Genomic DNA, 288,358 nt, shown 5'->3' on the forward strand with positions numbered 1-288,358 from the left:
GCCATGGAGCATCTATAGGAAGTTAAAGGCAATCAATATTTCGGACCTGAGCCCTTCGTCAGGAATGTGGGAATCCTACGCCTCCCTAGTCTTAGATACCTCTCCATGGGCAATGGTTTCTTACTATCTCCCCTAACTATGCCTCTCATAGTTTTGTACACCTCTGACAGGTTTGCCCTCAGCCTCCTCCACTTCAAAAAAAACAAGCCTCACTCATATAGTGTCTCCTGATTAATGAAAATTCCATCTGAGGCCACCTCCTGGTGAACCTCCACCATATCCTTATCCAATTTCTTTTGGATATTGTGAGCATTTCTTCCACCATCATTCTGATGGTGGTGAGTTCCACAAGACTATGACTTACCTGTTCTTCCTCATACCCTTAGTTTTTCTAGCACAACACCTTTAGTCTGTATGCCATCCATTAATGGAAACAGCATTGTCTGTGTTATCTAAACCAGTCACAGACTTATGCACATCGATCCAACCTTGACTCAACCCTTATCTCTTAAAGGAGGACAACCCCAGATTTTCCAGCCTCACCTTGCAGCCAAAACCTCTCTGGAAGAATTTTAGCCAAGGGTGGCATGGTTAGCCTAGTAGTTAGCATCATGCTATTACAGCACCAGTGCCCTGGGTGTGAATCTGGTGCTGTCTGTAAGGAGACTCTTTGTTCTCCCCATATCTGCCTGAGTTTCCTCTGGGTGCTCCAGTTTCCTCCCACGCTCCAAAAATCGTACAGGGTTTTTTTAAGTTCATTGGTATACCTGGGTGTCATGGGCTCATAGACTTGAAGGCCATGTTACCTTGCTGTATCCCTTAAAAAATGTTCACTGATACAGAGTATGCTTCTGAGGAAGAGAGCAGTTTTATGATTAGTGAGGAGTCAGCTAACCATGTACGCAGAGCTTACCTTCACAATAACATAATTTATAAAAAACTGCTTACATGTCTGTGTTGTGTCCTCATTAGCTTTTTGAAGATGAACAGTCTGCTTCGACAACGATGATAAAATTCCAGAGCTTAAGATATGCTCCCTTTGTAGGTGGCACCATTCTTTCACTTTAAGTAATCCACTGAAACTGTGACATGATGGCTATCAGATTAAAATTTATAAATTGAGACTGAAGAAAACGGGAAGAAGCTGAAGTATTTGCCAGGGGGGTGGAGGTGGAGGGAGAGCAGTGCAAATAGTGTTTGATCGAGGGGACAATAATAGTTCTATTATTAGTTGCAAAGGGGTTTTACCGTACATGTGAGATCTCTTGCCGCAGTTAGTCGGTCACTCACTAAAAGAAGTTGATAGTGGACCTTCTGTGACAGGAGCTGAGGTCAGAGAGTTAGATTGGTAATTCTTAGGATAGGAAATCGTTTCTTTCACATTTATTGTCAGATGGATGATTTGAGTGATCCAGAGTTTAATGGAAAGTTTTCTTCACAGCAGGGAAAGGTACAGACAGAATCAAAAAGGCAATTCCAGCATCACAGATTGTAATATCTTGGCATTAAATGAAGGAATTGTTTTGCTGCAGGTAAACAAATTCTATTTTGCAATCATTCATTACAATCTTTGAGTCTGCACAACAATGGATATTCTCATTTAAAACAGAGAGGCAAAGGAATTTCTTTAGCCAGAGAGTGGTGAGCCTCCGGAATTTGCTGACAAGTCCAGCATTGGAAGCAGGGTCTTTGTATGTGTTTAAGGCAGAGATTGATAGGTATCTGAATAGTCAGGGTATCAAAGGATAAGGGATAAGGCAGGGGAATGAGGCTGAGTGGGAGAATGGATCAGCTCACGATGGAATGGCAGAGAGGACTCAATGGTCCACATGGCTTACTTCTGCTCCTATATTTATGATCTTGTGATCTTGTGTTCTAAATGTCAGAAAGATTAAGTTGTAGTTTATTGTCATATACGTAAGTACAATATACAGAAACAATGAAAGTCTTACCTGGTGCACCTTCATAAAACATAAAACAAACAACACATAAAAAGATATAAAAAAGAGAAATACCTGTAATATAAAAAGGGGGGTTAAAAAAATCAACATAATAAATATTCACAGTAGGTTGTAGTACAAAATAATGGTGAGTCAGTCATGTGGACAGACCTTTGATTGTCTTGAATTGGGTCATGACACTGAGACCAGCAACTTCATAGTCCAGCTATTTCACATAATTTGTATTCAGCTATAGTACTTTCAAAGTAGAAATATTAAATTAATGATATTTTCGTCATCGTGTAAAATTTGACAACAAAACACAAGTAACAATACTATTAAGCAACCTTGAAGTGCCTCAACTTTCTGACATTTCTAAAGAGATTTGGCATGCCATCAGGTACTTCATCAAACTACTGCAGGGGCATTGTGGAATGTATATTGTCTGGACACATCACAGCCTGATTTGAAAACCTGAGTGTCCAGGAAGACTGAAGAAGGTAACAAACATACCCAGGTACGTTACAGGCTCTGACCTCTCATCCATTGCAGCCATGTGAAATGCTGCTTGAAGAATATCTTTGGCTTGGCTTCGCGGACGAAGATTTATGGAGGGGGTAAAAAGTCCACGTCAGCTGCAGGCTCGTTTGTGGCTGACAAGTCCGATGCGGGACAGGCAGACACGATTGCAGCGGTTGCAGGGGAAAATTGGTGGGTTGGGGTTGGGTGTTGGGTTTTTCCTCCTTTGCCTTTTGTCAGTAAGGTAGGCTCTGCGGTCTTCTTCAAAGGAGATTGCTGCCCGCCAAACTGTGAGGCGCCAAGATGCACAGTTTGAGGCGATATCAGCCCACTGGCGGTGGTCAATGTGGCAGGCACCAAGAGATTTCTTTAGGCAGTCCTTGTACCTTTTCTTTGGTGCACCTCTGTCATGGTGGTCAGTGGAGAGCTCGCCATATAACACGATCTTGGGAAGGCGATGGTCCTCCATTCTGGAGACGTGACCCATCCAGCGCAGCTGGATCTTCAGCAGCGTGGACTCGATGCTGTCGACCTCTGCCATCTCGAGTACTTCGACGTTAGGGATGTAAGCGCTCCAATGGATGTTGAGGATGGAGCGGAGACAACGCTGGTGGAAGCGTTCTAGGAGCCGTAGGTGGTGCCGGTAGAGGACCCATGATTCGGAGCCGAACAGGAGTGTGGGTATGACAACGGCTCTGTATACGCTTATCTTTGTGAGGTTTTTCAGTTGGTTGTTTTTCCAGACTCTTTTGTGTAGTCTTCCAAAGGCGCTATTTGCCTTGGCGAGTCTGTTGTCTATCTCATTGTCGATCCTTGCATCTGATGAAATGGTGCAGCCGAGATAGGTAAACTGGTTGACCGTTTTGAGTTTTGTGTGCCCGATGGAGATGTGGGGGGGCTGGTAATCATGGTGGGGAGCTGGCTGATGGAGGACCTCAGTTTTCTTCAGGCTGACTTCCAGGCCAAACATTTTGGCAGTTTCCGCAAAGCAGGACGTCAAGCGCTGAAGAGCTGAAGAATATAGCAACATAATAAAGGACCCCCATCACCCTGGTGATAACCTCTTCTCACTGCTACCTTTGGCCAGAAGGTACAGTCACCTGAAGTCCAGCACCACTAGGTTCAAGAACAGTTTTTATCCAACAGCTTTTGAACACCCCCATGCTACTATAACTCTAGCCATAAACAAACCCACAACCACCTAAAGATCTGTCTGCATTACCGAAATGAGACTTTTCAGATTTCAGATTTATTGTCAGAGTTCATACATGACATCACATACAACTCTGAGATTCTTTTTCTGTGGCCGAGGCAGAGTTACTACTTATTGGTAGTGCAAAATAAAACTGTGCACAGAGTATACATGTTTACAACAAAGAACTGTAAACAGATAATGAATGTAAACAAATACAATACAGAGAGAATTTTAAAAATCAATATAATTCACAAGTGAGAATCCTTAAATGAGACCCTAATTGAGTTCGTTGTTGAGGGGTCAGGTGGTAGAGGGGTAGCAGCTGTTCCTGAATCTGGTGGTGCGAGTCTTGTGGCACCTACACCTCTTTCCTGATGGTAGCAGTGAGAACAGGGCGAGTGCTGGGTGGTGTGGATCCTTAATGATTGCTGCTGCTCTCTGATGGCAGCGTTCCCCGTAGATGTTCTCAACAGTGGGGAGGGTTTTGCCTTTGGTGTTCTGGGCTTGTCCACTAAATTTTACAGGGTTTTATGTCAGGGGTATATTGGTGTCCTCATACCAGTCCATGATGCAGCTGGTCAGCACACTTTCCACTGTAGAAATTTGCCAGGGTATCTGGTGTCATACCAAACCTCCACAAACTCCAGAGGAAGTAGACGCACTGACGTGGTTTCTTAACAGTACCTTTAGTATGTTTAGTCCAAGAAAGATCCTCTGAGATAGTGACTCCCAAGAGCTTAAGTTTGCTTACCCACAACACCTCTGATCCCCCAATGACCACTGGATTGTACACCTCTGGCTTTCCCTTCCTGAAGTCTACAACCAGTTCCTTAGTTTTGGTGACATTAAGTGCAAAGTTGTTGGTGGTGCTCCATTCAAGCAAGTTTTCAATCTCCATCCTGTATGCTGAATCGTCACCTTACTTTATACAACCCACTACTGTGATATTGTCAGCAAATTTGTAGATGCTGTTATTGCCATACCGAGGCGGGCTACACAGTCGTAGGTGTAAAGTGAATAGGGAAGAGGGCTAAGAACACAGCTTTGAGGTGGTCTGGTGCTGATGGAGATTGTGGAGGAGATGTTCTTGTCGATCCTCACTGACTGTGGTCTGGAGGTGAGGAAATCCATGATCCATTTACACAGTGGGTTGTTGAGTCACAGGTCTTGCAGTTTACTCATCAGTTTTGAGGGTATGCTAGTGTAAAATGCTGAATTGTAGTCAATAAAGAGCATTCTGATAAATGCACCTTTACTGTTCAGGTATTCCAGAGCTTTGAGTAAAGCCAGTGAGATGGCATCCACCGTAGACCTGTTGCTACGATACACAAACTGGAACAATTCCATGTCATCGCTCAAACAGGAGCTGATATGCTTCAACACCACCCTTACAAAACACTTCATCACTGTTGATGTAAGTGCTACTGGCCGATAGTCACTATGGCAGGTTACTGCGCTGTCCTTGGGCACCAATATAATTGATGCCTGTTTGAAACAAGTGGGTACCATACCCTGCTGGAATGAAATATTGAAGATATCTATCAATACATTGGTAAGTTGGTCAGCACAGATTTTTAATACTTGACCAGGTACTCTGGCCAGGTCAGATGCTTTCCTCAGTCAGATTCATTCTCCTGAAAACAGCAGGCAAGTCATCCTCAAGTCCAGCACCTCTTGGTTCAAGAACAGGTTTTTATTTTTCCAACAGCTATTAGGCTCTTGAACCTACCCGTATTAGTATCACCCGAACCATCAATTACCTAAAAATCTGTCTGCACTACTGAAATGTCATCTTTTATTCTTGCACCAACTACTGTGAATATTTATATACTGTATTCTTGCCCATTGGACATTGTAACATGATATTTCGTACTTATGTATATGACAATAATCTCCATTCATTCATTTGTGCTGCCATAACTTTAAAACCTCCTATAGCCCAGTTTGTATCCTTTTCCCCTGTTTCAGCCCCTGTTCTACCCCCCACTGCTCCCTTCCTCTTGTTTTACTGTCACATTAAAAATATCACATTAGTGCTAATGGCATTTTTTGCATTTCTTTCAGTCAATGACTGGTATCATCGCAGAATATGAGAAGAAGAACTAAATAATGTAACACCAGTTTTATATCTGAGAAGGTCAACAAGCTCCATTACATTCTACACCTGGTTAAAATTGTACCTAAGCATTTTATAAAACACATTGAATCAATATACTCTGACATTGCAGTCAATGACTGACATTCATTTCTGTTCTAGAAGTTATGAAAATCTCAGAAATTTCCAATTTACATTCATTTCAGCATTCATGCACGTTCATTGCTAAAATGGTCAGATTAAGGACAGTCAGCATGGGTTTGTGAAGGGGTGGGTGGGGAGTGCCAACAATCGTGACTGGGGTTCGAATCCTGTGCTGTCTGAAAGGAGTTAGTACTTCTCCCCATGTCTCCATGGGTTTTCCTAGGGGTTCCGTTTCCTCCCGCCATTTGAAACGTACTGGGGGTGTAGGTTAATTGGGTGTAAAATGGGTGGCCTGGACTCATGGACCGAAATGACCTGTTACCATACTGTATTTCTAAATTTAAATTTATAAGTACATTCATGGAAAAAAGTGAAACCTGAGATAAAATTGGACCTCTCAGAAAACAATGTGATCAACTCTGTGTGGAGTAAATACATCGAATTTCTAGAGGAACTCAGCTGGTCTTTCCAGCTTCTTCAAGGGCTCAGTCCCAAAAAGTTAGCAATATATCTTCGTCTCCTTTAGATGCTGAAAAGGCCAGCTGAATTCCTCCAGCATTTTGGTGTGTTTACTACAATCATAGCATCTGCAGCCTATCGTGTTTAACTCTGTGTGGAGCCACAGGAGTTGGACAAGATCCTCAATGAGTACTTCTCCTCTGTTGTCATTGGGGAGAAAGATGTGAGGACTGGGTAACTTGGGGCAGTTAATGGTATTGGCTTGAGGACAGTCAGTATTACAGTTGATGGGGTGGAGAAGGTGATAGAACATAGAACATGGAACATTATAGCACAGTACAGGCTCTCCAGCCCTTGATGTAGTGCCAACCCATATCTACCTACCAAATATAAATGAAACCCTCCCTACCTCATAGCCTTCTATTTTTCTTTCATGCATGTGCCTGTCTAAGGGTCCCTTAAATGCCCCTATTGTTCCAGACTCCACTATCACCTCTTTCAGCATTCCAGGCACCCACATCACTCTGTAAAAAAAACTTACCCCTGATGCCTCCCCTAAACTTTCCTCCCTTCACTTTGCACAGGAGGTCCTGATATGCAAGACGATAGACAAAGCTCTTGGGTCTTTTTAGACCTATCTGAGGATTCTGTGGGAAGTTGGAGAGGAAATTGCCTGAGATTTTTGAGTCATCATTAAGTACAGATGCAGGGCCAGAAAGACCAGAGAATTGCAAAGTTTGTGATTTTTTTTCAAGAGGAATGCAGGGAAATGCCTGGGATCTAGAGGCCAGCGAGCCTAACATCTGTGATTTGTAAGGAAACAAGAAAATCTACAGATGCTGGGACCTTGTGCTGGAGAAGTATAGTATGTCATGCAGCATCCTTAGAAAATAAAAGACACATTTCAGGCCTGAGCCCTTCTTCAGTAGAATTTCTCCAGCATTTTTGTGTACTGCATCTATGATTGGTAAGTTATGAGAGAATATTCTGTGGGAGAAGATATGGATGCAATGTTGGTTCAGTGCTATGTATTTTCTTCAGAAGGCAAAAAGGCGACACCCACGATCAAAGACAGGCCTTTGCCTATCATCTGCTCTGCAGCCTTCCTCTGGATTCATCTTATATCCTACAACTGGTTGTAGTGAACTGGGATTCACTAGGAGGGAGCTGTACTAACGACTGGTCCTGCCTCCCATCTCCTCCCCCGGGAACCTGTATATAACCCGGGTTTCCTGACTAATCCCTGAAACCCTCTGAAGCCTGTCCGTGAACCCTACCTGTGTTGTAAGCTAATAAAAGCGTTAGTTGTCCCTCCAGTCGAGTGTGAGCTTTTATCTACGCTACACTGGTTGAATGAGTAAAAAGCTTCTAAATTCACAGTTTAAATCATGTTCTAGCCTTCACTAATGCTGGCCATAGATCAAAGCATATTTTTCCATAAGCAGTGCCTCAACTTGTTTTGAGTACTGTGTTCACAGAATCATGGCCTTGGTAGCTTCTATGAGCCACGAAACCTGCTGCAATGATTGATTGGATGTCAGGGAAGTGTACCAGACTGCTTGGCTGTGTCTGCTGAGTTAATGTATTGAACCATGACGTATAAGACTTGAGCAATAATCAGAGACTCTGGAAATGGTTGGCCTGGGATCATCAACTCAAGGAATGAAATGGAACTGGGTTAGAACCAGTTGGTTCACAGCAGAAAAAGGAATTAAATTTATTGACCATATTTAATGAATAGTTTTTGAAGCTGAGTATTTCAGTCACCAGATTGACTTATCTCTGTGGTGCACTGGTGACTGTGTTAGTGAGATGGGACATCCATCAGGAGGTACATGGGTAGCAGCCAATAATAAAAACAAGAACCATTCTTCAAATGTTATTACAAGGAGTGGGAAGAGTTACAAGGAGTTTTGTAAATCACGTGGCAGCCAAAGTGCGGCAACATTTTGCGAACTGCACGACTACCCTGTCCAGGACTGGATGATAATGCAGAGAGTTGTGAACATAGGCCAGGCCACCACACAAACTAACCGTCCCTTCACAGACTCTTTACCTCCAGCTGCTTTGGGGAACCTGTCAATGTGTATTGGGTAGAAGATACAAGAGTGTGAAAATGCCAAGTCTCCAGATTCTATGAGAGTTTCTTTCCTGCTGTTATAAGACTTGTGAATTGACCTCTCCTCAGTAAAAGATGATGCCCTGCACTTCTGTTTTATTGTTGCATTACACACTACATAAGGATGGGTGTACTTGCCCAGAATGCAAGCAAAACAAAGCTGTTCACTGTGTTATGGTACTCATGACAATAAACAATTGAACTCAATCCCATGGATAAATGGCTTTGTCAAGACTATGTAAAAACCCCAGGATGGGGTCTAGGCTGGATATCTTGCCAAATAGCAAATGACTAAGGATGTATTTGTTCTGTCAATCAATATTTGGGATGCCCATGCATTCAGAGAGCTGCCTTGCAATACAATGGCTAACGAGGGCTATTTTGGGAGTCTTGGTTCACAGCAAAAGATGATTGAATATTAAGAAGTATTTTTGCCAGTTGAGAGGTGCTCCCAGAAAAAAAAATAAATCTATGGAACCACTTTCCCACAACCATCAACAGTAAATCAAACCTACACTTCAACAAGATCCTACCAGCAGACACATCTTCCCCTCCACTCTCCTCCCTTCCCCTTCCCTCCCCTCCCTTCTCTGGTTTCTGCATGGATTGGTCCCAATGCAACTTCTTCGTTCATTCATCGCTTCCCACCAATTGTTTCTTTGGTACCTAATCCTGTGACTGCAGAAAGTGTAACATTTACATTTACACCTACACCTCCTCCCTTACCATAATTTGAGGACCTAAACAGACCTCCCAAGTGAAGCAAATTTTACTTGTGAATCTGCAGGGGTCCAGTGTTCTTGTTGCCGCCTCTGCATTGGGGAAACTGAAAGCAGATTGGGAGATCACTTTGTTGAGCACCTTTGCTCTGTCTGCTGGAATAATAGGGACCTCGCAGTGACCAACTATCATATTTGATGGCATATAAACCCCACGTTTTAAAAGAAAAACTCCAAAAAATCCCACCCCCCCGGTCATTTTATGTGAAGGTGACATCTTGGAGAGCACGGTATTGCTGCTTGGCCCGGCATCAAGGAGAGAGGGATGCCTCTCTCTCCACTCGGTATTGCTGCCAAGGTCTGGTGTCAGAGAGAGACGGATTCCACCCAGGGCCTGAGGTGCCACTTGAAGGCCTCCCCCAAGCACCACCACCCCTAACCCCAACCTCCGAGCACCACTGCTGCCCCTAACCCTAACTCCCCCAAGCCTCACTGCTGCCGCTAACCCTAGCTACCCCTGAGAACCTCTGCCGGTGCCGCTGCCACTATCCCAGACATGGAAGGAACACTTACCTGTTCATTCACAACAATCAAATACAACTTGGCAATCACCAAGGCTAGATGTCGCAAGACCAGCTTACCCATAAATACACTAAAACATGTACAAAAAAAAATATTTCTGAAGTGGGGGGGTCTTATAAGCTGTCAAATACGGTACTTGGGTTCCACGCACCATTACCACACTGACATATCTGTCCATGGTCTCATGTTCTGCCAAACTGAGGTCACCACTACACTTTATACTTTATACCCTATTCCTTCTCAGCAACCTCCATCCAGACAGCATGAATATCAATTTCTCTCCCACAGCTTCTCTTTCCCTCATCCCTCTGTCTCACTTCCTCCAACTCCCCACCCCTTCCCTTCCTTCTCCTGTAGGAGAGCTATCCATCTTAGCCCTCTGTCCCCTCCCCCTATCACCTTTCATCATTGCCTTCTACCCTTTCACCTATTACCTGCAACACATTAGCCTCTGCTTCTCCCCTTTCCCCCTCCCCCCTGCCCCCTTCATCCTACCTTTTCCTTTCAGGCATCTGCCTAAATTTCAACCCTGCTGAGGAAAGGCCCTAGCCCGAAATGTTGGCTACTTTTTACTTCCTATGGATGTTGCTAAGTTACTTCCACACTTTCATACATTGTAATATTGAAACAAACGATGTGATTGTAATTACTGAAACTGCATTTAATCATTTACTTCTGTTACCTTTGTACTTAAAGTGCATAAAAACTCAATATACTTTTAAGTTCAAGGATATTCTTCTGAGAGATTCTCCCAGCAGATTCTACCAAAGGAGTCTTACGTCAGCTCTCGACTAAGTGCTTACTTGGCTTGCTTCATCGAAGCTCTAGTTTCCGTGTGGTTCATTCTAAGGCAATAACAACATTCGACAGCAAACATGACCCTGCTCTGAAATACCCCTTGGATGGAACACAAAAATCTTTTTCTGAGATCTTCAATTATTGCTCAGGACACATGTTGAAAGAATACATGTGTTGGGAATATTGTGGAAGTCCCTGACATATTTACTGGAAAACGCTATTGGAAAAGGAAAATGTCGACATCAGTTGGACATGGGATCAACATCTGACAAAAAACAGCATGGAGCATTTGAGAACATTCATAAATATTAATTCAACTGGAAATTATAGGTGGAGTTCAGGACACTTGTATTGTGCAACAGTGAAAGGGTGGGTGGAATACAGCTGCTGAACGCTCTATATTCAGTCAGTTAAAATGGGCCTCCTACTTCACAAAATTCTTGAAACACACAGCAGATCAGACAGCATTTCTTGAAAAGGACAACAAATAAACATTTCAGCTCAGAGACCCTGCATTAGAATGAATTTAAAAGATTAATTTTGTTTCTCATTCCAAAGCTACCATCTGCATTTTCTGTTTTCACTTCAAGGGTCTGCAGTTTTTTTTTGGTTTCCCTCACTCCAAGCTGAATGTTCTTACTTGAATTCCTTGAACTATTTAATCATTGTGAACGTTTGTAGTATTTATTACAGGATCCTATGGAGGTTAATGTATGTTTTCAATAAAACTTTAACCAATTATCCACATATCAGGAATAGTTAATATTCCTCTTCAAAAGAATCATTATTGCTTTTTGAAATTTATACTGCCTATGATCTGTCCTAAAGTTTACCAAATTATTGCAAATGAGGGGCAATCGAGATGCACTTAAAACACAATCACAAGATCCAGAATCCTGACAGAAATATTGCTTCAATTTAATACTTCTTTTTGGCTATGGCCCCTTCTCTGCTCAGTTTATGGGGCCCCTTCCCTGTGAAGTAGTCTAGTTGGTTTCTTCTGTACTTCTTTTCTGCCGATTACATAAAAAATCATAAAAATATTTTAGGATCAGTCTGAGCCCACCCCGAGATGTGCTGTGGACCCCATGGGGGACCATGTGGCCCCTGTTGAGAATGGCTGATAAGTGCAGTAACCAAACTCATGATTCAATATCATCTGTTCTTAATGCATGCAACACTCACAAACGTCAAGTCAACCTGGAGAGAGCAGCATCAGTGATCAGTTCCAGGTGAAGTTATGCCTAAACCCATCAGAAAACTGGACTGCAAACTTCTTTGCGCTGAACACATTTTTTCTGGAACCAGATTTAATGATTCACACAAACCCTGGCCCTCTGGATTGTTCTCTGAAATTAGAATTTGAATTCAATTTTGATGAGCTTATCTTTGTTATTTAAAGGGATAGTCTGCTGATTTTGGGAAACCTAAACAGGCAAATTCTGAAATGGTATAGGGTCTTGATCCAAAGTATTGACTGTCTCCCTCCACAGGTGCTGCCTGACCCATGGAGATCCTCCACCAGTTTGCTTTCAGCTTCTGAACTCACTGGAAGCCTACTGAAATCCCTTCTAACGATTATAAAATGTGGCAAGACAGTCAGCAATTGCTTCTGCCGGCATTTAATTGTTGACATACTCAACCCTCAGTGGGGCCAACATTGGCATCACTTCATTCAGTGAACTGCTATTGCTGTGAAGGTCAAGGTTGCTTTGAATATCAACATCTTCATCACAGGATCTTTCTCAGCATTTGAAGCAGATCTCAGCCATGTCTTCCAGTGTCCTGATTCAGTGTGGCTATCCTGTTATCCATGAAATTTGAGGGAACGTGGCATTATTGGTTAAGGAGGATGCCATGGGAAGGGTCAGATTCATTATAGATGGGTTGACTAATGAGGCTAGATGGGTGGAGTTGAGCAACAAGAAAGGCATGATCCCCATGCTGGGAGTGTATTAAGAATAGTCCAATTGAAATGAGAGGAAATTGCATCCTCAATGATTTTGCACGCCCTTTCCAGATAACAATCTCAGTTGATGAAAGGAGGGAGATGCCAGTGAACGTCTCTGCCACTCTTATGGTCCTGTGGATTGACCTCTGATCCATTTCTCTGCAGCAACCGTATCACACGGTGATGTAGCTTGCCAAGACACTCTCGATGGAGCTCCTATAGAAGGTTTACATAAATGTGGCTGGTAGCCTTGCATGCTTCACTCTTCTCAGGAAGTGCAGTCACTGTTGCACCTTGCTGACAAGTGAGGAGATGTTGAGTATCCACAATAGGTCATTAGTTAAGTGAACTCCAAGGAACTTGGTATTCTTCACTCTCTACTACAGAGTTGTTGATGTGTAGAGGAAGGTAGTCGTTCCTGGTCTTCCTAGTCCACGATCATCTTCTTCATTTTGTTCACGTTGAGACTCAGGTTGTTAGTCTCTCACCATTTTGCGATATTTTCCACTTCTTCTCTGTAGTGCGACTCATCATTGTTGCAGATGAGGCCAACTACTGTTGATGACACTGTTGGAGCTGATCTGGTAATGCAGTTTTGGGTCAGTAATGTAGTGTGAAAGGTTTAGATGGGCTGGAATTTTTCAAATTTATCCAAGGAATTTTCCTCTAGCAATATGTGGAGTGTTCTACACAGAAGAGGGCATGGCTTGATATAGTCTAGAAAAATTGGAAAGGACAAGTAGATGAAGTGTTTGTGGAAGAGCCTTTGATGACCAGTGGTTATGGTTCTGTTAGATTTAAGATGATTGTGGAGACAGACAGAGAGGGGCCATGAGTTAAAATAAAGGAGGCCACACAGATAACAGAATGGGAGTGGAAAAAAACGCTGTGTCCTCAAGATGATATTTGGCTACGGCATTGGTCTGGAGAGGCTCTGCTATGCTCAACAAGTAAAACAGGAGATCTTTTGCTGTCTTCCGTGTGAAGCACAATCTGGGACACTGCAAGCATCTCCCAATCCTGGAGGAAGTGCAATGAGAAGACCCAGAACCTGAGTCCTTTATTAGCAGGGCTAAAGACTGAGATCCAAGGTGAGCTAATAAATTGCATACTAAATTGGCTTGGTGGTAGGAGTTGGAAAGTGGTACTGGAGGGTTGTTTCTTGGATTGGGTTCCTGTCACCAGTGGTGTACTGGAGGGACTGGTGCTGATCCCATTGTTATTTGTCGTCTATATTAATGATTTGAATGAAAATGTAAGTGACATGATCAGTACATTTGCAGAAGATACCACATTGGTGGTATTGCAGACAATGCAGAGTTTTGCCTGAGGTTATAACAAGATCTAGATCAACTATAAAAGTGGGAAAAGGATTGGGAGTCGGAATTTTAACTCGGACAAGTATGCAGACATACACAGTGAATGGCAAAGTCCTGTAGATTATTTTAGAGCAGAGAGATCTGGGGATACAAGTACATTCTTCTTTGGCTTGGCTTCGCATACGAAGATTTATGGAGGGGTAAAATCCACGTCAGCTACAGGTTTGTGGCTGACAAGTCCGATGTGGGACAGGCAGACACGGTTGCAGCGGTTGCAAGGGAAAATTGGTTGGCTGGGGTTGGGTGTTGGGTTTTTCCTCCTTTGTCTTTTGACAGTGAGGTGGGCTCTGCAGTCTTCTTCAAAGGAGGTTGCTGCCCGCCGAACTGTGAGGCGCCAAGATGCATGGTTTGAGGTGATATCAGCCCACTGGCGGTGGTCAATGTGGTAGGCACCAAGAGCTTTCTTTAGGCAGTCCTTGTACCTCTTCTTTGGTGCACCTCTGTCTCGGTGGCCAGTGGAGAGCTCGCCATATAACACAATCTTGGGAAGGCGATGGTCCTCCATTCTGGAGACGTGACCTACCCAGCGCAGTTTGATCTGTCGATGCTGTCAGCCTCTGCCATCTTGAATACTTCGATGTTGGAGATGAAGTCGCTCCAATGAATGTTGAGGATGGAGCGGAAACAACACTGGTGGAAACGTTCTAGGAGCCGTAGGTGATGCCGGTAAAGGACCCATGATTCGGAGCCGAACATAGTTTCCTGAAAATGGCAGCATGGGTAGACAGAGTGGTGAGAAGGTGCCTTGCTTGCTTTCATCAGCTGAGGTATTGAATTGGGTGGCATATTTGTGTGTGGCAATGTGTAATTTTCAGTTTGTGGGTGCATTTGTGCATGTGCATATCATGTGAGTACACGCAATATACACATTAGGGTTGTTATGTTATGTTATGTTAACAGTGCCTTTATGTTTGTCTGTGTGTACTGATGCCTAGGATGAGTTGGTGAAGGGGAAGTGTGAATTAGTGCTCTTCAATGTAAACAGAGAACATCTTGTTATCATAAAGAAGCTTGCATCAGATAAAAGGATACACATGTCTGTCACAGTTTGTATAGTTAAATTTCTCCAATGCCTTAGAGCTCCAAATGGGATCCTGCTGAGTGAAAGAAATTTAAAAAGTTGCTGTTTTACCACATTCGCTTTTTTTTGTGTAAACTGTGCCCAACCACCCAGACACATTCATCAAACTCCGGTGAATTACAAAGAACATTCTCTGATCCAGCTGAGTAGCAAAATGCTGAGTCTCATTTTTTTGCTTTACTTGCATATACAAATACGATTATCCATGTGAACTTCCCTCACACTCTGAGTGTAAAGTAATCCATGCAGGCCCCACAGGCCCTTCCCACAGCTGTTAATCATCATCTGGTACAGGGCTATGTTTACACTCTCACTGGGGGATAAGGAGTCTTTTGTGTTTTCCTCCATAAAATTCAGAGCCAACAGCACCCGTTAAATGTTGAGACAATGGCCAACATTTTTATTAGTTCAAACCCACCAAGAGCATTTATCATTCTGAGCCTGTGTTTCTAAGACGGGAATTTAAACAAAAGATTAGGTGGCATTTGTTTAAAATGTTCAATATGTGCAGAGAAACCGGAATACAGAGACAGGGACAAGGCTGTTAGGCAGAAAAAAAAATCAGGAAAAACTTTCTTCAGAAGAAAGCTGGAGATATGGTGCAGAAGAAAAGGGCATTCAGCCCTTCGGTTCCTGGTAGCTAAAATAAGCACAAATTTCAGCCGTAAAGCGAGTCCTCGGGATGCATGGTTTGAGGTGATATCAGCCCACTGGCGGTGGTCAATGTGGTAGGCATTTTGCTTAGACCTTGATGAAGGGCTTAGGCCCGAAACATCCTCCTATGGATGCTGCGAGACCGACTGAGTTCCTCCAGAGTTTCTTTTATTTTTTTAACAATTGTGTTTTTCCAATTGCAACTCTCATGATTGAGACTGATAGATTTCATTTTGGTTATCTGTATGAGGGGAAGGCTAATGAATGACACTTGAACCAACTTGCAGGCTCGTGGAGTGGGGGAGATCCATTGGCATTGAATAGACTCTTACTGTTCTCAGCTTCCTGTGCACAACAGGGGGCAATAGACCAGAGATTAATTCTCCCAATTACAATTTTATCTTAGTTCAGAAAGGCAGCATTCATCCCCTATCCCTCAACATCCTTGCTGTCCAAGTATTTGTCCAAATGCATTTTAAATCGTGAAAGTGCGTGTTCCTCAACCATGTTCTCCAGCAGCTAGTCCTGTAGTTCAAGGCTCCCCTGCCCTCCTCCGCCCTATCCGTGCCCCTCTTCATTTCATAAACCTCCATAATTTCACCTCCAATATTCCAGTGAGAGTAGACCCAGCCTATCCAATCTATCCTGGTAAGCGTAACTCTACACTCCAAGCAATGTCCAAGGGAATCCTGCACCCTCTCCATTGCTACTTCATCCTTCCTCTTGTGTGGCATCAGGACATAATGCCTTTTAATATATTCAATCACACAATATACTCTATTTTTTAAACCTTTATTGTTAATACCTTTAGGCATTTTTAAACTAACTTTTTTTGTAACTGTGGTTCAATCATGCTCTGTGCTATTTCATGATTTGTATTAATTCATTCCAGTCCAGTTCCCTCCAGCTTCTGAATGAATTGCCGCAATGCTGGTGAGACTTTAGAACGAGGGATTTAGGATGGAAAATTAAGAATTTATTTGTTGTCATTCAGAACATATAATTGTACCCATTGCCATTTTCACTCCAGTGGGACCTGTGAACTATCCCATCATCATGGTGGAGGGCACCTGATTATTATATTTAAAAGACTGAATTAAATTGAACCTGGCAGACAATGCTTCCTACGTCAGGAAACACTACAACTGAATAGTGAGCTTGGAGAAGCAGGGTGTCCTCCTAACCCCTTGGGGGGAATCACCTCCACCGACAACCCCCCTCCCCCCACCCCACCACCACCACCACCTCACCTTTCCCTGCTCAGCAACACTGAGCAAACTGCAACTTGCCCCAAAGAATGAAATAGCAATATTAGAAAGCATTCTGACCTAGATGTGGGATGCTTTGTTTAGGATCTCCTTCTGAACAGTTTGGTCCCACTTAACTGTCCATTCAATAAATTCATTGCCTACATGTCAATGCAAAATGGTTGAGGGACAATTTCACAATAATAACCTCTCTCTTTTTATATCAATAATAACAGATATGCCAATGTGATGCTATCAGTATTGGTGTTTCCTATTGTTGATTAGTTGGTATGGACAAGTTGGGCTGAAGGTTCTGTTTCCTAGCTGTAAAATTCAATCACTCTTTGACTCCATAATATTATGCAATTATTACCTGTGCACCGTCATGCAACTGGCACAATTAACTGAATCCCCTGAAAGATTATAGCGTGCTCTTTTCTTGCCCCATTATTCGTAGTAAACCTGTGACATCCATTGGCACTGCTCTAATCACATTGAGACAAAGTTAAACATGCTTACAACACAGTAACAGGCCCTTTTGACCCACAAGCCCAAGCCATCCAATTACACCCAATTGATCTTCAACAGTCGTACATTTTGAAAGGTGGGAGGAAACCGGAGCACCCAAAAGAAACCCGCGCAGACTATCCATGCCACTCATATCTTGATCCATGTCCTCAAAATGGAGACGGTTGACATTTGGGTTGGCACTAAAAAACTTGAGTTCACATTTAGAAGACCAACATGAATGGAAAAGGGAATTCAAACCCCCCTCCCCCCCCTCCCCAACTGTCCCCCACTCATTCCATTAAGCAGTGCCTGCCCCAGCAGTGGTAGAGTATGCAGATCCTATATTGGCTTTAACAGTTTACTCATGACTCAAGAAGTTCAATGGAAGTAACTAATCCTTGACTGCAAGGAGCTGCCTAAGAAAAAGAAGAAAAATGTTCTTAGATCTGGGGTATTCTGTTAAGCAAAGTCAGAGAGTACTGTTACGATGGCTCTGCTCAACATCTCAGATACAGCGGAACTAGCTCATCTGCCTGCAGTTGGGGAAAAGTCTTTGTTGTATTACAATGAGTGGGTGATTGTCAGTGAAGTCCTGCTTGTGACTTAAGCAAATTTGAGGTTGTGGCCCTTGCAATAAAATTAACAAGCAGTGAATTTCTTACAGGAGATTAAATGACCAGAGAAACTGAGCAGTAACTTGCATTGTGACCATGTGTCGTGTGGGAAAGTGTATCAGGTTCGGTGCATTCAGAGAGAGATGAGCCTGGACACAAGTGTTATAATCACATGTAACTTTAATGAACACATAGGAGACAAATAGGGGAGAGTGTAAAACGGTACTCGATTACTATTTTACTTAAACGACGATACAGACATTCACATTGGAGCTAGGTTAGACTCCAATACCAACGGACCCCTATACATGCTCACACAGTTGAGTACACACTCTACAGACGGACTTTCACACACACACCTGGTTCCCTGTACTGGCAGGGTTGTGGCTTTCTGCAAGTACTGATCTATAGCAGTACTACGGCTCAGTTTCAGTGTAGTGCACACCTTACCCGCGACTCTTCTAGCGATATCCACAGTAGTGACCTGGCATGGACCACGAGGCAGAGAGAAAAAATGTGCTATGCATCAAGATTTTATAGTTCTGATTTGGGCATCTAGCCAAAAATGACCCGAGGTGATTTAAATTAGCCAACAGCAGTGTGCACTAATGGATGACTGGAGTCCATCCTTGATTGACAGGTGATGTGACTTCCGAATAAGTTTCAGACAGGGAGGACATGTGACCACCTACAATGCACAATATTCCAGACAGGCAGGGAGGCCACATTTTTCTCAACAATCCATATATAATACCATGATAAAGGCCTTCTGAATAAGTGCACAGGCAAGAATGGCATAGATCAGTGTAACATAACATTGCTTTAATATAAGTCCATCTTGTTTTTACAAAGCTGGCAGTCCTGGAGATAGTTATAAATATTGTAGATCCTAACACTGCATGCTGTGTGGAATGGGAACAGAGGATTATTTTCTTGTTACTAAATGGAAAACATATTGAGATAAAAGTGAACGTAAATACAAGATAAATGGAATGCCAATTAATTCAAACCAGGCTATCAGTTTTCCTTTTTTTCCCCTTGTTATTGTTGGTTTTTTGTTTAAAGATTTGATTTCTACCAAAGTGATTCTGATGCTGGAACTATTCCTGAAATATTCAGGAGGTTAAAGGTCAAAGGTCAGGACCGATCAGCCAAATTCTGGATGAGGTACGGCATATCACAAAAGGTTGGTTTGCAGGTGCAGCAAACTATGGAATGTTGGCCTTCATTGCTAGAGGGATTGAATTTGAGAGCAGGGAGGTTATACTGCAATTGTACAAGATACTGGTGATGCCACATCTGGAGTACAGAGTGCAGTTCTGGTCTCCTTACTTGAGGAAGGATGTACTGGCTTTGGAGGCAGTGCAGAGGAAGTTCACCAGGTTGATTTCAGAGATGAGGGGATTAGCTTATGAGGGGATTAACTTATGAGGAGAGATTGAGTCTTCTGGTTCTGTATTTGCTGGAATTTAGAAGAAATGTATAAAATTATGAAAGGCACAGATACAACAGAAGTAGGTGTGTAGTTTCTATTGGTGGGTGAGACTAGAACTAGGGGACATAGCCTCAAGATCCAGGATAGTAGATTTAGGACAGAGATAGGGAGGAACTTCATTTCCTAGAGGGTGGTGAATCTATGGAATTTGCTTCCCAGTGAGGCTACCTCAGTAAATATATTTAACAAGGTTGGATAGATTTTTACAAAGTAAGGGAATTAAGTATGGGGAAAAGGTGGGTAAGTGGAGATGAGCCTATTATCAGATCAGCCATGAATGGTGGAGCAGGCTCGACCAGGCAGATAGCCTACTCTTGCTAGTTCTTATGTTCTTTTGTTCATATTCCTTTTGCTTGCCTGCTGCTTGTATGGCACATGGCATTTAACTCTAATACACTGATAATAAAGCATTCTTGTCATTAAGTGATTCGAAGACTGATGGAACCAAGTTGGGTGAAGAACAGTAATGAGATGATTGAATGGCAAAGGAGCAAGGAAGTGACTGGCTGACTCTAGTTCCTTCCTAGCTGAGCTTCCATCAAATTACTCTGGTTGGAATGAAGGTGGGTCGAATGAAGCCACCCAATGATGGAAGTACACAATTGCCTGTAAAAAATGTAACTGCACAAAGAGATGTTAAGGAAGAGCAAAGAGGGAATATTATAAGAAAACTCTTGCCTTGGGATTTGCCTCTGTTCATTAGCATTAAATGCTCCATGTAGAAGCATCAGCACACTGCAGCCCTCGAGAAATTCATTCCGCTGAGGTACATTATGCTGGCATATGTAGTTCATTTTGGAATTTATGAGCACTTGGATTTACATATACACAGCACTGAAAATGATTATATTGAAAGGCATGTGAATTATTGGCTCATCTGAAAGCATTCATTGTTATCTTCCTGCAACATTAGCAGCAAATCTTCTTTGAATGTTGTGAATTTTAACTTGTGGCAGTGGTCTACAAAATCAGCACTCATCCTATCCCATGCTTTGCTTCTATGTTCCTTTGACCATGTCTGTCAGGGCATTCAAAGAAACAGGCAAAAAGATCATTATTGTGGTATATTCAATTAAACATCATATTAACTCATTTTTTTTTTGGCATTTAATGTCAGGAAGAAAGCACAAATAATTATTGCCATTATTTGATCTTCCAGAATGCACACCATTTTTCTAACTCACAATTTGGTCTGAGGCTTTTAGTTGCTCATGAACAAAATTTGACTTGAAAATACTATATTTTTGGTTCTGATTTACTGAAGCGTCCTTTATCCTTTCCACAATATATTCACTTTGATGAGAAATTACTGCTATAAAGAACAGCTGCATAAATTTCTCTTAGACCCATGTGATGGCATTGACTACAAATCATAAATGCCTCGCTAATCCTAAACATGGTGCTCGTCAAGTCCATCTCATGCTCATATCACAAAAATATGTGCACATGATTTCTATGTTCATTCCATTTTATTGTAGCAAAATATACTGTTATATGATATTTAATACCTGTGGAAACATAACATTGAATGAATGGCGAGTAGACACTAAATCATCCCAGAATGTGTTGCTTCAAAGTACATCCATCAACTTGCATTTCAGCTGAAAAGTTAATTGAAAGTTAACTTAAGGGAACAAAAAGTTTGTTTCTCTTCAACTATTTTATATAAAAACAGGAAATGCTGTAAATTCTTAGCAGGTCAGGAAGCATCTGTGGAAAAGGAAAATTCAACTCTATGATCACTCACCAGAACCAATCTGAAACATTAGCTCTGCTTCTCTCGCTACAGATACAGCCATATGTTTCCAGTATTTCCTGTTTTTATTTTGGATTTCCTGGCAGATCTTGACTGGTTTATGGCTCTGTAATGTTACATGCATTGTTTCGTTACTACTTATTTAGCGGATAGTCATTAGTCCTGAGTCAGAAAGCCATTCAAAGATGAAGGAGATGATCACTGACTTCAGGAGATGGGACAGAGTCCACACCCCTGTCCACATTAATGGCACAAAAGTCAAAAGAGTAGATAGGTTCAAATTCTTAGAAATAACTTTTTCCAATGACCTGACCTGGGTCAAGCACATTGATGCGACAGTCAAGAAAGTCCACCAAACCCTGACTTTCTTAAAACATGAAGTAAGCTCTACCTGTGCGCCTTGTTCCTTGTCAACTTCTACCATTGGAAGCAATACTTGCTGGATGCATCATAGGTACCATTGGAACCGCTCTGCTCAAGATTGGAAAAAGTTAGAAGGTAGTGAATGCACCTCAGAACGTAATACAGCCTTCTCTCCTCTCCATGGACTCCATTGACAACTCCTGCTGCTGCCTAGGGAAGGTAATCAACCTACTGAAAGACCCACCACATCCTGAACTTCTCCCTCCTCCCATCAGTCTTTTCTCCCTCTTCTCATCAGGGAGAAGGCTTAAGAATGTGCAAACATGCACCAACAGGCAAAAAGTTTGTTTCTTACCCGGAGCCTTCAGGCTCCTGAATGAACCTCACAACAGTGCTCTCATACTACCCTTGCCTGATACTAACTGATCTTTCTTTCATTGTATTCCTACACTCTGTAAATTGTGCTCCTTGCATGGCTGCATGAACGTTAGAGATAACCTGTTAGCCTGTTGGCAGAAAATCCCTTCTAACTGCATTAGGTATTTTGTGATGAATAAACTTAATCTTAAATCTTTAAAATTTGAGCACATACTCAGTGCCATACTTATCATGAGAACTCAGATGAGACAAAAATCTGAGATCCCACCTGCCCTCTTGAGGAAAGCATGTCATTAGCTCTATTTAAGTAAGGGCTAGGGTGGTTCCCTTATATCCTGAACAGTCATTAAAGCAGAAAACCATTACTCTTTGTGGGTGCTGATGTGAGTGCGATGGCATTACATCAGGATTGTACATTTCAAAAGTACCTTGTTTGACAAATACAGGTTAAAGTTGTGAAATATTTGAAAAAAATCTTCAAGAGCAGGGTTTTGACCTGAAACATCAACCATCCTTTTCCCTCAATCAATGGTGCATGACCTACTGAATTCACTGTCTTTTGTTCGAGATTCCAGAATCTGTATTCACTTGTGCCTGTCAGAAGGTATTTCACTTTGTGCTGAGTGCTTTCCACTGGAAAATCAGATGCAAGGCAATGTCCAAAGAATACAATCCTCTTGTGGATCGTTTAATGTTTTTTTGCATTTGTTTTTGATGTTCGGGGTGTACAGTTCTAGTAAATCTGAATCTTAGTCCTTGGGCATAAAAAAGTGCAAAGAGTATCATCTCATCATCTGCATTTCAACTGTAAACTCAAATCAAGTTCCCTGACGTAGTCATGTCTCTGCATTCTTGCTTTTATGTTGCCTTTATTAGACCCTTATAAGTTTGGGGCATCTTTGGCACAGGCCAATGGTCACAGGTTTAACTCTCAGGCTCTGGGTGCTACTTAGCTACAGTTTATGGTCAAGATATAAGCTCTGTCTGGAGTGTACCCCCTAAACCTTTGCTGGCCACATCTGCTTAGCCAGTGACAAATCCTGTCTGGTCATTCTTCCTTGGAAGCAAGTGCAGACAGTTCATTATATTAAAGACGCTCCATAATATGGACTGCTCTGGATGGTTGTCATTTGATTCTAATCACCTGTGCTCTGATCTCGTAACTTTTAACACAATTCTTGCATATTCATATACATCCTCAGACACTGCATTCTTTTTGTCTGCAAATGAACGGAAGCCCGAAATATGAAGTCTTCAGACATATCTTCAAGCCTGGCACTCAGCTGGCTCAGTTGAATTATGTTATGAATGTCTTGCTCGTACAGTATGAAACAAGAACAAAAGACAGAAATAAATTGGATGACATCTGACAATGTAATATTTATAAGATGTTTCATGCATATGTTTTATTTAGAATGAACCTGGAATAATATACATGGGTGAAGATACATTGCAGCTTGTGAATTAGTATTTACATTGAGCTGATAAACAGAAGTAAATCTCAAGCCTCAGGGGAAAAAAAGTGACTTCCCCTTTGCTTTCCTCCTCAGTCTCCTAGCTTCTATACAAATACATTTTTTGTTTAAAAATAAAATAACTGTATTTATTTTCAAAAATAATGGAAGAGCTTCTGAGATACATGAAACCTGTGAGTTCTTCTAAGACATTTAAAATGTATCTTCTTCTAGACACAAACATTGCATTTCAATCTCCTCAGACTACTTGTCTGCTATTATTAACATTGCCACTATAAGGCGCTCGCACGGATATAACTTTGTTCTGGAAATAATGTCACCAAAAGCAATATTAGACAATTCTCCACCTCCACTTTTAGACTACACCTTGTACTGTATTGCATTCAGTTCCATTTCCTTTGATGAGAACAAAGGGATAGCAATTGTCTATCTCCTACGGTGTATTAGGCATTTATATAACAATTCGGCTTTTTGCACCAGTTAATGCTTCATTGGTCAGTGTGTAACTGGGATTTTAGAAAAGTATGGAGATGTTTCCATTTGTCCATCTGGTTTAAAGTACAAAAATGTCTGTGGTACTGTTGCAGATTGTATTAAGTTTATAATTGGATTGTACCTAAACAGCATTTTGTACTATAGGATTGATTTAGCTACAGATTCATGAACGTAGTAGTGTGGAGTGCAAATTGAGAGCATCAGTATATTAATATGCATCAGATTTAAACTGTATTAGATTAAGTGCAATGCTTCTTGAAGGGGATTAGTACCAACGGGCTGAAATATAACTTGTGATAACTGGCCTTTGATGAGAACTGGAAACCAGTTCATTAATTTTTTACCTTTGATGTTTTTTGAGTAAAAAATACTTATCAAGATCCAATTTCAGGTTCATTCCTGGGTTTGTCTGAAAGTGACTTCCCTGAAATTGAACGTGGGTCTTGAGGTAACCAATCAAAATACAAGGATTCTAAATGAACTTTTATTTTCTTATTGTAGTTGGACACAATCAACTTCTGTTGTCCTTCACTTCATATGCTTCCAATATACATACTATATACATAGATATGCATTAAACTATACAATTTATCTCCATATATTAAGTCAGCTGTAAGTCTACTCGATTTGCTGTCAATTTTCATTTACTTTTAAATACCTGTTACCCATATGCTCAGAATGAAAGCTAACTTCAAACTAGTACGGCATTTAAAGTTTTAACACGTAACATAGATTACTTTTTTGGCAATTACTTTTCCTTTAGATGTTTGTAAAATAACAAATATGTTGTGAGTAGGAAGGAGGCATCTCTATCAGAATTAGCATTTTGTAATTGGTGTGAGTTGCTCAAGTTGAGAATACTGCTACTTTGATCCTATGGAAATGTAAGAGCTATCTTGTGCCCTGCCATTTTAACCAATAATCAATGGACTATATACCTTGACTGGCATATATCCAATATCAAAGTTTTATTTATACTTTGTGGCACTCAATCTGAATGCAAACACTGGCCATTGGTAAATAAACTATGTGCAAACAAAGGGACATTACTGAAATTTATTGACACTTCATCAAGACTTTAATTTTTGTTTTATTCTTTCTCAGGATGTGACCTTTGCAAGGATGGCCAACATTTATTGTCTGTCTCTCACTACCTTGAGCAGTTACTGATGGTTCTTAATATTATTTTTGCTAAAAAATCCTCAACTCTCGTCACTTAAAGGTACAGATTAGGGCCATTCCCCAACTCCACCCTCAACCATTCCAATTCCATGAAAAGGAAAGAAATCTCAAAAACCGTGTCATCAAATTTCCACGTTGTTTAACACTCAACAATCTTATCATTTTGAAACCACAAAGAATTGCTGGAAGAACTCATGGGTAGAAAAGGTCAGGCAACCTATTGGGTCAATTTTTTCTGTATCTTGTGATTCTCTCTGTAGATCAAGATTCCAAATATCAGACCCATGATAACCCTGGTGTTAATTCTAATATAATACTGTATACATTAAAAATAAATATACATATTTTATATAAAGCAATATCTTTGAGGCCGTTTCTTCATTAGTCAATGGTAATTCAGAAAGGCACTGGCAAGCTATTAAGAGTATTACATTCCACTTCTGTTTAAAAATCAATATGGCACAAGATGCTTTTTTTATATTAAAGGTGCTATATTATTGCAAATTGTTGTGGTCATGAGATTTCATACTGTTTCTCAGCGATATGAAGATCAATCAACTCTAATAAAGCTAACCAAGGTTGGATGATTTGAGTAATACCACCTATGTCTTCCAGAAGTTTGACCATCCTCTGCAAAGAAACCAAACACTGGATTTACAAGCTCAGCAGTGCAATGGCCCTGGATAGCAGTGATCATGTGCTTATCAATCACATTATCAATTTTTACCGATGAAAACTGCAACTACCCACTGATGTTTGTGAAAAGCTGGATGAACTGATTAGTAAATTCCCAGCAGGCCACACAATCACTGTAGGCTTCAATTAAAATTTAGCAAAAATATATACTTGACAAAATGTGAATGAGCACTCAATTTCTTTGCTATTAATTTTTTGATTAATAACAATGCACCTTACTGTGTACATATCGATGGCAAATCCTGCAGAGTGTGAACTGACCTTGAGTTTGTACTGACGGGTATGTGTTCTAGGTAATGTGTGAAATGCACAATGGAGCATGGAAAATGGGTGAGAGCTCTGATTAGCTGTAACTACACATATGGATTTCCTTGTGTTATTTTTGGCAAATAGTGAGCTTGGCTTATAGGAAATTTAGTTTGGAAGAACTGATAATGGAGGTGGGACACTGGAGGTTTCCATCTTGCTTGCCACTTCCCAACTGTGGACAGGACGATTTACTGAATAATGCACCACGAACTGTCCATCCAACGTTACTGCAGAAATTGACCATGATCTTGACTGATCTTTAATGCCCTGTGCAAATAATTTCAACATGTAATCTTTCAGCATGGATGGTGTTCCTTTGTCTTTATCTATTGCATTCTTGGGCAATGGTTCCTTTATATAACTGGTATTAATCCATTTCCTTTTCTGAGACATTGTGTCTCTCTCACTTCCACTATCCAAGAGGAATCACAGGCACTTTGGAGTGCAAAATTATCATTTGGACCCATTGATGGGACCACAGAATCCAAGAACATCTGATAATAGGGTAGCAGATCTTGTTTTGGAAGACAAAAGAAAGATAGGTCAGCTGACCCAATATAGTATTAGGCTTTCTGAATTTTACATCCCATAAGCTTTTAAATTTCATTCACACTTTTTTTTGCATCTGTCACCTCTGCACTCCCTGCAGCTGCCCAAGTGCACTGAAGCATATCCTCTAGTGGTGTCCAGAAACTTGCATCTGTCTAAAGCTTACTAACAGCCAGTCTATTCTAATATCAGCAAATCCGGGTTCAGAACCAAGTCACTATATCTTTTGTTAAATGCTTTCACATAATAAATTGAAATTAAAATGTACAATTTTAAATACCCCTACTAAAAAGGAAGCAAATCCGAGAGGGTATTTTTGAGAGCAATACTGCTATTTTTTTATATGAAGTTTGGTTAGTGGAATCTCAAAGTAGAAGAATGCATTATTTTTTAATTGTGCTCTTCAGGTCAGTAATATAAACACTCGAGAGGTATCCCTCATTTCAGGCATCCAGTGTTAGCATCATGCATTTCCAAATCAGGCATACTATGTTTCGGAGCCTTCACACTGCCTCAACTGCAACTTTGGCAGGTCACCTCACATGGCTCAAATATGGCCAGTCATTATTTTCTGCACCTTCTGCCTCAAGGACCCAGAGCGGGTAGATTAGTTTCCAAGGGTGGACTTGTACTTTGAGTTCAGATACTGGGCTGGTACTACCAGTCATACAAGGCTGTGAAATTTATTAAAGAGATGGTTTCAATACCCAATTAATTTCTTCCTGGCAGTGATGCAGCATCTTATCAATGCATTTATAAGCAGTACATGTGGAGGACATTGGAGAAGTTGGCAGTTGATGAAAGGCAGTTTTGTGAATGAAAACACAGTGTAAAATCCACAGAGTTTTCCTGACATCTCTTTGCTCTAATCTGCTCCTTTTTCACACGGTCTCAACCTTGCTGGGATCATACGTATCTGTAAAACAGGAAGGATGTGGATATAAGAAAACTGTATTGTCATCTGTTTAGTTACAAGCTTCCAAATACCTCAGTATGTGCAACCTTGCATGACAAATTTTAATACTATGGAGTAGTCAACACATTAAATCGGGTGATGCTGAATAAGATGCATAGCTGAATAAGATGCATAACTGTGTGACAGCAGAAAATGGCACCGTGGTTCAACAGGACACTGGTGCCTCACAGCCCCACAATACAGGTTTGATCCTAACCTCTGTGATGTCTCTCCAGAATTTGCTCCTTCTCCTTATGACAATAAAATGACCGAAAAGATATTGGAGTCTCCTTTATGAAGACATTTATAGAAACATAGAACACTATAGTGTTCTATAGCCTTTGATGTTGTACTGACCTCTCTATTCTGACCCAAAAAAAGCAAAATCCTTCTTACCTCATCACCATCTATTTTTTTTTCATCCATGTGCCTGTTTCCCTTAAATATTTAAATGTTTCAGCCTCCACCACCACTCCTGACAAGGTATTTCAGGCACCCATAACTCTCTGTGTAAGAAAGTTACGACTGATGTCTCCCCTAAACTTTCCTCCTTTCACTTTGCTCTGATGTCCTCTGGTGTTTGCTACTCCTGCCCTGGAAAAAGCCACTGACTCTCTACCTTATCTATGCCTCTCAAAACCTTGTAGATCTCTATTGTCAACTCTCATCTCCCTTCGCTCCAAAGAGAAAAGCCCCAGCTCTGCCACCCTTGCCTCACAAGACTTATTTTCCAATCCAGGCAACATCCTGGTAAATCTTCCCTGCACCCTCTCCATAGCTTCCACATCTTTCCTATAATTCATCAGAAGTGTTGCTTAAATAGGGGTCAGAGGATTATTGAGGATCCCTACCATCCATCACAGAGTATCTTTGACCAACTAACATCAGGAAAGAGGTACAGGAGCATCAAAGTCGGAACTGCCGTGTTCGGAAATAGTTTCTTCCTGCGGGCTAGAATCTTTAGAATCATCTTCGGAATCAAATTTTCTTGTCATGAAAATGTCACAATATGTGTAGTTTTGTGGAAGCGTCAACAGTGAAAACATTCATATAAACCACTTTACAAAAACAAATAAAAATAATGGATGAAAAGTCGAAGTAAGGCAGTGTCTTTGGTTCATTGATCATTCAGGAATCTGATGGCAGAGGGGAAGAAGCTGTCCTTGTGCCGCTGAATGTTCCCACTGGCTCCGACGGCTCCCGCCCACTGCCCCTGCCTTGAAAGGGTCATGGAGGGAGAGGGGTGAGTGTGGAGGTGGGTCGTGGACTGATGGTGTCATTAGCTTGCCCCTAACAAGCCGCTTGCAGCAGCTGTATATTCAGGCCAGGCAGAGAAGCGCTGTGCTCTACCAATTATTCTTCTCTGAGAAGGGTTGGAATCGGCGCCTCGGAGCTGGCCACGGCGCATTCAGAAAGGTATGTCTTTAGGCGTAAGGGCGAAGAACCTCTGCCTGGTATTTTCCCTGCTTGAAAGTGCCCAATAATGCAAATGTCTATCAGGGCTCCACCCATCTCCTCTTTTGTTTCCCAGAGTATTCTGGAATAGACCTCATCCAGTCCTGTGGATTTATCCACCCTTATGTGTTTCCCAAGAATATCCAGTGCACACCCCTCCCCCCACCAGATCCGAAATATGTGCTGTTTTGTGGATTAATTGGCCTTTGTGTCAGCGTGCTATAATAATTTCAGGCTGGACTTGAAAGAGAATGTCACAGGAAACAAAGAGTGAGAATGGATTTGGTGAGCTTGTCTGAGAGCTGGCATAAAGTTGATGGGTAAATGGTCAACTTATTTTTTAGACATACAACATGTTAACAGTCTGTGCCGCCCAATTTACATGCAATTACATCCCTGGTACGTTTTGAATGGTGGGAGGAAACTGGAGCCTTGGGGAAAACCCACGCAGACACGGGGAGAATGTACAGACAGTGCGGGATTCGAACCCCACATCCGGTCGCTGGTGCTGTAAAGGCGTTGTGCTAACTGTTCCGCCAACTGTTCTATCCCATTCTTCTTTTCTTCTCTCTCTTTGGCTTGACTTCGCGGATGAAGATTTATGGAGGGGTAAATGTCCACGTCAGCTGCAGGCTCGTTTGTGGCTGACAAGTCCGATGCGGGACAGGCAGACACGGTTGCAGCGGTTGCAGGAGAAAATTGTTGGTTGGGGTTGGGTGTTGGGTTTTTCCTCCTTTGTCTTTTGTCAGTGAGGTGGGCTCTGCGGTCTTCTTCAAAGGAAGTTGCTGCCCGCCAAACTGTGAGGCGCCAAGATGCACGGTTTGAGGCGATATCAGCTCATTGGCAGTGGTCAATGTGGCAGGCACCAAGAGATTTCTTTAGGCAGTCCTTGTACCTCTTCTTTGGTGCACCTCTGTCTCGGTGGCCAGTGGAGAGCTCGCCATATAACATGATCTTGGGAAGGCGATTGTCCTCCATTCTGGAGACGTGACCTACCCAGCGCAGTTGGATCTTCAACAGCGTGGATTCGATGCTGTCGGCCTCTGCCATCTCGAGTACTTCGATGTTAGGGATGAAGTCGCTCCAATGAATGTTGAGGATGGAGCGGAGACAACGCTGGTGGAAGCTTTCTAGGAGCCGTAGGTAATGCTGGTAGAGGACCCATGATTCGGAGCCGAACAGGAGTGTGGGTATGACAACGGCTCTGTATACGCTTATCTTTGTGAGGTTTTTCAGTTGGTTGTTTTTCCAGACTCTTTTGTGTAGTCTTCCAAAGGCGCTATTTGCCTTGCCGAGTCTGTTGTCTATCTCATTGTCGATCCTTGCATCCGATGAAATGTAGTGACAAAGGAAATGATAAAGCATGAAATAAGGACATTTTAGAGAGGATCAGTGCTTGAACACAGTGCCTGTGTGGTCTGCATCTCTGTTTCAGATTTGGGAACTTCCTGCAGCTGGTGGCCATCCACAGTGGCTCAATTTATTATGTGCTCTGTTCCTGGTGAGACAGCTTTGACACTTGAAGAAACAGTCAGATGTGAAGATGTGTTCAGTTTCTATCATGGCCAGTGGCGAAGAGGTAGGTGGTCTCAGCTTAAATGTCAAATGGTTCTTCTGCTCAGGAGACTTAATTGACCATTGTGATGCAAGTGAAAGCCAAGAGACTAAATAAAAACACAGGGATAATAAGTTGTGCAATACACTATGCTGGAGAAACTCAGCAGGTCATGCAGCATCTATGGGAAGTAAAGGATAACTAATGGTTCAGGCCTGAGCCCTTCATCGAGTTACGAGCAAAAAAGCAGGCAGCTTCTGAATAAGATAATGAGGGAGGAGGAGGGAGTAAGGTGCAGGGGACGAGCACAGGCTAATGGGTAAGAAGTCATGGGGTGGCACAGTTGGCATAGAGGTTGGCACAACACCTTTTCAGTGCCAGAGATTGGGACCAGGGTTTGAATCCCATGGTGTCTGTAAGGAGTTTGTATGTTCACCCCATGTCTGCGTGGGCTTTCCCTGGGGGCTCCGGTTTCCTTCCACTGTTCAAAATGTGTTCGAAATGTATCAAGGGTGTAAGTTGATTGGGTGTGATTGGGTGGCACAGACTCATGGGTCGAAATGATGCATTACTGTGCTGTATGTCTAAATTTTTAAAAATTCAAATAAAAATAATTAATTTATAAGTGCATGCTGATGTAGAAGAGAAACCAGCTGAGAAGCGATAAGGGAAAGGGAACTCTCTGAATATAGAGGGAAGGTACGGAATTGAGGAGCTGGAGAAAGGAGACAAAGATATAGGGAGAGAGAGACTTGGGGGAGGGGTTTAAAGGAAGCTGGAGATGTCGATGTTAATGCCATCTGTTTGGAGAGTGCCCAGACACAATGTTAGGTGCTCTTCCTACAATTTGCAGGTAGCCTTGGTTTGGCAGTACATGAGGTCATGGCTAGTGTGAGTATGGGGTGTGGAATTAAAAAGGTTGGCTACTGGGAGGTCCCTGTTATTTCAGTGTACAGAGCGAAGGTGCTCAAAAATGATCTCCATGTCTCCGATCTAGAGGAGGCCACAATTGGAGCACCGGGAGGAGTAGATGACTCCAGTAGATTTCACACTTGGAAGAACAGGTTGGGGCCCCAAATAGTGGTTGTGGAGGAGGTCTGGGTGGGTGGAGCATTTCTTGCAGTCACATGGGTAGGTACCAAGGGGGCGATTAGTGGATGAGGGAGTCCAAGTGGGACTGATCCTTTTGGAAAGTGGTAAGGGGAGGGGAAAAGATATTATCCAACACCTTCATCATAAAAAAATTAGCTGTGGCTTCATGCACTGCCAGACTGAGACAACCCACAAATTGGAGACATAACATCTCCTCTTCCATCTGGGTACGGACTGCATTAACATCAACTTCTCCGGTTTCTGTTAAAACCACCTCAACCCCATCATCCCTCTGTCTCCTTTCCTCTAACTCTGACTCTCTCTCTCCCCTTTACCCTCAGTCTCCTTTCACAGAGTCCAGATCAATTCTCACCTTTTCTCTTATCACATCCAATTAGCACCTGTTGGATTAGTCTGGACTCCTCCCTTTCCCATTCTTCCACCTTTAATTCAGGTGCCTGCCTGATGTTTGCTTATAACTTGAAGAAGGGCTCAATGTTGGTAATAACCTTTACTCCTATGGACACAGCAAGATCGGCCAGCATTTCTGTGTATTTTTACCTCCAGTTTAATGCTCGATTTGCACATTACAGATATGCCTCTGGAGCACAGCAACGGCAGATTTCAGATGCAGTGCAGCTCGTAGAGATGTCTGGTCAATAATGAATATGCACTCGTTCCAACAAAATAATAATGAGAATATTTTGTCACTCTGAACATAGTCACAAACACCTCCTTTTCAACCTATGCATTGCTTTTTCATTTCCTTTCTCATAGTGTGTGTAATGTGTACCCGATCACCTTCTCGTAATAATAGTCCATGATATTAACTCTTGCTTGAACCCTTTCGTTGGAAGTATTGCCAAGTCAGTTTCAACACAAGGATTTGGCAGCACGATGTGCTGTACAGCAGCCATTCTCAATGGGGGCCCTACTGACCCTCTGAGAGCCACAGTACTTTTAACTAAAGGTCTTGTTTCCTTTTCACCTCATGTAACATAAATATTTTTAATTTTTTTTGTGTAGCTGGTGGGAGAAAAGAATTGAAGAAATAGGGAAGGGGTCCATAAACTTCAAGCAGAGTCCTGGGGTGGGGGAGGGGGTGGGTGTGCAATGGAGGGGGGGGGAGGTTGATGCACCATCAATTACCACAAAAGACCGAGGTTGTAAAACTGATAGGATTTTATTGACTATGGACTGGAGCAGCAACCAATCTCATCGACTGATCACGGCAGGATGACTGGGAAGCCTGCAAAGGGGTAATGGGTAGGATCAATCTTAGGAGGCGTGTCCAGCTGTCAGTAGCCAATCACAGTATAACCCCTCCTTTTTAAGAAGAGTCCTGTGAGTTGAGAGAAAAAAAAAGCAAATATATACACATTTACATATTTTACAGGTCATGTCTGTCAGGGGGTCTCCTCTGCCGCAGCGAACAACGTGGTAACAGTTGGGACACCGCCGTGGCACCCTGGGCAGCTTGTGTGGCTGGTCTATCGTCACCAGGTTACATTTCACCAGGATGAAGGAACAAGTGAAGGGAGGAGGGAGTGTGGTGCTGGTGCATTATGGATGACAACAGTTTCTTGGAGTGGAGTGCAGTCAACAGCAAGTTCAGGGACCCCAAAATGGCAGTGGGGGGAGTTTCGGTGTTCAATTGTTGTCGGAGGGGCGCCCAATGGTGCCAAATCCTGGATGGACATCTGTGTCCTCCACCCATCAGGGAAGGCCATGTAGGCAAACTAGGGATTTGCGTGAAGGAGGTGAACCCTCTCGACCAGTGGGTCAGTCTTAGATTCCTGGCTTGCTTCTGAAGAAAGACCAGTCCTGGGGAGGACAGCCAGTGTAGTCCCTGATGCAGACTTCATAGGGAAGGCAAACATAGGTTCATGAGGCATATTGTAAGAGGCAGTACATAAGAGTGACCATATTAAGTGGAATATGTCTGGGAGGATCTCTTACCCCATGACCTCAGTGCCAGGAGGACAGCTTTCCAGACTGTGGCATTTTCCCTTTCCTCCTGCCATTCCATCTGGGATTGTAGCTGGTGGTCCTGATCATGGCAATGCCTCTGGCCAGCAGGTACTGCTGCAGCTCATCACTCATGAATGAGGTCCCCCAGCTGCTGTGGATGAAGCAGGAGTACCCAAAGACTGTGAAGAAAGACATTAATGACTGTAGCCATGGTCATGTCTGGGCAGGGGATGGCAAAAGGGGAGCAAGAATAGTCATCGATGATGGTGAGAAAGTAGACATTCCGATTCGAGGAAGGGAGAGGCCCTTGAAATCGTTGCTCAGGTGCTTGAAGGGGTGAGTAGCTTTGATCAGGTGTGCCTTATCCGGGTGGTAGAAGTGTGGTTTGCACTTGGCACAGACCTGGCAGTTTTTGGTAATTGTTCTGACTTCCTTAATAGAATAGGGTAGGTTCATGCTTTAACTAAATGGAAGGATGTAGTCACTCTGGGGTTGCAGAGGTTGTTGTGGAGGGTCTGCAATCTGTCTATTTGGATACTGGCACATCCCATGTGAGAGAGCATCCAGGGGCTTGTTAAGTTTGCCAGGTCTCTATAGGAGATCATAGTTATAGGTCGACAGTTGAATTCACCATCTGAGGATTTTATCAATTCTTGACTTTTCCCCTCTGCTTGTTATTGAAAATGAAGGTGACTGCCCACTTGGTCCATGAGGAGGGTGAAGTATTTGCCAGTGAGGAAGTGCCTCCAGTGTCATACTGCCTCCTCCTCAATGGCCTGGACCTCTTTTTCGACTGAGGAGTGGTGGATTTTAGGGGCTTGAAGGTGATGGGTCTGCCTGCTTGGTTGAGTGTGACAGCCAGGGAGAGGTCAGACGCATCCACCTGGAATAGAGTGGACTCATCTATCGCATGCCTCTCCACTTTGGTGATGTTGTTCTTGATATGGCCAAAGGCTGTGCGGGCTTCTGGCGACAGAGGAAAAGAGGTGGCTTTTACTAATGGGTGAGCCTTGTCCGCAAAGTTGGGGACCCATTGAGTGTAGTATGAAAAGAAACCCAGGCATCTCTTCAGGGGTCTGAGAGTGTAGAGAAGGGTCAGCTCCAGTAGAGGGCGTGTACGGTTGGGGTTGGGGGCAATGATGCTATTTTCAACAACCTAGCCAAGAATGGCTAGTCGGGTTGTCAGGAGCACACATTTCTCCATTATAAGTAAGGTTAAGGAGCTTAGTGGCCCGGAGGAATTTTTGAAGGTTGACATCATGGTCAAGCAGGTCATGGCTGCAGATGATCACATTGCCAAAACATCGAAAAGTGGCCTGCAATTTACAGTGGTCCATTTCCCACTGGAAAATGGAGACCCTCTTGGTGACGCCAGAGGGGACCTAGAGAAAGTGGGAGAGACAGACATCTGCCTTGAATGTGGTATACTGACAGTCCTCTAGGCAGATTGGGAGCTGGTGAAAGGCTGACTTGAGGTTGATTGTGATGAATACCCAATATTGTGCAATCTGAATAACCATATCGGATATGTGGTTGAGGGGGTATGCATCGATCTGCATGTACCATTTGATGGTCTAGCTATAGTCTTTGACCATCCTGTTCTTCATCCCATTCTTTACTATGACCATCTGGGACCTCCAGGGACTATTGCTAGCCTTGATGATGTCTTCACCCAACAAATGCTGAACCTCTGTCTGATGAATGATCTGGCCACCAGGATCAGTATCATCTGCTCCTGGTGGCCACTGGCTTGCAGTTGTGGGTAAGATTTGTGAACAGTGGTGTAGGGGTGATCCTTGAGGGTCGAAAGCCCACAGGTCATGCGCAGATGGCCATCTAGGAACTGTTCTTTGCAAACAGTGAGGGGGGATGGGGCCTATCGAACTCCAATGTAATGCTCTTAAGTTGGCACTGGAAGTCCAGCCCCAGCAGCAAGGAGGTGCAGAGCTGTGGCACGATGTGGAGACTGAAGTGTTTGTAAACTGTGCCTCCAAAGGTCAAAGTCACCGTATAGGACCCGCGGACATCTACCGTATAGGATTTGGATGTGAGTGAGAACTTATGGTTGACTTCAAGAGATAGGCGCTTAGCAGTATCAGGGTGAATAATGCTTTCTGTACTCCCGCTATCAAACAAACAGTTTGTTCCGCACCCATTTACCTGGACGTCCATTAAGGACACGGCAAGTTTGTGTGGTCCCTCTTGGTTCAGGGTGATGGAGGCCAGTATGGATTCACTGTCCGAGTCCAATGAGGGCCCTTACCCAAGATGGCTACCTTCGCTGTTCCCCATTGTGCCTAAGATGATGATGCTGGCTGCACAGTCCAAAATGGCAGCCTCCATGACTCACACATGGCGTCACTGGTCCACAGAGAGGATGGCACCAATTACGTTGCCTGGGGTAGCGGCTGTCTGGGTGTGGTGCTGCTAGGTTTCATGGACGGGTTAGACTGACAGACTTTTGTGTAAAGTCCCCTTATCCTGCAGCTAGTGCATATCGCCTTCTTGGCAGGGCAGTGTTTCCTTGGGTGCTTGCCCTGCACCCAGAAGTAGCATTTGGGGCAATCACACACTACGGAGGCTGAGGTCAAGTTGCTGAGGAGTGCAATCCATTTGCTCAAGGCGCGAAACGGTTCCCTGTCCCAAGATAGCAGTGCCTACAGCGGCCAAGTAGTTGTCTGGGTTTTGGAGGGCCACCTCCTGTGTCTCTGTGAATTCAACCACCCTTTTGTAGGTGCTCTAGGAGTTGCTGTCTCATGTATCCAGCCTTGATGCCGGCCACATGGGTGTCCTGGATAAGGTCCTCTGCATTCTGGGTGGCCATCGTGGCTTTGCTGATGCATGCCCTACAGAGGGCCCGGAGGACCTATAGGTATTCGGCGCTCAACTCACCGGGTCGCTATTCCTGGTGGCCAGGAGATGCCGTGCATAAACCTCGTTCACCCTTCTGCGATACTGGGCCTTCAGTGTACCCAAGGCCTCTACATATGATTTGGCATCGTTGATCATTGGGAAGACCAGGGGGTCTGACAAGTGAGAAGAGTAGCTCAGTCTGTCCTCGTTCATGTTAACAACGTTTGCAGTCACCTTCAGGAAGTCCTCAAAGCAACGTATTCAGAGATTGAACCTGTTCAGGGCATCAGAGGGTCAAGGGCCTATGTTGAGTCTCTCTGGTTTCAGGTATTGATCCATTTTCTTTGAAAAATATAGACAATAAAATTGATGCACCATCAATTACCAGAAATGACTGAGGTTGTGAAACTGATAGGATTTTATTGACTATAGACTGGAGCAGCAACCAATCTCATCGACTGATCATGGCAGGAAGAGTGGGGAGCCTGCAAAGGGGTAGGATCAGGCTCAGGAGACCTTCCAGCCGGCAGTAACCAATCACAGTATAACAGTAGTTATAACACCCACAGGGGTGTTAAGATTGAGAATGGCTGCTGTAAACAACTTGCCGCTGGGAGTTTTCTGCACTAGTCAAAAGATTTTTGCTTCTCCTCGCTCCATTGCCATGCTTCATCTTTAACAGTAGGGGTCATGTAGAGGACACGGTACAGGATTTGATGGGAACGTGGTGTAGGGTTCAATCATATTAAAAAACCCCTGCTCAGTAACAATATTAGATTTCCTGGCTTTGATGGTGGCCTCAGTTGTCTCCACTTCTGGCTGTATTCTACTTTCACGCTCTGGCTGATCTGAATAAATGATCTACTTCTTGATAAAGCCACATTTCCTTTGTTTCAGCTTGTCAATACAATCTTATAAACATTTCCTCAAGTGTTTGAAGGTTCTCTGTGGCTGATGCAATGACTATAATATTCTAATTGAATTAACACCATGACGTTGCTGCAGCACCTGTTCCACAGTGGCTGTGGATACTTCAGATGTTGGTTTTACAGTGGTTTGGTATCAAGGTCCTGTCCGTTAGGGGATAGAGATATCTAGCTTCACAAAAGTTTTTCTCCCTGCCAATTCAACATTGAAACCTTGGAGTTGGGGTCGTGTGGATGCCACATCACTTCATGCACTATTTAGTGTCATTCTGTCATCTCCCTGGAGACAGGTAGCCTTTTTCCATAATAACCTGTGCCACTGAACTTTACATGGGATCTTTTTACCTCCTCTTTCATTGCTTGCAACAGAGGACAGGGTTTATGTCAAGTGTAGTCTATGCACTTCTTCATTCACCTCATGAATCATAGTCAGAGCTATACAGAATGGAAACAGGCCCTTTGGCCCAACTCCTATATGGCAGCAAGTTGCTAACATGGGCATCCCATCTGCTCATATTCCTCTAAATGTTTTCTTTCTATGTACCTCTCCAAATGTCTTTTAAACTGCATCTGAACTGATCTAACAAAGCTTCTTGTATATGTTCCACAAATTCATTGTCTAGCTTATTCTGAAAGTAAATATTTATGTACATAAATTAAAATTTAAACTTAGACATTCAGCACAGTAACAGACCCTCTTGGCCCATGAGGTCGTGCCACCCAATTACACCCAATTGATCGACAAGCCCCCTGTGTCTGTTGAACAGTGGGAGGAAACCGGAGCACACAGAGGAAACCCACGCAGACACAGGGAAAATGTACAAACTCCTTACGGACAGCGCCGGATTCAAATCAGGGTCACTGGTGCTATAACAGCATTGCGTTAACCACTACACTAACCGGTTGACCTGGGAGGTAATCTGTCTCCCTTGTTTGTTGAGTAACCTCTGACACCCCTAACTTTAATTTTCTAATGTATGTCACATCTAATACTACAACCACTATTTATTGGCTAAAATTAACTTCTTCTTCCTGTTTACTGCTCTTCCTTGTCAACCCATTACAGACTGACCATCGCCCTGCAGTCCCTCTCCTTGCCCCGTCCATCAGTCAACTCCCTATACTCTCCCTGCTTCACCGGCACACTAGTACTGTTGCTCAGTCCTTGTTTAGTTTTCACCTATGCTCAGGCCATCCCTGTCCTCTTTTTAATTCAATTCATACATCCTACTGTAGATGTTTTGTTAATGAAGTACCTGTTGGACGGCAGCAAGTAAGAATATCTGTACCTGTGTACAGAGACCCTACATAGTTCATTGCGACATTGGGTTTTCGGGTCCACTTCATTGCATGTCGCCCTCTCCCTTTCAGATCCACTGGGGCATTCCAATGCCTCTTCCCTTTAGGTCTGAGGGTGTGGCACTCACCCCTCCAGTCCTCTGGAGCATCAGACTGCTGTATCCCTTTCAAGGACTGTGTGAAACTCCTCATTGGTGGGGAGAAGTCACTGGCCACTAGTATCCTGGGCCATTCTGCTATGTTCAGCTTTGCAAGCAGAAGCCCCCAAATCCCTTTACTTGTGACAATCATAACTTTTCTCCACTCCAAACTAATCTAGTTGAGCTGATTGGTTCCTATGACAACAGTGTCTGGGTTTCTTTTTTGGGTCACCCATGGTCGCATGGCCCAGACTCCAAGTTGGAGTTTCAAGCATTTCTCCTGCCATTGATCACTTTACTGTTCACACTATTGTGCCATGTTGCTCAGAAATCTCTGGATTTCACAGGCTTTTTCCACTGATGTGATTGTCCTACGTGTTTATACATTGATCTTGCGTGTTCAGTAGAATAGGCTGAATATACATATTTATCCATAAGTCTACACACCAATCTCTTTCTCAACACATTATGCAAAAATACACTGAATTTACAATGCCCTGATCAACTATATATTCACCCGCTGTCTTCCTGACTGCAGGTCCCAAACTAACAGCTCAAGAATTGTACTTTCCAACTGACATCCTGGCATGCCAAAGTTCACAACTACCATTAAATACCATTGTCACCGATGTTATGCAGTGAATACGGTAGACAGTTTGTCCACAGCAAGATCTCTGACTAAGAGAAACATGAATAAACACGAGTGTGAAAGAATAAATAAGAAAGTGAGTGGAAACTCAGATCTTCAAAACTCAAAGTTGGAGTCTGACAACAACTGTCCAAAGCTTTGGCTGCAACTCTATATAGTTAGGCTAGACTAGTCCCTATATATAACTATGCTCAGGCTCGACAATGCCCTGATAAACTTGCACAGCCTTGTCTACAACTAAACACGACTATGTTTCAGTCTTGCCTTTGCTACCAATGAATAAATTCCTGTCTACATCAGGCTTTGATAACGAAGCTCTGACTTGGGCAGGCACGCACTACATCTGTTCAAATCCTCTTCAAGACCAGGCCTTGGCTACAACTATACAACGCCTTGGTTACATTAGGCCCAGGATACAACTTCACAGAGCAAGAGCCTGCCTATGATATTGTCAATAGTTTTGGACACCTCACTGTAAATAGACCGTATTGGACTTAGAGTGAGTGAAGGATAGTGGGGAGACATTTAATAACGATTGGAAAACAAGTTATTCTTGATCCTAAAGGTGCCAGATGTCAACCCAATGGGGTTTCTTATGATGTTGGCTGCCTTTTTGAGGCAGTGTCTCTCCTAGACATCAGCAATGGAGGGGAGGTTGGTGCTCATGATAGAACTGCACTTTCTGTTATTTTCTGCATTCCTAGGCACTGGAGTTTTCAAACCAGCCTGTGATCCCACTTGTCCAAACAAACTACAATGGCACACCTGTAAAAGTTTGATAGAATATTAAATGACATGCTGAATCTCCATATATGCCTTAGAAAATAGAGGTGTTGTTGTGCCTTCTTCATGGATGCCTTGATAGGCTGGCCTCAGGAGGGTCCCTCTGATATGTGGATGCCCAAGAACTTGAAGTCACTGATCCTCTCCACCACTGTTCCATCAATGAACACAGGTGTACGATCCCATGACCTCCCCTTCCGATTATCTACAATCATCTCCTTGGTCTCGCTGACATTGTTGTTCTGATTCAATACGACCAGATTCTCAATCTCTGTTCTATATTCTGACTTACTGTTACCTGTTGTTCATCCAACAATGGTGGAGGCCTGTCCTGTCCCTAACTTCCCAGATGTGATTACAAGGAGCAGTTGGCATATCTGCCATGTTTATGTGCTGCATTGATGGTAATAATTTGTCATCTAGATTTTGGTTGAAGAATAATTAGCCAGATGACCCAGGAGAGTTATCCAGCTTTCTTTACCAGTGCTGGATCTTTAATGTCCATCAGGAAGGACAAATTCAAAAACTATTTTTTTTAAAAAAACAGCACCACCACCCTGTGGTGTGAGGTCCATGGGACAAATTGAAAAGATCAATTCTTCCCCTGTAGAACCTGGCATGTTAAAAGCTGAAATAAATTTGGGACTAGGTTCTTGAAAAATAAATTAATTATGCTTTCAGGTTTTGCTGTCTCCAGTGTATGGGAAGGAGAGGCTTAAAACTCTCTAAGTTAAGCCAGCATTCTCTAGCCAGTATTTGTTTCCTTGTGTCCTTCGCTCATGTTCAGAGAAAGTTTGAGGCAACGACTTATTTGAAAGAACTGCCTGATTTAATTGTGATTTTAAAAAGATTTTTGGTTGATATGCATGGAGCTCCAATCCGGTTATTGTTTCTAACTGCAAGCAGAAAACTGTTGCGAAACAGACATCAGATGCCTCTGAGAAGGTATCAGAAAAGCCCATTCCAGATGTGTCAGAATCAATGTCTTTGAAGCAGAGCAAAGGTCACAGGGCTGTGCGTGGAACTGGGTGCAAAGTGATGTGAAACTGCATCCTTTGTAAGATCACTGCCTTGTCTTTGCAGAGACCCTATTGGTGCCAGCTCACTCGGTTTCCCTATGGCTGGGCCAACCGACCCTGTGCTGTTAGTTCTATGAGTAGCTGCCCTCTTCTGGATACAATGGCAATGACACCGTGTTTCATTGTGTGAAAACAAAGTTAGCAAATCTCACAAATTTGCAGTCCCGCTCGAAACTTTAGAGAGTAGCCAACAAAAAAAATGGGCAGCTAGGATTGACTTTCGGAGGCAACAGTTGGACAACAAAGTTGAAGTAGCTAACACTGGAATATCTGGGTTGAGTGAAACACGAAAGTCTGCAGATGCTGTGATTGTAGTAAAAGCACAGAAATCCTAGAGGAACTCAGCATGTCTCGCAAAATCCATAGAAGGTAAAAATATGTTACCGACATTTTGGGCCTGAGCATTTCTTCAATGTATAAGCAAAGGACAGGATGTAAGCATAAAGAGACTGGACTGGCCAGGGAAGGAGTCCAGATATGATAGGAGGAGAGATGAAAATTGATTTTGACTCTGTGAAAGGAGACAGAAAGGGGAAAAGAGCAAGAAAGAGAGAGAGAGCGAGTGCGCTGAGGGAAAGACCACAGGGGGAAGAAGAAGGTGGGGGGGAGGTGTTTAAAGGAAACCGGAGAAGTCAATGTCAATACCGTCCATTTGGAGGGTGCCCAGACAGAAGGTAAGGTGTTCCTCCAGTTTGTGGGTGATCTCAGTCTGGCAGTGCAGCGGACAAAGCCGAGATATTCAACAAAATGATCTCCCAATCTGCGTCCAGTCTCTCCGATGTAGAAGAGACCACAACAGGAGCACTGGATGCAGTAGGTGACTCCTGTTTATTCATAAGTGAAGGGAATCTTCAGTTGAAAGGATTGAATGGGGTGAGGAAGGAGGTGTGGGCACAAGCAGAGCATCTCCTGTGGTCACAGGGGTAGGTTTCAAGGGGACGATTGGTGGGGAGGGAAGAGTGGTCAAGTGAATCACTGAGGAAGTGGACCCTTTGGAAGGTGGAGAGTGGAGGAGTGGGAAATATGTGTACCGTTGTGGGATCTTGTTCTTTCCTCACTGGGCCAGCTGACTTACTGTAGTTCATTTCTCATATTATTTAACTAGAGAGCAAACTTGGATGTATTAAAAGGTGTCCTGTCTATCAGTTTTCAACTTGGGTTCTATTACAGAGCTATAAAGTACAGAAATGTCCCTTCAGCACACCACCAGCAAATACAGTATTATTTCTCTCACATCCCCATTAACATAGAACATTAGAGAGCAGTGCAGGCCCTTCCCTAGAGCAGTAATCCACTCCAAAACAATCTCATCCTTATCTATCTTTCACCTATAACCCTTTAATTCCCTCTTACAGAAATTCTTAAACCCATCAATTCTGGGGCAACTTGAAGTAGCCAATTAATCTTCCAAACCAAAAGTACTCGCTCAATACTATACACAAAAGTGTTGGACAAACTCAACAGGGCATGCAGCATCCATTGGAAGTAAAGGGTATTCAACATTTAAGGCCTGAGCCCCTTGACAAGGTAAGATCAGAAAACAGGTAGGCGGGGCGTGGCAAGATGGCGTAAGGATCAGATGTGCCTTCCAGTCCTCTCCTGACTCTATCTTATTGTTTTGTCTAGAAATGCCCGTTAAAATTCTTTAAAAGTTTAGATAATTTCAGTGCTGTTAATTTAACTTATGATGGTACAATTGGTGGAAAAGAGCAAAAAAAAAATGACCACAGATCATCAAAAAACTACATTTTTCAAAAGTTCAAGTCTTGGAGCCTACCTACAGGAAAGACACCGGGACTCAGCGTGAAATGGATCCCAGGAGAGAGGTACAGTATTCGGATGTAGAGCTCTATGTTACATCAGTAGAGCCCCCTAAAGAGGGCGCCAAACAGCCTTTAGAACAAAGAGTTACTCAAAGGCATTTGTCAACTGTAGAGGTGGTGCTGCAAACTGCATCTCTTGAGATACAAGAACCTATAAACTTGATGTACTGGGAGAATTTAATACATTATGGACTGGGGAAAACCTCGGCCAGTGTCCTCCAGTCATTGCTGGAGAGGCTGTGGCTGGGGTTTCCACACACAGTCATACTACAAGGAAGGCAACCAGAATGAAGGAAGGAACAGAAGACCCTTTGGAGAAGAAGCAGGAATCTGTTGAGCCAAAATCTCTTCCAATTGAAAAGATTTTTGTGAATCTTGAATCTAAATTATCTTATACAATGCAGGGATTATCCAAGATTATGACTGAACTTGGTACTAGGTTTAATACTTTGGTGAAAATACATTCTCAACAGATGGCTGAGTTTGGAGCTTTTAAGCTTGAAGTGAAAGATAAATTTAATTCGTGTGAAGAAGATATAGATGAAATACGGGATCAGGTTTTTGATGTGACCAAAATGGTCGAAGACTTACAAACTCAAAATAAAAATTTGGTGAAAAAGATTGATTATTTGGAAAACCAATCCAGACGGAACAATATAAAGATTATTGGTTTGCCGGAAGGTATGGAGGGACCAGACCCAAGAAAATTTTTTACTGAATGGATTCCGCAGGTGCTGGGTCAAGAACATTTCCTGGAAGGTATAATACTGGAACGTGCTCACAGAGTCTTGCGTAGAAGACCTATTTCAGGTCAAAGTCCAAGACCTGTTTTGGTTCGTTGCTTGAATTATTACGACAGAGAAATAATTTTACGAGTGGCTATTAGAAATGCACAACAGAGAAAATCACCCTTGATGATTCAAAATAATCGAGTTTTCTTCTATGCGGATTTGAGTCAAGAAGTTATGTTCCAACGACGGGAATTCAATCCTGCTAAAGAGTTGTTGTGGAAGAAAGGTTACAAGGCAACCTTTAGATATCCAGCTGTTTTGAAGGTTTTTCAAGATGGTTGCCAACCAAAGTTCTTTGATTCTCCAAAGGAAGCTATAGCATTTGCTCAAGAGCTGCCAATTACTCAGTTTCAACAGAGACATAGTCTGCCGCGATCTCTAAGGAGACAAGAGATGGAAGAAAAGAGCCATGCTCCAAGAAGGAATGGTTGTAATGGTGACTCGGCAGTTGGAGCTGATTAAAAGAAGAGTTGTCCTTTTTTTTCTAATGTTTTTTTAAAAAAAAAGAGATATTAAATAATGATGATGTTAGTTTAAGATGAAGTGAGAGTTGGGGGAGAGAACTGGATAGGCACTACTTCCTGAAAGTCATCTGCTACGTGTGAGTTATCTCACACCCATTTTTTTTTGGGAGTTACCGCATTGCGCGGTTTAGATGGGAGGGGCTATTTTTAACCTCCTACCCTTTTTTTTTCCTTTTTTTTGTATTATTAGATTAAAGAGTGAAGGAGTTTTTTTTTGTTTAAATATAAAAAAAAGCATAAGAAAGTATTTGATTGTTTAAAAAACTAAAAATTGATGTGGTTTTTTTTGTAAAGTTTATTCAATAGATAAGGAATATTTGAAATTTAAATGTGAATGGGATGGATAAGTTTTTTTTTATATTTTTTCTTTAACTTTAAGGTGAAAGGAGTGGTAATTCTGGTGTATATTATTTTGCTATTTTAGTTATAGAACGAAGGGAATAATGGTGCAAGTTATAAATTGAATTGTACAATTCTTAATGAGGCTTGAATTGTGGTTTATGCTCCATTTGTTGAAGATATAGATTTCGTTGTAGATGTGTTTTTATTATTTGGATATCTGAATTTTAACGTAATGATTGGGTATATTTAAATGTGGTATTGGAGCTTTTATTGGATAACTATTCAAGAGTAAAAGGGAAAAATGGTGGAAGAGTACTAAAATTGAATTGTACAATGCTTAATGAGGTTTGAATTTTGTTTTAAGATGGTGGTTTATGTGACTAATATGATGTTAAATGTAAAGTTAGTTGATATTTGGTGAAGGTTTATCTCTATAGAGAAAGTTTTTTTTTCATTTTTTTTTCATGCAACAATTTTTTTTTAAGAATTGATTATTGTTTAAGAATTTTTGATAGATAATGTTACTAACTTTACTAATTTTTTATATTAAGTTTGAGTTAAATATATGTTTCATCTTAACTCCGTTTGTTAAATATATGCATTTAAGTTTGATTTAAATATGTTTTTTAAGTCTGATATCTTAGTATTAATTACTTTTCTTTTTGTTAGTATTTTAATCGGTTATGATTTTGTTTTTTTTTGTAAGTGGGTTTTTTTCTCACATATATTATTAACTTCATTAATTCTTCACTCTTTATTTGGGGGAAAGGGGGGTTGGACTAATTTGAGTTGGGTTATTAATGTGTAATAATTATTGGGGAGGGTATAGTTTATTTAGATTACTGATATTGTATTGTAATTTTATTATTTTATTCTTAATTTTTTTTTAATGTAATCCTATATGTTATTCATGTTATAAAATCTTAAATAAAGTTTTTAAAAAAAGAAAACAGGTAGGCACCTTAATAAAAAGGTTAATGCCATGTTGTGTGCATGTTATGTTTAATTACATAAAAGAAATGACTTTCATTTGCCTAAACCTACAAAAAGGTGTTGACCCATTGACAGCCACAACCTGCACTCAATAAACTGGTGTTCTGAATAACAAATGTTCAAACATCTAAGGTTGAGCAGGCTTCTTTTGTCATCCTGGCACAGAAACAATCACAAATGTTCTCTACAAATTTGTTGGGTATTGATCGAAACTGTTAAGGTGTGGCGGCCCACCACCGCAGAGATTGAGCTGGCATATTGCGTGGAGTGCGCAGCAGAAAACAGCAGCATAACGCATTGTAACATGTCCCTTAACTCAGTGAACCGATGCGGTTGAAAGCTGGAGCAGTACAAGACCATCAGCCCTAAAATGGCGCTGGCCAAGCTGCCCAGCTAACAGATCAATAACAGGCTGGGGAAGAAGAGTATTCACAGGCAAGAATGTTCCTGCCTGCTATTGTTATTCACGCGACTGATGTCGACCAATTAAACAAATTGCGGGAAATCCAACTGTATAAAAGGAGCCTTTCCAGCCTCAATAAATCTCAGAGCTTAACCTCCCACACTGCGAGTGTGTGTCTTTCTTTGTAGCAGACAGCTATAATTGGTGACCCCGATGGTTTAGACAGCATCTAAACCCAGCGATGGATAGCAAAGCAGCGATCAGTGCAGTCGGCCTCAAGCTCCCGACCTTCTGGACAGTTCGATCGGGCATATGGTTCAACCAAGCTCAGGCTCAGTTCCAGATTCGGGGCATCACATCTGAGTCTACATGGTACCACAACGTAGTGGATCCAGACACTGCAGACAGAGTGGCCAACTTCATCCACAGGCCACCATCGGAAGGCACTTACACTGCCTTCAAAGAGCTATTAACTGAGACTTCAGGCTCATGTGGCGAGAGAGAGGAACATAGCTGCTCCACCTGGATGGAATAGGGGACAGATCCCCATCAGCGCTCATGAATGAGGTGCTGGCCCTCCTGAGAGACTACGAGCCCTGCATTATGTTTGAGCAGGCGTTCTTGGAGCAGCTGACCGAGGACATCCAACTGCTCCTCGCTGACATGGATTTCAGCGACCCCCGGAAAGTGGCAGCAGGGGCTGATATTCTGTGGAAGCAGAAACAAAAGTGCTCGACTGCCGTAGGGCTCGTCACAAAGTCTCACAACCAGACCAAGGCAAGCCCTGGAAAGGAGCAGCAGGGACAAGTCCAAGGAGAGATGGTGCTTCTACCACCAAAGATGGGGCTCCAAGGCCTGCCAATGCCTTTTACAAAAGTAACAAACATTTCCATGGAAATGACAAGGCCAGCCATTGTTGATGGCCACAGCAGCTGGTCATCAAGAGAACCTCCTGTACGTATGGGATCGCCTTTCCAATAAACGATTCCTGGTGGATGTAGGAGTGGAGGTCAGCGTGATGCTCCCGACAAGTTTGGACACTGGATGCAGGCAAGCGAGCCACATACTGAAGGTTCCCAACAACAGCAGCATACAGACCTATGGCACACGTAGGTCCAAGCTGCAGTTCGGAGGCAGTCACTTCTTGTGGGAGTTCACGTTGGCCGCAGTGGAACAGCCACTCCTCGGAGCGGACTTCCTGTGGGCTCACAGCCTCCTAGTAGACCTCAAGGGCAAGAGACTTGTGCACGTGGAGATATTTGAAACCTTCGCACTGAGGGGTGCTGGGCTCCCGGCACTGCTCCTGGACTCAATCCATAGCTCGGACAATGAGCTCTCCAAGGTGCTGGCCAAGTTCCCGGCAATCCTTTCCCCTCATTTCATGATGGAGGTGCATCAGGCATCACAGCCTCGGGGGCGTGGCAAGATGGCGTAGAAGGAAGACGTGTGTTCCACCTCTCCCAGCTGGATCAATAAATACCCTTTTTTTATTAGTATAAAAGTGATTAAAAATAAGGTTTACAGTTATTTAAATATCAATGCTTTTTGATGGCATCTAATGTGAAAAAGCTCAAACCTCAGCTTCAGAAAAAACTACCATATAAAAGTGCGGAAGAATTGAGGCCTACCTGCATTGCTGAATCCACGGAGTCGTTGCTGGGAGTCTCCAAGCCTCAGAGGACTCCAGCCCATTCGACTTTGACTCTGGCGCCGATCCTGCATCCGCAAGATGGCGCCGGCACATTGATGAGTTTGGCCGTTACCAACCCGCATCCACGTGATGTCGTGCGCATGGGCGGCATGGCTGATAAGGGGACCTACAAGCCCGCGGAAGACGCCTCTGCACATCTGACGGCTTCGCCTGGCCTGCATGTGGCATCGCAGTCCCGGGAGCTGCTGGACAAAATTAGCATTGTGGGGGAGCCTGAGCGCCGGCGTCCTGAAGAGGTTGGGGTGGCGGCATTGGGTGTCCAGACCCACAGCCATTCAGTTAAAGGAACTGAGCTGACTGAGGAAGAAGAGGAACTTACCTTATTGGAATACGTCCAGGAGGAGGAGCTTGCTGTTAAAGAGGGTGATTCTCAAAAAGTGGAAGTGGAATCTGGACTGGATTCAGTGTTCATTGTTTTGGAAGGGATTCCTGGTCAAATACAGCAAATGCATAATATGTCAATAATAAATATCAACTCAAATAACTCAAGGATTTATGGAGATGAAAATAAAAATGAATACTTTGTGTGATGAAATGTCAACTGTGAAAAAAGAAATGACTGTAGTTAAAAGTGATATTAATAAATGTATAAAATCAGTAGACACTGTGCAAGATAATTTTAAGAAAATTGAAACAGCTTTTTCTGAGTGTCAAACTCAGGTAGAACATAATAGAGAAAAAATGGAAAAAGTGGAAGGCTCGTTTGTAGATTGGGGGATGCAGAAAAGAGATTTAATTAAAAAGATTGATTCGTTGGAAAATCAAAGTCGGAGGATAAATGTGAAAATAGTTGGCCTTTTAGAGGATATGGAAGATGCTGACCCTATAAAACTTTTTAAGCATTGGATCCCAGAAGTGCTGGGTAAAGAGTTTTTCCCTGAATGTTTAGAATTGGATAGGGCTCATAGAACTTTGAGAAGAAGACCACTTCCAGGACAAGCACTGAGAGCAGTTTTGATTCGTTGTTTAAAATATCAAGATCGTGAAATTATCTGAAATATACTGTATGGCAGTACAGAATGCAAGACAGAATCAATCTCCATTAATAGTTCAACGTAATAGGGTGTTCTTTTATGCTGATTTGAGTCAAGAGGTTATTAGAAGATGACGAGAATTTAATACGGCTAAAGATGTTTTGTGGCGAAAAGGTTACAAGTTTGCTTTTCGTTATCCTGCAATTTTGAAGTTTTCTAAGGAAATTTTCAATCTCAATCTTTTGAGAATAATCACGATGCCTTGGTTTTTGCCAACTCTGCCGGAATTGCAAAGAAATGGATCTTCTCCTCCATTATCTCCTAAGAGGAGAGTGAATGGAAATGGAAATGGACATGGGAATGGAAAGAATGGAAAGTATGGAAAGAATGGAAGGAAAGAAGAGATGACACAGAGTCTTCTTGATGTTGAAGATCCGGAGCAATCATTGGGCTTGGAATCATTGGGTTGAATATATGGACTATATTTGATTGTGTTTGATTAAATAATCAATATATATCTGGCTGGGGGGGAGGGGTGGGGGGGTGGATGACATTGAAAACTTTGACAGTCATCTACCACTAGTGGGTTTACCACACCCAGTTTTTTAGGGTATTACTACCTTTGGGTGTTTTTTTTTTGTTGTTGTTTTGGTTATTTTTACTTTATTTTTATTTATTTTTTGAGGGAGTTTTTCTTTTTTGGAAGAATTGTAGAGGGGAGCATTATTTTATAGTGTATAATTATATTAGTAGTTAAAAAAATGTCACAGTTGAACTTTGTAACTTTTAATGTGCAGGGGTTAAATAATCCAATCAAGAGAAAGAGAATATTGGCCTATATAAAAAAATGAAAATTGATATTGCTTTTTTACAAGAAACACATTTGACTGAGCAAGAACATTTGAAATTGAAAAGGGATTGGGTTGGTCATGTTTTCTCTTCTTCTTTTAATTCTAAGGCAAGGGAGTAGCGATTTTGATTCATAAAAATTTACCTTTTGAATTGGAATCTTTAGAGGGGTATGCTGGGAGAGTTTTAAGAGTGAATTGTAAAATTTTTGCTGAATTGTGGACTTTGTTGAATCTTTATGCCCCTAATATAGATGATGAGTGGTTTATTTCAGAAGCTTTTTTATTGTTAACTCAAACTAATGAAAATGTTTTAATTGGTGGTGATTTTAATTGTGTTCTTGACCCTTTGTTGGATAGAAATCCAAAAAGTATAAAGAAATCAAAGATGGCAACACAAATTAATGCGTTAATGAAAGATTTAAATTTGGTGGATATTTGGAGAAAAGTTAACCCTACAGAGAAGGATTTTTCTTTTTATTCTTCAAGACATGATTTGTTTTCTAGAATTGATTTATTTTTGGTATCAGCGCATTTACAAGGTAGAGTATTGCAAGCTGAATATAAAAGTAGAGTTATATCAGATCATTCATTATTACTTTTTTCTTGTGAAAGTTCGGAGGTAGTGCGTCTGTCGTTTAGATGGAAGTTTAATGCCATGTTATTGAAAAAACCAGAGTTTGTTACTTTTGTAAAAGAGCAGATTTTTTTATTTCTGACTGAAAATGTTAATTCTGTGGATAGTCATTTTGTAATATGGGATGCTTTAAAAGCTTATTTGAGAGGGCAGATCATTAGTTATTCTACGAAAGTTAAGAAACAATATATGGCAGGAAGTTTAGAGTTAGAAAATAAGATTTCTGAGTTAGAGAACAACTTTCAGAAAGGGGTAACAGAAGATAAAAAATTGCATTGGAGAGGTTGAAGTTGCGTTATAATATTTTACAAACTTATCAGTTTGAGCACTTAATTAATCGATCTAAACAACGTTATTACGATTGGGAGAAAGAGCTCATAAGGTACTTGTTTGGCAATTGAAAGCTGAACAGATGTCTCAGACTATTAATGCTGTTAAGAATAATTCAATGATAACTTATAAGCCTCAGGAAATTAATGACCAATTTTATTAATTTTATTAAAAATTATATACTTCTGAGGGGGTAACAGGATAATGGTTTTATAGATTCTTACTTATCTAAATTAAAGTTACCGGTATTAGATGGAATTGATATTCAGGAATTGAAATCTCCATTTACGGATTTTGAAATTAAGGAAGCTATTCAGGAAATGCCAAATGGAAAGTCCCCAGGGGACGATGGATTTCCTGTGAAATTTTATAAATTTTTTAATGATGATTTATCTAATGAATTTGGAGAGGCGTTGAATCAAGTTACTGAAGATCAGAAGCTACCAGAATCATGTTCTAGTGCTTTAATAATGGTTATTCCAATAAAAGATAGAGATCCATTGAAAGTGTCTTTGTAAAGACCTATTTCGTTATTAAATGTGGATTATAAAATTATAGCAAAAGTATTAGCTAATAGACTTGCTAAATATTTGCCAAAATTGGTACATATTGATCAAACAGGTTTTATTAAAAATAGAAATGCATCAGACAATATATTTCAATTAATTACTTTGGTCAATGCATATCAAAAGCAATCTAACCATCCTATGGTGGTTGCATTAGATGCAGAAAAAGCTTTTGATAGGGTTGAGTGGTATTTTTTATTTAAGGTGTTAGGGAAATTTAAATTTGGCCCTTTTTTTATTGAATGGGTTAAGGCTTTATATATAAACCCGATTGCTAGGGTGGTGACGGATGGACATAATTCTTTACCATTTAAATTGACTCATTCAACTTGACAGGGTTGCCCATTGTCACCAGTCTTATTTGCATTGGTTATTGAACCATTGGCTCAGGCTATTAGACAAAATGAAGAAATTAAAGGGATGTGGGTTAAGAATGAAGAACATAAAATTAATTGATTTGCGGATAACGTGTTGGTATATTTGATGGATCTGGAATGGTCATTGAAATAATTGCAAGAGTGTTTGTTGAAATTTGGAGAATTATCGGGATATAAATTTAATTGGAATAAAAGTGAAATTTTACCAGTTGGAGTGGGAGATTATTCTGAATTTAAAACAATTACAAAATTAAGATGGACAAGTACAATTAAATATTTAGGTGTGTTTATGGATATGAATTATCAATCATTATATCAATTAAATTATGTACCTATATTAAGGTGGATTGAAGCAGATTTGATTAAGAGGAAAGATCTTCCATTAACTTTGATTGGTCAGGTTAATTGTATTAAAATGAATATTTTTCCACAAATTCAATATTTATTCCAGTCACTATCTTGTGTACTTTCTAAGGTTTTTTTTCAAGATTTGAATAAAGCAGTAAGAGAGTTTTTATGGAAAGGTAAATTAGCTCGAATGGCGTTGCATAGACTTACATGGAAGTATACATTGGGTGAATTACAACTACCACATTTTCAAAATTATTATGAAGTGGCCCAGTTGAAGTTTATCAGTAGATTGATGGATTTAGATCAGCCTCCTAGCTGGACTAAAGTGGAGATGGCATGTATTCCTAGGGTTTAAATACATGAATTTATATTTCGTTGGAATTTGACTTTGTTACAGCAATATGATATGCCGATATTGAAACATTTATTAAAGATTTGGCTAAAAAAATACGGTGTTAGGGTCGAAAGATAAATTATGTATTTTAAATCCACTATTGCAAGGATCGACAATGAGATAGACAACATACTCGCCAAGGCAAATAGCGCCTTTGGAAGACTACACAAAAGAGTCTGGAAAAACAACCAACTGAAAAACCTCACAAAGATAAGCGTATACAGAGCCGTTGTCATACCCACACTCCTGTTCGGCTCCGAATCATGGGTCCTCTACCGGCATCACCTACGGCTCCTAGAACGCTTCCACCAGCGTTGTCTCCGCTCCATCCTCAACATTCATTAGAGCGCTTTCATCCCTAACGTCGAAGTACTCGAGATGGCAGAGGTCGACAGCATCGAGTCCATGCTGCTGAAGATCCAGCTGCGCTGGGTGGGTCACGTCTCCAGAATGGAGGACCATCGCCTTCCCAAGATCGTGTTATATGGCGAGCTCTCCACTGGCCACCGTGACAGAGGTGCACCAAAGAAAATGTACAAGGACTGCCTAAAGAAATCTCTTGGTGCCTGCCACATTGACCACCGCCAGTGGGCTGATATCGCCTCAAACCATGCATCTTGGCGCCTCACAGTTTGGCGGGCAGCAACCTCCTTTGAAGAAGACCGCAGAGCCCACCTCACTGACAAAAGGCAAAGGAGGAAAAACCCAACACCCAACCCCAACCAACCAATTTTCCCCTGCAACCGCTGCAACCGTGTCTGCCTGTCCCGCATCGGACTTGTCAGCCACAAACGAGCCTGCAGCTGACGTGGACATTTACCCCCTCCATAAATCTTCGTCCGTGAAGCCAAGCCAAAGAAGAAAAAGAAAGAATAATAATCAGCTTATTCCTTTTTCAATGTTTAACAATCATTTAAAGATTTGGGATTCTAAAGGTATAAAGACAATACAAGATTGTTTTGCAGAGGGGCAATTTCTTTCTTTTAATCAATTGAGAGAAAGATTTGATATACCTGTCAATTCTTTGTTTGTGTATTATCAACTTAGAGCTTTGATAAAAGATAATTATGGTAGAGAGATGATTTTACCTACTTTGTCGAGATTTGAATCTCTATTCCTCTATACTGAAAAAGGGTTATATTTCAGAAATGTATAATTTGTTACAAGATAGTATGGATAAGCCAGATTGGGAGAAATCTAAACTTTAATGGAAGAGCGATTTAGCATTTATTTTTACTGAAGAAGATTTGGCAAGTATGTGTCAAAACAATGTAATTAAATTGACCAATGTGCAATATAGAATGGTTAATTATAATTTTTTACATCAATTATATTTGACCCTGGAAAAGTTAAAAAAATATGGATTTAATAATTCGGATTCTTGTTTTAGATTTGGTTCATGTATTGGAACTTTTTTACATGCTGTATGGAATTGTATTAAAGTTCAATCATTTTGGCAAAGAAGTAAAGTAGTTTTGGAGAAATTATATAATTTTATACTACTGTTAGATCCAACGATTTTTTTGTTGGGAAATTTATATTCGTTAAGAGGAATGGGATTGGATAAAATTCAAATTGGTTTTGTACGTTTGGTATTATCAGTAGTGCGTAAATGTGTTGCTAGTACCTGGAAAGATGATACTGAGATTAATATAGCTCATTGGCATAATGAATTGTAAATATGTGTTGTTATGGAAACATTTACTTATACTTTATATGATAATTCTTCTTCTTTTGTTAGTAAATGGTCTCCATATTTGAAATATATGCATTTAGATATACTTTGAAATGTTGTTAACATTTAAAAATCTTTTTTTTATATATAATTAATATTTTCTTTATTTTTTTGCTCCCCTTAAGGATGCTGGCTGTAAGGGTGGGAGGGGTGGATGGGTATTAATGAAACATTTTCTTTGACTATTTTTATATTGTATGCTATGTTTCTGGGTTTTTTAAATAAAGTTTGAAAAAAAAAGGCATCACATCCTCACCAAGGGTCCTCCTCTCCATGCAAGGGTGAGATGACTTACCCCAGAGAAGTTCCAGCTAGCTAAGGAGGAGTTCTGCAAGTTTGAGGATTAAGGCATTGTTCAGCAGTCAGACAGTCCATGGGCTTCTCCCCTGCACATGGTGCCTAAAACATCTGGGGGGCTAGAGACTCTGCCATTACCCCGTTATCCAGGACTTTACGGCAAACCTGCACAGAGTGACAATCTTCTCCAAAGTGGGCTTGGTGCACCCTGACGACATCCCCAAGATGGTCATCGTCATTCCATTCAGGCTGTTTGAGTTCCTGATGATGCCATTTGGGCTCAAGAACGCGGCACAAACTTTCCAGTGACTGATGGATGCGGTGGGTTGAGACCTGGACAGCATCTTTGTCTACTTAGACCACACATGTCAAACTCAGGCCCGCGGGCCAAATTTGGCCCGTGATATAATTATATTTGGCCCGCAAGATCATATCAAATATGTATTAGAGCTGGCCCGCTGGACCTTTCTGAACGAGAAGCAAAAGCTCCAGAAGGTGGAGGAGATGAAAAGAAGTCTGGTTTTACAGCAAACTATGTTCACCAAAGCAGAATCCCAAAGTGAGCCTGCTGTAAAGGTTAGTTTTATTGTGGCCGCAGAGATCGCCAAATCAGCCAGGCCCTTTACGGAGGGAGAGTTTGTTAAAAAATGCCTGCTCAAAGTTCGCGATGTCATTTGCCCAGATAAAAAGCAAGCGTTTTTAAATGTGAACCTGAGCAGAAACACCGTGGCTGCGCATGCTTGTGAGCTTGCTACTAATCTAGAACAACTGAAGGAGAAGGGGAAAGATTTTATGGCATACTCACTTGCTGTAGACGAGAGCAGTGACACATCAGATACTGCCCAGCTATCAATATTCATCCGTGGAGTGGACACAAAACTTTCCGTTACAGAGGAACTTTTAGGATTAAAATCCATGCATGGCACAACCACAGGAAAAGAAATCTTCGAGGAGGTGTCCAAATGTCTCAATGAAATGATGCTGCCTTGGGATAAACTTGTGGGACTAACGACAGATGATGCACCCGCGATGTGCGGTCAGAAAAATGGACTGGTGGGCAGGATTCGGGAGAAGATGCGGGAGAATCATGCAGGTGAGCTTACAGTTTACCACTGCATAATCCACGAGGAAGCCTTGTGTGGCAAAGCCTTGAAAATGGAGCATATTATGAACACTGTAACTCGAGTAGTTAACTTCATAAGAGCCAAAGGTTTAAATCACCGCCAGTTTAAGTCCTTTCTGAAGGAGTTAGGGTCAGAATACGGAGACGTGCCCTATCACACAGAGGTGCGATGGCTTAGCCGAGGAAAATTACTGAAGAGATGCTTTGAGCTGCGTGAAGAAATATGTCTGTTTATGGAGAGCAAAAGCAAAGACACAACAGAGCTCAGGGATAAAAAGTGTCAATGTGAGCTGGCATTCCTGTGTGACATCGTGAGCCATCTCGATGCGCTAAACCTGCAGCTGCAGGGACGAGGGCATGTCATTACAGACATGTACAGTGCAGTGAGGGCCTTTAGAACCAAGTTGTGCTTGTGGGAGACTCAGATGCTGCAGGGAAACATGGCTCATTTTCTGTGCTGCCAAATTATGAAAGAACAGATCTCATCTGCCGTGTTGCCCAGTGCAGAGTTTGCTGAAAAACTAAGCGTACTTCGTGTGGAGTTTTCCCGATGATTTGCTGACTTTGAAGCCCAAAAATGCAGATTTGAACTACTCAGCAATCCGTTTGTAGTTGACATGACAAGTGCTCCAACCAACCTCCAAATGGAGCTGATTGAGCTCCAGTGTAATGACACACTCGAGTCAAAGTATGACTCTGTCGGTGCTGCGCAGTTCCCACAGTTCCTTCACGACACACTGCCCCAACTCCGTGCACAAGCTGCTCAAATGCTGTCAATGTTCGGCAGCACGTATCTCTGTGAACAACTCTTCTCTTTGATGAAGATAAACAAAACACCACACAGGAGTCGTCTTACTGTCGAGCACCTTCTTTCAGTCCTGAAGATTTCCTCAGCTCAGAGTCTGACCCCAGAGTTTGATGAACTTGCATCTAAGAAGAGATGCCAAGTATCTGGTTTAGACCCAGATGCATCAGAGTGTAGCAAGCTAAGCTTGGATTAATATTTTCTTTGGTTAACTTTGGACTGTTCATAGTTGAAAGATTGGATTTTCATTGAATCAATTTGTTATTTTTTTGACTTGTTGGCTTGTGAAAAAAAAAACATTTAAAAGGAGCTTAAAAGCTATAAAGAAATATTATTTATTGAATATTTTATTTCTCATTTGTTAATGCTTCTTCTGGAAAGAGTTTAACCAAAACTATTGTTAAACATTTATTTTAATAAGAAAAAGTTTAACATTACATATGTTGAAAGAAGAGAAAACATGCAGATGTTGTTGAAAATTTTCAATAAATATTTAGTTTGGCCCTTGACTTAGTCTAAGTTTTTAATTTTGGCCCTTGGTGAATTTGAGTTTGACACCCCTGACTTAGACGATATCCTGGAGGTGAGCAGAACCCAGCAGGAACATCTACAACACCTCCGAAGCCTCTACAGTCCCCTACGTGAGTTCAGCCTTACTATCAACCTGGCTAAATGCCAGTTCAGGAAGATTATCTTCCTGGCCACAGGATTACCAAATGTGGGGCCACACCACCTCCCAGCAAGGTGGAGGCTATTTGCAACTTCCCAAGGCCCAGTGTGACCAAAGGACTGCCGGAGTTTGGGGGGATGGTCAACTATTATCGTAGATTCATCCCTGCAGCGGCTCGAACCATGCGCCCACTCTTCACTCTGACGACCGTCAAGGTGAAGGACTTGACCTGGGATGACAACTCCGCATGAGTGTTGGTGAAAGTGAAGGAAACCTTGGCTAATGCTGCACTCCTGGCCCACCCCAGGTCAGACACACCCAAAGCTCTCATGGTCAATGCCTCAGGAACGGCGATTGGTGGAGTTCTGGAGCAGCAGATAGAAGGAAGTTGGCATCCACTAGCTTTCTTCAGCGAACATCTGTGGCCCCCTGCTTTTGACAGAGAGCTACTGGCACTGTACTTAGCCATCTGCGACTTGTGGTACTTCCAAGAGGGAATGGGTTTCACGGACCACAAGCCACTGGCGGAGGCACAGCAGCAGGACGACGAGATACCTCATTACAGGACCTGCGTCACACGGCTACAGCTTCAGGACATCCCAGTTGGCACAAGTAACCCTACCCTCTGTGATGTGGCCACTAGGCAGGTTCGACCTATCATCCCAGTGGCATGGAGGTGACGAGTTTTTGACTTCATCCACGGGCAGGCACATCCATCAATCAGGACCATGGTCTGATTGGTGGCCAGCAAGTACGCATGGCATGGGTTGCGGAAAAAAAGTCAGTGGATGGGCCAAGACATGCATGAAGAGCCAAACAGCTAAGGTACACTGGCATGCCAAGCCACCCCCCTCCCCCCCCGCAGCCTTTCAAGCCAACAGGACGAAGGTTTGACCATATTCACGTGGACATAGTGAGACCCTTATCAGTCTCACAGAGTTTTCACTAGCTGCTCACGGTGTTTGACCATTTCACCAGGTGGCCTGAAGCAATCCCCCTGGCCAACACATCCACCAGGTCCTGCGCCAAGCCACTCATCTTGTCCTGGGTAGCAAGCTGCGGGCTACCATGCCACATAACCTCTGACAGAGGCACACAATTTACCTCCAGTCTGTGGACCGATGTTGCCAATCTGTGGGGCTCTCAGCTACAACCTGCAGTATAATGGGCTGGTTGAGTGTTTCCACCCGCACTTCAAGGCCGTCCTTATGACCAGACAAGAGCCCAAACTGGGTGAATGAACTGCCATGGGCACTGCTGGAGATTCGTACAGCCCCAAAGGAAGACCTCTGCACATCCTCCACCGAGCTCCTCTATGGAACTCCACTCATGGTCCCTGGGAATTTCATCCCACTGGCCAGAGGTCAACAAGAGGATACAACCACCTTCCTGGACAGGCTGCGGGAAAAGGTCTTCACCACAGACAGGCTCAAGCCGGCACACACTTACCTGACACAACCCATAGAGACGCCAGAACCTTGACGTAGAAGCAGAACACCAAAGACATTGGGGACTGTATTCAAGGACATTATGAACTGTCGCACCGGTTCTGGGGAGGGTGGGTCATGTGGCGGCCCATCACCACGGAGATTGAGCTGGCACATCGCGCGTGCACGCGGTAGTAAACAGCGTCATAACACACTGTAACACGTCCCTTAACAGAATGAACCGATGCGTTTGAAAGCTGGAGCAGTACAAGACCAGCAGCCCCAGCAGCTAACAGATCAATAACAGGCTGGGGAAGAAGGGTATTCACATGCAAGGATGTTCCTGCCACTATTGTTATTCATGCAGCTGATGTCGGCCAATCAAACAAACTGTATAAAACTGTATAAAAGGAGTCTTTCCAGCCTCAATAAATTTCAGAGCTTAACCTCCCACACTGCAAGTGTTACTTTGTAGCAGTTGGCTGCAAAGGTATTTTAGAGTTTACCTGAAATGGACATCTAAGTGGATAATTTGTGAAACCCACAGTTTGTTAAATATCACAATGAGATCCAAAGTCCAGGCTGGTGTAATGAAGTTGAGATTATTTTCAGGAATAACATAATATTACAGATTAAAGCAACCTGTTTTCATGAGATTGTTTATAGTTGCATAACTCAAAATTTGAACCAAAACAAATAGAGTAATTAGAACTCTCCCAAGTAGTGGATCATCTGATTATTTGGTAAAGAAATGGCTCAGTAGAAGGGTTGTGTATGAAACTCTTCATAAATACCAAATAAGGTTTTATCAGGAAACATGGGTACACAAGACATAACCATGAAGTTGGTCTTCCAGTAGCAGTATTGTTGACTCTGCAATGCCAGCATTGATGGAGAAGTGAAGAACTCACTCTCACAGAGGAGTGTGAATAGCACAATTAAAATTTTCACAGATTTACAGAGGACTGCAATTCTTAGTTGGGATCTTTGAAGATTTAACATGTAAGAGGCATTTAAACAGACACATGAAAAGACAATGAATAGAGGCATTTGGACCATCTGCAGACTTGTCCTGTGCTGTCTGCTTCTTTGCTAGAACCTAGAACACAATGCCCACCTCACTGACAAAAGGCAAAGGAGGAAAAACCCAACACCCAACCCCAACCAACCAATTTTCCCCTGCAGCCGCTGCAACCGTGTCTGCCTGTCCCGCATCGGACTTGTCAGCCACAAACGAGCCTGCAGCTGACGTGGACTTTTACCCCCTCCATAAATCTTCGTCCGCGAAGCCAAGCCAAAGAACACAATGGCATAGTACAGGCCCTTAGGCCCTTGATGTTTAACCTGACCTTTATATTCCTACCAAAAAAAATGTTCTATATTCCCTGAGAACATAATTAAATTTTTACACAGACGGTGATGAACGGCCTGCTGGAGGAGGTGCAATATTTAAGAAAAGTATGGACGAATACAAGGTTTAGAGGGATATAGGCCAAACACAGGATTAGTGTGGGTGGGACATTTTGGGTTGAGGGTGAAGGCCCTATTTCAACACTGCATGTCTGTGACTTTAACAACTTTCAAAAAGCTCAACATTGTCTAGAACCAAACATTCTGCTTAATTGGTACTTCATCCATCCATTTATTCCCTTCACTATCAATGAACAATGGTTCAAGTGAGTACCAACTACAAATACATAGGAGTTACTCAGCAAATTCGTGACCTCTATTGCTGTGAGAAAGAAGAGCAGCATGGGAACACCACCATCTACAGGTTCCCTTCTGAGTAGCACACCATTGTGTGACTTGGAAATATAACACTGTTCCTTTTGTTGCTGGGTCTAAATCCTGGAATTCCCTTACCAACAGCAATATGGGAATACCTTCATTGGAAGGGCAACAGAGTTTCAAGGAGACAGTTTACCATTATCCTCTAGAGAGTAATTGCTTGCCTAATTAATAATGGACTAGTGTTAGGGTTAAAACGCCAATAGGATCTTCATTACATTGCTTGGATTGCCATAGTTAAGAAGGCAATTCTCCATTGTCTTTCAAGGAAAATTGTAATGAGAAAACAGATGCCTCAAACACACAAATGTAGCTTATCCACCTGGGTAGTGAGGCCACACAAAATGCTTATGTTTTTGCTGTACAGAATCATTGGAAAGTGAACACAGGGAACCTGGAAGGACTTAGGCGGGTCAGGCAGCATCCTTGGAGAGAAATAGTCCAGGAGTGTGGTTGGAGAAAGCCCCATCAAATAAATCAAAGTTTAGCTCTTGTTGTACTATTCATTTACAAAGCAGGATGACATTGTTTAGTTGAGGAAGTCTTAAGAAAAAAAGGTCACATTCAATACTGGGACACACAGTGCGCCAATACTCTCTAGGATGGTATTAACTTAGATTTAGGAACCAATCATCTATTGCAGGACTGGAATCAGTTTGTATTTAAAGCAATCCAAAACATCTCATGGGGTAAAACATGAAAGTCTGTAGACACTCATGGTTGAAGTAAAAACACAATGCTGGAGTGTTGCAAGCTCTTGTTTTTAGTGAGTGGGTGTTGATTCAGGGTGCAAAACCCTCATAGATTTCATAACAATATTTTTCCAGACAGCCTGGCACCATTAAGTCCAAACCATAAACAGAGTTAATGCTCTCAACTAAGAACCAGAACAATGGATGATATACCTAAGGAAAGACTTCTGGTAGAGAGAAGTCATATGATTATGAGTCATGTTTTTGAGACTGAAACAGAAACAGAATTCAGAATCTTCAGAAAGTTATCTAAAGAGACTGAAGTGAAGTATTCATGTGAAGAAGACACTTCTGCTGTTTTTCTTGGAAGGGGACCATTGTAATAGTCATTTTGATTGACCCATATCTGGGTAAAAGGAGCAGGAGAATTGCTTCATTGGATCATAACCATTCTGATGGTCATTTTGTCTGACCCCTTCTGGAATTTTGGAAGCATCGTGGAAGTCACATGTTTTGTTTCCCATTTGCAAGGAAGAGGGGAGTTGTGACAATCATTCATATGAAAAAACTTTTCTCTGGAAGCAACTCGACAAGGATTGATCACTCAGTGTCTCATCTACTTCACAATTACTTCTGAAAATCAGTTTAAAAAGTTCTGAGTTTCAACACAGGATTTCAAAGACAGAATTGTACCTAAACTGTAATGGTTTGGGTAATTTCACCCCCCCGCCCCACACACACACACACGCACACACACACACACACACACACACACACACACACACACACACACACACACACACACACACACACACACACACACACACACACACACACACACACAAAGAGGTATATTTGCACATAGTTGGGGTTAAGTTTAGATTTAAGTTATATGTTATTACTAAAAATTAATAAAAATATTGTTTTAAAAATAAGACGGTTTTGTTGAATTTCTATTGCTGCTCGTCTGCGAGGTAACACATTAAGAAAACATATTTGAGAATTTTCAATCATCATGCAGTCAAAATGAAAAATAATCAAAAAGAAAAACAACAATATCAATAATATTAACAAAATAATAGATATATCGATCTGCATATCAATATTAAAGAAAGTGAGGAAAAAGAGTCAACATGTGATTCAATTATTATAAAGCATGAAAAATTACAAAACTACAAAAATGGAAATTAACTGTCCATACTGAACCAAAGGGAGAAAAAGATAATTGAGAGAAAGAAGAACAAAATTAGAGGAACCCTCCAATCTCCCCCCATCCTCAAACAAACAAGAAAGAAGAAAAAGTAAGAAAAGAGAAAGAATAAGAAAAAGAAAAGATTGGCTTCACCGAGAATAAACCCCATCAAGGGACAAATAACAACTTATCCAAAGTTCTCGGCGCTGTGAGCAGTGGGCGAAGAGACAGGAGGGGGGAAATCATTAAAGATTTACCCTGGTGTACCTGAGGTATGAATTCCATATTCTTGAAAATACATCATACCTGTTTCTGAGGTCATAGGTGATCTTCTCTAGGGGAACACAATTATGCATTTCTATCACTGAAGTGACTGAGGCCATGGTGGAAGGATCCACTGATGTTCAACTCACAGTGACTGCTGGTTCATTCTATTTGATTATAGCCTCTTCCACCTCGCAGAAAAGGGCTATAAAAACCATGAGAGTACTGGTATAGGTTTAGGTGAGAGGAAGGAGTTTTAAAGGGAATCTGAGGGGTGTTAGGTAAAAACATCATGAGCTGGGAATGTAGAAGGAGTCACCCAGTGCTGGGCCATAACAAGATGCAGTTGTGACCTTGTACTCTCAAGATAAGAGTGGGGATGACAAATTGATGTGCAGGAAGCTAGCAGAGAAGGATAGCAACAGTTTATTCATTGGACAATGTCATGGTATGATAATTTACTAAGTACGTATCCTAAGGTATAAAAAAAACACCACTTGCTGATAACGGCAGAATGCGCCTTCTCCAACTAACACTGTTAGTTGCAAGTGTTACAATCCGGCAATAAAGAACAAAGAACCTTGATTTCGACTCAGTCTGGTGTTTGACTCACTCATTCATGAACAAAGCAGACCTAACAGGGGTAAGCTTTTTTTATACAGTTTTGCTACTGATGTAGGGCTCAGGCCCAAAATGGTGACTGCCTTTTCATTCCTGTGGGTGTTTCATGGCCAGCACTTCTGTGTCATGCAGCAGACATCATCATTTGTAGATTTCTTGTTTACCTTTATTTACACAGAGACTGATTGATATCCTCAAGTCGCCGCCTGAGGAGATGTTGGAATCAGATGCAATGACCAGGTTTAAGAGGCATTTAGACAGACTGGGCATGGCCCTCAAGTGGACAAATGGGATGAGTGCAAATGGACAAAATGTGGCAGATGCTTAGGGACTAGTTGCACAAAGGTCCCAGACACGCTTGGTCCCTCTGAAACAGGGAAAGGATGGTAAGCTAAGGGAGCCATGGTTGACAAGAGAGGTGGGATAGCTAGTCAAGTTGAAGAAGAAAGCATACATAAAGTTGGGGAAGAAAAAAAATCAGGAAGGGCTCATGAGAATTACAGTGGTGTCTATTCTCTTATTTCTCATGCATTCCATATTTCTGTTGCCCTTCTATTAGGAATTGTAACTACAATAGGTTGAGCACTGAGAAAAAAATTCAGGCTGTCTAACCTACCCATGTCTCTCATAAACTTCTGTCAGATCTCTCAGTCTCTGATGCTCCTGAGGAAACAACCCAAGTTTGTCCAAACTGTCCTTCTAACTCATATATTCTAACCCAGGCAATATCCTGTTAAACCCCTTCTTTGGGCTTTTCAAAGCCTCCAGATCTTTCTTGCAACGTGGCGACCAGAATTGCACACACACACACAAAAAAATGGGTCCCCTTATTTTTATACAGTTATTCCTAATTCTAGATCGTTCCATCCAGACCTTTCACTAGCTTTCACCAGTTTAAAACCCAGTGGATATAAGATGGACTTGACTGGTTTTTCCTCAAAGTCAACCCACCCTTCCAGGTCTTAGACAAACTTAGCGAATAAGGCGGCATCAGTGGCAGAAAAAGAACTGTCGACATTTTAGTTTGAAATGAAGGGATTTGTCTCGAAATGTCGACAGATCCTTTTCTCCCCCTAATGATGCTTGACTTGCTGAATGTCTTCAGAACATTATTTTTTTTGTTCCTGATTCCAATATCTGTAGTCTTTTGAGACTGCAGTCTATTAAATCTTCTCTATACATCTTTCCTTATTTAAGAAGACTAGTACTGTACTTAATATTCTAGATATAATTTCACCAGTGCTCTGCAGAACTGAAGCACAACTTTCCTCTATCCAGACCCTTGGATGGCCACTAGGTGGTGACACTGGATGACAGGTCTGTTCCAGCTCTATTCAGTCCAATCTGGCTCCACCTCAAAGTTTAGCTGGTAACCCTTTTGTGAAGCAATAAGATTCAACACCTACAGGATAAGCTGCAACTGATCTAACTGCAACACCATCTTTTCAAGAGGCATAGGGTGCCTTTAGCTGATGGCTGGCAAGTATCCCCATTGGGCCCTGTTGACATATGCACTCAGTCAACCTCATGGTTTCCATTGGTTCCAGGAAGAAATCACACAGGATTTAATTAAGTTTAAATTCAGTTTCAAATTATAACATTATGGGAGCTGTACTGCTCCAAATTGAAATGCTGAAAGCTAAAACATTTTGGACTCCAAAGGTTTCTTCTTTTTAGTCCTACTCTATCGAATTACTTTTTTCAATCTTCTTTGATGGACTCTGCCTTTCAGATTAGCTATTAAACTTTTTCATGATTATTTATTGATAATAATCGCAACATTTGAGCAACTCTCTACCAAATTTAATTTACCAAATTCTTATTTTTTTAGGTACTTGCAGATTAGGGACTTCCTCCATTCTCAGCTATCAAACCTTTTTCAAGCTCCTGTTATGAATTTGATAGAAAAAATTTACAATCTACAACCATCTCAGAAAAGGTTAATATCTTTTTTTATATGATGCTTTGCTGAATTCAAGGCAAGCTTCATTGGATAAAATTAAAAAGACATGGGAGCAGGATCTCAATATTTCAATTTCTGAAGATTCTTGGAAATCTATTTTTAAATTGGTTAAAGCATCATCACTATGTGCCCATCACTCATTACTACAATTTAAAGTTGCACATAGAGCTGATATTTCAAAAGTTAAATTAGTTCATATTTATCCTAATATTGTGACAGATGCAGGGATGAGGATGGTTCACTAATTCATATGTTCTAGTCGTGTTCGACCCTTGTCAAATATTGGTAAGAGATCTTCTGTATTTTATCAATAATTATCCACGTAAACCTAACACCAGATCCTTTAATAGCCATGTTTGGGATGGTTGAACAGAAGGTAGTGAAATAGTCTTATTCTCGACATCATGTATCTCTTATTGCAAAGCGGGGTTATTTTGATCAGATGGAAAGATGCTGCCCCATCCACTCATAATCAATGGTTACATGATTTGATGTCATATTTAACTTTGGAGAAAATTAGATGTTCAACAACTGTTTTAAATTTAAAATTTTCATATCTTTGGGGCTCCTTTTTGAATTATTTTCATACCTTTAATTGCGATGATAATTAAGTCATGGATTTGTGTTTCTTTTTTACTAGGATTGTACTCTCTGTTTATATTAGCCATGCAACTTTGGAATAGTCTGGTGTTTGGATTATATATATTTTTTCTCTTTTCTACTTTATCTTTGAATTAACTGTGTGGCATAATGTAAATTTTTTCCTGTTATTAGTGAGTTTGCTTACCTTGTGTCATTGTCATGTATTTGTATAAAAAAACATAAAAATATTGAAACAAAAATACTGAAAGCTGAAATGTCATTTGGCAGAAGTGAAGCAGAACCCAGAGCAGTGTGTAAACTAAAAGACATGGCCCAGCAATGAGAGAAACATTTGTAGTCATAGAGCTGATAACTGGCCAGCTAGTAGCTGGCCCACTTTGCAGAGAAGAGGTACCCTAGCAGCAAAAATAAACTCCTAGCGCAACGTAAAACTGAAGTGTCTGATCACTAGAAAACTCAGAAGCTGGAGGAAAGTTCATTTCACACACACAGTTTAGTTACACAATGCTTAGAAAGGAAACCTGGTGTCCATGAAAAACTTCTCAGAAGCTCAACAGATTACAGCGGCAGGTAAGTTGTAATAGTGAAACGATTGTCCTTATCAGCATGGAACAAAAAGACCCTTTGCCCCAAATAAAAAAAAATAAGAAAAGATAAAAATATTTGACTATAAGAAGAGTGGATTGTGATTAATTAGCTCCGATTGACGCGATGTGGACATGTTCATGTCGATTGCACATACACATGATTTCTGCATGTAGCCAATGCAAAGAATGAGGTGCACAACACTGATATCAGTCTCTTACTGGTGAGGATACTGCACCATGGAGCAAGCTGGATGCTCATGGTGGTATCACTGCTGTGCAAGGGATTGAAACCATTGAATGTGGAGTGCCCTCATACATAACCTTACTTTTTTCATCTCACTTTCTTCTCCTTCCATAACCTTCATCATCTTTAAAGATGCCTATGGTCTACATTAATCAACTGCTTGATCTGAAAACTCTTATTCTTGCTTCCAACAGCCACTACAGCCTTCCTCTTTTTCTATCCATGTAATCTTCTGTTCTCCGACAATGCTCTGGGATCATTGCTATTCTCTTTGAGAATTAGCAACTCTGCTTTCACCTGGCACACCTGAAATACTTTCTTGTAAACCTTTGTCTCTTATCTTCTCTCCCCCTTTAAGAAGTTCCTTAAAGCCTACTGTTTTATTCCCTCATATTGCGTTTTGTGGCTCATGTCAAATTTAAAATTTGTTGTGAATATTCTGGGCTGGGCAGTGTTCCATGAGGGGTTGTAGAGCCTGGGGGAGCAGCGGATTTATGCAGGGCATCAGAAACGGGGCGAATACCACCAGGCCTGGATTAACCAATAAGCACATGTTTAGGGCACCAAGGGAAGGGGGCATCAAACAGTTTTTTCCAGTGCTGCATTTACCATGGTGCAGCTGAAGTAGGGCCCCACAAAAAGTGCGCGCGCGCACACACACACACACACACACACACACACACACACACACACACACACACACACACACACACACACACACACACACACACACACACACACACACACACAATATTGTTGTGAGGTCTGGCCTGGAAGAAAACTGAATTTTTAATCTATTATTTCACATTCAGCATTATTGAGTCTTAATGTTCTGTCAGTTAAACAATGGATGGGCCGAGGGGGAACCATTGCTGGGCTGTGTTTAGGGCATCAGTTGGCCTTAATCCAGCCCTGAATACCTCAGTCAAGAAGGAGAAGCATAGGAGATGACCCTACAGGAGGGTGACCATAACAACAGACCAGTGAGAGGTTCAGTGACTGAAGGATCCATACAGGCTGTTAGTGACTTGCGGTTGAAGGTCTTTCAGAGGCTGTGGGCTGCTGGTGACTTGCATTTGAAGTCCCACACAGGCTGCAGGCTGTTGAATTCATACCGTGATTTGAGAGGGTGCAGAGCGCAAGAAGGGCTTGCGAATGGCCTAGGGTAGTGAAGGCTTCCTGAACATATCCGAGGTATGGAGTGCTGATGGTTTGAACTGAAGTCTGCGTGGCAGCAGAGGCTGCGGGAGCATTAGAGGCCGAATCTACAGACACTCAATATCTCCGAAGGGAGTCTCTTTTGCTTCTCTTTCTCCTATTGTTAAGGGCACTGGGAAATGCTCATGGAAACTATTTGTTTACCTTATGGCAGATGAACATGAAAGCATTTCATGTATTGTATTGTTACATTTTTAATGTATAATTATGTATAACAGATTTGTGTTAATCTTTAATTATAAAATATGTATTTCTTAGTAAAGTTAGTTTGAGGGCTGGATACAGGGTCACACACAGGTCACATCACATTTACAGAGACTCGGAGATAGTGTTCATTTCGGAGTCACCGAATCTGGAAGAACAGACAGGCCATAATGGAATGGAAGTGTACCTTAATTGATCCCAGGATAATGGTTAATTAAGCAACTTTTTCTTTGAGTGACATGTGCTTAGACTTTTGGAGCTATAACCACTTAAACCTCTTGGACAGAGATAAGGTCAGATGTTTTTATGGATGTGAACTGATCATTTGAAGGAAGGCAAAAAGTAATCTATTATGAATTGAGCTTTGAAGAAATGAAATTGAAACAGTGGTGATATCATGACACATGATTTCAGAGAGACATAAATGAAAGCAGATACATTTTAAAAACCAGACTGAAGATTGATCATAATGTGAAGGACACAGGGGTAAAACAGTCACCTCTAGAGAGAGGGGGAGATGCTATTCTGTAGTGTATTATCCTTATCATAGGAGATACTCAACATAAATGGCTTTAAAGTAAGTAAGACCACTTTGCTCTTGGTTAAGAAAGAACTCATCTTGAAGATCACAGTTCTGTAACCTTAACAAGGGGGAAATTTGTGAAAATACTCACATGAAGACTATCTCTTTAAAAGACAACTCATCAAAAGACATGAGTTTAAAGAGAGCTGAAGACATGATTATTAAAAGTGCTTCATAATTACTTCTGATCTGCTATTTAAAAATCTTCAAGCAACACAAGATGCTTGATGCTCAAGTTTAAAATTGACTATTCAGTCAAGCTCAAACTGTAATGATTTGGATTTTTCACACACACCCCCACATACTTACATTTTATGCATAGTGGGAATTAAGTTAGAGTTAGGTAAGAAATGTTATGTTATTAATAGTTTAATAAGAGAAACTATTATTTTGAATTTGCGATTGTCTGGTGAATTTTCCATTGCTAGTACTAATAAGATTTTATTAGTTTGTAACACATGGAAATAAAAGAAACCTTTAAACCTATGCAAATACTTCAGTTCTTGGCTCATTTCTACAAACCTAAGTAGTGCCACGACCACTGCAAGCCCTTGCCCTAGCCCATTTTCCCCTTCTTACAACAAGTTGTATTGTGTATGGCCTCTGTTCCTTCTCCTGAGTAGGATATTCTGAGAGGATCACCCTTGTCTGTGAATATGAAAATTGTGAAGAAGCCTTGAACTCAAGAGAAGCTGCTTCAGAATCTGCAGTATCACCATTTCCATGAGACAGAAATCTTCAACAAGCACAAAGGACGTTGATTTCTAGCAGACATCAACCAGCAGCTAAACTATTAGTCGACAACTCCTCTAAATGGGTCCTTCCTGTTTTTGAAGTCTCTCAAGGCTTGTGTTTGCTGGGTGTTTGAGGTACAAAGTGTTTGATTGGCCCTGCATGCTACTGGCAGATGTTTGATGTGACATTTGACCATGGTTGAAATCACTGTTGCCATTTTCAAACCCAAAGGGAACTTGTGGGGATCCATTTGGTTTATCTTCTTGCCCTACTCTGCTGGAAGTAAAAACATTCCCATAGTTGTTTAAATCCTTGTCCTTCTGTTGAGACTTTGTCTAAGATTTCTGACTATTTCTCTCCATAGATGCTACCTCACCCCTCAATTCTGCTGGTGTTTAATTGTTTGCATCCCTATGTTTACATATTAAAATAGATATCATGCAAACCAATTGGGAGAAATAATTTCAGTCAAGAAACTGCACTGTAAGAACTTCATAGCAACTTACCTCCTGCCTCTTTGTTCTCAGTAGCGACTGCAATTGAAGGCACAAAAGTTTCTAAATCTTGTCCCAGCGAAATAACCTGTTTCTTTGTTGGGCGCATGTCGTTCTTTTGGACTGACATAAAAGGTCTTTCCTTATCTCCTTGCTCGGTGCTACATTGATCTTCATCAAGCTCATCAGCAGAATCTGCACTTTTAATGCTGAGACGCCTGATACGGGAAACTGAGTCTACCTCTTTCATCCGGGCCAAGCGTTCCAGGGCTGTACGACTTGGAGATGTTGTCAGCTTACCTTGCAAAGTTTCAATGGTTCCTGAAGTGCTTCGACCTTTCCTCTCTGGACCCATGAGAGAGGTGCTTTTGATTTCTGTGCCAAAGCAGCAGTTTTTGTCAGCCCAATTATAAAACTCCTTGAAGGGTTCATGAAAGATGTCATGGACGGCCCTTTCCCCCAAATGCATTTCCTTGTTAATGACAGAATCCCGCTTTGGTAATTTATTCTGTGGTGTAGTATTTCCATTTTCTAACCATGTTATGTAGACTGAGCTGTCTTTCCATTCCAGTGGTTTGTCAAGTTCCAAACCTTTTCCAATTCCATCCTGCAATACTTCTCCTGAAGTGCATTTGCTGCCTGGCGCGATATGTTTGCACGTATGATCCAGTTCCTCTTCTGAGGAAGACTTTGCCTCATTCTCTCCTACACCCTGAAGCTGAAATTTCTTCGTTGGAGATATCAAGGCTTCCACTGCCACGTCGATGCCTAAAATCCTGGCAGCTCTTTCTTCAAATGATTCAGTTTTGGATATTCCTTCCACTGCTTTGTGTTCAAAGAGGTCATTCAGATTGTCATCAATTGGTTTTGTGCTTTTACAAGAAATTAAAGGGCTCAGGTCAGTTTCTGAAAAAGTCTGATGATCGTCAAATTGAGAGAACATTTTGGTGATAATGCCATTGCGCCCAGTTTTTGGAGCTGGTACAACTTTTTTACCTGCGGCCTTATCTTTGATGATGGTGCTTTTGTCAAGGATATCTTGTGCCTTTCTTTCACTTAGCTGATACATAGGTTTACTAACTCCATTGATGCTTTTGCATTGGCTTTTGTTATAGGTGTCCTCTGCATTCTTCTCATTGTTTAATTTAGTGAACTGTGCGTTTTTTGTTGAGGACACATTTAAAATCATTGTGCTTTTAGTTCTCGAGGTTCTTCGGCTGATAGGTTCATGGAGTGGATTGCTCAACTGGCTGCTGTGCTGGTTCCTGACTGGGGATGTCCTTAACGGTTTCTGTGGCTCCAGAAGAATATTGGTGTAATCTGAACAGTGTTTGCTGATCCCACTGTCCAAGATTTCTTTGGGTGCAGTCAATGGCTTTTCAGGCAGCCAGAGCTCAGAGTTCTGACAGGAAGGCATTTGAGTGTTTAAAAAACCTTTATCTGAGCTTATCAATTGGGATGCAGAAATCTCTCTGTCTTCGCTTTGCTCTTGTGATATCTGCATGTTATGATCCTCATGTTCCTGAATCTCTTTGTTGAAATTTTCCAGCTCACTAATTGCATCCCAAGGACGCCGGTTCACAGGTTTAAGGAGAAACTGACCAAAACCAATGGATCCTTGGTCATTGTTGGATGAAGTCTGTGGGCATGCTCTGCTCTCTTCCACCTGTTCCTCTGCATCTCTTCCTGGGCTTTTTGAAGTTCTCTCCAGGTGATTTTTGTGTGATTTACTAACCTGATATTGTGCAGGGGCTGTTCTTGAGAAAGCACTGTTACTGGATGGATGCAGGCTTGTCCGACCATTTATTGAATGGTTACTCTGCTTCCATTTCTGGTCACTGATGACAGTATCTTCTTCACTAATTTTGTCCCCTTCCATTAACACAGAATTTTCAGGTTCTGAGAGGCTCTGCCTTTGACTCTGGTAGTCCTTAGCAATTTTTTTTAAGGCACTAGTGAATGAATGAGTAGCACGAGGGCCTTTATTGAAACCTGTTTGTGTTTCCTGATCTTTGTACTGATCTCCTGGCCAAGAACCAGAGGCTCTTAACTCTCTGTGCTGGTTAAAGTTATAGCCATCTGCACATTTATTGCTCAGTTCATTCCAGTGCTCCAGTCTCTTCACTCCATTTTCTGGCATCATGTTTCCTGTCAATGTTTGCAACTCCAAATCAGAAGAAGACATGCTTAAAAAACTTTGCTCAGTTAAATTTCCAGTGCTGTCCAAGTTGAACTTTTCAACATGCCCATTTCTCACGTCGCTACTGAGTGCAGCATCGTCTGAACTTTCTTTGGATGTTTTGAGTGGAACTGAAATGAGACAAAATATTGTTTCTGTCATTCTCCTTTTTGGCTGTTTCTTTCCTGGTGCAGCCAAACACTGGGAATCTGGCTCCCATTTTTTCACTTGGGTCACTGTCTCAGTCGTGCCTGTGTTTGCATGCGGTTTTACTTCTGCATTGGCACTTGGTTGTGGAAAGTCTGCAGGATGGATTGTGCTTGGAAGAATCCTTGAGTCATGCCTTAGTGAGGAATCACACTGGTCGCCTACATATGGTGTATAACAAGGGCCAGACTTCACAATATTCTCATCCTCTAACTTGGATGCTACCTGCCATTTGTTACTTGTTGTAGGACCAGCTATCAGTCTCAAGCCTGCCTGAGTAGAATAATGTGACCCACTCGGAACAGAGAAGGCACTACGACGGTGTGATGGTCCAAATATTTTATTTCCTTCTGCAATTTGTTCTGTTGCATTCCAGTGCTCTTGTTTATAATCTGCTTCTTCACATTGCTTTTCAGATTGCATTATTGTAATATGCCTAATTCGAGGATCATTAAATGGTATGTACTTGACAAAAGCCTTTTGGTCATTCACATATCCATTATGTAATGTACTATGGCTTTTCTGAGTGTGAGGGGCATTACTACCTAATCCATCACGGATATTTTTGGCTTGTAGCTGAAGTTGTTTTGCGTGGTTCTCGTCAAAAGCTGGGCTTTGATGAGCTTTATTAATCCCCTCATTTTCTGAGCACCAATGAGCCTGATCCAAGTGAGTCTTTGTTGCTTGAGGGAGTTGACCTGCGCTGGTGTTACAACCAGGCACTTTATCAAAACTCTTCTGACCAGCTTTCTGTTGAGGCGGTGCTTTGTAGGATGGGGGAGGCACATAGACAGGAGGCTCCAAGTTGCAGTTAGTAAGAAGTTGGGGACAACTGTTATGCTCTGCCCCTACATCATTGTCCTTGGCAAAATATATGTCTTGACCTTCATTTTCTTCATGCACATGGAGACTGGGTATCATTTCTGAACTTCTAATTTGCTGATACAGTTCATAGGAAGGAGGTTTTAGTGGTCTATTGAACTTAGTTTTGGACAGCTGAGTAAACTGAGTACTCTGCTGGACATTTTCTCTCCATTTTGAACTTGCTTTAGGATTACAATAAGCACTGCTGGTTTGCAATACAAGATGATCTTTCAAACACTGATATTCCAGTCTGTTTCTATTAAACCCAGACGTTGTTATATAGTGTAGTCCTGTCTGAAATTCCTTGCCATTAGTGTCTGGTATGACCCGAGGCAATGACTGAGACTTTCCCTTTTTTACATATTCTATTCCTTCTTTTTGAAATACTTCATCACTAACCATCTTTGGCAACATGTTTTGTCTCAACCGGTTTCCTTCACTGTCAGACAACTGTCTTCCTAAAGAAGATTTCCATTCCTCTGTTCCCAAGCTTTGACACTTGCGATCCATTGGAGTTCTCCATTTGCCTTCATACACTTCCCTCTCCAACATACTCTGACCTTCTGCTATCCAACCTTTTTGCTGATCTGGTCTACTTGCTTCTGTCTTGTGCAGTTTATTCTTCAGCAGATGATCTTTTAATTCAAGTTTTGGAATGTTTTGAGTTTTCATTGTGTTAGTTCCTTCTGAATCTCCCCGGTTTGTATAATCTAGTAAAACACTGAAGTCTTGACCCCTTCGTCTCCAGTAGTTGACATCTTTGCCCGAGCTGACCCTCGAGGAACAAGGTAATGGACGGCCACTGTTTAACCTGTAACATAAATGATTCATACATGAGAAAATTGGAATTCCCATTGAGAAACCCATGTTAACCCTCCACTAATGCTATGCATAATGATCCTAGGAGAAACAAATTTTAAGAAATACACACCAAATTAATAAAGACTGCAGGAAGAGCAGCTGAATGAATGGTGGCACAATAGCAACCTTACACTTAACATTAGCAAAATCAAGGAGATGATTGTGGACTTCAGAAGTAATCAGGAGAACACAAACCAGTCCTCATCACGAGATCAGCAGAGGAGAGGATCAAGAACTTTACATTCCTGGGTGTCAACATCTTTGAGGATCTGCTCTGGAGCCTCCATGTTGTTGCATTCATGAAGAAGACTCGCCAGCAGCTATGCTTTGTGAGGTGCTTGAGAAGATTCAATATGTCACCAAAAACTTCCAAAAACCTCTGCAGGTGAACCGTGCAGAGCATTCTGGCTGGATTCAGCACTGTCTGGTATGAAAGCGTCAATGCTCATGACAAGAAAAATCTCCACAGGCTTGTTAACACGGCCTGCAACACCACAGGCACCAATCTTCACTCCATTGAGGACATCTATATGAGGTGGTATCTTAAGAAAGCAGCCTCTATGCTCAAGGACCCCCACCAGCCAGGCCATGCCTTCTTCCCTCGGGAAAAAGGTACAGGAGCCTAAAGATGAGCATCCAACACCAATAGCTTCATCCCCACTGCCATCAGATTCCTGAATAATTAATGAATCAAAGACACGGCCTTACTTTGTTTCTTGCACTGTTTTTATTTATTTAGTCAGGTGGTTTATATCAATGTTTGCCACAAAAAATTAATTTCATGGTATGTTCATGAGAATAAATACTGATTCTGAATCTGAGGGATCAATGTTTAATTATACAAGAGCTGAATATTACACATAGTGCATTTCTCTTTTCTTAAACAACTTTCTTGGTTTGTGTTGTCAATGCTATGCTTTAATAAGAGAAAGTATTCCATGATGTTTCCCAACCCTGAGAAAGGTTAACTTGAATTGAAAATAAATGTAAGAGCTACATTAATGGAAAAAAAAACACTTAATCTAAATCTGAGTGGTTACATTGGCTGGATGGATTGGGTGGGCACACTTTAAAATCATTCGAATCACATATCAGACATTACAGGTTCTAAGAATGTATCACCGACAAAATGAAGCAAAGAGAATCTGATGCCACATTTTGTTTAAAAAAAAGGTAACTTTTCTCCCTTCTTGCAGAGGACGTAAGGATATAAGAAAAAAAGCAGAAAAAAACATGAGATGCATAAGCAATAGGAGAAGGAGTAGACCACTGGCCTGTCAAGCCTGCTACGTCATTTGCACTAACCACTATGGCTGGATGATGGCTCTCCTTTACAGCGCCATTGATCAGGACTGGGATTCGAATCCTGCGCTGTCGGTAAGGAGTGTGTATGATCTCCCCATGTCTATGTGCATTTTCCCTGGGGACTCCAGTTTCCTCCCACTGTTCGAAACATACCAGGGGTGTAGGTTAATTGGGTGTAAAATAGGTGGCACTGTTACCATACTGTATATCTAAATTTAAAACATGTTAAAAAAAGATCATGGCTGATTTGGCCATGGATTTAGCTCTACCTACCTGCCTTTCCACATCCCTCATAATTCCCCTGCGATGCATAAAATCTATTTAATTGTATCTTAAGTATATTTAATGAAATAGTCTATACTACTTCCTTGGGTAGAGAATTCCCCCAAATCTTAAAGCTATGTCCCCAAATGTTAGTATTATCTACCAGTGGAAACAACTTTCTTGTCTCTATCTTCTCTATCACTTTCATAATTTGATATATTGTTATGTTCCATCAATCTTTTGAATTCCATTCAGTATAGTCCAAGATAAATCATTCTCTCCTCCTAGGCTAACCCCTTCATCTCGAATCAACCTAGTGAACCTCCGTACTCTCTCCAAAGCCAGTAGATCCTTTCTTAACTAAGGAGACCAGAACAGCTCCAGATGCAGCCTCACCAATATCCTGTATAGTTGCGGCAGAATCTTCTTGCTCTTAAATTCAATCCCTCTCGCAAGGAAGGCCAACATCCCATTTGCCTGATTGATAACCTGTTGCACCTGCAAACCAACCTTTCATTGTTCATGCACAAGCACTCCCAAGTCCCTCTGCACAATATCATACTACAATCTTTCACAATTTAATTACCGGTAATAATCTGATCTTCTATTTTTTTTCTTCCAGAGTTGATGCCCTCACATTTACAAACCTTATTCTCCATCTGCCAGAATTGTTGGCTGACTCTCCCCACCTTTACTATCCTTGCTGTTAACTAGAACATACTGTTTGTTCATTGAGCACTGTGAAAACTCACTATGAAAGTCTTCCACTGTTCTTCAATGGTGCCACAATGGTGTTCCCAATGTACGCTAGCCAACTTGCCTCTCATCCCAATGCAGTCACCCTTGTTTGGCATAACTTCTATGAACTACATTGAACCATTGAAGAAGGCCAAGGATAGGTTGGTAAGGGTGAGGGAAGGTTGGTTAAAATGACAAGCAACAGAAAGTTCAAGATGACTCTTGTAGACAGAACAGAGATGCTCAATAAAGTGGTCATCTGGATTCTGAGAGGGTTGGACAACATTGAGTGAAACACAAAAGTTTCCAGATACTGTGATTGTAGTAAAAAAAATGACTGAAATGCTGGAATAACTCAGTTGGTCTTTCAGAGTCCATTGGAAACAAAAGATAATATTACTGATGTTTCAGGCCTGAGCCCTTCTTCAAGGAATAAGCTTCTGACAACATAGAAGTCTAGAGGATGTTGTTAGAATACAGGAGGGAGATTGAGGTTGTGAGGTACCAGAACAATCATCTCAGTGTCATCAAGATCAAGGAGCTTATTGATGATGTTAGGAAGGGGAGGTTGAGGGACCACGCATCTGTCTCCCTTGATGGGAGAGAGGTGGAGAGGGTTAGTACCTTCAAGTTCCACACTTCAGAAGACCTCTCCTGGAGCCAGGGCATCAAGTCATTGGTGGATGCACACTGATGCATCTACTTTCTCAGGAGATTTGGCATAACATTGAATATCAAACTTCTGCAAGTACACAGATTGGTTGCATCAGTCTGCATTGTGAATTCAAATGCCCAGGGATGACTTGGCCAAGTCCATCATAGGGTCAGACCACTTATCCATTGCTGATATCTATGTGAGGCACTGCCTCAAGAAGGCAACCAACATTATAAAGGATCCTCATCACCCTGGTCACACCCTCTTCTTGCCGCTATCTTTGGGAGGAAGGTAGAGAACCCTGAAGTTTAGCATCTATAGGTTCATGAACAGTTTCTTTCCAATAACTAACAGGATTTGAACCTAGACAAATTATAAAATACTCCAATATAGCAAAAAAGCCTATCTGGACTTTTGTACACAACTTTCTCCTGCACTATGAAAATTTAGTATCTATTTATGTTTTGACTTTACAATCTCTTTTAATATAATTTAATGTACACTAGAGCAATTTTTCACCAAGTACCTGATCGGCAGCAACAAGTAAGAATTTCAGTCCGTATATTGTACAATCCATGACAATAAACAAAATTTGTCTCAATATGCATTGCTTTTCGATAGAGAATGAGTTGCCTGTTTACAACTAAAATTGAGGAAGAATTTCTTCTCTCAAAGCCATGTGACTTTTTGGAATTCTTAACCTCAGGGTGAGATCAAAGTGAATCATGTTGATATACAAGATTGAGCTGGATATATTTTGGGAAACAAAAGAAGTAATGGTTACAGGAATCAGGCAAGAAAATGGAGTTATATTAACCATGACCTTGCTAAATGGCAGAGCAAGTTATGTATCATGATCTGCTGTGGCTCTTATTTCTTATATTGTTTTGTTTACCAGAAGTTCATCTTAAAAAAAAACACAAAGATTGATCTCACAATGAAAGCACTGGGGTAGATATCACTGACAAAATGGATGGAAAGACTCTCAAGTTCTCTGCATGCTGAATCTCCTATATGAGAATGAACAATAAAAAAATTGATAGGCAAATCATAACCATAAACAAAATGTGAGGTACGACATCAATTCTTAACCATGTAGTAGTCTATCACACCAAAATAATAATGTGATAAAATAATAACAATATAACATAAAATAACTTCAGTTTGCAATTCTCTGAAGCAGTTGTTTCAGGAGAAAATCGTATAAAACCTGAACAACTGAGAAGTAAGTCAGAAAATAAATCGCATGAATTTTTAAAGGCACATATAAAGCAGATTCTGGAACAATTAGAAAGAAGCACTGTTTTCATTAATTATTTAAGCCTTTAAATTTTGAGCAAGAGCAAATGGCAACATTCTTTTCTCAGCCCCACTCTTTACTTGCTGCAACATGATACGTGGAAATTTCATGCTATGTGAAAACAATTCAAAATCTTTGCTCAGTATTGAACAGTCGCGTTCTTTTGTTCATATTCACATGTACAAAGTGCATGTTCATTCTATCATTACTACTTTATACAATATAGCAATATTTAAATACCCAAATAAAATCATCTGCAGCACCATGAAGCAGGCCCTGCATTTAACTTTCTACTGGCTTGGAGAGAGCTGAACTCATCCTTCTCCGCAATCTCTCTGGTTCATACATAGCCTGTTGCTGGAAGAAGGTAGCCAGGTCCGATCATGAAACCTACTCCTTGTAAATCCCTTCAGAATAATTTCAGACCTCAAGCAAGTCGAGATCTTGGTCTGTAACTGGAGCAAGACCAAGTCTGAAAAAGCAAAATAACAAGGAGCCCAGCCTGCCTGGTTCAAAGAAAATTCAATCCTATTAAAACAAATGGCTGATAGTCAGCCTGCAGATCCTGCTCCAAGTCATGCACTGTCGTTCTGTGGAGGGGTCTAACTCACTTGCACCTGGGAAGCTCCTTCTGACAAAGCAACACCCTCTACTCCCTGCAGTACTGCAGTACTCTTTGGGTGGGTTCTAATCACTGCGGGCAGACTGCTAAATGCATAAGCTATGTTATTTAACTTTCTGCATAACCTTGGCTCAGAAATCAGACAGACTTTTGAAAAAAATCCTGGAGCAAGTCTTATTCATGAGTAAAATTAATGTCTTCAATAACAGCATTGCACTAGATGAACTTACACATTGAATGCCTTTCCAGTTTGCTGGGTTTCTTTTGCACAGTATCCAAATGCTCTGCTCCTTTTACCTTCTTCGTCTCTTATTGAATCCTAGAATCTTTATTTTTCACTAACCCACTCAGCATGTGCTGCTATTCACTTTGTCATTGCTCTCCCTGTACTTTCAAAGAGGATCTAAGGACCTGCAAAAATCCTCACGGATAGAATTAAAACACAGCGTAACACACTATGGGTGGTCCTGAACAGACAAAAATGGAAAGTAAACCGGTTTGGTAGAAATAGAAGTTCAAGTGTGAAAGGGAAACAATGAGTAAATGGAATACTGAGCATCAGGTTGTGGCCATTCCTAGAAATTGAATACACTGCTCAATCTTTTTGTGAGGAAATCATTGCTCTTCATTTCTTGTAATGTGATAGACGAGGCATTAGCACCTAGCCAGTAACAGAATACTTGCTGAAAGACCCAAGGTTTGGCAGACTAAATGTGTTGGCCAAAGATTTTGTACTTGAACACTTTCCAAAGCAGGATTGTGCAGGGATGCTTTACACAGACGCAGGAGACCAAGAGCCAGTAAGGATGAAAGCTCTTCCTCTGGGACAATGAGTTAATGGGTTCCAGAAAGGAACGAGAAAGGAAGGAACAAAAAGATTTGTGCTTTCTTAGGAAAAGATTCTGGAACTAACGAATCCATTGTTACCTACTACTGGCAGAAGCAAAAGGAACATCGCTGAGAGGTGCAAGCTATAAGGAATTTACAAATGTGTTGGAGAAACTCAGCAGGTTCATAGCTGATAAAGGGCCCTTTATTTCCTGTGGATGCTGCATGACCTGCTGTTTCTCCAGCACAATTGTGTACAGGTCGAATACCCCTCATCCGAAATGCATGGGACCAGAAGTGTTTCTGATTTTGGATTTTTTTCAGATTTTGAAATCATATGTTTTAGGGTAACTAAGCAGAACAGTACCATCAGGAGAATACCTATATCAGCTGTTAAATAACAGCAACAAACAATGGCAGACTTTCAGTCTCTACCTATGATTCTTTCATCTCAATAATGCTACTGGTCATGTTACACTCAAACATGGCATTTCAGATGAATTTCAGATGTCACAGGACAAAAATGTTTTCTACTTACCAAAAAAAATTGCTTACAAAAGAAGATAAATGCAGCACCAAATACAAGGAATTCTGCTGGATGGCTTTTTAAAAATGTTTCATCCAGAGTTATCTGTCTCATTAACAATGGTTTTTGCCTGGTGGTGTCAAACTGGCTCCAACAGAGCATCAGAGCCCCATATGGGCAAGTTAGGTCAAATGTGGAATTTTCCACTTGTGGCATCATGCTGGCACTCAAAACGTTTCAGATTTTGGAGCATTTTGGATTTCTAGATAAGGGGTACTCAACTTGTGTTGCATTGGACCACAGCAGCTCAGACTTTCTTGTTTATTCAGCTGCAAGGAATATCTTCTGAAAACTATCTTTGATTTCACAAAGACCACTTTGCATTTCTGCAATCCACTATACCCCATCCACTGGACCCCTTCTACTGTACCCTTTCCACCTCACTCTACAATGCCCCACCCCATCAAGCCCATGTTTTTGCATCCTATCTCAATTCATGCCACTTTGCTACATCTTTCCCCACTCACCTCACTCCAACTTCACCCCTGACTTGTACCTCTCCCCACCCCATCTCACCACTCTGCCCCATTAATCACAACCCCACCTGACCCTGCAATATGCCATCCTTTGCCAGCTCAATCCACCACACTACTTTAACCTGGCCCCTACACCTCACCCCATCCCAAATTGCTACAGCAGCAATGACCTACCAGTGGCCAACCAATTTAATTCCATGCCCATGGCAACATTGATATGACTGTCAATAGCCTCATGTACTGCCAAGTTGAAGCTACCCGCAAATTAGAGGAACAACACATTATGGTAAAAACACAGAAGTGCTGGAGAAACGCAGCAGGTCCCGCAACGTCCACAGATTGCAAAGATCTATAACCAACGTTTAGGGCCTGATCCCTTTGTCAAGGTATGAGCAAAATGCAGGCAAATACCACAAGACTATATATTGTTCTTCTGCAGTCTCCAAACAGACGGCATCAAAATTGACTTCTCTAATTTCAACTAACCCCTTCCCTGGTTCTCTTTCTTTCAATCATCCCTCTACCACTCTTCCTCAAGTTCCCCACCCATTTCCTTCCTTCTCCTATCAGAGAATTCTTTTTAAGCCTCTGTCCTCTTCCCCATCACTCTCACTCCTCCCCTCCCACCTGTATCCACCTATTAATTCTTATCTGTTGGCATCCTCCCCCCACCTCCCTTCCCCTTCCACCATTTTATTCAGGTGTCTGCCTGATTTTCAGCCTTCCTGCATAAGGGCTCAGGCCTGAAACACCAATTGCCTTTTACTTTCAATGGAAGCTGCATGATCTACTGAGTTTCTCCAGTGCTTTTGTGTTCCGCACTGCACCAGGCATCACCCTCTACCACATCCAACCCCCATCACTTCATTGTATTTCATAGGAGCATTTCTCAGGGACCAATGCGGGGCTTACAATACCTATATTAGAACAAAAGAACATAATAAGTGGAAGCGGGAGTAGGGTGGCATGGTTGATGTAGCGGCTAGCGCAAAGCCTTTACAGCTCCAGATATTGGGATCCGGCTTTAAATCCTGCGCTGTGTGTGAGGAGTTTGTATGTTCTCCCCGTGTCTGCATGGGTTTTCCCTGGGGGCTCCAGTTTCCTCCCACCGTTTGAAACATAACAGGATGTAACATACTGGGTGTAAATTGGGCAGTACAGATTCGAGGGCCGAAATGACCTGTTGCCATAGCATATGTCTAAATTTAAAAGTTTAGACCATCAAGCATGTCCCATCATTTAATAGGATCATGGCTAATCTGACCACGGACTCAGCTTTTTCCCCATAACCCTTAATTCACATACTATGTAAAAATCTACCTTTATGCATCTTAAATATATTTAATGAGGCAGCCTCTCCTGCTACCTTAGGCAGAGAATTCCACAGATGCACCACACTGTAGAATCCAGTGATGTGAAAAAGGCTGGTCTCCAGTGAACCAAAATGCCATTTTAACAGTGTTTTGAACACAAAATCTTCATGAGACACCTCTGCTGTCTTAAATATCTTTTCTTGCTTATTACATTTTATGTGTCCTCCAATGCTTCTATTTATTCAGCGGTAATAAATATTAAAGTCAAACTCGGTGAAATTCTGAAGCCAACAAGTATGATGGAGTTCAATTGAAAGCAGAGTTTTAAACCTTAATCAAAGAGAGAAAACCCTACAGCATTAGCAATGCATTTGCAGAACTCCTGCAGGCAAGTTGAATCATTTAATCAGTATTCATAACTCAGTATTGAGAAGAATACAAAAAAAAGCAGTCTGATGGCTGCCAACCAGCTCACACACAGCTCTCTCGGATTCCAAATCGCAAAAGTGCTGGAGAACTTCAGCGGACACGCAGCATCCATAGGAAGTCAAGGGCAATCAACATTTCGGGCCTGAGTCCTTCATCAGATAGATATAAGCAAAAGCAGGCCACGTGCCTGAATGAAAAGTTGGAGGGGGAGGAGTGGAGAGAGGAAGTGGCAGGGGGAGGAAGAAAGGCTAATAGGTAAGAGGTCATACCAGTGGGAGGGTAGGAGAAAAAAGCTGAGAAATGATAGGGGGAGAGGATCAAGGGAAGTCCTTGGGTGAGAGTAGGACAGGAAAGGCATAGGGAGCCCAAACAGTCCATCCAAATGAAGCATCACTTCACTTGTGAATCTGCAAGGATTATCTACTGCGAAGAGAGGGAAACACAAAAGTTAGCAGACACTATGAATGCAGCTAAAGCACAAATGCTTGAGCAACACAACAGGTCTCCTTGTGTCCATAGGAGATAAAGATTTATTACGGATGTTTCAGGCCTGAGCCCTTCCTCAAGGTATGAGTAAAAAAGACAGGTGTCTGTATTAAAAGGCTGGGGGAAAGGGAAGAATAGGAGAGGGCAGGGTACAGACCAACAATTGTTAATTTGATATAATAAGAGGACAGGACAGAGGAAAGGTGATAATTGATTGGAGGAGGGGAGTTTTATTCAATCCGTGGAAGTAGACAGAGAGAAAAGGAGAGAGAACTACAGGAAAGGAGACATAGGGAAAATGGAGAGGTGGGGGGGGGTGTCTGGTCTAACAGAAACCAGAGAAGTCGATATTAATGCCACCCGGTTGGGAAGTGCCTAGCTGTAATATGAGGTGTCGCTCCTCTAACTTGCAGGTGGTCTCAGCCTGGCAGTGCATAAAACCATGAATGGACATGTCAGCAAGGGAATGGGGTGGGGAATTGAAATGAGTGGCCACTGGGAGATCCATGCTATTGCCGTGGACATAGATAAGGTGGTCAATGAAGTGATCTCCCAGTCTGCAATCAGTCTTTCCAATGTAAAGGAGACCACAACGGGTACCCTGGAAACAGTAGATAACCCCTGCAAATTCACATGTGAAACATTGTTGACTTAGGAGGACTGGTTGGGGCCATAAAAGGTGGCGAGGGAGGAAGTGTGAGCACTAGTGAAGTATTTCCTGCAGTCACAGTGGTAGGTACCAAGGGGTGATTGATGCGGCAGAAGTGGATGAGGGAGTCATGGTGGGGACAGTTCCTGTGGAAGATGGAGAGGGGAAGAGCAGGGATGATGTGTCTGGTGGTGGGATCACATAGTAGGTGGTGGATATAGCAGAGGACAATATGTTGGATGTGGAGGTTGCTGGAGTGGTAGGTGAGGACAAGGGGAATCCTGCTTTTGTTGCGTGTAGAGGTGGAGGGGGCCATGACAGATGTGTAGGCAATTGAGGATAGGCAGGTGAAGGCCGAGTTGATGCTGGTAGAGAGGAAGCCATGTTGTTTGAAGAAGGAAGACATCTCTGATGATCTGGCATGGAGGACCTCAAACCTGGGTCACCAAATGCATCCAACTCTCCCGATGTGGCCTCCTCTACATTGGTGGGACTGGATGCAGACTGGGAGATTACTCCATTGAGCTCCTTTGCTTTGACCTCTGCAACAGCAAGGATCTCCCAGTGGCCAACCATTTCAATTCCACACACCAACATCTCTGTCATGTACAGCAAAATCAAGGCTACCCACAAATTGGAGAAACTGCACCTATATTCCAATCAGATGCCATTAGCATCGACTTCTTCAGAGGCTCTTTCTTTCCCCACCCCCTTCCCTTCCCTCTCCAATCAACCCCTATCATTTCTCAGCTTTCTTTTCTCTTTTGCATGGGTTGGTAGATTAATTGGCTCTAGTGGGTAGGTGAGCAGTACATTCTGATGAGAATGTGGGTAGAATAATAAATGCAGGATTAGTGGAGACACGGTGGACTGAAAGGTTTGTTTTTGGGCGGCATCTCTCTGTGACTCTGTGTCACCATTATCAGCTCCTCTGATTCATCTTCCCTGACACCGGCAGGGTGTCTATTTTTAGGAGCACTAGGACTCAGAGGAGGAATAATTAGATCTTTTATCCAGTGGAATAACATGCTAGAGCAGGCACAGTGTGCCATCATTTTCCATCCGAGACAGAGACCAACACTGGGGAGCCGTCAGCCTGTGGTTCAGATCACATGGTCTGGGCCTCGCAGGGAAGTGGCCTGTTCTGCAGGTCAGGGCCCTGAAGCTGAAGTGGGTTCAGGTTATTGGATATGCAGGTGGGGACCGTGAGATAGGAAAAACAAGCAACATTCAGCTCTACAAAAAAAGTGTGAAGCGAAAGAAAAGGGAGGTGAGGAAAAGTTTATCTCCGCAAATTGATCAGACCTGAAAGGGTGCTGAAATAATAATTTTCAAAAAGATGATTTGATAAATGCTTGAAGGAAAGTAAAAGAGAAAGATAAGAGAATAGGAATAATCAGATAACTCAGGCGCCATGGGTCAAGAGGCCTCCTTGCTTGGTGTGAATGAAGTTGGTAAAAAGAGGGAAACAGGATGAGAAAATTACTCTTTTTGATTTTGCAGAGGCTGAAATGTTGATGGCTGTCAGCTGTAGAAAGATTGCCTGAGGGTGAGTAGCAATCACTTCAGCTGGGCTGCTTTCTGCCTTCTCCTCACTTCTCCAGGAACAGATTCAGTTTCACCAGCTATTAATATCTATAGCACTGCTTCCATCTCATCCAGCTGTTCCTTTCACTTAGAAGATTTTAGCACTTCCCACTCAACTGACCCCCACCTGTAAAGGGCCAGGACCCGTGTACACCAAGCCAAACAACCCTGAAATGCAACACCCGTCACTCACAGGAACAGCACTGTATTTTGTGTACTTGGTGCTGCATCTGCTGGTAGTTTTCCCATTGAAACAGATGAATTTTTAACCTCTTTCCAGTTGCAAGTACACACGTATTGCTTTTCAGGAAAATAAAACTGACAATGGAGGGTTTAATGCATTGCAAAATGACCAGGTCAGTCAAAACTCACAGGGATGACCAATATCTTAACTCTTTTTACCAACCTTGCTTCCATATCTGTTACCTAATGGAAATCTATTAATCCTAATTTAGACATGTTTGCTTTGCCTAAGCACTGATCTTTTAGATTTATGATAACATTTGTGTGAAATGTTTTTCAAAATTACCCAGAAAGGCCAAACCTTAATTATGAATTTATACAATCTTGTTCAGCAATCAGAGGAATTAGTTTCTCCCCAGCTTCTCCTGGCAGGTATTTCCAACATATAGAACACTCTGAACTCCACCTTCCTGTGTACAAAGCAGGATTCAGAAGTGTATAACCCATTTACTTTGCCATCTGGGCTATGAAAGAACATCTTATATAATTGGATAGTTGGAGATTGGACGTTCCTCATTTCTGGATTGGCAGAGATCAAATAAAACACCAATGCTTTTCATGAACCATCCCTGGGGATCCAACAACCAACCCTAAACCCTTACCCAGTAACACTGTAGGTACCTTTACCAGAAGAATTGCGATAAATCAAGGGGGTTCATGATCACCTTCTCAAGAGCAATTAGGGATGGACACCCAGAACGCAAAGGTGAATTCAAAAAAATAACCTGTCATCGATAATATTTTTACATTTAGACATACAGCATGGTAACAGGCCCTTTCGGCCCACAAGCCCGTGCCACCCAATTAACCTATAACCCCGGGTACGTTTTGAAGGGTGAAAGGAAACTGGAGCACCCGGAGGAAATCCACGCAGACACGAGGAGAGCGTACAAACTCCTTCAGACAGCGCCATATTCACACCTCAGTTGCTGGCGCTGTAAGAGGGTTGTGCTAACCGCAATGCTAAGTGTGCCAGATACTTCTATGGTAACTCAAGAGAGTTCAACTCCGTGAACTACTCTTTGCAGACGATGCCGCTTTAGTTGCCCATTCAGAGCCACCTCTTCAGCGCTTGACGTCCTGCTTTGCGGAAACTGCCAAAATGTTTGGCCTGGAAGTCAGCCTGAAGAAAACTGAGGTCCTCCATCAGCCAGCTCCCCACCATGACTACCAGCCCCCCCACATCTCCATCGGGCACACAAAACTCAAAATGGTCAACCAGTTTACCTATCTCGGCTGCACCATTTCATCAGATGCAAGGATCGACAATGAGATAGACAACAGACTCGCCAAGGCAAATAGCGCCTTTGGAAGACTACACAAAAGAGTCTGGAAAAACAACCAACTGAAAAACCTCACAAAGATAAGCGTATACAGAGCCGTTGTCATACCCACACTCCTGTTCGGCTCCGAATCATGGGTCCTCTACCGGCACCACCTACGGCTCCTAGAACGCTTCCACCAGCGTTGTCTCCGCTCCATCCTCAACATCCATTGGAGCGCTTTCATCCCTAATGTTGAAGTACTCGAGATGGCAGAGGTCGACAGCATCGAGTCCACGCTGCTGAAGATCCAGCTGCGCTGGATGGGTCACGTCTCCAGAATGGAGGACCATCGCCTTCCCAAGATCGTGTTATATGGCGAGCTCTCCACTGGCCACCGTGACAGAGGTGCACCAAAGAAAAGGTACAAGGACTGCCTAAAGAAATCTCTTGGTGCCTGCCACATTGACCACCGCCAGTGGGCTGATAATGCCTCAAACCGTGCATCTTGGCGCCTCACAGTTTGGCGGGCAGCAACCTCCTTTGAAGAAGACCACAGAGCCCACCTCACTGACAAAAGGCAAAGGAGGAAAAACCCAACACCCAACCCCAACCAACCAATTTTCCCCTGCAACCGCTGCAACCGTGTCTGCCTGTCCCGCATCGGACTTGTCAGCCACAAACGAGACTGCAGCTGACGTGGACTTTTTACCCCCTCCATAAATCTTCGTCCGCGAAGCCAAGCCAAAGAACTCAAGTACTATTGCAATCAAATTAATTACTTCCAGTGCTATAATAGATCTCTTGTTCTAATTCCATTTCCCTTCCACGTTTTCCCAGTTTCTTTTTATACATCTTCCTTTCAAACACATAACCAAATTCAATTAACTACCTAATTACTGTGTGTTGCTGGATAAGATATTTTGCAGTGATTGGTTTGACAGCTGCAGTGTGTGTATTTAAGTATTAATATTAATTAGTAGATGGCAATCACACAATGTGCAATGTGTGCATCTAGCTCAGAGAACACTTGGAACTTTCAGAACAGTAAATGTAATTGAAACCTCTCACTACTTGACAGTGATCTGTATAGAATAACTACCTGTAAAATATATATCATCTTGAAGCATTAAAATGTGCAAAAATTTCTCATTTCTGTCACACACTCATCATAAAGTCATACAGCATGGAAACAGACCTAACTTGCCCACACCGATCAGAGTGTCCCACCCACACCAGTCCCACCTGCCTGGATTAGACCCAAATCCCTCGTAACCAATCCTATCCGTATATCTGTCCATTTTGTTTTTCTGAAACATTGCCACAGTACCTGCTTAACCATCTCCTCCAGTAGCCCATTCCATACATGTTACCCCTCAGGTTCCTGTTAAATCTCTTCCCCCTCACCTTAAACATATGTCCTCTGGTTACTGATTGCTCTGCTCTGCGCTAAAGACTCTCTGCGTTCACCCAATTTGTTCATAGATCATAGAAATCTACAGCACAGTTCAGGCCCTTCAGCACAAAGTTTTGTGCCGATCTAATAACCTCCTCTAACAATTGCCAAAAATTTTCTGAATGCAAAACCCTCCATTCTTCTCATTCCATGTACCTATCTAATAGTTTTTTTTTTACAAGATCCCATTGTACCTGCCTCCTCCACCGTTAACAGTAGCAATTTCCATGCACCTCCTGAGTGAAATTCCTCATGAGTTTGTACACTTCTCACGGCATAATGCTGCAACATTTGAAACTGGACAAAATCGATCAATAAACTTCAGCATGTGTGCTGGGGGCTGTCTTTGTTCTATTGAACAATTCTTAACAGCCTCATTTGGCATTAGGAGCCAATGTGTTATCTTTTGGGAGAGCGAATGCATTGTGCACGATAGATCTCGAAGCAAAGAATTGTCCATCCTGGAGGTGCAGTGCTACAGAAGGAGAGATGCTTTTGACATTATTTTGGTCAGAGAGGGTCACAGTGATGCATGATAATACATCTGTAAAAGTCATTGAGGGACGAAGGTAACGTGCTGATGTTACTCATGCTTCTGAGGTGCTCTTTTGGCCTTTGTGTAGATATGTTAGATTGTTGGAGATGCTTACACCTGAAAACTGTCTACTATCTCCACAAATTAGGGCATGATCTCCTTGTCACACCTACAATCAGGAAAACTTTGCTTTCTAAATTACTCCCTGTGACCCCACTGTTTGTTCATTAACATTAATGTATTTTTTTCCCCACTTTACAGTCTTGTTTCTAAAGAGGAAGGCATGGTGTGATGGAACAACTGCCCGTTGTTAAAACTTTGTCAAAATTTAAACCCTAACTTATGAATTTCATTGAGGCTTTTACCTGTTTGGTGTTGGGATGTCAGTGTGGTTGACAGGGAGAACTATGGATAGGATCATTTAGGAAGGTTTCATTCCCTGCAATAATTTTACACACTCTGAACAAATGATAAAAATCAGGGTTCACATGTGAGATGCTGAAATCTGGGGCAGCCACAATCAGCTAGAGGGTCCAGAAGAGGTTTAAGGGAATGATCCCAGGATGAACGGGTCAATATATGAGCATGTGTTTTGAAGGTTGAGGAAGATTTCATTGAAATCTACTGAATATTCAAAGGGTTAGATCGAGTGAATGTGGAGAAGATATTTCCAGTAGTTAGAGTTGAGGGCCAGATATGTGACTATTATGAACTGTGCATTGTGTGTGCACCATGGTCCGGAGAAACGCTGTTTCGTCCGGTTGTATACGTACAGTCAGATGATAATAAACTTGAACTTGAACAAAAGGATGTCGCTTTAGAACGGAGATGAAGAGAAATTTCTTCAGCCAGAGGGGTGTAAATCTGTGGAATTCATTTCCACAGATGCTTGTGGCTTCAAAGGTTGTAGGGAGAAGGCAGAAGGATGGAGTTGAGAGGAAAAATACATCAGCCATGATTTGAATGGTGGAGCAGACTCAATGGGCCAAATGGCCTAATTTGGCTCCTATATGGGTTGTAGAGTTACCTGGATAATAACAATTACTTTAGTGTTGGTGAAGTTGTTGATAAAGTAAAATTCTTAGACAAGTTGTACATGGGAAATTACATAAGAAAATAGAATTGCTTCAAATAGATATTTCTCAAGACATGAAAATTGATCTCCACGCCTGTTGATTGCAATTTTACAGCAACTCTGACAGTGTTGGATTACAACCTAATTCTCTCTGTTCTCCATTTTAAAAAAAATAATGTGCTTGCATTCGAAGTAGTGCAGAGAAGTTTCAGTAGCCCTATACATATTGGAAAATGGTAGAATTGAGAGATCACCTTATTAAATCATAAGATGTTGGGCTGGGAGGGGTAGACAAGGCTTTCGTGAGTCTGTTTACCCCCCCACCACAAGAGGGTATATCAAATGGGGGAGTGCAATTACAGAATTAGTGATGACTTATTTAAAATGAAGGTAAATTTATTGTCTCTGAGGTTTATGAGCCTTTTGTGTTCCCTACCCCAGAAAGTAATGGAGGTGGGATCATTAAATATATACAAAGATGACACTGGCAAACATTTGAACTGCAAAACAGTCAAGGAGTGAGTACAAGGAAAGAGTGTGAAAGTTGAGACCAAGATTACATCAGCCCTGATCCTTATGAAATAGTGGAGCAGATTTCAGGGACCTGCATTAGCCGATCTTTGGCTTGTTCTTCTGTTCATGGTGCACATAAAACTGCACCAAACAAATTTCCTTCCCTTCGATGCTGCACATCTTTGCTTATTTACCTGTCCTCAACTGTTTACATGCTGGGGTGGATTTTTAAATCCTCCAAGGCCTTTTGGCATTTTACTAATGGATTTTTCTTCAATTGTCTTTGGAAGAGAACAGAATTAAACAGTTCGACAAGAGAGTAGTGGCTTTATGTAATTGTTGGCTGTGGAACAACGAAGGACATTTTTGTCTGTAAAGCTTGAAGTCGAGAATTGAAATCCCTCCTCAAGATTTAAGAACAGCTCTCCAGCTTAATGCTGTGCAGTGATGAGGCAGTTGTTTGAGCTGTGATTTGGATGAGATATCAAACTAAGCCCACCACCTATCCCACCTTTGCTGTTTCAGATGGCTATGGAAATTCTGAGAGCATAAAAAAAGGCCCATTTACATGCATCCATTAATCCATTATCTAGGCAGTATGGTTAGTGTCGCAGTTAACACAATGCTATTACAGCGCCAGCATTCTGGACCAGGTTTGAATCCCGTGCTGTCCGTAAGGAGTTTGTACGCTCTCCCTGTGTCTACTTTGGTTCCTTTGGGTGCTCTGGTTTCCTCCAATTGTTCAAAATGTACCTGGGTTGTAGGTCAATTAGAGTAATTGGGCGGCACAGGCTCGTAGGGTAAAAGGGTCTGTTACAATGAAAATTTAACATTTTAAATTTAAAAAATTAAATTGAAATCCCCGCTTCCCATGATTCTGCCACTCACCTACAAACTAAGGGGAATTTGCAATGGTTCATTAATCTAATCTGTGAGAGAAAACTGGAACACCTGGAGGAAACACAAGTAGAATGTGGAAACTCCTCAAAGACAGCCATGGAGATCAGGCTTGAGCCCAAGTTTCTACTAGCTTCGCTACTGTGAACTTTATTTCAAAGAGGAGCAAGACACTCCTCGCAAGTTGCTTAGCCCATAGCACACAAGGGCCTCTGTGGGATTTTAAATCTGACCACTTTTCAGGGTCATACTCTGCACTTGCACCAGTCACTTTGATGTGTACATGCTTGCATGTTTAATGACTATTGGTGATGGGCAGGAGATCAGCATGTCCCTGGCTGCAAGCTTTTCCCAATCCCCTTTTCCAATAACATCATCCCAACCAATTATCCAGTTGTTTCTGTTTATGGATGCTATCCTCCACCCTCCATTCCATGCCCCCCATCCCCACCCTGATCAGGTTCCGCTGCTGCCATCAGTCCTTGACCTACCCCTGCTCCACTTTTCTCAATTCTACCAGGATGCCCCTTGCCCACCTCTAGGGTTCTCCTCCCTACCCATGTGTCACCTCTCCCACCTTCATTTGTCTGGTATCCTCTCACCACTTGGCCCCTTCCCAGGCCTCACCCTCCTTTTCAATTCTTGCCATCTGACTTCACTCTGGATGAAAGATCTGACCTGGAAACTTGATTCCTTATTTTACCCCATCAATGTTACCACAACCACCGAGTCCCTGCACCTTCTCTTTGTTCATTTGTGCAATCTGCCCCCCCCACCCACCACCATCACAATGGTGATTAAACTGCTGAAGAAAAAAATACTTAGTTGGCCCCAAAGAGTGTGTGTGTGTGTGTATGTGTGTGTGTGGGTGAGTGTGTATATGTATGTGTGTGTAGCTGTGTGCATTTGCACGAGTGTGCATGTCCATGTGCATCTCCATGGTGAAGTGCCTGCCACGATCGGGGGGGGGGGGGAAGAGAGGGGTCACTACTGTGGGGTCTGTGGTAGGAGAGATCGCTGCCACAGGGTGCAGGGTGGGAGAGGTTGCTGCCGTGAGGGGGCCCACAATTGGGGGTGAGTGTGGTCATTCCCATGGGGGGGAGAGGTCAATGCCATGGGGGTGGGGGGTGTGCCACTATCAGCGGGAGAGAGATCGCTGCTGTGAGTGGGGAGAAGGGTCACTGCTGTGGGGCCTGTGGTAGGAGAGATTGCTGCCATGGGGTGCAGGGTGGGAGAGGTTGCTGCCGTGAGGGGGCCCACAATTGGGGGGGGAGTGTGGTCATTGCCATGGGGAGAGAGGTCAATGCCATGGGGGTGGGGGTAGTGCCACTATCAATGAGAGAGAGATCACTGCTGCAAGTGGGGAGGGGTCGCTGCTGTGGGGGAGGGAAGAGAGGGGTCTCTGCCGTGAGTAAGGTGGGGGGAGAGAGGGGTTGCTGCCATGGGGAGGGGGAGAGTGGGGGTGGGCCATGAACTGCCACTGCAGTGAATGCCACTCTGGTTGTGACAGCTCAACATTCGCTGCAGTGGGACATTTCTGGGGGGGGGGGGTGGGGTGATTGACAGGGTGGATGTTGATTGTTAGTGGGGGTCGCGACTGATTAGGAGAGGGTGACTGACTGGGGGGGGGGTGGTGATTGACGGTGGGTGGGAACTGATGGGGTGGGTGACTGACAGCTGGCGGGGAGGGGGTTGGGGGAGACCAATAGTTCCTCTGAGTGCATGATGCATCACTTACTGTGTCATCCCAGGGGTGGAGTCCTCCCTAAATTGCTGGGTTGGCAGGTCGATTCCTCTGCAGTTTAAAAGGTGCTGGAAGCACCTTTGGCCCAGTAATCACACCTGGGTCCCAGGAGGGTTACCCAGGTGAGGCATCTTAAAAGTGCCTAGAGTACGTATGTGTGTGTGTGTGTGTGTGTGTGTGTGTGTGTGTGTGTGTGTGTGTGTGTGTGTGTAAGAATATGTATGTGTTAGTGTGTGTTAGAGAGTATGATGTGTGTGTTGTGTGTATGTGTATTAGAGAAAGAGTATGTGTATGTTATGTGTGTGTTAGAGAATATGTATGTGTGTTAGAGAGAATGTGTGTGTGTGTATTAGAGTGTGTGTGTTAGAGAGTGTGTGTGTTAGAGAGTGTGTGTGTTAGAGAGTGTGTGTGTTTTAGAGAGTGTGTGTGTTAGAGTGTGTGTTAGAGTGTGTGTGTTAGAGTGTGTGTGTTAGAGTGTGTGTGTTAGAGTGTGTGTGTTAGAGTGTGTGTGTTAGAGTGTGTGTTAGAGAGTGTTTTAGAGAGTGTGTGTGTTAGAGAGTGTGTGTGTTAGAGAGTGTGTGTTAGAGAGTGTGTGTGTTAGAGAGTGTGTGTGTTAGAGAGTGTGTTTGTAAGAGAGTGTGTGTTAGAGTGTGTGTATTAGAGAGAGTGTGTTAGAGAGAGTGTGTTAGAGAGTGTGTGTTAGAGAGTGTGTGTTAGAGAGTGTGTGTTAGAGAGTGTGTGTTAGAGTGTGTGTGTTAGAGTGTGTGTGTTAGTGTGTGTTAGAGTGAGTGTTAGAGTGCGTGTGTTAGAGTGTGTTAGAGTGCGTGTGTTAGAGTGTGTTAGAGTGCGTGTGTTAGAGTGTGTGTGCTAGAGTGTGTGTGTTAGAGAGTGTGTTAGAGAGTGTGTGTGTTAGTGTGTGTTAGTGTGTGTTAGAGCGTGTGTGTTAGAGCGTGTGTGTTAGAGTGTGTGTGTTAGAGTGTGTTAGAGAGTGTGTTAGAGTGTGTGTTAGAGCGTGTGTTAGAGTGTGTGTGTTAGAGTGTGTGTGTTAGAGTGTGTGTGTTAGAGTGTGTGTGTTAGAGTGTGTTAGAGTGTGTGTGTTAGAGAGTGTGTGTTAGAGAGTGTGTGTTAGAGAGTGTGTTAGAGTGTGTGTGTTAGAGAGTGTGTTAGAGAGTGTGTTAGAGTATGTGTGTTAGAGTATGTGTGTTAGAGAGTGTGTTAGAGAGTGTGTGTTAGAGAGTGTGTTAGAGTGTGTGTGTTAGAGAGTGTGTTAGAGAGTATGTGTGTTAGAGAGTGTGTTAGAGTGTGTGTGTTAGAGTATGTGTGTTAGAGAGTGTGTTAGAGAGTGTGTGTTAGAGAGTGTGTTAGAGTGTGTGTGTTAGAGTGTGTGTGTTAGAGAGTGTGTGTTAGAGAGTGTGTGTTAGAGAGTGTGTGTTAGAGAGTGTGTGTTAGAGAGTGTGTGTAAGAGAGTGTGTGTTAGAGAGTGTGTTAGAGAATGTGTTAGAGAGTGTGTGTTAGAGAGTGTGATAGAGAGTGTGTGTTAGAGAGTGTGTTAGAGAGTGTGTTAGAGTGTGTGTGTTAGAGTGTGTGTGTTAGAGAGAGTGTGTTAGAGAGAGTGTGTTAGAGAGTGTGTGTTAGAGAGTGTGTTAGAGAGTGTGTTAGAGTGTGTGTTAGAGAGTGTTAGAGTGTGTGTGTTAGAGAGTGTGTGTTAGAGAGTGTGTGTTAGAGAGTGTGTGTTAGAGAGTGTGTGTTAGAGAGTGTGTGTTAGAGAGTGTGTGTTAGAGTGAGTGTGTTAGAGAGTGTGTTAGAGTGTGTGTTAGAGTGTGTGTTAGAGAGTGTTAGAGTGTGTGTGTTAGAGAGTGTGTGTTAGAGAGTGTGTGTTAGAGAGTGTGTGTTAGAGAGTGTGTGTTAGAGAGTGTGTGTTAGAGTGTGTGTGTTAGAGTGTGTGTGTTAGAGAGAGTGTGTTAGAGTGAGTGTGTTAGAGTGAGTGTGTTAGAGAGTGTGTGTTAGAGTGTGTGTGTTAGAGTGTGTGTGTTAGAGTGTGTTAGAGAGTGTGTGTTAGAGAGTGTGTGTTAGAGAGTGTGTGTTAGAGAGTGTGTGTTAGAGAGTGTGTGTTAGAGAGTGTGTGTTAGAGTGTGTGTGTTAGAGTGTGTGTGTTAGAGAGAGTGTGTTAGAGTGAGTGTGTTAGAGTGAGTGTGTTAGAGAGTGTGTGTTAGAGTGTGTGTGTTAGAGTGTGTGTGTTAGAGTGTGTTAGAGAGTGTGTTAGAGTGTGTGTGTTAGAGAGTGTGTGTTAGAGAGTGTTAGAGTGTGTGTGTTAGAGAGTGTGTTAGAGTGTGTGTGTGTTAGAGAGTGTGTTAGAGTGAGTGTGTTAGAGTGTGTGTGTTAGAGTGTGTGTGTTAGAGTGTGTGTGTTAGAGTGTGTTAGAGAGTGTGTTAGAGTGTGTGTGTTAGAGAGTGTGTGTTAGAGAGTGTTAGAGTGTGTGTGTTAGAGAGTGTGTTAGAGTGTGTGTGTGTTAGAGAGAGTGTGTTAGAGTGAGTGTGTTAGAGTGTGTGTGTTAGAGTGTGTGTGTTAGAGTGTGTGTGTTAGAGTGTGTTAGAGAGTGTGTTAGAGTGTGTGTGTTAGAGAGTGTGTGTTAGAGAGTGTTAGAGTGTGTGTGTTAGAGAGTGTGTTAGAGTGTGTGTGTGTTAGAGAGTGTGTTAGAGTGTGTGTGTTAGAGAGTGTGTTAGAGTGTGTGTGTTAGAGAGTTGTGTGTTAGAGTGTGTGTGATAGAGTGTGTGTTGAGAGTGTGTGTTAGGGGGGTGTGTGGGTTAGGAGGGGTGTGTTAGGAGTGTGTGTTAGGAGTGTGTGTTGAGGTGTGTAGGGGTTTGGGTGTGTGTTAGAGTGTGTGTGTTAGAGTGTGTGTGTTAGAGTGTGTGTGTTAGGAGTGTTGTGTTAGGAGTGTGGTTGGGTGTGTGTTGGTGTGTGTGTTGGTTGGGTGTGTGTGTTAGAGTGTGTGTGTTAGAGAGTGTGTTAGAGTGTGTGTGTTAGTGTGTGTGTTAGAGAGTGTGTGTTAGAGTGTGTGTTAGAGTGTGTGTGTTAGAGAGTGTGTGTTAGAGAGTGTGTTAGAGTGTGTGTGTTAGAGAGTGTGTTAGAGAGTGTGTTAGAGAGTGTGCGTTAGAGAGTGTGTGTTAGAGAGTGTGTGTTAGAGAGTGTGTGTTAGAGAGTGTGTGTTAGAGTGTGTGTGTTAGAGAGTGTGTGTTAGAGAGTGTTAGAGTGTGTGTGTTAGAGAGTGTGTTAGAGTGTGTGTGTTAGAGAGTGTTAGAGAATGTGTGTTAGAGAGAGTGTGTTAGAGTGTGTGTGTTAGAGAGTGTTAGAGTGTGTGTTAGAGAGTGTGTGTTAGAGAGTGTGTGTTAGAGAATGTTAGAGTGTGTGTGTTAGAGAGTGTGTTAGAGTGTGTGTGTTAGAGAGTGTTAGAGAGTGTGTGTTAGAGAGTGTGTGTTAGAGTGTGTGTGTTAGAGAGTGTTAGAGTGTGTGTGTTAGAGTGTGTGTGTTAGAGTGTGTGTGTTAGAGTGTGTGTGTTAGAGAGAGAGAGTGTGTGCGTGCGTGTGTGTGTGTGTTAGAGAGTGTGTGTTAGAGAGTGTGTTAGAGTGTGTGTGTTAGAGAGTGTGTTAGAGAGTGTGTTAGAGAGTGTGTTAGAGTATGTGTGTTAGAGTATGTGTGTTAGAGAGTGTGTTAGAGAGTGTGTGTTAGAGAGTGTGTTAGAGTGTGTGTGTTAGAGAGTGTGTTAGAGAGTATGTGTGTTAGAGAGTGTGTTAGAGTGTGTGTGTTAGAGTATGTGTGTTAGAGAGTGTGTTAGAGAGTGTGTGTTAGAGAGTGTGTTAGAGTGTGTGTGTTAGAGTGTGTGTGTTAGAGAGTGTGTGTTAGAGAGTGTGTGTTAGAGAGTGTGTGTTAGAGAGTGTGTGTTAGAGAGTGTGTGTAAGAGAGTGTGTGTTAGAGAGTGTGTTAGAGAATGTGTTAGAGAGTGTGTGTTAGAGAGTGTGATAGAGAGTGTGTGTTAGAGAGTGTGTTAGAGAGTGTGTTAGAGTGTGTGTGTTAGAGTGTGTGTGTTAGAGAGAGTGTGTTAGAGAGAGTGTGTTAGAGAGTGTGTGTTAGAGAGTGTGTTAGAGAGTGTGTTAGAGTGTGTGTTAGAGAGTGTTAGAGTGTGTGTGTTAGAGAGTGTGTGTTAGAGAGTGTGTGTTAGAGAGTGTGTGTTAGAGAGTGTGTGTTAGAGAGTGTGTGTTAGAGAGTGTGTGTTAGAGTGTGTGTGTTAGAGAGTGTGTGTTAGAGAGTGTGTGTTAGAGAGTGTGTGTTAGAGAGTGTGTGTTAGAGTGTGTGTGTTAGAGAGTGTGTGTTAGAGAGAGTGTGTTAGAGAGTGTGTGTTAGAGAGAGTGTTAGAGAGTGTGTTAGAGAGTGTGTTAGAGTGTTAGAGTGTGTGTGTTAGAGTGTGTGTGTTAGAGTGTTAGAGTGTGTGTGTTAGAGAATGTGTGTTAGAGAGAGTGTGTTAGAGTGTGTGTGTTAGAGAGTGTGTTAGAGAGTGTGTGTTAGAGTGTGTGTTAGAGAGTGTTAGAGTGTGTGTGTTAGAGAGTGTGTGTTAAAGAGTGTGTGTTAGAGAGTGTGTGTTAGAGTGTGTGTGTTAGAGAGTGTGTGTTAGAGTGTGTGTGTTAGAGTGTGTGTGTTAGAGAGTGTGTTAGAGAGTGTGTGTTAGAGTGTGTGTTAGAGAGTGTTAGAGTGTGTGTGTTAGAGAGTGTGTGTTAGAGAGTGTGTGTTAGAGAGTGTGTGTTAGAGAGTGTGTGTTAGAGTGTGTGTGTTAGAGTGTGTGTGTTAGAGAGAGTGTGTTAGAGTGAGTGTGTTAGAGTGAGTGTGTTAGAGAGTGTGTTAGAGTGTGTGTTAGAGTGTGTGTTAGAGAGTGTTAGAGTGTGTGTGTTAGAGAGTGTGTGTTAGAGAGTGTGTGTTAGAGAGTGTGTGTTAGAGAGTGTGTGTTAGAGAGTGTGTGTTAGAGTGTGTGTGTTAGAGTGTGTGTGTTAGAGAGAGTGTGTTAGAGTGAGTGTGTTAGAGTGAGTGTGTTAGAGAGTGTGTTAGAGAGTGTGTGTTAGAGTGTGTGTTAGAGAGTGTTAGAGTGTGTGTGTTAGAGAGTGTGTGTTAGAGAGAGTGTGTTAGAGTGAGTGTGTTAGAGAGTGTGTTAGAGAGTGTGTGTTAGAGTGTGTGTTAGAGAGTGTTAGAGTGTGTGTGTTAGAGAGTGTGTGTTAGAGAGTGTGTGTTAGAGAGTGTGTGTTAGAGAGTGTGTGTTAGAGAGTGTGTGTTAGAGTGTGTGTGTTAGAGAGTGTGTGTTAGAGAGTGTGTGTTAGAGAGTGTGTGTTAGAGAGAGAGAGTGTGTGCGTGCGCGTGTGTGTGTGTGTGTTACCCCCAGTAAGCCACACCAAAGAGCTGGCCAACTCACCCGGTGTCGTCGGCCGGGAGCGGGCTCAGACCCTGTCCGTGGGCACAGCAGCTGGCACCGGCTCGCCTTCCCTCGCTGCCCTGGCTGTCACTGAGGTCGTCCTCCACTGTCGGGCGCCTGCCGCCGGCGGCGGGGCGCCGGTCCGCCTCGTACCCATTCACCGTCCCGTGGCCAGACTTGCGCCACCCTTCACGGTGACACCTGGCCTGGAAGCTGTCGGAGGAGGAGGAGGAGGTGGGCGGCGGCTTGTCCCCCGAACCTCTCCTCGGGGCTTGGTAGCCGTGAGAAATCAGGAGGTCTTCCACGCTGAACATGCTGTCAGGCGCTTCAGTCACAGCAGGTCGGTCCGCGGCGACGATCGGCAGCAGCACTCATCACTGGAGAAAAGGAGAGCAGAATGGACCGGATCGCTCGTCTCTTCCCCCCCCCAGCAAGATTCCCGAGTCACTAACCCGTTTCCAGACATGAGCGAGCTCCAGTTGTGCCCCGTATTCCCGCTGCGATCATCCACTTTGCAGCATTGAACTGCACACGCTCAGTCACTATAAATATGTTCCTACTGTCCCCCCCTCCCCTCCCCCCTCCCCCCCCCCCCCCCCCCCAAGATAATGTTTCTCTGCAATTTTTATCGCCAGCGCTGCTGACTCGGTCTTTTCGTCGTCCGAGCCTTCCCTGTGAACGACCCTTAGAATAGACATGTAAACAGAGGCGACCGAATCTCTCAGACCCAACGTTAAACCGTCCCGGCGATCTGCCCCCCCCCCCCCCCCCATCGAGCGAGCTGGGAAGGACGATTGAGCTCACGGGTACACCTCCAGTCGAGTCAAGTCACCTTCATTTGGAGTTCATGCTCTAAGGCCCAGATAACGTTTCTCCAGGACCAGAGAGCATCTTTGCATAGATATAGGTCAGAAGTTCACCACATTTAAAATATGTGGTACCCCATTCCTGGATGTTCTGGGACTTCAGGAGTCTGATGGCTTTGGAGGAGGTGGGGAGGGGGGGGGGGAAGCTCTTCCCCAATCCAATCTGAGTGCTGCGGTACCTCTTACCAGATGGCAGAAGGGCGACCAGTTTACGTGAGGGGTGTGCGGAGGCCTTCACAATGTTCGTTGCCTTTCGCCTGCTTCGAGTGTGGCAGACGCCCATCATGGTAGGAAGAGAGCCTCCAGTGATCTTTTCCACGGACTTCACTTACGGTCCGAGGAGGTACAACTTCCAAGCCAGGCCCAGTTGCACAGGGTGCTCTCGGTACGTCCTCTGTAGAATGGAGTGAGGGTGAAGGGTGGGAGATGGACTTTCCGCCTTCGCAGGAAATAGAGGCGTTGCTGGGCGTTCTAGGCTGTGGAGCTTGTGTTGAGGGACCGTGTGAGGTTCTCCGCCAAGTGCACTCCAAGGAACTTGATACTCTTGTCAATGGTCAGCGAAGCCTAGTTCCTTCAGGGCCCTCTTGAAGCCAACAACCATCTCTTTAGTTTTTTTGACATTCAGATACAGGTTGTTGGCTCTGCACCTCATCTCTGAAGGCTGACTCATCATTCTTACTGATCAGGCCCACCATGGTCCTGTCATCAGTAAATGTGATGATGTGGTTTGAGCTGTATTTAGCTGCACTGTAATGAGTCAGCAGAATGAAGAGCAGAGGACTTAGCACACAGCCCTGGGGGTGGGGGGGGGGGGGGCCCGTGCTCATTGTGATGGTCTTGGAAGTGCTGTTACCCATCCAGACTGCCTGAGATCTCCCCAACAGGAGATCAAGAATGCAATTGCAGAAGGAGGTGTTTACACCCAGCAGGTTCAACTTCCTTATCAGGTACCGAGGTATGATTGTGTTGAATGGTGAACTGAAGTCAATAAACAGCATTCAAACATACGAGTCCTCGTTTTCCAGGAAGTGGGAGAGGGGAGGGGAGGGGAAGGGCAATGGCGATGGCATCGTCTGTAAAGCAGTAGGGTCTGTATGCGAACTTCAGGGGGTCTAGTGATGGAGGCATCAGAAACTTGATCTGCCCCATGACAAGTCTCTCAAAGCACTTCATGACGATGGGCATGAGTGTGACAGGGCAGCAGTCATTGAGGCAGTGCACACCCGAAATCTTTGGCACGGGGACAATGGTGGCAGTTTTGAAGCACGTTGTGATGATGGCGCTTCTCAGGGAGATGTTAAAGATGTCAGTGAGAACATCTGCTAACTGAGCTGCACACCCCCTGAACAGTCAGCTGAGAATGTTATCTGGTCCAGCAGCTTTCCGCAGGTTGTCCTTGCTTAGCTCTCTTTTCACTTCGGCCACTGCAAGACACAGCACCTGGTCATTTGGAGGAGAGGTGATCTTCTTCATTGCAATGCCATTTTTCACCTCAAAGCACGTGTAGAAGTTGTTCAGTGCGTCTGGGAGGGAGGCATCACCAGCACAGGCAGATGGGGTAGTCCTGTGGTTGGTGATGTCTTGGATGCCCTTCCACATGTATCGCATGTTCTTGCTGTCCAGGAAGTGACTGCGAATGCACTGGGCATGTGCACGCTTTGCTTCCCTGATGGCCTTAGACAGCTTGGCTCTTACAATAGCTAGGGTTACCTTGTCATCCACTCTGAAGGCTGTGTCTTGGTTCCTGAGTAGCACATGCACCTCAGTTGTCATCCATGGCTTCTGATTGGACCGAGTTATGATGGTCTTGGGCACAGTGACTTCGTCTGAACTGATGTGGCTGGTCACTGATGTCGTAAACTCCTGATTGATGCACTCATCACTGGTTGCAGCTTCCTTGAACATGTTCCAGTCAGCACGCTCAAAGCAGTCTTGAAGTGCATGAGTGGCCTCCACTGGCCAGGTTTTAACCTGCTTCTGGACTGGTCTGGAGCATCTGACGAGCCATCTGTATTGATTGATCTGTACATTTATCAAAGAGTATAGCTCCTATAAACTCACCCATGGCATTAAAGTGAGCATTTAAATCGAATGTGGTCTGATGTTGCCAGTGGTAGATAATGTATGATAAATAAGATTGGTGCAGTGTGCCAGAGCCAGGGAAGGTGTGTCGGGGCAGGGGAAGTGTAGTCAGGACCTGGGAAGGTGTGTCAGGGCCATGGCAGGCCTGGATTAACCATTAAGCAAAATAAGGTTGTGTTTAGGGCACCAAGGGAAGGGGACACCACAGAGATTTTTTTTCCAGTGCTGGATTTACCATGGTGCAGCTGATCTAGGGCCCCACAAAAAAGGGGGCCCCACAATAAATGAGAAAAAAACATATATATGCAGGTTATATTTAATATTGCTGTGGGGTCTGGCCTGGAAAAAACTAAATTTTTAATCTATTATTTCACATTCAACGCTTATTGAGTTTTAATGTCTTGTCAGTTAGACAATGGAAGGGTTGCAGGAAAAAGAAATCTGAGGGTTGTATGTGATGTCATGTATGTAGTCTGACAATAAATCTGAAATCTGAGTCACTGAGTGGTCCTGCAGGCTCTGCAGCCATACAGACTCCAATCCAAACGATCAGCAACCTGGGCTCCAGATCCAAACTTCTAACATGATCAGGAAATCTTCAGTGCCCTCGGCACCCTCTCGCATCCCAGTTCCGATACCAGGTACCTCTTCAGCCAGTTTCAAGCCAGTCTCCAGCAGTCCACACCCTGGTGTGAATCCTTTGACCACAGTTGCCTGTAGCCCACAGACTACATGGATTCCTCATTTTGAGTTGCCAACAACCCGCTACCTGTGTGTTCTTCAGTTACAGATGGGAGCATAGGTTCTAAACTCAGGTTGAAATAGTTGCTAGATCAATCTTCAGGGCAGTTTAAAGGATTGGATACTAGAGGGAAAGGATCATCCTGAGCTGCATGTAGGTTAAATGTCAGCAGCAAATCTCTCAAGAGTCAATCAATGAAAGTGAAGACCAGTCATACCTTGGAATAGGAGAGTGTACATAGGAGATTTACTTAGATATTGGCTAGCATGGAGCACTTCAGCAGTGAGAAGAGACTGAGGCAGTCAGGTTTGTTTTTGCAGGATAAGGGGAAAGCTGAGAGGTGACCTGGTTGATGCATATAAAATTATGGAGAGCAAAGAACATGGTAAATAGTGAGAAACTCTTACCTCTAGCAGACAGGTCTATAACAAAGGATAGAAGATTGGGAAGGAGTCGAGGAAGAACATGAAATTCATGGCCTGAAGGATGAGGAGGCAAAGACTCTCATAACAATTGAAAACTATTTTGATGAAGATTTGAAACTCCGTGGTATAGTATTCATGGGCTGAGTGCCAGGAAATAGGGAGATATCCTGGGAATTATAGACCAATGAGTCTTACACCAGTGACAGACAAACCATTGGAAAGGATTGTTAGAGTCTGTATTTACGACTATTTGGACAATCATAGACTTGTCCGGGATAGTCGGCATGTGGTGGCTCACAAGCTTAGTTGTGGTTTTTGAGGAGGTGACAAAACAGGTGGTGGGTGTGGTGTATATCGATTTTAGTGAGGTGTTGAACAAGATTCCCCATGGTAGACTCATTCTGAAAATCATGTGGCATGGGATCCATGGATACTTGGTTGCTTGGATTCAGAATTGATGCCCACAGAAGGCAGAGAGTGGCTGTAGATAGATTGTAGTCTGCCTGAAGGTCGTTGACCAATAGTTTTCCACGGGGATCTATTCAGGGACCCCTGCCCTTCATGATTTTTATAAATGACTTGAATAAAGAAGTGGAGTTAGTATGTTTGTCGTTAACACAAAGGTAGATGATGTGGTGGATAGTGTAAAAGACTGGTGGAGTTTATGATGGGCCCCGATACGGGCAGGAGCAAGGGGGAGGCGGCGGCCCCAGTCCGGGCACAGGGAGAGCAGCGGCGGCCCCGGCCCCGGTCCGGGCGAAGGGTAGACGGCGGCGGCCCCGATATGGGCAGGAGCAAGGGGGAGGCGGCGGCCCCAGTCCGGGCACAGGGAGAGCAGCGGCGGCCCCGGCCCCGGTCCGGGCGAAGGGTAGACGGCGGCGGCCCCGATACGGGCAGGAGCAAGGGGGAGGCGGCGGCCCCAGTCCGGGCACAGGGAGAGCAGCGGCGGCCCCGGCCCCGGTCCGGGCGAAGGGTAGACGGCGGCGGCCCCGATACGGGCAGGAGCAAGGGGGAGACGGCGGCCCCGGCCTCGGTCGAGTGAGGCAGACGGAGGCCCCGGTCCGGGCAGTATGGACCGACCTAGGAGGGGAGGCAGGCCCCTCCAGCCCGGGTAAGAAACCTGCATAGGAGAAGGCCACTCCGATATAAAACCTACGACCCAAGGACCTCGCTGCCACGTCCCAGCTTGCTTGGCCACGGCACACGAACCATGGGTGTAAAGGGTGGGGCCAGTACTGCGCGCACTGCACTCCACCTAAAAGCTCCTTTGCGCAGGCCCGAGGACAGGTCCACGTCCTCCCCCTCCACGTCCTCCCCCTCCACGTCCTCCCCCTCCACGTCCTCCCCCTCCACGTCCTCCCCCTCCACGTCCTCCCCCTCCACGTCCTCCCCCTCCACATCCTCCCCCTCCACGTCCTCCCCCTCAAAAGATGCTCACAAACTCAAGCTAGCATGCTGGAACATCAGAACCATGCTAGATAAGACTGACAGCCATCGACCTGAACGTCGGTCTGCCCTCATTGCACATGAACTCCTCAGACTTGACATCGACATAGCCGCTCTCAGTGAAGTCCGCCTGGCAGATGTAGGCAGCTTCCAAGAACGCGGCGCGGGCTACACACTCTACTGGTCTGGCAAGCCTTCGGATGAACGACGCCTATCTGGTGTAGGCTTCATGGTCAAGAGCTTCATTGCCTCCAAACTCGAAAACCTTCCGACAGGCCTCTCGGACCGAATCATGTCCATGCGACTCCCACTTCAAAACAAGCGTCACATCACCCTCATCAGTGTCTATGCTCCAACCCTCCAGGCGGAACCAGCAGAAAAGAACAAGTTCTACACCGACCTGCGCAACCTCATCCAACGTACCCCTACAGCCGACAAGGTTGTCATCCTGGGCGACTTCAACGCTCGTGTCGGCAAAGACTCAGAAACCTGGCCAGGAATCCTGGGCAAGCATGGCGTCGGCAAGTGCAACGACAATGGGCGCCTCCTGTTGGAGCTCTGCGCAGAACAGCGGCTTGTCATTACAAACACCCTTTTTCAGCAGAGGGACAGCCTTAAGACCACCTGGATGCATCCCCGATCCAAACACTGGCACCTCCTGGACTACATCCTGGTGCGAGAAAGTGACAAACAAGATGTGCTCCACACCAGGGTCATGCCTAGTGCGGAATGCCACACTGACCACCGGCTGGTTCGCTGCAAGCTCAACCTTCACTTCAAGCCAAAGCCCAGGAACAATAAAGCCCCCAGAAAGAGGTTCAATGTTGGAAAACTGCAGTCAGACGAAGCGAGAGGAAACTTCCAGGCAAACCTCAAAGCAAAGCTCGACGTTGCAACCCGCCTCACGGACCCGTCCCCTGAAACCCTCTGGGATCAGTTGAAGACTACCATACTGCAATCCACTGAAGAGGTACTGGGCTTCTCCTCCAGGAAAAACAAGGACTGGTTTGACGAAAACAGCCAGGAAATCCAGGAGCTGCTGGCAAAGAAGCGAGCTGCCCACCAGGCTCACCTTACAAAGCCGTCCTGTCCAGAGAAGAAACAAGCCTTCCGTCGCGCATGCAGCCATCTTCAGCGCAAACTCCGGGAGATCCAAAATGAGTGGTGGACTAGCCTCGCCAAACGAACACAGCTCAGCGCGGACATTGGCGACTTCAGGGGTTTCTACGAGGCTCTAAAGGCTGTGTACGGCCCCTCACCCCAAGTCCAAAGCCCGCTGCGCAGCTCAGACGGCAAAGTCCTCCTCAGCGACAAGATCTCCATCCTCAACCGATGGTCAGAACACTTCCAATCTCTTTTCAGTACCAACCGCTCAGTCCAAGATTCCGCCCTGCTCCAGCTCCCTCAACAGCCCCTAAGGCTAGAGCTGGATGAGGTTCCCACCCTGGATGAGACATATAAGGCAATCGAACAACTGAAAAGTGGCAAAGCAGCAGGTATGGATGGAATCCCCCCAGAAGTCTGGAAGGCTGGCGGCAAAACTCTGCATGCCAAACTGCATGAGTTTTTCAAGCTTTGTTGGGACCAAGGTAAACTGCCTCAGGATCTTCGTGATGCCACCATCATCACCCTGTACAAAAACAAAGGCGAGAAATCAGACTGCTCAAACTACAGGGGAATCACGTTGCTCTCCATTGCAGGCAAAATCTTCGCTAGGATTCTACTAAATAGAATAATACCTAGTGTCGCTGAGAATATTCTCCCAGAATCACAGTGCGGCTTTCGCGCTAACAGAGGAACCACTGACATGGTCTTTGCCCTCAGACAGCTCCAAGAAAAGTGTAGAGAACAAAACAAAGGACTCTACATCACCTTTGTTGACCTCACCAAAGCCTTCGACACCGTGAGCAGGAAAGGGCTTTGGCAAATACTAGAGCGCATCGGATGTCCCCCAAAGTTCCTCAACATGATTATCCAACTGCACGAAAACCAACAAGGTCGGGTCAGATACAGCAATGAGCTCTCTGAACCCTTCTCCATTAACAATGGCGTGAAGCAAGGCTGTGTTCTCGCACCAACCCTCTTTTCAATCTTCTTCAGCATGATGCTGAACCAAGCCATGAAAGACCCCAACAATGAAGACGCTGTTTACATCCGGTACCGCACGGATGGCAGTCTCTTCAATCTGAGGCGCCTGCAAGCTCACACCAAGACACAAGAGAAACTTGTCCGTGAACTACTCTTTGCAGATGATGCCGCTTTAGTTGCCCATTCAGAGCCAGCTCTTCAGCGCTTGACGTCCTGCTTTGCGGAAACTGCCAAAATGTTTGGCCTGGAAGTCAGCCTGAAGAAAACTGAGGTCCTCCATCAGCCAGCTCCCCACCATGACTACCAGCCCCCCCACATCTCCATCGGGCACACAAAACTCAAAACGGTCAACCAGTTTACCTATCTCGGCTGCACCATTTCATCAGATGCAAGGATCGACAATGAGATAGACAACAGACTCGCCAAGGCAAATAGCGCCTTTGGAAGACTACACAAAAGAGTCTGGAAAAACAACCAACTGAAAAACCTCACAAAGATAAGCGTATACAGAGCCGTTGTCATACCCACACTCCTGTTCGGCTCCGAATCATGGGTCCTCTACCGGCACCACCTACGGCTCCTAGAACGCTTCCACCAGCGTTGTCTCCGCTCCATCCTCAACATCCATTGGAGCGCTCACACCCCTAACGTCGAGGTACTCGAGATGGCAGAGGTCGACAGCATCGAGTCCACGCTGCTGAAGATCCAGCTGCGCTGGATGGGTCACGTCTCCAGAATGGAGGACCATCGCCTTCCCAAGATCGTATTATATGGCGAGCTCTCCACTGGCCACCGTGACAGAGGTGCACCAAAGAAAAGGTACAAGGACTGCCTAAAGAAATCTCTTGGTGCCTGCCACATTGACCACCGCCAGTGGGCTGATAACGCCTCAAACCGTGCATCTTGGCGCCTCACAGTTTGGCGGGCAGCAGCCTCCTTTGAAGAAGACCGCAGAGCCCACCTCACTGACAAAAGGCAAAGGAGGAAAAACCCAACACCCAACCCCAACCAACCAATTTTCCCTTGCAACCGCTGCAATCGTGTCTGCCTGTCCCGCATCGGACTGGTCAGCCACAAACGAGCCTGCAGCTGACGTGGACTTTTTACCCCCTCCATAAATCTTCGTCCGCGAAGCCAAGCCAAAGAAAAAAAAATAGACATTATGCTGAGTTATGAGCAAAAGCAGCAGATTTAGTTAAATCTGGAAATGTGTGAAGTGATACACTTTTGAAGGTGAAGTACAGGTATATAATCCTTTATCTGGATATATAAAATCCGGCAAGGGGGAGAGATGGCAGCGTGAGTCGGGCGGGTGAGGGGGAGAGATGGCAGCGCGAGTCGGGCGGGTGAGAGACCGGCAGCGTGAGGTGGGAAGGGGGGGGGTTGGAGACAGCAACGCGACTGGAAGGGGGTGGGGGTGGATAAGGCAGCACAATTCGGGTGGGCTTAAATCTGGCTTTCTGAAATCCGGAAAAATCTGACATTCGGGACACACTGTCCGCCAGGGGTTCCGGATAAAGGATCGGGTACCTGTGCAAGATTAAAGGCAGGATCATTGGCAAATATGGAAGAACAGAGGCCCAAGTCCACAAATCCCTCAAAGTTGATAGGATAGCTATGAAGGTTTATGGTGTGCTGGCCTTCATTGGTCGAGAGAATTCAAGAGCCATGAGGTAGCACTGCAGCTCTGTTAAACTCTGGTTAAACCACACTTAAAATATTGTGTTCAATTCTGGTTGCCTCAGTATAGGGAGGTTTGGAAAGAATGCAGAGAGATTTATCAGGCTACTGCCTGGATTGGAGAACATGTCTTATGAGGATAGATCCACATTGATAGGATGGAGTTGAGAGAGGTAGAACCTTTAAGTTCTAAAAAAGAAATTATGATGTATTTTACTGGATAAAACAAAATTATTAAACCAAAAAAAGTTTACAAAACTGGAAACAAATCCTATTGCTTTCTTAAGAACTGGGTTAAGATCTCGTCTTTTAGTTTTGGAGAATGCAAAGAGCTCCCAGTAATGAGGCCAACGAGTACACCCTAACTGAATTCCTCTCCAAATCTACCCATAAAGGACATTCATATACATCTGAATAATAAATCTTAACGGTAATATGCTGGATATTAATAGCCCAATAATAAAATCTAAAATTAGGGAGAGCCATTCTCTGTCTTTAGTAAGAGGGAATTTTGTAATAATATATTTTTCTCTCTCCTTTTTCTTTTGGTTTTCCAAGAGGAGAAGAAATTTATAGCTAACATATAATTTGTTAAATAAAATATTCTTTTTCTTATAGTAAATAGATGAATGTAATGTCACTCCCCCCTTGCATATATATTTGATATAACTCAATAAACAGATTGAAAAAGAAGAAAGAACCTTCAAGTTCCTGATTACAGAAGACCTCTCATGGAGGTAACGCATCAAGGCAGCAATGAAGAAAGTCACACCAACGTCTCTACTTTCTAGAGAGTCCGAGGAGATTTGGCTTTGCATCAAATATTCAATCTAACTTTCTCATGTGCACTCTGGAAAATATATGGACTGGTTGCATCACAGGCCAGCTTGGGAAATTGAATGCCCAGGAACTGAGAAGGCTCCAGAAGATAAAAATAATCAGTTCCTTTATTTGAGAAGGCTCCAGAAGGTAAAAATAATCAGTTCCATTAAAGGTTCCCACCTCTCAGCCACTGAATGCATCTATGTGATGGACGGCCTCAAGAAGGCAGCCAACATCATAAAGGCACGTCGCCTTGGTCACATGCTCTTCTCACTGCTATCTTTGGGCAGAAGGTACAGACAACTGAAGTCCGGCACCACTTATTTCAAGAACAGTTTTTTTTTCCAATGGCTGTTGGGCTCTTGAACCTCACCTTACTACATTAATCATAAATGACTCTGACAATGAGTTCCTTGTACTAGTTGTGAATATTTCTTTTTCTATCTATCTTGTACATGAATAATCTCTTTCTGTACTAGGTTAATTTAATGTGTACTATTGGAGATTTCTTTTCAACAGAAGTTCCTGTTAGGATGTAGCAAGTAACAATATCATACATTTGTGTCTAACAATAAATTCATTATCGCTATCAAAAGAGATCACTCAGAAAACCAATGGGTCAATGTCAATTGACTTTTTTTTGTCTTCTGGAATAGTACAATGTGGCCAAAATTCTTACTTGCTGCAGTCAAACAGGTATGTAAGATACACCAACTGCAAGAGTAGGGTGGTGAGGCTGTTAGCGCAACACCTTTACAGCACCAACGACTAGGACTGGGGTTTGAATCCCGCGCTGTTTGTAAGGAGTTTGAACATTCTCCACATGTTTGCGTGAGATTTCCCCGGGTGCTCCGATTTCCTCCCACGTTCAAAACATCCTGGGGAGATAGGTTATTTTGGTATAATTGGGTGACATGGACTCGTGGGCCAAAGTGGTCTGTACTGTGCTGTACGTCTAAAAAAATTTTTAATATGCCAACACAACGAAAAGCACAATATGCCAAGGCAGAAAAAAAACATAATAAATATCAAAAGTTAGATAAATAAATATTCACAGTTGCTGTTTTCGCAAGAAAAAAATGCTGGTGCTTCAGTAGTGTAAACAGATTATTTGGAGGACCTGGAGGTAGTTTATGATTGAGGTTAAGGTTGTATGGGGAGGTTCAAGAGCCGGAGAGCTGTTGGATGCATCCATCCTTGAACTTGGAGGTGCTTAAGGTTACAGTGAGAAGAGATTGTGATTAGAGTGGTGGGGATCCTTTATGATGTTGTCTGCCCACTTGAGTCAGCGCCTCAATGGATGGGAGATCAGTGCCTATGATGGACATGGCTAGGTCTCTGCAGTTCCTGCCACACCCAGCCATGAACTCAGATGGACAATAAACATTTCACCAGAAGACAAAATGCAAAGAATGTCTCTATGCCTGACAATGTTGCAGCACAGCACAAGCGCCAGGCTATATCTGAAGCATTTGCGACACTGCTCAGGCAGATGTGTCGTGAGGATTATTCTCTCAGCATCCTCCTGAGATCCCCCCAATCAGATTTGAGCTGATGCAATTCAATTCATGTGACAATACAAAGGGGTAGACACACTGTTTACAGCAAAAGCATGGACAAGTTGAGCCAAAGGGCATGTTCTGTGCTGTATGACTCGGTGACTCCCTTTGATTGGAACAGAAGAGACAAATCCTGGTTGATTTATGTAATAGAACTAGCTGTCCTCAAATTGCAAAACTAGCATCTACCCAAAATTGTGAAAATTTAACCAGTTATGTGCAGAAAAGCAGAAACCTAATTCAAAAATTAATGTCCAATCAGTCCTGTCTTAATGGCAAAGGGATGGAAGGTGACATTGACAGCTTTCACTATTTACTAACTCATCATTTCTTGGGCCATTCAGCTTTAGATCAGCGTTGGCCCAAATATGAATTCTAGCGCTGTGGCGGGAATGTTTTGATATTAATATAGCATCTGTGCCAATCTAGCATCAAGGAGTTATTCTAAAGATAGTCACCAGGCACTCAGGGCTAAACATTCCAATGAGTGATTAGATATCTGTGAACATTGGTGCACTATAGAGATCAATGATAAAGTGAAGCATGGGGGGACCTGGTTGAACTATTTAAACTACTTAGATGCAGTAGATATTAGGAAACATTACCCCATAATAGAATTTCCTATAAATAGAAGGTATAGGTTTAAGATGGTATTAGGGCAAGAGATTTATTAGTGACCTCAGAGGGTGGTTAGAATCTGGACCATAGAGACTTTAGACACATTTGGAAAACATCTGCACTAACACTTGAATCACCAAGGCACAGAAGGCTAGAGGCCAAGTGGTGGAAAATGGAATTAATATAGATGGATATTAATGGATGGCATGGACAAGGTAGATCAAAGGACCTGCTTCTGTTCTGTATGATTCAATAACCCATACCACATGATGCAGGGTTCCCCACACATTCTTCAACCCCCCCACCATTCTCACTCCTCCCAATACCACCTTTAATATTGGAAGTTACACCAAATTTTCAACTATTAATATCATGGGATGATTTATTATCCACCACGCTTTAGTCTGAAGTGGATGATGTCCTTCAGGTTAGTTGACAAATTTGAGCCAAGATGAGACAAGTTACTCCTGATACTTGCTTCAAGTGGCCTTGCAACTTATGTAATTCTGGTGCCTTGTGACGTTAGTGGTCACTGTATTGGACCTATCAGTGTGTCCCCACTGGACCTATTCATTTCATTCAATGTCACAAAACACCATTGCATACCACATTTTTAACCAAAACCCTCTAAAATAATTTCTTCCATGATATCGAGACAATTCTTCACTGCAGTGAGGAGGAAACAGCCTGGAGATTGGTGTCAAAGATCATTAAGGGTAACAAAAGGCTTATGTAACATGTTCCAAATATGCAGATCAGTGGAACGCATGATAATTAAGCAACATAAAAATCCTCTTTGAGGTTTGAATTGCTCCCCCATCAAGCTAATAAATGAATGACACTTCATCATGATTGCATTGCAACCCATATTCCAAGGTATGGGAAGTATGTAAGAACTGATAGAGTAGAGCATGAGGGGACCTGCATGGGAGGCAGCAGGGATTTTTCCATGTGGCAGTGTATTGCTTTATGCTCCATGATTTTTAACACCAGGTCTAAATGATTCATTTAAACTACAAGTAAAATAGAAGACCATATCATTTCGCATAAAAATGGAGTATCTCTTCCATCTGTGCCACTGACAGTCTGCTGTTCAAGCATAATATTAGCATATCCCTGGGCATGCCTCAATGGCAGCACTCCATGGAGGTAGCAGAACATTTACTTGCACTGTGTTGTTAGAACAATTTAAATAAAGTCTCTTTCACAATCTAATTATAGGGATGATTTCATGCCAAGAATAAAGCGTGTTTGACCATGTTAGCAGTCTGAGAGTCTGGCCCTGCCAAATTTCTTGTGGTCAATTAATTTAAATCATTTTATTTTCCAAGATTGGTCTCAACATCTACCTTGTCAAAGCATCACCATCCCCAACCTACCACACCTCAACACACACACACACACAAAATATTTATAAAATTTAAAAATTTTATGTTTTATTAAAATTTAGAGATACAGCAAAGTAACAGGCCTTGCCACTGCTTAACACCACTTATGGGCTAACCACATTCTTTTTTTATATGTTAAATGTCTGTTCTGTTCTCCAGCATTTAATGTGCAAACAGTTATACCTGAATCTAAATTAAAAGACCAGTTTGAAAGCAGATGGAGATACTCTTGGTGACTTGATACATAACTTTATGCCCTGAAGGGAACAGAGATGAAGGGTATGACAATCTTCAGGCCACATTCTGCCTATTGTGAAAGGTCTGGTAGTGGCATGTTGGTTTCCATTTGTAATGCAAAGAGCAAATAATCATTTTGTATCTCCAGGCCTTTTAGTGTTCATTTAGTTTTTGGGTGGTAATTAGCTCAGTTCCCTTGGAGCTGGTAGAGTAGGTGCAATGAGGCCATTGCTCTGCCATGAAATCTGCCATTTATCCCAGTTATCTGCAAAACCCTTCCCCACCCACTGCCACCCCACTTCCAGTGTAGCAGTGTTTGCATTGTCGTGGTTTACCTGACTGGAAGATTAGTTGCATAATCCACGGAGTACAATCAGGTAGAATTTCAAAGTTGTACAAAAGTTCAACTTCTCCCTTCAACATTCTTAAGTTGTATCACTTTCAACAAAATCTGTAAAACAAAAAAAAAAATGCTGTAATTACTTGTCCAGCTGAGAGAGAAAAATGCAGGTTAATAAAATTCAAGAATCAAGGATCTATGAGTAACGTGAATAACCACGGATTCTTCACACATTGACAAATAGTAAAAAATCATGAATCTATTGCAATACAAGATGTTTTGAATAGCAAATGAAGAGGGTAGTGTGAAGTTGTGCTAGGTTAACGAGCATGCAATATTTTTAGAAATTTTCCACTCTTCTTATCACAGATATTTCAATGTCATTCTTGTCCGCACTGCTACTGATACCTTAGGCATGTGAGGATCAAAGGGAAAAGCTTCACTGGCTATCCTTATATCTATCTCAAACCAAAACAGTCTTGAAAGTTGGAGGCCAAGCATAACAGACCCAATACATCCTTGAGAAGTCCCTTTTGTTTAAATTTTGCTGAGGGTCATCTGTAAAACTAATTACACATTGGGTTCTCTGGTTAGACCACACTTGGAATAGAGCTACTGCAAGGAAAGGGGCCCTTCATTCCATCATGTCTCTGCTAGCCTCTTTGCCCATCTGCACTGTTATGAGTCAGGATAATGTGAACTATTTTGTAACTGTGTAAGAATACATCCTTCTCACTTTAATAACTGTTGCGTACCACTGTGTGGCGTATTTATGAGAGTGTGTGAACAGGTTTTCCTTAGATGGTGGAAAGCATGAGTAAGTAAAGTCTTTTCTGTTAATGAAATCTCACATCTCGAAGTTATATAAGAAGCCTTCCAAGGAACACAAAAGACATAACATACACTGATCCCATTTACCTCCATTTGGACCACATCCTTCAAAGCCTGATCACCACATGAGAGGAAGTTTGTGGGTGCGTTGAAGTGAAGAGGACGTTACTTGGATTGGAGGACTTTATTTATGGGGAGAGATTCAATAGGTTGGGCTTGCTTTCCCTGGATGTAGAGTGGTGACCTGGTCAGTATATAAAATTATCAGGCATAGACAGGGTAGATAGAATCTTTTTCCATGGTAGGAGTACCAACAACAAAAGGCAGAGTTTTAAGGTGAGATGAAGGATATCTGGAACTCGCTGCTAGTGGAGTTGCTGGATTCAGATCCAATCACCATATTTAAGAGTCAAAGGAAAAGCATAGAAAGATCTGAATCTCATGTGGGAAAATGAGACTAGTGCAGAGGGGCTAAAAGTCTGATAAAGACATAGTGAGCAGAATGCTTTATGCTGTACAACTCCATAAGTGTAGACAATGGAACACCACAGCACTACAGAAACAGGCCCTTTGATCCATCTTGTCTGTGCCAAAGTATGACATTGCGATCTGCAATAGAATCATGAAGTAAGTACCATGGCATTTCTTGAGAAACACGTTTGATTTTATTTTTTGTTTGTTGCCTCCACAATTTATTCTGTTTTGTTTTTGAGATGTTATATCGCAAGATCTTCCTTTATCCTGATCTAAAAAAAATCACCAAGTATTTTCGGGATAGAGAATGGAACACTGCAAAAGCCTGCTTGTACCTTGCAGCATGAGTGAGCCCTGTTTAAAGTTTCTGCCTGTAACGTGATTGATAGAACTCGGAGACAAACACGCTTTTATTAGCTTACATTTAACGGCCGATATCTACAATCGTCTTCAGGTAAATTTGAGGTAAGGTGGGAAAACAGAGTTTATAGATGACCAATGAGGGCCAAGAGGAGGGGCCGGTCATCTAATCTACCAAAAGACAGTGAATTCCAGTTCACTGCATTCAGCCCTTCCTTCAGAAGAGAACTTGCGGGTGAAAACAGAGACCACATTCAGCAACACGAGCTTTTTACAATTATTTACAAGTTGAGTCTGCCTGAGGGCCTGGTTATTCTGGTCAAGTACCTTAGAATTGGTGGACTTTGCTCTTCCATAACTTCCTGTGCCTCCTGTGGGTCTTGGATACTGGGACTCAAAGGGGGACTCAGGGGTTCAGGATCTGATGGTTGCGTGGTTGGAACCATGTCATCTGGAATCCTGTGCACGGTATTTGCAGGTTCCAGCCCTATTGTGGGCATTGGGACCTCAGTTCCTGAAGGTGCCAGGTCTCTGATCGAGACGGTGACCTCTCTGCCATCCGGGTACGCCACATAGGTTTGTGTGCAGTAGCTGCGTTCTGTCGACCAGAGGGTCTGTTTTGCTTCTTTTCACATGCTTTTTCAGCAAGACTGGTCCTGGTGTCATTAGCCATGCTGGAAGAATGATCCCCGATGTAGATTTCCTTGGGAATGTAAACATTAGTTCATGAGGACTTTCATTGGTTCCAGTGCAGAGAAGCGATCTTATGGAGTGGAGCATGGGGGGCAGAACCTCTTGCCAGCGTGAATCTGGAAGGCCTTTAGATTGGAGAGCTAATTTCATGCTTTCCAAACTGTTGCATTCTCTTTTTCATCTTGTCCGTTCCCCTGGGAGTTGTAGCTGGTCGTCCTGCTTGACGTAATGCCTCTTACAAGCAGGTATCTGTGTAGTTCTTTGCTCATAAATGATGAGCCCTGGTCACTATGAATATAGTTGGGATAGCTGAACATGGTGACAACGGAGTGCAGAGCTTTGATGACTGTGGCAGTGATGGTGTCTGGGCAGGGGATGGCAAACAGAAAATGCGAGTACTCATCAATAACATTAAAAAAGCACACATTTCTGTTGGTGGAAGGAAGGGGTCTTTTGAAATTGATGCTGAGTCGATCAAAGGGGCAGGAAGCTTTTATCAGGTGCGCTTTGAAAGGGGGGTAGAAGTGTAATTTGCACTCAGCGCAGACCTGGCATGACCTGGTCATCTTCCTGATGTCTTCAATAGGAAGGGCAGGTTGCGTGCCTTGACGAAGAGGGCCATGCAGGTGATGCCTGGGTGGCAGACCTCGTCGTGAATTGACCACAATGGGCTGGTGTGCGCAGCAGTACAGCTTCCTCGGGATAGGGCATCTGGAAGTACATTGAGTGTACGTGGCCTATACACTATCTCATAGTTATAGGTGGAGACTTCGATCCTCCACCTCGCAATCTTGTCATTCTTTATTTTACCCCTTTTTGTGTTATTGAACATGACTGCTACAGATCACTGATTAGTGAGCAGTTTAAATTTTCTGCCAGCCAGGAATGCCCTCCAGTCCCTGATGGCCTCCACAATGACTTGAGCCTCTTTCTTTATTGAAGGGATTTGGAGCTTGTGGCCTTGTAGAATGCAGGAAAAGAAAGCTACCAGCTGACCCATCTGGTTAAGGGCTGTGGCCAGAGAGCTATGTCAGAAGCATCACTCTGTACCTGGAATGGAGCGTTTTTGTCCACCACATGCATTGTTGGCCTTAGCAATATAGCTCCTGACATAGTTAAAAGCCGCCTGGGCTTTGACCGATAATGGAAATGAGGTCGATTTTAACAGAGGGCGGACCTTGTCAGTGTAATGAGGTACCCACTGGGCATAGTACGAGAAGAAGCCCAGGCACCTCCTTGAAGCTTTCTTGATCCTTAGGATTGGGAAGTCTAAGAAGAGTGCATACGCTTGGGGTCTGGGCCACTGATGCCATTCTCCACCACATAACTCAGGATAGCTAGACGTTTAGTCTGGAACCCACACTTACTGACATTGTACGTGAGGTTCAGGGATTTGGCTGTGTGGAGAAACTTCTGAAAATTGGTGTCATGGTTTCCAGATTGTGTCTGCAAATGATGACGTTGTCGAGATAGGGGAAGGCAGCCCTTAACTTGTGCTTTTCTACCATTTCGTCCATCTGCCCCTTGAAAACTGAGACCCTCAGGAACTGATAAAGCCGTCCTTCTGCCTCAAATGCTGTGTAGGGATGGTCCTCGGAACAGATTGGAGGCTGATGATATGCAGCTTTCAGGTCAATGGTCGAATAGACCCGTACTGCGTAATTTCACCATGTCCGAGATTCATGGGAGTGGTTACGCATCCAAGAGTGTGAAGTGATTAATAGTTTAGCTTCAGTCAATCACTAGCCTGGGCTTTTCTCCCCCTATTGTGACTACCACCTGGACTGTCCATGGACTGTTGCTGGGTTCAATTATTTTTTTCTTTAAGCAGCCACTGTGTTTCAGCTTTAATAAATTCTCAGTCCCCTACACTGTATTGCCTACTCTTTATGGTTATAGGCTTACAGTCGGGGGTTAGGTTCTGAATCAAGGGTGGGGGGGGGGTTCAATCTTCAGTGTGGAGAGATCACATGTAGTGCCTGGCTTTTGGGACCTTCCATTCTGCACCGTGATTGGGGGAAGTAGGCCTGAGTAATCCATGGTCATGCTTGTAAGGTCACACAGGAAGTCTAGGCCCAGCAACACAGAAGCACACAAATTCTCCAATACATACAATCAGAACTTACAAGATTCCCCTCCTTTTACAGTTAAATGTACTGTACAATACCCCTGAATAGTCGCCGAATACGATTGTGATGCTAGATAAATATGGTAGTCCTTTGGGTAAACCTTTAAGTTGTATGGCAGAGCAGTCACAGAGTTTATAAAGCTCTCAGTTGATTCAGTGTCCATTAAGTAATCCATCAGATGACCTCACCTTCATCATCGAGTTGTTCAGATGGTAGGGTTTTGCTTGGTCGAGGATGATTGATGCCAATGCTCTGGAGGCTGCATTGTTCTCACTGTCCACTTTGAGGGCCTGGAAGATGGTGTCGACCACCAGGGAGCAGCAAGAAGGCTGCTGTTTCCACCGTTGCTTCACTTCTGGATTTCCTCGATGCTTCACTTCCAGTAGCAGTTCCCGTCACGAGGTGCAGCAAGACGGCAGCTGTAAGCAGCATGGAGAGGCAGGGATTCGCACTTCTAGGCTTGAGCACAAGATCCACGATGGTTGGGGTGGTTGCACATGTGGTCATCTTCCTGGAGTTCCCCTTGACCCAACAGACTTTCACCCAGTGTCCCTTCTTACTGCATCCTGAACACATGGAATCCTTCGTGGGGCATCTGGCATGGGGATGTTTGGCCTCTCCACAGAAGTAGCATCCCTGGTTGCATGTGGCCGCGGTACTCAGTTCTGGAAATGGCTGCGCTCTGCAGGCCTGGTCTTCTGAGAAGGCGCCACTTTCATTAGAGAGGTCGTCCACTCCCAGTTGGGCCTGTCCAAGAGATTTCGCCAGATCGTGGTTACTGGAAAGGTCCTTCTTCCCCAACACTAGCATTCACTGCCTCATGTACCTCGATCTCATTCCTGCCATGGGTGTATCGCGGACTTACTCTTCTTCTCTCACCTGGGCTGAGACTGTTTCGTAGTGACACTTTCTCGTCAGTGTCCACAGTTCCAGAACATATTCGTTCAGTGATTCACCTGGTCATTGCTGACTTTGAGAGAGTCCGTGTCTCGCAAACATGTTGTTCTGAGGCTTCATGTGATTGCTGTCTCCTGCATCGTGCAGTCCCTAATGACTGCGTATCCCTTGGGACCGACTTGGGAGAGGAGGGTCGATCTCTGGAGGCTGCCAGAGTGGAAGACTTCTTGAGTGGCCATTAGGTAAGACTGGAAGTACTCCAACCAGTGCCTCTGGGGACAGAGGGTCGGCCTGGAGTACGCCGGGCTTCAATAGGGATTCCATCACATTTCCAAAAGTAAGCTAATAAAATTGTAACATGATTGATAGAAACTCTGAGACTTGTACAGAGTACAAACACACTTTTATTAGCTTACAATTAACAGCCAGTATCTACAATGATCTTCTGGTAAATTGGAGGTAAGGTAGGAAAACAGGGTTTAGATCAGGACTGATGGGGGCGGAGCCAAGAGGAGGAGCCAGTCGTCTAAGCTATACATAGACAGAGAATTCCAGTTCACTGTACTGCCTCCAGAGTTTTATTGAAGCACCAGGTAAAGAATTAAAGTCACGGTGACCGGGATGATGGGGATCCTTTATGATGCTGTCTGCCTCAAGTTTCTGGGAACCCATAATTTCCGAACATCTCTCCTGGAGCCAACACATCGAGGCAACCATGAAAAAGGCACCCCAGCACCTCTACTTTCTAAGAAGTCTGCAGAGATTTGGCATGTCATTGGATACTCTATCAAACTTCTACAGGAGCACTGTGGAAATACAGTGGCTGGATGCATCACAACCTGGTTTGGGAATTTGACTGCCCAGGAGCAAAGAAAGCTCCAGAAGGTAACAAATATAGCCAGATCCATCGCAGACTCCGATCTCTTCGCCAATGAATACATCTATGTGAGGCACTGCCTCAAGAAGGCTGCTAACATCATAAAGGACCCCATCACCCTGGTCACCACTTCTTCACAATCAGGCAGAAGGTACAGAATCCTGAGGACCAGCACCTCTAATTTAAAGAACAGTTTATTTCCAACGGCTTGCAGGCTCTTGAACGTCCTCTTTTTACATGAAGTAGGGTCAGCTCCAACAGCACGAAAGGACCGTCTATGTTGTGGCCAAGCCACTTTTTTCCACTAGAATAACGGATTATTTTCTGTCTATATTTTTGTGTTTGTTGTCTCTTTTTAATTCATTTAACGACACTATTTTAGATGATTTTGCAGCAAGTAAGAATTTTGGTGCAATGTCTGATGATGATAGTGAGTTAATTGGTCATAAAACACTGAATAAGGTACAGCAAAATTCTTTCTTGCTGCCACTGAAAAGATAAGATAACCTGTAAGAGTAAATTAATTGATTTAAATATACCATACATAAGAGATAATAAATATTTACGGTAATCCTAGTGCAATAAATGACTTGCAATAGAGCAGACAGTCCTTTTGTGGTGTTTGATTAGCGTGAGACAAGGGGAGGCTCAAAAGTCTGATAGCTGTCAGAAAGAATGAGGATCTGGCCTTCAGGTCCCTGTACACGAAGGTAGCAGGGAGAAGAAGTTGTGACCAGGGTGGTGGGAGCCTTTTATGATGTTGGCTGCCTTCTTGAGATGAATTCAATGGCTAGAAGGTCAGAGCCTGTGATGGACCTGGCTGTGTTTTCTACTTTCTGGAGCCTTTGCATTCCTGGGCACTTGAATTACCAAATCAAACTGGGACACAACTTGTCAGTACACTTTCTGCATGCACCTGTGGACGTTTACTCTATCAAACATGCTAAATCTCCTCTCAGAAAGTTGAGGCATTTGTGTGCCTTGTTCAAGGTCGCCTCGATGTGCTGGCTTACATATATGACAATAAACTCATTATTCTCATTATCATTAAGAGTAGAAAGTATTTGTCCATCCAATAGTAGAGACATCAGTTCTTAACCCAGCATTGCTTGATGTGTGATTCTAAGCCCGAGTTCCAACACTCGTCTCAGCATACCTGAGGAAATGTTTATACAGCTCAGCAGCATTCTCTCAGCTGTGTTTTAGCTCTCCCTGGCTGCACTGACTGAGCTAATCTGGTGTGTAGGGAATGCAGAGCACTTCAACTTGCACGTCAATTTAAATTGAACAGCTCAATGATCCTACTCTTTCAAATGTCACTTTGTCGACTGTGTCCCTCCCCCCATGGCTGATGATACAGATGATTTGAGCACCATCTAACCCTCAGCGTAAAGTAGGGAACATGAAGCAGCAAACAACTGAGGCCTGAAGCTGTGTTATTGTTTAACACATTCAAATTCCAGTCAAGTCGCAGTTGCTGCAAAGGGACCAATACACAGACTGTTATTTGAGTCATCCCCTTTATAAAGGAAACTTGTGACTGACATTTAGACAGAAACAATAAAAAGGAATTAGGAGTAAAAGAAAACATCATAAAAGAATCCACTCAACTAGCTCTTGGAGGTGAGGTCAGCAGCTCTCGATGGGGGAACTGGGTGAAATGACTCACAACGTGGAAGAATTCGTACAATCGCGAAGAGTGTTTTCCGTGTTTACAAAACACAGTCAATAAGGGAAGAATGAAATAAAGTGTTTGATGGATTTTGATTTCAAATACAATAAATAAATAATCAAGCGATCAGCTATGCATTAAAGAATAATCAATGTAAGAAAGTCAGGGAAGGATTCATGCTCTGCCATTCCATGACATGATGGCTGATCTAATCTTGGCCTCCAATCCACTCTCCTGCCAGACAGATTTATAGTCCAACAACCCACATCCCTTGATGGGTTGTTGGACTACAAATCTATCTCAAACTCCACAATTCTCTGGGAGAGTTCCAAAGGTTGATGAATACATGGAGAAGAAACCTCTTATCTCTGTATTAATTGTGGAAATCATTGTCTGAAACTATGCTCCATGATTCTAGACTCCCTCACAGGTGCAAGCATTTTCTCAATACCTCCCTTCAAAAATCTTTTGAATTGTAAATATTTCCTTAAATGATCTCTGATTATTTTGTTTTAGTTCTGAAGACTATCAGATCAACCTGCTCAGATATTTCTCCTAAATCAATCTCTTTATCCCAGAAATCACCGTAAACCTTCTCTGAACTGCCTCCAGTGAAAATACACTGTCCTCCATAATGTTTGGGACAAAGATACTTTTTCTCCTTTATTTGCCCCTGTGCTCCACAGTTTTAAATTTGTAATCTAACAATTCACATGTGATTGAAGTGCACATTCCAGATTTTATTTAAGGTTATTTGGATCCATTTTGGTTTAACCATGTAGAAATTACAGCACCTTTTATACATAGTCCCCTTATTTCAGGGCACCATAATATTTGGAACATAGCAATGGTATGTATATTAAATAGTCATGTTTAATAATTTATTGCATGCAATGAATGCTTGAAGTCTGTGATTCATAGACATCATCAGCTGCTGAGTATCATTGGTGATGTTCTGCCAGACCTCTACTGCAGCCATCTTCAGCTCTTGCTTTTCTCGAGGCTTGTCTCTTCAGCATATGGAAGGCATGCTCAATTGGATTAAGATCAGGTGACTGATTTAGCCATTCATGAATTTTCCAGTTTAAATTTTTAAAATTGATATTTAAAGTATAAGAAATTGAACGGTACAATTATACAATGTGCAACTGTAATGGATCTGTGTTCATAGTAATATTTAGATTAATGTTAAATTATATTTCTTATAAATATGTCTTAGATAATGTTACACACACACATCCATACAATACATTTAGATGTGAGGTCATCTTTCAGAATCATGATGTCTGCAAGCCAGAGTTATGCAGGACAGATGGTTTCCAAGAAACTGGAGCTGACAACTGTTAAAGATTTCAGTAAATGGTCACATAGTTTCCAGGAATTTAGACTGATCTCATTGCTGATGTAACGTCATACAATGACAGAGAACTATATACTGAAGAGACATTTTCATCAGAAGAAGAATGAGAAGACAGAATACTGAGAAATACTTGACCTCTTGGAAAGACAGGACTTGTATTATCCTTATTAAGGGAGACGCACAACATAAGTGACTTTTAAATAAGTAAGACCACTTCTGACTGCTCTTTTAAGAAAAGAGAGGCAGCCTCACATGCCCAGAGATAGTCCCTCCTGTTTAAGAAATAACTAATCTTGAAGATCACAGTTCTGCAACCCAAACAAGATAGGGGGCAACTTGTGAAAATACTTGTGAAGAATATTGCTCTGAAAAATAGTTCATCAAAGAGATTTGAAAATATAATGTTTAAAAGACGTTGTAGTTCAAAACATATTTCAAGAATATTCGTCTCAAGGATTACAGGAAAATCTGATATCAACCAAAATGTCTAATTCATTAATATCTTAAAAAGTGGATTTTAGGTGGGTTGAATTTTATCACCAATTGTTCAAAAGATGCAAAATTGCAAAGAAGGTTGAAAAAAGTGATTGGATACAATAGAACTTGCAAAAGAAAAACTCTGAAATCCAAATATTCTTCTAAATTATGCCTATATTCTCAAACTGTGTTTAATTATTGGATTATCAGTTATTTTACATTGAGAAGAGGATAAAGAGGACACGAAAATTGCCAACATGGAAGTATTCTTAGCAAAATTTAGTTCCATTTCTAGCCATGTAGAGCGGTCAACTCAATTATCAATTTATAGCAAAAGATTCAAGTTATGTAAATTGACTACTTACTAATAAAATCTAAAGTTAGGAAACACCAAGCCGACATTCCTTTTGGCTTTCTGAAAGTAAACTTTATTTCAGCAGGTGGCGTTTTCCTTGCCATAATCAAAATATGAGGAATCAAGTGAATTGAAAAAAGATTTAGAAATGAAAATTGGGATAGATTGGAAAAGATACAAAAATTTTAGTAAAATATTTATTTTAATGGAATTAATATGACCCATCACAGAAATAGATAAGGGTGACTCTCTCATTAAATAAAATAGAAAAGTTTTCTTTAAAAATATGTTCCTAACTCCTTGTAATTGTTATACCAAGATAAGTACATTGGTCTTTCATAATCTTAAAAGGAAAATCAGAATACCTTGCTATGGGACTATTTAAAGATAAAAGTTTACTATCACCTGAATTGTGATAATAAAGACAGAATGCTTGGGGGAGAAGCACCTGGAGTAGATACAAAGTGAAAAAGATCATCTGCATGTATGGAAACTTTATGTTCAATGCCCTTCCTATTGATGCCTGAAAAATATCTACACTCACGAAAGGAAATTGCTAGTGGTTCCAAAACCAAATCAAAAAGCAGTGACTTAACAGGAAAACTTGATGAGTATCACGTTGAAGATTGAAAGATTTTGATTGTTAAGGATTAGTAAGAACTGAAGAGTAGGGCATAAATATATTAATTTAATCCATTCAATAAAACTTGGTCCAGCCCATATTTACAATTGAATGTGACGTAATTATATTGTGGTTAAATATTTATGTATTAAAAATTTTCCATTAAAATTTCAATAAATGGTGTATATTAAAATATGATTGTTATTTTTAATAAAGCCAGTTTGATGTTCAAAAGTGATTAATGGTAAAATATTCTCCTGTCTGTGGGCCAGCACTTTAGCTAAAATCTTCATGTCAACATTTAGTAAAGAAATAGGCCTATAAGAAGTACATTCAAGTAGATCTTTCTCCATTTTCACAATGAGAGAAATGCAAGCTTCATTAAAAGATGATGGAAGATTGCCTTGTTTAAATGAATCAAGGGCAGAACTTAATTGAGGTACAAGAAATTTAGAAAAGGATTTATAAAATTCCATGAGGTATGTTTCAGGTCCTGTGAGTTCATCTGATTGTAGCAAAGAAATTGGAAAAAAAATTTCGTTTTGGGAAATAGATGCCAAAACATATGACATAAAGTACCTCCTGAAGTTGTACATTTATCACATTTAGAGGATATGTTAGGGTAAAATTATCTAATTGAACTTTGGAATAGTGGGCTCTATGGACTATTTTAAATTGTAATAAGGAATGTCTAGCATAGAGGGAAGATGAATGTACATGTTTCAACATGGAATCCCATGAATCTTCAACAAACAGTTGTTGAAAGTCATCTTCGCTCTTTTTTCTTAATGATGTTCCGAAGAGTTAATTTGGCAATCCTAAAATTTGGGCAATTTCTCTTACTAAATTATTCTTGTTTTTCTTTGACTTTCGTTGGCATTACTCTGGTCCTCATGTTGAGAAATGGGAACTACAGATTCTAAAGGTGATGAAAAAGCTTAGAAGCAAGCTAGCCTTCTTCTACCTGAACCGATTAAGCAATTAAACATACTCAAGTTCTCACAAACACCTGGGAAGCCAAATGTCCCAAACATTATGCTGCCATGAAATAGGGGAACTATCCTGCTTTTCATAGTGTTATTTGCCCTGTGCTCCACAGTTTTGAATTTGTAATTAAACAATTCACATGTACCGAGAATAAAGGGCACATTCTAAATTTTATTCAAGGTTATTTGGAGACATTTTGTCTTGACCATGTAGAAATTACAATACTTTTCATACAAAGGTCCCTCATTTCAGGGCACCATAATGCTTGGGACATTTGGCTTCACAGGTGCTTGTGAGTACTTGGGTATGTTGAACTACTTCACTGATGCAGGTATAAGAAAGTTTGGGTTGCTTTGGAGCTTTCGATCACCTTTGGAAGCTGTATTTTCCATTTTTCAACATGAGGACCAGATTTGTGCTATTGAAAGTCAAATAAGCCATTAAGTGGCTGAAAAACAAGAATAAAACAGTAAGCGGTTGTGGTGCGATGTTAGACAGAATCAGACTTTAATCTACAAAGACTTCCACAGAGCCAGGCTGGTTGTAGGTGCAGTAACTCTGAGGCTTATATCCCGGAGGGTGATTGACACCCGACTGTGTGGGGCTTGACCCATTCAGGTTGACTGATTGACAGCCAGCCAGGTGTAGTCCTGTCCCCCTTACACTCCTGCAGGTACAGAGATTTCCCCCTGCAGTAGGCCGGTGATGTGCCACCACAGAGGTATTACCCAAATCTTAGATTTCAAAATCAAGCATTTGGAATATCATCAAGAAGAAAGAGCACACTGATGAGCTCAGTAATAACAAAGGGACTGGTATTCCAAGGAAGTCCTCCACTGCTGATAGAAGAATTCTCATCGTGATGAAGAAAAATCCCCAAATGTATGTCCGACAGAGCAAAAGCACTTTTCAGGAAGCAGATATGGATTCGTCAATGACTAGTGTCTGCAGAAGACTTTATAAACAGAAATACAGAGGCTGCACTGCAAGATGCAAATCTCTAGTTAGCCGCAGAACGGGTGCCCAGATTACATTTTGCCTAGAAGTATTTAAAAGAACCTGCAATATTCTGGAAGAAGGTCTTGTGGTCAGAGGAGACCAAGGTTAACCTGTATCAGAATGATGGCAAGAGCAAAGTATGGAGGCGTAAAGGGACTGCCCAAGATTCAAAATATAAAACGTTTGAAATGGTTTGCAACTTGCAGTGTAGCCTCTGTGTTTCTGTTCAAGACATCTTCTGCAGACAGTAGTCATTGACTTATCCACGCCTGGCCCCTGAAGAGTGTTTCTGATCTATTAGACATACGTTTGAGGATTTTTCTTCATTATGATGCGAATTCTGTCATCAGCAATGGAAGTCTTCCTTGGAATACCACTCCCTTCACGATTACTGAGCTCACCAGTACATTTTTTCTTCTTAATGATGTTCCAAACTGTTAATTTTGGTAATCATAAGATTTTGGTGATGTCTCTTACTTGTTTTATTTTTGTTTTTCAGCCTCATAATGGCTTCTTTGACTTTCATTAGGACAAATATGGTCCTCGTAGTAAAATGGTAACTAGAGACTCCAAAGATGATCAAAATCTTGGAAGCAACTTAGCTCTCTTATACCTGCACCAATGAGGCAATTAAACATACCTGGGTACTCAGAAACACCTATGAAGCCAAATGTCCCAAATATTATGCTGCCCTAAAATGAGGAGACTATAACTAAAACGTGCTGTAATTTCTACATGGTCAAACCAAAATGTGTACAAATAACCTTGCATAAAATCTAGAATGTGCACTTTAATTACATGTGAATTGTTCGATTATATATTTAACACTGTGAAGCACAAGGGCAAATAAAGGGGAAAAAAATGTTTATCCCAAACATTATGGAAGGCACTGTATGTATAAAAAGTGCTGTAATTTCTATATAGTCCAACCAAAATGTATTCAAATAACCATGAATAAAATCTGGAATGTGCACTTTAATTACGTGAATTGTTTGATTACTAATTTAAAACTGTGGAGCACAGGATCAAATAAAGCAAAATATTTCCTTTGTTCCAAATGTAATGGAGTGCACTGCATATCCCTCCTTAAACAAGACCCTTACACAATACGTGAATAAAGTGTCTGCCAAAGTTGGAATTTATTAAGTGGAGGAGAGAGGTGCTGTGATGGGACTTGCAAAAAAATTCAGAATTCAGACTTAAGATTTATCGTCAGACATCACATACCACCCTAAGATTCTTTTTCTGCAGGCCAGGCAGAATTACCACTAATTGGTCATGCAAAAAAAAATGTACAGAGCATATACATGTAAACAGATAAAGAACTGTAAACAGATAATGGATGTAAACAAACTGACTTCAACACAGAGAATTTTTAAAAAATCAGTAAAATGCACAAGTAAAAGTCCTTAAATAAGTCCCTGCTTGTGTTTGTTGTTGATTAGTCTGATGGTGGAGGGGTAGCAGCTGTTCCTGAACCTGGTGGTGTCCTGAACAGAGTGTGGGCTGGGTGGTGTGGATCCTTGATCATTGCTGCTGCTCTCTGACGACAGTGTTCTCTGTAGATGTTCTCGATAGTGGAGAGGGTTTTACTTGAGATGTCCTGAACTGTGTCCACTACCTTTTGAAGGGCTTTACACTCAGGGATATTGGTATCTCCATACCAGACCGTGATGAAGCCGGCCAGCACACTTTCCACCACACGTGTAAACATTTACCAGAGTTTCTTGTGTCATACCAAACATCCACAAACTCAAGAGGAAGTACGGGTGCTGTCATGCTTTCTTCATGATGCCTTTAGTGTGTTCGGTCAAGGAAAGATCCCCTGAGATAGTCACTCATAAGAGCTTACATTTGCTCACCCTCTCCACCTCTGATTACCAAATGATCAATTTTAATTTTAACTATTAATTTAGAGATACAACACAGCAACAGACCCTTGTGCTCATGGTGGCAGATGGAGCCAGGTGGGGGAGGGGTGCTTGGTGATTGGGTGGGGGAAGGGTGATAGAGCTAGGTGAGGGAAGGGAGAGGTGGAACCAGAGTCTGGAAGTGTTAAGTGGAACCATGTCAGGGATGGATAATTGCAGTGGATGTAAATCACAGCTTTCTAACTCTTTGGCCTGAGGTTCAGCACCAATGTGAACAAAATCAGAAATTTGGTGCAGATGATGGAGTGCACAACTTATGAAATGTCACAGGAGACATGTGGTGCACCTTGGAGCTGCGTGTTCTCTTTAACCTCGCATTCCCTGCCCTTTCTCCCAAACTGCTCACTGATTGTTTAAGATGCCTGCAAACATCCAAACTAACTTTGATCACATCTCATATTTTTCCTGCCACTTTGCTCTCACCTATCCCTCTCTTGCACGTGGTTCTTCAGGTTCTTGCTGGCCTCCTGGCCATCCTTCACAATTTCCAGCATTTTTCAATGTTGTGAAGGGACTAATCCTTCCATGACTATCTGATCCACTTCCATCTTCCTTGTCCACTGACTGTATCACAGTACTTTCCCATATAACTGCAGGAGATGCTCACTGTTTTACTTTATCCTTTTTTATCATCCAGGTATCCTGATAGTCCTTCCAAGTGAAATAATGATTCACTTGCACTTGTTCCAATTTAATGAACTATTTTCCGTGTTCTAAAATGTGGTCTCCTCTAAAATTATTATTATTAATTAAAAAAATTTTTTTAGACATACAGCTTGGTAACAAGCTCTTCTGGCCCACAAGCCCAAGCCAACAAAATACCCCAATTACCTACAATGCCCGTACATTTTGAAATGGAGAACCAAATGCAGATTGAGTGATCATTTTGCAGGACACCTACATTGACTCTCCTGGGGTGCCTCAGAGCTCCCTGGTGTTTGCTACTTTAATTCTCCATCCCTCTCACACATGAATCCATCTTCCTGTGGATTCCAACAATGTAATGCACCATTTCATCAGATGCAAGGATCGACAATGAGATAGACAACAGACTCGCCAAGGCAAATAGCGCCTTTGGAAGACTACACAAAAGAGTCTGGAAAAACAACCAACTGAAAAACCTCACAAAGATAAGCGTATACAGAGCCGTTGTCATACCCACACTCCTGTTCGGCTCCGAATCATGGGTCCTCTACCGGCACCACCTACGGCTCCTAGAATGCTTCCACCAGCGTTGTCTCCGCTCCATCCTCAACATCCATTGGAGCGCTTACATCCCTAACGTCGAAGTACTCGAGATGGCAGAGGTCGACAGCATCGAGTCCACGCTGCTGAAGATCCAGCTGCGCTGGATGGGTCACATCTCCAGAATGGAGGACCATCGCCTTCCCAAGATCGTGTTATATGGCGAGCTCTCCACTGGCCACCGTGACAGAGGTGCACCAAAGAAAAGGTACAAGGACTGCCTAAAGAAATCTCTTGGTGCCTGCCACATTGACCACCGCCAGTGGGCTGATATCGCCTCAAACCGTGCATCTTGGCGCCTCACAGTTTGGCGGGCAGCAACCTCCTTTGAAGAAGACCGCAGAGCCTACCTCACTGACAAAAGGCAAAGGAGGAAAAACCCAACACCCATCCCCAACCAACCAATTTTCCCCTGCAACCGCTGCAATCGTGTCTGCCTGTCCCGCATCGGACTTGTCAGCCACAAACGAGCCTGCAGCTGACGTGGACTTTTTACCCCCTCCATAAATCTTCGTCCGCGAAGCCAAGCCAAAGAATAATGAAGCTTTGTATAAGCTTGATGAGGACCTTATCTTCTATCAGGGCAGGTGATAGCCTTTTGGATGACATAAATTTCAATGACTTTTGTTATCTTGCTTCCTCTGTCTGGATCAAAATTGACCATTTCTGCTCTAAAGTAATCCATGTGATATTGGCTCACATGCCTCCTCCTGAATATAGCCTCACCTGTTGGTTATAACTCTCAATAATGCACTTCTCACCTTTTTCAGGTTCCTTCATTTGCATATTTATTAACAAATCCTATCCTTTTCCAGCATTTGTTCAATTTTCTCTCACTTTAAATGTTCCCGTTAACCCATCGATCCAATGACTTCTAGGACTTAACCCCATTGCAACCCTGTCCTTACCTCATTAGAGATATTCCCTTGGACCTATTCATCCCACCTAAACAGTCTGTTTCTCTCATCCCCAGTTCTGATAACAGTCTTTGACCAGAAATATTTTCCACAGATGATAGCTTTACTGAGTATTATTTTTTGTATTTTCTGTCATCCTCCATCATTCTAAAGTTCTCCCATAGAAATGTGGATTTGGCAACCTTTGGCTGACTTCTTAACTTTTCCATTACCACTCGGTTCTTTTCCTTCCACATGAAATGTAGTGGGATGTTTTCTGCATTAAGTTTACAATTTTGCTATGGAGTCATTGAGCAACGTTATAGTCTGCATAACACAAGATCATTTTTCAAGTATTTGCTGTGGGGTTTGTTCTTTCCGTGCCATTGTTGGACCGTAACATGTATTATGTATAATATTACTACCGCTAGCAGTGATTAAACTTGGCATGATCACAGTAAGATCACATTTTCCACTTAGCTCAGTTGCAATACATCAGAACACATTGAGTAAAACACTAATTAGGCCAATTATTTGGAGGCTCACTGGACTGAAAACAGCAGTGCAGTTTTTCAAAGTCTTTTTTTTACATTCAGCTTTTTAGCAGAATTAAGTGAGGCTAACATTTACCGGACTGCTGGGCATACATTTAAAGTTCTTCCAAGTTTACAGCAAAACTCATGACAACATTTGTGTTGAAAGTGTCTGTCAACTATTGTAACATCATTTGAGTTGCTGAAATTGATTAAACATCAGGAAATGTAACACAAATTGAAATTACTCACTAATTGGAAGCATTTAGCAGAAGAACTCCTCTAGGCACTGCCTCTGAGTTTCAAACTTCCCCTGACATGATGCTGATCCCAGCTGTAGACAGCCTTGTGAGATGGTCCCTCCTCTTCACTACTGGTGACAGATTGCCTTCCAGTTATGTAGTTCCCCCTGCTTTCCATCCAAAATGAGAGTGTTCCTGGCCAATGGAATTGAAGTGAGGAATTAAGTAACTCTATGACTGAATATGGCTCTTTAGGATATGGTAAATCCTGTTTTTGTTGCAGTGGGCGAGTTTCTCACTCACGTCACTATTCATATAACCATACTCACTTAAAACTGGGTACCACATTGTGCTGGACTGGTGTCTCCATACATTTCAGTGGAAGTAATTATGTGCAAATCACAGAAAATTTATGATACAGAAGGAGGCTTTTCAGCCCATCATGGAAATGATGGTTGCAAAAGAGCTAATCCCACTATTAGGTCCATAGGTCTGCAGATCAAGGCTCTTCAAGTACACAGTATGTTTGAAATGAGTGGAAGATTTCTCCCGATCACTCCCATCATCTACATGACATAAAGAATTATGTCCTTATCTAATCCTTTTTAAAATTACTAAAACGTGATGAGAGTTTATTGTCATTATGCAAAAAAATTCTGACTTACTCCAGCCAAACAAGCACATAAGCTACACCAACTACATCAGTATCCATTAAATTAGCACAGCATCCTGTGAACTTAAAATCCTGTAAATGTTATTTTTGAAATAAACAAGAACTATGGAGGTGAAGACAATAAATGTTCATGCTAATTGAAATTGTTTCTCACAGTAATGTCTTTTTAATGTTGCACCTAAACTCTCTTTCAATTAAGTCTGATAAACCATTTGCCTTCTGAAATGATTACTGGATTTGTGTGTTAAATTTCAGTGGTTGAAAGTTGATGTTCCCTGAAAACTCCAACTCGAACATTTTCTAATCTCTTGCTATTGAGAAAATTTATATATCTTTACCTCCTGAGATTCTTCAGCATCTCTGTGCTTTTATCACAATCACAGCATCTGCAGACTTTTGTGTAACACACTACTGGAAAATTCTCTCTTTCTGCCGGTTGATCAGCTCAGCATTCTGTCCCATCTGCCATTTCCTTACCCATGTACATATCATGTTTCTCTTTTCTGAAGCTTCTTTGCATCCTCCTCACAACTCACACTCTCGCCTATCCTTGTATCATTCCTTTATTCTATGGGCAATCAATATCTTTAATTTTCAATGCCTTCTCTTTGCTTTCTTAATTCTTCTCCTAATTTCACCCCTATGTTTTCTATATTTCCACAAGGCTTTCTACAGTGTTAAGCTCTCGTCTGATATGTCTCTCTTCTTCCCTCACTCTAACCACTTTAACTTGTCATCCAGGGAGCTGCCAGTTTAGCAACTCCACCATCTTTGTACTTGTAGTGCATGTTTCCACTTGACTTCACTGAATCTCCTTTGTGAGAGCCTCCCACTGACATGGTTTAACAGCAGTGCTGCTTCTGACCCTCCAGTGAAGGTCATTTTGCAGTCTCATAAAAGTTTCCTTCTCCCAAATCAAAACCTTCACTCGTAATTATATTCTTTCTTTTCCATAACGATGCCAAATCTAGCTAAATTTTATAAATATATAAAATGGAAGAGGGTGGCCAGAGTTAACATAGGACCCTTGGAGGATGAGAAAGGAAAACTGGTAGCAAAAAGTGAGGAAATGGCCGAGGCATTGAACAAATATTTTGTGTCAGTCTTCACGGTGGAAGACACGTCCAGCATGCCAAAATGCGAAGTTAAGGATGCGAATGTTGGGGAGGGCCTTGATAAAATAGTTGTTACAAAGGAAATAGTGATGGAGAAACTAATGGGACTAAAGCCAGACGAATCATCTGGTCCTGATGATATGCATCCAAGGGATCTAAAATGGTTTCTTCATGCACCTGTCTTCAATGATGGGATAGTGGCAGAGAGGGTTAATACCTTCAAGGTCATTGGAGCCCATATCATGGAGGATCTTCCTGGAGTAAGAGCACCAAGGCAACATTTTGACACTTTGACATTCATAAAGTATTGAGTAGAGGAATTGGGATGTTATGTTGATGTTCTGGCTCTACACAAAGCCCTGGAACACTTGGACAGTAAATATGCATTCATTAGGATGCCCTTAATCAATTACAGTTTGGCATTTAACACCATCATCCCCTCAAAACTGATCTGAAAACTTCAAGACCTGGGACTCAACAGCCCACCATGTAATTTGATCCTGAGTTTTCTCATTGACAGACACAAACAGTGAGGATTGGTAAGAACATCTCCTCCACCATCTCCATCAGTACCGGAGCACCACAGGGCTGCATTCTGAGCCCCCTGCTCTACTCACATTACACCTGTGACTGTGTGGCTTAGTGAAATGCCATGATCTACAAATTTACCGATGATATCATGGTAATGGGTTGTATAACGAAAGGTCAGCATTCAAGAGGGAGAGTGAAAACTTGGCTGAATGGTGTACCAGTAACAACTTTGCACTTAATGTCACTAAGGAACTGATTATTAACTTCTGGATGGGAAAGCCAGAGGTATACAATCCAGTGATCATTGGGGGATCAGAGGTGAAGAGGGTGTGCAAATTTAAATTCTTGGGAGTCACTATCTCAGAGGATCTTTCCTGGACCCAACACACCAATGGCATCGTGAAAAAAGCTTGGCAGCACTTTTACTTCCTCAGGAGTTTGTGGAGGTTTGGTATGACATCAGAAACCCTGGCAAATTTCCACAGATGATGTGGTGGAAAGTATGCTGACCAGCTGCATCATGGTCTGGAATGGGGACACCAATGCACCTGAGTGTAAAACCTTCATAAAGATAGTGGACACTGCCCATGAGATCACAAGCAAAACCCTCCACACTATTGGGAAATTCTACAGGGAATGCTGATGTTGAAGAGAAGCAGCAATCATCAAGGATTCACACCATCCAGCACAACTCTATTCTTGTTGTTGCCACCAGCAAAGAGGTATAGGTGCCACGACTCACACCACCAGATTCAGGAACCCTCCACCATCAGACTCCTCAACAACAAACTCAATCAGGGGCTCATTAAGGACTCTTACTTGTGCATTTTATTGATTTTTAAAAAGTTCTCTCTGTATTGCACAATTTGCTTACATTTGTTATCTGTTTACAATTCTTTATTTGTTTACATTTATTTATACACTATATACAGTTTTTTTTTGCACTTCCAATAAGTGATATATCTGGCCTGCCCACAGATAAAAAAGAATCTCAAGGTTGTATGTAATGGCATGTATGTACAATAAATCTGAAATCTGAAGATATTGGTGAGACCAAATTTGGTGTACTGTGTGTAGTTTTGGTCACCTACCGACATAAAAGTTATCAATAAGATGGAAAAAGTAATTTAACAAGGATGTTACTGGGACTTGAGGAGCTTAGTTATAGGGAAACTTTGAATTGGAACTTTATTCCCTGGAGTGTTAAAATCCAGTCTGTGATGGACTATTTTTCCTGCAAGTCCCACTGACCTGCATTCAGACCATAGTCCTCTATATCTCTCCCATCAATGTACCTATCCAATCATCTCTTAAATGTCAAAACCACACCCGCAGCCACCACCACCTCTGGCAGCTAATTCCACATTCCCATTACCCTCTAAATGAAGAAGTTCCCACTAATGTGCCCTTCAAATATTTGACCTTTCACCATGAACCAATGTCCTCCAGTTCTTGTCCCACCAACATCAATGGAAAAAGCCTGGATTTACACTGTCTATACCCCTCATAATTTTGTATACCTCTACCAAATCTCCCTCATTGTCCATCACTCTAGGAAATCAAGGTGACAGACAATATTGGATCTAACACCAATCCTTGAAGGATACCACTAAACACAGGCCTACAGACAAAGAGGCAATCCTCTACTACCTCTCTCCACCATCTCCCACAAACTAATGTTTAATCCAGTACCTCATCCTGGATACCAAGTAATTGAACGTTCTTGACCAATCTTCCACAAGAGACCTTGTCAAAGATCTCACTGTAGTCTCTGTAGACTGACTTTATTATCCTTCCTGGTAACATCCTCAAAAAAATTGCAATATTGGTTATACCTCACCGACCATGCACAAAGCCAAGTTGACTATCTCCAATCAGTCTCTATTCAAGTACTTCTACATCCAGTCTCTCAAGATACCTCCAGTAACTTAACCCACTACTAATGTCATATTATTCTTAGAGCTTTTCTTAAATAATGGAACAACATTGTTTCATCCAATCCTTTGACACCTCACCTGTGGCTAGGGACAATTTAAATCTCTCTGCTAGGGGCCCTGCATTTTCTGTCCTTGTCTCCCTCAAAGTCCAAGGGAATATCTTGTCTTGGGATTATCCCAACTTTATTTGGCTCAAGGCAGCAAGCATCTCTTCCTCTGTAATCAGTATAGGCTCCATACCTCACTGCTGTTTTGCCTCACTTCTGTCGACTCACTGTCCATTTCACAAGCAAATACAGATGTGGAAATCTATTTAAGATCTCCCTCATCTCATTTGGCTCAAAACATAGATGACCACTCTGGTCTCCTTAATATCCTTTTGCTATTAATATATCTAAAGAACCCCTTCACCTTGTCTGGCAGAGCAGAGCCACCTCATGCCTTCTTTTATCCCTGCTAATTCCCTTCCTTTTGGCTTTCTTGTATTTCTTACAGTATTTGAGTATCTTGTTTGTTCCTTGTGCCTGTGCCTGCTTTTCACTCCTCCTCCTCCTTCATAACTGAAGGAGATATCGAAAGAGATGTGCAGGGCGAGCTTTCCTTTTACACAGAGAATGGTATAAATGGAATAGACTGCCAATGGGTAGTGGTAGAAGCAGATATAATGAAGCAGATATGAAGCTTTTAGATTAACACATGGAAATGCAGGGACTGGAGGGATATGTATCATGTACAAGCAGCAGAATTTTACTTGAATTTGGCATAATCTTCAGTGCTCATATTGCAAACCTAAGGGCTTGCTCCTGTACTGTACTGGTCTATGTTCTCCCCAAAGTATAGATACAGCTTTAGCGATTGACCACTTAACCTCACTCTGCCTACACTACAGCTGAGCCACCCACATACCTTTAGCTTTGGTTCTGACTGCATGCAGGGGATCCCACCCGCCATCAGCGTACAGATCTGAAATAAAGACTTGAGTGTGAGTTTTGCTGAAGGCGTTCCTATAATTGTTGCCTCTTCTTATATGATTGCCTGGCAGATTCCCGGCCTGCCTTGCTTGAACTCTCTTAAGCCATGAGGTGACCACCTCCTGAAGTTTGCAACCTGACAGATGGACCACAGCTGTTACTCATGATTCAGAAAATGGAGCTTGTATCCCTCTGGCTGAAAAGATCAAGATACTGGAAGGAATAGGAGGGTAAGACATGAAAGCAATCTAGTGCGAAAAACATAAAAATGGATTGTAAACATATATGTAAGACGGAAACAATTTTTGGGACTGTGGTAAATATCTGGTTTGTTGGAGGCATCAGGAGTTCTAATGGGCAGACAGCCAAGGCCAAGGTGAAAGCCCATGTTCAAGGCGTCAGTCTCCAATGGACAGATGACCAGGGCCGAGGTAAGAATCCACATTCAAGGCATCAGGAGCTCCTGCCCTGTGGGCAGCCGGGGTGAAAGTGAGAGACTAGGGTGGACATTTACACGAGATCAACTTTTACAATTAAATCACATTTTCTGACTGTCTTCTTTAGTGACAAAGAAGAAAAAGATGTCTCTGAAATAATGGAGAAGAAATTAGGTCCACGGAGAATGAGCAATTGAAAGAAAGTAGCATTTGTTTAAAAAAAAGTTTTAGAGAAATAAAGGAGCCTCAGATCTGATGAGTCTCCAGAACACAATGGCCTGAACCCAAGGTCTGTGGAACAGATAAGTGACGCTGCAAATGCTCTGGTTGCCAGCTTCCAAAATTTCTGGGTTATGGAAGATCCCTCCCAAATTGGAAGGGAGCAAATGGAATCTGAGAATTTAAGAAAAGAGGGAAAGAGGAGTTAGGGAACTTGCAAATTGGTTTGAATTAGTAGATGAAAAGTTGCTGCAATCTATTTATAATGAGTGTATAATGGAATAGGACAGAGTTATCATGAATTTATGTAAGAGCATAAGGACATGAATAAAAGGAGCCAGACCTGCACCAGGCTCTTCAATCCATTCCCCCAATCAATATGATCATGACTGACCTATGCTGAGCTCACCTTCTCTTCTGTGCCACTTCCCTGCAGGCCCCTGATTCCCTGATCTTTCATTTATGGAAGGAAACTCAGGTTTGTCCAATCTATTGAGAGTTTTCAAGGGTTTAAACTGAGAGAAAATATAAGGGGAAATCAGTGAATGTGGTGCTTGAGGATGTTCAATTAGATTGGATACAAAAGGTTTTAAATAAATCTCAAGCATGTGGGAATGGGCATGGGTGTTCAGATATTGGCTTCTGTCAAAATTTAGTTCACTACCGAAAATAGAGTGGAGAGAAAATGGGAGATTGGGATTGGGAGGTGGTTAACAGAGGGATGCCACTGGGATTGACGCTGGGGACCCAGATACTCACAATTCACAACGATTGATGGACTTCTGGGAATTAAAGTCATGGGTTCATGCAGTGAAGTGAACGATCAGTCACCACCTCGTTGGATGACAGAGTTGACACGAGGGGTGAATGGCTTTTTTCCTGCCTTTCATTCTTGCCCTGCATCAGGACCAGAGGACAAAATGGAGTTACAATTGTTGATTTTCATTTGCCCTGATTCCTATCCTCTAAATAATATGGCCAAAATTCATTAGCAATATTAAAACTTGTAAAAGAAGTGGAATTAATTTTGCTATTGTTTCTTTGAGAAACATTTTTATCTGACGGAGCACAAAGAAGGGCCATTTCTACCTAGATTGAGGTATACTCTTATTCCAAGAAAAATCAAGCAGTTTTCAAACCAAGGGCTGCCATCACACACAAGACCAAATTGTTGTTAGCACCGACAAATATGGCACTTCAAAATATCCCAACAGTCGGCTTCTTTATTATCATCTTCTTAGCTCCATGGAAATGATTTGAACTTTATTGGAAAAGGGAAAGAAAAATGGTATAAATAGTATACATTCAGGATAGAATGTAGCATGTCACATGAAGAAAAAAATATAAAAGTAAAAGGAAAATAACAAAATATCAATCTGGAAACCACCAAAACTCAATATCAAATGTCCTACTTGCATCTATTTTAATAAAACACCATAGATCTCGCAGTTCACTGTCAGAATTGATCATCAGGCTCGAAGGGTCGAATGACCTACTCCTGCTCCTATCTTCTATGTTTCTATGTTTCTATCACAGAGATTGCAGCAGCTTGATGTACAAACATCAGCCTCCGGTTTGGGATAACGCTATTTAGCCTCTTCTTCCGCAGTCTGATGCCTAAATTATGACAAGATGATCTGAACTATGAGAGAGTTCTGTGACACGCGACAAAAATACTTTTTAAAATGTCTGCTCCGTGTCCTGGTTTTAGCCTTTGTTAAAAGGACAATTTGGTTTCCTCAAGGCGTGTGTTAACCCTTTCCCAGTGGAAATACTGCTTTCCAGAGGAAGCCAAGGTCTACTTGGGGAAATTTTGATGGAGTGAGAGGTGGGGTGATCATTGTGCCTGTGCTAGGAAGCAGACATAAAAATAGAACAGCAGGCAGAATTAACTAAAAGGAGAGGAAATCTGGCAGGACAGGTCCTTCCCTCAAATGAGCAGAGGAGATTCATTCATTAAGAATGGGCATCAGGCCAGGAATATTGCTTTCTTTATTTATCTACAGGATGTGGGGTAACAACAGGATCAGCATGTAATGCCCAAGCATGTTAAACTCTGCACTTATTGGCTTGCTGGGCTATTAAAAGTCAATACAATATTGGAGTTTTTTTTAATAAATATATATATATATATATGTCAGAGCTTGTGAGAGTGACAGGTCTCTGAACCTGATGACAATGTAGTAATTTCATAGTCATCTTTATTGACACTGGTCTCTCAACCCAATATTTTCTATTTGAACACCTAACTCAAGATCATTGCTCCATTGGATATAAAAGGTGGCAAATTATTCACTTTGTGATGGTACCCTTTGCAAAGCATAGGCTGACAAGCCACAAGCCAATCCTTTGACCAATGACATCATTCACTTTGTAGAGGGGTTGGGATTTGGAATGCATTGCCTGTCTAATTTTGAATTGTGAGTGCATGCAATTGGAAATACCTTCGGATTGGCTGCTTCAATTAATGTCCATTGGATAAGACAGCCAACAGAGATGTCTGTCTCATCAGTCACAGTTCAAATTCATAGCCAGTCAGCAGAAGTGGAAGGAGGGGTTTGCTAACTCACTGCACTAGAATTTAAGAATTTCACAAACAGTACGTTGTGCTTTTTAATTTGCCTCAATGCACTTTGTCAATGCCACCAATTAGAGCTTGTCACTGTGTCAGATGTTCTGGGAGGATCCTGAGATCAAAGGGATTATAAATATCACCATTTGACTAAATCATGCCAAGTTCTGCCAGACATTCAGTTCAAGATTTAAGGAAGCAAGAAAGGAAAAGCACAGCATTGTTAGTGCAGTCCCGCACTCCAACCACACATGAAAGAGACTACTTTGGTTATGCCTGCATTGATTAATGGTTACACTTGTATTGATAATTAGGCATTCATCATCAATAATTTCCCTTCACTTAAAGGAGTTATCAAGTAGACTGTCAAATGTAGTGCTGCAATTCTGGCAGCCAGGCCCTTAATGTGATCACCTTTACCTTTAAATAATTCTCACAGATATGATATTACTAAAGTGAAACTTTTTTACATGTTAAGACTTTGGTACATCACAATTTATACACGAGAAGACACCTTATGTTATTAATGGGGGGGGGGTGGGTTTGCAAATATGCAGGAGGGTGAAACATTTAGAGCATCCGTTCATATATAGTTATCGCACATCCACTTATCTTACCAAAGGGCACATTTATATTTCCACCTGGTTGAAAATTAACCCAATGAGTCGCATAATGTCTTGATTGCTTGGAGCTGAGGGGATAGAGTTGCGATGATTACAGTGCAATCTGTTCCAGGCTGTGTAATATTAATGGTAAAATTTTAGGTTCTAATTGAAGTTCATGCTAAAATAGGCATGGACCATTTAGCACGTATCTATCTGTGGGGACACCTTACTATATTTCTGAAAGATACAGAAAAATACATCCTTCCCTTTATCCTCATTGGGTTTTCATTAAACCTAATGCATATTAGACATGCTGTATTGAACCCCTGGTTATCTGCACACAGATCGTTAAGGGTCTGCCTGGGCAACTGTTCTTGGTGAATCTGCCAATCTTAATTTGACTTATAGAACAATATGAGCCCTTTGACCCATGATGTTATGCCGACCTATATAAACTGATCCTACATCAATCTAATCTTTTCCTACTACACAGCCTTAAGATTCTATTTTTCAGATGTCCATCTGTCATTGTACCAACCTCCACCACCATCCCGAACAATGCAACTCAGGTACCCACTATTCTATGTGTACTAGGCTTAACTCTGAGTTCTCCCTCAAACTTTCCTTTACTCACTTTAAAGAGATGTTCTCTGCTATTTGCTACTGTCACCCTGGGGAAAAAGGTGTTGGCTGTCCACCCTATCAATGCCTCACATGATCTTAATCTATTAAGTCATCTCTCATCCTTAGTCGCTCCCTAGCTCGGTCAACCTTGTGCAGCTTTTGTAGGGAAACATGATAACAAAGAACACGGCAGGTCCATGTACTTCTTGAAGAGCCGAGAATCCTAGACTGTAAAAATTAATGACCGCATCATGAAAGCACACAGATTACAATGAATACACGTCTGGTCAACCTAATCTCTCCTCACACAGCAGTCCTGCCATCCCTGACCAGCAAAATCTTTCTAGAGTGAGAAGACCAGTATTGGGCACTGCACCCCAGCCATAACCCGCCTTTCCCTCACCAACCTGCCAGTTTCCTCAATGTGGCTGCAACTCAAACAGAAATCTTCTACGGACTTCTCTTCGTGGCGTAAGCCAAAAGTGCCTGTGGCAGGATTTCTGAACAAAACAATTGTTCCTTGAAGACTTTGAGTGACCATGAGCTCAAGAGGAACCACCTGTCGAACCATGGAGCCCTTTCAGTGCAAATAAAAGGAAAATGGGGGGGGGGGGGGGTGGGGGAGGTGGGGGACAACTCTGAGGCCAGAAGGACTGGGAAAAGGTTTTGCCTGGACAAAATACAAGAGAACAGTTGTTTCCTACTGGATTAAACAGACCCCCTCTTATCAATGTTAATTAGTATGGATTCTGGCCAATGTCATTAGAACTGTATTATCAAAAGATGGACCTCACAATGTGCATATGACTTGCAAAGTATTGTCAGGAAACTACCAGAATTACTTGCTCAGCATAAAAAATAAATGAAGCTTTGGATGAAGTACCGTAATCTGCAGCCACTAAGGAATTGCAACATTGAAAGCAGCATGACATTTTTATCTTTTTGCACATTGCATGGCAGCTGGTTACTACATAACCACACTGGCAATCAAATACAAAACAAATGTCTGACTGCTTGCTTTTAGTTGCTGTCCTTTCTGAAAACACTGGTACAGGTTAGTTAGTGTCAAAGAGTCTTTCAGAATAATTTTTTGCTCCTTCACAACTGAATGCTATTGAGGTAGTCAGAGTACAGGGCTTTGGCCAAACCGCACCTGTGGTACAGTGTGCAACATTGGTCTTCTAACCTTAGGAAGGATCTACTGACCAGGGATGGCAGACTACTGAGCGAGGAGAGATTAGGTCGACCAGATTTGTATTCATTAGAGTTTAGAAGACACTGAAGTTTCGAATCCAGGTCACTACCACAGCGCCAACCACTGGGGTTGGAAAGCGGCACTGTCTGTGAGGGGATTATTCATTCTCCTCGTGATCTGCAAGGGTTTTCTCTGGGTTCTCCAGTTTCAGCCTAGTCAACAAAACGGGTGGGATTGGTAAGTTAAGTCGTAAATCAATTAATTAATTAATTATGAAGGGCTCAAACCCGAAACATCAGTTATGTACTTCTGTCTTTGCTACATAAAAGACACTATTTGACCTGCTGAGTTTCTCCAGCATAGTGTTTTTACTGCAGAGAGAGTGGCAGTTTAATTTGGCATCATGGTTGGCCCAGATATTGTAGACCAGAGGGCCTGTTCTTCTGCTGTACTGTTCTACCTCCACGATTGCTAATATCAATTTATCTTGGATATTCTGTGTAACTAAATGAAACTTCTCAAGTTTGACTGACAATATTTCAGGTATTTCAAGACATGGTACTTTTTCCTAGCTAATCCTTCATGAAATGTCAATGGTGTTTAATCATTCATTACTCTCTTGTATTTTTTTCCTGCAGTTCGATGATTAGAGATTGGCCAATAACATCAATGTCTATCTGCTGCGTGAAACACAGTGGGATGAATGGTAGCCTCAGTAGCCTGATGATGGAAGCACTCTGGACAATTCTTGTCCCAATGTAAAAGAACGATAGAGCCGATAAACCTGGTGGAAAGTCTAAATTTATTCAGAATGACCATCCTAGCAAGACATGTGAGCGGAGGTCAAGCTGTGTCTTGTAAGTGAGCTTTGGCTTCCTGGTGTTCTGAGCTGTGTACAAAGTGTTGTCAGTTTTGTTGGGTTCTGCAGAGGATTGGAAAGAATAGTGAGAAAATGGAAGCATGTGACATTCATGGGCAAACTGATGGATCAGATTTCAGCTTTACAAAAGGAATATACGTATTTTTTTAAAAAATTGAGACATACAGCATGGTAACAGGCCCTTTCGAGCCCATACCTCCCAATTGCATCCAACTGACCTACGACCTCAGTATGTTTGAAGGGTAGGAAGAAACCCGAGCACCTGGAGAAAACTCACGCAGCCACGGGGAGAACGTACAAACTCCTTACAGTCAACATCGGATTCAAACCTTGGTCACTGGCACTGTAACGGTGTTTCACTAACCACTACCCTAACTGTGCTGTCCCGTTATTTTATTTTATGTTTTTATGTATGTATGTGATCATTGCGTGCTGTTTGAGAAATGTATTGTGTGTGTATGCATGTGAACTACAGTCTGGAGAAACGTGATTTTATCTGGTTGTATATGTACCGTCAGGAGATAATAAACTTGAATTTAAAACACAACATACTGCTCTCATGCAGATACTTTAAACCCGAGGATAATATTCCCAACTAAAGGATGGTATTATAATGGCTTGTAACTATTCTTTTCTTGATCAAGACTCAGCCTAATACAGTAAAGCATTCAATCAAATGTGAGCCTCACTGAAAAGAATGGATCCAACTCTTCATCCTTGTTTGCCCTGAGAAGCTGGTTACATTCACTACAATAGGGGCTGAAAGGTGAAGACTTCAATGCTTTGCACATGGGCTGCAGGCAGACAGGAGACTGCAGATGCTGGAATCTGGACCAAAAAAATGGTCTGTTGGAAGAGCTCAGCTGGTCGAGCAGCATCAGTGGGAGAAAGGGAATGGTAATCGTTTCAGATCAGAACCTTTCATCGTTCATCCCACTGATTTCTTCCCATGGATTGTTTTTTTGAACATGCTCTTTCTAAGGCAAGATCTTTAATTTTTTTTCAGACTCTAGTATATTGCTTCTCTCATTCTCATGAACCTGCCAACCCTTCAAAACTTCAGATGACAGAACTGAATACCTTGTCAATTCATTCATAAAAGGGTGAAAAACTACAGCATGCTGTTGTGCAGAGGGACTTGGGAGTGCTTGTGCATGAATCGCAAAAGGTTAGGTTGCAGGTGCAGCAGGTTATTAAGAAGGCAAATGGAATGTTGGCCTTCATTGCTGGAGGAATTGAATTCAGGAGTAGGGAGGTAATGTTGCAACTGTATAAGGTACTGGTGAGGTCACACCTGGAGTACTGTGTCCAGTTCTGGTCTCCATATTTGAGGAAGGATATATTGGCTTTGGAGACGGTCCAGAGGAGATTTACTAGGTTGATCCCTGGGATGAAGGGGTTGACTTATGATGAAAGATTAAATCGTCTAGGATTGTATTCGCTCGAGTTCAGAAGAATGAGAGGAGATCTTATAGAAACATATAGGATTATGAAGGGTATGGATAGGATAGATGTAGGGAGGTTATTGAGCTGGCCGGGGAAACTAAAACAAGAGGACACAGTCTCAAGATTCGGGGGAGTAGATTTAGGACAGAGATGAGGAAAAATAGTTTTTCCCAGAGAGTAGTGAATTTTTGGAATTCTCTAACCAGGGAAGTGGTTGAGGCTGCCTCATTAAACATATTTAAAATTCGGTTAGATAAATTTTTACATGATAGAGGAATTAGGGGATATGGGGAGAAGGCAGGTAGGTGGAGTTAGGTCATAAATTCTTTGGCTTGGCTTCGCGGACGAAGATTTATGGAGGGGTAAATGTCCACGTCAGCTGTAGGCTCGATTGTGGCTGACAAGTCCGATGCGGGACAGGCAGACACGGTTGCAGCGGTTGCAGGGGAAAATTGGTTGGTTGGGGTTGGGTGTTGGGTTTTTCCTCCTTTGATTTTTGTCAGTGAGGTGGGCTCTGCGGTCTTCTTCAAAGGAGGTTGCTGCCCACCAAACTGTGAGGCGCCAAGATGCACGGTTTGAGGCGATATCAGCCCACTGGCGGTGGTCAAGGTGGCAGGTACCAAGAGATTTCTTTAGGCAGTCCTTGTACCTTACCTCTTCTTTGGTGCACCTCTGTCACGGTGGCCAGTGGAGAGCTCGCCATATAACACGATCTTGGGAAGGCGATGGTCCTCCATTCTGGAGACGTGACCTACCCAGCGCAGTTGGATCTTCAGCAGCGTGGATTCGATGCTGTCGGCCTCTGCCATCTCGAGTACTTCGACGTTAGGAATGAAGTCGCTCCAATGAATGTTGAGGATGGATTGGAGACAACACTGGTGGAAGCGTTCTAGGAGCCGTAGGTGATGCCGGTAGAGGACCCATGATTCGGAGCTGAACAGGAGTGTGGGTATGACAACGGCTCTGTATACGCTAATCTTTGTGAGGTTTTTCAGTTGGTTGTTTTTCCAGACTCTTTTGTGTAGTCTTCCAAAGGCGCTATTTGCCTTGGCGAGAAATTAGATCAGCCATGATCGTATTGAATGGCGGAGCAGGCTCGATGGGCCATTTTTGGCCTACTCCTGTTCCTACTTCCTATGTTCCTATTAAATTAATTGTCAAATTCATTACATTCATTTTAATTGAACTAAGTCAGTACAGTAAAAGGCATCGACCTATACACATCAACACAAGCTTTCAAAATATTGTTTTGAGATGTGAGTACTTTTCCTGTTATATCTTAACTTGAATAGTGAGTTTGTAACATTTCAGTGCCAATTCAGATATCCTGCTCTGTTTATAATGCAATTAAACTGGATTTGACTTCTGTCATGCGATACTGTTTTCTAAAATGCACTTATAATTTCTTCTTTGAGAACTACACCGGGTTTATGAAATCTGTCTACATTTTCTGCTGAGGAGTGTTATTCTAGGCAAAACGCCTTAGCAGATTGTTTTCTGACAGCACTCTGAATGAGGATTTTCTGAATAGAGTGGTATAAAGACCACCCAACAGTTCTAAGAAAAGGTCTCCCTACTCTCAGAATGGTTGTGTTCAGAGATCTTCTTGAGGGCATCTTCTAAAAGTCAGTGTTAAATATCAGAATGCATGTAATGAGTGTATGTGTCAGCAAGGAGATGTTTGCAGAACCCAAGTTAAAATGAAACAATAGGGTCAGATATCAAAAGACTCAAGGCATATTTCTGCTGCATGAAAAATGATTGAAACTCTTCAGACGTTCACATATAATGCCTTTTCACAGAATACCGGCTGTTGTCTCAATGGTTACACATTTTCAACAGTGAGTCTGCAGCCCTAACTACAAAAGAAACATGTTCTTGCATTAATGTTTCAATTCTCTGAAATCATGGAACTTAGCATGAATTTGATTTTAAATGTTATATTTTAAATTTGCAGAATGCAGCACACAAACTTACAGCACGGCAACAGACTCTTTCGGCCCACGAGTCCATGCTGCCCAATTGCACCTAATTGATCTACAACCCCCCAGTACGTTTTGAAGAGTGGGAGGAAACAGGAGCACCTGGAGGAAACTACACAGACATAGGGAGAATGTACAGACAGTGAAGGATTCGAACCCCAGCCCTGGTTGCCGGAGCTGTAGCAGCATTGCATTCACTGCTACGCTAATCTTGGCATCCCTACGCTAACAATGCGTATTTTAGTATGCATTCCTTTTCTCCTTTCCTTTGGCTTGGCTTCGCGGACGAAGATTTACGGAGGGGTAATGTCCACGTCAGCTGCAGGCTCGTTTGTGGCTGACAAGTCCGATGCAGGACAGGCAGGTTGCAGCGGTTGCAAGGGAAAATTGGTTGGTTGGGGTTGGGTGTGGGTTTTTCCTCCTTTGTCTTTTGTCAGTGAGGTGGGCTCTGCGGTCTTCTTCAAAGGAGGTTGCTGCCCGCCGAACTGTGAGGCGCCAAGATGCACGGTTTGAGGCGATATCAGCCTTATACTTTGAAAGTTAAACCAATAATGAAGCAAAAATGTAATTTTCATTTTTATCTTGTCACAGCATCATGGCACTGAAATGTTGCAAACTGTCTAATAAAATGAAGATATAACAGGAAAAATACTCTCATCTCAAAACAATATTTTAAAACCTTGCGTTGATGTATATAGGTCAATGCCTTTTACTGTTCTGACAGTTGAATTAAATGAATAAAATGAATTTGACAATGATTTTAATGAATGAATTGATGAGTTATTCAATTCTGTCATCTGAAGTTTTGAAGGGTTGGCAGATTCATGGGAACAAGAGAGCAATATATGAGAATCTGAAAAAAAAAATTAAAGATCTTGTCCTAGAAAGAGCATGTTCAAAAAAACAATCTCAATGGGATGAACACTCACAATGAAAGGTTCTGATCTAAAAAATTGACCATCCTCTTTTTCCCACTGATGATTCTCAACCTGACAAGCTCTTCCAGCAGATAAAACAGAGATTTGGAAGATAAAAATGAATGTGCTTGCCCATGAAGCAGTTAGTAGACCTACTGCTCACAGTCACAGCTTCAGTCCTGATCTCAGCCGCTGTCTTGTAGTCCTTTTCACATGAGCAAACTGCTAAAATGGAAGGTGAACAAACTGTTTTGAAACACCGGTAGGGCCACTTACACAGGACCAAGGAAAATTGGCCTGTGTGTCCTTTCACATGACCTTCCTGGAGTTGCAGAGCAAAGGGGCGCCTATCCTCCAGCATCGAGTGATGGCAGACCTACCCTCCTAGAATTTCATGCAGCAGAGAAACTCCTCCATGAGTGCTCTGTGCATACAGCCCTTTCATTATGCCAAGGCACACTGGGACATGGGGGCTTTAAAGGAAAAGGTGGCTAGTTCCTTGCCTGCCTGCAGTCTCTCTCACTCTCTCTGTTTCGCTCTCTCTCTCTCTCTTTCTCCCTCCCTCCCTTCCCATCCTTTCTCTCTCCACATCTTTCTCTCCCATCTCTGTGCCTCTCACAAACATATCTATCTATTTCATTTCCACTGCGACCTTCCCACACCACTCTCTATAAATTGTGCGCATGTGTTTTATTGCCACTACCATTTTCGCATGCTTGCTATAAACTGTGTGTGTGTGTGTGTGTGTGTGTGTGTGTGTGTGTGTGTGTGTGTGTGTGTGTGTGTGTGTGTGTGTGTGTTCACCCCACACACAGACCCTGGCATATGCACCCACCGCACACACGTACGCATGCACACACAAGATAATGGAGCAGATAAAAGCATTGAAGAAAATAACAAATAATAAAAATGACTGAATTGGTTGGGTGCATTCTTGTCACAATCTAAAACAGAACTTTTGAGTATACTTTAATTCTTTTGTGCAGTATTTTCCCACACTCATATTCGTGCTTTATTCTCGCTACGATTTTCTGATACTGGAGTAGGTTTATATAAGTCAGTACAATATCATGAGCTGAAGGACTCATAGTGTGCTGTACATAAAGCTTAATTATTTCATAATTAAGCATGAATAATTTTGTTCAATTACAAGATCATAATACATAGATCAGGATTGCAAATTTAGTAAATTGAATGGAAAGTTTATACCTATTTTTTAAAAATCAGTGTTGCTATTTGGAAGAATATATTTTGTTTCCTTCATGTTCTTTCTCTCACGCAAGAACGCCATCAACACATCATTAATTGGACCTGGCAAACCGGGTTCCCTGTTCACAATGGACGACCTAGTATGCCAAATCAAAATGATACTCCCTAAACAGTTTATTCACGGGTTGATTTGGCCCCCACTACCAGTTCGGGAGCATTCACACTGGCAGGTGAACCGGTAAACTGGTGGTTAATTACTAGGTTCAAGTACCAGTGTGAAAGGGGCTTGTGTGCAGTTTGCACATGTGTGACCACATGACCCAAATGCCCTCGTTTCCTTCTACATCCCTAAGAGGTGCAGCTTGGTGAGTTAATTAAACACTGCAAATTGCCCTGAGTGGAAGAATCTAGGAGAAATTGCTGAAAATATGGGAAAATAGGGGATGGAATTAATTTCAAACTAGTATCAATGGTTGATAATTGGCTTGCATTCATGGGCTAAAGGGCTTGTGTCCATGGGGTCTCTCTCAATAATTCTATTTTCAGGAGTTGAAAGGCAGTATTAATAGATGCCATTTGTCAGCTTTATAAACAAGAACATTGTAGATATAACTATAAACAAAGATAGTCATACCAACCTGTGATAGTACAGATCTATCACCAATGTATATAGTGTATATAGTTACAGTATCTAGACTGTGCTTACAGCGATTGGCTGAGAGCTAAGCCACGCCTACTGTCTGGGCCTTAAAGCATTGTGTCCCTAGCCAGGTCGGATCATTCCGGACTGGTCGGCCACCTGTGAAGAGCTCCTGTCTTTTGCTAATAAAAGCCTTGGTTTGGATCAACAAGTCTTTGGTTCTTTCGACGAGCTCTACACAACCTTTATTAGTGACAGGATAGGTCTCTGCCGGAAAATTGCTTTTGATTAAAAGAGGCAAGGGAACTTTAAGAGAATGGAATGACGATCCCGATGTGTGGAGAGTTTAAAGAAGTAGCCATTGTTTTTTCTTGCAACAGAGCAAGTGTCTTTTAAAACAATGAAGCTGCTTGATGGAATGGGCAGGGGAACTTTGCCTCCATTAGTAGCAAGATCAACAACCAGGGAACGCAAATTTGAGTTTATTGAAAGTGAAGGCACAAGAGATTGCAGTTGCTGGAATCTAAAGCAATAAACAAAGTGTTGAAGGAACTCAATGGGTCAGGTAGGTCCATGGAGGGAATATGGGCAGTCAACATTTCAGGTTGAAACTCTACTTCAGGAGAGGGAAATTCAGGCAATATTAAAGAGAAGTAAGATGGTGCCAGGTGGAGTGGAGTGGGAGAAAGTAAAATGGGAAGATCTAAGCAGATTAGTTTTTAATATGGAAGGTTTTTAATGATCTGAAAGATTGCTGGGAGCATATTTAGGATAGGAACTTTCAAAGTGAACCTGGATATAGACTTGAAAAAGAAAAGACATTACAGGCTGTTGGGAAAGAGCAGGAAATGGGACTGATTTAAAAGTTATTTCAAAGTTTAACAGTGAGTTTAATAGGAAAATTCTTTCAGAGATCTGGCATGGGAAAGATAGCCTGAAAAAACTCTTTCTGAGTAGAAACATTTTCTTTGCTGAGCAAGATGCTGCGTGGATTGGAGAGCACGGCTTATGAGGGCAGCTTGAGAGAACTTTATCTTTTCTCCTTGGAACGATGGTGGTGGACGAGGGGTGACATAATAGAGGCGTACAAGATGATGAGAGGAATTGATCATGTGTATGACCAGAGGCTTTTCCCAGACTGAAATGGCTGATACAAGGGAGGATAGATATAAGGTACATGGAAGTAAGGACTAGGGGGATGTAAGAGCTAAGTTTCTCACACAGAGTGCTGCTAATAAATGGTGGTGCAATAGGATCTATTAACTAGGTATGTGGAACCGAGAAAAATGGAAGGGAAATCCTAGGCAATTGTTAGGGTAGATTATTAGGTCAGCACAACACGGTTGCCTGAAAGGCCTGTTCCGTGCAGTATTTTTATGTTCTATTCTGGGGACAAAGTACATTTCTTGGCATTATCTAATTAAGACAATTAAAAAATTGAACTGTGAAAATAAAGTAAATGTTATGATTATTCTGAGCACTTATTATAAACAGTGAAATGACGTCACCTGCACTGACAGTATCGGGTGCACATGTACCCGTGGTCACTGGGCGGGTATCAGTAGAGGAGAGGAGGGGGAAAGGGAAAGGGGCAGGAGTACAGGTTACATTCAATTGAACGGCTTGCTGTTGTCACCAAAGACTCTAAAATTTCTCCAGGTGCACCATGGAGGACATTTTGTCTGGTTGTACACTGCCTGGTATGGAGGTGCCAAAGCACCAGTCTTCCCTTCCCTCCATTGAGGACAGCTACAAGAAGTGGTCTCTTAAGAAAGCAGTCTCAATCTTCAAGGACCCCATAACACAGACCATGCCCTCTTCACACTGCTTCCATCAGGAAAAAGGTACAGGAGTCTGAAGATCAATACGCTAAGGTACAAAATCAGCTTCTTCCCCTCTGCCATCAGATTTCTGCAGGGACAATGAACCACAGACACTACCCCACTTTCTCCTATTTTCTCGCACTATTTATGTTTTTGAAATGTAATTTAGAACAATATTTTCACTGTAAGGCTGCCTCAAAACAACAAATTTCATGATGTGTTCATGACAATAAATTCCAATTTTGATTCTGTCTTTGGGATTTATGAAGGCCTTTATGTCAAAAGGTCCCTTTACAACCCTATCCACCTGTGACACCACTTTGTGAATTATGTATCTGTATTTCCAGATCCATTGGTTCTGCTGCACTCCTCAGTGCCCTACCATTTACCATGTACATCCTTTCTTGAATTGTCCTTCCAAAATGCAACACATCACACTTGTCCGCATTAAATTCCATCTGCCATTTTTCCAGCTGATCCTGATCCCTCTGCAAGCTTTGAAAACCTTCTTCACTGTCCACAATACCTCCAATTTTAGTGTCATCTGCAAACTTGCTGATCCAATTTACCACAATCATTGATATAGATGACAAACAACAATGGTCCTAGCATTGATCCCTGAGGCACACCACTAGTCACAGGCCTCCAGTCTGAGAAGCAATCATCCACCACTACTCTCTGGCTTCTCCCAGCCAGCCAATGTTGAATCCAGTTCACTACTTCACCATGAATACCTAGCATCTGAACCTTCCTGACTAACCTCCTATGTGGGTCCTTGTCAAAGGCCTTACTAAAGTCTAAGTAGACATCATCCACAGCATTTCCTTTGTCATCTTTCCTGGTAACCTCCTCAAAAAACTATCAGATTGGTTAAACATGACCTAACACACACAAAGCCATGTTGACTATCCTTAATCAGTTCCTGGCTATCCAAATAATTGTATATCCGATCTCTTAGAACACCTTCCAATAATTTACCTACTACTGACATCAGGCTCACCAACCTATAATTTCCAGGGTTACTGCTGGAGCTTTTTTTAAACAATGGAACAATGTGAGCTACCCTCCAATCCTCTGGTACCACACCCATGGCTAAGGACATTTTAAATATTTCTGCAAAAGCCCTTCCTATTTCTACACTAGCCTCCCTCAAGGTCCAAGGTAATATCTTGTCAGGTTCTTGGGATTTATCCACCCTTATTTGCTTTGAGGCAGCAATCACTTCCTCCTCTTTAATCTGTATAGGTTCTATGACCTTATTACTTGTTTTCCTTACTTTTCATGACTCTCTTCCCTTTTTGTAAGTGAATACCTTGCACATCCTTGCCTGAAAATAATTTATCCCTATCCACACATTCTAGATTTATTGTCAGAGTACATACATGACAGGTGTTGTGGAGCATGAAGAGCATGACAAGACACTTAGACATCATCCAATGCAGCAAGAGAAGTCTCCAGCATTAACGGTTGATCCATTAGCAGTAATGGATCAAGGTCTCTTCTGCTGAGAGAGTGGGGTCACCCCTATGCAACGGCTGTTCTACTTAAAACTCCATCAAACACAGGTTTCTGTTAAGTGATTCATCTCAGTTCACAGATGAACTGCGAAACAATATGTCTTCTTCAAACTGAAGGACAACCAATAATAACATACATGACATCACATACAATCTTGAGATTCTTTTTCCTGCAGATGAGGCAAAATTACCACTTATCGGTAGTGCAAAAAATGCAGAGAGAATTAAAAAAATCAATAAAGTGCACAAGTAAGAGTCCTTAAATGAGTCCCTGATTGAGCTTATTGTTGAAGAGTCTGATGGTGGAGGGATAGCAGCTGTTCTTGAACCTGGTGGTGCAAATCTTGTGGCATCTATACAAATAATAATAATTAGATTTTTGTGCTTTGCTGGTACATTTCGAGATTGAAGTTACCAATCGCTCGGATGATTTGAGTGATGAAACCTGATCCATCAAGGATACAAACTATAAAGTTGCTGCGATGCTCCATTTAACTTTCTGCATCATTGATACTGTAACTCTATACATTTATTAGGGGTCAGTTGAACATCAAAGAAAATTCTTTCAAAGGTGACTCAAAGTGCGCTGGTTCGTGCTACTATCCTAACTTCATCACACTAGGAGATGTCAAAGTAGGTGCCCAAGCCCACATTGACCCTGTACACTAGCAAAGCCAGGACCAAAACTTATTGATGTCAACTGGTCACAGCCAATGGGGAGATAGACAAAAGAGAGCTGATATTTTTAGCTTCATGTGTTCTAGCATGCTCACAATTCTGAGTAGAAAATGAAATGAAATACACACAGTGTCAAGACATTGGGCATCAGAAATCCAAAGGAACAATCTCAATGGCTCTGCAGGGCGTGGAGGGATCAAAATTGAAGCTGGCCTCTGTGTTCAAATGATGTTTATGCTTTATATTTACAGAATCCTAGAACTGTTGCAGTATAGTGGCAGGCCACTCAGCGCACCGATTCTATGCTGGTTCCTAAAGGAAAAATCCCATCATTCCCCTTTTCTTTTTCCATCATTTTCTCTTTAAGGACCTGACCAAAAATCAACTATTTATGTTCATTGGTTTTATTGTAGCGACGCACATATTTGATGGCCAGGCGAACTGGCTCCGTGTGCGTTATCGGAGCAGCTGCATCAATGATGGTGTCGCACAGCCTTCTTTCCTGGTAGAAACTCGGGGCTCGCATACACGCAGGTAGCATGTTTACGTCACGATGACGTGGTTTCCAGTGCGCTGGGGCAGGAGCTTCGAATGCCTTAAAAGTAGTAGCGCGCTAGTCAAAATAAAGTTCACAAGTTCTAAAGAGCCCTCCGACCTCTAGTTTCGTTCATTAGCTCGGTTAGCACGCTCACTTCAGTATTCAAATCCATGGTAATAGTATGAGCTACGATATTGAATAATGCATATATTGCTTTAGCTACATTTAAAATCTTTATCAGCAGATTAGAGCATAGATCATTACAGCACAATTAAGGCCCTTCAGCCAACAATGTTGTGCTTACCTATGTAAACTTACTCCACAGTCATCTAATTTTTCCCTACCTTAAGCCTTTATTTTTCTTACATCATTGTGGCAATCTTGTCCTTATTGCACCAGCCTCCACCACCACACCCAACAATGCATTCCAGGCACGCACCACTCTCTGTGCAAAAACCTACCTCTGACATTTCCCCTAAGCTATCCTCCAATCACCTTAAATAAATGACCTGATAAAAAAATATTTTTTTAACCAATATCGTTGCATGATTAGAGAGCAGTAATGAACTGAATTAAAAATAAAACACAGTCTGCTGGAGGAACTCAGTGGATCAAACTGCATCAGTGGGAGAAGAATGGTCAACATTTTAGGTTAAAATCTTTCTCAGACCACAGACAAGCCAGTGTAATAAGGATAGGGTGGAAGTGCTGGACAAGGCTAAGATTCAAATAACAAAAGAGACTTTACTTTCTGATGTTTTCCACCATCTCAGGAAAACTGTTCACACATACATATGGACCACAGTGGTGCACTACATTTACTACAGTGAGAAGGGTTACAGAATAGTTCACAGTATCCTGACTATATAACATCCCTCCTTCTCAAGATAAAGAAAAGTTTAAACTTCTTTATCACTTTCTTTCCAGTGCAACTTAAGTAACTGAAATTGTACACTAATTTATTTACACAATTATTTTTAAATAGTTCTAATCGATATCACACTGGCAGCAGTATATTCCTTCACCATCTTGTGGATTTGGCTGCAACCATTGAATTTCTGTTCCTGGTACACGTGTAGGTGATGTAGCCTGTTGCACTTCACCTGACAACTGCTGTGTTGATTTTTCGGTATTAGTGGTTGTGGTCTCTTCACTTGATACCTCACTTGCTATTGGTGTTGCAGACTTTGCTGTTATTAAAACCTTCTTCTTCATCATGTGAATTCTGTTCCTCCTCAGCTGGTTGCTAGAGTCTGTCTCGACCATGTATGATCTTGGTGTCTCAGCTTCTCTGGTGACCTTTGCTGGGGTCCATGTTTTCAACATCAGCTCTTGAATATGCACCTTCTGAGGAGTTCTGGCAATGTTTGTGCATGTTTATTATAATGCTGGCGTCCTTCTTCTTGCATGTCAGCCAGTCTTCTTGTGGTTTCCTCATGGACTTCTGGGGGGGTATATTTTGCTTGGCAGAGTTGTTTTATATCTCTTGCCATTTAGAAGTTTTGCCGGGGACTTCATGTCAGCCCTTAAAGGTGAAGAGCTAGGTCTGGGTCTTCTTTTGTTTCACGACACTTAATTAATGTGTGTTTCACAGTTTGCATGTCTTTCAATGAACCCATGTCCTTTGGGGTAGTATGGGGATGATGTAATGATAACAAACCCATACTCTGCATCCAGATTTCTGAATTCTTGTGACGTAAAATGTGTTCCATTGTCACCTATTACTTGCTTGGGTATTTCTTGTTCAGCAAGGAGTGCTCTCATTTCTGAGGTGATAGAGGTCTTTCACCCTTCTGATGAATAGAAAGTTAGTAGTAACAGGCTACTATTAAATACCACTCTTGATTCTCAGTGAACAAGTCTGTTCCCACTGTGTGCCATGGCCTGGCCGGTATTTCTGTGGAAATCATTTCCTCTTTTTGTTGTGTGTTTCTATTGATGCTTTTGGATATCTTCTTCATCTAGATCTCATAATTGACAGAGATCAACAGCAACTCCTGGCAGCTTGGGAACATCTGTTGGTAGAGTCTGAGTGGAAGGATGTTGCTTTGTGATCCAGTATCCAGCTTCACCTTTAGGTTAAATATTGTAGGCTTGTTCTGGATTGTCCTCTGTATTTGAATCCTTGTGTGCGCAACTTGCTTCCTTCTTTCATCTCACCCGACATTCGTGAATGTGTATGGATTCTATGTCCAGTGGCGGAGTCCTCATTTTTGTTTCCTGTTATGTGGTGGATCTTCTCCTTGTCTTTTTTCTTCACTGGTATTACTGTTTTATTTATACCAGACTACACCTTTGCCCAATGGTTTGTTTTACCACAGGCTCTACATTCAGAACTGTATGAGGGGAATTTGTTTTGGTCATCAAAGGGGTGTTTTCTACTGCACTTCCTGCAGATCTTGGGGGGGTTTGCACTTTTCTGATTGTGCTCTTTATGGCATCAACCCTTTGTTCACTTTGTTGTGGGTGGATCTGCATAGATAGGGATTTCTTTTGCATCCTCATGGCTTTGAAGACTCTGGCTGTGTGTCTCTAGCTTCCACCAGCTTCAAGCTATCCTTCCCTATAAGAGACTTTTGCACTTTGGGATGGACACTCCCTAAATTAGTTGATCAACTAATCTTTCCTCTATATTCTTAAATTTGCATTTTTCAGCAACAATTTATAGTCTGCTGAGGAAAATATCAACAGTTTCCTCAGTCTCTTGCATTAAGCCTTGAAATTCGTAGTGTTTAATTCTATGATTAGACCTGGGTTCAAGGTGAGAAGCAAACTTTGCAATTAACTGCTCTGGATCATTTTTCCCCACCTCTGTAAGCTCCAAGCTATTAAATAAGTCAAGGCCTCGCTTCCCTGCCCATAGAACTATAGAACTGACCTTCTCCTCTGCTGTTCCATTTTTAAAATAGCTTTTGAATGGTAAATTGGACTTTTGCTGAAACATTTTAAATGATTCAACAATGTCTTCAGCCTCCCCGTCCATCACTGGGTGAACTGCTGTTGCTCCAGCCATTCTTTCTAGTAATGTTTTTTCTCTTCTTCCCCCTTCATATTTCAGTGACTTACAATCAATTGTATGGCTTTATTCTTGTTTTCTTATACCGCTGCCACCATGTTATTTCTCTGTGTTACTGGGAGGCTTCTTAAATAACTTAGAGATGCAAGGTTCAAATAACAGAAGAGACTTTACTTTCTCATGTCTTCCACCATCTCATAAAAACTGTTCACACACTCACACACACACACACACACACACACACACACACACACACACACACACACACACACACAAACACACACACTCACACACACACACACACACACACACACACACACACACCACAGTGGGGCACCTCAGTTACTACAGTGAGAAGGGTGTATTCTTACGCAGTTACGAAATAGTTCGCATTATCCTGACTATATAACATACCTCCTTCTCAAGACAAAGAAAAATTTAGTGATCTTTATTACTTTCTTTCCAGTGCAACTTAACTAATTGAACAACTATTTTTAAATAGTTCTTATCAATATCCCACCACTGCCACCATGTTATGTCTCTGTGTTACTTGGGAGGCTTCTTAAATAACTTAGAGCTGCAAGATTCAAATAACAAAAGAGGCTTTACTTCCACTATCTCAGGAAACTCCACACATACACACACACACACACACACACACACACACACACACACACACACACACACACACACACACACACACACACACACACACACACACACACACACACACACACACACACACACACACACACACACACACACAGTGCCCCACAGTGGGGCACCTCAGTTACTACAGTGAGAACGGTGTATTCTTACGCAGTTACGAAATAGTCCGCATTATCCTGACTATATAACCCAATGAAAGTAACTACAGATGTCCACTCTGTTCCAGGGGACTGTTTAAGGCTGGTGAGTGTTTGAGTTGAGACTGACTTGTCCAGTCCTCTCTGCTAATGACGAAACTGAACCCTGAAATCCATTGAAAACCAACAAAAATGGGTGGAGCACAAAACATTTCCACAACCTGAATCAAGTTTATTGTCATGAACATGAGCCATGAAATTTGTTGCTTTCTGGCAGCAGTATTGGGCAGAACAAGGTGCAAATTACTAAAAATTACTTTTCTGTAAATACAAGATTTAAAGAAGAAATAACTAGTGAAAAATGGGAGAAAGAGTGAAGTAGTGTCTGTGGTTCATTGTCCATTCAGAAATCAAATGACAGAGGGGAAGAAGCAGTTTTTATTACAGTGAATCTGCATCCTCAGGCTCCTGTACAGAGAGACCCAAACTTATGACGTTTTGAAGTTACCAAGATCAGAATCCATTTTGAATAAAGGTAAGTCGGGGTCTATCTGTATCATGCTTTGAGAGACCCAATGCCGTTTTTTAAAAAAAGGTGATTTGGACCACATGCACAGATTACCATTGCTGGGGAGGGAGAGAGAGAGAGATTGAAAAGAGAGAGAGCGACACAATCTGCACATGTATTCCAAATCACAATGTAGGTTGCGAAGTGACCCTGCTGGCCTTAATTACCGGTGCCACCTTGGGCTCCTGGCAGCAGCGGGGACATTGGCCTCCCTGCAGGGACAGAGCAGAATGCTACCAGTACAGGCAGACCCTGACTTACCATAATTTCACCTTACGATGCATGTCCCGGAACAGAACCTCATCATAAGTAGGGGTCTACCTGTACTTCCTTCCTGATGGTAGCAGTGAGAAAAGGCAATGGCTGGATGGTAAGGATCCTTGATGATAGAGGCTGCTTTCTTGAAGCCTCTTAAAAATATCCTTAATGGGCTAATGCCCATGATAGTGCTGGCCGAGTTTACAACCCTTTGTAGCCTGTTCCTGTCCTGCGCCTTGGCACCTCCATACCAGACAGTAATGAAACCAGTCAGAATGCTTTCCACGGAACCTGTATAAATTTGCAGGAGTCTTTGGTTACATACTAAATCTCCTCAAACTCTCAACAAAAAATAGCCACTGGTGATCCTCCTTCATGGTAGCATCGACGTGATGGTCCCAGGATAGTTCTTCAGAGATGTTGACACCCAGGAATTTGAAGTTTCTTACCATCTCCACTGCTGACCCCTTTATGAAGATTGATTTGTGTACTCCTAACTTCTTCCTAAGTTCACAATCAATTCCTTAGTTTTGCTGACATTTAGTGTAAAGTTGTTGCTGTCACATCACTCAACTAGCTGATCTATCTCCCTCCATTAAATTTATGTTATTTTGTTTAAATTTAGACATATAGCACTGTAACAGACCAATTTGGCCCGATAAGTCCATGCTGCCCAATTTACACCACATTAACCTACATCCCCGGTACGTTTTGAAGGTTGGGAGGAAACCAGAGCCCCTGGAGAAAACCCATGCAGACACAGGGAGAACGTACAAACTCACTACAGACAGCACGGGATTCAAACTGAGGTCCGGTCTTGATCGCTAGTGCTGTCAAAGCATTTTGCTAACACCTATGCCAACCATGCCACCTGTATGCTTTATCATTGCTGTCTATAGTCTCTTTCACATTGGCTAACCAGTAAATTGGCCATTCAATTAACCGGTTAAAGAAGCTGTTTTTGGTACTCACACTGGATCACTGATAACCAATTCTCTGCATCCTTTCACACTCACCACCAGGCATAGTGGGGTGCCTATCCTCACTAATTTGTCCCAGATAGTCCATGCCCCTTTCACACTGGACTAACCAGCAACAGGCATCAGATAGCCCCGGAGATGATAGGCAATCCATCCATCTGAGCCTAGGTGCCGATTCGCGAGCGTTCACACTGGCACATTAACCAGTATATTGGCAGTTAGTTACTGGGATTAGGTGCCAGTGTGAAAGGGGCAAGTGATTCTGCTGACAATTGTGGTGTAATTGGCCATTTAGCATAGAGTATTTGAGATAGACACACAGTCATGGGTGTAGAGAGAGTAGAGCAGAGGGCTTAACATGTATCCTTGTGTTGATCGTCAGTGAGATGTTGTTATCGATTTGCAGGGACTGACAGGAAGCCATTCAAACAATAAAGAAACTGTCCCAAATGCTGAACTCAAAGAGAAACAAGGTTCTTTTAGAGAGACTGAGGCACAAAAGCATCTCATGAAGAAACAAAACATCTTTCATTAGTTGCTGAGCTTTTGGATTTACACAGCAGTAATTTCATCAAGAAAATGTCTGCAAGCCATTCACTCTGGGCGTTAGACTCGACTTTCTCTGATTTATTCATCTATTGTGGTTCTCACAAATCTCCCCATGATTCGGGGCACACAACTGTATTGATAGGTTTTGCACACTTCCACATCTGGTGTCTTTTATCTCTCTCCACACATCTTTTTCCTGGGCCACAGGAAAAGGCAAACTTGCTGATAATTATAGCATTGGCCTTCAAGACACCTTGCTGTTTTTCCTCTCATTTTCAGGAGGTAGAATATCAGCTCTGGTGAAGTACTTAAAGTAGCAGATATGATTTCTTGACAGGAAACCTCTACAAGCCCCTTTTCAATTAGACACACTGAATCAGAAAGTGGTTCAATTAGCTGCACACTGGACTTCCTTTGACGATGGATTTTTTTTTCCATGAACAAAATAACCAGCAGCTTTAAACTAAATGACAAGAATCTTTGCAGCCATTAACTTTGTGTCTCAAAAAAAAGTCAATTTCAGATTCAGCTTTTGCAAGTTGTCATATATTAAAGCATATTGCATTTTAAATCATTCCAATTGTTATTCATTCAGGGAACAAGTTTGCAATATAATGCAAGGGAAAGATTCTGCACAAGTTCCTGGTTTGAAATATAATCCATGATTACTTTAAATAGCAAATCATTAGGCAAGGTGAGAACTATTGAGCGAACTCAGAAGGGGAAGTGCTGACTGTAAGCAAATACTCTTAGACTCAAACCTGAACTGCTGTTTTCCTAATGTAAATGGAAGAAGGTTACTTACTCATCAGGAGCGCAGCTCATGCTCTCACTGTCTGCTTGTTGCCATTGGGCTGTGAAGTGAAACAGTGGATGAAGAACTTCAGAGCGTGCTCAGTGGGACAGCCATTCTTGAAGGAAACTGGTTGGATTTACTGTCCTTGCCATCATAAAAATTGATGCATTATCAATAACTAATATGTCTAGTTACAGAACTATAGGCTTTTATTTAGAATAAACATGAACGTCATCCTGTGCTGTGACCCAGACTTTCTGTGGAGGGGTTATGGTGCTGGAGCCTTTATACAGGGTCAAGAGGGAGGAGCCATGGGTACAGTCACAGGATGGGAGGGAGCCAGATTAATGAGTGTACAACAGTTCACCACAAAAACTGAAGTGACTCAAGAGCTAACAGAAACTGTATTTACTACAAGTTTTGCCCCTCCTCTTCAGGCCTTTCACTCAGTAAAGGATAAACACTTACAGTCACAAATGATAGGACTACCATATATTTTGGTGGATTAGACAACCTTCACATAAGATAGATCCCCAATTTCAACCTGAATTTCATGATTTTAGCTCATATCGGGCATATAAAATGACCTGCTAATTTTCTGCTCAATGCCTCAGAGCGGCTGCAAGAAACGTGCCAGAGACGGGTGTCCAGACCTCCCAGCAACAACCCAAACTTTGTTGCAACATCCCAATCGCCAAGTAACAAATCTGTAAATTATGCAAGCAAGTAATAACAATAAGTTAAAAAAAAGACAAAATCTTTGCTTCTGGCCGGGAAGATGGCTAAGCCTTCAGCATCAACATTGGGTGCGGTGCTATCCACATCGAAGAAATTGCCTTAGGGACCTGTGCAGCAGCGGGGACATCAGGCTCTACAATTCTTTTTTTACAATTTACAATTGCAAAATATTTGGGTGGGTTTTGGTGGGGAGGTGGTCGGGGACCGGCGACAGAAGTGGGGAGGTGGTCGGGACCGGTCCGCTTTTCCTGCCAGAATTTTAAGGTCACCTATTTTTGTATCTGGCCTATAAAATTACCCCTTTTTTTGGGGTCTTTGGGTGTTTCAAGAGCCTTATCCAACAAAATATACAGTAATTGTTAACTCCAGCTCTGGCTCATTTTCACATCATAACATATTTAAGACAGTCACAAGAGTGTTAAAGTAAACTGTCATGCTGGGCTGCTTCAATAGTTTCAAAAGAGGGGCCTATAGAGCTCCATACTGTTCATTGACAGAAATCTGAGACTCGACACAAGATATGAGGCAGAATGAGAGAATGCTGTTCAAGGCAAAATCGGGATATATAGAATATAGCAGAGTAGTAGGCCATTTGGCTCATGATGTTTGTGCCAAAGATGATGCCCAAATTAAACTAAATTTCAGCTGCTAAAGCTCAATGGACCAACGAGAGACTCCGTGGATTCAGGGTTCACACCGGCTGCGGGCTACTGGAGAGTGGCAAAGGCCATGGGTACTGACAGATTCCTATCATATCAGAGGTTCGGAAATGGTAAGACAGGGTCACCAAAATGGAAACAGTGGAACCAGGTTGGGGTGGATGGTACCTACAATTATAAAAATCATTGTTCATGCTGTTACAATTAAGGCTGTCCAGGAGGAATGTGATCTGTTACTCCTCAAGTTTAGATTTAGCCTCATCCTAATAATGGATGAGTGTCAGATCACTCATTGGAGGGCTACTGGAAGTGCAATGCTATCGATCAACCACATTAGACTGAGAGCTGTGATTAATAGGCTTTACTCACCATAAAACATCCGCACATCTTACATGTTGCTGGCTTGGTTCCAAGGCAGGTACTGAGGGAGAAGTTTGGACATATCAGCCTTTAAAGGGATTCTGAGGGGAGGAGTCACAGGTGCAGTGGGTGGGCCAGCCCCAACAGTACATTTATACAGACAGTGCTAATAGTTATACAGTGGTTCCACCACAGGTACCATATGTAACTCATACTACCTGTCACATGGTCGGGTGGTCAATGACTAAACTGGTTTCCCCACCAGCCTTGCCTGGTGTGGAGGGTGGCTAGACACCCTGCATGATGAAAAACAAGATCTGCCAAAGGGTGAATGAATCCTATTGTAGGGTCTATGGTCATCTAGCAAACACGTGCTGTGAAGCACGGAAAGGGCATCCTTTGCATTGAAGCTTGGTCTGGCCATTTACTGCAATAGAACTTCCCCCAGCTGTCTTAGACCTCACCATGCCATTGGATCTGAGACAGGATATTGAGAGGATGGGTGTGGACCTGTGCAAACCCTTTCCACCTAAATCCATTCTCACACACACACTGTTCCTTTCTGAGGAGTGGGGTATCCTCATATCAAACCCCACAAACTGAGTGAAAGCAACCATCATCATCCTATGGGATGAATAGGCAGAAGAATAATGGAGGTAAAGAGATAAAGTCATTGTAAGAATGGCTGGAGCAGCTGCAGCTATGATTCCCGATTTGTAGTTGATAGTCTGCTTGCAAGGTATCTACCAAACTGGCTTAAACTGTTCATCAAATAAGCTTCTTTTGCAAAGTTCACAAGGACATACGCAAGAGGTGCAGATGTAGGCCATCTGGCTCATTGAGCATGCTCCACCATTCAATAACTTTTCAAGTTGCAGTTCAAATTTATTGTCAGAATACAGACATGACATCACATACAACTCTGAGATTCTTTTTCCTGTGGGCCAGGCAGAATTTCTACTTTTCAGTAGTATAAACTCTATGGGTGCAAAAGAGAAAAAAGTAAAGAAATGTAAACAAATTGACTGCAAATACAGGAAAAAAAAATCGGTAATGTATAAATAGGTCTGTGATAGAGTTTCTTGTTTCAAATTCTGATGATTGAGGGGTAGCAACTGCCCCTGAAACCTGTGGTATGTCTTGTGGGACCTATGATTCTTTCCTGATGGCAGCAGAGAGAACATATTGTGTGCTGGGTGGTGCGGATCCTTGATGATTGCTGCTGCCGTCCAATGGATGCATTCCACATAGATGTTCTCGATGGTGGGGAGGGCTTTGCCTGTGATGTACTGGGTGGTGTCCACTACCTTTTGCAGGACTTCCTGCTCAGAGATATTGGTACCGCATGCCAGGCCATGACACAGCTGGTCAGCACACTGTCCACTACTCATCTGTAGAAATTTGCCAAGGTTTCGGCAGTCTCCTGAGGAAGGAGAAGGGCTGACCTGCTTTCTTCATGATGACATTAGTATGTTGGATCCAGGAAAGGTCCTCTAAGATAGTGACTCCCAGAAATTTAAACTTGCTCACCCTCTCTACCTCTGATCCCCCAATAATCACTGGATCTTATACCTCTGAGTTTTCCTAAAGTCTGCAATCAACTCCTTGGTTCTGGTGACATTAAATGAGAGTTGTTGTTAGTACACCATTCAGCCAATTTCCAACAGGAGAATATAATTATTATGTGAAATGTCTGTTTTGGGTGATTAACAAATCTGCTTCAGAGTTTAAGCTGTTAAGACAGCCCTGAATCACGTGTCCAGACAATGTATGAATAGTTGTACAGAGAGCAGAAATTAAACCACAGAGCTTTCAAACTCGGGGCATGAAATAGGGGATTCTTTCTCCTTATTCTATCACTGGACTATCCAATGTCAGTCAATTGCCGAGGAGTGAACAGCTTGATGGAAATTACAATCCTTCATAGAGGTCCTGCATGAATTTTCAGAGTACATCAGTGTTAATTGTGATGCATGAAACATAGCAGCACAGCACAAAACCCCATGGTAGCAGATTAGTTGGGGCTTTTAAATCAGATCCTTGAAGTTAAAACAGGGTCATCCTGCAACTTGATAATATGTTCGAAAAGCTCAGAATCATTTTGTAAAGCTCTTTTCATTGACATTTCATGTGACATTTACCATTACCATTTGCCCAACAGCTGAAGCTATTTTTATATGTCCTTTAGTGATGGGGTAATAAAGGTCTTAAAAGATCTGTATTACAGAACAAGATCAATGAATCTCCATGAAGAAAGTCACTAAAAACACCAAAATGCTGGAGGAACTCAGCTGGTCTTTTCAGTCTGCATAGGAGACAAAGATATATTGCCAACATTTCAGTCCTGGGAAAGATCAGAAAAGGCAGAAGCAGGATATATCATAAAGTCTCAAAATTCAAACAATGGGGGAAGAGTCCCGATCAACAAAATGTGTTGACTGGATGAGGTAAGGGATCATATCTATCTGAGTTGAGACAGGGAATGGGCAAGTGTTGGGGGTGGGGTTTTAATGAAAGCAAGAGGTCATTATTAATGCCATCCAGTTGGAGGGTGCCCAGTCAGAAGATGAGGCACTGTTCCTCCAATTTAAGGTGGTCGCAGTCTGGTAGCGCATCAGACCATGGATAATCATATCAGCAAGGGAATGGGATGGGGAATTGAAGTGGATGGCCACTGGGCAATCCACATCATTGTGGCAGAGACGAGTTCCTCAACAAGACGATCTCCAGTCTGCGTCCAGTCTCTCCATTGTAGAGGAGACCACAACAGGAGCACCGGATGCAATAGATGATCCCTGCAGATTTACAAGAGAAATGTTGCTTCACTCGGAAGGACTGTTTGGTGCCCTGAATGGTATTGATGGGTACATGTGGAGCATCTCCTGCAGTCACAGGAGTAGGTCCCAAGGGGATGATTGATTGGGAGGGAGGAGTGGATAAGAGAATCAAGGAGGGAGTGGTCCCTGCAAAAGATGTTGAGGGGAGGAGAGGGAAATATGTATCTAGTGGTGGAATCATGCATTAGGTGACACATATGGTCGAGGAGGATGTGTTAGATGGTGAGGCTGGTGCGGTGGCAGGTGAGAATAAGAAGAATTCTGTCCTTGTTGCTCATGGGGATGGAGGGGGCCAGGACAGATGTACGGGTAATAGAGGATATTCGGGTGAATGCTGACCTGATAGTAGTAGAGGGAAAGCCACATTGTTTGAAGAAGGACATCTCTGATGATCTGGCATGGAAGTCCTCATCCTGGGTGCAGATGTGACGGAGGCAGAGGAATTGAGAGAATGGAATGGAATCCTTATGGGGCAGAGTGGGAAGGGGTGTAGTCGAGGCAGCTGTGGGAGTTAGTGGGTTTGTAGAAGATGTCTGTCGAGAGTTTGTCTCCTGAGATGGAGACAGAGTGATTGAGGAAAGGGACAGTGTTGGTAGGGATGGACCAAGTGAATTTGAGGTCAGGGTGGAAGTTGGCAGCAAAGAGAATGAAGTCAACAAGTTCATCATGGGTACAAGAGGCAGCACCAAAGTAGTCATTGATGTAGCGGAAGATGAGTGTAGGTTTGTAGCATCGATTGCTCCATGTAGCCAACAAAAAGGCAGGAATAGCGGGACCCATGTAGGTTCCCATGGCTGCCCCTTTAAACTGGAGAAAGTGGGATGAGTTAAAGGAGAAATTATTGAGGGTAAGGACAAGTTCTCCCAGCTGGAGAAGGGTAGTGGTGGAGGGAAACTGGTTGGGCCTATTGTCTAGAAAGAAATGAAGGGCTTTGAGGCTTTAAGAATGGGGAATGGAGGTGTATAGAGATTGGATGCCCATGGTAGACATGAGGTGATCAAATTCAGGGATATGAAAATTGTTGAAGTGATGGAGGGCATGTGAAGTGTCCCAGATATAGGTGGGGAGGGACTGAACCGAGGGGACAAAACAGAATCAAGTTAAGCAGTGATTGGTGGTGCAGGAGCACGCGGACACGATGTATGTTCAGGGAGAACTGGGTTTGTAGATCTTGGGTAGGAGTTATAAAATGGTGGTACAGGGTTGGGTAACACTAAGGTTGGAGGCCATGCCAGGGAGGTGACGGGAAGTGATGAGTTCAGAGATGGTGAGTGATACAGTGGTTTGATGAGTTTTGGTGAGGTCCTGTTGAAGGGATAAGTAAGAGGAGGTGTCTGAGAGTTTTTTGTCTGGCTTCGACCACATAGAGGTCAGTGTGCCAGACCACAACAGTGTCACCCTTGTCTGTGGGTTTGATGGTGAGGTTTGGATTGGTGCAGAGAGTATGGTGTTCTGACGGGGTGAGATTGGAATGAGTGAGGGGAGTGTTGAAGTTGATATGGTTGATCTCACAGTGGCAGTTGGAAAAATAAAGGTCCAAGTAGGGAGAAGACCAGAATGAGATGTCCAGGAGGAGGAAGATGTTTTAAAGTGGGAGAAGGGATTTGTAGTAGGAGTGGGGGGGGGTGGGGGGGGGTGGAAGCATAGAAATGGAGCTGACAGAAGAAGAGTTCAACATCATGGCGTGCTCAGAACACATTAAAGTGTGGGCGAAGGGGGGTAAAGGTGAGGCCTCTACTGAGGACAGCTTTCAGTCTCTGAGAGGAGAAGTTCAGAGAGGATGGTGAAGACCAAGCAGGGGTTAGAGGGAGGGTCATTGGGGTGGAGGTTGTCGGGGAGGGGAGGAGGTTGTCAGGGAGGGGAGGAGGATGGAGTGGATCAGGAGGTGGAGGATAGGAAGTGTCTAAGGGAGGATGAGGAGGGTTGAGAAAGTCAGAGGGTGGCCTGCATTCCTGGAGCCAGGGTGGGAGTTCACGATGGAGGCTTGGTCCTGTCAGTGGCAGGGACCAAAGTGGAAACCCATGTCTAAAGCTTGGTTCTGTCAGTCCCTGAGTTCAGGGTGGAAGTTTATGTTGGAGGCTTGATCCTGTAGGTCACTGGGGCCAAAACGGAAACCTGCATGTGAAGCCTGTTCCTGTGGGTTCAGGGTGAAAGTTGATGTTGGAAGGTCACCAGGGCTAAGGTAGAGACCTGCATCAGAAAGTCAGATCAATGGCAAAAATCATCAGCCGAAGCCTATTCTGGACAGGTATTGATTTCAATGTCAGATCTGTGCAGTCTTTCTTTTTGACATCATGGCAGAATCTTGTAAGATGTCATCCAGGCACTAACAAATCACAATTTTGGGGAGATCTTCTGTCCATAGCTTTCATTCGCACTGTCTCTCAGTCCTGCTTTTACCATCTGCCCAATATACACAAGCAGGATTGTTCAAGCAAACTCAACGTTACAGCCTGCACCTGCCCCACCGAATTTCTTCCTTTTTACCTTGATTTCACCCTTTCTTCAGTTTAAAATGGGATAAGTGTAAATGAATACTTCCTGTTAATATAGCTTTGTTTCAATGCTGAATGAATATGCGGATCTAACCACTTAATCTGTGCTGCTCTCTGAATCTGTGCTGACAGCAAACATTCAGTTACATTATTCTATTTTAATCAACGATATTCCCATCAACTCTCCCAGGGATCTGTCTCCATCATCTACACACTAAGGTGACGTTATAGTGTCCACTTAACCTGCCAACCAAACCAATGGTAAAATGGTAAAAGGGAAAAAATGTGAACTGCATCCAAAGTCAGGTTACTCCGTTTCTGGGACAGTCGTTTCCGAGGCAATAAGGCATGCAGGTCGATGCTCCCCAAATCTTGGGGTTTAATGCTTCTTTACAATTATCAGAGATGTCGCCATTTCAGTGGCGGAAACACTACCTCAACAAGACAAAACATGATTTTTAGTTCACCTTCTCTCCATTGACCAAGCAGGCTTCATCATATGACAGTGTTTTGATGACTGACCACAGCAAAAAAGCATTTAATTACAACTAATCAAATGAGGTAAACAGAGATAATCATCAAAAGAAAATTGGGTGAAGCTTGAGATTTGACCCAACATCAAGTACAGAATCCTGGGCCATATAAGATCATGTTTATAACCATAACCATATTACAATTACAGTACGGAAACAGGCCATATTAGCCCTTCTAGTCCACACCGATTTATGTGAAACTCCAACTAGTTCCACCTACCTACTCCCTGCCCATAACCCTCCAACCCCCTCACATCCATGTACTCATCTAACCACTTCTTAAATGACAGAGCTACCCTGTCGCAACTACCTCTTCCGCAAGGTCATTGGAGAACATTGAAGGAACAAGACCTAAACTAAATATTTATATTATTTATCAACTTAGCATGGCTTCCATTTCCATTGGTTGGCCTTATGATGCACCATGATGTCCCGAGAGAAGGTGGAAATAGTGTTTTTGCTGTGTTTTTCAGTTGTATTTCAACAAGGTTTGGGAAGAAATAGACTGGTTGCCGATGGCGTGAAACAAAAGTCTGTACATGCTGTGATTGCAGTGAAAATACAGAAACACTAGAGGAACTCAGCTGATCTCAAGGCGTCCATAAATATATTACTGATGTTTCAAGCCTGAGCCCTTCATTTAGTTCCTCCAGTGTTTGTGTTTTCAATCACATGTAACTGTCTATGTTCTGTTATAGTTCTTTCTTTCAATCTTCTATTTTAACGATTCTTTACTGTTCACTAACTTTACTATTGCACTATATTCACACAAGCTTCTGTTTGTTACTCTCAACTGGAAGCAATGGCAAGATGTTTAGGTAGAGGTGAAGGCAAAGGTGGAAGAGGATGGCACTGACAGTGAAAGTGTCGTACAAGTTAAAGCTTGAGTTTTCTCTATTGGAGTATTTATTTGTATGTTTGGATTGAATAAGATATTAACATGTTTCTCTGTCCACATCTGCTGGTGCAATTGACCAGGACATGGATGGAAGCAATGGGAAAATGGTTTAGCAGGACAGGAATCATGGCCATCACTCATTGGCTCATCAATTTCTTGATGCACTTTGCTGAAAGCCTTTTGGACAAAGATGTGTGGCATCACACACAGGAGTCACAAAAGTCAGCATGTGAGGACCACAGATCATTTGCCAAAGATTCATGGAGTGGTACAGCACAGAATCTGGCATCACCGCTCACCAAATCCATGCCAAACATTTTACCCATTTTCACTCATCCCATTAGCCTGCATTAGGACCAAATCAAATGGGACATTGTTGCATATTGCAGGCAAGATGAAGCAGAAAAATAGAGAAGTCTCATTACAATGTTACAGGATGTTGGTGCCACCACTGATGTGTACAGTACTGCCTTGGAGCAGTTCAGAGATGGCTCACTAGATTGGTTCCTAGAATTAATTATGCAGAAAGATTGGATGGGGTGGGCGTGAACTCTAGAATACAGGAAAAATTGTCTCAAAACATAGAAGATCCTGAGGTGGCTTGATAGGTGAAATTTTGAGAGTAAATTTTCCCAGGTGGGCCAACCAAGAAACAGGATAGGATTGATAATTAAAACTAATGTGAAAGAAAACTTTTTTAAAGAGATTGCAAATCAAGGACCCCAAAACAAAGGAAACCTATAAATCCCGCTGTAGTTGCAGTAAGTGCAAATCTTCAGATTTCAGATTTATTGTCAGAGTACATACATGACATCACATACAACACTGAGGTTCCTTTTTCCTGCAGGCATGGCAGAATTGCCACTGATTGGTTGTGCAAAAAATAAACTGTACACAGCGTAAAGCGTGTAAACAAACAAAGAACTGTAAATGGATAACAAATATAAACAAACAGATTGTGCAATACAGAGAGAACAAAAAGAATCAATAAATTGCACAAGTAAGAGTCCTTAAGTAAGTCTGTGATTCAGTTTGATTTTGGGAGTCTGATGGTGGAGGGGTAGCAACTGTTCCTGAAACTGGTGGTGTGAGTTTTGTGGCACCTATACCTCTTTCCTGATGGCAGCAGAGAGAACAGAGTGTGTGCTGGGTGGTGATTGCTGCTGCTCTCTGATGGCCCAACATCTCTACCTCCCACCTGCTTCACCTTCATCCAAAGCCACAAGCAGACCCTCCAGGTGTGACAGAGATTTACATGCATATTATACAACCAAATTGATGGTTCCCATGTATTCAGTATGGCCTATCTTATACTCATGATAACAACTGCAGATTGTGTGACTGTTTCACTAATGCATACACTCCATTTGTTGGTCTAAGCTTGAGCTTCCTGCAGCCAATCGTTTTCATTCCCCAAATCATTCCTATACATGTCTTGGCCTCAAACATTGTCAGGGTGAGACCAAATACAGCCTTGAAGAACAGCACCTCATATTCCTCCTGGATTGCCTTAAACCTTAAAGATGAATGTTAATGTTTCCTTTTCTTTTAAAAATATTTTTATTGAGTTTTTAAAAAATATTTTATTTATTAGAAAACAAAGTAATAACCATAATTACAGAATTAAAATTAACAAATTATCAAAAAGCAATTTACTTGGTTACATAAAAAAAACTATAAAATCTAAAATTTAAAAAATCTACAACCTAACTCCCCCTTCCCCTTCTACCCCTCCCCTTAACCTAAATCTACCCCTCTATTCCCTATCAAAAAAGAGAAAAAAATGAAAAGAGATAAGGAGAACAACTTCAATCATTTATTTAGCATTCAATCAGATTCTCAAATTAAAATAATCCAAATATGGACTCCAAATCTTTTTAAATCTATAACATTGATCTCTTAAATGCCATTTGAAATTTATCTAATTTATGTAATAAAGCCATTTCAGAGAGGTCTCCAATTAAAAAAATCTTTGGGTCTCGAGAAAAATATATTTTCAAGATTTCCTGCAAGCAGTCTCTTAATTTAGCCCATTCTTATTGAGTTTTAGATTAAAAAAAAACCCCTTTATACATGGTCTTCTAATTTATAACATAAATCCGATCATGTCACCTACATATCACATGAAAATTATAAATCAGAAATATGACCACAATTATTTACTTAACATCTCAGTAAAAACGTCGAATTCACATTTAAACCATTCCACATAATAAAACCAAAACTGATGTTAAATTAAAAAGATAACATATAATTAAGATTCCCCTATGCAAAAATTGAATTTATACTTCTCAAATATTTTCATTTTATTCTATGGTATGATCAATATTGATGATCCACAGTTAAACCCAGCTTTATCTGCTTTCTCTACTTATAAAATGAAAAAGAAAACAAGAGAAATAAAAACCCTACAAATCCAACCCCTCCCTCTAAACAAGGTTAATGTAAAAATTATATAGATATGAATCGAATAATGACCTTCAGATACCAGACAGGAAATCTTTGGAGCATCCGTACACCTTAAATCTTCAAGTTGTGATAATAATCCATGAATGGGCCCCACATCTTATCAAATTGAGACTTCACATCTTTGATGTTACATCTAATTTTTTTTTCAAACTTAGGTAAGACATGATATCATGTAACCATTGGATACGAGTGGGTGAAGAGTTATTTTTCCATTTCATCAGAATTGCTCATCTAGCTATCAGTTTTATCAGAATATCAGACTTTGGACATGTGTATTCTATGCACCACCTTAAATTGCAACAAACAATGTCATGCACGAAATGAGGAGTTGTTAATTAAATTAAGAGTGGTATCCCAGTCCTCCTCTCTCAGTGATATATACAAATCACGTTCCCTATCATTCTTAATCCCAGCCACTGAGAATGTTCTTAAATCCATTATTATTATTATAAATAATTGATATTAATCCACCCCAGGAAGTCCACAAATCAAAAAGTAGATCAAGAATTTTTTTCAGAAATTCGAGGGAAATCAAAAAGTTTGGACTGATCAAAATGCCTGATTTGTATATTTCTGACAAAAAAATCTGTTAGGAAGTTTAAATATTAAGATGACCCCTACTTTAGATGACCCCTACCTCCATCTGGTCCCATTGTCTCCATTTCTTCTTTATCTACTCCTGTACTTTCTTTTGCTTCTCTCTTTACCTTTTCTTCACCCCTGCCCCACTTCCAGTGGCCTACCCCTCTACCTGTTTCTCCACTTCTCACCCTTTCTTACCTCTGTCATATCTTGGCCCTTCCTTCGGGTTTGTTCACCCTTTATATAATTGAAGTCTTGATAAAGAGTCTGGATCCAAAACATTGACTACCCATTCCTACCCATTGATGCTTCCTGTCATGCTGAATTCCTCTAGTAATTCTTTGTTTGATCAAGGTTCCAGCATCTGCAATCTTTGTTTTCTTTGTTACGCAGTACAAAGAGGCTGTATCATGAAGGCTAAAATCGGATCGATCAGATCAATGTTTTAGATGTAGTGATGAAATTATTACCTTTTTACACTCTACTTGGTCATGTTCTAAGGTTAGAATTTTTTGGGAGGATCTGGGAAAAATTTTGGGACAAATTACTGACAACACTTTTCCTCAAAATCCAGATCTAGTTTTATAACCATATAACAATTACAGTACGGAAACAGGCCATATTGGCCCTTCTAGTCCGCACCAATTTACATGAAACTCCAACTAGTTCCACCTACCTACTCCCTGCCCATAACCCTCCAACCCCCTCACATCCATGTACTCATCTAACCACTTCTTAAATGACAGAACTACCCTGTCACAACTACCTCTTCCACAAGGTCATTGGGGAACATTGAAGGAACAAGACCTAAACTAAATTTACTAAGTGATTAAGTTAAACTTGTTAAAATTGCTTTAGCAGTGGCAAGGAAATGCATTGCAGTGACCTGGAAATTGGATGTGTATTTAGGTAAGGGAAGATGGCACTCAGAGGTACAAAGTTGTATTCCCTTGGAGAAAATCACTTACAATATAAGAAATAAATATTCATTTTGAGTAGATCTGGAGCCTGTATATGCAAAGGTTAGGAATAAATATACAAAAAATGTACTTCCGCCCTCCTAAGTCCTTTATTAATCTTCTTCCCTAAAAGTCATATACATATAAATTCTGTAAGACTCCAACGTGCAAGCCAACCCTCTGTGCAATCCAAAGCAACACCTTATTTTTTCTATTTTGGTTTTTCTTTTGTGTATTCTCAGTTAATTATATTTTATATTACTATATTATATATTTCATATAGTGGGGGGGGTAAAGTGGGTAGGTGGAGGTGTTTTTTAATACTGTGTAGTTTCAGTTTCTTAAGTTTGTTTAAGTATTGTTTATATAAGCTGTATAATTACATGGTTGAAAATTTTAAATAAAATATTTTTAAAAAGGGCTGAGACTGATCTTTATATTTTAGTGGAATGAAGAATAATGGGAAATTGGAGTTGCGGTCAATATCAGATCAGCCATGATCTGCCATGACAGCTTGAGGACCTGTGGAACTATTGCACCATTTTCTTATGTTCTTGCGTCATCATGATCTGACAATTGGTGTGTTTCTGTAGGTATGCAGGTGGCTTGAATGCAGGATTGGAGGATTGGAGAGAGTGGAGTGCCCATGAAAGAATCACCCTCACAGAATGAACTCCAATAAAGAGAAGAGGTGGGAGGAAAATTGTGGGTTGAGTTCATAAATAGCAAGGGTAAAAATACATTTTTGGCAGTTATATACAGACCTACAAACAGTTGTCGGGAGGAGTATCGAAAGGACAATGTTAAGGTCGTCATGGGGAATTTTAGATTGGGAAAACCAGGTTGGGTTTGGGTCTTAAGAGAGAGAATTTGTATATGTCCATGAGGTGGCTTTTTAGAGCAGCTTTGAGCTCTTGAGGGTATCATCTCCACTGGATTAGCTGTTGTGTAATGCACCAGAGGTGATTAGAGAGCTTAGTGTAAAGGAACCATTAGGGGGCAGTGATCACAATATGATGGAGATTTAACAAGGAGAAACAAAAGTCAGAAGTGTTGGTATTTCAGTGGAGTAAAGGGAATTGCAGTGACATGAGAGGAACTGGCCAAAATGGACTGGAAGAGGGCAATCTTAGGGAGGATAGCAGAGCAGCAATGGGTGGAGTTTCTGCAGGACACGAGGAGGATGCAAGACAAATACATACCAAAAAGTAGAAAATATTTAGATCGAAAAATGGCACAACTGTGGCTGACAAGAGAAGTCAAAGCTAATGGAAAATCAAAAGAGGTGATAAAAGGAAGCAAAAATTAGTGTGAAAATAATGGATTGGGAAGTTTTTAAAAACTTACAAGAGGTAACTAAAAAACTTATAAGATGGAAAAAGATGTGCCAAAAGGGGACCAGGTGTATTGAGGACTGTTATGAGCAGGGGCAGCTGATGTCATTTTGAGCAGTTAAGAATTAAATATGATTTATCAAATAAGACACTCTTTTTCTACTTTCAGTTAAGATCTTTCTTGAAGGACAAATTGGGTCCAACCATGGCCCTACCGGAGTGCAGTCACATGGAGACTCTGATTCAAAGTGAGAACACAAAGTTTATTTTGGCAATGTATGGCCTATTCCAAGCGGAGGGCCTGAAACCTGGGCTTCATAGGTCAAGACAAAGATGAGAGGCGGACCTAGGTGTTACAATAGATGAACGGTGCTGGTCAGCTCAATGTCGTGACAGCATGACCACAGCAATTAACTCATGATATAGACTAGTGCAGTATAACTTTCTTCCCCAGCCGCATCTCATGCCACAGAAATTGAATAAAGGAAAACCAGAATTTTTTTTTTTATCAATGTTTCAAGTTGTGCACTCAACTTGGTTATGCTCCAAGGCTAGGCCAAGCCTGAGAGAAAATCATTGGTAAAGATTTTCCTGTTGGAAAACATCATGGACATAAGGCTTACAATGAACCTCTCCAAATTTCAAATCCAGTTTTGTATTGATCACTCTGGAAATCCATAGTAGTTACGTGGAAGTCAGACTCTCATCTTGGCATTGCGTGTTGGACTATGGAAATGGAGAGCTGTGTTCCCTTGGAGAAGGTTGCTTATAATCTATGGAAAAAATATGAAACTTCTCTTAAAATCTCGTATCCCTACCTGCGTCGCATAGGTGGAAGGATATAGTGTGCTTCGCTGCCTGCTCCGCCCCACCACCCTTTGCCCTTCCTCTTCAGGGGGGTGGACAGGGGGTCTATTCCAATTAGGCTAAGTTGAATGTAAGAGACCTGGAGGATGGGCAGACCCTGTGGTTAATGTTTTTTTCTTTTCTTTTTCTTTTTTAATTTGTTATTTGTCCATGGTCATTGGGTGTCTTGTTTTTTTTATGTTTAAATAAACGTCTTTGCCTTTTCATGTAAGTAAAGTTTATTTATTTAAATGGTTAATGTGTTCATTTTTGTTATTTTGAGTTGTGGGGGTGAGGGTGTGGGGGATAAAACCAGACTCAGTAGAAGAAATGTACTTATGCTTCAATGTGATTGTTGTATCGTGAATTATTGGAACTGTCTGAGTTCGGAAAAATCATGAACAAAATATTGCAAAAAAGGTGGAAAAAGATGAAGTATGAAATTAGCCTAGCAAATAATATCAAAAAGGATGAAAAAAGCATCTTTTAAGGATATAATAAGTAAAAGAGGTGAGAGTAGGTATATGACCACTAGAAAATGATGCTGGAGTAATAATAATGGGAGATAAGATGGCAGAGGAACTAAGTACTTTACATCAACGTAGAAGACATTAGCAGTGTGCCAGATGTTAAAGGGCATCAGGGAAGGGAAGAGAGTGCAGTTACTATTTCAAGGGGGAGGTAGTCAGAAAGCGGATGAGTCTAAGGTTGGATAAGTCTCCTGGAACAGATGGAGTGCAAACTCAGAGTATGAACGAAGTAGTGGCAGAGATTGTGGAGGCATTAGTAATGATGAGTAGATTCTGTCTTGGTCTCAGAGGACTGGAAAATTGCAAATGTCACCCCACTATTTAAGAAGGAAAGGAGACAGAAGAAAGGTAATTATAGACCAGTTAGCCTGACATCAGTGGTTAGGAAGATTTTGGAGTCGATGGTCAAACATGAGGTTACAGAGTAATTGGACACACATGAAAAGATGTGCCAATGACAGCATGGAAAATTATGCTCGACAAGCCTCTTGGTATTCCTTGAGGAAGTGACAAGCAGGAAAGGTAAAAGAGAAGCAATGGATGTTTTGTTTTTGGATTTTCAGAAGGCCTATGACAAGGTGCTGCACATGAGGCTATTTAACAAGATAAGAGCCCATGGTATAATGGGAAACATATAATGGGTAGAGCACTGGCTAATAGGCATGAAACACAGAGTCAGAATACAAGGATTATGTTCTGGTTGGCTGCCAGTTCCGAGCAGTGTTCCACAGAAGTTGGTGTTAGGACCGCATCTTTTTATGTTGTATATTAATGATTTAGATTATGGTATGAATGGCTATGTGGTCAAGTTTGCAGATGATGCAAAGGAGCAGCAAGTTGTGTTGAGGAATCAGGGAGGTGGCAGAAGAACTAAGACAGATGAGGAGAATGGCCAGAGAAGTGGCAAAAGAAATATAATGTCAGAAAATGTACCGTCATGCACTTTGGTCGATAAACAATAAATGGGCAGATAATTTTCTAGATGGGGAGAAAATTGAAAATATCCAGATACAAAGGGACCTGGGAGTCCTCATGCAGGATTGCCTGAAGGTAAACTTACATCTTGAGTTGGTGGTGAAGAAGGCAAATGCAATGCTGTCACAATTTCAAGAGGAATAGAATATAAGAGCAGGGATGTGATATTGAGGCTTGACAAGGCACTGGTGAGGCTTCACTGGGAGTATTGTGAGCAGTGCTGGGCTCCTCATTTAAGAAAGGATTGGAAAGGGTTCAGAGGAGGTTCACAAGGATAATTCCAGGAATGAAAGGGTTATCATATGAGGATCATTTGACAGCTCTTGGCCTGCATTGCATGGAATTTAGGAGAATGGGGTTGAGGGGGTTCTCTTTGAAACATTTTTTGAATGTTGAAAGATTTGGACAGTGCAAATGTAGAAAGGTTGTTTCCCATGTTGGGAGAGTCTAGGATAAGTGTGCACATCGACAAGATTGAAGTGTGTCCACTTAGTGGTTTTGGAATCCAAGTCATTTGTTATATTTAAGGCAGAGATTGGGGAAAAGGCCAAGCAGTGGGGCTGAATGTGAAAGTAGATCAGGTCATGATCAAATAACAGGGCAGACTCGATGGGATGAAAATTCAATTTCTGCTCCTATGTCTTATGATCTTATTAAAGAAAAGGCTTCTCAGGAAAATGTAGGCCAATGAATGCTGATTGAAGTCGACATCTGACATGGACATGAGAGAGTGGAAAGTAATTACAGCTTCCTGCTTTTTAAGTACGGAAACAGCAAAACTATTTTTAAAATTTAAAAAGTCAAAAATAAATCTGTTTCATGACAATGGCAGCTTATCTTTTCAGATGGATAGCATTCTCAAGAATTGGGCAGGAATCAGCAAAGACATGTTTAATGAGAACAATTTCCCTCTGAACGAGCACTGTTAAAGGATGCTTAGATGCAAAACCCACTGATTTTCACATTACATTGCTTCATATTCAGGCAAATGCATGAACTTGCTGCTCTGAAACGAGGGAAGTGTTGACGTCCTCTTTCTCCTTTGTTGCCCATCATTCCAATTTTCCAGAGAGATGTTTACAATGAGGCCCCATTTGGCTTCTTCAGTGGAATGTTAAAGATCCCAAGATGCTATTTCCAGATGTCCAGGGTAATCCTCCAAGTTCATCCCTCAACCAACATTATTGCTTGTTAATAATTATACATTGATAGTTAGGCTTTCTACTTTCTTCTACTCTCCATGTTCTGGGATGTGCTCTGGAGGAACAGGACCTGAACAAGAAGTGTGCATGTGGTGGAGAACTGGAACAATACAGATAAAAGTGCTGAAGGAACTCATCAAGTCACGCAGCTGGGCAGTCGACATTTGGGTCCTGAGCCCGTCATCAGGCATGACTCTTGAAGAAGAGCTCAGGACTGAATCATCAGCTGCCTATTGCTTTCCTTAGATGCTGTGTGGCCTTCTGAGTTCCTCCCACACTTGATTTGTATATTGCACCAACAGAAAATCCAACAGTAACAACCCCCATTTCAACAAGGATTCAAAGGAGCAAGATCTTCACTTCTCTGTACATAAGGGTTTATAACAACTTGACAGAGGTTGGGATATTTGTCTGGCTGCAGGAAATGGAAAGTAACATGTTGTCAGTAATCTGAATCATATGAGGAAGTTCTAATAATTTTTCAAGTGTAATGTTTTATTTGGCTGCAATATGACAAATTATTTCCTATTTTCATTCCTCACTGTCACTGGCATCTCATCAGACTGTCCTGTTATCAACAAGGTTAATACTGAATATTCCAGGTAATGCCACAGAAAGAAAATCAGAGAGGCATTACAAACGGGAATGGTTTTAATCTTTTTTAGAACACTGCATTAGTCACAGATGCACTTGAGATGATGAAGCAGGACAACTTATTCGTGAAGGTGTGGCCACATGTGAGAAATCCAAGTGGATTGCGCTTGGGTGACCTAGAGCGGAAGTATTCTTTCTCCAAGCTCCAATTGACATTTATTTTTAGAATAAAATCAAGCAAAGATCACGTAGCTCTCATTAGATGTCCAGGGGTTTTCATATTAATTGATCCTTTGGGGAGGAGAAGGACTTTGTGCAGGGAGATTTCTTCATATGATTTTTGTGAATCAAATTGCCATAAGCAGCCAGCCGCTGACATGTTTACATCTCCTGAAAAATAATAACTTGTGATTTTTTTGTGAGGAGATAAACAAAGAGAGTGAACAATTGTACTTCAGAGAACGTGTTGATCTGATTTTCAGACAGAGCTTCAATAAAATCACCAGAGACCGTTTCAGAAGACCTTTCCTGCACCAGTAAAAACACAGAAATGCTGGAGAAACTAGCAGGTCTCGCAACATCCATAGCAGATGAAAGATAGGTAACTGACATTTTGGACCTGAGCCTTTCCTCAAGGTATGAGCAAAGAGCAGGCAAGGGGCCTATATTAAAAGGCTGGTGATTAGGGAAGAATTTGGAGGGGGGGGGGGTTTGAGGAGGAGGAATACAGGCCAACGGACAAAAGGTGTTATTTGGAATGATAAGAGGACAGGGCAGAGGAAATGTGGGAATTGATTGGGGGAGATTTTTTTTACTCTGTGAAAGCAGAGCTGGGAAAAGGGGACAGAGGGAAATGGAAGAGAGAGAGAGAGAAAGAGCAAGCGGAAGGGAGACATAGAGAAAGATGGGGTGGGGGTTGGCTAATGGAACCCAGAAAAGTCAGTGTTAATTCCATCTTGGAGCCAGCACATGGAGGCAACTGTGAGAAGGCCTCTACTTCCTGAAGAGTCTACAGGGACATTAGATATTCTATCACACTTCAACAGGTACACTTTGGAAAGTTTACTGACTGATTTCATCACAGCTGGGTTTAGCAGTTCAAGTGCCCAGGAACAGAAAAAGCTGCAGAAGGGAGAAACATAGCCAGATCTTGAGGCTCCAACCTCAAGACATCTAAAGAGAGCAGCCAACATGATAAAAGACCCCCATCACCCTGGTCACTACCTCTTCTCACTGCTACCTTCAGGTTAAAGGTGCAGATGCCCGAAACCCACCACCTCTAATTTTAAGAATAGTTTCTGTCCATCAGCTATCAAACTCTTGAACTTCCCCTTCTTCCCCACTAACCCCGTACATTTAACATTGTTGCGACCCTCTTCTTGCACAAGGATTACTGTAAATAGTTGTTATCTATCTATTGTAATTATTGACTCTTTTTATTCAATTATGTTTATTATTGTCATTTTTTTAAACAAATACCTGTTCCACTGAAGCAAGTAAGAATTTCAGTGCATAAGTATGTTATGCAATGCCTGTGACAATAAACTCAATTATCATGATCTTTAAAGAATATCCACTTGTAGTGGAAGAAGACAGGAGATGTGAATTCATGGGGATCAGAACTGGGAGAACAGTTGTTCATCATTTACGCCAATGATTTAGACCCTGGAATAACACAATTTAATTTGTGTATAATCCAAGATTGAGGGACAGTAAACATTGACAAAGAGTGCTACAAATCAAAGGGCATTAATAAACTCAATCAACAGGCAATTAATTGGCAAATTAAATTCAAATCAAATAAATAGTAGATGGAACATTTTTGGTGCGAAGTACAGGGAGCATCTTAATTTGATAGGTTTAGGTTGTCACATCACACTCATCATGTCCCCCTCTGTACTCTGTTGTTGAAGAAAGGTTCCAGTCTGAAACAGTTCGAATTAATTTTCCCCCGATTCTTCTCAGCCCACTGAGTTCACCCAATATGATGTTCTGGCTACCATATTATAAAAATGATCTGGATGCATTGGAGAGGTTTTGGAAATTATTGACAAAATACCAGAAATGCAAGGATATAAGAGTTTATATCCCTCCGAATGCCAATTACAAACTTGTGGATCTGCATGATGTGATTAGTAACCAAGAGTCGGCCCAGCCCAATGCACTACAAATTTTAGACGGTGACTTTAATCAGGGTTGTATCAAGAAAACCCTGCCCAACTACTATCGGCATGCAACCTGCTGTACCACAGGTCCAGCACACTCAATCACTGATACACCAAGATAAGGAAGGCCTACCGTTCTTACCCGAGATCGCATTTTGGCACATTAGATCACCTGACTGTGCTCCTTCTGCTTTCATACAGGCAGAGTCTAAAATGAGAGGCTCTGGAGATCAGGACAGCTAGAAGGTGATCACAAGTGGCTGAAGAACGGTTACAGGACTTCCTCGAGTCAGAGGACTGGGCGGTGTTCAAGGACTCAGATGGGTATCTGAATGATTACACCAGTGAGTGATTTTATCAGAATAGCTGTGGACAAGTGTGTCCCCACCAAATCGTTCAGGGGTTTCCCCGACCAGAAGCCCTGGATGAACAATCAAATCTAGAACCTGCTGAGAGCCACATCAGAGGCATTTAAGTCCAGAGATCCAGATCAATATAGAAGGAGCAGGTACGACCTGCAAAAAGTGATCTCCCAGGCGAAGTAGGGATTCTGGATGAAAATGGAATCAAGGGAACCTGCTACAAAACCCAATCCGGTGAAGTAGCAGACACCAAAGCTTTGCTTCCAGGGTAACTCAATGCCTTCTACGCCCAATTTGATGACAATAACACCCCTCTGCACCCCCACATAGCCTGATGATACCATCCTGTCCGTATCTGAGGATAATGTGCATACTTCCTTCAGGAGAGTGAATCTGAGGAAAGCATCTGGCCTGGATATAGTACCTGATGAGAAGTAAAAATCTCTGCTGACCAACTTAACAATGTATTCACAGATATCTTTAACATCTCACTCCAGCAAGGTGTGGTACCCACCTGTTTCAAACAGGCATTAACCATAACATTGCCCAAGAGGAGTGCAGTAACCTGCCTTAATGACTATCAACTAGTAGCACTTACATCAACAGTGATGAAGTGTTTTGAAAGGCTGGTGTTGAAGGATATCAGCTTCTGTCTGAACAGTGACATGGATATGTTCCCATTCACCTATCGTAGAAACAGATCTATGGCAGATTCCACCTCACTGGCTCTACACAAAGCCCTTGAACACCTGGACAGAAAAGGTGCATTCATTTGGATGCGTTGTATTGACTACAGTTTGGCATTTAACACCATCATCCCCTCAAAATTGATTAGTAAACTCCAAGACCTGGGTCTCAACACCCCACTGTGTAATTGGATCTTGGATTTCCTCTCTTCCTGTCCACAATCAGTGAGGATTGGTAAGAACATCTCCTCCACAATCTCCATCAGTACCGGAGCACCACAGGACTGCATTATTAGCCCCCTGCTCTACTCAGTTTACACCCACTACTGTCTGGCTCAGTACGACAATAACACCATCTACAAATTTGTGGATGATACTACAGTAGAGGGTTATATAAAAAAAAAGATGAGTTAGCACACAGGAGGGAGATTAAAAACTTGGCTGAATGGTGCACCACAACAACCTTGCCCTCGATGTCACCAAAACTAATGAGCTGATGGTTGAGTGATCTTTGAGGGATCAGAGGTGGAGAGGGTGAAAATTTAAGTTCTTGGGAGTCACTAACTTGGAGGATCTTTCTTGGACCGATCACACTAAAGGCATCATGATGAATGCACTTCAGTGCCTTTACTTCCTCAGGAGTTTACGGAGATTTGGTATGAAACTAGAAACCCTGCAAATTTCCACATATGGGTGTTGGAAAGTGTGCTGACCGGCTGGATCACAATCTGGTATGAGGACACGAATGCCCCTGAGCATAAAGCCCTGCAAAAAGTAGTGGAAACAGCCCAGGACATCACTGGAAAAACCATCTCTGCTATCGAGAACATCTACAGGGAACGCTACCATCAGAGAGCAGCAGTAATCATCAAAGATCCACACCATCCAGCACATGCTCTGTTCTCACTGCTACATTCAAGAAAGAGGTATAAATGCCACAAGACTCATTCCATCAGGTTTAGGAACAGCTGCTACCCCTCCACCATCAGACTCCTCAATTACAAATTCAATCAGGGATTCATTTAAGGCCTCTTACTTGTGCACTTCATTCAAAATTCTCTCTGTATTGCAGTCGGTTTCTTTACATTTGTTATCTGTTTACGGTCTTTATTTGTTTACATGTATAAACAATGTATTTTTTTTTGCACTAGAGGTACACAATCCTTTATCCAGACATCTAAAATCCAGAAAGCTGCAAAATCTGGTAAATGGGGAGAAGACCAGCAGTGCGAGTTGGGTGAACAAGGGGGAGGAGACCGGCAGCGTGAGTCGGGCAGTCGAGGGGGGGAGGGGAGACCGGCAGCACATGTCAGGCGGGCAAGGGGGAGAGACCGACAGCACATGTCGGGCGGGCGAGGGGGAGAGACCGGCAGCACATATCGGGCGGGCAAGGGGGGGAGACCGGCAGTACATGTTGGGCAGGCAAAGGGGGGAGAGACAGGCAGCACGTGTCGGGCGGGCGAGGGGGAGAGACCGGCAGCGCAAGTTGGGTGGTGGGGGGGGAGAGATTGGCAGCACGAGTCGGGTGGGTGGGGGGGGGGAGGAGATGGCAGTGCGAATGGAAGGGGTTGTGGGTGGATTTAAATCTGGCTTTCCAAAATCCAGAAAAATCTGAAATTTGGAACACACTGTCCCCCAAGGGTTCCGGCTAAAGGATTGTGTACCTCTACCAATAAGTGGTAATACTGCCTCACCTACAGAAGAAAGAATTTCAGGGTTGTATGTGATGTCATGTATGTACTCTGACAATAAATCTGAAATCTGAAATAGACATCAGCAAAAGATGAAGAGAGCGGGCCTCCTTTCACTTGAGAAGATAAAGCAGGAATCTTGTGAAAGTTTTTAATAGAGTGGTTATAGGACTATTGTTTCTGTTTGTAGGAAAGTGAATAACTGAACCCACTGTTACAACATGGAGAATTCAGAGATCCAAAGAGTAGTGAGAATGCGATATTTGCTAAAATATAGGAAGTGGTTGAAAGTGAACTGTATAGATGTGGTTAACAGGAAAATAGAAAGTACATCAGGTTGATGGGAATAGAAGTTTACAGATGTTTTAGTGAGGAAAGACAGCAGGACGCTAAGTGAGCATAAATGCTGTATGGACTTGTGGTGCTGAATGGCCTGTTCTTATGCCATGACAGAAGTCCAATGCTATGAACAAAGACATTTAAAAAAGGTTAAAAATATATTTTGTTGAAACATCCATGAATTTTTTCCTTTGGTGCCCATTCAAGTACCTGGATGATTTTTTTGATTCTGGAGAATGTATGCAAATGGGAATCCTTATATTTCCCTCTGGAGTCCATCAAGCTGGTCTAAGGATATATTGGAAATAGATTTAACCCTACAAGTTAATCCTAAGTGTGCATGAATTTTCCATGCCCACAGACATTTTCTAAGGAAGAAACCCTGTTGGTTCTAGTATTAGTTGGATATAAGCACTTTGGTTGGGCTAAGATGTAAGCTAAAGCTCAGATCTAAGTCTGCTTCTGTCAGACTTTTGTTCTCCTTGGGGAAACCAAAAAAATATTCAGAAATAGGCTGCAGCCAGATACTTTTTGCGGCAGACTTCCTGATTAATTCTGCCTGTTTATTGCCAAGATTTTAGTGTTCCTTTAAAAGCACAACAGAGGTAATCGCAGCCTGAGGATTTAGGAACCTGGGTAATTGCTGCATTCTGCATTGTTGGTCCTTACTATATTGTGCAATTCCGAAGTGTCTGTAGCATGCAGCCAGCACTGCACACTCAAACTTAGAAACAGAAAAATGCTTTATAACCATATAACCATATAACAATTACAGTACAGAAACAGGCCATATTGGCCTTTCTAGTCTGCACAGATTTACGTGAAACTCCAACTAGTTCCACCTACCTACTCCCTGCCCATAACTCTCCAACCCCCTCACATCCATGTACTCATCTAACCACTTCTTAAATGACAGAACTACCCTGTCACAACTACCTCTTCCACAAGGTCATTGGGGAACATTGAAGGAACAAGACCTAAACTAAATTTACTAAGTGACGTGGACTTTTTACCCCCTCCATAAATCTTCGTCCGCGAAGCCAAGCCAAAGAGAGAGAAGTTAAATTTGTTAAAATTGCTTTAGCAGTGGCAAGGAAATGCATTGCAGTGACCTGGAAGTTGGATGTGTATTTGCACGAAATAATAATTTATATGAAATATAAATTCCCCTACATTTGAACTGATGGAAGTGAAATATAGGAAAACATCACTGGTGTGTCAACCTTGGGTCTTATAAAATGACACTTGGGGTATTAGTTTCAAAAGCACAAAGATTGGTTCTTGCATTTATTTAGCTCCTTTCTCCACCTTGGTCATCTCATTGATCTTTACACTTGATGGTGAAATTTTACTACTGGAACTGCAGCAGCTAATTTGCACACACTTCCCTGCTGAAATCATCTCTTTTTTGTGATGTTGCATCAAAAAAACTCAGGGCACCAGGAACTGAATCAATCAGCCTGTCCTTCTCTCATCTAAAAGACAACACCTCTGAGAGTGCACTGGAGTGTCAGCTTGCATTTTGTTGCTTAATACATTTGATTTAGAGATTCATCACGGTAACAGGCCCTTCTGGTCCATGTGACCAATTAACCTTGTCTTTGGAATATGGGAGGAAACTGGAAGAAACCCATGCAGAGAAGGGAAGAACGTACAAACCCTTTATCAATAACCTTATATAAAAGCCTTCCGTCGCGCATGCAGCCATCTTTAGCGCGAACTCCGGGAGATCCAAAATGAGTGGTGGACTAGCCTCGCCAAGCGAACCCAGCTCAGCGTGGACATTGGCGACTTCAGGGGTTTCTATGAGGCTCTAAAGGCTGTGTACGGCCCCTCATCCCAAGTCCAAAGCCCGCTGCGCAGCTCAGACGGCAAAGTCCTCCTCAGCGACAAGATCTCCATCCTCAACCGATGGTCAGAACACTTCCAATCTCTTTTCAGTGCCAACCGCTCAGTCCAAGATTCCGCCCTGCTCCAGCTCCCTCAACAGCCCCTAAGGCTAGAGCTGGATGAGGTCCTCACCCTGGATGAGACATATAAGGCAATCAAACAACTGAAAAGTGGCAAAGCAGCAGGTATGGATGGAATCCCCCCAGAGGTCTGGAAGGCTGGCGGCAAAACTCTGCATGTCAAACTGCATAAGTTTTTCAAGCTTTGTTGGGACCAAGAAAAACTGCCTCAGGACCTTCGTGATGCCACCATCATCACCCTGTACAAAAACAAAGGCGAGAAATCAGACTGCTCAAACTACAGGGGAATCACGCTGCTCTCCATTGCAGGCAAAATCTTCGCTAGGATTCTCCTAAATAGAATAATCCCTAGTGTCGCCGAGAATATTCTCCCAGAATCACAGTGCGGCTTTCGCGCAAACAGAGGAACTACTGACATGGTCTTTGCCCTCAGACAGCTCCAAGAAAAGTGCAGAGAACAAAACAAAGGACTCTACATCACCTTTGTTGACCTCACCAAAGCCTTCGACACCGTGAGCAGGAAAGGGCTTTGGCAAATACTAGAGCGCTTCGGATGCCCCCCAAAGTTCCTCAACATGATTATCCAACTGCACGAAAACCAACAAGGTCGGGTCAGATACAGCAATGAGCTCTCTGAACCCTTCTCCATTAACAATGGCGTGAAGCAAGGCTGTGTTCTCGCACCAACCCTCTTTTCAATCTTCTTCAGCATGATGCTGAACCAAGCCATGAAAGACCTCAACAATGAAGACGCTGTTTACATCCGGTACCGCACGGATAGCAGTCTCTTCAATCTGAGGCGCCTGCAAGCTCACACCAAGACACAAGAGAAACTTGTCCGTGAACTACTCTTTGCAGACGATGCCGCTTTAGTTGCCCATTCAGAGCCAGCTCTTCAGCGCATGACGTCCTGTTTTGCGGAAACTGCCAAAATGTTTGGCCTGGAAGTCAGCCTGAAGAAAACTGAGGTCCTCCATCAGCCAGCTCCCCACCATGACTACCAGCCCTCCCACATCTCCATCGGGCACACAAAACTCAAAACGGTCAACCAGTTTACCTATCTCGGCTGCACCATTTCATCAGATGCAAGGATCGACAACGAGATAGACAACAGACTCGCCAAGGCAAATAGCGCCTTTGGAAGACTACACAAAAGAGTCTGGAAAAATAACCAACTGAAAAACCTCACAAAGATAAGCGTATACAGAGCCGTTGTCATACCCACACTCCTGTTCGGCTCCGAATCATGGGTCCTCTAACTGCATCACCTACGGCTCCTAGAACGCTTCCACCAGCGTTGTCTCCGCTCCATCCTCAACATTCATTGGAGCGCTTTCATCCCTAACATCGAAGTACTCGAGATGGCAGAGGTCGACAGCATCAAGTCCACGCTGCTGAAGATCCAGCTGCGCTGAGTGGGTCACGTCTCCAGAATGGAGGACCATCGCCTTCCCAAGATCGTGTTATATGGCGAGCTCTCCATGGCCACCGTGACAGAGGTGCACCAAAGAAAAGGTACAAGGACTGCCTAAAGAAATCTCTTGGTGCCTGCCACATTGACCACCGCCAGTGGGCTGATATCGCCTCAAACCGTGCATCTTGGCGCCTCACAGTTTGGCGGGCAGCAACCTCCTTTGAAGAAGACCGCAGAGCCCACCTCACTGACAAAAGGCAAAGGAGGAAAAACCCAACACCCAACCCCAACCAACCAATTTTCCCCTGCAACCGCTGCAACCGTGTCTGCCTGTCCCGCATTGGACTTGTCAGCCACAAACGAGCCTGCAGCTGACGTGGACATTTACCCCCTCCATAAATCTTCGTCCGCGAAGCCAAGCCAAAGAAAGAAAAAAGAATAACCATATAACCATATTACAAATACAGTACGGAAACAGGCCATATTGGCCCTTCTAGTCCGCACCGATTTTCTTGAAACTCCAACTAGTTCCACCTACCTACTCCCTGCCCATAACCCTCCAAGCCCCTCACATCCATGTACTCATCACTGCCACTGTAATATAGTTGAACTAACCGCTACACTACCCAAAGTGAGACAAGAGCCCATGCATTTTCTGACTAAAGGTCACAAGTGCAGCCAATAGACTACTTCAAGGCACTCTCAGCCTTGCTCCTCTGTGCAGCCATGTAATCTTTGAGAAGCAAATATAACCAAGGGCATTAAAAGGGTAAAAATCTGGCAATTTTCTCTCCACAGAGAGCACTGGGGAGCCTGGAAACGATTGTTGATGAGAGCAAAAGATCAAAAGGAGCTGAGTCAAGTATTGCGAAGGAAACGGGCCAACTGAAGAGGTGGCATGGTTGACGTAGGAGTTAACGCCGTGCTGTTGCAGCAATCAGGACACATGTTCGAATCCCACAGTCTTTCAGGAATTGGTATGTTCTCCCTGCATTTGCGTGGGTTTTCTCCAGGGGCTCTTGTTTCCTCCCACCATTCAAAATGTACTGGTGGCGTAGGTTAATTGGGTGGAACAGACTCGTGGGCTGAAATGGCCTGTTACCGTACTGTATGTCTAAGAAAATAATCCATGTAGGCAGTGTCTCTATCAGCTAATTCAGAAATCACAATGTTATTCACATTTCGTGATGAAATCACATTTCATCTAAAAGACACATTTCTTAAATTACTACAAAGCAAGACAGCATGGCAGCATTATCCAGGGGAATATTCATGAGGCAGTGATTGTCTATCAGTGACATTGGTTCCCAGTCAAGCATCAATGACCATGCCTGTGCTTGTGCTACATGCTTTTCATCACCAAAATATGAATCAGCAATTTAGTGAGAGTTTTAATGATTATAATTACTGTATTTGATGGCATATAAGACCCACTTTTCCCCCCCAAAATGGCTCAAAATTATCTCCTGGGTCTTGAATGCAAAGTTGAAATTGGGGTGACAATGGTGAGTATCGCTGCCAGATATTATCGTCACCGTGTGGCTCACTAGCATCACCACCATCTATCGTTGGGGGCCGGTGATGGGCTGTTGGGGGTGGGGGGGAAGAGCAGGACAGTGGGATCAGTGTCAGGAGACTCTGCTGTCAGTTCCTGCAATGGTCCTGCTGCCCCGCTCGCTCCCACAGCCCGCCACAGGCCCCACACTGATCCCACTGCCCTGCCTCCCTGACAGCCTGCCACCAGACCCCACACTGATCCTACTGCCCCACCTCCCCCTGACACCAGTCTCCACCCTGATCCCTCCACCCTGCCTCCCCCCAACAGCCCACCACCATTCCCCACACTGATCCCACCACCCCACTTCCCTCCAACAGCCTGCTATCAGTCCTCACAATGATCCCACTGCCCCGCTTCTCTCCGGGAGAGAGCAGGGCAGTGGGACCAGCACAGGGACCAACAGCGGCTGTTTACTTTTATAAAATGTTTTCTGCTATAGCTAAGCTGCTTCTGTTTTATAAATTACAGCAGTAATATTATTATTAAAAAGATTTTTCCTGTTGTCCTAGTTGCTTGTTTTGTCCAAGTTATTTTTTGCTATACTGTAGCTATATATATCAATAATATTAAATACTTACCCGTAAATACACTAAAAAAATTCTTAGTGTTCCCTGCTGAAATGGGAGAAGGAGGGTCTTATATGCCTGTGGGTCTTATATGCTATCAAATACGGTACTTGCCTCAGCATGGTTATAATTACTCACTTAACTTCCACATTTTGGGTGTGGACAGGTAACTTACATAGTTACAATCAGAGCATATCCAGACCGACAAAACACTTCTGAACATTAATTATGGATAGAAGGAAACTTGATTGAAAGAAAAAATGAGAGACCCTACCAAAATGGCTGCTTTATTCAATAAAATAAAAAAGTTTGCCACTTCAGAGAATAAACCTAACTGATGAGATGAAAGTATGTGTGACCTGTTCTTTCAGAGAGTAGTGTTCCCCCTTGGGGTCTTAATGTTGGTGGGAAATTAGCTAATGTAGGTGGAAAGATAGAGGGCTACTGTGGGGGGGGGGGGGGGTTAGTTGTGGATGAGGTGAACTGTTGTCTTTACTGCTGAGATGATCTCTAAAGGGAAGTGAGTATAGCTATCCCAACAAGGGAAAACCTTTAAGCAGGGCACTACCCACAGATTTTCTGCGGAACTGGCAGGAGCTTTATTGCTCTTTATTGCATCACCACCAAGAACAATTCATAAATTCATTGCCCTATTTGAGTGAGGGAATGCTGCAGGCTGGCACATTCCAGGCTGCAGGAGTGCATGCTGAGGGGTGCACTGAGACTTGTTGGCTTGAATCTCAACCCAAGGACCAGACCTACCCATATCCATAATTATTTTAAATCTAATAGCATTATGAACACTGGATCCAAAGTGTTCCCTAACACATACTTCTGTCACCTGTCCTGCCTTGTTCCGTAATAGGAGATCCAGTATTACACTAGTTGGTACCTCAGTATATTGATTTCAAAACTTTCCTGAACAAATATGACAAATTCTCAGTCATCCAGCTTCTTTATAATAGGGGAGTCCCAGACCATTCGTGGAAAGTTAAAATCACCTACTATCACAATTTTTTGTTTCCTGCAGCTGTCTCCTATCTCCCTGTGGATTTGCTCTTCCAATTTCTTCAAATGATTCCTTGAAGGCTGTAAAAAGTGTGGAAGCCCCACCATCTGGGTGTTACCCTCCAAGCCACACACCATCCTGATTTGCAGATATATCATTGTTCCTTCACTGTTAGTCTTCCAGCACAATGAGATGTCAATGTGGGAATGCTGCTGACTGGCATATTCCCGGCCACAGGAGTACGTTCTGAGGGACGTACTGAAGCTTGGTGCAGCGAGTGGAGGAACACTGTTCACCATCTAGGATCCTTCCACCACTAGGCATTGAAGAGCAAAGATTGGTGGGGAAACCCCTAAAACAACAGAAGAGGGAGGAACTCTTGAGGGGGCTACCATCCTATCTAAGGTTAATGCTACAAGGTAAAATAACAGGATGCACAATGAATAAGACACTACAAAATGTAAAAGACTGCATTGTTTTCCTTTGTGTACATACAAATTTAAATTATTTAAAAGCATGGTAACAGATCCTTCCAGCCAAACGAGCCCAAATACACCCAATTGATCTACATCCCTGGTATGTTTTTGTTTTTGAATGGTGGAAAGAAACCGGAGCACCCAGAGGAAACCCACACAGATATGGGGAGAACATACAAACTCTTTACAGACAGTGTGGGATTTTAACCCCGGTCCAAGTCATTGGCGCTATAACAGCATTGTGCTAACTGCTACGGTAACCATGCAGCCCCTGTGAACAAGACTTTGCTCTGAACACAATTGTATTATAAATAATGTGTATTTTGAAATTGTTGAGATGGAATATAAGGTGTTGTTCCAATTTGCAGGCCCAAACTTGGCAGTACACAAGACAATGAACAAATGTCATGTGGCAATGGTGCATGGAATTGAAGTAGTTGGCCACTGGGACATCCTTGGTGCTGCAGCGCAGAATGAAGCTGCTCAATGAAATGATCTCCCAGTCTGCATCCAGTCTTTCCAATGTAGAGAAGGTCACAACGAGATCAGTGGATGCAGTAAGTGTTCCCTGCAAATTCATGGTATAAAGTGCTGCTTCACTTGGAAGGACTGCTTGAGGCCCCAAATGGGGGTGAAGGAGGGAGCGCAAGAGTAACATTTCCTGCATTCCTAAGAGTAGGTACCAAGAAGGGGTGAGTGGACAAGGGAGTCAAAGAGGATGGAGTCCCTGCTGAAGGAGGAGAGAGGGGGAGAAGATATGTCTGGTGGTGGAATCCTGTTGTAAGTGGCAGAAATTGCAGAGGATGGTGTGCTGGATGCAGAGGCTGGTGGGATGACAGGTGAGGATGAGGGGAAACCTGACTTGGAGCAGAGGGGGCCAAGGGATGATGTGCAAGGAAAAGAGGAGATGAGGTTAAAGGCTGAGTTCGTGGTTGCAGAGAGGAAGCCACATTTTCTGAAGAAAGTGTGAGAGATGGGAAAATTGATCTAAAATTATGAACATGGAAGAAACTAAAGTTCATCAGTAAAATGGCTGTAACCAGTTCAAACAGGATAAGCTTGGGGCTTAGGATGCAGGAAAGCAGAGTCAGCACGATTAACATAAGAATCTTCTAGTCTTTGTGACAAGACCATAGGACTAAGATAAGGAATGGTAAGGTACAATAGAATGTAGGAAGTTGAGGTAGTCTGGATCAGATAAGGGTCTCCTAGCCCTGGACAGAAGTACCAAGTCATACATTTCTAATTAGCTAACCATACACAGATTTATACATATGAAATTAGCCAACCCTAGATAGAATGAGTCAACTCTGCATATCAAGAGACTGTAGCCCCGAGAATCAGGAAGGTGTGAATAAGGACAATGACATGAAGGGACACCGACAGGATACCCCCCCCCCCCGGTTCTCCAAGTATACTGAAATTGCACGTAGGCAGGCAGGATTGCCTAATGCCAAACCTCTCCAGCAGGAGGAAGAAGAATGTAAGGGGGAGGGTATTCCTACACTGAAATCAACTGTATAAAAGTTGGGTGAGCCCCAGTGTGTGTGTGTGTATTCCCAGGGTAAGGGGAAGCACCCAACTTTGCATTGTTGTAGTAATAAATGTTCTTTGTTCTCAATTTTTGTCTCGAGCAATTTCTTTAAAGGTACTTTAATTCCTAACAAATGGGGGCTCGTCCGGGATCACACTCCCTCCACTGACAGAGTACCCCGACGACGAGAGTAGGTGCACCCCGGCTGATTCAGCTGGACTCACGGGCGACGGGTGGCTGGTCAGTGGAAGAAGCGAGTGATATCCGAGAAGAGGCATTGAGAACAAACGGCGGAAGGACGCGCGCTAGAGCAGTACTGCCAGAACTCGGTAAGAGTATTTTACTTGTTCCTAAGTATGGGAATAGCGGGCAGTAGAGATGAGAGTCCTGACACAGGACGTGACCACCAGATAGCTACGTACAGCCCGCTTGGGATGATGTTATCTGAGTGGGGCACAGGAAAGACCCGCGGTAAAGACAAACTGACGACGGTCAGGTATTGTTGTAATGAATGGGTGGGATACCCGGTTAAAGGGAGCTCCGTGTACTGGCCAAAATTCGGATCCGAGGATGAATGGATGTGTGAAGCTTTGAACTTATGGCTCTATCAAAACCAGAAAGACAATGTTGAGAGCAGGGAATATGCAGCCTGCTGGCTCAAGGGATCCATTGAACAGCTGGTTTTGAATGAGAAAGAATCCAGGGATAAGAGAGAGGAGGAACCTCTTGTCCCTGAATCACAGGGTTGGGATGTGTTACATTCCCTCCCTCCACCCTATGTTCCTCCTATGCCGGCTCCTATCTTTCCTTCCCCTCCTATGACCTACCCTTCTGCACCTTCCCCACCTCCCCCACCACTAGAGAAGAGAGAAGAGAGCTGGAGTGGTATGATAACTTGCTCACAAAGCACTCGATTACCACCTCTGTTGGCAGGAGAGAGAGGTAACTTTAATTCAGAACAGCGTGAGACTCTTCAGGAAGAAAGGGCAGAACCCTTTGATTCATTTCCCAGGGAGCAGGAACCCAGACCTAATAAGCCAGAAACCAATTGGATGAGACCACTGCGGGAAGTTCCCATGAGAGAGGGTCTCGGTTTCGTAAATGTGCCCCTGACCAGTACTGAAGTGTGTAACTTTAAGAAAGAACTGACCTCCCTGATAGAAGATCCCCAGGGATGTGCCGAACAGTTAGACCAATTTTTGGGACCAAATATATATACAATATGGGGGTCTCGACATAGAATCCCCAGCAGGGGAACAATTGGTACTAACAGGTTTTGTTACCAACTCAGCCCCAGACATTAAGAGAAAATTACAAAAGACAGAAAATTGGCATGAGCAGGGAATAACCCAGCTTCTACAGATCACACAAAAAGCATTTGTCCAGACATCTGAGGATAAGCAGAAAGCAAAGGCTAACATTTTGATGCAAGCAGTTAAAGGAATAGTAGATGAGTAACATGAAAAAAAAAAGGCAGGGACTGTGTGCCAGCTCCTGAATGTTGGGAGAAGTGCAGGGAGTGGGAGAGTAGAGACCAGAGATAATTTCATAAATCACGACTTCCCACTTCAGTCACTGACCAATATTGATTAAAATTCATGCTAAAATTTAAATGTCATAAAGGATCGTTTATCAATACTGTAGAATGAGCGAATTGAACTACCAGTTAATTCCAATTTATGAAATAAATTGTATTCAAATGTGATTTTGCACAGGGAGTACCTGAGAGTTGAGTGATGTTATAACATTTGCAGGGAGAAATGTTTGCGCAAATAGGGTGAGTTCTACATCTTATTTTAAGTGTATGTAAGATAAAGAAAGGATCTGATGTGTAAAGTGGCTGGATCAGCCAGTTGAAGGGGGAGTGTGCATGTCCCTTTAAGTGCACTGTGGCACTTGAAATTGAGGCTTCAGGCTCTTGTCTTGCAGTTAGAGGTATGGAGCCCTATCAACACATTTAATACATTTCTTCTACACATTCAGCAGTCAAGGTCCGTGAGTTTAAAGATCACCCACCTCTGGAGAATAAAGATACCTCTGGGGATTCCTATGGGGATTCCTATAAGTTTAATCATTAATTTCTCTGGTGCATTTTCCTCCGGAGTGAAATTAATGCCTCAGCACAATTTCTCTGTATTGCCGCTGTTATTTAATTCATGATAACTTTCCCTATTCATCAGGTTTATATTTAAATCCGGTAGTGCAGAAGTTACATTGTAAATAATCACGGAGGTAAACCCTGCGCGACTGGATTCAGCTTAATGGAGAAATAAACCTGCGAACTGGTCTATGGTGCTGTGTGAGTATTGCAATAGGTGGAATATGATTTAAATTGGTGGCATAGTTCAGAACAATTGGGTGCATAAGAATAATAATATCATTAAGAACTCACAGATCTTGTACCGGATGCTATTCAGTACATCTTGACTTAAGGACTGGAGAAATTGGCATGTTAGAATGAGATTGGCATGGCACCAATATTTCTTGATTCAATAATGACTCCACAAGCTCCAGGATTCATGCAGCAGAACTTTTAAGTGGAATATAATAGAAACTAGCCTGTACTTAAATTATTGTGTGTGCAATCTTCATAAGAACATCTTTTAACTTTTTTTTGGTGCCTGTTTTACAGACTGTTTTAAATAAGGCCAGCTCCTGTGAGCTGTGGCACAAGGCATTTTACTTCAGGCAGAACTAAAGGTTGAATATGTTTCAAGTTCTCTTGCAGGGGCTCTTGTGCTGCAATGTCTGTTATGTACTCACTCTAACAAATTGGAGGGTTGTGCCCCATACAGACAAGCAGCTCCAACTGCATTTTAATAAGGTCTAACATATTCAAAACCCATGCAAATATGGTTTGTGTTTCATTTTACAATTTTTACACTAACACAAAGGAAAGTCAGATTGTTATTCATTTTATTAAAATCTAGTGATTGGTTATATGTAAAAGCATGGCAAGAGGATCAACTAAAACCTGCCTGGGATGGTCCCTTCTGTGTACTTTTAATTACAGACACCGCAGTAAGAACAAGAGAGAAAGGCTGGACCCACATTCAAAGAATTAATGACAAAGTGCCATAATGTTACAATTTTATTCGTTTTTTTTAATGGTTTATTCAGTTTTGTGTATTTTATTGCTGTTTTCAATGAGCTTTACATTTATCGTGGTTTATTCAGTTTTTGTGTATTTTATTGCTGTTTTCAATGAGCTTTACATTTATTGTTGTTTATTCAGTTATTGTTATATTTTATTGCTGCTTTCAATGGGTTTTACTTTCATTGTTGTTTTACTCATTTTTTTGGAATATTGTTCGTTAATGTTTTAAGTCCCCCTGGAATAGGGGCAGCAGCGGTTACAATTGTGCTCCTTTAGAATGTAGACAGGGCATAGATTTAATGTATAGTCATAGTGGGATATGGGTTAACAAGGGATTCCAATACGGACCAGGGGAACTGAACAGCTTTAGTGGAGTACATTTAATTTGTATCATAGCCTACACAGGTATTAAAGACAGGAGTTTTGAAGCGATAGCACAAAGGACATGGTGGGACAAAGACAGACAGAATGGTAGTCAGGATTGTACATGTAACAGAGAGAGAGAGTTAATACATATGCTAATGTACACAGACAGGCTGCAACTCACAAGTTCAATGATACATATGCTAATGTTAGCAGACAAGCTGCAACACACAGTTAAATCACAAGAAACAATCCCCCCCCAGCTTGGTCACTTTTCATCACCCCATGAAAGGGAGCACCAGTTTCCAACAACGTGAGCTGCTTGACACTTTAATATCAGGCTCCAAACAGCCTTCGGAGATCGGTGGCCCTAGGGTTCGGGGCTGAAGAGGACATCAGATACGAGCCACAATCAAACGGAACCGCCTGACTACTGCTACTCGTTCGCTGCTGAAGGCAGCGCTTCTCATAGACTGCTACTCGTTCGCTGCTGAAGGCAGCGCTTCTCATAGACTGCTACTCGTTCGCTGCTGAAGGCAGCGCCTCTCACAGACTTCGTCGGGACAACACTTACAAAGGTCGTGTGCTTCAAAGACACTGCTTCAATATTTCAACGTATGGGATGGACTAGACTCTTTACTGAGAACTGGAGCCTGATACTCCAAACCCTAATAAGCAGCTGGACTCACTCCCCTGACCTTCATGGTGCTCCCCTACCTAAAGACTTTACACAGGTGTTACAATTCGGTTATTGACCAGCTGGGTAAAACTACACCTTACACTTGAAAGATCAGTGTTACTGATCTAAAAGAAAAGTGAGGAGAGGGGGGGGGGGATCAGTCACACTGACACTAGTAACCAAAGATCAGTAACACTGATCATGGTGAAAGATCAGTATTACTGATCTAAAAGAAAAGTGAGGATTGTGAGAGATGGGAAAATTGATCTAAAATTATGAACATGGAAGAAACTAAAGTTCATCAGTAAAATGGCTGTAACCAGTTCAAACAGGATAAGCTTGGGGCTTAGGATGCAGGAAAGCAGAGTCAGCACGATTAACATAAGAATCTTCTAGTCTTTGTGACAAGACCATAGGACTAAGATAAGGAATGGTAAGGTACAATAGAATGTAGGAAGTTGAGGTAGTCTGGATCAGATAAGGGTCTCCTAGCCCTGGACAGAAGTACCAAGTCATACATTTCTAATTAGCTAACCATACACAGATTTATACATATGAAATTAGCCAACCCTAGATAGAATGAGTCAACTCTGCATATCAAGAGACTGTAGCCCCGAGAATCAGGAAGGTGTGAATAAGGACAATGACATGAAGGGACACCGACAGGATACCCCCCCCTGGTTCTCCAAGTATACTGAAATTGCACGTAGGCAGGCAGGATTGCCTAATGCCAAACCTCTCCAGCAGGAGGCAGAAGAATGTAAGGGGGAGGGTATTCCTACACTGAAATCAACTGTATAAAAGTTGGGTGAGCCCCAGTGTGTGTGTGTATTCCCAGGGTAAGGGGAAGCACCCAACTTTGCATTGTTGTAGTAATAAATGTTCTTTGTTCTCAATTTTTGTCTCGAGCAATTTCTTTAAAGGTACTTTAATTCCTAACAAAAGGGAACATCTCAGATATTCTAGATATCCTGGAAGCATCTCCTCATCCACAGACTCTTTTTTAGTAGGAGATTTCCACTTCCATTGGGTGGGGGTGGCGAAGGGAAGATGAATGATTTTAATGAATATATTGTGACATAAATAAGCTTGGATCAGTTCAGCAATTGCAGTGGAGGAGCCAACAGAATATTCAAATTTCAATTGAAAAAATGTAAAGTCATTGACTATAGTACTTGGAAACAGGTGGCTGAAAACGTGGACAAATAACCTTTAGAAGGTTGTGCAGAGGTCAGAGGTCAATGTCAAATTAATGGAAGGCCAGTAAGTTTTGGAGTGGACAACAATCAATCAATTAGACGCTGAAAGAATAAACCTTCTTTAAATAAGCTTCATGCCTTTAACAATCAAATATGACCCTTTCTTCATCTTGAGCCTCCCACATAATGGAACAAGAATTATGTGTTGCTCACTTCCATCAAACAGAGTTGCTATGCCACTTTCTCCATGTCCGCAGTCTCTGTGAAGGGAAAGACAGGACACTAGAAAATAACATAAATATCTATCACCCTCCCCACCCCTCCCCCACTCCCCTGTATATATGGAACATCAGTCAGATACAATGCTTTAATCCCAACCTACAAAAAATTAATTTGTTAAATTATTTTGGCTCTTTTCTTCCCACCCTCCCAGCTCATTACTGAGACTTCATTCGTTAAAATGAGTATCCAGTTCAGGGCACTGTGCCAGATACCAACTTCCAAATTCAATCCCTTTATGTTCTCACTACGTAGTCCGAGATTTGGAAATAGACATCAGATTGGCCACAAACTATTGACCAGCATTCTGAATGGGCCATTGCATCATTCCTCTACATTCAAAACTAGAAACTCAGCAATGTCAGCTCACAGAGGGGTGCTGCTCGCAAAACTGACCAAATAAACAGAATCTTTCAAGTGAAAAAATATTGCTGAACATCCCATATGTGTGCAAGGAGGTTGGCTGCTGTCAAGGGGCAATTTTCATGGGATCAGCAAGTTTTCAATTAAGTATTCACTTGAAATTATATTAGTTTGTAATTTATAATACCACTTCAAATATTGAACAACATGGTCTAATTTTTTTTAACATGGAAGTTCAGCAATAGGAGATGAAAGAAACTGCAGTTGCTAGAAACCTGAAATAAAAGTGGGTGAAAATATGGTGTAGGAGAAAGAGTGGAAAAGTAAAGGATCTTTCTACTATTACAGTACAATGCCGTTTATCCAAAATTGGATTCTCCAAAATCCTCATTTATCCAAAATTTTTTTAAAAAATTGGATAAATGAGGATATTCCGAAGCAAATCTGAAATCCTTATTTATCCAAAATTTTTTCAAAGCCGAACTGACCTCACAGGTTGGAAAAAAATTTACTCGACATGAAATTAGAATGATGATTGTTCTAATTTCAGGTAATCTCCTTCCCTTTCCATTTCTTCTTTACCATTCCCTATTGACCATTCTCTCCAACTTTCCCTCTCAAACTGTGTCCCACTGTCTCCCAGCTGGAAGCGGTCAGAAGAATTCTTTGTCCCAGCGTCATCAAGAAGAGCAGCCTCCCGGGCAGGAGTGGGACCTCTGGCTCAGTGGCGTTCACTTCCCTCTCATTCCTTCCTATCCCCTTCCCTCACTCCCTTCTTGGCACAGTGGAGCTCCCGACACCAACTCTGAACCAGCCCCTCAGCCTACTACTGTGGACTCTTCGGGGTGTGTGCATGTGCGTGTGCGCACGCATGATAGGGAAGGATTTGGAGTCAGGACTCAGGTGTCAGGAGCTCTGGTGATCGAGGACACAGGAGCCTGCCAACTCACTAGTGAGTGTTCCACTGGCCCAGGAAGCATCCCTGGGGATCAGCGGCAGTGGTGATTGGGAGATCTCGGTGGTCAGCAGCAGCCAGCATTTTTGGTGAGAATTAAACATTATTTTAATGCTTAAAAAAGCCTTCCCTTGTTGTTTGTTGTTGTTAAAATATTGAAACAAATGATTTTATGTTGCTATTGGGCTGTTTTAAAAAAATGACCAGTTCTCCGCAAAATCCGTTTATCCGACATAGGCCCATCCCAACCATTTTGGATATTGGGAGTTGTACTGTAATTAGCACCTTGGTGGAATTATAATTTGAGCACTGCATACAGATTTTGTCTTTTTCCTGTAAAATGCCAGACTGTGGAATGTACACCACATTCCCACACTTCTTTTTATGTCCAGATCAAAGGAGTAAACAAAAGAGAAGGCTGACATTTCTCCCACTCCCCAAAATGTCTTTGTAGTTTTCTTTGGATTCACATTTCAATGAGACAATTTTGTAAACAATTGAACAACAGTAACCTCTGTGCCCTTGACTCTCAGAGTCAAGTGTATTACTGTGGATTATTAATGGAAGATGTAATTTTAATATGGCTATCTGTATCTTTGCTATTTTGTTTTAGAATTCTACAATTCCCCTCCAACAGCAATGTCCTCCTCCATACAGATTAATGAGGGTAGAGCATAAATTACAAACTAATTGTGCTCATTTGGCAGCACATATACTAAAATTGGAATGATACAGAGAAGATTAACATGGCCCGGCCAAATACATCCCAAATAATTCAGACAAAACAGTGGGAAAAACAATATTTCTTTTAAGTTGCATGTTGCGTGATCTGTGCTAACTGTGTATCATCGATTGATTTTTAAAAAAAGACATTAGAAATAGGTACATGCTTTTATCGGTGTAAAATTTCAGACAAATGAACCCCTCTTCTCCCCTTAACTAAAGAGTCCCCATATGCCATTGGTCTCAGTGCAAGGCTGACTCGCAAATTCATGAAACGTTCCATACTTTTTAAAAAAAATGTATATAAAATCATGTGACCTAGGAAATACTGAGGCCTAGAGGGACCTTTGTCCATGGATCCCTGAAAATGGCAGCATAGGTAGATAAGGTGAAGAAGATATATTTGGGGAGCTGCCTTCATTAACCTGGGCACAGAATATAAGAGCAGGGAAAGTAGGGATCAACCAGGAGGAACGATAGATGATGCAAAGCTATCGTTTCCTCTGCACATGTGCCTAAAACCAGAGATCATTAGATTTAAAGTTTATGGGGACTTGAGGAAGAATTTGAGTGTGGTGGAAATCTGAAGTACACTGTCCGAAAGCATGGACGTAGGTATTCTCAGAATATTCAGAAGTATTTAGATGAGCACCTTGAAATGCTTTGACATAAATTCTCCAAGGCTGAGCACTAGGAAATGTGATCAGTAATGGTTGATACTTGATGACTGACTGTATCTCAGTGGGCCGAATATCCTTTTCAGTACTGTGTGATATAAATCTAAGACTCTAATGTCTCAGCTCCTGGAAGATTTAGTATGTGGACCATTTTGATGTACTGGGTAAAATTCTGTCACTCTATTCACTCTAATGCCTTTCGGCACTGGTTCATTTTGTTGATAATCCAAATCCACTTCTTTTGTCAGTACTGGATGATCTAATCTAACTATAGCTACAATTCTATAAATGAAAGATCAGATGACACCATGATTCAACTGCATAATCATTGGGTTTAGCCTTTTCTTTCATTGTGTAAGGGCTTTCAATGCAACCCTTAATGAGATCTGCTGATCTATCAGTGAAATGAATAAGCAATGTCATGTGCACAGTCCCTTATCTATTAAGTCTAAAGTCAGCAGATGGATGCATAGGCTTGTTAGATCGAAGGACAGTATGCATTGCAATCAAGGCCATTTGGTCTATCAATCCTGTTCCATTAAGTGTGCAATATAATCTTTTTCTGCCAAGTCCACTGAAAAGGAATTTTTTGAAATCCCTCATTGCGATCTACTAAAGATGGCTCATAATGGTTCTACTTATGCAACTCCATGAGTTCAAGGAGTCTCAACAATTTTTTAATGAATGAAGCAGGTTTGAAACCTGGTCACTGTTGCAAAGTAGGTAATTAAGTGTTGAAAGGGAATCTGAACACAAACCCATTGAGCTGAACATCTGCTTTTAATTATGTCGATAATAGGTTGTTTCAAAGGGAATAAAAAGAAATTACAGTTCAAAATGGTGCTGGTCCTAAGTCAGTTCTGATATTGTCTTACATGACTGTAAAGTTTTTAAAACATTTTAAAAATTACTACTAGGTCTGGTGGAAGCTAAGTGTCCGTACTTGTGCTCTCAATAAAAATGGATGCATGAAGGTACACCTTAGTGATAGGTATACAGCCCGGTTACAGGATCTTCTGGCCCATGAACTTGTGTGACCCAAATAACCCAATTAACCTACCATTCCACCACCCCCCACACCTCCGTATGTACTGAAGTGTGGGAGGAAATCAGAGTACCCGGAGGAATTCCGTGTAGACATGGGGAGAACGTACAAACTCCTTACAGACAATGTCAGATTTGAACCCAGGTCGCTGGTCCTGTAATAGCTAACTACTATACTAACCCAGAGGAATGAAAGATGGGTAATTAGTGACTCCCTTTTCTCACAACCAAGTTAAGAAAACACAACTTGAGTTAATATTATCGTGAGTGAACCTTAGTAACCTTCCAATTTCCAAAGTTCAGCTTGACTCTAATGTGGTTATCAACAGTCCTTCCAAATTGTCCTGAACTGAGGGGCTGGATGGACATTGCACTCAATTGCACTGCTTTACTCTGTGCTATTGATGAGAAAATAGAGCAGCACAAGAGCAGATCCCTCGGCCCACAGGTCCATGCTGAATATGAAGTTAAAATCAAACTAAACTCTGCTGCTCACACTCGATAGATATCATTCCATTCCCATCATACTCATGGCTCTATCTAGAAATCACTTAAATGCTACGATTCTCTCTGGGTAAAAATATTTGATCTTCATACCTCCTTTAAATTTCCTTCTCCTCTGCTGAAACATATGTCCTTAAGTGTGTGATGCTCCTAACCTGGAAAGGATCCTGACTGTCACCCTATCAATGCCTCATGATTTCATACACCTCGTGATACACCTTGGTCTCATCGCCCCTCAGCCTCCTATGTTCGAGAGGAAATAACCCATTTACTGAAGAGGAGATGTTACCCATCTTCCCTGATTTCTGGGTGTTAGATGCAAGAACAAGAAGTAGAAGCAGGAGTAGACCATCTGGCCCATTGAGCCTGCTTCACATTCAATGTGATTATGGCTGATCTGATGATGGGCTCATCTCCACCTAACTGCCTTTTCCCCACATCTCTTAATTTCCTTACAATGTAGAAATGTATCATACCTTGTCTTAAATATATTTATTGAGGACACCTCCAATGCTTCAATTTGGAGCAAATTCCGCAGATTCACAGCCCTCTGGGAAAAGCAGTTTCTCCTCATCTATGTCCTAAATTTACTACCCTACATCTTGAAGCTATGTTCTCTAGTTCTGGTCTCCTCTCACCATGGAAACAACTTACTTATTACCTCATTTTTATCTATGCCTTTCATAATTTTATGTTTCTCTGAGATCCCCTCTCATTCTTCTAAATTCAGTGAGTATAGTCCCAGTGTTATGAGCCCAAAGGACCCCAAACCCCAGCAGCAATAGACATTCACCAAGACAAGTGGCTTTCAAAACAAAAGTTATTTTTAATCAACTTCAAACATGAAAATAGAATCAAACTTTAACTTAACTCTATATTTATACTATACTCTATATCAACCCATGTTACTCTCTTAATTCTAAGTGCACGTGTATGTAATGTGTATGTAAATTTAAGAAAAGTTATTTGGTTCACAGTTCAATCTCACTTCTCTTGCTTCCAAGTTCTCTGGTTGCAGGCAATCACCATACTGTGCACAGAATTTAACATGTATAAAGTTCACCAGGCTTGGTGCTTGTAAGGTAAATGTTTGCTGCTCAGGAGGGTTCTTGTAGGGTTTGCAGAGAGAGCTATTTTTTGCTCCAGGATTTCCACAACTGAGGTACCATCACTAGTCACCTCAGGGTCTCGCTGATGAAACTTGCCCCATCAGGGTCTTCCAGATGGTAACCACTTTCTTCAAGCTACCTCAGAGTTCCATTCCTTCCTCTATTTCAAGAGAAACATCAGACAGATAGCACTTACAGCCATCTACTGCTCTGGAACTTGCTTTCATCAGTTTCAAACAGTTTTTCCTGGATTGTACTTTTCAGTTACTTGTCAATATCCCACACACTGACTGACTCTCTGAGCTGTTAACTCAACTCTCTCTCTTTTCCGACTGAAACTCCAAAGAGAGCATGTAACTCATGTCTTGCAGGACCCCCACCTTCTCCAGCAAAAACAGGAGTTCTTTCTTCTTCTCAAATTGTTATCTTAGGTAAACAACCCAAGATTGACCTTTCTGTGCACTCTGCAGAAAGATCCTTGTAGTCATCCAGGCTCCAGTTCCAAACATTTTATGACATCAGTTCAATTAACACCTACTTGTGAAAGGTGCTTATATTCTCCAGAGATCTTCAGTATCTCTTCAGTCTTTCAAATAAGATCGGTTTTAAAATGTGTGTATGTATGTGACCTACTCTAAATCTTACAAATTCCCCAAAATATTATAGTCATTACACCAGCGACTCAATCTCTCCTCTTTGGCTAACCCCTTCATAGGAACATAGGAACATAGGAAGTAGGAACAGGAGTAGGCCAAAAATGGCCTATCGAGCCTGCTCCGCCATTCAATACGATCATGGCTGACCTGATTCATCCCTGGAATCAATGCGGTGAACCTCCTTTGCACCTCCTCCAAAGCCAGTGCATTTTTCCTCAAGTAAGGAGAGCAGTACTGCACGCTGTACTCTAGATGTGTCATCACCAGCACTTTATACAGTTGCAGCAGAACCTCCCTGCTCTTAAATTCAATCCCTCTAGAAATGAAAGCAAGCATTCCATTTGCCTTCTTGATAGCCAGCTAAACCTGGAAACCAACCTTCTGCAATTTATACACAAGCACTCCCAAGTCCTTTTGCACATCAGCATGCTGCAATTGCTTGCCATTTAAATAGTTGTGCAATCTTCCATTCTTCCTTTCAAAGTGGATAACCTCACATTTGTCAAAATTGTACTCCATCTGGCAGAACTTTGCCCACTCACTTAACTTATTTATAGCTCTCTGCAGATTCTCCGTATCCTAGCCACAATTTGCTTTTCCACTCAATTTAGTGTCATCAGCAAACTTAGATACGCTATCTATCCCCTAATTCAGATCACAGTATACTGTGACCAGTTTCAGGCCTAGCAACGGCCCCTGCACACCACTGATTGCAACCAGAAAACACTACTGCATCCAACTCTCTGCTTTCTACTAGTTAACCAATCCTCTATCCATGCTAACACATTCCCAATTTCAATCCTCTATCCATGCAAACAAACACATCCTCAATTCCAATCCTCTATCCATGCTAACACATCCCCAATTCCAATCCTCTATCTATGCTAACACATCCCCAATTCCAATCCTCTATCCATGCTAATACCTCCCCAATTCTATGCATCCTCATCTTCTGTACAAGTGATTTATGCAGCACCTTATCGAATGCCTTCTGAAAATCCATGTAAACGTGTACCATCTGCTCCCCTCAATCTACTGCACTCATTAAAATTGCAATAATAAATTGAAAACATATGTTTAAGGGAGAAACCACAGAAGTAATGTGAGGAAGTATAGGAACCACTTATTGAAGATGCAAGATAGGTTTCCTTGTCCCACTGAAATGAAGGGTAACAGAAATCGATACAAGGATAATCTGTGATAATGGTAAATGTGGTAACGACTGTTAGTATCAATTTTAATGGTTTAAACAACCCTGTGAAAAGGAAGAGAGTACTCTTGCATATTAAAAAATGGAAGTTGACCTGGCCTTCCTTCATTTAATTGATAAGGGAGATCAAAAATTACAAAGGGACTGGGTAGGCCAGGTCACAGCATTATCCTTCAATTCTAAAGCAAGAGGAGTAGCAATTTTAATAAAGAAGAATCTTCCATTTATAATACAGGATGTTGTAACTGATACAGCAGGTAAGTACGTGAAGATTATACTGTCATGTAGCAGGTACACAGCACAGTATTGCAAACCGCCACCATCAGTTCACAGACTTATCTGGCACATCGCGGGCTAACAGTGCTGGGCACCAAAGTACAGTGAGTGGATCAGATGTAAGCCCCTGCCTAAAGAGGCGGGGCACTAATGGCTCATAGCTATAACCTGCTGTTCACTAACGAGCTCATTAACAGACAGGGAATAAAAGGTCTGTGTATGTCTGCAATAAACCAGTCTGGAATTGATCTTTATTTAGTAGCATTTACTGTAGTAGCTGCTACAAATTGGTGATCCTGAAATTAAGATTCAATGAATTTGAATCATTATGGAAAAGGAGGAAACTTCAACAACAACTGCTGCTGTTATGGCCATTATGGCAGTTAATGCAGTTGGGCTTCATTTGCCTCCTTTCTGGACACATCAGCCTCAAATTTGGTTTCTTCAAGCTGAAACCCAGTTTTGTCTTCAGGGTATAATGGCAGAAGACACAAAGTTTTGGTATGCCGTAAGTACATTGGATGTGGCCACTGCATCGCGGGTAAGCAAATTTATTGCTCATTCTCCAGCAGAAGACCAGTACACCAGGTTCTGCCAGTTTCTTCTTGACACATTGGAACTTACTAGGCATAAGCATGGCATGCATCTTTTGAACATGGAAGGTGTAGGTGAGAAGAATCCATCAGACCTGATGAATGAGATGATGGCTTTGTCAGATGGTCATTCCCATTGTCTGCTGTTTGAAACCTTACTTCTGTCAAAACTTCCGGCTCATGTTGCCATACCTATTGGTAACATGGATTTCCGCCGTCCCCATGACGTAGCTCGAGAGGCTGACCGGCTCCATCGTACTCCTACACGAGTCTGCCCGATATATCCAGCTGAAGCAACTCCACAAGGGTGTTGCTAACAGCAAACCATCCTCTACCAACTGGCATGGCAAACCTAGGCAACAAGTGCCCCAATCACTATTAAACACTGAATTTGTATCTGTACAAAGACAGGTTCCAGGGGCACTGTTACTTCAACCATATGAAGGGCCATTTTGTGTGATTGAGTGGTATATACATTAGACGTCAGAGGACATCCGCAGCTGTTCAGCGAGGACAGACTTAAACCTGCCTATACAGACCCTACTTCACCAGTTCAGTGCCCTCAACCCAGGTGACATGGATGTCTGCCTAAGTCAAGCGTATCTGGCATCTTAAGTTAAAGTGATGATTCTGGGGGGGGGGGGAGGTGATGTAGTGGGCGCACAGTGCGGTATTATGAACTGCCACCATCAGTTCACAGACTTGCCTGATACATCATGGGCTAGCAGTGCTGGGCACCAAAGTACAGCGAGTGGATCAGATGTAAACCCCTGTCTAAAGAGGTGGGGTGCTAATGGCTCATAACTTTAACCTGCTGGTCCTGTGGATCATCAGCTGTTCACTAATGAGCTCATTAACAGGCAGGGAATAAAAGGTCTGTGTATGTCTGCAATAAACCAGACTTGAGTCAACTACCTTGGTGTGTGTTTGCCTTTATTTAGTAGCATCTACCATAGTAGCTGCTACAGTCAGATATATTCTGAATCTTGGACCCTGTTCAATCTATACACCCCAAATGTGGATGATGAAAGGTTTATAAAGGAAACTTTTTTTCAGTTGGCAGATCCACATCAAATTATGATAGTGGGGGAGGGATGAATTTTAATTCTTGTCTGGATCCCATTCTGGATAAATCAACAAGAGCAGTGGCCAGGACAAGGATAGCTAGAGCCACCTTAGTCACAATGAGAGAGCTGAATTTAATAGACACCTGGAAGAAATTACATCCAAGGCAGAGACTATTCCTTTTACTCTAGTAGACATGATTTGTACTCCAGGATAGTTTTATTTTTACTATCAGTGCATTTGCAGGATAAAACAATGGAAACTGAAAAAAAGCAAGCATTTTGTCAGACCATTCACCTCGAAGATCAATTGTTATGCCTGATAAGCAGGATAGGGTATATAGCTGGTGCTTCAATCAATTGTTGCCGAGAAGATCTGAATTTTGTGGTTTTATAAAAAGACATATGAAAATCTTCTGTGACTAATTATCATTCTACTGCCAATAAATTTATCATATGGGATACTTTAAAAGCATATTTAAGGGATCCAGTAATTAGTTATACTTTGAGAATTTTTAAAAAAGTATAAGAGGGATGTAGATAAATTGTAACATGTAACAAGAGATCACTCATTTATAGACTAACATGGCTACTAACACACAGGGTTATATATACATGGAAGGATGTCATCATGACATGGGCGTCTTGATGTCCAGCAGATGGCGAGCATACCCAACACTCTTTCCTTCCACACACAACCCCCCCCACCCCCCGCCCCGTGAGATAAATGCTGACTGGGCTTTGAACTAATAAGATTACATTGGGCCTGGGACTACAAGTGAGAATCAGAATACATCTCATGAGTAATTATAATGATAAAAGGGAAAGTATTTGATAATAATCAGGCCACATAGTCCTTAAAGCATTCAGATGGTCTTCTTTCTCTTTTAGACCACCTTGGTGTGGTTTGCTGTGCTGGTCTTTGCTTGCGACCCATAGATAGTCGGATCGGCGGTGACTGCCCATCTTCACTGCCCTCTTGACTACGTCTCAGTTACTGGACTCCTCACTGGACTCCTCAGCTCCGCGACCATCTCTGCCTCCCCCTCACTTGGCCTGAGTGGTGGGATGGTTGGGGCAGACCATGGCAGGTCTGGTTCCACCTCCTCCAGTTCATGAGGCAGTTCATGGATCTTAGTGTCAGTCAATGCTTGTAACTGGTCAATATATCACTTCCACAATCTGTCCCCCACTAGAACAGAGTATGAGCAGGGGCTCAATTTTTGTAAGATTACTCCTATCACTTATGGGTCTTTATATTGTCTATACTCTTGTACCAGAACTCTCTGGCCTACTTCCAATGTTCTAGGTGAGGTCAGTGGCGATGCTGTTTTTTGCAATCAGAGACCCAGATCTGGATGAGATGTAGACAGCCTGGTCCACAGGTTGCAGCCAAAGGTTAGTTCTGCTAGGGTGCGTTTTGTGGTAGAATGTATTCGAATATAAAATGTGATTTTTGTTTGTCCAGGAGGCATTTAGAAGATTCATGGTTTTCATGAAAGTTTATATCTGCAATGTATTTCTTACTTCAGTCTGGAATTCCAAAACAGGAGTTATATAAATCAACACAAAGGTGGGAATCAGACTTGAATATTAATATTGGTGATTTAAAAAACTTCTGATTTATGTCAGGAGAGCAGGACCAATGCAATACAATAAATGTACAACATAGATTTGTGCAATAATTTTTTTACATCAGCTATATCTTACCCTGCAGAAATTACATAAATTAAATTTCAATATATTGGATATATGTTTTAGATGCTGTGAAGAAACAGGAACCTTTTTACATTCTACCTGGTCATGATCTAAAGTGAAACCTTTTGGGAAAAATTTAAGAATTTTATTAGACCAGATTATTGGGAAACAATTACCACAAAAGCCAGAATTATTTCTCTGAATATTGTGGGGATAAGACCCAAAATAAGGCTGTTCAACTACCAATTAGAATTTACTAAGATTGCATTGGTGGTGGCCAGGAAATGTATTGCAGTTACTTGGAAGTCTGATCCCCCTCTGGACATAGCCTAATCTTTTCTTGGAGAAAATTACTTATAATCTAAGGAAGGATTATAACATGTTTTTGTAGGTATGGCAGCCTTACTTGCAGAATGTAGGGTTGAATATTTAGGGATGCTTATTCTGTTCCTGAGTTCTATGACCTTGTTCTTTCCCTCATTTGAGATCTAGGCAATGAAAGGAATTAGATTCTCTGAAGTGGATCCTGTATCCTGACAATTCCTTCTCTTTTCCTCTTTTCTTGCTTTTCTGTTTCTATCGCTCATCTATTTTCTCCTTCTTTCTTTTCTATTTTTCTATTTTGGGGTTTTGATTTTTTTCCATTTCAATTTATGTATTTGGGTAATTGTTAATTTTTGATACATGTTTGACCACAAAATTAAAATAAAGTATTCGAAAAAAAAAAAAGGGTGGAGATTAAAGAAGTGGAAGTGTTGGATCATTTTAAAAACATCAAGATTGTTAAATCCCCAGGGCTGGATGCTCTATAGCCCAGGCTGCTGTGGGAAGTGAGAGAAGAGAAAGCTGGGGCAGTAGCTATGATCTTTGAACCCTCTTTGGCTGCAGGGGAGGTGTCAGAGGATTGGAGAATGGCAAGTGTAGTCCCCTTGTTTAAAAAAAGATAATAGGTAGAATCCTGGGAATTATAGACCAGTGAGTGGTGTGCGAACTAATGGACAGGCTTCTTAAGGATAAGATCTATGAGCATTTGGAGAAGTACGGTCAATTCAAGGATAGTCAGCATGAATTTGTGAGGGGAAGGTCATGCCTCACAAAAACTCTAATTGAGTTTTTTGATGTGGTAACGAAAGAAATATCAGCAAGGTACTTGACAAGGTCACCCACAAGAGACTCATCTAGAAAGTCATGATTCACGGTATCAATGGAAAATTGGCTGTATAGATAAATAATTGGCTTGTAGGAAGGAAAATATTCTGCCTGGAGATTGGTGACTGGTGGAGAGCTGCAGGGATCTGTTCTGAGACCCCTGTTCTTTGTGATTTTTATAAATGACCTGGATGAAGAGGAGGAAGGATGAGTCAATAAGTTTGTGAATGACACAAAGTATGGAGGAGTTATGGATGGAGCTGAAGGTTGTTGAAGGTTGCAAGAGGATATAGACAGGATGCAGAGTTGAGCAGAAAAGTAGCAGATGGATTTCAATCCAGATAAGTGTGAGGTGATGCATTTTGGAAGGAAAAATCAGAAGGCTGAGTACAGGGTTAATGACTGGTTACTTAAGAGTTTGGATGAACAGAGGGACCTTGGGGTGCAAATCCACACATCCTTCAAGGTTGCCACACAGATTGATAGGATAATTAAAAAGGCCTATGAGATGCTGGGATTCATTAATGGGGGGATTGAATTCAGGAATAGAGAGGTCATGTTACAACTCTACAAATCTTTGGTAAGAGTACACTTATTGTGTTTAGTTCTGGTCACCTCATAATAGGAAGGAAGTGAAAGATATAGAGAGGGTGCAGATGAGATTTACCAGGATGTTGCCTAGATTGGGAAACAAGACTTATGAGGCAAGGTTAGAGCCAGGACAGAGCTGGCACTTTGGAGCATAGAAGGATGAGAGTAGACTTGATAGAGTTCTACAAGATTATGAGAGCCATAGATAGGGCAGGATCAGCAAACATCAGAGGACATTAGGGGAGACATTAGGGATAAGTTTTTTACATAGATAATTGTGGGTACTCAGAATTCCTTGCTAGGGATAGTGGTGAAAGTTGAAACATTCAGGGCATTTAAGAGATTCTTAGACAGACACATGGATGAAAGAAAAATAGAGGGTTATGGGGTAGGGAGAATTTAGTACTTTTTTTTTTAAAAGAAAACCACATTTGGGATATGCAGTAGCTGCATGGGACCCATACACAAACAAAAAACACTACTATCAATGAATAAGTCCAGAGACAGGCATCCCAATTTGTCATAAATACATATGGAAGAGAAGCAACTGTTATGAAGCTCTTGGATTCATTAAAGTGGAGCTCTCTCCAAGACAAATATGACACACACCCCCCTGACCTGTTTTTACAACATGCTAAACTGCCGGCTCAATGTAGACTACCAATCCTACCTGAAAACAGACCTGCTAGGAGCAGACGAGGGCACGCAACCCAATTTGTAGTGCCATCTTCCAATATGGATGTATACAGCAATTCATTCTTCTCCCCCCCCCCCAATGTGATTAAAGTGATCTTCACCCTACTATACTCACACAACCAGATCCAATTAAATTTAAGACAACTCTTCTTCCAAAATATCCTCCTTAAGCAGACCCTCCGTCACCTCCAGTTTAAATTCAGTACAGAATATTTTGGAGGATCAAGAGCCAAGAACATTGAGGGTTGAAGGGCCTATATTGTACAGTATTGTGCTGATGTTCTATTATATCCTCAAAGAACTAAAGTAAATTTATTAAATAAGACATACCTTTGCTGAATCTATGCTGTCTCTCCCTGATGGATCCATTTCACTCCAGATGCTTTGCTATTTTTTCTTTAATGATAGCTTCAAGCATTTTCTCAACTACAGATGTTAAACCAACTGGTCTATAGTTCACCTCCTTTTACCTGGAGGTATATCCTTGAGGTCTTACATTCATCAACTTCCATTCTATTGAGACCTGCCCAGAGTTCAAAGAATTTTGATAAATTATTGAGTACTACAGTTCTGCAATAGCTTTTGGGAGGCTGCAGGGTGGCAGGCTTATTGAGTTGTGAGTTCTGAGTTCAGCCTGGTGAAAACCCTCGTGGTCCTTACAAGAGGACATGGTTGGCTAGAGTGTTTCACCTGAAATAAGGGAAATGAGGAATTCTGTGGTGACCTGGAGGCTATCATTTGGAAAACCCATGATGGGGCAAGTTTCTTCAGCAAGACACTGAAGTGACTGATTGGAGGCAATCAGTTTGTTTGTGTCCAATAAGCAACAAATTTCTCTCTCTTAAACTGACAAGAACCTTCCTGAGTGGTAACCATTTGCCTGTAAGTACCAGAGCTTGGTGAAAATGCATAAATGTTAAATTTTGTGCACCGTATATGAAATGCTTGCAACCAGTAAACTTGGAGGACTGAGAAGTGAGATTGGACTGTGAATATAACCATATAACCACTTACAGCACAGAACAGGCCAGTTCGGCCCTACTAGTTCATACCGTAGCAAATCCCCACCCTCCTAGTCCCACTGACCAGCACCCGGTCCATACCCCTCTAGTCCCCTCCTATCCATGTAACGATCCAGTCTTTCCTTAAATGTAACCAATGATCCCGCCTCGACCACGTCTGCCGGAAGCTCATTCCACATCCCCACCACTCTCTGCATAAAGAAATTTCCCCTCATGTTCCCCTTATAATTTTCCCCCTTCAATCTTAAACCATGTCCTCTAGTTTGAATCTCCCCCTTTCTTAATTGAAAAAGCCTATCCACATTTACTCTGTCTGTCCCTTTTAAAATCTTAAACCATATAACCAAAGAACTTTCCTGAACATGTACACATTACATGCACGTGTGCTTAGAATTTTCACTTACCACGGTGTCTACAGAATCCTGTGTTTTACCCTTAGAATTAGAAGTGGGTTAAATTAATAGTAATAAAAGTTAAAATTTGATCCTGTTTTTATGTTTGAAGAAAATTAAAAGCAACTTTTGCTTAAGTGACCATTTGTCTTGGTGACTTTCCTCTGGACTCTTAACAGTACCCTGGTATGCATTCCATCATAACCATGGAATTTATCTATCTTAAGACCCTCAAGTTTTTGGAGTATGATCTCCTTAGTGATAGCTATTATATTCAGTTCCTTACCTCCCATCTCATCCAAAATATGTCTTTGGCATGTTCAACGTGTCCTCCACTGTGAATACCAGCACAAAATATTCAGGACCGACTTCTCAGGAATTGGTGTCAGTTCCTTGCACTTGTCCATGTTAAGTTCCATTTGCTATTCTTTGGTCCACTTTGCCAGTTCATCCAGATTCAGTTGTAATATTAAATAATTCTATTCACTGTCCACTATACCACCAATTTTGGTGTTACCTGCTAACTTAAAAGGTGAAATACATTGTCATACAAGTCATTAATATGGATGACAAACAACAGTGGACCCAGCACTGATCCTTCCACTTGTCACAGCCCCCCTTGCATCTGAGTAACAACGCTCCCTGGATTCCATGCAATCTGACATTCTGGGTCAGCCTCCCATACAGAACCTGATCAAAGGTCTTGCCAAAGTCCATGTAGACAACTCTGCTACCTAGCCCTCATCAATCTTCTTAGTCACCTCTTCAAAAAATAACCCATCTAATTCAGGAGACATCATTTTGCACACCAAAAGCCATTCTACCTATTGTTCATCAGTTCTTGCCTTTCCAAAAGAAGGTCGATCCTGGCTCTCCAGTAACTGCCACATCTGACATGAAGCTCTATGGCCTGTGGTTCCCTGGCTTTATTTTAAAAGGCACAGTTATAGCCACCCTCCAATCTTCTGGCATTCCCCCGTGCTTAGCAATCATGTAGATAACTCTGCCAGGGCTTCTGCAATTTCTTCTCAAGCTTCCTATAATGTGCTGTGATGCCATGGATGAGACCCTGATTAAGAATCACTGCACAGTCTACAACTTTAAATGCTTTGCTTAATAACTTCAGGAATTGTCTACCAATGCAGTGCATGCCTATTTCAAGCCATTTGTGAATAATCTATTTGCATTTGGAGAACAGCCAATCTTATTATGGAAAGAAATGTAATTTTCATTTGCACTCAATGAAATAAGAGATTTTGTATAATTCCTTCTGTGTGTATGTGGAGTGGCACTAAGTTGTTGAGCTCACTGCTTCAGCGGCGTAAAATCATGTTTTAATTTACACACTTCACCAGCTGCCTCAACACTGAGTAATAACAGATGCCTACTTATGTGAGCCCGCTGAAGATGATTGACACAACTAAGTGGTTCACTGCTCAGCTGTTATGACAGTAACTTGAAGCAGAGAAATACAACCAATTATTTGGTATTAACTGTTTTTAAGTTTAATTATGTTGCACCCCACTGGGCTCATGTTGTCACACAGACTGCAGCAATATCCCGCACACGACATCCAACGATAAATTGCTAATTAAATAGGAGAGAGGCAGGCATGATTAACTTCCAGAGACTAGTCGATGTACTAACCTGGAGACTCTCCTTTCACTTCTGGGGAACCTGGTTTGAATCAACCAACTTGGGGAAAGGTGCACTTGCTTTATTGGCCATTAAAAGTCTGATGAAGTAGGTTTGTGATTCAGTTTAGCAATTACCTGACCTTGTTCCGCAGCAGAAAACTGCTAAGCATTCAAATAAAGACAAATGTGACCGATGTGACAAAGGGACCCCCATGCTACCATTTGGGAGGGAGTTCCAGGATGATAATTAGCCTAGTGCTTCAAAGGGAGACTGGAGGTGGAGTCCATGGTACTGAGATTAAAATAGAACTCTGTGGCAAGCTGTACATTGCAAGATCTGGGAGAGCCAGAGGCAGATGCTTGGTATCTTCAATGGCCAAAAGCCCAATTCTGCCATAAGGAGGGTTTCCTCGTTCCTTTTGACATGAGTTATCTTAGGCACAGCTGAAGCAAAGAGTCAGAAAGTTGAGCTTGCTGCCAACTCTTGTAATACTAAGAAATGCCCTTCAATATTTGTCTGGGGGTGGGTGGGGGGGATGATTTTCTGATGAGGATCTTGGAAAAAGTTGCCAACAGTAAATCAAAAGTGTGTTTTCTTTTGCCTTTAGAAACTGGTGACATAAACAAAAAATAGTCCTGAGACCAGTTCCTGAGAAAATTGGGTCTACAGACATTGTCAACAAAAGCAGGATGTCCTGTGGATTTATTCTTGCACTCAGCAAGCTGAAGCATGGTTGGATGGGTCCCTGAGAGCAAAAGCAGTTGAGCTACCAGGTCTTGGAGGAAGTTAAGTCACCTTATTTGCGCTCTCAATAAAAAGGAATACATTGAGCTACACCTCAGTGATGGGCAAACAGTGCAACATATGCAGTTCAGCTGATTTCAACAGGGGTGAATATTTGACAGGCAGTACAGCTGAAGTGGCTCCCCCTACTTTGTTGTCCAGACCCATTCGCATATCCTGAAGCACACTTTCATTATCAATCAGCCACTTGGACAAACGGACAAAGCCCATTCACTAAATATGATGCCAGTTCCCAAGGCATCTACAGCAATTGCTGTACAGCTGCACAATAATTCCCTGGCCTTGGAGATTTGCATGCTACTGAAATCACGTAGATAGCCTCAGGTGTCCAGAATCAAGAATGCTTACGTCAGTTAAATGCAGAAGGAAATAACTGAGCACAGCTGTTTGTTTACTATGAAGTAGCTGAGATATTAAGGTGGATGAGATCTGTGTGTTCAGAAAGCAGAAGGTCACTTTGTGCGCAAGCCAGCAATAGGTGAGTTGGCAGTTCCTGTTGATTATAAGGCTGCACTCAGTAGGAAATGAACAGAACAGCTGCTGTAACCCTTGGATACAGGGCTACGTTGTAGCAGACACAATAGCCTTAATTCTTTCTGGCACTGTACTACAACTGTTACATGTTAATAAATTTATCAGAAGATCTAGAGGTGAAAACAGGCTTGATTTTATCAAAGCAATCTATTATTAAATTTGCAGATGACAGCAAGTTTGAGGTATAGTGGTCAGTGAAGAAGTACACAGCAGAGTCTAGATCAACAGAGGAAGAGGGCCAAGAAGTTACAGATGGAATTTAACTCAGCAAAATGCTAGATAATGCATTTTGGTAAATCAAACCAGGTCAGGACTTACTCAGTCAAGGGGTCTCTGAGGAATGTCATAGAACAGGGGTGCAGATACAAAGTTCCCTAGAAGTGGCAACACAAATAGATAGATTGACAAAGAAGGTGTCATGATTTCCTTCATTAGTAAGGACATTGTCGAAGTATTCGAGATGGCAGAGGTCGACAGCATCGAGTCCACGCTGCTGAAGATCCAGCTGCGCTGGATGGGTCACGTCTCCAGAATGGAGGACCATCGCCTTCCCAAGATCGTGTTATATGGCGAGCTCTCCACTGGCCACCGTGACAGAGGTGCACCAAAGAAAAGGTACAAGGACTGCCTAAAGAAATCTCTTGGTGCCTGCCACATTGACCACCGCCAGTGGGCTGATAACGCCTCAAACCGTGCATCTTTGCGCCTCACAGTTTGGCGGGCAGCAACCTCCTTTGAAGAAGACCGCAGAGCCCACCTCACTGACAAAAGGCAAAGGAGGAAAAACCCAACACCCACCCCCAACCAACCAATTTTCCCCTGCAGCCGCTGCAACCGTGTCTGCCTGTCCCGCATCGGACTTGTCAGCCACAAACGAGCCTGCAGCTGACGTGGACTTTTACCCCCTCCATAAATCTTCGTCCGCGAAGCCAAGCCAAAGAAAAAAAGGACATTGAATATAGGAACAAGGACGTCATGGAGTGACGTTATGGAAATTTATAAAATCATGAGCTGCATAGAAAAGCTGTTTCCAGGGTGAAGAAAGTGGAAATAAAAGGGCATATATTTAAGGTGAGAGGGAAAGATTTATGAAGAACCTGAGGGCTACCTTTTTCACACAGAGGACGGTGCATATATGGAACAAGATGTCAGGAGTGAGTACAATTTTAACATTTAAAAGATATTAAGATATGCACTGGGGGTGTACGTTAATTGGGTGTAAATTGGGTGGCATGGACTCGTGGTCCAAAATGGTCTGTTACCCTTCTGCATGTCTAAATTTTTATAAAATTAAAAATTTAAACATGTACATGGATAGGAAAGCTTCAGAGTAATATGGGCCAAACATTGGCAACTGCTACTAGTCATTGGAAAAGTGGGGCCAAAGTGTCTGCTTCTATGCTCTAAAACTCTGAGTTTTAGGTGTGTAAAATCTTGAAGGGTAAAGATTTGAATGGTTGGTCTTTGGCCCAGGGTAGAGAGTCCATAACTGGACAATGTGGTTTAAACTGAGAAGGGAAAATATAAAAGCAAAATAATAGGCAATTGTAAAAAAGCAGTCAGGAATGGTGGTGGAGCTTAGCTGGCTCGAATCGTCCATAGGAAGTAAAGATACATTACTGATTTCGGGCCTGAGTCCCTTTTCAAGGAATAAGCAAAGAATAGTTGAGTGTTGAGGAAATGTGGCCTCCCTGCCTGTCTGGAATGTGTGTTTTGCAGGTCCTCCCTGTCTGGAACTTATTTGGAAGTCACATCACCTGTCAATCAAGGCTGGACTTTGGTCACCCATTAGTGCACAACTTGCAGTTGGTTAATTTAAATCACTTAGTCATTACTAGCTAGATTAGTACTGTATATAACACCAACACAGAGCACATTCTTTCTCTCTGCCTTGTGGTCCAAGCCTTGGATATCACTCCATGTCAGGTTGCTACGGTGGACATCGTTGGAAGTGCAGTGGGTAAGGTAGGCACTACAATGAAGCTGTGCCACAGTACTGCCATAGATCAATATTTGCAGAGAGTCACACCACCATTGGTACAGGGAACCAGGTGTCTGTGTAAGAGTCCCTGTTTGTAGTGTGTGCACTCAAGTGTGTGAGCATGTTGAGCATGGATTTACTATTGTCACAGTTCAACCTATGTCTGAGGTGAATGTCTATATCGTTGCATTTCCAAGGTTACTTCTTAAATCTAAACCTTTAATGCCTCCAGATAATTGTGAAGTGACACACTTTGGAAAGTCAAACTTGAAGACTTGTATGAAGAAGTTTGCGGATGAACCAGAGGTGGAAGGATTGTGTATAACATTGTCGTAGGTTATAACAGGATTTAGGCAGGACATAGAGTCAGGGGGTTGAGTTCAAGAGCTGTGGGATAAAAGTAGCAGCTACATAAAACTGTTTAGACCACACCTGGAGTGTTACCTTCAGTTCTGGTTGTCTCATCACATGCTTTGGAGAGGAAGAATGAGATGCAAGCTCTTGGTCTGCTTGGATATTATGACATATGACATAATAGTCACTATGGTAACACTACAAACAATAATTTTTCTTAAAGGGATAGGCACACAATTAACTATGAATCGAAAACACAAGGTTTTAACCTTTACATTCCAGTCTGAGAAGCAATTGTTCACCACTACTCTCTGGCTTCTCTCATCCAGCCATTGACGAATCCAGTTCACTACTACACCATGAATACCTAGCGTCTGAACCTTCCTGGCTAACCTTCCATGCGAGACCATGTCAAAGACCTTACTAAAGTCCATGTAGACAACATCTAGAGCCTTTCCTTCATCATCCTCCCTGGTAACCTCCTTGAAAATCTCCACAAGATTGGTTAGACACGACCTACCATGCATAAAGCCATGTTGACTATCCCTAATCAGTCTATGGCAAATCCGATCTCTTAGAATATCTTCCAATAATTTACCTACTACTGATGTCAGACTCACTGATCTATAATTTCCAGGGTTACTTTTGGAGCCTTTTTTACACAACTGGCTAAGGTCATTTTAAATATTTCCGCAAAGCCCCTGAAATTTCTACACTAGCCACCCTCAAGGTCCAAGGGAACATCTTGACAGGCCCTTGGAATTTACCCCCCATCCCTTATTTATTATTGATAATAAATATAAAGGGATAGATGGACAGATATTCATAGTTGCAGTTAGTGCAAGAAAAATGGGGGATGATTCAATAGTGAAAACGGATCTTTTGGTTGTCCCAGTCTAGTTTATGGTTAGGGATGTGTACTATGGAGATGTTTTAGAGGGATATGGGCCAAATTCAAGAAAATTGGAGTAACTCAGTTAGAAAATCTGGTCAGCATCGAAGAACTGTGCTATAGAGCCTGTTTCTGTACAATATGGCTCGAAAGCTCTACTGATGCACCTTTAAGGCATCTGATTTTTTGATTGCTAATTCTAATTTAGCTTTTGAATAAGAACAACTGGAAAATTAACAATTATGTACATGAGATTTTTATTTCCTGGAAGGTGGTTGGCAATTGAATCCACAATTAATTTTAAAAGGAGTTGATGTGTTTAATGATGAGAAACTAAAGGGGTTACAGGAGGGATATCGTTCCTAACTATCTGTTCTTTCAAAGGATTAACATGTACAAAAAAAAACAAATAAAAACCCAATGCTGGAGAAACTCAGCAGGTCAAATAGCATCCTTTATATAGCAAAGATGAAGATACATAGCCAACGTTTTGGACTTGAGGCCTTCATCTAGGTTTAAGCAAAATGTTGACAGGTGACCGAACAAAATGGTGGGGGGAGAGGGGCAGGGGGATAAATCAGGCACATAAACACAATAGTGAGGGGGGAGGGACAGGGGGAGGAGCACCGTCCTACAGACAGTAGGTGGTAGGTGGATAAAGGAGGGAGGGCCCACCAGCAAATAGGGGAGGTGGGTGGCTCTGTGAATGGAGAAGGAAGGGGGTGGACAGGTGGAGGGAAGAAGACAGAGGGATATGGAAGAGAGGGAGAATTGGGAGCGGGCTAGCAGAAACTGGAAAAGTTGATGTTTTTCAACTTCAAGTTCAAGTTTAAGTTTATTGTCACATATACAGTGAAAAGATTCATTTTGCATGCTGTCCAGCAAGTCAACCCATGCATACCGGTAAGTACAACTCAGGCTATCATATCCTTCAGCAATAAAACTCCTCAGACAGTGAACACAATAGAGTGATGATACTTCTTGGAATATGTTGCTTTTAAAAAAATTGCGTATCCATAAATGCACATTTCCTTTCCTCAAATTCCCTCATGAAAAGAAAAATGATGCTGCTGCCGGAGCTACTATAATTGTAGCGCTGTTGCTGGTGCAGACCCAGGGAGAGCAGGGAACGTAGACACAGCACTCCCACGAGGTCCAACCACCCAGTCCAATTGCTCTGTACAGGCTTTAAGCAGCTTGTAAATGGAGCCGACGGTGGATTCTGCATCACTCGGTGACTCTGAGGAGACTCTCTTTGGCTTCTCTTTTTGCACCAAGCAATTTCTGTTGATGGCAAATCTGTCTGCCTTTCAGCAGATGGAAGCAAATTCTGTGTAATATTGCACTGTTTTATTAAATGACCATAAAGGAATCTTGTATCTTGAATGAAATTTCTGCTTAGGGTCACTTTCAAGGCTGTTCTGTCATTCGATGAATTTCATGCTCTACTCAACTGTGTGTGTTTTTTAAAAAAAATGATTTAAAGGATAAAGATATCCTCATCAAGCCATTCATAGCTTAATTGTGTGTCCTCAAACCCACATTTCTAATGATAACTGTCCTAGTCCCTTTTCCAAATTCAGGTGTGATTTCCTCTGATAGAAACTAAGCTCCTTTCCAATCTCCTAGGTCTCTGCCAATCTAGCACATGTGACAGATTTCCCTCTCCTTTCTATTAATGAATGGGAGACCTTATCACTGCTAAATGTTCTCAGGGAACAACCGGATTAGGGCAGATTGCAGAATTTATTTTCACTTCTGTATCTTATACAACAGAAATTTTTAGATTTGTGCTCCAATGATGTTGAAGTGACACCAACACCCAGTTAATACTATTCAAGGGGCATGCAGGAAAGAAAATTTGCACAACACGGCACTCCATCACTCAGTGATCACTAACAAGTGAGATCTCAATAGAAAACATCCATTTTTAATGATGGATACTTGACAACAGGACAATACCGCCAGTTATTCTGTACATTCTTCCTTTGTTTTAGGAATCTAACACAAAACAGCCCTATGACCCACCATGTCTGCATGGTGCCAATCTAAACTAATCCCATCTAACGGCACATAGTCTATATCTATCTCTTTTCTGCCAGTGTAAATGTCTCTTAAATAATGCTATTGTGTTTATTTCTACTGCCTCCCCTGGTAATCGGTTCCAAGCATTTACCACTCTCAAAATAAGAAGACTTGTAAATCTCTTTTGAATTTTCCTCTCACATATTACGCTGCACCATTTAGTGTTTGATATTTCCACCTGGGAAAAAGAATCTGATCATCTACCCTACCTGTGCCTGCATAATTTCTATCGGGTTGTCCCTCAACGTTAAATACTCTAGAAACAACTATCCAAGTTTGCCCAACTTCTCCTTATACTCCAATCCAGGAAACATCATGGTAAACCTCTTCAGGTCTTCTCCAAAGTCTCCCCAGCCTTCCAATAGTGTGACGACCTGTACTGAACACAGTAGTAACCAAAATTATTTTCAGCTGTAACAGGACTTATCAATCTTATACTCAATACCCTGACTGATCAAGGCAAGTATGACATAATACACCTTCTTTACTAGCTTATCAACTTTGTGTTGCCATTCTTTGAGGGAGCAGTGGACTTGCATCTTAAGATCTCCCTGAATACCAATAGTCCTCAGGATCCTGCAATTTACTGTATACTTTCATTATGTGTTTCACTTGTCTATCTGTCCAAATTCCCAACTGATCTATAGAGCATTCTGGTTGATTGCATCACTGTTTGATATGGAGGTGCCAACTCTCAGGACAAGAATAAACTCCAGAGGATTGTTAACTCGACCCGTGACATCACAGACACCAGACTTCATTCTATCAAGGACATTTGCATGAGGTGGTGTCTTAAAAAAGCAGCCCCTATACTCAAGGATCCCCGCCACCCAGGCCACGCCTTCTTCTCTCTGCGATCATTGGGAAAAAAGGTATAGGAGCCTAAAGACAAGTACTCAACAGCACAAGGACAGCCTCTTCCCCGCTGCCATCAATTTCATGAATAATCAATGAACCAAAGACACTGTCTTACTTTTCATCCACTACTATTCTTATTTTTAAAAATTTATAGCAATGTTGTAAGATGGTTATAATATGTATGTTTGCACGGTGACGCTGCCACAAAACACCGAATTACATGACATTTTCAGGACAATAAATTCTGATTCTGATTCTGATGCTACTGTATCGTTTGATGTTGTCATCGCGAGCCACAACTCCACTAATTTTTTTGTCTTCTGCAAACTTAGTAATCAGACAACCTACATTCTCATGTAAATGATCAACAGAGGTCCCAGCCTTGTGGAATACCACTGGTCACAGACCCCTTCACCACTGACCTCTGCCTGCTATGACTAAGTCTGCGCCTTCATTAAAACACGAGTGTAAATTTTAACTGCTAGTCCATGCAAATGCTGCGGAGAGATTATATTTTCAGCTGCTATGCGGCCTCTCGTTTTAGAGTAGCTCATTCTGTGACTGGAGATAATCCTGCCACTTCTTTGAGAGGCCCTCATTTGATGGTTAGCCTGATTTTTATTTCTGACCTCAATGCTTATAGAGAAATTCAAAGAACTGAATGTGTTCACAGTAGAGAAATGATTCATCGAAGACGTGAATTCAATATATCACCTTGTGGGATGTTGGCCTTGTAATATAAGGAGATTATTTAATTTGTAGAGAAGTACAGTCATTCACGAGCCAAGCATGAGCCATTCAACAAGACTGACTTGAGTGCGGGTAATATTTTACCCATAGGCTGTATTTAATAGACTATAGGTGAGAATGTTGAATGCTGTTCTGATTAATATCTTTACAAACAGGATGTGAACAATTTTCTTGAAGGAATGAAAACAGATTTAAAAGGATAAGAACAGATTGGGATTAATTGTGGTAACTTCTCAGCTGCACAACCTTGAAAGATTCAACTAAGATCTAGATGGCACTGGTGATGAACAAGTTGTTTGTTAAGCCCAAGCCCAAACATCATGGGCTGACACATGTACTAGCAGGCTGTGTTAAATTCATGTCTTGTCATTCAAAGCTCATGCATTGTGAAGGCTTCCTTTTGTATGAGAGGCCCATGTTGTTCTCCAGCCACACGTGTATGAAGGATGATTGAAGAAATGCATTGTCAATAGAATTTTTAAGCCTGCAAAATCTACTAGTCCCACAATTATACTACATACTCAGCAACCTGGGAAAACCAAATTTAATAAAATCTGACAAATGCACACAAACATTAAACATATGATGGTTAAAATTTAAAGGGGAAAGTATTACTCTTGTTGACAATATTTAAAAATACAATTGGGTTCAAGAATGGCATTCATGGGAAATAAAATGTAGACAAAATCTTGCTATCTGGAAAACGTCTCCACAAACAGGCATAAAATTATTGTTCCTGGACCACTACCATTAGATCAAAAGAATTGGGGGAATCCCATGAACAATGATTGGCAGTACTTATCCAGATACTCTCACCGTTACTTCTGATTGTTATAGATTTTATTGCTGAATCCCCCGTTTTCTTTGAGAAGGATTAAAGGCAACAAGGTGAAGATCATGGAACAATTCTCTTCCAAGTCGGGCGCAATCCTATTATAGAAGTATATTATCAGCTCTTCAATGTAGTTAGACTAAATCCTGGGAACATCATACTCAGGGAACTGTGCGAGTATTTTCACCAAAAGATGGCACAAGGCTATCACAGCACCAGCGATCACGGTTCGAATCCGCCACTGCCTGTGAAGAGTTTATACTGTGTGGGTTTCCCATATTCCAGAGACATTCAGGGTTAGTGGGTGAATTGGACGCATGGGTGTAATTGGGCAACATGGCTTGTGGACTGGAATGGCCAGTTAATGAGTTGTATTTCTAACTTTAAAATTTAAATTTAAAAATATTGCATCAGTTTAAGCAGTCAGCTCACCAACACTTTTCAAAGGGCTATAAGGGAGAACTTTTGTTGGCCCTACCTACAATTCCCACATTTCAGAAATAAAAGTACATTTACCTAATCGTAAGTAGTGGCTGTTTAGTGGTTGGTAATATCTATGGGGCGATCATTTATAACATAACAATTTAAAACACTTAAAAATGTGCAATCCACTTCAGAATCTTCCAAGGCTATGAAAACTTCATTATCAATGCAAGTCTATATTTAGTTTCTGTAAAATCATAGAAATCATCTGATGTTCAAATGCTGAGTCCTCTCTTCAGCTGGAGGCATTTTCCCCTTGGTTTTATTGCAGCCCCATCACTAACCTATAAAATAGGATGCCTAAAACTGAGCCCAGTATTCCAGTAAAATCTGACCAGTGCTCTGCCATGAAATCACAGTAGTTCTTTTGATGCAGAACTCTAAATCCCTATGTTCATTCATCCTCCAGCATTTCCATCTGTCATTCCTATCTCTGTGGATTTTGTACCTCACCTCTTATAAAGTTAAGCTCCAACACCATTCCTGAGGCATGTTTCTTGTCATTGTCCATAGATGAATGAGTGTTCTTGTTATTCTAGTTCCCTGTCTTGTATAATTCAAGTGTTTTTTTTTCATTTATTTCCTGAGGCTGCTTTCTGTTTCGTGGATCTCAGTTTTAGCAAATGATTGGCATCTCGCATGTTCCTCCGCATAAGAATAATCAGGTTCATCAGAACATGAGGAACAGAAGCAGGAAGGACCATTCAGCACCTTGTGTCTGCTGCACCGTTCACGAGATGAAAGTTAGATTCTGATCTTCAGGATAATGTATGGGTTTTGAGTGGTTTACAGTACATATTGTTCCATTACATTTAGAACATAGTACACGTCAGGCCCTTTATTCCATGATCTCTCATACCCCACAACAATCAAGGGTTTCCCTCCCTCATGCACATAACCCTTTATTTTCCTTACATCCTGTGCCTATCTAAGAGTATTTTAAATATTACTATTGTTTCAACCCCCACCAGCACTCCCAGAAATGCAGTTCAGAAACCCATTACTTTCTATGTAAAAATTTGCCTCTGACATCTCTCCTAAACTTTCCTCCACTCATCTTAAACAGATGTCCTCTGGAATTTACTGTTGTTGCCCTCTGGAAAAAGATGCTGTCTGTCCAACTTATCTATGACTCTTAAGTCTATATACTTAAGTCACCTCTCATCCTTTATCATTCCAAAGAGAAAAGCACTAATTCTGTCAACCTTACTTTATTAATCACGTTGTCCAATCCAGGTGAATCTCATCAGCACTCTCTCAAAAGCTTCCCTATCTTTCCTCTAATGAGGCAAACAGATTCTGTTGATCAGATATAGAGAGTCTATAGCTTGGGAAAATATAGAAGAAGGGGGGGGGGGTTTAATCTTAAAATGAAACTGGAAGCAAAATCAGCAAGTCCTTTTTTACAGAAAGCGATGAGAAATTGGTGAGAACTTGGTCCTTGGCATGTTGCTGGGGCTTGAGGAACTGAGTTAGAGGGAAATGTTAAGCAGATTATGACTTTATTTCCTGGTGCTTAGAATAATGAGGAGAGATTTGATAGCGGTATAGAAAATTGTGAGGGTTATACATAGATTAAAAGCAAGTAAGCATTTTTTCACTCATGTTAGTTGAGATACAAACCAGAGGACATGGGTGAAAGAGGAAACCTTTACACAGAAAGGGGTGGGAGTATGGAAGGAGCTGCCTGCTGGTGCTAATGCAGGCTCAATTTTAACATTGAAGAAAAAATCTGGACAGGTACGTGGATGGGAGGGGTATGGAGGGATATGGACCAAGTACGGGTCAGTGGGATGAGGCTGAATAATAGTTTGACACTGTCTAGAAAGGCTTGATTCTGTGCTGTAATGTTCTATGGTTCTCTGAGATATTCAAAACTGACACAAAAGACTTTTGGGGGGGTAAAGGAAAATAACACGTAACAGAAATTGAGATATGGCTCCTGCTACTGATGACGACAGCATCAGTTCATAATTAAATGTCAGCAGTTACAAGGCATTTGGCCCATGTGTGCCTGATCCTCTTTCTGTTCAGTCCGATCGTTCATATTGTTACAACTATCCTGTACAGAAATCCTGTCTTCTTCAGTTCCTTTAATACTCAAAAATCTGTTGACCTCTGTCTTGAATGTACTCTGCAACAAAGACTCCACAGCCACGTTGGGTAGAGTTTCAAAAATTCGCTTCCAGTTGTGCAAAGAAATTTCTTCTAATCTCAATCTTGAATGGCTGAACCTTGAACCAATGGCTGTAAATGCTGCTTGTAGACTCCCTGTTCAGAGGTAACATCTACCCAGTAAAACATCTTAAGAATATTAAGAATGATTCAACGAGATTACCTCTCATTCTTTTAAACTGAAGAGTATTGTGTTAGTCTGCTTAATCTCTCTCAAGCAACAACCAACTCCCCAATCAAATCTTTTCTTATTTTAGTTCTCACCCATAGTTCGAAACCCTCTGCTCTGGATATTAGACTTACTGCAATAGTTTTATTTGATTCATTTGTTTTCAGTTCATATTAATCCCATTTATTCCCTTTCATTAACGATTGGCCTGCTATTCATTTCTTTGACAGTCTGTTACTGTTCAGTGGCCTTCACTTACATTGCTGGGTTCTCATTCACAGCATTCACAAAACTGGCAAGTTGCAATTTATTAACAATTAAAGTGGAAGTTAATGAACCAAGAGGGTGATTACATGCAAATTACATCCTCATATTGATACTTTTGAGTTACTATTGGGAAACACAGGATTACCTTTGGTGGGTTAAATAGGAACAACAGAACAAATAGAAAATGGCCACAAGAGATCATCGCATGGCCTCCCAAAGACTGACAATTTGTAATCTTTTGCAATATTCACATCTCTTTCAACTGCTTTCTCTAATTCTCCTCTTAAAAATGCAAATATAGATTCAGCTGAAGATAGAAGTGGCAGGATTTCACTGTATGCCTTTACAAGAGATGTACAGATGCTTTTCCAAGCTACTCTGTCTACAAAACCCTCCCCCAGCGTCTGAGATTCCACCCGTGCAGACATATGAACCTGCCTCTGATCTCACTCTGGCAGTCTAGTGAGAAATACAAATTGCAATCAAAGACAGCCGTGTTGCCAATCCCAGAAAGAAAGACATACTGTTATGTTTGGACCACAGTTTTGCAAAGCTCAGCACCTGAAAGCTTTGCAATGGGTTATATATTAAAACAAAGTTTGTTTGAGGGTTGTAATGTGTCTTAATAGCTTTATTTAGATTAATACATGCCATAAACTGGAATGGTAGAGAAGGGAGGGGTAATGTCCACGTCAGCTGCAGGCTCGTTTGTGGCTGACAAGTCCGATGCAGGACAGGCAGACACGGTTGCAGCAGTTGCAAGGAAAAATTGGTTGGTTGGGGTTGGGTGTTGGGTTTTTCCTCCTTTGTCTTTTGTCAGTGAGGTGGGCTCTGCGGTCTTCTTCAAAGGAGGTTGCTGCCTGCCGAACTGTGTGGCGCCAAGATGCACGGTTTGAGGCGATATCAGCCCACTGGCGGTGGTCAATGTGGCAGGCACCAAGAGATTTCTTTAGGCAGTCCTTGTACCTTTTCTTTGGTGCACCTCTGTCACGGTGGCCATGGAGAGCTCGCCATATAACACGATCTTGGGAAGGCGATGGTCCTCCATTCTGGAGACATGACCTACCCAGCGCAGTTGGATCTTCAGCAGCGTGAATTCGATGCTGTCGGCCTCTGCTATCTCGAGTACTTCGATGTTGGTGATGAAGTCGCTCCAATGAATGTTGAGGATGGAGCGGAGACAAGGCTGGTGGAAGCGTTCTAGGAGCCGTAGGTGATGCTGGTAGAGGACCCATGATTCGGAGCCGAACAGGAGTGTGGGTATGACAACGGCTCTGTATACGCTAATCTTTGTGAGGTTTTTCAGTTGGTTGTTTTTCCAGACTCTTTTGTGTAGTCTTCCAAAGGTGCTATTTGCTTTGTCCGCGAAGCCAAGCCAAAGAAAAAGAGAGAAGGGAGGATTATTTAGATTAAGACAGGCCACAAACTGGAGTGACAGAGAAGGGAGGATTATTTAGATTAAGACAGGCCACAAACTGGAGTGGTAGAGAAGTTAGGATTATTTAGATTAAGACAGGCCACAAACTGGAGTGGTAGAGAAAGGAGGATTATTTAGATTAAGACAGGCCACAAACTGGAGTGGTAGAGAAGGGAGGATTATTTAGATTAAGACAGGCCACAAACTGGAGTGGTAGAGAAGGGAGGATTATTTAGATTAAGACAGGCCACAAACTGGAGTGGTAGAAAAGGGAGGATTATTTAGATTAAGATAGGCCAAAACTGGAGTGGTAGAGAAGGGAGAATTATAGAATCCTTCTTCACTTTCACTCAGATCAATAAACTTGATATCTTGAACAGCAGAAGCTGGGGCCAAAACACTGTTACATGACATTTTACAGCACTCTTCAAAAGCAAAATAGCAACAGCTGCCACCTGCTGGATTTCTACCACCGAAAACGGAATGAGACACCAGAAAACATTACACAATTTGTCAGAGCAAGATCAGACAGATCTAGATTAGATGCCTTGAAACGTTCCAGCAATTTCAAAGATTTTGAAACTGAATTTTAAATTGTTACAAATACCAAATTAATTTCACACAAGTTATAAGAATACTGTGCCATTCTGATTGGAATAAGAAAAAAGGTGGTATTGGATGCCTCAGCTGACTCGGCAGTGGTGGGGGGGTTAAATCCTCAGGAAGGGATAAAGCTTCGGTGGGAGGACAGTGAGCAAATTGCTGAGTTTCTGATGTTCACTGGTCAGAAAAGAGTTGACAATGGTCAACAAATGTGGTTCCTCTATTCAAAAAGTGCAGTGAGGCAAAGCAAGCTAACTTCTGACTGTTGAATCTTCCATCAGTGGCTGAAAAACTATTGGGAAAATTCAGAGGGGATAGGATTAATCTGGATGTGGAGAGGCAGGATTGATCGAAGTTAAACTTGTTTCATTTAATTGAATTTTGAATTGCGTTGATGGAGGTAGTGCGGTTAGTTCTAGTCTTCAGTAAGACCTTCAATTAAGGTTTACAGGTGTTCAGGCTATGATTATGTGATAGCTATATAAAATGTTGCTTCAGACCTAGCAAATGTTCTACATACAGTTCTGGTCACCATTCTATAGTCAGGATGTGTTTATACAAGAGAAAGTGCAACAAAAGTCACCAGGATGTTGCCTGTGCTTCATTTAGCAGCTCCCTGGAGCAAAGTGTCTGCTTCCTGGCCCTTTAACAAGGGAATGGTACGTCAATGGAGTGGAAACATGGAAATCAGCAGTGGCACGAGTTTGGATGTTGAGCAGAACAATGCTTGTACTGATCTGTGTGATCATCTAGAACCTTTACTGTCCTTTTGCCTCAATGGTAATGATACAATTGAATAGCTTGGCCAGACCATGGGGAACTTCAGAGAAGTTTTGTGATGAACTTCAGAATCAGCCACATTGAGATGTGGTGTTGCTAATCATTTTCTGCTATGAATTTTAAACCATCCCTGAGTTGGGCAGTATCCCCCTCTGGCACAGGAAGCCCTCCACAAATGTAATACTATAATTTGAAATGTTAAAAAATGTCTTTTTGATGGAGTCTGTGACTCTACCATGCTGTCTAACCCCAATTGGTTTCCTAAATTTACCATCCTTGTCTGTCTACACCAAGACTTCATTCAATGTAGTTGACTCTGAAGTACCCCATGAAATGGTCTGGCTGGCCATCTAATTGTATTGCTTCCATTGACACAAAAAGACCTCAGTGGCCCCAGAAGACTGCACACCATCAAAGACTCAGAAGCAATTAGAGATGAACAACAAATGGATTGCCATCTTGAAGAATTAATAATAAAAAGAAACTTTCAGGACCAGAGGCGTTTTCTGGAGTAGTAGCTGATCACTTGATGGGAGGGTGTACAGGAGATTTCCCTGAGATCCGTTGTTTTTCTTTATGTCTTCCTCAGGTAATCACACGGCTTTGGCTGAAGTGGAACTTGTGATATATAAAGTAACATATCCACATGGATCTGATGGATCCATGGATCTTAACATTTCCGCATCTTCCATAGAAACCAGGATGAGAAAGTCCCCTTGCTATGGTCAACTAAACAGACCACACATATTCTATTCCCTGGTTGCTGGTGCACATGGAATTTTACTTATTCTTCTATCAAGTCTCAGATAATCTCATTCCCTTCAGCTTCAAATAAACAAGGCTTTGTGTTATTAGATCTTAGGCATTTGATTTAAAGTTCACAATGTCCCCTAATCCAATCCAAATTTTTTGTTGAGCAACTACGATGGTTGGACTACTGGGAGTATATGGTGAGGCGGAGGTGATATTTGACCCCAGCTAGAAAATAGTTAGGTCAGGGAGTAAGATACCTTAATGATAAAACAAGCTCTCTGGAATCACAGCATAAAGAATTAGTCAACAAATGGGTGGGGATTCACACTGTCATTCAATCTTTCCCTAGTGTAAGTGGGAAGAGCTTCTTTTAGAGTAACTTTGTGATGTGTGGATTTTATAGGGGGTGGTGAAATATCAGTAACAAATAACAATTCAGCAGAGCAGATGACTTGTGGAATTCTTTGCTTGAAATAGAGGCCAATTCATGCCACAACTTTAAATCCAAATGAAATTATGGGAGGCTCTAACAACTTTATGGTTCATTTTAACGATGAAATACATTCATAACAATCCCATTAAATGCAAGTAAATCAGCACTTGTAAAAAAAATCATCGACTTCGTGCAATAAAACTACAGTGGCAATTTCTTTGAGAGATCATTTCTTCCACATTGTTTCACAAGGAAGCAGAGATGCTCATTTGCATCCCACCCCATGTCGAGTTTATGACTTTTTTCTTTTGCCAAATTCCCAAAATGAAATTAACGCAAATAAAATGCATGAATTACAAAATCCAAAAGATGGCGATTGTCACAGCGCTCACTCTTAATGGAACTGCTAAAGGAATCTGGTGAAATGAACTTTCACAACACGCAGTGCAAAATGTAAAACCTGATATATTATAGCCGATACTGTTCCTTAGTGATCTTTAACTCTCTGCTGGAAGACCGTGAAGAAATCTTATGAAGTTATGAAGACATGTTGTAAATAACAAAGTGAGTTCAGAATGGTTACTCAAATTAGCAAACACTGCTCAAAGATAACCTTACCTGAGGTGAAGGAGTTGCACTGTACCCTGCTATTGGAACTGCTGTTACATGTTGAAGTGACTTAACTGAATAAAACCACAGTCTGGAAAACTAGCTTCTAGTTGCTTCTCAGAATACACTCCCCCTTTTTCCTGCAGCTGTTTCCTAAACAAAACATTGCTATTGTTCTGATATCTGCACCACATAACACGCCCTTCTGTAAAGAGCCCTGTGTCCAAAGGCTGTGTCAGCCATACAGTGCACTCGACTGCAATGGTTGTCACTGGTCATCATGTTGTCTTTTTAAGGTCTGTGAGTGATGTCCTACTTGGTTACTAAAGCTTCAGCGGAAAAGTCGCTGGATAACTTGAACCACTGTAATTTCTCCAGTAAATTGTAGCAGGATACCAAGTGAACTCCAAGTAGATGCCTCCATTTCTTTTGAGTACTGGCCAATCATTTGGGGGAAAATAGTCACACTATGGATAGTTCCTCAGATCTGTTTTATTCCAACTCTTTAATTGCATCATAGAGATTGTTTTCTTTCAGTGCATTACTCACCACCACTTTTAACTGATGGAATCAAAGGTTGGGAAGAAAAACAATTGCAGGAGTGCAACTTCAATAGGGTATTGATTTTGTTTTGAAGATTCTTTGATTTGATTATGCTCCGTGTAAGATCAAGTCACATTATACCTTGAGTGCAAAATGTGACATTTTTGGACGTTTCATTTTATATATATATATATATAAAATTTCCTTGCTGGAAATTAATCAATAATTGTAAGGAAAAATAAATGTTTTCTGGATGGTTTTTGGTGTAATTGTGGCCAATAATTTGTAGAGCAAATTTGTAGAGCATGACGTTCTTCTAAATGAACTATTTGAAACTTTTCAACCATCTGCTGATTGAGAATTCTTTTTCATCTGCGATCTTAACGAGTCGGAGTCAATTTTAAAAGCTTATCACGATCAACTCCCTTTCCAAAAATGGTGATGCAGCCTTCAAATAAGTTAGTAAAATTACTTGCCGCTGAATAAAAATGAAATGCAAGAAGATGGCCAAAACGACCCCACACATTAGCTTGATGAGGAACTCTGAATCATTGAGTTCATGTGATAGTTCAGATGATCAATGTAATCTAAGGCCAGGAAATTTGACTCCTTACACCTGTTAAATAAACCCCACCCCACAACATTTTTACCAACAGTAGTGCAACATCAAAAATTAATCTTCACCATGCTTATTCTCACAACTGAAAAATTACAGTTCTTATTTACTCACTGAACTGCAACATTTACTCTCCCCATTTTCCCTGAACGATGTAATATGATGAACACTCTTCAATCTTCACTGTGATCTGTGACCTCCTTTGACCACAAATCCAGCCTCATATTTCTGGGACTGTTTTGCCTGTGGAAGTCAATGCCATGGTCATTTTAAGCTTACCAGTGTCAGAATCAAAAGCAACATAATTTGAAAATTGTAAGATTTTATAGACTATCTTTACTCTGGCTTGGATGTCCCTCATGGATAACAGTGGAGGGTATCTCTAGCCACCCTCTGTAGAGACTCCACCTCATTCCACAACTCCCTAGACTATGGTTTTGGCTGAGGTCCTGCATGAATTGCTTCCAGCCCTGGTTAAAAAAAAGAATGTGAATGTCTGTGAGTGGGGGCAGAAAATATTTTCTTGAATGGTTCCAGGAATGAGCCGTTACATTAGGCTGGAGATTCTGGGATAGTTCTCACTGGAACAAATAAGTATGAAAGGAAATCTGAGAAAGGCAAACAAAATAATGATGGATTTAGAAAGGGTGGACAGAAGGAAGTTGCTTCATTGACATAATGTTCAAGGACCATGGGGATCAGATTCAAGGTGAATGGTAAAAGATGAAGTAGTTGTGATCTGGAACACACAGCCTATGGGACTGGTAGTAATAGAGCAATTTCTTTCTAAAGGGAATTGAATAGGTAGTGGAAGGAAGATGATTCACACACTAAAAGGAAATGAGATAGAATGGATTGCTCAACTAAAATCTAACATTGACTATGGGTGACATGACTAGCACAGCAGTTAGCACAACGCTGTTATGGTGCCAGCGACTGGGGTTAATTTTGGTGTTGTCTGTAAAGAATTTGTATGTTCTCTCTGCATCTGTGTGGGTTTCCTCTGGGTGCTCCAGTTCCCTCCCATCTTTCAAAAGGTACGGGGAGTGTAGGCCAATTGGATCAATTGATGTAATCGACGGCAAGGGTTCATGGGCCGGAAAAGTCTATAACTGCGCTGTGTGTCTAAAAAGAAATTCTGGCCTCGATGTCTTGTTCAAAGTTCACCTGCACTTAGATGTCATATCTCAAAATGAGGCCCTGAAGAACTATACCTAATGGATAGCTGTTCAACATCTAGAGAATATCTCACAGACCCATTGTCTTAAATTGAGCTCAGCACTATCCTATCTGATCCACTCCCTGTGGTAAACATACAGACCTGACTGATGCGCATTTCTTCTTGTGATATTTGGTAAGCTGAAAAAAGGTGTAATGATAAGCCACTGTTCTGCGCAGAGCTCAAACAGGAGACACCCATTGTCATTGCACTTGTCCGTGAACTACTCTTTGCAGACGATGCCACTTTAGTTGCCCATTCAGAGCCAGCTCTTCAGCGCTTGACGTCCTGCTTTGCGGAAACTGCCAAAATGAAGAAAACTGAGGTCCTCCATCAGCCAGCTCCCCACCATGACTACCAGCCCCCCAACATCTCCATCGGGCACACAAAACTCAAAACGGTCAACCAGTTTACCTATCTCGGCTGCACCATTTCATCGGATGCAAGGATCGACAACGAGATAGACAACAGACTCGCCAAGGCAAATAGCACCTTTGGAAGACTACACAAAAGAGTCTGGAAAAACAACCAACTGAAGAACCTCACAAAGATTAGCGTATACAGAACGGTTGTCATACCCACACTCCTGTTCGGCTCCGAATCATGGGTCCTCTACCGGTAACACCTACGGCTCCTAGAACGCTTCCACCAGCGTTGTCTCCGCTCCATCCTCAACATTCATTGGAGCGACTTCATCCCTAACATCGAAGTACTCGAGAAGGCAGAGGCCGACAGCATCGAATCCACGCTGCTGAAGATCCAACTGCGCTGGGTAGGTCACGTCTTCAGAATGGAGGACCATTGCCTTCCCAAGATCGTGTTATATGGCAAGCTCTCCACTGGCCACCGTGACAGAGGTGCACCAAAGAAGAGGTACAAGGACTGCCTAAAGAAATCTCTTGGTGCCTGCCACTTTGACCACCGCCAGTGGGCTGATATCGCCTTAAACCGTGCATCTTGGCACCTCACAGTTCGGCGGGCAGCAACCTCCTTTGAAGAAGACCGCAGAGCCCACCTCACTGACAAAAGACAAAGGAGGAAAAACCCAACCCCAACCAACCAATTTTCCCCTGCAACCGCTGCAACCGTGTCTGCCTGTCCCGCATCGGACTTGTCAGCCACAAACGAGCCTGCAGTTGACGTGGACATTACCCCTCCATAAATCTTCGTCCGCGAAGCCAAGCCAAAGAAGAAGATTTGGTAAGCTGTTGTGTTCGGCAGACTAGTTCAACTATGAGGTTATAGAGTTATTGAGTCATGGAGCTACACAGCAGGGAAACTGTTCCTTCGGCCCAACTTGTCCATGACAACCAGGTTAACCGTCCAAGTTAATCCTATTTGCCTGCATTTAGCCCATGTTCCTCTCCAAGCACTTATTTAAATATCTTTTGAGCATCACAACTGCACCCCATCTTCAGCTTTCACCATCAGCTCATTCCATATTAACATTCACTCAGTGTGTAACAGATGCCTTTTAAATCATGCCTCTCTCACTTTAAACTTATGCCCCTTGAGTTAGATTCCTCTACCCTGGGAAAAAGACCTTTCATACCCAGCATGACCTTATGCATCTCTGTTATGTCACCCCTCAGCCTCCAAAGCTCCAGGGAAAACAGTATTCTTGTTGATCCATAAACCCATCAATCCTGTTTGTAGACACTTATTAAAGAGTTAATTTAAAAAGTAGTTGATTCCTTTTCAGGGCCTATCTTTCACTTGCTCAGTATTCTGTAGGGAAAAATATTTTTTAATCTTATTTGAAGTTTACTAATTTTGAACTGAAAGCTTTCTAATAATGTGCTCATGGTCTCAGCAAATAACTTACTGGTTAATATGTCTGAATTTTTAAAATTAAGATAGATAAAAATCTTACCTTACATTCTTCTTTCATGATTTAGGCAACATGTGACAAAACGTATTTTGATTAAAATCAAATCATAAAAGTCTCCCTTCATTCATGATATTAGTTGTCCACATCATATTAATCACATTTTTAGCTGTACCTGATCACTGGAATAATTCATACTCAGGGCTGAGAGCAAAAGGTAAGGACTGGCACACTTTGATAGTTGGGAATCTACTTTAGCTGAAAAGTGGATATTTGCAAATATTTTCTTTGCAGTATAAAAGGTAGTTATAAATTCAAGAGTATGAATATTCTTGAACCAACCAATTCACAAGAAAATGATTTGTTTTGGCCTTTTCCAAAATACCATTCAATCATAACTCACCTGAACAACAATGGTGCACAAAATAGAAAAAACTGGGATAGTTTGGCAGTTTGCTTTTCACTGATAGCCACATTTCAAACTGCAAAGAAAAGATTAGGAAATATTTATTTTTCAGCTAAAGTAGCCTCCCAAATATCAGGGTGTCAGGTACGAACTATTCCAATTATCAAGTTGCTGGTAAAAATATGATTGATATAGAACACAGACCATAGAATATTACATCAGAGTGCAGGGCCTTCAACTCTCAATGTTGTACTAGCCTATATATTCCTACCAAAAAAAATTCTAAAATCTTCCTACCTTGTAACCCTCTATTTTTCTTTCATCCATGTGCCTGTCTAAGAGTCTCTCAAATGCCCTTAATGTTCCATACTCCATCACCACCCCTGGCAAGGTGTAACAAGCTTACCACTGATGTCTCCCCTAAACTTTCCTCTCTTCACTTTATAGAAAAAATGGAAAAGAGGGAAAGAGAAAATAAAGACATATATTCCTAACCTAAGAATCAAATGAGAGCTGCTCTGCAAGTAAAGGAGTCCTCTACTAATAATAACTATGGGGACATGAAAGAAAAGATCAAAAATAATTAATCTACAGGTTTTGCAAGTAATTGAGAAAAGGATCCCAAGGAGAAAAAAAGTTAAGAACACCTTTTGTTTTTCTGGAGAAAGACATGACATCACATCTGACAACCATTGAGTATGAGTGGGAGGGACAGCATCTTTTCATCTCAGCACAATGGCCCTTCTAGCAATGAGGGAAACAAAATCCATTACATGGGATGGTGAAAAAGACAGTATTAAATCCATTGGCTACTCACTCCAAAACTAGCAATGAAAGGGCTGGGAGTCAAGTTAATATTAAGAACTAATGATAAGGTGAAAAATGCCCTTTGCCACAAATTGAAGAGAGAAGGGCATAGCAAAAACATATGATGCAAAGTCCCTTCCTCACTTATGCGTTTTTCACATTGAGAGATGCTAGGATAAAATTTAACTAACTGAACCTTGGAAAAGTGTGACCGATGGACTACTTTAAACTGAATTAATGAATACCTAGCACAAAGTGAAGATGAGTGAACACATTTCAAAGTAGAATCCCATGTAGGTTCAGGATATTGAAAGTCTTGTTCCATTATTTTCTTAATACCACCTAGAGAACTATCCCTAGCTCTTAAAAGAAAATTCATAAAGGCAGAAAGCAATCCTTTATGACTAGGTTTAAAATTATGTACACCCCAAATAAGGTTTAAGATCTAAGTCCTGGGGCTGTCCATGACTACTCTCTGCTTTCTACATGCAAACCTATTTTTAATCCACACAGGCAAAGTTCCATGGATCCCATGCCTCCTGTCTTTCTGAAAAAGTCTCCTCTGAGGGACCTTGTCAAATTCCTTACTAAAATCTATACATACATCATAAACTGCCCTACCTTCATCAATATTTTTGGTTACCTCCTCAAAAATCTCAATTAGGCTTGTGAGGCATGATCTTCCCTTCACAATACCATGCCGACTATCCTAGAGAAAACTGCACTTCTCCAAATGCTAATAAATTCTATCCTTAAGAATCCTCTACAATAGTTTGCACATCATTGATGTAAGGCTTACCCATCTATCATTTGTAGGATTCTCCTGATTCACTTTTTCAAACAAGGGGACCATATTTACTCTTCTTCAATCCTCTGGCACCTCCCCTGTGGCCAAGGAGGACTCAAAAATCATAGCCAATGTCCCAGCTATCTCTTCCCTCCTTTCCCACAGAAACTTGGGGTATATGGCCCTGGGACTCATCAATCTTAATGTTTTTAGAAGATTCAACATATCCTCTTCCTAATCACAACAAGCCTATTCTATTCTGACCTCACTCTGATCAAGTTCCTTTTCTCCAATGAATACCAAAGCAAAGTATTCATTTAGGACCTCTCCATCCTCCACTTCCAGGCACATGTTGCCTCCTTTATCCTTCTCATTATCCTTCTGTTCCTCACATATGCATAGTACACCTTGGGGTTCTCCTTAGTCCTACTTTCCAAGGCCATCTCATGCTCTACTAAGTCCTTAATGGCTATTATATATTTCCTGCTTCCTAAATCAAATATATGTTCCCTTCTTCCTCTTGACTAGCTGCTTTACCTGTTTTATCAATCATGGTTCCCTCTTCCTACCATATTTTTCTTGTTTCAGTTGGACAAGCCTATCCAGAACCCTTCACTAGTGGTCCCTAAACATCCTCCACATTACTTATGTACTTTCTCCCGTGAGCATCTGCTACCAATTTAATCTCCCAAGTTCCTGCCTCATCCCACCGTATTTAGCCCTCTCCATTATGTCTGCTTTTATCCTTGTTCATAGCTATGCCAAAGCTCCCCTACCGAGAGATCTGCAACCTGACCAGGTTCATTACCGAGTATATGATACTGAAATACTTGACAATTGAATGAATGTCCACTTGTAGATGCATGATTTCATTTTAATCTAAACAAGTTTCAGATATTGTTTAAATGTAGTGGAAGTTTCCACCTCTGCCAGGTTACTTACATGTTTGGTATTTTTTTAACCACTTACTCTAAACCAATGCTCCCTGTTTTGATCCTTTTGCAAAGGGCAATAATATCTTCCTATTTTTAGTTTTTTTATATTTTATTTTCAAGTCAAACAGTGCAAAAGACAAAGTAGGTTTGTGAACAAAATAGTAATATACACCCATTAATAGCTATTACATGTCTAACTATATATAATTAACCATAGCTCCCCTCCTCTCCCCCTGAGAAAAAGTAAAACCAGGTCTACCCCCATTTTTTAATGCATGCCAGACTCATTTCCTCTTCACTGATCTATTTAAACTGTTCATATTAAAACTAAGACATTTTATGGTATTACTCAATGCTCCAGAACCCCTCCCCCCCCCCCCCCCATAATATTATGAGGAGTGTGGCAGAGTATATAGATATGTTTTGGGGAGATAAATTGGGAAAAGTTTGTTAGAGTAGGTCACATACAAACACTTTAAAACAGACATTATTTGAAATACTGGAGCTCTGCTAATGCTAGACATATCAGCCCCACAGCTTTTGCAAGAGCTTTGGAGAGTGCCCAAGAGACTTCACTAATGCATTGTTGTTTACAAAAAAAGAGAGAGAGAGAGAGAGAGAGATACAGAGATCACTTCTACAGTGTTCCAGTCAGCAACCGCAGCAGTGACCGGAATAGGACAAGCTGGTAAGCTTGCAGAAAACCCCATTTGGAAGATGGGTTGTAAGTGCTTTGTTCAGCCTGGTCAAAGCCCTTGTAGTTCATGCCAGAAGAGAGGACTGGGTGTCTAATGTTTCACTTGGAATAAGGGAAACACAAAGGAATTCTGTGGTGATCTGAAAGAAAGAGGTTATTATCTGGAGAACCCTGAAAGGGCAAATTCCATCAGCAAGACAACTGACTGATGGAAGTAAATCAGTTGTGGATGTCCTGGAACAACACATCTCTCTCTGAAAACCTACAAGAACCTTCCTGAGTGGTAACCATTTACCTTTCAAGCACCAAAGCCTGATGAACTTTATAAATGTTAAATTTTTGGCATAGTATAAGAATTGCCTGCAACCAGTGAACTTGGAGGAACAAGAAGTGAGATTGGACTATGAACCAAAAAACTTTTCTGAACTTACACACACATACCATAAACATGCACTTAGAATTAGAAGGGGTTTAAGTTAGGCTAGTTAAGTCAATTGTGATAAGTTAAAATTCATGTTTAAAGTAATAAAAGCGACTTTTGTTTAAGTAACCATTTGTCTTGGTGAATGTCTATTGCTGCTGGGTTTATGGGCCTTCCATAAAAGCTCCTCTTAATATTATGCACTGTGGCTATTGGCCACCATGAGTGGAAGAAACACACTGAGTTGACTAGAGTTTCAAACCAACTGATTTACTGATTCAAATGCATGCTTAAAAAGGTCCATGCTGGTCCCAGTGGACTCACAGCTTGTGCAGGCCAGAAGTAACGTCAACTTCCTGTCCGTTGATTTGCCCTCACACTGTTTCTGACTGCGGACCCGACCGTTAATATTCCCTGCAATTGCTTCTGTTCCAAGGAAACCAATCCAACAAATTTCCTGAGAAATTAATGAGGGTCTCAGCAGGTCACATAGTATCCAGGGAGAGAAATGGAAGATCAACATTTCAAGACTCGACTTGACTACCCATTTCTCTCTCTGGATTCCACCCACTGCATTCCTTATGTCTCCCTCATCTTTCCTCATTGCAGCAATATTTCAGTCCCATTGATATCTTTAAATCTGTTCTGCACCTGCTCCAGTACAATCACATCTTTCCTATAAAGCAATGACTAGAACTGTGCACAGTACTCAAGCTGTGGCCTAATTTACCTTATGTTCAGTTCGAGCATTTCATCCCACCACTCTTTTATCCTCTGCCTCAGCTGACAAAGTAAGATGATTTGTAAGAGCCCAGCATTTTGTAGGACTAGTGGACATACAATCCTTTCATCCTTCATACTTGCCCAATTATTGGGTGTTCTCTTGCTTTGTGGGAGAGTACTTAAAGCAGTTTTAGTGACTATCAAAAGTTATAATGGAAACTTAAGTTTTGATGTGATTCAAAGTCATTTCTACTTGTCAGGGCTGTCTTGGATGTGGCACATCATCTTGGTTAGCTCTCCATGTCAGGATCACAGACAGTGTGCCAGGGATCCAAAGAACAGCATATCAAACAACATCAACCTGGGCTCAGTCAGAGGCACTTTAGTCAGATGATTCAAGCTTCAGGTTCTACTCTGGAGTCTTGAGCTGTGGGACATGGCTCAAATTTTGAGAACAGAGGCAAAGTTACGTGGTTGGAAATGTCACTTTTTGGATGTAATGTTAGCACAATGCTCCAATTGACCTTTTGAATACATAAACAGAAAATAGAAAGAGAAATATCATTAGTATTAATAATTAAAAATGGTAATACTATTCCACTCTCAGAGACAGTGAAGAACTCTAGCTGCTCAGGCAGTATGTTGTGAGTTTAAATCTCATGTTATCTTTTAGTATAATAATTTAGCTGACAACTCATTATAGTGAAAACTAAGAAAAGAAAGTCTCTGCATTTATATAGTGACTTTCACATCTGTGATGCATCCCCAAGTGCATTGAACAGTTGTTTTGGTCTCCATACCTAAAAAGACTTGCCTCAGCATCATGGTTTCAAGAACAAGACTAAGATTGCATTTATAACCATATAACCATATAACAGTTTACAGCACGGAAACAGGCCATGTCGCCCCTACAAGTCCTCTAGCTCCCTCCTCCCACTCTCTGCCCATAACCCTCCAACCCCCTCATATCCATGCACACATCCAACCTTCTCTTAAATGTCAGAAAGGACCCTGCCACAACTATCTCCTCTGGAAGATCATTCCATTCTACCACCACTCTCTGAGTGAAGAAACATCCTCTAACATTTTTTCTTAAGTTTTGTCCCCTTACCTGCACTCAGGGGAAAGAATCTACTCACATCTAGTCTATCTATTCCCTTCATAATTTTAAATACCTCTATCAAATTCCCTCTCAACTGTCTATATTCCAATGAATAAAGTCCCAGCCTCCTTAATCTTTCTTGGTACTCTAGATGTTGTAAGCCAGGCAACATCCTTGTAAATCTTCTCTGAACCCTCTCCACCTTATCTATATCCTTCCTATAATTTGGAGACCAGAACTGAACACAATACTCCAAACCTGGCCTCACCAATGCCTTAAACAGTTGCAGCATCATTTCCCAGCTCCTATACTCTACAATATGATTTATGAAGGCCAGCATAACATATGTCTTCTTAACCACACTGTCTACATGGGAATCCACCTTAAAAGAACTCTGTATCATAACCCCAAGATCCCTCTGTTCCTCTGCATTCCGCAATGCCCTCTCCTTAACTGCATATGTCCTATTCTGGTTATTTTTTTCCAAAATGGAATACCTCACACTGCCATCTTTCAGCCCACTTTTCCAAACAAACCAAATCCTTCTGTAATCCAAGAAAACCTTCCTCACTATCCACCATTCCCTCTATTTTCATATTGTCTGCATATTTGCTTACCCAGTACAAATCATTAATATAAATGATAAACAATAGGACACCCAGTACCGATCATTGAGGCATACCGCTCGTCACAGGCTTCCATCCTGACAGACAGTTGTCCACCATGACTCTCTGCTGTCTATCTTCCAGCCACCTCTGAACCCATTTCACTATTTCTCTATTAATCCCAAGTGACTGAACCTTCCTGACTAACCTTACATGCGGAACCTTATTGTCGTGTACACAAAATTATCAAAAATGTTTGCTTTGTTTGTCCTGCAAAGAACAGAAGAAATATGAGCAGGAGTTTGGCCAACCGGCCCGTCAAACCTGCTCTGCTATTCAATGAGATCATGGCTGATCTGATGATAGACTCCTCTCCACCTACCTGCCTTTCCCCCATATCCCTTAATTCCCCTATAATGTAAAATTCTATCCAACTTTGCCTTAAATATATTTACTGAGGTCACCTTCACTGCTTCAGTGGGCAGTGAGTTCAACAGTCTAACCACCCTCTGGGAAAAGCAGTTCCTCCTCATCTCTGTCCTAAATCTACTCTCCAAAATCCTGAGACTATGTCCCCTAGTTCTAGTTTCCCCCACCAATGAAAACAACTTATCTACCTCTACTTTATCTATGCCTTTCATAATTTTAAATGTTTTTATAAGATCCCGTCTCATTCTTCTAAATTACAGTGTGTACAGTTCCAAACAAAGGGTCACCAAGTAATCTGATGGCATTAGTAAAACAAGAAAGAAAAAAAAGAGAGTCACATCAGAGATATAGAGTGGCTATGGATCTCATTGACTCCTCTGACGTTGACATCTCTGGCACTCCTGTAACCACATTGCGTATTGTTCCACGGTGAACCCAAGCTAATAACACTGCCTTCACCTCTGGTTTCAAATCCATGAAGAGTCTGGAAGCTGTCAGTGGCTGAGCTCTTTTGAAAGGTCTGTTCACTGTCATAACTTAATGAGTCCTAGATGTGATTTCTGGTTCCCAGAAGACAGTCGCCAGCAGCCTGGATGTGGAGTGGTCTATGCTCACTTGAAGGCTCATCAATTGAAATTTTGGCACGGTTTATCTCTTCACAGATGCCACTGACCTGCTGAGAACTTCCAGCATTTCCTCTTTTTATAACTCAAGGCTCCAGTGTTTCCAATTTTTGATTTTGGATGCTTGCTGGAGTTTAGAAGAATGTTAAGTGATCTCTTGGAATTATTCAACATGTTAATAAACTATTTCCTCAGAATGGAAAATCTAGGATGAGAGAAATGGAAACTAGATAACTAAGCCACTAAGGAGAGGAATGAGGAGAAACTTTTTTATTTGACATTCTCTGTTCCAGTGAGTACTGTTGCTCACAGTATTCTCCAAGGCCTTTGTAAGTGGTGAATGCAGCAGGGGCCTTGCCATGATGCCATTGCACCATTCATAAATGTATTTTTAGTTAACTACAAAAGTAGGAACAGGAGAATATATTCAGAGAAATCATTTTAGCACAAGCCTTCAACACTGTGCAGTGTCTCAAGAGAGAATCAGAATTTAGCTGCACATACTTGACCAGAAAGGAATTCTGCCTTATGTTAAACAATGATGAAAGGTCGTTTCCTCTTATCAGTAACATTGACTTCAAATTATTCTGCAGGTTCAAAATAAGAACTATTTTGCAAAATCAATGGTGTAATAATTTACCACAGTTACTGAGGTAAAATTCAGAATGAGGTTAGTAGTTAGATGAAAGAATATATACAAGATAGTGTATAAGATATATGGTATTTAAGAGAAAATATATACGATAGCTAAGCTGTCAAACTACCATGATCGAAATACCTGTGCTGTAATTTCTATTATAATATAGTTGAGGAGTTCAGCAATGAGGTACAAGCTCATTCTGTAGTTATATCTATTCACGATCATAAAGGTCAAGAGTTCAATGTTGACCTTTGGTGTAATTAATCTGGATTTATTTAGAGAACTTCCATAAGGAACATCTTTCAAAATGGTTCAATAGACGCAATGGTAAGTGCCATTTGAGGGTAAAGTGATTGTAATTGTGAGGTGGTGGCGTTATTTTCAGCCTAATCTATTCTCGTGTACAGGGTGGTATTGGATTAGAAGGAGAGTACATTTCAGCTGATGCCGCAGATGGTATTGCTGAACCATGCAATCCTTTGCACTTTTGATGGAAGATTTGAAAAACTAATTTTTTTAATCGACTGCAACGTATTATTGGACTTTACAGCAATTAGTGGCTTTGCATATAAAACACAAAGTTAGTGTGCTGGTCCAGGAGGGCAGAATTGGGGTAGGGGAAGTGCTGATGAGGGTGTGGGGAAAATAAATGGGAGCAGTGTGAACGAAAGTCTCATGGTCAGTGCAAACAGAGTGAGCCTGTGGTTAGCAGGAGGCAAATGATATGTTGGGTTTTATGGCAAGGAAGTTGAAATATGAAAGCCTTACTGTATGTATCATGGTTTTAAATTTTTAAATAAAATATTTTTTAAAAGCTTTACTGTGATTATACAGGGCATTGACAGGGCCATTTCTGGAGTACCCTGTGACATTCTGAATGCGTGTAAGGAGAGATAGACCTCCTTTTAGCTGATACAGTGAATAGTGACAAAGTTAATATTCCAAGGAGGGAAGATCAAGTGAGATGGATTTATCTTTTCTCAGAGTTAAAAGAATATAAGATAAAATGGTTGTGGAAGAACACACAAATGCCACATGGGAAAAGTGTGGAAGGATATCAGCCTAATGCAGGCAAATAAGTTTAGCACTATTGCTAAGTCTCTCTTTGCACTAAGATCACTGAAAGTTTATCATCAATTTATTTTTTGTAATTGTTGTCTCTTTTTAATTCAATTAAGGATACTATTGTAAAAAGTACCTATTCATTTGCAGCAATTAAGAATTTCAGAGCATATGTACATTGTTCAATGTGTATGACAATAAACATTATGGTTTGAATCGAACAGATTGGTATTTTGGAATGGGGGTAGGTGAAATATTTTGGCAGCTCCAATGCATTGCATGATAGCAGCATTTACAGGCAAAGATTATGGTTGAATCCATAAGACTTGGGAACAGAATTAAGCCTTTCAGCCCATCGAGTCTGGCTCCTCCATTCAAATTATTACAATTTTTTTAAACTTTAAATTTGATTCTCCTGCCTTCTCCCCACAACCTTGATGCCTTTACTAATCATGAACCTATCAACCTCTGCTAAAGGCTGAAGACATCAATCACGCCTGAGGGCTCCAGCTCGCGTGTCCAATTGGAAACTGGGGTCATGTTCATGATTAGGTGGGAGGGTGGGCAGGGGAAAGGATATTCTAATGTAACCCTCCAGTCTCTTGCGGGATGGGGGCGATTTTGAGTCAACAGGTTGTGTGAAGGGAGTGGAGATGAGGTAGGATGCAAGAGGGGAGATGGATGGAAATGTCGGGCAGATCAGGGCTGCGGGAGCCCTGCCCTAAAAGACGAGTGAGATCCTAACCTGGTACTTTGTAGTGAAGGCTGAAGGGAACCGCTTGCACTGATTTCTTCCTCAATGATCCAAAAGGGACCGAAATTCCAATAGACATGCAGATGAGACTCATGAAGGGAAATGTCCGGTCAAATTTCTGGAGAAAATCAAAAAAGATCTAGCTGCATGATTCATTTCAGCTAAGTACATTTTCAAATGCACAAGTGATCTGAGATTAAAAGATAGGTCACTTCAGTCTGAGATGAAAACAAATTGTGCCCTCCCCCACCCCCCTGATTCTTTGCACGGCACGTCTGCAAACGTTCAGCCCTTGAGGTCTAACCCATGAGGAGGAGCTGGAGAAAATTGGGCTGTTTATTGCTTTGATATCAGACAATCGTAAGGAGAGCTTCAAGAAGGTTTTTTTAAAATCACATCTGCAGAGCACCTTAAGGATGTTGCAAATTGCTCTGCAGCCCAATGAAATATTTTTGGAAGTGTAATCTCCTGATCTAGGGTTTCCTCATGGAAAGTTTGGAGCCTGATCATGGAGCAGTCATTGTTAATGTGCTCGCAATCATGGAAAAATTGACAAAGGGAGAATAAGTTCACTGGAAGCATGGGCACAGTTTTAAACACAACTGCAGTGGCAGGCATAAGCTGGAAAATGTTGACTGCTGATATAGTTGCCACATAGTACAGAGCATGTTAAAAAATGACAGAAGTACAGCTTACTTTGAAAGTCGTAGACATGGTCAAAAATCGCAGACTGTGTCATAATGTAATCCTTCAATATTACAGAACTCAATTTGCAAAAGCAAATTGCCAGTGACATGAAATATAGTGAGAACCAGGTAATAATCTCTTTTGAGGGGGCTCTTAGAGGAAACCAGTGGCTGGGATACAAGTTACCTGGTCTTATTTGATAGCTCCTCAAAAATACAGTGGGGTAATGAGTGGAGGTAGATTAGAAAGACGGGTGGTATGCTGATGTTTCTGTTTACCATTTTTCTGTTTGTCACTTGTTTTAGTCGTGGATTAATTTTCAAAGTTTTGGGGGGAGGGAAGGAAATTACAAGTAAGAAGGCATAGTCTTTATATCTGAGAAGTGAATTATACTAAAAGAAAGTGTAAAATATGTTAAAAAGGATTTTTTTTTCCAGATGTGATAACTATGTTTTGGAAAAATTGAAAATAAAATTTTCAAAAAAAAAACAGTGAGGTGATTGTGGAAGAACCACATGGGTCCTGTAATAGTGGATTATTCTGGGTTTGAACCATTCTGACTTTGCTTTTAATATTTTGACCACATTTATGATTTTTTAAAGACTTCTCATTCTACACTGGACCAACAAGAGTTGAAACCAATTCTCGAGGCTGTCAGAAGAAGGTCTGTTTATGGTAAAGTTATCTGAACTATGAATGTTAATAAACAAAGATAAAAGTTAACTTGCACGGATCATTTCCAGGATGAGCGCAGTCCTTCCCTAAAGTCAGTAGTGAATTATTGGCAGTGTGGCTGATAGTGAAGAAGGAAGTTCCAGGCAGCCTGAAGATATCAACGGACTATTATTCCATGATGGACTGAATGGTCTCCTAAATCTCCGTGATTCTTTCAGTCAGTGACTGCAAGTTAAAAAGTAGGTTTAACTGTCTTGTACTCGGTTCACAAAGAGGCAACCCAATATACACTCCACTATGATCCTCAACATTTATTTCTTCTAATTTGCATGTTTGAGACAGTTAAGGGTTCAAATCGGATTTTATGGCTTAAGGCTAATCTTATATGATACTTCAGTACAGTGTAAGGAAATACTGAAATTTGAATTTTGAATTTTGAATTTTGAAAACCTTCTTGAAAATTGAAATTTGAATAGTTGGGCTTGGTTTTGGATGAGAAACCCACTGTGGGATCTAGATTACTGTGTGCACAATTAACCTGTGCTGGAAGTACACTGTAGGCCACATGATATGCATCCAAGGGTTCTGAAGGAAATGGCAGAAGTTATAGTTGATGCATTGGTGGTCATATACCAAAATTCCTTGGATTCTGGGCAGGTCCCAGCAGACTGGAAGACAGCAAATGTCACGCCACTTTTTAAGAAGGGATGTAGGCAGAAGACTGGAAATTATCGGCCAATTAGCTTGACGTCTGTAGTTGGAAAAATGCTTGAAGCTGTCATTAAAGATGAAATAATGAAACTTTTGGAACGTAAGGGTTCAATCAGGCAGACGCAGCATGGTTTTAGAAAGGGAAGATCTTGTTTGACAAACTTGTTAGGATTCTTTGAGGATATAATGGGTGCGGTGGATAGAGGGGAACAGGTTGATGTTGTATATTTGGATTTCCAGAAAGCGTTTGATAAGGTGCCGTTCAAGAGACTTCTCAGTAAGTTACAGCAAAGTGGAGTCCGGGGAAGTATATTGGCCTGGATTGAAAATTGGTTGTCTGGCAGGAGGCAGAGAGTCGGGATAAATGGGAGTTTTTCAGGTTGGCAGAGAGTGGCAAGTGGGGTGCCGCAGGGGTCGGTGTGAGGCCCACAACTGTTCATCATTTACAATGATGACTTGGAGGAGGGGACAAAATGTGGTGTAGCCAAGTTTGCGGATGACATCAAATTGAGTGGAAGAGCAAATTGTAATGAGGATGTGGAGAGTCTGCAGAGGGATATAGTTAAACTGGATGAGTGGGCAAAGGTCTGGCAGATGGAGTACAATGTTAGTAAGTGTGAGGTTATCCACTTTGGCAAGAAAAATAAAAGAGCTGAATATTATTTAAAGGGTGAAAAACTACAGCATGCTGAAGGACTTGGGAGTGCTTGTGCATGAATCGCAAAAAGTTAGGTTGCAGGTGCAGCAGGTTATTAAGAAGCCAAATGGAATGTTGGCCTTCATCGCTAGAGGAATTGAATTCAGGAGTAGGGAGGTAATGTTGTAACTGTACAAGGTACTGGTGAAACCGCACCTGGAGTACTGTGTCCAGTTCTGGTCTCCATATTTGAGGAAGGATATACTGGCTTTGGAGACGGTCCAGAGGAGGTTTACTAGATTGATCCCTGGGATGAAGGGGTTGACTTATGATGAAAGATTAAATCATCTAGGATTGTACTCACTCGAGTTCAGAAGAATGAGAGGAGATCTTATAGAAACATATAGGATTATGAAGGGTATGGATAGGATAGATGTATGAAGGTTTTTTGAGCTGGCCGGGGAAACTAAAACGAGAGGACACAGTCTCAAGATTCGGGGGAGTAGATTTAGGACAGAGATGAGGAAAAATAGTTTTTCCCAGAGAATAGTGAATGTTTAGAATTCTCTAACCAGGGAAGTGGTTGAGGCTGCTTCATTAAACATATTTAAAATTCGGTTAGATAAATTTTTACATGATAGAGGAATTAAGGGATATGGGGAGAAGGCAGGTAGGTGGAGTTAGGTCATAAATTAGATCAGCCATGATCGTATTGAATGGCAGAGCAGGCTTGATGGGCCATTTTTGGCCTATTCTTGTTCCTACTTCCTATGTTCCTATGTTCCTATTGGCCTGGTGCCCAGAAGTTGACCTGGGTATCTGCCCAAAATAGTATTGGGCCCATTGTCCAACCTAATTACCATCAAATGCTTCATCAAAGTAGTTGGTTGATCTCCATTAATGGCACAGTGCTCATCTCTAAGCACAATTTGACAGACAATCAAGCAGCCCAAACCTGCAGCAATAAGACCTGGACAACATCCAGGCTTAAACTGATAAGAAGCAAATAACATTCATTCCACACATGCAACCATTTAGCAGTGACCTCATTACTCATGAGAGAGTGTGTCCATCCATCGCCTTGAGGCATTCAGTGGTGTTGCCATCAACAAGTCCCCAAATAGTGAGTTCAATGATAACCAGAAACTGAACTGCTTCACCCAAATGTCATTTTTACATACATTTATTGCTTTTTAAATGAGCATTTAAATCAATTTCAACTGCATTTAAACATCTCTGCTACCTGAGATATAAAGAAACAGGTGAAAAAAACCTTGGGCCATCGTGGTTGTTGAGGGAGGTACCGCCTAAGGCTCAGTCACCACAATGTGGGATTGGCCGCAGCTGTCAAAGTGAAGGACTTTGGGGTGGTGGAGTGGGAGGCTGGCAAGTGTGAGACACAGGCCAGCCCCTTTGAGGTAACTGAGACCTCATGATCCAAAGTGTGGAATATTGAGCTTGTCATCACATTGCGATATTACTGTTTTATTGCCAAAAGGTCAAAATCCTGGAATTCTCTGCTGAACTGAAAAATGGAATGTTATACTTCAATAAAAGTAGGGATTATCATCTTCTCAACAGCAGCAATCAGTGGCAATAAAGGGTGGGATTGTCATTGCCCACCTCCAACAAAATTAAAACTAATACGTGGCATCCACCAGATCGTAAATTGGTAGGATGAGAGCTGATCAAGGCAGGTCAGCTGTTGCTGCAATACACAACCTATCCAGAGAAGGACCTAAACATAATAATCTGGGCCATCTATACAAATTAAATTATCAGCCGTTAATGAAGAAATTACAGGATGACTTAGAAAATTGGAAAGATTTACCACTAACACTGATAGGAAGGGTAAATTGCATTAAAATGAATATCTTCCCAAGGATACAATACCTATTTCAATCGTTACCAATTCCCTTAACAGAGAAATTCTTCAATGAACTAAAGAGGAATAATAAGGAACTAAATAATAAGGAAATTCTTATGGAAAGGGGGAAAACTGAGGATAGCACTAGATAAATTAACAGAATGGTACAAACAAGGGGGTTTGCAACTACCAAACTTTAAGAATTATTATAGAGCAGCACAATTAAGATATCTATCAGATTTTTATCAAACAAGGGTAAAACCAGATTGGACCAGGATAGAGCTAGATAAAATAGGGGAAAAGGTACCAGAACATATACTTTATAAGTGGGATGAAAAACTGGTGCAATATAGAAATTCACCAGTACTGCACCATCTGCTCAACATTTGGAAGAAGATTCACGTAGAAAGGAAAAAAACAAATTACCAACTACCAAAATTATTATTGACACACAATCAACTAATCCCTTTCACAATAGATAACCTTTCCTTTAGAGAATGGGAGAGAAAAGGGATTAAAAGAATAGAAAATTGTTTTTTGGGAAATGATTTATTATCATTTGAACAAATGAAGTACAAATATGGAATAACTCACGGTACAATGTTTGCATACCACCAACTGAAAACCTACTTAAAAGACAAATTGGGAAGCAGACTGACCTTACCAGAATGAAGCAGCTTTGAATATGTGATTACAGACACAATGATAATTAAAAGATTTATTACAAACATATACATCAAGCTGCAAGAGAAAGAAAATGATGAAAAAAGCTGTACACCCAAACAAAAGTGGGAACAAGATCTAAACATAAAGATAAAAAATGAAACATGGGAAAAGCTATGCCCCGGAACAATGAGAAATACAATAAACACGAGGTTACGCATGATACAATATAATTGGTTACACAGGCAATACACCACGCCCCAAAAGTTAAATAAATGGGACCCAACAGTATCAGATAGATGTTTTTGCTGTAAGAAGGAAATGGGAACAACAGTACATGCAATTTGGCCATGTGAGAAAGTGGAAAAGTTTTGGGAACATCTAAATCAGGTATTAAATAAAATCACAAAAAGCAACATACCAAAAAATCCAGAGATCTTTCTTCTAAGTAATATAAGAAGTAAAGAATTAGGCCAGAAACTGGACGAAGCACAAAAAAGATTTCTTATGATAGCCTTAGCTGTAGCAAAAAAATGTATAATGTCAACTTGGAAGTCAGAAGAGAGCCTGAGAATACAGCAATGGTGCATAGAAATGAATAAATGTATTCCATTGGAAAAAAAATAACATATAATTTAAAAAATAAAGTCACATTATTTGAACAAATTTGGGAACCATACATGGAACACAACAGAGAGGGCTTGCCTCGGACCTCCACCCCCTAAAATGATAGAATGAGAAGAAGATGAAATGAACTGACCCAGTTTGTAAAAGTAGATGACACAATTTTCTTATTTATTTTCATTGTGTGATGACATTGTTTAATGGGCTTATTGTATTGTATATGTTGAAGGTTTAATGGGTTTGGAGGGGGGTGGGAAGGAGGGAGGGAATGGATGGGGAAAAAGGGGAGAAAATGTCAGTGTATATTCAAGAGGGAAACATTTATGTGTATTTTGGTTAATATGGTTCATAGTGGGGAAAAAAAAATTTTTAAAAAGGAGCTAAACAAGAAAATCTGTTGATGCTGGGGTCGAGTTCAATACCCAGCAGTGCTGGAGAAACTCAGCAGGTCACACAACATCCACAGGAAGTAAATGGCAGTCAATGTTTCAGGCCGGAGTTCTTCGACAGGAAAACAAAACGCTGACTGCCTATTACTTCCTGTGGATGCTGCGTGATCTGCTGAGTTTCTCCAAGACTTTTGTGCACTAATTAGCGAAGAGTCATCTGAGACTCAATTTTTTTTAAATATGCAGTTTGGGCAATGAGGAAACAGTTGATCCTCAGTGAGTCTCTTGCAATACATAAAAGTGCTGAAGAAATTCGACAGGTAACGCTGCATCCAGAGGAAGTAAAAGGCAATTGACGTTCGGGCCTGAGCCTTGATTTTAGGCACCGCTGAGTGTGCTGGACCTCAGGATGGTGTGTGACTTGTTGAGTTTCTCCAGCATTTTTCTGTACTGCACCAGACCCCAGCATCTTGTTTTGCTCCTCGGTGGGTCTGTGTTCTCAGTTCATTTCTTAAATCAGTTTCTGAAATCCAGCTTGTTCAGAGTAAAAAAAACAATGCTGGAGAACTCAGCAGGTCACACATGTACTTTATATTGCAAAGATAAAGATACATAACAAAAGTTTTGAGTCTTCGCCCTTCCTCTTAACTTGTTTGGACCTATTCAATCAAGCTCATCAGTTACAACAAATGGCGCCACTACTGGAACTGCTGTAATGTCAGTTCTGCTACTGGTGTGGACCTGGGAGAATGGGGAGTAAGGACACAGTGCTCCTCTATGGAATCTTACTGCCTGGTTGTAATGATGATGACCTCCAGAAATCGTGGAGGTTCATGCCAAAGATGACTGCACCCATGCTTCGCAACAGACCTCTAGTATCACAGGTTCTAGGGGATCAGCCAAATGGCACAGGGACTAATGCAGAAGAACACCTTATCCTTGTGGAGTAGAAACCTGGGTGACCACCATACAGGATGGTGACCATGGCAGTAGGCCAGAGAGGGGATCAGTGACTTAAGGACCTCCACAGGCTAGGGGATGCTGGAGACTGGTGGCTGAAGGACTCATGCCAGACTGTAGGCTGCTGGAGACTGGGAACCCAGCATCTGGACCATGTTTCGAGAAGGGCTCCCGAAGGGGCCTCATGCGCTGAGCACTTCCTGATTGTGCTGGAGGTTTGAATTTGGGAGCTTGGCTTCACCAATGGATCGAACAGGAGGCCATGTGCCTACAGAGTTTGTGAGGTGAATCCACAGTCACTCAGTATCTCTGAAGGGATTCTCTTTTGCTTCTCTTATTGTTGGGAATGCTGGGCAATACTGTGGCACCTCATTGTTTGCTTTTAAGCCAGGCAAAAGTTGATGATTTTTAGGTATGATTACATTTTGTGAAATGGTGCATGACAATAAAGTAATCAGAATCTGAATCTGAAAACGGAGGGAATTTCCTCCAAGAGTAACATGCCTTTTATGTCCCTATATTATTCAGGAAGTCTTGTTCGCTGAATTTTTTTCTGCTTTGCATAACGTAATTATGAATGAATGAGAGTTAATTATCATGTCCATAAGTACAGTGCACAGATGGAATTAAAGGCATACTTGCTGGCCTTTTGCTGGTATTCAAAACATTTTTTAGAATCAGGAGAAAAGTGGAGAAAATGGGTATGCTGTCAACATAAAATTAAAAAACAGAATGGCTCAGGCTGGTCAGCATTTTAACATCTTCATGGTTGTCAGCACCCAAAATTGTAGTGCTTCTTGTGTCTTGTACCAATAAACAGATTGGAGCATTTTTATCCCTGGAACTGATCTGTCCCTGGTGTGCAGTCAACTTTATGACATCACTCTGGATTACCATGCACCATATGTTCCAAATGTCACTTGTGACTTTTCTGGGTCTGTTGATGGTGAATCCATTCATGTCCTGAAGTTTACTCTCAGCTTTCACGGCTTATAAATCAGAACTGTCAAATGGGCCCCCAACTGTAATATTAACATCTCTCTCTCTCTCTCTCTCTCTCTCTTTCTTTCTGACTCTCTCCCCACTCTCTCTTTCTCTTCCCTCCCCTCTCTCTCTTGTTTTCTTTCTCTCCCTCTCCCCCTCTCTCTTTTGCTTTCTCTCTTGCCCTCTCTCTCTTTACAGATGTTAATGGGCCTGATGTGTATTTGTGATAGTTTCTGATTTTATTGTTAAAGCATTCTATTGAGGTAGTGTGGGGGGCGTGGGGGGTCCCTGGCACATTACAGTGGTGCTTAGGTTGGCGGGCAGATTGGGTCTCCAGCATGTGCCATTCAACAATCTTCCTTGTTTTGGAAGTTTATCATAAGTTGGTACTACCATTAATATTTAGCAATAATCTCTAATAAAAGGCATGGGTTTAAGGTGAAAGAAAAGAAAGGTTTAAAGAGATCTGAGAGGAACTTTTTATTTTTACACGAAAAGCAGGAGGTATCTGGAATGAGTGCCAGAGGAAGTAGTGGAGGCAAGAACAATGACAACATCTGCATAGGTAGAATCATAGAATTCTCCAACATGGAAACAGGCCCACCAGTCCAGCTTGTGCATGCCACCCAAGCAATCTCATCTGCTTCTGTTTGACCCATAAGCCTATCCTATCCATGTACCTGGCTAAATATCTTTTGAACATTACAATTGTCCCTGCCTGTACCACTTCCTCTGGCAGCACATTCCATGTACCCAGCATCCTCTGTGCAAAGAAGGTGACCCTCAGATCCCTTTTAAATCTTTCCCCTTTCACCTTAAATCTATGCCCTTTCGTTTTAGATTCCCTTACCCTAGGTTACTAGAGGCGTAGAGGGATATGGAATTAATGGAGGCACATGGGATTTGAATAAATAGGCATTATGCTTAGCTTAGATGCAGTTGACCAAAGGGACTGTTTCTTTGCTGAACTTTAGGACTCTGTTGGGATATGAGAGGCTTTTCACTAATGGCGATGTTGCCGTTAGAGGACAATATGCAGGGGTTTGGGAGCTTTGGCTGATTTCACTGCCCCAATTTAGGGTCATTGAAATGTTTACCTTCCCCTCCCTAGCTCTAGCTGAGCATATCAGACATGCCTGTTCTGTGCGGCTGAGTGCCTCACCAAAAGGGATCTCACCTGAAGGAATTTCAATCATCATTTCAAAATATCCAGTGAGTTGAGAAAAAGAGAGAGTACAGGAATAATAATTCTGGAGGTTAAGGTGTCATCTTCAGCTGTGCCCACCTTATTCTCTTAGAATGAACACCATGGAAGCATTAAATAAAGATTACATTCAGGCTTGCAAGTTGCAGGCACAACATTAAGTGATTTTTACTATTGAGCATCTTAACTACAATTAGCTCCAGTGATTGTCACACATACAAAAGCAGCCGGTCTCATTTATTGTGGAATTAACAAATCATGAATGCATCCAGCACTGCTCCAACCACAGCATGATGTGCCTGGTGTGATGATTATTTGACAGTAAGGTTCTAAATCTGTTTACAGTTTTGTTTACCAGCCCATCCCGAGAGCTCTGAGATCCAGGAGCGTCTGTCCTTTTTAAATCTTCAACATTTTGTTATCCACATGTTGAATAAAACAAGTCAGTGCAATTAGGAATACTAAATATAAGCAAAGTCTTACCTCACCAGAAATTAGGAGCCATGGTTGTGTCTTTCCGCAGATGGGACGACAGCAGCTGGAGAAAGCCTCTGTGGTGTTATCTGTTGAGTATCATCCAAATCCCAAGTCTGCATTTGATGGAAACTGATACTCTGAGCTGGGGAATGACTGAACGTTGCGGCCTTTAAACCACTGGGGAAGGATTTTCAGGTGGGTGGGGGGGGTTCCAAGTATTAGGTAAGGCGACTGAAGGGTCAGTTAAAGATGTCGTATTGATGCAATACCTTTGAGCGTAGTGGAGAGCACAGTAAAAACCTTACTGTAAGCAATCACTTGCTGACAATTCAACTTTGAGAGTCTGCTCACTTTCATCCAATTATGTCTAAGCCAACATTCTAAGTAATGGTGGAAAATTCCAGAGCACTAAGATAACATACTCCTATGTTCTCAAGTAAATCAAAGGCATGTGTGGAATTTAAGGCTAGATTCAGCACAAGAGAGGATGCCCATCTACAGTGTAGCATATGTGCAGCAAAACTGACTAACCTGCTAATCAGGCTTTTAGACTAATAACGTGGAGAGTTGGTACTGGATACAGATATTCTTAAAGCCGTATTGTGCAATGCACGTTGGTGGCCCATTTATAATGAACATCAATGATAAGTTGAATCATAGTTCACTTATTCGTCCAACGCTGGATGCGAGAGGCAGAAATTCAGAAAGGGGCATCGCTGTTTTTATTTAAAACTCAGCAAAGGAATAAATCCAGTCTTTATTTCATGTTTTTATATGGTCGTCTGTGTTACCGTCTCAGTTACAGTCTGTCTGAAGTTTCCCTGCAAAAAAGCATCCTTCAGTTTTCCACTTGATTGTCAGATGTGCTTGCTGTTTTAGCACTGAATGCATCCAGAACAGTTTGAACTTATTAGCACTCCAGACAAACTCCACGTGGTAAACCGTTGTATGCGAGATCATCGCTTGCGGCTATTTTCACAAGATGGGCTTAACATTTAAAGACCTGGCGATAAAATAATACCATGATTTTAAAGGACATTACGCATGCACATCAAAGTTAAAACCTTGAAATGGTCCTCATCCTATAATCAGAGTGGTTTGATTTGGCATCAGAAATTGAAAGCTGTGTTATTCAATTTGAAAGTAGGGTGTGAGGGAGAAAAGTCTTGTCACTGGATTATTATCAGCATGGCTGTGAGACACCAGTTCCAAACTGGCAGGAAGTAAATATAAAAGGATGGGGGAATGAGTTCAAAGACAAATTTCCAGATGTTTTTCTCAAAGTTACAACATAACGTCAGAATGAATTTAAAGCAGATGTATCTTCTGGTGGAAGTTGTTTAATTTTGATTTTACAACATTCATGAACAAGCAGTCATTCAAAGTGAGTCTGGGTTGGTAACTGCCTTGCCCCATATATAGTGAGTGACTCATCCCAAGGATGCTTTCTTAGCCCAAAGTTGGCCTCACACAATTCCTTCTTCTTCATTTTGGTTCCTCTGCTCAATTGTTTTCTGATCATTGACTCCAATTTCACTAACTAATTTCTCTTTCAGTGTTATCTGTGCGTTTGGATGCAAAGCTCTTTATCTTCATATCTACAGCAGGCTCAACACAAGTGGAGGTGAAAGTCAGTCCTTTCTTACCCTTGTTGGGCAGTGAGTACATCCTTTGAGAAAGTCATCTCTTGAAGTGGATAATTCCAGCATAAGAAATGGCAACCACAACTGAGCAATAATAGTAAAAATGCAAAAAAGATGGAGGAACACCACAGGTCACGCAGTGTCCATATGAGGTAACGACTTAGGACCTGCACCCTTCTTCAAGGCATGAAGAGAAAAAAATAGACAGGCACTGGATAAAAAAGGCTGGGGGAAGAGGGAAGGGCAGGGGAAGGAATACAGGCCATTAGGCAAAAGACCATAATTGGACATGGATAAGAGGATAGGAGAGGGAAGGTGAGAGTTGATCGGGGGAGGGGAGTGCCTCTGTGAAAGCAGAGATGGAGGAAAGGAAATAGAGGGGTGGAGAGAGAAAGAGAGAGAGAGAGAGGAGAGACATGTGGATATGGAAAGGTCAGAGACAGGTGGGGTTGCAGGGTGGTGGTGTGTGGGGCTAATGAAACCAGAGAAATTGATGTTAAAGGCATCTCATTTGATAGTGCCCAGATGGAAGATGAGGTGTTGTTCCTCTATTTTGCAGATGGTTTCAGTTTGGCACAGCATGAGACCAGGTACAGCAGGGGAATTGGGAGGGGAATTGAAATGGGTTGCCGTTGGGAGGTCTCCACTATTGCAGCAGACAGAATGAAAGCACTCAACACAGCGACCTCCCAGTCTGCGTTCAGTCACTCTGCTGCAGAGGCCACAAAGGGAGCCCTGGTTGCAGTAGATGACCTCTGCAGATTCACAAGTGACTTGTCGCTCTACTTGGGAGGATTGTTTGGGGCCTTGAATGGTGGTTGGGGAGGAGGTGTGGGCACAAGTGTACCACCTGTGGTCGCAGGGTACAATTGGAAGGGAAGAGTGGACAAGGGAATCACAGAGGGAGTAGTCCTGCCCATTGCTATGAGGATTTTACCTCAAATTGAAAAGTGAGCATAGATCCCAGCAGAAAGCATGTTATATTTGTTGCAGCACGTCAATCTGAGCCCTGGGCCACCTTATTTCCTGAGGTTTTTTTTAAAATATGTCAGGCCAAGTTCCCACTTGAACCTGAAGTTCATAATGTGTACCAAGAATGTGGGATCAGGCAAGCACTCTTGCTGGTCTTTTTCAGAGGGTGGGGAGACAGGATGTTGGTACAGTGGATCTGTCTTTGTCTGGCAATCCTGATTCAATCTTGATCTCCGTGCTTTCTGTCTGCGATTTGCACATTCTCATGTCACTTGCCTATAGGTGCACTGGTTTCCTCACGTCATGTTGGTAGTTAGATTGGCCACTGTAAATTAGTCCAGTGTGGACAGGTAGATAAGAGGGAATTGCGAGAGAAAACAATTTTTAAAAATGTAAATGGAAGTCAAAAAGATAGCAAATGCTGGAAATCAGAAATTTAAAATAAACTGAAAATACTGAAAAATCCCCAGGATGACAGGCAGCATCAGTATAAAAAGTAGTTAAGATTTTAAGTTCAAGTTCATCGTCATCTGGTTATTAATATACAACCTGACGAAACAGCATATCATCAGACCATAGTGCAAAAATCAGATTTTCTCAAGCATTTTTAATGTTAAATTTATGGGGCCGAATATTACATGGATACTATTTTTGAGGGGCTGAAATTCATATTAGAATCCAAAATACCTTATCAGCAGGAGGAGTGCAAATGATCCCTAAATGAATAAGGAACAAAAACACAATGAACTAAAGTAATAATAAAGTCTATGCAGAAAAACCTACCAAGGAACAAAAGCATCGTACCTCTTAGAAATACACTTGCTCTTTTATTTGTATCTATCACACCCAACAGACTAGCTTAGAGAAATCTGTTTCAAGCTCATAATTACAGTATATTACCATTACCAATGCCTAGTGTAATCCTGTGCACATGGCCGCAACAGACACCTCGGGGATATGTTGTTTACACAGAGAGTTGTTGGTGCCTGGAATGCCTTGCCATGGATGGTGGATGCTGAAGCATTAGGGGCATTTAAGAGACTCTTAGACAGGCATATGGATGGGATAAAAATAGAGGGTTATGAGATAGGGAGGATTTAATACATTTTTTAAAGGAATATGTGCTCCAGCACAGCATTGAGGGCCAAAGGGACCAGTTCTCTGTTCTATGTTCTACAAATATATATGTCAATTGCAAACCTGATGATTCTGTTAGAGCTGAACCTGGCAAGATTCCCAAGATCGTGTTATATGGCGAGCTCTCCACTGGCCACCGTGACAGAGGTGCACCAAAGAAGAGGTACAAGGACTGCCTAAAGAAATCTCTTGGTGCCTGCCACATTGACCACTACCATTGGTAATGGCTGATATCGCCTCAAACCGTGCATCTTGGCGCCTCACAGTTTGGCGGGCAGCAACCTCCTTTGAAGAAGACTGCAGAGCCCTCCTCACTAACAAAAGACAAAGGAGGAAAAACCTCAACCAACCAATTTTCCCTGCAGCCGCTGCAACCGTGTCTGCCTGTCCCGCATCGGACTTGTCAGCCACAAACGAGCCTGCAGCTGACGTGGACTTTTACCCCCCCCCCTCCATAAATCTTCGTCCGCGAAGCTAAGCCAAAGAAGAAGAAGAAGAAGAACCTGGCAGAACAGTCATGAGTTAGCAATGTGAACAGTAGTGGGTTGAGCACAGAGCCCTGAGGTGCACCAGTGCTCAGCGTGGGATCTGGGACCCTTCAATTAGAACTGGGAAGGAGTAACAAAACATAATCCTGGACCTGAGATATTTACGGTTTCTCTTTCCACCGATGCTGCCTACAATGCCAAATTCTTCCACCATTTTCAGTTTTTATTGTATGGAAGTCAAGGAATGGAAGTGGTGCAATTGCTCCAAGGAGTCAACAAAGATTTAATGGATTGAATGGCCTCCTATTCGGTAAGGAAATATGATTTTCATTCATAGGGATTGCAGTGAATGCAATGAGGGGTTGGGGAAGCTCAGCACAGATTAATTTCTAACTTTTCATACAGTATAGATGAGTACCTCTGTGCTTGGTGCCCCACAATAAAATTTCCTTGGTCCCTCATTTAGACTGTGCACCCCTCACCACCATCCCCCCGCCCCTTCCATTGCATCCCAGGGCATCTGCTCTCATTAGCAAAAGGTTAAAAGGACATTGGGATCTGATTGAGATTATCAGACACTGTCCTTTGAAGCTCTGTTAGGACCCCATCATTCAGCACTATTATGCATTTTACCCACCATCCTAAACATTCCTGCTCAAGTGGCATATGGGGTGTATTCACTAAAGATAATGTTAACTGTCTCCCAGTGCTAAGATATCAGCAGCTTCGATCCAGTGAGTTCTCTATTCTTGACATCTGGGTGTGAGATAATATTAAAGTTTATCTCACTTTTACAGGCTGTGAAGCTGAATTTGGAATCAGTCAATGGATAATAGATAATACTGGATGTATTATTATGTTACTTTGGTGACCTTTGCATTGCTTAAAGCCAGAGTTTTCTGAAATGCTCAACCTTTATCTTTATCACCTTCAGACTTAATTATTTCAATTGCCTGTTGTTTATCCTCTCTTCTACTGTCTCCAGAACATACAAACCTCTGTTGACTTTAAAGCATCACACAGCAGGAACAGATCCTCATCTGGACCCATCTAATCTCTGTTCTCCTGAAACTTCAGATTTAAAATAAACACAGAAAATACTCAGCAGGTGAGACACCATTCATAGAAAATGAAAGTGTTAACGTTTCACAGGTCAGTGACCTTTCATCATTCCATGTTTATGACTACCAGCCTAAATCGGTCTTTTGGCTATCCAAGCATGCATCTCAACTTATTGTTTGCTTAATTTTAATCGCTTATAACATTTTGAGAAATATAACATATGGACGGGTTACCACAAAAAAAAAAGATGTTTTTTTTTAAATAGACCAGTTAGGATTTATTTGTTTATTTTCAGGATTAAAAATAAAGTATTCCAGTCTGTTTTTACTTCAGTAGATGTATTTTAACTCCACTTTTTGCATCTGGCTCTCTCAGAAGGTTCTAATGGAGATGCTATTGGCGTGTTTCTTTGATATTGGGGAAGCAGGTTCATTAGGTGACTTTGGACAGTAGCATAGTGGTTAACCCAGTACTATTACGGAACCAGTGACCTGGTTTCGAATCTGGCACTGTCTTCAAACAGTTTGTATGTTCTCACCACTCCTGCGTGGGTTCCCTGGGTGCTCCAGTTTCCTCCCACCTTCCAAAATATACAGGGTTGGTAGTTGAATTGGGGTGTAATTGAGAGGCATGGATTTGAATGGCCAGATTTGGATTGTAATGAGAAAAAACACAGCTCTCCTTCTGATGCCATTTTATTTCCTGATGAGTCTTCACACTGGGACTTGCAGAACGCTGTTCTTGTTGCAATCTGATTGAAAATCGTACATACTATTACATTACCTCTTTCTTGGCTGTCTGCAGCTTCTGCTATTTGGTTTGGCCCTGCTTGCTGAGCTTTATGTTATTCCATAGTAATTTTCTGCCTGTTTTCTCTGTGTCTGCTCCAGGGCTCTGGATGAGTTGGCTATGCAATAAGCATATGTGAAATCCATTTCTTTCCATCGAAGGGAAAAATAAAGCAAAGCATTGGCTCGCAGACAGACTCAGGTAATCAAGGGTGTCAGGCGATTTTCCATTAGTCAGCTGATTATTCGTTACATTGTGATTAACCAAAATTGGAGGAATATAATACATTTTAAGGTTTATAATGGAGTTGGTGGGAATTTTTAATCCACCGACTTGGCAAAAAAAAAGTAACATTAGTTTAAATGCAAAACCTGACCCGCACTTGGTTGTTGGTGGGATTGGTGCTGCTGTTCACTCTCTGAAGGTGGAATATGGGGGAATAGAAGCTTCCAAGGAGACTGCGTACCTCCATTTTAAAGCAGTTTACTTTTGTAATAACTTAGAGTGGGATTCCCAGGGCTGGCAGTTGATGGGATATGAGGAAGTTAAGATTCACTAAGTAGGTCATTAACAATGACTTCATGAGGGCTGCTGATTCAATGGACTTGATTGGATGGTAATCATCCAAATTTGATTTATTCTCTTCTTTTGTGAACATACCAGTACAATCCTCTATATGGACAAGTTGTGAATGAACCAGAGTATTTTAGTTGTGGCGCATGAATAAGAACATAACAAATAGGAGCAGGAGTCTGCTTCGCCATTGAATAAGCTTTAACATTTCCCTGGAACTCTGATCCTGAAGTCTGCGCAACATCTGAGAAATTCCTCTCTGCTCTTTAGTAGTCTAATTGTATCGAGGTCCTCACCTCCCATTTCATCCACTACATCTCACTTTGTTAGATGTATCCTCCACTTTTAAGACAAACAGAAAATAATAATTCAATGCCGTGATCATTTCCACACTATTCTCCATTTTCCACTTCCAAGGGACCTATTCATTTTTGCCACTCTTAACTGACCCTTCATCACTGTTGGAGTTCCTCTGCTGACCTTCCTGCCATTCACAACCCCTCAGGAAATGAGTTTCTGAACGACTTGAGGATAGACAAGTCCCAGGGATTGGGCAGGATGCACCCACCTTGCCACATGAAGGAAGGGAAGAGATTGCAGGGGCTTTGCTGATTATCTTTGCATCATCCCTGGCTACAGGAATGGTAACTAGAGGATTGGAGGATGATAATTGTTGTTTTGTTCTTCGAGCAAAGGTAATGAGGAGAATTTTGGGAATTGTAGCTCAAAGAGACTTACTGAAAGTCAGTAGTGACAAACTATTGGGGACAATTCTTAGGGACAGGATTTACACACATTTAGACAAGATACACCCTCCCCCATAGAAGAAGACTACTCTCCAAGTAGGAAGGCCATTTCCAAAAAAGACATGGTCATGGGTTACCATATATTACACACACACATATAGTATGTTTCAAAAAATATTTTTAATACAATATAAGCCGTATTGCAAAAACAACAAATGCAAACCGATGATCACCTTAGTTATTTTAGAATATAAAAATTCTAGCATGAAACTTTTGTATCTATATAAATCCAACAACTAACTTTTTTATATAAAGGATCTGAATTACAGGTAAGATGTATGGAAGGTGTATGGAACCTTGGTTTTCAAGAGATATTGAGACCCTGGTTAAGAAGAAGAAGAAGAAGAACGGGACCATTAGAGGGCGCACAAAATCAGTGAACCGGTGCGGACTCGAAAGGCCAACATGGCATGTTTCCGCTCCGTAAATGGTTATATGGTTATATAGAGTTCGTCTAATCAGAACTAGAGAAAAGGAGGCAGGGGACAGGTCAAGTTATCTGCTTACATTGGAAATTCTGATGACTGGACTGCAACCTGGAATATAACCTTGTTTCTCCTTCACACTTGGTGCTTGACCTGCTGTGTGTTTTGAGGATTTGTTTTCATTTCTAATTATCAAAGTGCACATTATGTGGTGGTACAGGCTGGCAGTTAATTAATGGGCTTCTGAGATAACATGAACAGATCTGGGGGTTAATATTTTCCACACAATGAAATAATTCTGATTGTTAATTTTTTAGTATCAATATCTCCCAAGTAACAAACAAGTAGAGATAATCAATTATGTTTTGGTCAGTGTTTATTGAGTGACAAATGGCCCAGAATATTGAGAGATCTGTTTTGGTCTTTGATGATTTTCATTTACTTCCACCAGAACAAAAACTGAATGAATGACAGTTTATTGTTCAAGATTCCTTTATTGTCATGGATATAAAACAAAATCTGTTTACTTTTGTTTGCTATAAAGGCACACAAAATGACGGCACTAGTTTGGTGCCTCCACCAATAAGAGGAAGAGAAGCAAAAGAGAGTCCCTTCAGCAACACCAAGGGTCTGTGGATTCACCTCCTGGGCTTCTGTTCTCTCTCCAGTCACATGGCTCAATTGCAGCAGTGAATCCAAGCTTCGAGTTAGGAACTTCCAATATGATTAGGAAGCTCTAAACATCCGAGGTCTTTCAGGAGCCCTGTTCCCATCAGCAGACTCACAAATCCTGGTCGCGATACCTGGTTCTCTCAAAGCTGTTTCCAGCACCCTGTGGCTTGATGTGTCTGCTTCTGCTATCTCTGACACAGACCTCTGTGGGTTTGCTGAAGTTATAAATACTGCTGGCATCACAACCAGGAGCCCAAGGAGGAGCGATATGTCTCTTCTCTCTGTTCTCCTGGGACTGGAGCTGTAACAGCAGCTCCAAGATTTTTGTCTCATACATAAGTAACATACACAAGTCCAGCATACAAATGCATTGACAGTCTGACTTGCTGCATCTTCCCAATTATGTACAATGTACCAAAGCAAATTAATTGTAATTAAGATGCCACATAGAGCAAAAGAGACAATGAATATAAAAAGAGAGTACTCCCATGCTGCCTTTGTTCTGTACTAAGTGTGATATCCTCTGCCATTTGACTTTGTATGGTTTTATGCATGAACAAGTTCACATTTATTATCATTTTACTGTACATATACAACCAGACAAAACAGCATTTCTCCAGACCATGGTGCACACACAATGCACAGCACATAATAATCACATAATAAAGATATAATTTAAAATAAATATTTTGGGATTATTTACTCAGTTAAAGAATACTGTTCAACGATCTCCAGAAAAAGCTAAATCCAAGTCCTGATTTTCATGCTCCTGTACCTCATTCTTGGTAAAAAATATAACTTGACAATAAATGAACTTAATTACTGTTTGGAAGAGAGAGCTCTTGGTGCAATGAATAGCTTTGCAACAATTAAGTGCATATCGAGAGTAAGGGGATGGTAAAGGTTGCACTTTTCCAGTTGACAAACTTATGTAAATAGAACTGAAACCAAATTCATTATTACAGAAAGCAATACAATTGCAGAAGTGAATTGTCTCTTGGCAAAAGTAAAGTTGCTTTGCAAGTAGTCTGGTCATACACAGTCATCATTTGGCAATCCAAACTCTGCTGAACCCTCCCTCAAAGTAAAAGCTCTGGCCAAGACAAATGTTTAGAAAATGATGTTACTTTCAGCCTTAACCTATCTTGATTGTAAATGTTCTGGCCTTTCATGTTTAAAAGACCACAAGGTCCACAGTTTGCACTTGGTTACCAAGAATATGAGTGTCATTTACTTCATTAGGCTTGTGGGCAATTCATGTCATGAAGGATGTGAGACTTGTCATTCTCTCTGATGGCCAATTTTATTGCTGTTAACTTTTAGAAATGAATGTTTCCTGTTCTGATACTGCACTGGAGAAATATAGCCACAGATAAGAGTATCTCAGAATGATATATTCAGAATGAAATAAAGTCCTATCTGGGGTTAGCTGGAGGCCGTATTAAATCAGTGGACTATGTGTGGCAAGCAGGCTGACAGGCCACTGACAGGCCTCTGGAAGCAGCACAGCAGATGATAAATGAGCCAAGACTTGCAGGACATTAATCTTCTTCCAGTGCAAGATTGTTTCAAACATTACACATCTATGAGGGGAAACATCTTCATATGTTTGGTTCTCTTTTTTGCAGAGAGCTGAGTTATTTGTTGAGTTGATGGGGTAGAAGACTGAACTCTACTCAGAGCTGGAGGAAATGTGTTAAGCTGGGAATCATGTAAAACTGGGTGGTTGGTGTTTGATGTGGACACAGTTTGCTGCAGGGCCTGTCTCTCTCTCTCTCTCTCTCTCTCTCTCTCTCTCTAAGGCAGTGGCACTTTGCCGCTTGTTCCTGAGACAAGCCACAGAAGTGATGATAAGAGATTATGAGAATTTATTCTCATAATCTATAGACACTGACAATGTAGTTGAATATACAAAAGTGCTGGAGAAACTCAGTCGATCATTTAACGTTCTTCAGATGCACCAAGCAGGTATGTAGGATGTTATATAATCAGGATAATGTGAACTATTTTATAATCGCATAAGAATACACCCTTTTCACTGTAGTAACTGTAGTGCCCCACTGTGGGGCGTATGCATATGTTTGTGTATGTGTGAACAGCTCCCTGTGATGGTGGAAGACATCAGTAATTAAAAATCTTTTCTGTTATTTGAATCTTAGTTATTTAAGTAACTCCAGAGACATAACATGGTGGCAGAGGTTGAAGAGAATAGCTAATAAAGCCATACAATTAATTATAAGTCACTGAAATATGAAGGGGAAGAAGAGAAAAAAAATTACTGAAAAAAATAGCTGGAGCAACAGCAGTTCACCCAGTGATGGACGGGGAGACTGAAGACATTGTTGAATCATTTGAAAAGTTTCAGCAGAAATGCAATTTTGCATTCAATATATATTTTAAAAATACACCAACAGCAGAGGAGAAGGTCAGTTATATACTTCTCTGGACCGGGAAGCGAGGCCTTGACTTATTTAATAGCTGGGAGCTTACAGAGGTGGAGAAAAATGATCCAGAGCAGATACTTGCAAAGTTTGCTTCTCACCTTGAACCCAGTTCTAATTCTAATAGAATTAAACACTATGAATTTCAAGGCTTAATGCAAGTGACTGAGGAAACTATTGATATTTTCCTCACTAGACTAAAAGTTGTTGCTGCAAAATGCAGATTTAAGGATATAGAAGAAAGATCAGTTGATCAACTAATACGGGGGTGTGTCAATCCCGAAGTGCAAAAGGCTCTTATAGGGAAGGATAGCTTGAAGCTGGCTGAAGCTAGAGACACAACCAGAGCCTTTGAAGCCACGTGGACGCAAGTGAAATCCCTATCTATGCAGATGCCCCACCCACAGCAAAGAGAAGGAAGGATTGTTGCTATAAAGAACACAATCAGAAAAGTGCAAACCCCCAAGACCTGCAGGATGTGCAGCAGACAACTCTCCTTCGAAGACATAAACAAATGCTTCGCATACGGTTTTGAATGAAGAGCCTGTGGTAAAGTAAACCAGTGGGCGAAGATATGCAAGTCTGGCATGAAGAAAACAGTAATACCAATGAATTTAAAAAAAGACAAGAAGATCCAACACATAAAAGGAAACCACAATGAGGACTCCCAACACCCAGATACTGAACATAGAATCCACACACCTTCACGAGATGTCGGGTGAGCTGAAAGAAGGAAGCGAGTTGCACACAAGGATCCAAATACAGAGGACAATCCAGAACAAGCCTACAATATTTACCCTAAAGGTGAAGCTGGATACTGGATCGCAAAGCAATGTCCTTCCACTCAGATTCTACCGCCAGATGTTCCCAGAGAATATAATAAAAGGGGATCCAAAAGATGGTGCGTTGGAAACAGCCAATGTTGGATTAACGGACTATGTCTAAGTCTGGATAGCTGCCAGGAGTTACAGTTGATCTCTGTCAATTATGAGATCCAGATGAAGAAGATATCCAAAAGGATCAACAGAGACACTCCTTTGGAGAACCGACCTCCAGTCACAAACAAGGCTGAGCTCATGAGCATGTACCTGGAATGCTTTGGTGATTCAGTTGGATGCTTTGGGGACTTTGAATATCACATCACCATGGATTCAAGCTGCAAACTAGTCATCCCTGCTCCAAGGAAAGTACCAGTAGAGCTTAAGAAGAAACTGGAGCAAGAACTAAAAGTCATGGAAAGGATGCAAGTCATAGACAAAGTAACTGAGCCGACTGACTGGGTAAATTCCATAGTGGTCAAAGAAAAACCAAATTGTCACTTGAGAATATGTCTGGACCCTAAAGACTTAAATCAAGGAATAAAAAGGGGTCACTACACATTACCAACCCTAGAAGACACCACAGCAGAACTAACAGGATCCAAAATCTTTAGCAAGCTAGATGTTAAGAATGGATACTAGAATGTGAAACTAGATGAGGAATCAACACTACTAACAATGTTCAATACTCCATTTGGTCCTTACAAGTTCCTGCAATTACCTTTCAGCCTAAAGGTGAGCCAGGACGTATTCCAACAGAAGATAATGAGACCTACAGAGGGTGTAAAGGTACTGTTGGTATTGCAAACAACATCCGAGTTTTTGGCAGAGTTGGAAGAGCTCATGATCTTCATCTACACGAGGCCATGGAGAGAACAAGAGGAGCTGGAATTAAACTTAATGCAGACAAATGCATTATAAAACAGAAGGAATGCCAATTCTTCAGAATGGTGTACACTCCTGATGGGGTAAAGCCAAGCCCAGAGAAGGTTAAAGCCATTGCCGAGATGGAGCATCCAAAGGACAAAAAGGAACTCAGAAGTTTCCTTGGGTTGGTCCAGTACACGAGTTCCTTCATACCACATATGTCAGATTACACAGCAAACATCAGGGAGTTGCTGAAGGAAGACCTGGAATTTCAGTGGTCACCATCACATCAGAGTAGTTTTGACCAGTTTAAAGAAATAATATGCAGAGAAGTGGAGATGAGATACTATGATAGAGAAAAAGCCTTCACTCTGAAGTAAATACTCTAACAGAGGCCTTGGTACAGCATTAGTGCAAGAAGGAAAACCTCAAAGACACTAACAAGAGCCAGATATCCCAATATCGAGAGAAAGAGAGAGAGCATGGTCGTATACAGATGAGATAAGTTTCACAAGTTTCTAAATGGAAGCAAGTTTATAGTGGAAAGTGTTCAATGCCCATTGGAACACATCCAGAGAAAGAACCTGAACAAGGCTGCAGAGATTATTTCTACGACTATAGTGCTATGACTTCAACTTAAAATTCATACCAGGCAAAGAGATGCTGCTTGCTGATACCATGTTACGACTTTCCCTGAATGAAAAATATGAAATGGAAGACATGGGAATCAAGATACATCATCTCATCAGTATGACCAGTAATAAATTAAGCCAGATCAGAGAAGAAACCAGTAAGGATGATGTGTTGCAAACACTTTCTCAACAAGTAGTACAAGGATGGCCAGAGAGGATAAAGCAGATACACTTTCAATACGTCAATTCTATCAGAGATGACATATCGTTGGAGAATGGTGTTCTGCTGGCTAGATCAAGACTGCTTATACCTGAAACAATGCAGAAAGAGATTCTCCAGAAAATACATGAAGGTCACAGAGAAATGGAAAAATTCAAACTCAGAGCAAAGACAGCCATGTACTGGACTGGTATATACAAAGACTTTGAAAATATGGTGGCTACATATCAAATATGTCAAAAGTATAGAAAAACACAGCAAAAGGAGGAAATGATTTCCACAGAAGTACCTGTCAGGTACTTCACAGTGGGAACAGACTTGTTCACCGAGAATCAAGAGTGGTATTTAATAGTAGTCTGTTACTACTCCAAGTTTCCATTAATCAAAAGGGTGAAAGACTCGAGAGCGTCAACTATACTCCTTGCTGAACAAGGAATACCCGAGCAAGCAATATGTGACAATGGAACAAAGTTCACGTCACAAGAATTCAGAAAGCTGGCTGCAGAGTATGGGTTTGTTATCATTACATCATCCCCATACTACCCCAAAGGACATGGGTTCATTGAAGACAAGTGCAAACTGTAAATCACACATTAATTAAGTGTCGTGAAACAAAAGAAGAACCATACCTAGCTCTTTTATCATTACAAGCAACACCTTTAAGGGCGGGCATGAAGTCCCTGGCAGAACTTTTAAATGGCAGAAGATATAAAACAACTCTGTCAAGTAAAATACACCCCCCAGAAGACCAGGAGGAAACCATGCAAGAAGAAGGATGCCAGCATTATAATAAACATGCACAAATACTGCCAGAACCCTTCAGAGGGCAGCATGTGCATATTCAAGAGCTAATGTTGAAAGCATGGATCTCAGTAAAGGTCATCAGAGAAGCTGAGACACCAAGATCATACATGGTCGAGACAAACTCTGGCAATCAGCGGAGGAGGAACAGAATTCACATCCAGTCGACACAAGATATGATGAAGCAGAAAGTTTTAATACCAGCAAAGCCTGCAACACCAATATCAAGTGAGATATCAAGTGAAGAGACCACAACCACTAATACCGAAACATCAACACAGTAGTTGTCAGGTGAAGCGCAACAAGCTACATCACCTACACGTGTACCAGCAACACAGAGCCCAATGGTCGCAGGCAAATCCACAAGATGGTGAATATACTGCCACCAGTGCAATATCGATAAGAACTATTTAAAAAGATTGTGTAAATAAATTAATGTACAAGTTCAGTTACTTAAGTTGCACTGGAAAGAAAGTGATAAAGAATACTAAGTTTTTCTTATATCTTGAGAAGTCAGGATAATGTGAACTATTTTGTAACCACGTAAGAATACACTGTAGTAAATGTAGTGCACCACTGTGGGATGTATGTATATGCATATGTGTGTGTGTGTGACCTGTCCTATGATGGTGGAAGACATCAGTTATTAAAAGGCTCTTCTGTTATTGGAATCTTGCATCTCTAATTTATTTAAGAAGCCTCCCAAGTAACTCTAGAGACATAATATAAAATACTCCACCTACAGCAGAATTAATCAAACTATCATAATATGCCAAGACAGAAAAAAGATAATAAATATACAAGAATCAGTAAATATTCATGGTTGCAGTCAGGGCAAGAAAAAGTGATATTTCAACAGTGCAGACTGATCTTTGGGTGGTCACAGATTTGTTTATGGTTAGTGGGTTAAGGGAAAATGCGGAGGTTCAAGAGCTGCTAGAAAGAAATGTTCTTGGAATTAGAGGTGCCAGACTTCAGGCTTCTGTACTTTCTGCCCAAAGGCAGCAGCAAGAAGGGGTAACAAGTTATGATGGATTTGAAAGGGATTGGGGTAAGAGGTTATAGCAGTTTGCTGCATTTCTCTTTGAGAAATGGTCATCTTCTGATGAAGGGACTCTGACCTAAAACTTTATCTCTGTTTCTCTGCCCACAGATGTGGCCTGACCTGCTAAATATTTCCAGAATTTTATTTTACATCACCTGGAAGTCACCTTCAGCCAGGACCATTGCTTTCTCCAATCAGCTGAAAGGCTGGTCCACTGGCAGCTATTCGATCATGAGAATGCTGAAAAAGACCAAAGACCCTATTCAAGAAGGGAGGGAGGCAGCAGAAAGGAATTTATAGATTAGTCAGCCTGACATCAGAGGTTGGGAAGATGTTGGAGTCGATTGTCAAGGATAAGGTTACGGATTACTCGGAAGCACATGACAAGATAGGTGAAAGCCAGAATGGTTTATTTAAGGGAAAATCTTGTTTGATAAACCTATTGGAATTCTTTGAGGAAGTGACAAGCAGGCAAAATAAAGGATGTTGTGTATTTGATTTTCAGATGTCCTTTGACAAGATACTTGACCTGATAGGAGCCCACGGTATAACAGGAAACATTCTAGTGTGGGTAGAGCATTGGCTGATATGCAGAAAGCAGAGAGTTACAATACAGGGATCATGTTCTGGCTGGTTTCCAGTTGTTAGTTGTGTTCCACAATGCAATGAGGATTGTGGGGGTCACATGACCTCTCTGTCAGGAACCTCATTGGAGGTTGCTTCTCCTGCAAATCAAGGTTGGACTCTGTTCACCCATTAATGCACACCTGATCACTGGCCCCTTTAAATCACTTAATAATTATCTGAGCCGGATTTCCCAGCTTACTCCACTTGTAGCAGTTCATTCTCTTTGCTCCTTGGACCCGACTACGAGTCCTGCTGTATGCCAGGTCACCAGTTGTGGGCGTCGCTGGAGCAGGCGATGATAACGTATGCTGAGGGTGGGGCTGTAAAATTATGTGGGGATACTTAGCATTGAGCCATACGCCATTGCAACAGGGAACTGGGAGTAGGTGTTGAAATTCTTATACAGAAAGAGGGTGCTAGTTATTGACTATCTCTGCATGTGTATGTGAGAGAGACAGAGTAGGCAGCCACTGGCATTGGCGATCGCTGTATCTGAAGGGAATGCTTACATCGTTTAAGATGCTGAGTGTTGTTACTATTTACCCAAGTGTGCAAAAAAGATGATCCTTTGTTTGTTTAGCTACCCACTGAACCTGACTTGATCGCACGTAACAATTGCCGCTGCGAGCAGGGTTCAAGGAGACTCGGCTCGACACGTGCAAAATAACTAACCGTGTGGGAGAGTGTCCTAATGCGTGTGCGTCTGTGTGCGCGCGTGTGCGTGTATGCAAGCGACCTGTCGGGTGCATGTATGATAGCGTTACCTCCCTATGAAGAGGCCACCTGTGAGTCGCAGAGTCAGGGGTAGAAATTAGGATCGACAAATGGAGAGACGATTGCCAGGGATTAACCAAACTAGCAGCTTGGATGTCAGGCCCCTCGATGCCAGACGACTGGGCCGACAGGCCGGATCCTGCACGAAGAAGACTTGCCATCATGCGGATTTCCCAAAGCCAGGATAAGTCGTGGGGGATCCCTCTGGCTGCTTATACCCCTGCTGAGGTGCCAATGGGATATCATGCAGAATTTAACCCAAACAGGGTTCCTCAAAAGATAAGCAGATTGAGTCTCTGGAGCACTAACTTGGGTCACTGCAGGAGGTACCGGATACTGAGCAGGCATGCTTCGGCAGCCTTGGAGCCAAATAAACTGAGGCTGCCTGCCAATTGGTCAAAGTGCAGCAGCTGCAGGTGGCCTGCTGACCCAGCAGGCAGGTCAATCCCATCAAGATAAAAGCTATTATCAAGCATGGAGGAGAGGGTGATGTATGGTTGGGGGATGGGGACGTGTGGATGGATGATGCTGACCATGAGAATGTTGAGTCCCATACGTTCTCTCCCTGTATATCCAAAACCCTGGAAGTTCGGCTAGTGACCACGTGTCTCCTGACCTTCCATGAGGACCCTCTGCCATCCTCCTCTTCTCAGTGGGGTGGTAGCCAATAATGGGGAGGTGGTGAGTGGCCATTACAAGGTCATTGAGACTCAGGACTACTTCATCAAAGAATTAACCAGTCTGGGAGGAAAATATCACCAACAGGTGGGCAAGCTGGCCTCATGGCTGCTCCGGCTATGAAAAGCGAGGGGTTCCGTATCCGCCTCTTCCACCAAGAGGCCAATGCACTGGGCAGCCTGTTGGTGCAGCAGACTGTGAACAACTCCCTGTGGGTACTGCCTGAAGGGATTGATAAGGGCATCACCCTGTGGTTTCGCTGTGGCCCAGGTTCCCTACGTTAATGAAATGGGACCTGAATGGCCAGCCGCAGGGGTACAGTCAGTTAGGGCACGAAGGTGATCAGGGAGTGAGCTCTCATTACCAGCATCTAAAGTAACTGCTGCCTTGGCAGGCCTCCTAGTGGCCATCACCCACCCCAAACTCAAGGGGGTGGTCTTGCCCTTGATGGGACCAGCAACCATTAAAACTGTCCAAACTGCCTTCTGGAGGGGCTAGAGTATATGGAGTGGGGAGCACCCACCAGGAGGGCCCCTGCACAGGTTCACCATGCCAACACTAGGTCAGCGAGACCACTTTCCCATTAACTCATAGGGAAATGTACTTTGCCCTGGTGCCCTGCGAGAAGGCCAACGAGGACAACACCATCTGAGGACTGAAGTGCCTCTCCTTCATTTATGAAGTCCCATGGGAGGTACAGTTTGATCAGGGCTCACACTTTACAGGGGCCAAAATACAGAAGTGGGCAGTGGAAACTGATATCTCATGGCTGCTGCCCATCCCCTACCACCCTCAGGACTCTGGACTCATAGAAAGGATGAATGGTCTCCTCAAACAAAAACTGTGCATGCCGACACCCGACCACATGTTGAAGGGGTGGCTCAGTGTGCTTCAAGAAGCAGTGGACCAGTTAAACCTGCACCCCTCTGTACAGGGGCAGTCCCTGCTTTCACAACATCTGGCTACATCAGACCTACAGAAAACAGAAAAGATCGACCTATAGGGCCCTGAGGAGTCCAGTCATCGGGTCCACCTAAGAAGGAGGAAGTAATTGCACATGGACCAGGAGGCATGAAATGGGTTGCATTCCCAGGAGAAACATCACTGTTGTGCCAACACACTAACATTCACCCACCCTCCCTGAAGGCCATTTACACTTCAAGCTCAGCACTATTGAAGACCACATCATTGAAATGCCAGCAGCACCATCACTCCAAACCTCTGTGCTCTCATCATTGCTCCTGAAGGTCTTCCACCCATCACCACCAGCCCATGGCAGTGCAGGAGCAGTTTGACTGGGCCGACATAAATTGAAGTTAGAAGAAATTAATGGTACAAGTTGTCCATATCTACAAACAATCCCATCCCCCTCCCTTCCCTCCCAAATAAGGCCCAGAAATAAAGAAAAGAAAAAAGATAGATAAGAAAAAAGAAAGAAAATAGAAAAGTAAGAAAAAAAAAGAGAAAATAGACTGTCAGGGTCTGGTATCCAGTTCATAAGATCTAATTCCTTTTCTTAGCTAGGACTCTAGTAGGGGAAAGAACAAGGACATAGAACTCAGGAACAACATGTGCCGACTTTCACAATATAACCTTTTGATAATGATGGTGTACCTCCATACCCCTCCCCCCACCCCTGCCCCCATTACACCACTCTTAACAATTTCCCATGGGTTGAGTGCTTCAGGAACTTTTTAAAAACCTCTTAATTTGAACAATACAAAGTCCTGACTCTCCCTGTGAGTCCATTAAGGGAGCCAGAGCAGGCAATATGTTGCACCTATTTCAGTAGACCCTGGTCCACCCTGGCGCACCATCAATAACTTCAAAGAATTGGTTTAAGTATTTGGGGATCAAAATGGATAATGACTTTAAAAAATTGTATGAAATGAACAATCCCCCCTTGCCTTAAAAAGTTGAAGAAGATTTAAATAAGTGGATAACTCTTCCAATAACTTTAATTGGAAGAGTTAACTGTATTGAAATGAGTATATTCCCACGATAACAATACCTTTTTCAGACACTTCCAATACCATTACCACAGATTTTTTTTCAAAATTTGATTAAGTTAATTAGGAAATTTATTTAGAAAGGTAGGTTAGCCAGAGTCTTCACGGAAAAATTAACTTGGAAATACTATATGGGGGCTTTGCAACTCCTAAATTTTAAACATTACTATTGGGCGGCCCAGATGAAATTTGTCACTTCCCTCTTTGATGGAGGAGACAAGCCTTCATGGGTGGACATTGAACTGCAGAAAGTCTGAGGGACAGTAGCAGAAGATCTTATATGGGATATTAGATCCATTTTGGGTGGTAAGGAAGCACCTTTAACAAAACATAATTTGAATATATGGTACAAATTGAATAATTTAATTGGATCAAAAGGAAAGAAATCTTCAAAAATGACCTTTACACAAAATAGATTAATTCTTTTAACAATGGATAATAAAATTCTGCATGCATGGTCCCAAAAAGGGGTCAGATATGTGGAAGGTTGTTATGTGCAAGGGCAACTAACAGTTAAAAAAATAAATATAACATTCTTAATAATACAAATTTCTGTGACTTTCAGTTAAGAGCTTTTTATCAGAGGTGAATTAGGGCCGACTATGATGTTACCAGAGTGCAGTGAAATGGAAATACTGTTTCGAAAGGGAAACACAAGAAAGTTTATATCTGCATTGTATTCCTTACTTCATTCGGGCACTCCTAAGCGGGAGCTATATAAATCAAAGCAAAGATGGGAATCAGACTTGAATATTAATATTGGTGACAAGAACTGGTCTGACTGCATGACAAATATAATTAATCTAAGGTATAGATTGGTGCAATATAATTTTTTTGCATCAGCTATATCTTACCCTGCAAAAATTACATAAATTAAATTCCAATATATCGGATATATGTTTTAGATGTGGTGAAGAACTGGGAACCTTTTAACATTCCATCTGGTCATGTTCTAAAGTCAAACTCTTTTGGGAAAATTCAAGAATTTTGTTAGATCAAATTATTGGGAAACAATTACCTCAAAGTTCAGAATTATTTCTCCTAGGAAATACTGTCGAAATAAAATCCAAAATGAAACTGTCCATCTACCAATTAGAATTTATTAAGATTGCATTGGCGGTGGCCAGCAAATCTATTGCGGTTACTTGAATGTCTGATTCCCCTTTGGACATAGCCCAGTGGAATGCAGAAATGCATAGCTGTGTTCTCCTGGAGAAAATTGCTTACAATCTAAGGAAGGAGTGTAAAATGTTTTTGCAGGTATGGTAGCCTTACTTGCAGAATGTAGGGTTACTTAATCTGTTCCTGAGTTCTATGTCCTTGTTCTTTCCCCTACTAGAGTCCTAGCTAAGAAAAGGAATTAGATCTTATGAACTGGATACCAGACCCTGACAGTCCATTTTCTCTTTTTTTTTTCTTACTTTTCTATTTTCTTTCTTTTTTCTTATCTATCTTTTTTCTTTTCTTTATTTCTGGGTCTTATTTGGGAGGGAAGGGAGGGGGATGGGATTGTTTGTAGATATGGACAATTTGTACCATTAATTTGTTCTAACTTCAATTTATGTATTTAAATAATGATTATTTCAGATGCATCTTATCCACAAAATTAAAATAAAATACAAAAAAAAACTTTGAAGACTAGAAGTTGTAGAGAAACTGATAGGCTTTCATTCACAACAGAATGGAGACACGTCCATCTGTCCTGGACTGAGGAGGGGGCTGTGGCACAGTCGGCTTTATTCAGGGGTCTGTGGGAGGAGCCTCAGGCACAGTCAGCAAGGGGCATGTCCTAACACATCCAAACATATATACAGTGATTTACGACATTCTCCCCTTGTTTTAGAAAGAGCCCAGTGGCGTAAAGTGAATTAAAAGTTCTTACAAATTAAGTGTCTCGGGTGGCCTGATCTGCTGCTGTGACCGTCGTAGTGCTGTCTGCCATGCAGGTGCTGAGACTTGGTTGGTCTGGGACACCTGTATGTTGCCATCGGTGATGGTTTGGTGTATGTGTGGCTCTGGATTTGACATGTCATCCACTGGGCAGAGGTAACAATCCATGACACTAGGGCATCTTGGATAGTGGTAGATAAAGGGGGTGTGGGGTGGTCAGCAATGGTCTCGGGGACTCCTGAGAGTGCCAGTTCCTCGTGCCCATTGGAGTACACCACAAAGACATATTGGGGATTGACATTGAGGAGATGGACCCTTTCAACCAGTGGGTCAGACTTATTGGCCCTGCATGTTTTTCCAGTGTAGGACCAGCATTGGGGACATCAAACAGCACGTCAGTGTGGTCCCTGAAGCAGACTTCCTAGGGAAGGAATACATTCTTTCATGTGGAGTGGCATTGGTAGCAGTACACAGGAGTGATCTGATTGGGTGGAGCGCATTGTGTAGGACATCTTGCCAGCGGGAGACTGGAAGGGCTCTAGATAGGAGGATGGCCTTCTAGACAGTAGCCTTCTCCCTTTCCCCTGCCTGTTCCCTTGGAGGTTGTAGCTGTGGTCCTGCTCATGGCGATGCCTCTGGCCAGCAGATACTGATGCAGCTCATTAACGCTGCACTGTGTTGGGGTGGATAAAGCTCTCTATGCTCCCACTATCAAACAGACAGCTTATCGGATGACCGCTTACTGCGATATCTATCATCGATCTGGTGAGTAGGTGAGGGCTCCCCTGGTCTAACATGATGGAGGCCAGTGTTGAGTTGCTGACAGTCTCTGTAGATACGGTTCCAAGATAGTAGCCCCCATGGCCCGAATGTGGTGCTGCTGAGTTGGGGAAATGGTGGCATCAAAGATGGCAGTCCCCACAGTCCACACATGGTGCTGCTGTGTTTGGAGGGTGATCCAGATTTACACACTTTAGCATAGTGGCCTTTCTTCCCACAGTTAGTGCAAACTGCATCTGTTGTGGGGCACCATTTTCTTGGGTGTTTTAGCAGGCCACAGAAGTAGCACTTTGCGGAGTACAGCAATCGTGGTTGGGTTGTTGGTGGGACGTGGTGATGTGCTACAGGCTTGCAGCCCTTCCAGTTTCCAAGATGGTTGCAGCCGCAGTAACTACAAAGCGAGCGCGTTGTTGGTTGAGTATTTGGAGGGCCACCTCATGAATGTCCGCTAGCTCAACCGCCTTCTACAGATTGAACTCACCTTGCTCCAACAGTCTTTGCTGGATGTAGCTAGATCTTATGCCCGCGACATAGGCATCTCTGATCAGCTGCTCCATGTTCACCATGGCTGTCATGGCCTTGTAGTCACAGGACCCAAAGGTACTCAGCGCTCGATTCCCTGGGTCACTGCTTCTGTGTAGCCAGGTGATGCCTAGTGTAGACCTCATTTACTTTCCTCCAGTACTGACTTTTCAGAATATCCATTGCTGCTGGGTACAACTGGGTGTCCATGATAATCAAATATACCAGGGGCCTGACCCAGGAATACAGTACTTGCAGCTTGCCATCCTCCAATCAGACGATAGCAGAGGAGGCCTGCAGGGATACTTCTAAGCAATGCAGCCAGAGTTCGAAGCTGTTGGAAGCTGTGGGTCGACATCCAGCTTTTCTGGCTTCAGAATCTGCTCCATTATCAAAAAACTGATGTGAGTAAAATTGACGCACCATCAATAACTTCAAAGACTATAGAGAAACTGATAGGCTTTTATTCACAACAGAATGGAGGCATGTCCATGCTGGTTGACTGTCCTGGACTGAGGAGGGAGCTGTGGCACAGTCGCCTTGATTCAGGGGTCAGTGGGAGGATCCTCAGGCACAGTCAACAAGGGGCATGTCCTAACACATCCAGACATATATAAAGCACATCCAAACATGTTTACCACACACACAAAGTGAGAAAGCGAGCAGGAACTGCATCACAGTATCAGATGGTAGCCCAGAAAATGAGGGCAATCCCAGGGAAGTACCAGCACATGCTGGTTGCAAGCCTTCCAAGCTAACCTCTGCCTTGCCAGGGGATGGCTCATTGGTGGATATCTAGGCTATGTGCCTCACAAATGACGGGAAAGCACCCAGATGGATGGCCAATGTGCGGGAGGCTAGGAGGGGCTAAGGCACTTTAAGAATAGCCTCGCACTGCCTGCTCACAGTGGTCCTGATGTTGGTGGCACAAGTGCACAGAAAGTCAGAGAGACCAGTGACAAAAAAAATCCATTTCCTCCTTACTCTCTCTCTCTCTCTTTCTCACTGGGGAGGAGTTCCCACAGCACCCTGCTCATTTGGGAACACAACAACACTGTTCGGTCTATGGGAGAGCTAGTAGAGCATTGTTATTTCCAGAGACATCAGCTTCCCTTGCTGATGGTCCTTTAAAAGGCACTGTAATTATTGTGTATTTTCATTTGTGTGGTTTATGTACACTTCATTTAGTATAGGTATTGAAATATCGGAACCTGAGAGTTGAATTTTTAAAATCATTTTACAAAATATTTGTTGTTCGCATTTGTAGATGATTGGTAAAGGGTGTGACTTCTGATGGGTGGTATGTAATGTGGGTTGTGGATGGTCATGTGACCTCTCCATCTGTTACCTACTCAGAGGTTGCATTACATGCCAATCAAGGTTGGACTCTGCCCACCCTTTAGAGCACACCTGTCCAGTGGCCCCTTTAAATGACTTAATGATTATCTGGGCCCCACACCCCAGTTTCTTCTTCTTTGGCTTGGCTTCGCGGATGAAGATTTATGGAGGGGTATGTCCATGTCTGCTGTAGGCTCATTGGTGACTGACGTCCGATGCGGGACAGGCAGGCACGGTTGCAGCGGTTGCAAGGGAAAATTGGTTGGTTGGGGTTGGGTGTTGGGTTTTTCCTCCTTTGTCTTTTGTCAGTGAGGTGGGCTCTGTGGTATTCTTCAAAGGAGGTTGCTGTCCGCCGAACTGTGAGGCGCCAAGATGCATGGTTGGAGGCGATATTAGCCCACTGGCAGTGGTCAACGTGGCAGGCACCAAGAGATTTCTTTAAGCAGTCTTTGTACCTCTTCTTTGGTGCACCTCTGTCTCGGTGGCCAGTGGAGAGCTCACCATATAACAAGATCTTGGGAAGGCGATGGTCCTCCATTCTGGAGACGTGACCCACCCAGGGCATTTGGGTCTTCAACAGCGTGGATTCGATGCTTGCGGACTCTGCCAGCTTGAGTACTTCGATGTCAGTGATGAAGTCATTCCAATGAATGTTGAGGATGGAGCGGAGACAGCGCTGATGGAAGCGTTCTAGGAGCCGTAGGTGATGCCGGTAGAGGACCCATGATTCGGAGCCGAACAGGAGCGTGGGTATGACAACGGCTCTGTACACGCTGATCTTTGTGTGTTTCTTCAGGTGGTTGTTTTTCCAGACTCTTTTGTGTAGTCTTCCAAAGGCGCTATTTGCCTTGGCGAGTCTGTTGTCTATCTCGTTGTCGATCCTTGCATCAGATGAAATGGTGCAGCTGAGGTAGGTAAACTGGCCCCAGTTTACTTAACTTTAAAAGCCCACACATGGAACAGCTCATTCTCTTTGCTCCTTGGTCCTGATTACAAATGCTACTCGATTCCAAGTCACCAGTTTGGGACATTGCTGGAAGAGTCGATGGTAATATCTGCACTATACTAAGAGTGGGACCGTAGTATTGTGGGAGAATACTTGGCATTGAGCTGCACCCCATTGGAACAGGAGGTATGTGTTGAAGTCCCTGTATAGTAAGAGAGTGCTAGTTACTGAATATTTTGGGAGAGAGTAAGCAGCCATTGGTATCGGAGATCGCTGTATCTGATGTGACAGCTTACATTGTTTAAGATACCAAGTGTTTTGTGTCTTCCCTGTTACTATTTCCCCATCTGTACAAAAAGATCATCCTTTGTTTGTTTATCCTGAGTTTGGACTCATTTCTCTATAACCCCACTGAACCTGATTTGATCATACATAACAGACAGGGCCACTTCTTTTTTATTTTGCATATTAATTATTTAGATTATAGATTGAATGGCTTTGTGGCCAAGTTTGTAGATGATGTGAAGGTAGGTGGAGGAGCAGGTACTGCTGAGGAAACAGAGATGCTGAAGAAGGGGACAGATTAGGAGAATGGGGAGAGAAGAAGCAAATTAAATACAATGTTGGAAAGTGCACAGTCATGCACTTTGGTAGAAAGAAATCAGCAAAATAAACTGGCATACTATTTTTTAAATGGGGAGAAGATTGTAAATACCCAGATGCAAAGGGTCCTGGGAGACCAGAAGGTAAAGTTGCAGGTGAAGAAGCTAAAGGCATTGTTGGAAGTTATTCCAAGAAGAATAGATTACAAGAGCAGGGATGTGATTTGAGGCTTTATAAGTCACAGAAGTGAGATCTCACTTGGAGTATTGTGAGCAGTGTGGGGCTCCTCGTTTAAAAAAGGATGTGCTGATATTGAAGAGGATTCAGAGGAGGTTCACAAGGATGATTCTGGGAATGAAAGGATTATCATATGAGGAGCGTTTGACAGCTCTTGGCCTGTACTCATTGGAATTTAGGAGAATGAGGGGGGTGGGGTGAATCTCATGGAAACGTTTCGAATGTTGAAAGTCATGGGCAGAGTAGATGTAGAAAGGTTGCTTTCCATGGTGTGAGCATCTAGGACAAGAGGATGCAACTTCAAGATTGAAGGACATCCACTGAGAACAAAGATGTCAGGGAATTTATTTAACCAAAGGGTGGTAAATCTGTGGAATTTGTTGCCACAGACAGCTGTGGAGGCTGTCATTGGGTGTATTTAAGGCAAGGATTGATAAATTCTTAATAACCAGGGCATCAAAGGTTATGCGGAGAAAGCTGGGCGGTGAGACTGAGTGGAAAAAATGCATTAGCTCTTGATTAAATGGCAGGGAGACTCGATAGGCTAAATAGCCTATTTCTGATCCTATGTCTTATGGACACTTGCCTGCCACCCATTGCAGCACAGAAAAGTGCTTGGGAAGCTTACAAGGTCAAGCAGCATCAATAGGAAGCCAAAGACAGTCAGCAGTTCATGCCTGAGATCTTCATCAGACCTCCGTGTCTGCATATTTCCCTTCTTGGGACTGATGAAATGACGCAAATGATTGCTGTGGGTAGGGCAGTGGATGATCCCTATATGGACTTCAATAAAGTATTTGACAAGGTCCTTCATGGTAGACTGGTCCAGAAGATTAAACCACATGGGATCCATGGTGAGTTGATGGATTGGATGTAAAATTGGCTTGTCCATCGAAGCCAGAGGGAGTGGCAGAGGAGTGTTTTTTTCCGAATAGATGTCTGTGACCAGTGATGTTCTGCAAGGGTCAGTGCTAAATCCTCTGTGGTTTGCAATATACCTCAACCCTGAAACTAACCCTAACCCCATTAATAATTTGGATATAAATATAAGTAGTCTGATCAGTAAATTTGCAGATGACACAGAAAATTGTGGAATTTGGGCAGAAAAAATGGTAGACAGTTTATTCCAGAAAAGTGTAAAGAAATGCACCTTGTAGAATAAATGCAAGAAGAAAGAATGGAGTGAATGGCAGGACCCTTAGAAGCACTGGTGAAAAGAGATCTTGGGGTACAAGTCCATAACTCCCAGAATAGCAACACAAGTGAATTGGGTGGTAAATCGTGTGTATGGCATGCTTGCCTTCATTGGTCAAGATGTGAGCCATCTGCAGCTGAATAAAACTTTGATTAGGTTATGTTTAGAATTTTATTTGCAGTTCTGGACAACACACTGAAGAAAGGATGTAGAGATTTTGGAGAGGGTACAGAGGAAGTTCACCAGGATTTAAGCAAGAAGTCTGCAGAGCGCTTTGTAGTTTAATACACGAAAGTGCTGGAGAAACTCAGCCAGTTATGCAGCTGGAGATTTTGCTTGGATTGGAGTGTATTAGCTATAAGGAAGGTTGTATGAACTTTTTAGGCATACAGGAGAGTAATAGACCCTTTTAGCCCATGAGCCTGTGCTGTCTAATTACACATAATTGACCTACAACCCTGCTATGTTTTGAACGGTGGGTGGAAACCAAAGTGCTCCGAGGAAACCCACGCAGACACGGGGAGAGCATACAAACTCTTTTCAGACAGCATAGACTTCAAATCCAGGTCACTGGTGCTGTAACAGCATTGTGCTAACTGTGGATCATTTTCTCCAGAGCTAGGGCTGACCTGATGGAAGCATATAAAACAATAAAAGGCATAGACAAGATGGACAGTCAGAATGTTTTACCCAGAGTGGAAACGTCAAATATCAGAAGGAATAGGTTAAAGTATCTGCCAGGACAAATAGTAGAAACTGATATGATAGCAATGTTTAATGGACATTTAGATAAATGCGCAAACACATGCCGGCAGAGGGATTAGTAGTGTTCTGTTCCAAGCTCTATGAAAGTCAGCTCAGGGGCCTCCTTTGGACCACAGGATAAGAATTTACGCAGGGTTACACTTCTGTGGAGATGCAAAACTTTGAGCTCCAGAGTTACATTGGCAGTGTTTGAGCTTGCTTGGAAGACTGAATCCCTTGAACATATTTATTTCAAATAAGCAAATAGCATTAATGCTTCCTGATCAACTTTCATTTCCTCCAGATCAGTGTAAACCAACGAGGAAGACCAAGAGTTATGTAAGAAATGTGCTATTCTTATTATATTTCTTTGTCAATACTCAGATCTGGTTTGATTTGTGCTCTATTTTGGATAAAATTATATGACTCATAGAAAGAAGCATTTTCGATCAAATTTCTTTTCAGACACATGCCAATAATAACAATTTCTCTTTGCTTTGTTTAAATATAGAAAAAAAAACAGGCTAACCCTAGTCTGAATACTGAGAATCAATGCTTCAGAAAGCTGAGCCTTGGTCAAGTGAATCTTGCTGGTTTATATCCAGGCCCCTGGATAATAAAAGGCTGCAAAATGAGAGTCTCAATGCAAAAAAGTTGACAAAGATCAGCCTGATTGTTCCCGTTGCTTCTTCGCTAAATAACGATGTGGTCAGGCCAGTGATGAATTTAGAGCAATTTTCAATCCTTGTTGCCAGCTTCGTATCTGATCGTAAAGTGGTGGTGGGATGGCTCAACTGGAAACTGGAATGAATTATTGCCATGTACATTGTACCATGAACATCAACTGTGTGGCTGACTGTGCTTCAAGATACAGACTCCCATGCCAGTCATAACCCATGGCTCTGCTCACATGCTCTCTGATTGCAATATACTGTAACAGTGTGTGGAGGAGTGTGAAGGTTTCAAAGCACAACTATGTCATTTAGACTCAGATCAATAATCTGAAAAAAATGAAGAAAGATGATATTGTGAAAACCCAGCTAGTTCCCTACCGTCTTTCACAAGAGGCCTTTATCCAGTCAGGCCTCAATCTGATGAGGAAAACCACCCCCAATGCCACCAGCCTGCTGCCATCATCTGAAATGCATATAATGCAGCAAATGACATCCACTGGCAGCTGCAGCCTTTCAAGACTCAAGTCAGAAGCACGATAGAATATTCTCCATTTGCCTGGATGAGTGCAGCTCCAATCACACTGCAGAAGCTCGACAGCGTCCAGAACAAAGCACCCCTGTGATAGTACAGATTCTATCACCAATGTGTACAGATAGTAGAGTAGGATGACTGTGATTGGCTGAGAGTACTGGCAGGTCTTAAAGGATTGCTCCTAGCCAGGCCAGGTCATTCTGGACTGGTCGGCCTACTTGTGATATGCTCCAGTCTTTTACTTAATAAAAACCTTGGTTTGGATCAACAAGTCTTTGGTTCTTTCGACGCGCATTACAATTACAATTAACTAAAAATAAATTTTGAAGGGATGGAGTGTATACTACGGCTGGAACGCCTCGACATCGACCCACAGTCAGCTACAGCCTTGAATGACATTAAGCATTGGGTGAGGTGCTTCGAAACATACTTACAGCTCTCTGATCCTGCCGTGATAGAGGACAGCCATCGACTACTAATATTGATGACTATGGTGTTCCCGAGAGTCTACCAGAGTGTCCAGGATGCGACCACTTACGCCGCAGCCATGAAGGTGCTGAAAGGTCTCCACAAGCAACCGGTGAACAGGGTCTATGCTCGGTACAAACTTGCTACAAGGAGGCAACAGCCCGGTGAGTCCTGTAAAGCTTATATTCAGGCACTAAGGGCAATGGGCAGGGACTGTGCCTGCACAGACAGAACAGCTGCGGAGACTACAGACGATCTCATTCGGGATGCCTACGTGGCCGGGGTTCGATCGAATGAGGTGAGGCAGCGCCTGCTAGAGCACAGGGGAGAAAACCTAGAGGATGTGATCTGGATCACAGAGACGATGGAGGCTGCGGTCTTAAATATGGACATGTACTCTCGGAGCTGGACCCCACACTCTGATGTGAGTAGGATGCCCTCCCTCTACCCTACTACTGCTGCTAAGGTGCAACCCCAAAGTGTTATTTCTGTCTGAGGAACAAGCACAGCAGGTCCCAGTGCCCGGTGAGAAAAGCCAGGTGCCAGAAGTGCCTTAAAAACAGCCACTTTGCTGCAGTCTGTCACTCCAAAATGGCTGCCATCAAACAGTGTCTCGTGTGAAGCCAAATCGCCACTCTCCATTTCAAACACTTCTTCCTCAGAGCTCTCATCCAATGAGAGCGAGGACTCCACCATGCGGCAGCGCTTGACGTCACGGGGAAGACGCTGAGCGTGCAAGGTACAACCCACCCTCGCTGCAATGACGTTCACCCTAACGTCCGACCAGGCCCCAGCTCCAATCTCAATGCCCGCCGCCACCACCGACCAGACACCCGCAGCTGCCGCTGACCGGGCACCCAGCCTGCCGACTGGGCATCCACCACTGCCAACCGGGGACCAGCCACTGCTGCCGACCGGGGACACGCCAATGCTGCCATCCAGCGACCTGCCACCACTGACCGCCACACCACCAACGACAAGCAGCGACCCCCAACACTTACCTTTGGCTTCAGGCAGCAACACCATCTCCTTGACACTGTTTTTTCAGGCCCCACTGTTTGCGTGATATCATCACACAGGTCTCCACTGTCTACATTACAAGTCTCTGCATCAATAACCCTTGACCAGGTCTTCCCCCAGCCCCTCACAAAAGCAATGGAACTAATTAAAGAGCATGGACACTATACCAATTGCTTATTCGACTCTGGGTCAACTGACAATTTTATTCGCCTGGACTTGGCCCACCGTTGCGGACTGGCTATTCTCCCCATTACACAGAGAATTTCATTGGCGACCAGATCGCTCTCAACTGGGGTAAAGGGGTACTGCGTGGCAACCCTAAAGGTCCAGGGCATCACGTTCACAGACTTCAAACTATTAGTCCTTCCCCAGTTGTGCACCCCTGCTCTGCTGGGACTGGATTTTCAGTGCCAATTTCAAACCTTTTCCCTGCACTTTGGGGGGCCTCACGCTCCGCTCTCTATCTGTAACAACTCCACCCCGGGAACCTCCTGCCAGCAGCAGCCCGAGCCACCCGCTCCCGCACCCTGGGGCCTCACCTGTAGTCTCTCCACCCTCCGAGTTGCTCCACCAGCACTTTTTGCAAATCTCACCCCTGGCTGGAAGCTCGTGGCCACCAAAAGCCGGCAATATAGTTATGAACACAGGAAATTTATCACAAATGAGGTGCGCAGACTGCTGGATGAGGGCATTATCGAACTTAGCTCGAGTCCATGGAGGGCCCAGGTAGTAATTGTTACAAACGGGGAGAAGCCGCGGATGGTAGTTGACTACAGCCAGACAATCAACCGCTTCACGCTCCTGAATGCGTACCCACTTCCACGGATCACGGATGTGGTGAATCAGATCGCCCAATACCGTGTATTTTCCACCATTGACTTACGTTCGGCCTATCATCAGCTCCCGATCCACCGAGAAGATTGACCTTTCATGGCCTTCGAGGCAAATGGGCGGCTGTATCAATTCCTCAGGGTACCCTTTGGGGCCACTTTGAACCCATCCGGCCGGTAGCCTTCTTCTCCAGAACCCTCCAGGGTCCTAAGAGCCGACACTCCTCTGTCGAGAAGGGGGCCCAGGCCATATTCCAGGCAGTATGTTATTGGAAACACTACCTCACTGGTAGGCGCTTTACGCTGCTGACTGACCAATGCGCGGTCTCCTTCATGTTTAGCAATTCCCAGCGAGGTAGGTAAGATCAAGAATGACAAAATCGCCAGGTGGAGAATCGAGCTCTCTACCTTTAATTATGACATACTGTATCAGCCAGGTAAACTAAAAAACCCGCCAGATGCGCTCTCCAGATGGACTTGCGCCAACATGCAACTGGACAGGCTACAGAAACTCCACAAGGAGCTCTATCATCCAGGGGTCATTAGGTTAACGCACTTTGTCAAATCTCGCAACCTGCCCTACACAGTCAAGGAGATTCGCTCCATGAACCGGGCCTACCCAATGTGCGCTGAGTGCAAGCCCCACTTCTTCTGTCCGGAGAACACCCATATCATCAAAGCCACCCGTCCCTTTGAGCGTCTCAGCATAGACTTCAAGGGGCCCCTACAAGTCTTTGGTTCTTTCGTCGCGCATTACAACTCCTTCACCATTCTCCTCACCAGCATTACACAGTGGCTGGGGTGTGTACCATCTTCAACATGCATCTAAGCCTCACCAATAGTACCTGAATTTTACCATAAATTTGGACCAGGTTTGTAGATGTTTAGGAACAATATTACCTTCAGGTTCTCTTCCATGTCATTCACCATCCTATCTTCAAAAACTTCACTAAATTTTCATCCCAATTAGTTCTAAAGTATTGTGCAGTACCTTCACCAGAAGTGGTTTGGGAATGTTCCTCACCCACTAGCTTCTCAAGGACAATTGCAGATAGGCAATTACTCCTGGTCTTATCAAGATGTAAGGAAAGGGATAATATTATGTATGGGGAGTGAAGAAGCCTGGGGAGGGTACCAGAGGTATAGAGGGACAGAACACTTAAAATTGAGAGGGGAAGTAAAGTTAGCTTTGAACCCTTAGAAAGCTCTGTGACCCCCTTATAAATGGGCCCCCTGCATAGCTGCGGCCAAGGTGAGGAGAATCCTATCCAGGTTGAATCCACACAAGGCGTCGGGACCAGACATCATACCTGGTCGGGTAATGAAGGACTGCGCAAACCAATTGATGGAGGTCTTCACGGACATCTTCAACATCTCACTGCAGCAGTCCATCATTCTCTCAAGGTTCGTACAGCCATCATCATCCCAGTATCAAAGGGCGACAATAACAAGCACAATGACTTTTGCTTTGTGGCATTGACCTCCACCATTATGAAATGCTTCGAGTATCTGGTGATGGAATGCATCAAAGCACATCTCCCAGAGACACTGGATCCATTTCAATTTGCCTTTAGAAGAAACTATTTCACAGACGATGCTATAACCTTGTTGCTTCACTCCATCATACGCCAGACTTTAGCTTGGAGTTTAATACGATCATTCCCCAGAGGCTGGTGGAGAAGCTATCCTCTCTGCAACTGGATCCTGGACTTCATAACGAAAAATCCACTGTCTGTTCGGGTCAGTAGCAGAATATCAAGCACCTCAGGGCTGTGTGCTCAGCACAGTCCTGTTCATATTACTGACCAATGACTACAGACCCAGCTCCAACAATGTCATCAGTATACAGATGGCACCACAGCAGTTAGCCTCATCAGCAACAATGATGAGTTGCACCATAGAGATGAAGTGGAAAATCTCATGAAATGGTGCAAGAGTAACCACCTAAGTCTCAATGTGGACAAGATGAAAGAGATGATCGTGGACTTCAGGAGGACTAGGAATTACTCACATCAGTAACACTGTAGTAGAAAGAATGGAGAGATCAAGTTCCTTGCAGTTCATTTAACCAGTGACTCATCTTAGACACTCAACATCTCTTCAGTTGTCAGGAAGGTGCAACAGGGACTCCCCTTCCTGAGAAGATTGAAGCGGGCAAGACTACTGGCCGCCATTATGTCAACCTTCTATAGGAGCTCTATTGAGAGCATCCTGGCTGGCTGCATCAGAGTGTGGTATGGTTGCTGCAGAGAAATGAGTCTGAGGTCAATCCACAGGACCATAAGAGTGGCAGAGATGATCACTAGAGTCTCCCTCCCACTCATCGACGTGATCTACTGGGATCGTTGACTGAAGAGTGCACACAAAATCATTGAGGACCCCTACCATCCCGCACATAGCATCTTTCGGCTTCACCTGTCAGGGAAGAGATACAGGAGTACCAGAGCCAGCACCACCAGGCTGAGGAACAGCTTTTTCCCACGGGCAGTGAGAATGCTGAACAATCAAAGGAACTGCTCGCGCTGACTATCTGAGACTCTCATTTGTACAAAACTATATTTATTCATTTTTATAGTACTTGACCTGCAAATGTATTATTTGTCTGTATGTGCATTATGTCTGGTTGGGTGTCTGCATGTTTTGCACTGAGGACCAGAGAACGCTGTTTCATTGTACTTGTGCAATCAGATGACAATAAACTTGATTTAACTCTCCTTCACACATTGTTGCAATCATTTGATTTTAATGTTCTTAAATTACTCCTAGGATAGATAGTTGTAATCTATGTGAGATTGACCCCCTTCACTGTAACTTGTCCGCCATTTTCTGTAAGGCAT

At 42.2% G+C, this 288,358-nt stretch overlaps 2 protein-coding genes and 1 pseudogene across 14 annotated transcripts; 2 read left to right on the plus strand and 1 right to left on the minus strand.

Moving 5' to 3' along the window:
• Nucleotides 1–23,373: 23,373 nt before the first annotated feature.
• Nucleotides 23,374–230,283, minus strand: jcada (junctional cadherin 5 associated a). 13 transcript variants are annotated; one of them, XM_069914489.1, is made up of 8 exons: nucleotides 230,198–230,270; nucleotides 136,812–136,949; nucleotides 130,180–130,364; nucleotides 112,585–112,700; nucleotides 98,297–98,673; nucleotides 69,783–73,831; nucleotides 33,721–33,911; nucleotides 23,374–27,620 (listed from the first exon to the last, which is right to left on the minus strand). In XM_069914489.1, the coding sequence occupies exons 5-7, from the start codon at nucleotides 98,608–98,610 to the stop codon at nucleotides 33,730–33,732; spliced, it is 4,545 nt and encodes a 1,514-aa protein (XP_069770590.1). In that variant the 5' UTR covers nucleotides 98,611–98,673; nucleotides 112,585–112,700; nucleotides 130,180–130,364; nucleotides 136,812–136,949; nucleotides 230,198–230,270; the 3' UTR covers nucleotides 23,374–27,620; nucleotides 33,721–33,729. The 13 variants fall into 13 exon arrangements, with proteins under 13 accessions (XP_069770590.1, XP_069770587.1, XP_069770586.1 ...); XM_069914486.1 differs by lacking the exons at nucleotides 130,180–130,364; nucleotides 136,812–136,949; nucleotides 230,198–230,270 and adding exons at nucleotides 196,984–197,030; nucleotides 212,058–212,291; nucleotides 217,173–217,249; XM_069914485.1 differs by lacking the exons at nucleotides 130,180–130,364; nucleotides 136,812–136,949; nucleotides 230,198–230,270 and adding exons at nucleotides 196,984–197,030; nucleotides 212,058–212,295; nucleotides 217,173–217,238.
• Nucleotides 54,811–56,234, plus strand: LOC138754227 (general transcription factor II-I repeat domain-containing protein 2A-like). The gene has a single exon (XM_069918159.1). The coding sequence runs from the start codon at nucleotides 55,062–55,064 to the stop codon at nucleotides 56,232–56,234; it is 1,173 nt and encodes a 390-aa protein (XP_069774260.1). The 5' UTR covers nucleotides 54,811–55,061.
• On the plus strand, nucleotides 199,060–199,172 carry LOC138752158 (U6 spliceosomal RNA; annotated as a pseudogene).
• Nucleotides 230,284–288,358: the final 58,075 nt, after the last annotated feature.

The sequence above is a fragment of the Narcine bancroftii genome, chromosome 1, assembly GCF_036971445.1.
Source record: "Narcine bancroftii isolate sNarBan1 chromosome 1, sNarBan1.hap1, whole genome shotgun sequence".
NCBI classification, from domain to species: Eukaryota; Metazoa; Chordata; class Chondrichthyes; order Torpediniformes; family Narcinidae; genus Narcine; species Narcine bancroftii.

Bases quoted from the DNA above. Each gene is read 5' to 3' on its own strand.
- LOC138754227 (XM_069918159.1), top strand. From the start codon at position 55,062: ATGAAAAGAAGTCTGGTTTTACAGCAAACTATGTTCACCAAAGCAGAA.
- jcada (XM_069914492.1), bottom strand. From the start codon at position 98,610: ATGTTCAGCGTGGAAGACCTCCTGATTTCTCACGGCTACCAAGCCCCG. The intron at 73,832-98,296 runs GTGAGTTGGCCA...TTTATGTTACAG, and splicing joins CTCCCGGCCGACGACACCGG to GTTAAACAGTGGCCGTCCAT. The intron at 33,912-69,782 runs GTAAGTTGCTAT...CTTTCTTCACAG, and splicing joins TGAGAACAAAGAGGCAGGAG to TCTTTGGGTACTCCTGCTTC.